General features: G+C 45.5%; 2 protein-coding genes across 4 annotated transcripts in view; one reads left to right on the top strand and one right to left on the bottom strand.

Annotated features, from left to right (window-relative positions):
- The window catches only part of CLIC6 (chloride intracellular channel 6), a 145289-nt gene extending 50824 nt beyond the window's left edge, over positions 1-94465 (bottom strand). Inside the window, exon 1 of one of the 2 annotated variants that reach the window (XM_030202185.1) lies at positions 94445-94465. Coding sequence is in view for 1 of the 2 variants with exons in the window: in XM_030202181.1 (XP_030058041.1) it covers positions 92430-93989 (1560 nt within the window). In the remaining variant the exon portion in view is untranslated. Of the gene's footprint in view, positions 1-92429; positions 94037-94444 lie in introns of those variants that run through there. The other variant, XM_030202181.1, reaches the window with a different exon arrangement.
- A 33397-nt stretch (positions 94466-127862) lies between these two features.
- On the top strand, positions 127863-285389 carry RCAN1 (regulator of calcineurin 1). Of its 2 annotated transcripts, none has more exons than XM_030202180.1 (4): positions 127863-128042; positions 272182-272355; positions 274159-274318; positions 283877-285389. In XM_030202180.1, exons 1-4 carry the CDS (start codon positions 127971-127973, stop codon positions 284047-284049), a joined length of 579 nt encoding a protein of 192 aa, XP_030058040.1. In that variant the 5' UTR covers positions 127863-127970; the 3' UTR covers positions 284050-285389. The 2 variants fall into 2 exon arrangements, with proteins under 2 accessions (XP_030058040.1, XP_030058038.1); XM_030202178.1 differs by lacking the exon at positions 127863-128042 and adding an exon at positions 264418-264608.
- The last annotated feature ends 2969 nt before the right edge of the window (positions 285390-288358 follow it).

Here is a 288358-nt window from a genome sequence, read left to right as displayed (position 1 = left end):
TAAAATTTACCAATTAAATATTTTTCTGTTAAAACCACTACATTTTAACTGGATCTAGGGTATTTCCTGATTTCTTGGAGCAGCCTCATTAACAAGAAATTCACAAATTATTTCACAATCACTGGATCTGATTGATCACATTGATTATGATGTCAAAGATGATATCATGTACCATTAATCTAGTTATATTTGTTTATTTTATTTATGTACTGGGACTTATTAACTACCTTTATGAAGAGATTTACACAAGGTAGTGTACAGCAGGAAGAACTTGACAATAAACGTTACAATTTTGTTCAGAGCATAATAGTAAAATGACCAAATATAAGCATAAATACAATCAATGAAATGTAGAGTACTTGGATATGGCAAAAATTTTACCAATAGAACTATTCCTTAGTGTCAGCAGAAGATGAATCCAGAGACTTGTGGGATGTATCCGTCTAACAGCAGGAGGAGATAGAGAGCACAGAATAAAATCTGATGAACACAGAACATAAGAATATAAAAGTAGCCATACTGGGTCAGACCAATGGTCCATCTAGCCCAGTATCCTGTTTCCAAGAGTAGCCAAAAACCAGGTCACAAATACTTGGCAGAAACCCAAATCATGGCAACATTCCATACTACAAATCCCAGGGCAAGCAGTTGCTTCCCCATGTCTATCTCAATAGCAGACTATGGACTTTTCCTTCAGGAACATGTCCAAACCTTTTTTAACTTCCTTGAGTGTCCTCTAGTCTTTGGAACGAGTAAAAAATTGATTTGTTTCTACTCATTCCACACCACTCAGGATATTATAGACCTCAATCATATCTCCCCTCAGTCATCTCTTTTCCAAGCTGAAGAGTCCTAACCTCCTTAGCCTTTCCTCACATGAGAGGAGTTCCATCCCATTTATCATTTTGGTCACTCTTCTTTGAACCTTTTCTAATTCCTCTATATCTTTTTTGAGATACGGCGACCAGAACTGAACGCAGTACTCAAGGTGTGATCGCACTATGGAGTGATACAGAAGCATTAAAGTATTTTCGGTCTTATTCACCATCCCTTTCCTAATAATTCCTAGCATCCTGTTTGCCTTTTTGACTGCTGCCGCACACTAGACAAAAGATTTCAGCATATTGTCTACAACGACACCTAGATCTTTTTCTTTAGTACTAACCCCCAAGGTGGACCCTGGAATCAGGTAACTGTGATTTGGATTATTCTTTCCACTGTGCATCACCTTGCATTGTCTACATTCAATTCCATCTGCCATTTGGATCTCCAGTCTTTCAATTTCCTAAGGTCTTCCTGCAATTTTTCACAGTCCACATGTGTTTTAACAACCTTGAATAGTTTTGTGTCATCTGCAATCTAATCACCTCACTTCTCATTCTGATTTCCAGATAATTTATAAATATGTTACACAGCACTGGTCCCAATACAGATCCCTGTGGAACTCCATGGCTTAGATTTTCACTATATTAGGGGTCCTTTTATTAAGGTGCGCCGAAAAATGGCCCGCGCTGTTCTAGATGCATGTATTGGACCTGCGCAGGTCCATTTTTCAGCACACCTAGAAAAAAAGCCTTTTTTGGGGCCAAAAATGGACATGTGGCAAAATGAAAATTGGCGTGCATCCATTTTGGGCCTGAGACCTTACCACCACCCATTCACTTAGTGGTAAGGTGTCACACATTAACCTGGCGGTAATCATCAGCGCACATACAATGCCGATTACCACCCGGGTAGAAAATATATTTTCCGGCGCGCTTAGTGGATGCGCGCACAAAATGAAATTACTGCCCGTGCCAAGCGATAGCCAGGCAGTAGTTCCGAATTGGCATACGTTAGGTGCGTGTAGGCGCCTACACAGCTTAGTAAAAGGGCCCCTTAGTGATATATCAAATAAAGTAAACCTGAACCTGCCCAAGGACCAAATGTTGCAGAAGGGACCTGGGAGGGACTCCTGGAACCCCAGGTGGCTCCAGGTGGTCCTTGGAGGTTCTTTCAGACCCTCAGTCCCCTTCAGATTCAGATTTAGGAGTCCCTAAGAGAGAAGAGGATGTGGAGTGGTTCCCCTGATCTGACTCTTTCATCGGAAGGAGCACTCTTGTCTCATTGACGAGGTTCCTGATGCCCTTGGGCTTCTCAAGGCTCCTTCTGCTGACCCCTCAGAGGGGATCCTCTGTTGGATGGCTTGGTGGAGCCCTCAAAGTATTTTCCGCTTTACAAGGCCATCATCCGCATGATGCCTGCTGAGTGGAAGTTCCCAGATGGGCTCTGCCCTCCATAACTCCACAAGCGGGTGGAGCAGCAGTTAAAGCTGGCCTCTGCCTTTGGATCCTCCGGAGTCCAGGCCACCATCTGTGGAGGCTATGTGGCACATGCTATGCTGCATTGGCTGCAGTAGCTTCCGGAGTCTCCCGAGGTCTATTGCCTGGAGTCCGGGACAACCTTCCTTGCAGACATCCTTTATGATTTGGTGCAGCTTTCCTCCCATTCAGTGGCTGGCTTTGTGGTTGGTCGCCACTGGCTGTGGTTGTTCCACTGGGACATGGATGCAACTTCTAAGAAGCTTCTCAGTCAGCTGCCCTTTTGTATCTGAGGCAATGGAGGGTAAAGTGGCATGCCAAAGATCACAAGGAATGAAAGTGGGATTTGAACTGGACTCTCCCGCTTCTCTGCCTTCTGCTCTAACCATTAGGCTATTCCTCCGCTCCAACTAAATACATATAGGTATACTGGATTTCAATTTTATTTTTATTCTGATAAATTAGGTTGTTTACCAGTAATCCATGTCACTCAAACTTTATAAATTTATGAAGAGCAGCTAATATATTGGAGTACATTCTGGTACAGACTAAGAGGCCAGATTACTAAAGGTTTCCTGCCATTTTGTGTCTATGGTAAAAGGTAAATGTAATACATTTGATATACAGCCTTCCCATGGTGCAACGAAAGCAGTTAACATATTATATACAGGTACTTTTTCTGTCCCTAGTGGGCTCACAGTCTAATTTTTGTACCTATGAGAAAATCCTTGATACTTATTTTAGAATTATAATCAGCAGTTAAGACAAATAAAACAGTCACAACTATTTTAAATTCTTGATTTTTAAAGAAGATAACAGCTGTTTCATATTGTGAATGTGTCATCTATTTTAGTCTCTCCCACTCCCATGAAACCCTCTAGAACACTGCTGCTCTTCCTTTGTCTCACTTGCTAAAGGGTGAGGCTGTTTTTGTTTATGATAAAGCGAAGATACATACCTGTAGCAGGTATTCTCCGAGGACAGCAGGCTGATTGTTCTCATATGTGGGCCGATGTCCGCGTCGGCACAGGAATCGGCATTTTGCAAGCAAAATATAAAAAAAGTTTTGCCAGAGTCTTCTGGCGCACGTGCAGCGCGCACCGCGCATGCGTGGACCGATTTCCCGCCCGTCGTGCGAATGCGTTTCTCAGTTAAATCAAAAGCATAAAAAGAAACAAATCAACTCCAAAGGGGAGGTGGGTGGGTTTGTGAGAACAATCAGCCTGCTGTCCTCGGAGAATACCTGATGCAGGTATGTATCTTCGCTTTCTCCGAGGACAAGCAGGCTGCTTGTTCTCACATGTGGGGTATCCCTAGCAAACAGGCTCACTCAAAACAATGAACATTGGTCAATTGGGCCTCGCAACGGCAAGGACATAACATAGATGGACCTGAAACCACAAACAACTGAGAGTGCAGCCTGGAACAGAACAAAAATGGTTCTAGAGGGGTGGAGTTGGATTCTAAACCCCAAACAGATTCTGCAGCACCGACTGCCCAAACCGACTGTTGCGTTGAGTATCCTGCTGAAGGCAGTAGTGAGATGTGAATGTGTGGACTGATGACCACGTTGCAGCCTTGCAAATCTCCTCAATGGAGGCTGACTTTAAGTGAACCACTGACGCCGCCATGGCTCTAACATTGTGAGCTGTGACATGGCCCTCTACAGTCAGCCCAGCTTGGGCATAAGTGAAGGAAATGCAATCTGCTAGCCAATTGGAGATTGTGCGTTTTCCGATGGATCAAAAGAAACAAACAACTGGGCAGACTGTCAAAAGGGCTTTGTCCGCTCCACGTAAAAGGCCAATGCTCTCTTGCAGTCCAAGGTGTGCAAACTGCTTTCGCCAAGGCGGGTATGAGGACGGGAAAAGCATATTGGCAAGACAATATACTGGTTCAGATGGAACTCCGACACCACCTTTGGCAGGAACTTAGGGTGCGTGCGGAGGACTACTCTGTTGTGATGAAATTTGATATAAGGTGCATGTACTACTAAGGCCTGAAGCTCACTGACCCTACGAGCTGAAGTAACAGCCACCAAGAAAACGACCTTCCAGGTCAAGTACTTCAGATGGCAGGAATTCAGTGGTTCAAAAGGAGCTTTCATCAGCTGAGTGAGAACGACGTTGAGATCCCATGACACTGGTGGAGGTTTGACAGGGGGCTTTGACAAAAGCAAACCTCTCATTAAGCGAACAACTAAAGGCTGTCTAGAGATAGGCTTACCCTCTACACAGCGATGATAGGCACTAACTGCACTAAGATGAACCCTTACTGAGTTGGTTTTGAGGCCAGACTCTGATAACTGTAGAAGGTATTCAAGCAGGGTCTGTGTAGGACAAGAAAGAGGATCTAGGGCCTTGCTGTCACACCAGATGGCAAATCTCCTCCATTTGAAAGAATAACACTTCTTCGTGGAATCTTTTCTGGAAGCAAGCAAGACTCGGGAGACACCCTCTGAAAGACCCAAGGAGGCGAATTCTAAGCTCTCAACATCCAGGCCATGAGAGCCAGAGACTGGAGGTTGGGATGTAGAAGCGACCCCTCGTTCTGAGGGGCAAGGGTTAGAAAATATTCCAATCTCCACGGTTCTTCGGAGGACAACTCCAGAAGAAGAGGGAACCAAATCTGATGTGGCCAGAAGGGTGCAATCAGGATCATGGTTCCACAGTCTTGCTTGAGTTTCAGCAAAATCTTCCCTACTAGAGGTATGGGAGGATACGCATACAGAAGGCCTGTCCCCCAATGTAGGAGAAAGGCATCTGACGCTAGTCTGTCGTGGGCCTGAAGTCTGGAACAGAACTGAGGGACCTTGTGATTGATTAATCTGAGTGGCAAAAAGATCCACCGAGGGGGTGCCCCACACTCAGAAGACCTTGCAGACTACGCCCATATTCAGTGACCACTTGTGAGGTTGCATTATCCTGCTCATCCTGTTGGTCAGACTGTTGTTTACACCTGCCACATAAGTGACTTGGAGAAACATGCCGTGACGGCGAGCCCAAAGCCACATCTGGACAGCTTCCTGACGCAGAGGGCAAGATTCGGTGCCCCCCTGCTTGTTGGTGTAAAACACGGCAACCTGATTGTCTGTCTGAATTAAGATTACTTGGTTGGACAGCTGATCTCTGAAAGCTTTTAGAGCGTTCCAGATCGCTCTTAATTCCAGGAGGTTGATCTGCAGACCTCTTTCCTGACAGGACCAGGCTCCCTGAGTGTGGAGCCCATCTAGATGAGCCCCCCACCCCAGGAGAGATGCATCCATCATCAGCACTTTTCGTGGCTGAGGAACTTGGAATGGTCGCCCCATGGTCAAATTGGATCGAATCGTCCACCACTAAAGAGAATTTCAAAATTCGGTGGACAGTTGGATTACATCCTCTAGATCCCCCGCAGCTTGAAACCACTGGGAAGCTATGGTCCATTGAGCTGATCTCATATGTAGATGTGCCATGGGCGTGACATGAACTGTGGAGGCCATGTGCCCCAGAAGTCTCAACATCTGCCAAGCTGTGACCTGCTGAGATGCTCGAACCATGGACACCAGTAGCCCTAGCACCCGAATAGTCATTCGCATGGACTCCAGAGCACCTTCCTTCGAGGAGCTCTTCACCAGCCAATCATCGAGATAAGGAAACACATGCACTCCCAGTCTGCGTAGCGACACTGCGACTACAGCTAGGCATTTGGTAAACACTCTGGGTGCAGCCGCCATGCAAAAAGGCAGTACACGGTACTGAAAGTGCTGTGTTCCCAGCCAAAATCGAAGATATTTCCTGTGAGCTGGAAGTATCGAGATGTGTATGTAAGCATCCTTTAAGTCCAGAGAGCATAGCCAATCGTTTTCCTAAATCATGGAAAGAAGGGTGCCTAGGGAAACCATCCTGAACCTTTCTCTGATAAGAAATTTGTTCAGGGCCCTTAGGTCTAGGATGGAACGCATCCCCCTGTTTTCTTTTGCACAAGGAAGTACCTGGAATAGAATCCCAACCCTTCTTCCCCTGGTGGAACGGGTTCGACCACTTGGGCCTTCAGAGGGCGGAGTGTTCCTCTGCAAGTACCTGCTTGTGCTGGGAGCTATAGGACTGAGCTCCCTGTGGGCAATTTGGAGGCTTGGAGTCCAGATTGAGGGTGTATCCTAACTGGACAATTTGAAGAACCAACCGGTCAAAGGATATAAGAGGCCACCTTTGGTGAAAAAACATTAACCTCCCCCCAACCAGCAAGTTGTCCGGTATGGACACGTTTACTGAGGCTATGCTGAACTGGAGCCAGTCAAAAGCCCGTCCCTTGCTTTTGCTGGGGAGCCGCAGTGGCCTTAGGCGCACACTGTTGACGAAAACGAGCGCGCTGGGACTGAGCCTGGGCAGGCTGCCGAGAAGCAGGAGTGTACCTACACCTAGCATAGGAATAGGGAGTACTCCTATTCCCTCCAAAAAACCTCCTAGATGAGGAGGTAGTAGCAGAAGACGCCCGGCAGGAGAGAGAATCCATAGCATCATTGTGCTTCTTGAGCTAGTCAACCAGATCCTCTACTTTCTCACCAAAAAGGTTATTCCCCCCCCCCCCCCCCCCCCCCCGGCAAGGAACATCCACCATCCGCTGCTGGACAGAATGATCCAGGTCAGAGACACGCAGCCATGAGAGTCTGCGCATCACTATACCTTGGGCAGCAATCCTGGATGCTACATCAAAAGTGTCACACGTACATCTGGCCAGGAATTTTCAACACGCCTTCTGCTGCCTGACCACCTGGGGAAAAGGCTCTGCCTGCTCCGGAGGGAGTGCATCAACCAAGCTGGACAGTTGCCTCACCGAATTCTGCAAGTGGATGCTCGTGAAGAGCTGGTATGTCTGGATTTTGGCAGCGAGCACAGCGGCCTGATACGCCTTCCTCCCAAAAGAGTCCAAGGTTCTAGATTCTCTGCCTGGGGGCGCCGAGGCATAGTCCCTAGTGCTCTTGACTGTTTTGAGAGTGGAGTCCACCACCATGGAATTGTAAGGTAGCTGAGACCTCATCAATACAGGTTCCCTGTGGATCCAATATTGGGATTCAGTTTTTTTCGGGATCACAGGATTAGACAGATGGAATGACCAGTTTCGCATAAGGACTTCCTTCAGTTTATGCAAAGGAGCCGTTGCAGCCTCTCTAGGCGGAGACGGATAATCCAGGACCTCAAGCATCTCAGCCCTGGGCTCATCCTCAACCTCCATAGGGAAGGGACCTCTGCTCCCGACGTTGATGCTTCCCTCAAAGTCGATGTCGACGCCGCCGACCTCGGTACTGATGTTGATGTCGACGTCAAAGAACCGGACTGAGCCCCAAAAAGCTTTTCTTGTTGGGCTTCTCGACACACTTGGGTCTGTTTCTTCATACGAAGACACAGATTACAAGTGGCTGGGCTATGGTCGGGCCCAAGGCACTGGATACATCAGGCATGGGTATCGGTACCTGAGATGGTCTGGTTGCACCGAGTACAACATTTGAAGCCGCTGGGTGTCTTCCATGACATGGAAGGAAAAACGGCTTCGGCGAAATCAAAAGACACGATTGTGCCTGTTAGAAGAAAAAAGGGCACAAAAAGAAGTAGTTTTTTTTTAACTGTAGAATTTTGTTTGGAAAAAGAAAAGAAAATAAGGCAAAAAGCCACGAAATGAACGAAGACTCTTTCCCGGGCCTGAGAGGAGCGCAGAAAAAACTCTACCATACCTCAACACGGAGAAAAGTTGAGTTAAGATGGCCGCTGCTTAGAAGTCACGGGAGCAGCTAGCTCCGGCGATCAGAGCTGTAAATCGGCTGTTAATCAGCCAAGAACCGGTCGAACAACCCCACAAGGATACGGTGGATAGCGGGCCATCAGCCAGCTGCTGTCCGGCCGACAGCCACACGAAGCCAGATCCTCACGCGATTATAATTGCCAAACAGGCTGCCGCCGCTGCCACCGACACGGCTCCCTCCCCGCCCAGAGCTGCAGCATTACCCTGCCGGACGGGTCACCGCCAAGAACCGGACCAGCCTCCGTGGACCACAAGAGGCGCCGGCAGGACGCACGCCGAGGTTGTGAGAGAAGAACATAGCGGTGAGCGCCGCACACGCGGCTGCAGAACGGGGGAGGGTGGGCAAGAAGAGGAATTGCTGGTGACACTCTCGAGGTGGGACAACCTCTGCCTGCACGGCCAGCTCACGCCGAGTCTGCTGAGTCCGGGAGCACTGCAGGGAGCTTCGCTGTGAACCGGTTGGAGGATCGATTCTCCAGTGCTCCCACTGCAGTGTGCCCCCCCACCCCAGGAAAGCCGGAGACATGGGTCGGCATTACGCTGTGACCACAGCTACCCAGGCGCCGAGTCAGCTGAGTCTGGGAGCTCACGCACAGCCATCGCACTCCCCGGCAGGAACTGCCCGGGGCCGAATCGGACCAGAGAGGAGGGAATCCGGGCGAGGACCGCTGAGCCTGGGCCCTCCGGTGTCCTCTGAGGCGCTCAGGAGCAACAACAGCGGCGCCACCGGGTGACTTGGGTGGAGAGGAGAGAGCTCACCTGTGGCCCAGCAGCCCGACGCCCACACTGCACAACCTACTACGTGGACGCGGCCTACCCGCATGGCTGTGACCGAATCCACAGGACTAGAGCAAACGATCACAGCGGATCTGTAGCAGGGCAAAACTTCCGCGAAGGCTTTGTCTGCTCTGATGCTCTAGAACACCGAATATGACAGGTTGTAGAATTGGTGTGCCCTAAAGATATTGATCCTGTACATTCTTGTATAGCTCCAAAGGACTAAAGAAATATTGGCATGAGATACTCCAATCAGTCCACCTGTCCCAGCCTGATCCAGCTTCTCCCTGCCTGTTCCAGTCCACCTGATCCAGTTCATTCCAGTCCATCAGCTCCAGCCCTAGCTTGTTCCAGGCCGCCTGATCTAGCTTCTCCCTGCTTGTTCCAATCCATCCGCTCCAGCTTGTCCTAGCCCGCCTGATCCAGCTTCTACCTGCTTGTTCCAGTCCACCTGATCCAGCTTCTCCCTGCTTGTTCCAGTCCATCTGCTCCAGCTTGTCCTAGCCCGCCTGATCCAGCTTCTACCTGCTTGTTCCAGTCCACCTGATCCAGCTTCTCCCTGCTTGTTCCAGTCCATCTGCTCCAGCTTGTTCCAGTCCGCCTGCTCCAGCTGTTCCCTGCTTGTTCCAGGCCATCTGCTCCAGCTTGTTCCAGTCTGCCTGATCCAGCTTCTCCCTGCTTGTTCCAGTCCATCTGCTCCAGCTTGCTCCAGTCCGCCTGCTCCAGCTTTTCCCTGCTTGTTCCAGGCCATCTGCTCCAGCTTGTTCCAGTCCGCCTGCTCCAGCTTCTCCCTGCTTGTTCCACGCCATCTGCTCCAGCTTGTTCCAGTCTGCCTGATCCAGCTCGTTCCAGTCCATCTGCTCCAGCTTCTTCCAGTCCGCCTGTCCCAGCTCGCTCTAGGCTGTCTGCTCCTGCCAGCCAATCAACCAACCTGCCTGCCTGTCAGCCCCTCAACTTGCCTGCTTGTCTGCCCATCAATAACTTGCCGCCTCCCAGCCTGCACAACTACCTACCTGCCTCCCCGCTGGCCACTTTGCCAGCCCATCACCCTCCTGACCAACTGTTCACCCTGCCTACCCACCAGCCTACCCACCTCCTATTCCAAATCGTTGCCTGCTGCTCCAGTTTTAAGCCTCCAGCCCGACTTTCCTACCCTACCTGTTGCTTAACACCTCAGGCACCACACAGGCACCTGTAACACCTCATTCAATTCTTATGGCCCCCATACACATTCTCTTCCTTGCCCTGTCCCTCCCTAATCTTTACTCCTTCCCACCACTGCATACTGCATGAATTCACTGCCCATCCATGTCGTCTCCCGTCCTGCTCACTACTGCAATACCCTACCCACCCCTGTCCCCCACTACCTCACCTTCCCTACTGTCCTCCTCCTCCTTCCTAGCTCTCAACCTTCAACACCTCCTTCCTGCCATGAACCCTTCCCCATTCCTTCTAAGCGTATCCCGTCTTCGTCGCCTTCGTCGCCCTACCTCCCCCACCCTCCTCCGCACTCTCTTGCTCCTTCTCCTGCTATCCGCGGGAGATATCAATCCCAACCCAGGTCCCCCACACTTGTCCTCGTCCTCGTCTCATCCATGCAAACGTTTCCGCGATATCTCCAATCTCATCTCTATTCCCCTCCTCCCTCCCCTTCTTGTTTGCCCTGTGGAATGCCCACTCGGTCCGCAACAAACTTTCCTTCACCCATGATCTCTTCATCTCCCATTCCCTTCAACTGCTCGCCCTAACTGAAACCTGGCTCACCCCTGATGACTCTGCCTCAGTCGCAGCCCTTTGCCACGGAGGTTATCTTTTCTCCCATTCTCCCCACCCAGTTGGCCGCGGTGGCAGCGTCGGGCTACTACTTTCGCCCTCCTGCAGTTTTCAACCTCTCCTCCTACCACAGTCTCACTGCTTCTCATCCTTTGAAGTCCACTCCATCCGTCTCTTCCACACGCTACCACTCAGAATTGCAGTCATTTACCACCCCCCTGATAAGTCCCTCCCTTCTTTCCTTACCAATTTCGATGCCTGGCTCTCCGTTTTTCTTGAGCCCTCATCCCCATCCCTCATTCTTGGTGACTTTAACATACACACTGATAACCCATCCAACTCATACGCTTCTCAGTTCCTCACTCTAACCTCCTCCTTCAACCTTCAACTGAGCTCCACCACCCCTACTCACCAATTTGGCCACTGTCTTGACCTCGTCCTCTCTTCTACCTGCTCACCCTCTAATTTCTGCGCCTCAGCTCTTCCTCTCTCCGACCACCACCTGATCACCTTCACACTTCATCACCCTCCCCCTCAGTCCCGCCCAACACTAACCACTACTTCCAGGAATCTCCAAGCTATTGACCCTCCCACCTTATCCTCTAGTATCTCTGATCTCCTCCCTTCCATCTTGTCCTCTGAGTCTGTAGATAAGGCTGTCTCCACTTACAATGCCACTCTCTCCTCTGCTCTGGATGCCCTTGCACCGTCCATCTCCCGTCCCACAAGGCGTACTAATCCCCAGCCCTGGCTGACCCCTTACACCCGATACCTTCGCTCCTGCGCCCGTTCAGCTGAGCGCCTCTGGAGGAAATCTCGCACCCATACTGATTTTATTCATTTCAAATTCATGTTATCCTGCTTCCAGTCCTCCCTATTCCTCGCCCAATAGGATTATTACACCCAACTGACTAATTCCCTCAGCTCTAACCCTCGTCGTCTCTTCGCCACCCTTAACTCCCTCCTCAAAGTGCCCTCCGCTCCCACACCCCCCTCACTCTCTCCTCAATCACTAGCCAACTACTTCTGCGACAAGGTGCAGAAGATCAACCTCGAGTTCACCACCAAACCATCTACTCTTCACCCTACAACCCAATCCCTCAACCAACCAACTCAGGCCTCCTCCTCTTTTCCTGATATCACCGAAGAGGAAACCGCCCATCTCCTCTCCTCTTCGAAATGCACCAGCTGTTCCTCAGACCCCATCCCAACCAACTTACTTAACACCTTCACTCCTACTGTCACCCCCTCCATCTGTCATATCCTCAACCTCTCTCTCTCCACTGCAACTGTCCCTGACACCTTCAAACATGCTGTAGTCACACCACTCCTCAAAAAACCATCACTTGACCCTACTTGTCCCTCCAACTACCGCCCCATTTCCCGCCTACCCTTCCTGTCCAAGATACTTGAACGCGCCGTTCACAGCCGCTGCCTTGATTTTCTCTCCTCTCATGCCATCCTCGATCCGCTTCAATCCGGCTTTTGCCCCCTACACTCGACAGAAACAGCACTATCTAAAGTCTGCAATGACCTGTTCCTTGCCAAATCCAAAGGTCACTACTCCATCCTCATCCTCCTAGACCTATCCGCCACTTTTGACACTGTCAATCACAACCTACTTCTCGCCACGCTGTCCTCATAATGGTTCCAGGGCTCTGTCTTCTCCTGGTTCTCCTCTTATCTCTCCCACCGTACCTTCAGAGTACATTCTCATGGTTCTTCCTCCACCCCCATCCCGCTCTCTGTTGGAGTTCCTCAGGGATCTGTCCTTGGACCCCTTCTTTTTTCAATCTACACCTCCTCCCTGGGCTCCCTAATCTCTCATGGTTTCCAATATCATCTTTATGCCAATGACACCCTGCTTTATCTCTCCACACCAGACATCACTGCAGAAACCCAGACCAAAGTATCGGCCTGCTTATCCGACATTGCTGCCTGGATGTCCAACCGTCACTTGAAACTGAACATGGCCAAGACTGAGCTTATTGTCTTCCCTCCCAAACCCACTTCTCCTCTCCCTCCACTCTCTATCTCAGTTGACAACTTCCTCATCATTCCCATCTCATCTGCCCGCAACCTCGGAGTCATCTTCGACTCCTCCCTCTCCTTCTCTGCGCATATCCAGCAGATTGCCAAGACCTGTTGCTTCTTCCTCTATAACATTAGCAAAATTTGCCCTTTCCTCTCTGAGCACACCACCCGAACTCTCATCCACTCTCTCATTACCTCTCACCTTGACTACTGCAACCTACTCCTCACTGGCCTTCTACTTTGCCATCTATCCCCCCTTCAGTCCATTCAGAACTCTGCTGCACGGCTTATCTTCCGCCAGGACCGTTATACTCATATCACCCCTCTCCTCAAGTCACTTCACTGGCTTCCGATCAGGCACCGCATAAAGTTCAAGCTTCTCCTATTAACCTACAAATGCACTCGATCTGCAGCTCCTCCTTACCTCTCTACCCTCATCTCTCCCTACGTTCCTACCCGTAACCTCCGCTCTCAAGACAAATCCTTCCTTTCAGTACCCTTCTCCACCACCGCCAACTCCAGGCTCCGCCCTTTCTGCCTCGCCTCACCCCATGCCTGGAATAAACTCCCTGAGCCCATACGTCAGGCCCCCCTCCCTGCCCATCTTCAAAGCTCTGCTCAAAGCCCACCTCTTCAATGTCGCCTTTGGCACCTAACCACCATACCTCTATTCAAAATCTAGACTGCCCCCACTTGACACTTGACATTTCGCATTTTAGATTGTAAGCTCTTTTGAGCAGGGACTGTCCTTTGTTAAACTGTACAGCGCTGCGTAACCCTAGTAGCGCTCTAGAAATGTTAAGTAGTAGTAGAAAAGAAAACTGAGGAACGCGTTCATGCGACGGGCAGGAAATCGATCCTTGCATGCGCGGTGTGCGCTGCACGCGCACCAGAAGACTCTGGCAAAACTTTTTTTATATTTTGCTTGTAAAATGCCAATTCCTGGGCAGACGCGGACGGCGACCCACATGTGAGAACAAGCAGCCTGCTTGTCCTCAGAGAATCTTTGTTATTTTTCGAATTCACTTCTGCATAGATGAGCGCTCGTAACCATTCATTGCAGTTCCCTGAATAACAATCACAATCAGACTGGTCAAACAAACTTTTATAATTGACCACAAAATGCCACAGAGAGTTTCCAAAGCTTCAGAAACAATGGATGCTTTGTGGGCACACATAGAGGCACACCATACCCACTCATGAATGGGAGCCTCCCATGAGCAGTGTGCCCATGGAGAAAGGACGCAAAGCAGACATGCTGTACCTATCTTGGTCATAGGAGCTTAATGCAGTTCTAATATCACCTTTGTACTTGCTATTTATTTCTACCTTCTAAGGACTGATTCATTTTTCTGGATGCTTATCACATACCTTTACTCTGACTTCCAGAATATGTACAGAGTAAATGTATCTTTATTTTCTAGATCTACTGACCCTAAAATTTTGAATCTCGGGTGCCATTATAGAAAGCAAACTAATTACTGTAGCTACCATCAAACCTTAGCATTTTCTGGCCTTTTCAAACATGCCTTTACACAAATTAAGTTGATGGAAGCCCTCTAGTGCCACCTTATGGTAATATGATGAATGTGATTGCCAATAAATATAAGAACATAAAGAATTTACCAAATAACAGAATCATTTCAACACAATATACCAAATTTTCCCCCAACGTTTTTACCCAGTAACTACTAAGCATGTCCCCACAAGTGATACAATGATGAAAGCCATCTATACACTGACTTTTTGTGCAAACATGATCTTCAGACATTTCATAGCACCGCAAAAAATGGACTGGGTGTTTTCAAAATAAGAAAAAAATTCTGTTTTTTTTAAAAGGAAAACTAGAGTTTATTAATAAAAATAGAAAAAATATTTAAGGCAGCTTTCTTAGCCATCGCTTACAAAACATTGGCCACATTCAGTGACAATTTACATCATTACACAAAGGCAAGAAGAGAGTCCATTTACTCCTCACATAATTTTGATTTATTTTATTTTGTTACATTTGTATCCCACATTTTCCCACCTATTTGCAGGCTTAATGTGGCTTACATAGTACCGTAATGGTGTCTGCCATTTCCAGTATGAACAAATACAAGGTGATATTGTGGTAGAAGGTTCATGTATAATAAATACATTGGGGGAACTTAGAGAGCAAGAAGAAGAGTTAGGATATGTCCATTATGGTCTTTGGTTTCATTGCGTCGCAGGTACCCAGGTTTTTATGTTGGGTCGGTGGGGTATGCTTTTGTTTTTAGTACTTTTCGGAAATTTAGGTGGTCGAGCGTAGTTTTTACTACTTTTGGCAGTGCGTTCCATAGTTGTGCGCTTAAATAGAGAAAGCTGGATGCGTAAGTTGATTTGTATTTGAGTCCTTTGGTGCTTGGGAGATTTAGGTATGATCATGCTGATCTTGTAGTGTTTCTGGGTGGCAGGTCTATTATTTATTTTATTTATTTATTTTGCTGCATTTATATCCCACATTTTCCCACCTATTTGCAGGCTCAATGTGGCTTATAATATAATACAACTACAATCTCATTGATGGAATAGAGAATCAGAGTATATATAACAGATAAGGTGCATAGGAATATTATGGCAATCATATTAACGGAGAAGAATGTCAGAATTATTGCTAATAAGGTTCATATGAAAATTATGTTGATTAAGAAGTGGGTAAGTGGATAACAACATAATATAATGATATCAGGACAAGGTATAATTGTCAATAATTAGGGTAAATGGATAACAACATAACATAATGATATCAGGACAGGGTATGATTATCAGTAATTAGGGTGTAAATAAAATAGGCAAAATAAAAGAGTTCCAATACAAAACTGTATCTGGTGTAGTTTAGGAGTCAGATCGTTATGAGGGATCCATTTTGTATGCTTTCTTGAACAAGTAAGTCTTCAGTAGTTTCCGGAAGGTCATCAAGTTGCGTGTTTTTCTTATAGTGGTTGGTAATTCATTCCATCGTTGTGTACAGGTGTATGAAAAGCTAGATGTATGTATTGATTTGTATTTAAGTCCTCTGCAATTGGGATAATGGAGGTTTAAGAAAGTACGTGATGAACTTTTGTTGTTTCTCTCTGGTAGATCTATAAGGTCTGACATGTAAGATGGGGTATCTCCTTAAATAATTTTATGAACTAAGGTGCATATTTTGAATGTAACTCGATCCTTTAGTGGAAGCCAGTGTAATTTTTCTCTAAGGGGTTTAGCACTATAGTATTTCGCCTTTCCGAATATCAGTCTGGCTGGGGTGTTCTATGAGGTCTGTCATGTATCCTGCGCTTCGCCATAAATAATTTTATGAACTATTGTGCAGATTTTGAAAGCAATATGTTCTTTGATTGGGAGCCAGTGCAGTTTTTCTTGGAGGGGTTTGGCGCTTTCAAAACGCGTTTTTCCAAATATAAGCCTGGCTGCTTTGTTTTGGGTGGTCTGAAGTTTCTTTATGATTTGTTCTTTTCATCCTGCATAAATTCCATTGTAATAGTCTGCGTGGCTTAGTACCATTGATTGTATCAGGATGTGAAATATTTCCCTCGGGAAGAATGGTTTCAAGCGTTTGAGTTTCCACATTGAGTAAAACATTTTCTTTATGGTGGATTTCACTTGGTTCTCTAGTGAGAGGTTCCGGTCGATTGTTACTCCAAGAATTTTCAGGCTGTCTGAGATAGGGAGGGTGTAACCTGGGGTGTTAATGGTTGTGGGTTTGTATGTATTGTATTGGGATGAGATGATGAGACAATGTGTTTTTTCTGTGTTGAGTTTTAGTTGGAATGCATTTGCCCATGAGTCCATGATGTTTAAGCTGAATCATGGCATGTTAGGAACAAGATTGGACCTAAGAAGAAGGCTGGTATTGAAACAGCAAAATTGGGTCTTTTTCATGGATTCTTCCATTGGATATAATGCATATATCAACTATCTAAAAGAGAGGATAAAAATATATGTTTTAAATATTTTGTACAATGAGCATATTTTTTGAATACTGAAGACTGCAATTTTTTTTTCACATTAAACAGGAGAGGGGCATATGATTATATTAGTTCAGTTGCCAGTTAAAAGTGGAATTAAAACTTTTAACCATGTTTGATTTCACTCTTATTATGATCTGTACTTTGTTCTTCGCATGATTTAAGGAGAAATTTACTCTTACCTGATAATTTCCTTTCTTTGATTCCAGCTAGACCAATCCAGACCAATGAGTTGTACCACCCTATCAGCAGATGAAGGTAGAGAAGCTGAAGATTCCAGTGATAACAACCAAAGCCATTATAATAGTGGAAATATTTGAAAGTGAAATGAAAAGTCAACCCCTTAGTGCAAGGCTTGTAACCCATGAAACACCCTGAACCCTTCAGTCTTCGAAGGCAGGTCCTGGACTAATCTAGCAGTAATCAAGGAAAGGAAATTATCAGGTAAGAGTAAATTTCACCTTCCTTGTCATACTGAATGACCAATCCACACAAACAGGATGTACCAAAGCTTATTCCTCAGGATGGAAGGGAGTGATCACTGCAGAAAAGCTCTGCCAAAGTTACCACAGTGGTACCTGCACCATCCAGCCACGCTGAGCAAAGGCCCATGGGCCAAGACCTAGGGTTACAGACAAGCAACGAACCCAGTCTCCACCAGAAGGGCTTGAATGACAACACCAGCCAACTACAACCCTTGGGTACAGGCCATAAACTGTGCCCAGGGAAGTCAAGCCAGTAACAAGAAATTCTGTTGCATTAGTCTAACCTGCACTATCTGCTGGAGGCAGATAAATACTGGTGGGTTCCTAGCTGTACCACTGCTTATACCAGTGTGTCACTGGAATAAGTACATAAGTATTGTCATACTGGGACAGACCGAAGGTCCGCCAAGCCCAGCATCCTGTTTCCAACAGTGGCAAATCCGGGTCACAAGTACCTGGCAAGATCCCAAAATAGTACATTTTATGCTGCTTATTCTAGAAATAAGCAATGTATTTTCCCCAAGTCCATTTTAATAATGGTCTATGGACTTTTCTTTTAGGAAGCCATCCAAACCTTTTTTAAACCCCACTAAGCTAAGCTTTTAATACGTTCTCTGGCAACAAATTCCAGAGTTTAATTACACGTTGAGTGAAGAAATATGTTCTCTGATTCGTTTTAAATTTACTAGTTTGTAGCTTAATTGCGTGTCCCCTAGTCTTAGTCCAGCTTCTCTGCCTCCCTTTGCTAGTAGATGGACTTAACCCACTGGTACTGAACTTAGAAGGAATATTTATTTAGAATATCCTGATCTTTATGATTTTTTTGTTTGTATATTGTTATTAGACAATAGTGACAATGGCAACATAGGCAGCAATGTGCCTTTATAAAAAAGGTACCCAGAATCAGACCCAATTGCTCATAAATGTTTTTGCACAAATTTACACGTGCTCTGAAGATAAAAATGTGCAGTTTACTCTATGAGAGTAATTTTATAACACAGCGCCTAGATTAATAGGGAAGAAAGGCAACAATTTTTTGCCTATTTTATAACAATACATAGTCATGTACAATGTAAAGGTAAATTATGACTCCATAATTTACATGGAAAAATTAGGACTTACCTGATAATTTTCTTTCCTGTAATAACAGCAGATGAATCCAGGAACTGGTGGGTTGTATCCGCCTACCAGCAGGTGGAGATAGAGAACACTGAACGAAGGCAGTGACCCTGGACGTCCAGCTCCTTCCCTCTTCAGTATATAAATAATCCAAAGCAGAATGAAGAAACAGAACATAAACTTTCCTCACAGTTAACAACTGCCCCTTAAACCAGAGCAAACAACTTGAACGAAGGAGGGACTTTATCAACCTCCTGATATATAACTGTCATTGCACATCTCTGCTCTTGCATATTACAATTCTGCAATCTGGAAAACAAAAGAATGAAAGGACATACAGCCAGACAGGAAGGGATCCTGGATTCATCTGCTGTTACTAAAGGAAAGAAAATTATCAGGTAAGTCCTAATTTTTCCTTCCTTATCATCAACAGCAGATGAATCCAGGAACTGGTGGGATGTATCAAAGCACTCCCTACACTGGGTGGGAATGTGTGGCTCCTCAGGAGAGAACCTGCGCTCCAAACCACGCATCCTCTTGCGCCGCCACATCCAATCGATAATGCCACATAAAGGAAGATGAGAAGCCCAAGTAGCTGCCAAACAAATCTCTAAAAGAGAGAAGACACCCATTTCAGCCCATGAAGAGGCCATCGCCAGCGTGGAATGCGCTTTAAACACCTCCGGGAGAGACCTACCTGACCCTAGGTAAGCAGAAAAAGTGGCTTCCTTAAGCCAGCGAGCTATGGTGGCTTTAGAAACAGGAAACCCATGCCTAGGACCCGCCAACAACAAGAAGAGATGATAGGAACATCGAAATTCATTCGACATCTGCAAATACCGCAGCAGCACTCTGTGGACATCAAGAAGACACAATTGTCCAAACGAATCCGGAAAATCCTCTTTCCGAAAGGATGACAGAAAAATCAGCTGATTGAGATGTAAAGCCGAAACAACCTTGGGAAGGAAAGAAGGCACAGTTCAAACCGTAACCCCAGATTCTGAAAACTGCAAAAAGGGATCTCGACAGGAAAGAGCTTGAAGCTTCGACACTCTCCGCGCTGAAGTGATGGCTACCAAAAAGACCACTTTCAGCATCAAATCCTTCTCCAATGCACGCTTGAGCAACTGGAACGGAGGTTTTTAGAGTGCCGTCAGAACTACCCCCAAGTTCCAAGACAGGCACGGAGAACACAAAGGAGGAAGAATATGTAAGCCCCCCCCCCCCACAAGAACCGGACCACGTCCAGATGAGCAGACAGAGAGGACCCCGCTACACGTTCAAGAAAACAAGCCAACGCTGCTACTTGAACCCGAAGGGAATTGTAGGCTAGCTCCTTCTGTAAACCTTCCTGTAAAAAATCCAACATCTGCGAGACCGAAGCTAGCAGGGGCGAAGAAGACCTCGCAGTGCACCACGACTCAAAGGTGCGCCAAACTCGTGCATAGGCCGCGGAGGTGGAACGCTTGCGGTCCTGCAGCAAAGTAGCAATAACTGAGTGTAGCCCTTCTTTCTCAACTTTGCCCTTTCAATAGCCAGGCCGTAAGACCAAAGCGGGAGGGATCTTCCATAGTCACTGGCCCCTGATGTAGCAGGTCCGAAATGAAAGGTAAGCGAAGGGGAGCTGCCACTAACAATCGTCTGAGATCCACATACCAAGGTCGGTGTGGCCAATCCGGAGCTACTAGAATCACCAACCCATGGTGCCGATGAATCTGAAGGAGAACTCGTCCTATCAAAGGCCAAAGAGGAAACACATAAAGGAGGTCTGATGGCCAAGGCTGAGACAGGGCGTCGATCCCTGCGGAGCAAGGATCTCTCCTTCTGCAGAAAAAGTGATCTACCTTGGCGTTTATGTTGGACGCCATGAAATCGACTAGAGGAGCCCCCACTTGCGACAAATCAGAAGAAAGGCTTCCGCTGCCAGTTCCCATTCCACCGGGTCGAGACGATGCCTGCTGAGGAAATCAGCCTGGACATTGTTTGCCCAGCAATATGAGCGGCAGAGAGAAGGACTAGGTGACACTCCACCCAGTTGAGAATGGTGGCCGCCTCTGCGGCCAACGCTCTGCTCTGAGTGCCTCCCTGACGGTTGATGTACGCCACTGCTGACGTATTGACGAAGAGAGCTCGGACTGGCTGCCCTTTCAACATTCTGCGGAAGGCAAGGAAGGCCTGGAAAATTGCTCTCAGCTCCAGGCGACTGATGGACCACTTCGCTTCCACTGTTGTCCACTGTCCTTGTGCATAGTGGTTGAGGCAATGCGGCCCCCCAACTCATCAAGCTGGCATCCGTGATCACCACCAGCCACCAAGGGGGAGCCAAAGGCATCCCTCGTCGCAAATTGACATTGGAGAGCCACCAATCCATGCTGAGATTTGACACTGGGATCCAAGGCAGCCTCCATTGATACTCCAGAAATATCAGGGTCCAGCAACTCAAAAGGGAAAGCTGTAGAAGTCGCAAATGAGCTCTCGCCCAAGGGACCACCTCCAAGGTAGCTGTCATCAACCCTAGCAGTTGGACATAATCCCAAGCCCGAGGCCCATATAAGAGCAGGCGCACCTGACTCTGGAGCTTGAGATGCCTGCTGTCGGGAAGAAAGACCGAACCCAACGCAGTGTTGAAACAACCGCCCAAATATTCAAGAGACTGCGAGGGGGTCAGATGACTCTTGGAAAAGTTGACCACTCAACCCAGAGACTGCAGAAGATCCACTACTCGGGCAGTCGCTAGTCGACTCACTCCTTCCGAATCCGCCCGGATGAGCCAACCGTTCAGATAGGGATGAACTCGGACACCCTCTCTCCTGAGGAAGGCCGCCACCACCACCATCACTTTGGAAAAAGTGTGAGGTGCTGTGGCCAGACCAAAAGGCAAGGCGCGAAATTGAAAGTGACAACCTAAGATCGCGAAGCATAGAAACCGGTGATGAGGAGGCCAAATTGGGATATGCAAGTACGCCTCTTTGAGATCTAAAGACATGAGAAACTCCCCTGGTTGCACTGCCGTTTGATGGCAGTGGCACAGCTGGACTCCAAAAAGTTGTCTTCAACTGGAGCTGCAAACTCCAACTTGTACCTGTCTCTGATCAAATCCAGAACCCATTGATCTGACGTTACTTTGGCCCACTCTTCGAGGAAAAGGGACAAACGACCCCTTATACAGGGAGGTGAAGAGTGGTCCTGCACCCCATCATTGGGAGGGATGTCCCTGGCCCCCTTGTCATTGACTGGACCCAGCAGAGCGTTTGTCAGAACGAAAGGAAGTCTTCTGCTGAAAACGGGACCGCTGAGCTGAACCTGAGGTCCACCCCGGACGATACCACCGGGCCTCCCGAAACCGAGGTCTTAAGGAGAAAGAGAAGGAGGAGCCCTTGGCCGAAGATTTCTGCTTATCCTCGGGAAGACGCTGAGACTTGGAATCACCAAGATCTTTAACAATCTTTTCCAAGTCCTCCCCAAATAAGAGTTTCCCCCTAAAAGGCAACCTCGCCAAACACTGCTTCAAAGCCATATCAGCCGCCCAATGACAAAGGCAAAGGAGGCGTCTAGCCGACACTGTCAAAGACATCTGTTTGGCTGATGACCTACCCAAATCATATAGGGCATCAGCCAAGAAGGCCAAAGCTGATTCCATCCACGGGGCCACCTCAGAGAGAGATCCAGAACCCTCCGGAGGCTGTTCAACCGCGTGCTGAAGCCAAGAGAGACTTGACCTAGCTGCGTAAGAACTGCAAATAGCAGCCTGCAGCACCAGTGCCGAAACCTTGAAAGACCGTTTCAAGGAAGACTCCAAGCAATGGTCCTGCATATCCTTTAAGGCGAACCCCACCCCCCACCCCTACTCAACAGGGAGAGTAGTCTTCTTAGTAATGGCTGTAACGAGAGAGTCCACCTTAGGAAGCCCAAACAGAACCAGATGCTCCTCCCAAACGGGGTAAAGGCGAGACAAAGTTCTAGCCACTTTCAAGGATCCATCCGGATCTAACCACTGAGCAGAGATGAGCTCTTGGATGGACTCGTGGACCGGAAATGCCCGAGTCGGCTTCCTAGTGCTAGTCATTTTGTGATTATATGAAGAGGCAAGAGCCACGTCAGGATCTTCAATACTGAGAGCCTGCAAAGCCTCCGAAATGAGGGACGGGAGCTCGTCATGATGGAAACTATGGACCGCCTTAGGGTCATCCTGCTCCTGTGGAACCTCCACTCCGTCCTCCAGCTGAGAGGGCCTACCAGAGTCCTCTGACTCACCAAAAATGGAATGTGAAGGAGACAGAGGAGGAAGAGAGGCTTCTTCAGACCCAGAAAAACCTGCCTGCGCTTAGGGCCAGGCGCGTCCGCAGGAGAAGGCAGCAAACCCCCAGAAACAAGAGGAGCCTGTGGGACCAAAGAAGGACCAACAAGGCCAGAGCCAAAACAGCACTCAGGCAGAGCTCTCCTCATTAGAAATGACTGATGCATTAACAGGATAACAGGACGAACTCAGGGGAAAAAGAATCCCCCTGACTGTCTGCTGCAGAAACTGAAGCAGGGAGCGCTACGCAAGAATCCCTCGCCTGCGCCTCAAGCTCGGGCTTTCCCCTGCACTCACCGTCGGCAGAATCCTGGAGCCGCGAGTCCCTCTGTGCTTCCAAGATGGCGCCGCCAGTGATATCAGAAGGGTGGGAAAGCTTGTCTGCCGACACCGTTACGCTCCCCGAGTCCGAAGCCTCTAAGCAATTCTCGCTGCAGAGCCCCACCGCGGTTCTCCATTTGCCGCAGTGGGAGCAGTGTTTAACAGCTTCTGCCGCCATAATGACGACTCTGGATGATGGGAGTGCACGCCAACAACAACTCATCCCATTCAGACGCACTGAAGCCAGGAACCCTCCCAGGAGGAGCCTAGCAGAACTCTCCACACAGCTGAAACCTAGTCCAGAGGAGCTTGGGTCTGCCTGCAGTGTCTCTCACCAGTGAGGAAATCAATGAGCCTCAATGGAACATTTTTTTTTTTAACACTGTGAGGAAAGCTAAGAGGCCAAAAGGGCAGGCACAGAGCAGCCACCGAGAGAGAAGCTGGGAGGAAGGGAGAGATGGGGTAAGGTAGGGACCTGGAGTCCAAGTATGCCTTTAAAGTGGGCACCTCCAGCCACACACCCCCTGCTCAACTGGTCAAACTCAGGAGCCTCCCACAGTCACAAATCCAGGAGCTGGAAAGAATCCGTCCACCACCTGCTGGAGATAGAGATATACTGAAGAGGGAAGGAGCTAGACGTCCAGGGTCACTGCCTTCGTTCAGTGTTCTCTATCTCCACCTGCTGGTAGGCGGATACAACCCACCAGTTCCTGGATTCATCTGCTGTTGATGATAAGGAAGCTGAGATATCACCCTAAGCTTGCCTTCTGTACAAGTAGTACAACCTACTTTGCACCATGCATACTTTTAGGTATGACCTAATTTTATAAGAGACCATTTGTGTGTGTAAATCTGCATTTTAAGAATATGGTTTATAAAAATTACCCAAAACTCACTAAACAGGAGAACTGGAGTATGTTGTGATTGTAGGTTACTGAGCTCTTGGGCCACAGTAGGGGCCTTTACACTTAGTGGTCCCGACAGCAGGCGAGACATCCCTAGGACAAGTGGGCTAACAGAGACAGAGGGTAAACCTAGGAGACAGGCTCAACAGGAGAAGAACCTGTGGGTGGCTCTGAAAAGAACTCTTGGGGGCAGGCCTGATAGATCAGGACCTGGAGATGGCTCTGAAGAGCCCTTGGGGTAGGCCTGACAGATCAAGTCTTGGAAGTGGTTCTGAAAAGAGCCCTTAGGGCAGTGTTTCCCAAACTGTGCGCCGTGGCACCCTGGTGTGCAGCATCGAACTCTCTTGAGTGGTGCGGCAAATCCCAACCTCCCTCCACCCGAACTGCTACTGCACACAGCAGCAGCAGGAAAAAAAAAAGCAAGCATAGGACTGCAGTAGCCTTCAAGCATGTGCTGTCAGTTCTGCCGGTCCTCTGCCCTCAAACTGGAAGTTGACCAGTGGCGTAGCCAAGGGTGGGCCCAGGCCCACCCAGTTTCAGCACACCTATGATGTGGCTGGCAGGGATTCCCAAGCCCCACCAGCTGAAAACTTCCAACAACTGTATGTCTTGAACACCTTGTAAATAGCAGATCTTCATCTGCAGCAAACAGTGACTGATATGTACTGCTAGCTCCAGCCCCACAGCCTTCTCTCTGACATATCCCCCGCCTATGCAGAAACAGGAAGTTGCATCAGTGGGAAGGCTGTGGGACTAACATAAGCAAAGTGTAGTTGTTGTTGCTGCTTGTTGCTGGTGAAAATCTGCTATTTAAAAGGTATGCAGGAGAGAGGGGATGTTTGAGAGACCATATGGCATGCAGGCGAGAGAAGGAGAGAACAAATCACCTGTGGGATGGGGTGGGGTTCTTCTGCCCACTCATCTTGGGCCCAGGCCCACCCAAAATTGGGTGTCTGGCTATGCCCCTGAAGTTGACATCAGCAGGGAAGAGGACCAGCAGAGATGACAGCCCATGCCTGAAGGCTGCTGCGGCCCCATGCTTGTTTTTTTTTTATCACGGCCACTGTGGACATGGAGAAGATGGCCTTCAGGACTCGCAGAGGCGTACCAGACGATTCTTGCAAATGGTCTCAACAGCTGCCTTGATCACCTCACAATGGAGGCCTTAGAGGCCACCTGGCCCCTCCTAGAGCCATGAAAAAGAACAAAGGTGTGATCAGACCATATGGGTCTTCCCTCCTCTGGAGAAGGTCCTAAATGTCACGCTCCTAATGCCTCTTTGGGCCATATGTTTTGGAGTTGTACACGGATCGCTTATTTCTGGCATAAGCTTTTAAAGTAGGTATCTTCCCTCTGGAACAGTGGTGGACCGGATGGTATTCATCCCAGAGTATTAATAGAGCTGAAAAATGAACTTGTGGAGCTACTGTTAGTAATATGCAATTTATCCCTAAAATCAGGTGTGGTACCTGAAGATTGGAGGGTGGCCAATGTAACGCCGATTTTTAAAAAGGGTTCCAGAGGAGATCCGGGAAATTATAGACTGGTGAGTCTGATGTCGGTGCCGGGAAAAATGGTGGAGGCTATTATTAAGAATAAAATTACAGAGCACATACAAAAGCATGGGTTACTGAGACAAAGTCAGCACGGATTTAGTGAAGGGAAGTCTTGCCTCACAAATCTACTGCATTTTTTCGAGGGGGTGAACAAACATGTGGACAAAGGGGAGCCAGTCGATATTGTATATCTAGATTTTCAGAAGGCGTTTGACAAAGTGCCTCATGAAAGACTCCAAAGGAAACTGGAGAGTCATGGGATTGGAGGCAGTGTATTATTATGGATTAAGAGCTGGTTAAAAGATAGGAAGCAGAGAGTAGGGTTGAATGGTCATTATTCTCGATGGAGAAGGGTAGTTGGTGGGGTCCCTCAGGGGTCTGTGCTGGGACCGCTGCTTTTTAACATATTTATAAATGACCTTGAGATGGGAGTAACTAGTGAGGTAATTAAATTCGCAGATGACACGTTATCCAGGGTCATCCCGTCGCGGGAGGAGTGTGAAAGATTACAAGAGGACCTCGTGAGACTGGGGGATTGGGCGTCCATATGGCAGATGAAGTTCAATGTTGACAAGTGCAAGGTGATGCACATGGGAAGGAGGAACCCGAATTACGTCTATGTCATGCAAGGTTCCACTTTAGGAGTTACGGACCGAGAAAGGGATCTGGGAGTCATCGTGGATAGGACGTTGAAATCTTCTGCTCAATGTGCTGCGGCAGCTAAGAAGGTGAACAGAATGTTGAGTATTATTAGAAAAGGGATGGAAAACAAGCATGAGGATGTTATAATGCCATTATATCGCTCCATGGTGCGACCACACCTGGAGTATTGTGTTCAGTTCTGGTCGCCTCATCTCAAAAAAGATATTAAGGAATTGGAGAAGGTGCAGAGAAGGGCGACAAAAATGATAAAAGGGATGGGACGACTACCTTATGAGGCGAGGTTAAGAAGGCTAGGACTCTTTAGCCTGGAGAAAAGGCGGCTGAGGGGTGATATGATAGAGGTCTACAAAATAATGAGTGGGGTAGAGCGGACAGATGTGAAGCTGTCTAACAATAATAGAACCAGGGGACACAAGATGAAATTAGAATGTGGTAGGTTTAAAACAAATTGGAGAAAGTTTTTCTTTACTCAGCGCGTGATTAGACTCTGGAACTCATTGCCGGAGAAGGTAATGACGGCAGCTGGCCTTGCTGAGTTTAAAGGGGGTCTGGACAGATTCCTGAAGGAAAAGTCCATTGATCGTTATTAAATTTTGGGGTTTTGCCAGGCTCTTGGGGCCTGGATTGGCCGCTGTCGGAGACGGAGTGCTGGGCTTGACGGACCTTTGGTCTTTTCCCAGCATGGCAGTACTTATGTATATTTTGACCCCCTGATACTTTTTCATGTTGTCCTGATCCCCCCCCCCCCCCCCCCCACACACACATACACAAGGAATGAAAGGTTTTGTGAAGCACACAGTCCTTATGGTTAAGAAATCCATCTTGGTGTGCTGGCTCTCCCCCCATGCCCCATCACTTCAGCAGAAGCGTACTCATGTGACAAATCTTTTAAAGATGGAGAGTCTTGCTGTCCTGGGCATTACTTCCTCTGCAGGCTTGCAGTTTCAAAACATATGGAGTCACTATTGGAATACCTTTTCCTCAGAAGCCCACTGTCGCCGTTTGAATGTGTAACCCAGTAATTTGCAAGTTTTCTTTTTGGGGGGAGATTGGAGAAGCAGGGTGGTTTGTGGGGGGTATATTGCTAATTTCTAAAAGTTTCTGGTTATCTTGTGGTGTGTTTTTTCTTAATAAAAATTATTTTAATCATAAAAAGGGAAAGACTTTGATTGGCCCCTCAAGCCTTCCAAATTCAGGTCCTACTCTGACAATTCCTATGCTGGTACATTCACCTTCTGCAAAACGGATTCAACCTGGTAGATCAAAGAGGATAATTCCTTCTGCTGGAACAACCAACTCACCAGGGATTTATTCACCCAGAGGAAGAAATCTCCCCCTTTTCTTTCATATCAGGCCAGTCATCTACCAAAGCTGGACTAGAAATAGGGCTCTGAGCTCTCTTCCATGAGCTGCTGGCCCCTCCTGGGACGTTTAACTTTCCGCCCCTAGAAATGGGAGGGGGAGTGTCTCTGACCCACCCTTGGCTATCGAGGATCCCCTTCTGTCCCTCTGGCTGTCCTGGGGCTTGAGGAAAGACACAAACCTTCTGAAGACAACCTGTGATCTCCAAAACTAGGTGCTATCTCAAGAGAGAAGGAAAAACTTCAATGCACTGAACCCTTTCCACGCATTAGAGACTCTTCTTCTTGGAGTGCATCATCATCTGGTCCTGATCTCCCTCCTTTATCATTTATTTAAGTACTAGTAAAAATGGCCCGTTTCTGGCGGCGATGAAACGGGTGCTAGCGGGCAGGGGACTCCCTTCCCCTCCCCTTATGCGTGTCTCCCTGGTGGTCTAGAGGTACCTGTTCGGTGGGGGCAGGAAAGAAAGAGCCCCCTCTTTCCTGCCCGTAGCGGTGGTGGTAGCTTCCTTGCTGCATCGTGTGGGAGTCCGGCTATCGGCGTTTCAAAATGGCCGCCGAGAGTTGAAGTCTTGCGATGCAGCTTGAACTGGGATGGGAGTAACTAGCGAGGTAATTAAATTTGCTGATGACACAAAGTTATTCAAAGTCGTTAAATCACGACAGGATTGTGAAAAATTACAAGAGGACCTTACGAGACTGGGCGGCTAAATGGCAGATGATGTTTAATGTGAGCAAGTGCAAGGTGATGCATGTGGGAAAAAAGAACCCGAATTATAGCTACGTCATGCAAGGTTCCACGTTAGGAGTTACGGACCAAGAAAGGGATCTGGGTGTCGTCGTCGATAACACACTGAAACCTTCTGCTCAGTGTGCTGCTGCGGCTAAGAAAGCAAATAGAATGCTGGGTATTATTAGGAAAGGTATGGAAAACAGGTGTGAGGATGTTATAATGCCGTTGTATTGCTCCATGGTGCGACCGCACCTTGAGTATTGTGTTCAATTCTGGTCGCCGCATCTCAAGAAAGATATAGTAGAATTGGAAAAGGTGCAGCGAAGGGCGACTAAAATGATAGCGGGGATGGGACGACTTCCCTATGAAGAAAGACTAAGGAGGCTAGGGCTATACAGCTTGGAGAAGAGACGGCTGAGGGGAGACATGATAGAGGTATATAAAATAATGAGTGGAGTGGAACAGGTGGATGTGAAGCTTCTGTTCACGCTTTCCAAAAATACTAGGACTAGGGGGCATGCGATGAAACTACAGTGTAGTAAATTTAAAACAAATCGGAGAAAATTTTTCTTCACCCAACGTGTAATTAAACTCTGGAATTCGTTGCCGGAGAAAGTGGTGAAGGCGGTTAGCTTAGCAGAGTTTAAAAAGGGGTTGGACGGTTTCCTAAAGGACAAGTCCATAAATCGCTACTAAACGGACTTGGAAAAATCCAAAATTCCAGGAATAACATGTATAGAATGTTTGTACGTTTGGGAAGCTTGCCAGGTGCCCTTGGCCTGGATTGGCCGCTGTCGTGGACAGGATGCTGGGCTCGATGGACCCTTGGTCTTTTCCCAGTATGGCATTACTTATGTACTTATATATACTGATATTCTGAACATAGAACTTTACTCCAAGCCAACATACCTTAAGCTGGCCAGAGGGAGGAGGAGGTATCTCTATATATAAAAGGCACCTCCAACATTCCAATGAAGCCTCAAACCGGAAACCTGAGGCGCCAGAGATATCCGGTTTGGCTGGCCTTCAGTGTAGCTCCGCCGTCGCGTCAAAACACCATGACGTCGAGGGCGGGCCGGGGAAGGCACAAGGCACGAGTTCAACAAAAACACGAGCCAGAGTAAAGAAATACGCCCGCCATTCTGCCGCCCTCGAGGAAAACCTTGCTACCGCCCGTTTCACATGCTCCCCTTCGCATCAGGTACACGGACGGCAGCTGAAACTCGCAAATAAGTGAAAGAGAGGGACAGGGGGGTGTGGAACTCAGAAGGGAGGGACAGAGGGGGGGTATGGAACTCGGGAGGAAGGGAGGGAGGGTGGTGTGTGTGTGTGTGTGTGTGTGAGGAGGGGGGGGGGGGGGTAATACCTTGCTAGCGCCCGTTTCATTTGTTTCCGAAACGGGCATTTCTTACTAGTGTATACAGAAGTGCACAAAAAAAACTGCAGGTGAGTCACAAGATGAAGCCCAATTAGGAGAATCAGCATGGTATAGAAACACTTTCAGCACTAGCTATGGTTACTTACCCCAGACCACCAGGGCCAAGCAAAGATCTGAATAATGTTAAATGGATAAGGAAGAGGAAATAAAGGTTAAGGACTACAGAGGATAGAAGAAAAGGATTTTGCTTAGCCTCATGTTCTTCAATTATGCAACAACATAGGGGTCCTTTTAATAAGCTGCAATAAGTGCAAGCACGCACTTACCACAACTTACAAGGGTTTACCGTGGGATACGCTGAGGCAACCTGTGGTCCTAATCTGTGTGCACTACCCATGGCTACAACTTTTTTTATTTTTGTGGAGGAGGTATGTGTGGGGGTGGAGAGTGGGCGTTTCTGCGCTAATCAGTTAGCGCATGTACATTACCGCATGCTGATTAGCAAGGATTAGCACGTGAACCCTTTACACCTACAAAATGGGTGGCGGTAAGTGTTCAGGCGCTAATTTCTATTAATGGCTGTGCGCTAATAGCAACATTAGTACATGGCCATTAATTCTGAAAATAGAAAATCAGCCATTTTACTGCTGTAGTAAAAATGGCCTTAGCACGCAGAAAAGACCTATGTAAGGACACGCTACGGCCACTTTTTACCACAGCATGTAATTTTAGTAATGCCTGTTAGATGCCCTGATCTACTACAATGCTGCCTGCCTTTCATTCTGGCTCTGAAAATATGCCCAAAGGCATATCCAATATCAAGAGGACTCAGTAAAGTTTGTCTAAATGTAGTCTATCTAGACTTGTGAGAAAATACAACCCACTACAAAAATGAAATTAGGCTTTTCCTCAGAACACAACATAGTTTTGTACCTGTGTCTTCTCAGATTATTATTTCTATAAACAGATCTCTCAGATCCTCAGATAACCATCCTTATACCATGGAATTACTTTTTTTTTTAATTCTTTCTGAGTCAGCAGTTAGTGGTTTGTTAATTTTTTGAAGTGCAGCAGCCATTTATAGAACACGGGATTAAAGGATTTGGAACATTTACCCTGCATAGTTTAAATAAGCTTTATTTCCCTTCATGAAGAATTTCCTGGCAAGAACTTAAACTCTCACATGTTTTGTGTTAGAGGTGAACAGGACTGTGTCACAAGTGCTCAATGCAAAATAATGCTATTATTTTTTTATCCTGTTGCAAGAATTATACTTTAAAACTGTTCTGGTATTTGTAATCCGTACTTAATGATATCGCCAAATACCAATCAAACATTTTATAGTTCAACAAAACAGCACTTTGCTGTAAAAACATTACTAGTTCTGGAAAATAAATTACGGACTGGTATTTTAATGATGTATTTTGTTTTACATTTTAACATACCGTCAGCAAAGCATTTGCTTAATGGACATAAGATAAGGCAGACAACATCACATCCTAATTCATTTGAATCCTCTTTAGGAATGAAATAGGAACTGTCCTTTAAATTATTTTATCCCTAAAGAATTTAAAAAAAAAGAAATAGAAAACAATCTGTAGTTTATCTCAACTTATCTCAACAAACAGAACACCACCAAGAAAACTATTTTGAATGTCAAGAAATATAAAGAAGCTGAGGATGATTCAAAAGGTAATTTTGTTAGCAGTGGTGTGCTGGAGCTGCCTCGCACCAGCTCACAAAAGTCGGTTGTTAATTTTTGTAGCATTTTGCAAGCCGGTTGTTCAGGCAGGGCAAGCTGCTTTGCCTCCCCTACCCACCCCCCCCCCCCCCCCGAGCCACAGGGTCCCAGCACATACCTGAAGGCAGCCGCTCTGGTGGTCTAGTGGATTCTTCAGGGCAGGAAAGATCCCCAGTCTTTCCTGCTCGCTGCTGGCGCTGACCCTCCTGCTGCCGCATTGCTCTTTAAAATTGGCTGCCGATATCCAGTGGTGGCCTCGCGAGACTTCTGCTGCAGTCTTGCAAGGCTGCCCTTGTGTCTCAGCAGCCATTTTAAAAATGATGTGGCAGCGGGAGGGTCAGCGCCGGCAGCAGGCAGGGAAAGACTAGGGATCTTTCCTGCCCTGAAGGATCCACTAGACCACCAGGGTGGCTGCCTTCAGGTATGTGCTGTGACCCTGTGGATCGGGGGACCGGGATAGCGGGGAGGAAGGTCTAGAATAGGTGGGTGGATACTGTAAAAAAAAGTTGTATTCTCAAACGTGCCTGCTTGTGCACACAGATGTAAACAAAGCATAATAAGGGAATATCTTTTCATAGGTAGAGTAGTAATTTGTTATAAATTGTAATTGGTGTGTTATTTGGAGGGGCTGGTTATAGGGATACCCTAACCCTGTTATATTAAGTTATATTAGTGCACAGATTTCTCATGTTATAAGAATCCGGTGCTCAACATTCAGAGTTTCTGTGTATTTATTTACTTATTTATGGCATTTTATCCCACATTAAACATGAATTAGATTGGAACCTAGGAGCATTTAAAATCATTTTTTTTTCCTGGAGAGAGTAATGCATTGCCCCCCCCCCCCCCCCCACCCCAGGCTCTCTCCTCAGGTATAGCCAGCTCTGCAATCTGGGGGGGGGCTGGCCCCCAGTCCACCTCTACACCCCCTACCTCTGTGCCCCCCCCCCAAATTGCAGGGCTGGCTATACCCAGGGAGAGAGCCTGTTAAAAATTTACCAGCATGCCACTGTTCGTTAGTGTCTTCAAATTTAAACTTCAGCTTGGTAAATTAATTTTAATCTGAAAACAGATACGTGGACAGTAATTGAGTAACAGGACGCTACTATAGGCACTGTTTAAGGCACCTATTTTAAGCCTATTCTATAAAGAACTTGAATCTAAGCAAAAAGATTTTAAAGGATGGCCTGATCAAATTTGTCATCAGACCTTGCTGCATTGTCAATGCAATAATGTTTTGTGAAAGCGTGAATGGAGGACCAAGTTGCAGCACTACAGATGTGGAGGAGAGGGAATGCCTTTTGAATTTATGTATGCTGGTTTTGTACACTGCCTAGAATTTGCAAATAGTGTGGTTTATAAATATTTTTTAAAAATAAATTAGCAAGCTGTAGAGGTAGACATAGTTCTGAGATGATGAACTCCTATGCGACCAGGTTGTTATGTTAACTTGCTGGCAACAAAGAGATACAAAGGGGCATTTTCAATATGACATCTAAGTCTGACTTTGGATAATTTGCTCAAAGCATCCAAAACCCAAATGGCAAATATAGTGATTTTTGAAATAGTAAAAGTCTATCTTTTTTTTTTTTTTCAAAAACAGCCACTTGTTAGATGCTTTTGTTGTCTGTGCATTTATCTTTTTGGTCAATTAAAAAAAAAAAAGAGTTCAAGTGAAAAACGCAAAAAATCAAGCCAATGGGATGTAGGAGGAGCCACCATTCTTAGCAGACTGGCCACAGAGACATCCCAGCAGAGTAGTGGGGCATAGAAGTTGACTTCACATAAAAGCTCCCAGATACATATCTCTTTTTTTTATTTTTTTATTTATCATTTTATAATTACATTCACATTTATCACGTAAATGTAAGGAAAAACAGAAATTAATATAAGGAAAAAGAAAAAACATTTTCTCACAACAATATATATAATTGTCCACAATTGGGGGATCCAAGATCAGGAAAACAATCTCAAAGAAAATAAGAAAAACACCAAGTGGTTAACCTTACAAATTCATATTTTCTGAGGGAGGAAGGTTAATCGGTAATTGCAGCCGGTACAGTGGTAACTAAAGGAAGTTGCTGCAGAGGGTTCTTCATCTGTTCTTTTAACTCCACAAACTCTTGTAATTTCTTGGGTTCAACAAATAAGTAATAAGGAAATAAAACACAAAGGAGTCGTTCTAGGAAGGTCCCACCTAGGGCAATGATTCTTGGCTTAAAAGCCAAGAGTTCACACCTCCTAGTCTGCGATTCCTTTGATATATCAGGAAATATATTTATCTTTGAACCCAAAAAACTATCAGCCATGTATCGGAAATACAATTTCAAAACACTGTTCCTATCTAAATCAAAGGCAAAAGTCACTAGTAATATAACTCTCTATATAGGGTATTTTAGGAAGATTTATCATTCTCAAGTTATTTTTCCTTAATTGGTTCTCCAGAAGTTCCACTTTTTTACAAGAAACATGACTGTCCTTCATTACCAGATTAATTGATTTTCGTAGAGAAACCATTTCCGTAATCAAAGTCTCTATTTTTATATCTTGGACTTCCACTTTGTTAGATAAGTATTGATATAATCACATATTTATTCCTGAAAAATTTTGACATCTGAAGAAGAGAATTATTCACACTCTGCAGCACTTCCCATAGTGCATCCATTATGACATTTTTTGGCTTCACCAGGTCCAATTTCTCCACAGAAACTGCTCCAGATATCTTCAGGGGGAAGAGCTCACTCTCCAATCCCCCAGTTGGTTTATTATCTGGAGTCAATGCTGCGCCAGGACCTCCTCGGATTGCGTGAGAATCCTAACCCACTTCGGGCGTTTCCACTTTCGACCTCCATAGCGAAGCGTTACTGTTTCTGGGTCTTGGAGAGGTCATGCCAACAGGGGGACTCAAAGTCACTCCCTCTCCACTGAGATTTGGCAATAAAGCCTTGCTGTTCCCCGAAGCAGGAACCGATATCCCCGACGTTATGACCCCGAATCTCTCCAAAGTAGACTGAGAAGTGGTGGGAACCCCAGCCGTGTTCGAGGAGGACAACACAGCTTTGCCTTTTTTCTTCCCCATTCTCTGGGGAGCACGCCTACTTCTTCAGGTATTCTGGTGTAAAACGGGAACTCAACTAACGTACGTCCTCCCTCGACGCCATCTTGGATCCTCCAGTTTGGGACACTCTTTGTCTGGTTTCTCCTCAGAGGCCTGTCTGATATGGGTAATCCTTCAGCATAGCCCTCTAAGTCATTGAAACACGGAAGCCCCTCCACCACTTACAAGGTGGTGTCCCTTCGGAGGGGCCAGATACATATCTCACTATTGCTCCTTTACACTGTATAGTGAGCCCTCAAAAACCCACCAGAAACCTACTGTACACCACTACAAAAGCCATTGTGGCTGCATATGTCACCTATATGTGGGTTAAGTAGGTTTTTGGTGGGTTTGGAGGGCTTACACTTTCCACCACAATAACAGTTACAGTGGATTACTGGTCTGGGTCCCTTCTCCATAGTGCACTGCACTGACCATTAGGCTACTCCAGGGACCTGCTTGCTGCTCTAATCGGGCTGGCTATAACATCTGAGGCTGTCATACAAGCTGGTATGTACTGTTTCTTTCACATCTTAGGAGGGTAGGAGGGGGTCAGTGAACACTAAGGGAGTAAGAAGGGATCATTCTTTTATTCCTCCAGTGGTCATCTGGTCATTTAGGGCAATTTTTTGTGGCTTAGGGGCCCTTTTATAAAGCGTCAGTAAGCCCAATGTGGACTTACCGCACAGTAACCCAGAACTACTGCTGGCCCAATGCAGTCACCTGCAGTAGTTCTGCCTCTATGGATGACGTCACCTGTTACGCTCTGCTACACTTCTCCGGGATGGGTCGGTTTCTGTTTCCTAACCTGGCAGCCGTCATCCAGCTTGGAGCAAGAGCAGCAGCCATCTTGGCTAGCTCAGGAGGGGGCAGCCATCTTGTCTAAACGAGAACAGGAAGGAACTCCATATCTGGTCGTGGGAGGATCTCCTATGGGGGCTGCCATGTTGGATGCACCTGAGTTTGGTTTGCTCTGATTGCTTCACTATTTAAAGCACTGCCTCCAGGCTTTCTTTGCTTCAGCCTCAATTGTTCTGAGGAGTTGCTGTCGGACTGCTGTTCACTGGCTAGCTTCTGTTCCTGATTTCCTGTGTACCGGACCTTGGTTACTTCTTGGATTTCGCTTGTTTGCTGCCTGCCTTGACCCTGGACTGTTTTTTTGACTATTCTTGCCTATTCAGAGTTCTGGTGCTGGATTGTGTCTGTATTCCTGCCATCCTGGTCAGCGGCTGTGTAACCTCGCCGGTTCCAGAAGTCCTGGTGGCCACCTGCAGCTGAGGGCTCAACTCTCGGTGAACGGTGGTCGCTTCCCAGGTGAAGCTAGGGGTTGTCTGGCTGCCTGACCGAGTACGGCATCTCTCCATCTTCGCCGTGCTCAGTCGGGGCACAAGGGCTCACACATCTCCAGTCATAACATCACCCACATGTGAGAATATCATGCCTGCTTGTCCTGAGAGAAAAAGTGTCTTCCAAGATAGAAACTGCAAAGGAGTTGTGACCAAAGACTTGAGGGCAGGAGAAAGTAGTTTAGATAATACTAGATTAAGGCCCCAGGAAGGAGGAGGCAGCTGTATCAGTGAACAAGTATTCCACAGCCCTTTAAGGAATCTTCTCACTAAGGAACAAACATAGATCAGCATATTCTGATGTACATTAAGTCATGGAAAGCTGAGATTCCTGTCAATTGTACTCTAATAGAAATCTTAGTAACATTGTAAATGACGGCAAATAAAGACCTGAATGGTGGGAAGCAAGGAGAGTGCATGATCCATGCAGCAGGGAGTGCTTCTTGGTGCAGTGTTCCAGCAGCGGAACCTGTAATTCTAAGGCACCGCATCTCTGCATAAAGCTTCACCGCCTCAGCTGTCTGTTGGGAACAGGAAGAGCGTGAGATCCTTGCAGCAGGGAGTGCTTCTTGGTGCAGTGTTCCAGCCATGGCATCTGCCGTCCTAAGGCGCTGCATCTCTGTATAAAGCTTTGCCGCTTCAGCGGTCTGTTGGGAGCAAGAGGAGCATGTGATCCTTGCATCGGGGAGTGCTTCTTGATGCAGTGTTCCAACTACAGCATCTGATGTCCTCCTAAGGTGCTGCATCTCTGCAAAAAGCTTCACCTCCTCAGCTGTCTGCTGGAAGCAGGAGGAGCACGTGATCCTTTCAGTGGGGAGTGCTTCTTGATGCAGTGTTCCAGCAGTGGCGTCTGATGTCATCCTAAGGTAAAGCTTCACCGCTTTTGTGGCTGCAGGCAAACGACCATAGGTGCACCCTTGGAAGCCCCTTAGGAACCTCAAGGAGCCGAAGAGCTGGTTACTCTGCTGGATTTTCCAAAGTACTGTTTTACTTTGGCTGAGGTGAGGAAGCGTAGAGTCAAGGTTAAGGCGGTAGCGAGCACTCCAAAGACTGTGAGTCCTTTGAACACATTATAGCTGGAGGTTCTCCAGCTACCAGACTGTCTGCGGGACTCAGGACCCTTGCTGGAGTTCGGGGGAGTTGGCAAATCCCCTCTCCACCTGCAGCTTCCTTTGTCAACCGGATGTGAGGGGTGTCTCCTCAAGGTTTGCCCTGAAGTGGTGGTGGTGGACCTCAGGAGCTGACTGATTTGAGTCGACTGTGGTTTTACCCACAACAGTTCCATGTCCAGATTTATTTCCTGAATCAGTTGCTGATAAAGATGTTACTTTGGCTAACTTTTGAGAGTTGTCACAACAACTGAAACCTATCTGAACGATACAGTTCTGCAGTTATGCTCATTTTATGCTCAGACTGTGACTACATTTTCAGAAATGGATGTCAGATTTGCTTCAGTTGATAAAAATCAGTCTCAACATTTATCTCAGATTAAGACTTTGCAAAGTGCTAGCACAGCAGGTATCAAGAATAAGCTTACATATACATGCCTCCCAATATTCAGAATAAAATGACTGCCTAAGTGGCACTTAGCCAGCTATCCAGCAATATTCAGCAGCAGATAGCTGACTTTCTCCCGCTGAATATCGCCAGTTAGCAGCTAAAAGATAGCTGGTTATGTTACCCGATATAACCGGCTATCCGTCAATTTTCAGTTAGGAGCCAGCTAAGTGTATCAGTCATATTTGACCGCCATAATAGGTGAAATAACATTGGTCAGCTCCAACTTTATCATCCAGCGCTGAATATCAGCTTGGTCAGTTCAGCTGAAACCAACCAAATTTAAACTTTATATTCAATGCTGGTCACCGGAAATGGCCTGCCATTGAATATCCAACATCACCATGGACTGCAGGAGGTCTGAATATCAGCACCATAGGCACCTTGAAAATTTAGAACATATGTTACGAGTAAAGAATTTGCATTTTTAAAATTTTCCTATTAACCGCTTGTTAACTCCAGAAATTCTCCTGAAGAAGTACCTACAGGAAGTTTTGCTTTGTGAGGATGTTGATTCCATGTCTTTTCTGAATTGCTACTACGTGTTTATTCCAAAGCCTAGGTCAGAGGATTCCCTTAATTTGACTGAATTTCTTGAGACTTCTCAAGACATTATTCAGACTAAGGCAACCCTGCTCATGAGCAAGAGAAAGTAAAAATACTGAAGCTAAATTTTGCTAAAAAAGATATTAGGTTTTGTGGTCAGTTGGTTCAAGTTTTCCCTGATGTGAGTAGGGGCAACCCAACTGCTTAGAAAGCAAGTGTTAGCTCTTGGAGCATCCCTTTGCTGCGACATCCTTGTCGATGTCTTATTTCTTTTCAATCTCAGACATACATTTATTATGATCAACTGGAATCACTTTTGTTAGTTAAGGAAAAGGTGGAATCTAAGGCATAAAATGTATGGATCATTTAATGGATATGATTTATATCCTTTATTTCTAATGAATAATTCTTTCTTGTAATTTTCTTTTTTGCTCTCCAATGTTGTGGAATAGTTTATTTCTTGTTATTGTATAAGTCTGCAATTAACAAAGAAAGATTCATTAAAAGGGGGGGGGGAAAAGACCTGAATGGAGTGGAGGAGTGGCCTAGTGGTTAGGGTGGTGGACTTTGGTCCTGGGGAACTGAGGAACTGAGTTCGATTCCCGGCACAGGCAGCTCCTTGTGACTCTGGGCAAGTCACTTAACCCTCCATTGCCTGCCACATAGAGCCTGCCATGAGTGGGAAAGCGTGGGGTACAAATGTAACAAAACAAAACATTCAGTCTGCCCAGCAGTCACGCTCATTATCAATTCATGATTAAGCCAACAACAAATGTGATATAAAATACTTGATCAAGGTCTTTCTTTGGCATTTCTGGGATACCGACTGTAGAAGTCCGCAGAGCGTTGTCCTTATGTTCCAACTACTGGAGTTGCCGTTGAAGCCCACTCCAGCCTATCCAAATCTGTCCTGTCATTTATGGGACACAGACTGCAAAGGTCTGCCTGGCACTGTCATCATGTTCCAGCTACTGAAGTTGCTGTCAAAGCCCTTTCCACCCATCCTAAACCGAATTGTCCTATACGGGACACACACTGTACAAGTCTGCCTGGCATGGCCTTAGTTCTTCACAGCTGAAGTCGTCATCTAAGCACCACGCGACACATCCACACACATGCATTTAAGTTTTGTTTTGTTTTTTTTATACTATATATTTTCTAATTAAAGCTCAACCCACGCCTTTTTGAATCCCGTCACTGTTTTTGTCTCTACCACCTCACTTGGGAAGGCATTCCACGCATCGACCACCCTCTCCATGAAAAATAAGCCTAAATCTGAAAGATGCATAAAATATTGGTGAAGGATTGGGACAGAACATGAAAATTAACTATAGCCCTGTCTTTAACACCAGATAGTGAAATGTTTCCATTTGAGAGTGTAAGATTTATTTGTAGAAGGCTTCCTGGATGCTCTGATGATATCCCGAATTGAAGGAGGACAAGGTTATACATCTAGACACAGTCACCAAGCTGTGGGTGCTAGGATTTCCAGGTTGGGGTGGAAAAGCTGACCTTCATGCTAGGAAGTAAAATCAGATGAGATCCCAATGGAAGTGAAAGATCAATTGCAAGAGTGGATATTCAAGGCTATCATGTTGGAGAGGCCAGTATGGAGCTACTAGCATTATGTCCAACGAGTCTTGAAAAACCTTTTGGAAAACTTTTCAAAATGAGAGGGATGGGTAGAAAAGTATATAGAAGCTTGTTTCCAGGAGACAGTGAAGATGTCTGTGGAAAGGTTGTTTAAGGCAGGCTCTTATCATATGCAGATATTTTTTGTTGAGCTCTGTCTTATAGCAGTTTGAGATTACATTAATTTCTTTAATAGATGATTGGACAAGTAAAAATTGTTTAAAATTTAAATAAGAAAAAAAAAACAGATACTTTGATTCGATAATTATGCACATGTCCCAAAGAATAAGTTTGTTAGCCTCTGGTGAGACTTTAAATATTGAGACTAGCTCAGAAGTAGATCTAGAGGACATGAATTGAGGTTGAAGGGGGGCAGGCTCAGGACTAATGTCAGGAAGTATTTTTTTCACGGAGAGGGTGGTGGATATGTGGAATGCCCTTCCGCGGGAGGTGGTGAAGATGAAAACAATAATGGAATTCAAACATGCGTGGGATAAATACAAAGGAATCCGGTTTAGAAGGAATGCATCCACGGAATCTTAGCGGAGATTGGGTGGCAACACCGGTAATTTGGGAAACAAAATGGAAGCTAGGCAGACTTCTACGGTCTACGCCCTGATCGTGACTGAATAGATAGGGATGGGCTTGAGTGTAATTTTTAAGGGGCTTCGACGTTAGCTTCAGAACTTAGTACAAAAACAGTACTGGGCAGACTTCTACGGTCTGTGCCCTGAGAATGGCAAGGACAAATCAGACTCGGGTATGAAGTATTGCATACCATGTAAAATGAGTTTATCTTGTTGCGCAGACTGGATGGACCGTAAAGGTCTTTATCTGCCATTATTTACTATGCTACTATCCTACTTATTTTCGAACGAGAAGGCTGGCCATCTTCCGACACAAATCGGGAGATGGCCGGCCTTCTCCTGAAGCCGGCCAAATCGGTATAATCGAAAGCCGATTTTGGCCGGTTTCAACTGCTTTCCGTCGCAGGGCCGGCCAAAGTTAAAGGGGGCATTTTGGCAGGGTATGGAAGGTAGGACGGCAGCGTGGTTACGAGATGGCCGGCTTCGGCCGATAATGGAAAAAAGAAGACCGACTCTGACGAGCACTTGGCCGGCTTCACTTGGTCCATTTATTTTTAGAACCAAGCCTCCAAAAAGTGCCCCAAATGACCAGATGACCACCAGATGGAATCGGGGATGACCTCCCCTTACTCCCCCAGTGGTCATCAACCCCCTCCCACACACAAAAAAAATTAAAATTCATTTTTTTGCCAGCCTCTATGACAGCCTGAAATGTCATACCCAGCTCCATGACAGCAGTATGCAGGTCCCTGGAGCAGTTTTTAGTGGGTGCAGTGCACTTCAGGCAGGTGGACCCAGGCCCACCCCCCCCCCCCCCACCTGTTAAACATGTGGTGGTAAATGGGAGCCCTCCAACCCCCCCCCCCCAAACCCACTGTACCCACATGGAGGTGCCCCCCTTCATCCCTAAGGGCTATGGTAGTGGTGTACAGTTGTGGGTAGTGGGTTTTGGGGGAGATTTGGGGGGCTCAGCACACAAGGAAAGGGAGTCCACTGCAGTGCCCCCTAGGGTGCCCAGTTGGTGTCCTGGCATGCGAGTGGGGCCACTGCACTATAAATGCTGGCTCCTCCCACAACCAAATGCATTGAATTTGGCCAGGTTTGAGATGGCCGCCATTAGTTTCCATTATCGGCAAAAACCAATGGTGGCCATCTCTAATGCCGGCCCAAATGTTGAGATTTGGCTGGCCCCGACCGTATTATTGAAAGGAAAGATGGCCGGCCATCTTGTTTCGTTAATACAGTCAGGTATACCACTTTCCGGGGCCAGCCTTAGAGATGGCCGCCCATATAGATGGCCAGCCCCGTTCGATTATGCCCCTGCACATTACTATGTATTCTGTAACAAAATCAAGGACTTTTTTTGGTCTCCATGATGAAGAGATCCATGATGAGCATGCCTACTGACATAATACTCTGCACTCAGCCAACCTTGATAGCAACTACTTGTGAGGCCGAAGGATTCTTCTGAGGTTGTCTGCAAGGAGGTTCCATATGTCTGGAATGTAGGTGGCCTGATGAATTTTAAATCCAGAGTCCAAATGCAGTAGGCTTCTCTGTATAGGCTCAGAGATCCCATTCCTCCTTGCTTGATTATGTAAAACATTTCTATTTGATTGTCCATATGTAGAAGAAATGTCTTTCCTTTTATGAGATACTAGTAAAAAAGCCCCGTTTCTGATGCAAATGAAATGGGGGCTAGCAATGTTTTCTTCTGTGTGCATGTGGGAGTGTGTGTGTCCCTGCCCTCTGGCCTCTCTCCCCTCCCCCCTCTGAGTCCTTCACTGTTACAGAGCCAGCGATTTGATTTCGTGCTCTGCTGTTTTCCTTCACTGACTGTGTTACAGAGAGGGCGGGGCAGACACTCATAGGGAAACCGGATATCTCGCCCCCTTCACACTTCCGGCTGGAGGCTTCATAGAACGTTGGTGTTGCTTTTTATATAGAGAGATGTTTGAAAGTGAGGATTGCATAATAAATCACACAAAGTTCCAATAGATTATAGAGGCTGAATTCTTTGATTGACGAGAAGCCTAGAGTTTAAAATTGTAGGAGATGGCCTTTCAATGCATTTAAAGAGGCATCTGTTATAAGGGTTAAGTCCAGGATGGGATATCTGAAGGGGGCCCCTACTATTAAATTTGTTGGGCCTTGCCACCATTTCAAAGATTCCTTTATTTGCTGAGTAACAAGGATTTTGTAGGAAAGAGGCTGACATTGTTGTTCCCAATCAAAATGTGTTGTGAGATATCAGAATGCTTTTTATATTTTCCAGGGGCGGACTGAGGGTGGTCTAGGCCCCCGGGCACTGAGGATGCTCTGGGCTCCCTGCTCAGCCACTGCCCAACACAACCCTGCTGCCCCTGCCCACTGCAGCCGCCTCACTCGCTGTCCCGGTCCTACCTGGGGGGTCCTGGTGGCCTCTGCGGGGGGGGGGGGGGAAGTTCTTCCTGCCCGTTATTTCCCTGACCACCAGCACCCCTGTGTTTTCAAAATGGCGGTCATGACTTCCCATGGTAATCTCGCGGATCTCGACAGTCTCATAAGACTTCTACTGGGAGTCTCGGCCGCCGTTTTTAAAATGCGGTTGTGCCGGGTGGGGGGGAATAGAAAAAAACAAGTTCCCTCTTGCTGAGGCCACTAGATCACTAGCGGCATGCCGGGCATCCGGGCAGGGCCTCTGGGCCCCCTAGAGCCTCTGGGCTCTTGGGCACTGCCCGGTTGCCCAAATGGTCAGTGCGCCCCTGATATTTTCTATGTGCCATATCAGTTGGTAATATTCCTGAGTGATAAGGTAGTTCAGGGAAGTCAAAGAACAACAGCTTCTCCTTTTTATATCTTCTATAAATGAAACTGAGCCTATAACTTAGTTTTGTTTTTTCTATGCTTCTCTTTCAGAACTTTTTTTCCCCTTATGATTTTTTTTGCTATTTCCTCCTTGGTCTATTCTTAGATCCTAGCTGAAGACTTTATTTTTTCAGATGGCTATGTATAATTTCTTGTCTGATTTGTTTGCTTGACTCTGGTTTGTTTTGGGGATTGAGGCAGGTTGGAATGTTTGTCATTTCTTTATTTTCTGCTTATGTGTTTTCTTGAAGTAAATTATACATAAGGCTTCTATTCTTAGCTGTTTATAAACTGTAAATGTAGGTGTTTATTCTTCAGCTAATTAGGGGTTCTTTGAGAGTACAAAAAAAATCAGTGTTTATCATTGTTTTTGTGGTGCATATGCCATTTCTGTGCACCTTTTCTGAAACAATTACATACACTTGTTCAGCGGAGGAGTTCAGTGCATAAAAGTTGCAAAAAGAGAATAGAGAATACAGGGCAAACTAGGAAAGGGGCTGATCTCTTATACTTTCTGGGTCATGCCCTCCTGGCTCCACCCTTCTTGTATCAATTCCCCCTTGAGCAGGATTCTTGTGTTTTACAGTGGCTGCAGTGGCGTACCAAGGGCAGGGCGGTGGGGTCGGTCCGCCCCAGGTGCACGTCACTGGAGGGGTGCATAAAGCAGCTGCGCGGCTGTCGGCTCTACTGGTTCCCTGCTCCCTCTGCCCCGGAACAGGTTATGCCCTTACAAACACGGAAAAAGCCTTCGATCGCCCCAAGGAACAGCCCGAACAAAATGGCGGAGACACAGCCATTGCAGACCACACTTCCAGCTCAGACCACAGAATGAGCGTTGGAGATCTCGCGCTCAGTATCAGCAGCACTGGAGGATAAACTTAATAAACTGCAGTCAGCAGTGGACGAAATTAATGAGAAATTTGACTCTCACACGGTGCGCATAGCAGAAGTGGAGCAACGGCTCTCTGCAAGGGAAGAAGAGAAGCTGAGTGCTGCGGCGCAGATTGCTGCTCTCCAAAAGTAAGTAGAAGACATGAGGGAGCGCGTTGAGGAGCAGGAGAACCGCAACAGGAGGCACAATCTAAGGGTCATAGGCCTGCCAGAAACAGTATCGGACAAAAACTTATATGAATTCTTTGATAAGTGGCTCCCAGAACATCTAGGCTTAGCGGGCCATGGAGCCCTTTTCTGTTGCGACCAGGCACACCGCATTGGAACCCGGGACCAGCATAACCACAGGCCCAGAATGGCGATTGCCCACTTTGTGAACTGGCAGGCAAAGGAACAGATTTTGAAGGTCTTCAGAGCAAGAGTCGCTAGAGTATGAGGGGCACCACCTGTTGCTGTTTAATGATTACTCGACAAGGGTTGCGATCCTGCGAAAGGCCATGGTGCACACGTGCTCTGCACTCTACAAGAAGGGGGTCAGATTCGCTTTATTGTACCTGCCAAACTGCGGATATGGTATGAAGAAAAGTCGGTCATCCTTACTGAAGTGGCAGCAGCGAGAGCCTTCCTAGAGGAGTTAAACAAGAAGGGAGTGAGACACGGTGAAACCCGACTGAACGGGGCCCCGCGGTGAAGGAGAGGTGGAGTTAGGCACAATATTTGAGTTTTTTCTCTCTGTTAAGTAGAAGGGGGATAGAGCCCAGTTCCAACAATCCGACACAGTATTTACCCTTTCTATGCAAATTAATAGGGAGAGGACTGATGGCCAGCGTGCTGAAAAGCTGCGTGAAGAGCCTGCCCCTTTGGACAGGCTGGGAACAGACTATCTGAAATGGGGTTTTTTTTATGTTTATATTACTGGTGCTCCTAAGTGCTTGGAGAAATATCTCAGGGCATCAATTGTTAATGTGGACAATCTTGTGATGTTTTGATCTATTTTGCTAGGGAAGGGATGGGGGGCAGCCCTTTAGCTGACCTTGGGTAGGTGAAGGATGTGGGCAGGAAGTAAGAGAGGGTGGGAAGGGAGGGTAATGGGGGGAGGGTGGGGTGGAGGAAGGGAAAGGGGAGGGAGAGGTGAAGGAAGGGAGTAGGTGGAAGAGTGAGTGGGTGAATGTGGAGTGTATGCGAGAGAATAAGAGGGGGCATAGGGAGATGGATGAAGGGATGCTCACGGGATATATGAAGCTCATGGGGCCTAATGTTTTTGCATTGTCACGGAGGGGGCGGGAGTAAGAGCGTGCTGTGTAATGAATGCACGGAAGCCAGAGGTGAGGAGAGATTGTCCTCGCGGGTTATGCTGGGAGACCGGTGAGGTGCACATCAAATTTGTCTCTGCCATTGTCCGTAAGTGCTTTAAGTACGGTTAGTCTGAAAATAATTACCCTTAATGTAGACGGTATACACTCTCCTATAAAAAGAACTAAGATATTTGCCTGGCTGAAAAAGGAAGGGTCCGATCTTGCATATCTTCAGGAGACTCACTTATCAGCTCTACAGCATCAAAAATTAAGGAGGGGGTGGGTTGGGAAGGTAGGGTATTCATCCTACAATTCTAGACAGAGGGGGGTAGCTACACTAATACATAAACAATTGCCTTTTCACACTCACAAGGTGGTTCAGGACAAGGAGGGTAGATATGTACTGGTCATAGGCAAGCTATGGGGACAGCACATCATATTATGTAATGTTTATGGGTCCAATGTGTACTCTCACAAATTCTTTTCAGATCTAGTGGCTAGAGTGGTACCATACTCTAATTACCAACTCATTATGGGGGGGGGGGGGAGGGATTTTTAACATTGTGGCAGATCCTTCGATTGTAGACCCTCGAAGCCCAAGGGGGGGAATTGGGAGCACAAGGGGGTTAATTTCGTATCCTCTCAATTGGGGCTAGTGGACATATGGAGACTCCTCCACCCGCAAGATGGGGAGTTTATGTTTTACTCTCACCCTCATGGGGTATATTCAGTGGTGTGCTGGTAAATGTTTAACAACAGGCTCTCTCCCCGGTCCACTTCTGCGCCCCCTTGTCCACCTCTGCGCCCCCCTCAAAATTGCAGAGCTGGCTATAGCCGGGGAGAGAGCCTGGGAGGGGGCAATGCATTACTCTCTCCAGGAAAAAAAAATTAAATAATCCCAGGTTCCAATCTAATTCATGTTTAATGTGGGATAAAATGCCATAAATAAGTAAATAAATATAAACTTTTAACGTTGAGCACCTGATTCTCAAAGTGGACATATTCCAAACACTATAATGAAAATAAAATGATTTTTTTCTACCTTTGTTGATTGGTGACTTTGTTTTTCTGATCATGATGGCCCAGTATCTGATTCTGCTGCTATCTGTCCTCTTAACTCTGTTTCCAGGGCTTCCTTTCCATTTATTTCTTTACTTTCCTCCTTTCTTCTTCATTTCTTGCCCTACATCCATAAGTAAAAGCTGGGTCCTCCGCAGACTTGACTGTCCAGTGGATCCAGTTTCTGCCTATTTTCTCCATCCATGTGCAGTTATTCTCCTCTCTTCCTTTTCCCTCATCTCATCTCCTTCCTCTCTCATCCCACCCCTCCATCCATGTCCAGCATTTTTCCTCTCCCTCCCTCCATCCATGTCCAGCATTTCTTCTCCCTCTCTTCCCCTCCATCCATGTGCATCTCCTTCCTCTGTCTTCCTGCCCTCCGTCCATGTCCAGAATTTCTTCTCTCTCCCCTCCATCCATGTGCATCTCCTTCCTGTCTTCCCTTCCCTTCCCTCCATCCATGTCCAACAATTTTCCTCTCTCCCTGCCCTCCCCTCCATCCATGTCCAGCAACTCTCCTATCCCCTTCCCTCCATCCACCTATGTCCAGCAACTCTCCTCTCCCCTGCCCTCCCCTCCATCCACCCATGTCCAGCAACTCTCCTCTCCCCTGCCCTCCATCCATACCCAGCAATTCTCTTCTCTCCCCTGCCCCCCTCCATCCACCCATACTCAGCAATTCTCTTCTCTCCACTGTCCCCCTCTATCCATCCATACCCAGCCATTCTCTTCTCTCCTCTGCCCCCTTGTCCATCCATACCCAGCGATTCTCCTCTCTCCTCTGCCCTCCCCTCCCGCTCCCATCCATGTTCAGTGATTCTCCTTTGCCCCCATACTCCCCTCCCATTCATATCCACCTGCCCGCCTTCTTCTCCCCCCAACATCCTCCTTTTTCTTCCTGCCACTGTGTCACCCTGCGGGGTTTAAATCTCTTTTATTACCTCCATCGAAGTGGCCGCATCATTGAAAGCCCTGCCCGTCTCTAGCCTTCTTTTCGTGAGTTCGTTCCCTTAGAGTCCCGCCCTCACGGAAAGAGGAAATGACATCAGAAGGCGGGACTCTGAGGGAACGAACTCACAAAGGGAAGGCTAGAGACGGGCAGGGCTTTCAATGACGTGGCCGCTTCGACGGAGGTAATAAAAAAGATTTAACCATAAGTACATAAGTAATGCCATACTGGGAAAAGACCAAGGGTCCATCGAGCCCAGCATCCTGTCCACGACAGCGGCCAATCCAGGCCAAGGGCACCTGGCAAGCTTCCCAAACGTACAAACATTCTATACATGTTATTCCTGGAATTTTGGATTTTTCCAAGTCCGTTTAGTAGCGGTTTATGGACTTGTCCTTTAGGAAACCGTCCAACCCCTTTTAAAACTCTGCTAAGCTAACCGCCTTCACCACTTTCTCCGGCAACGAATTCCAGAGTTTAATTACACGTTGGGTGAAGAAAAATTTTCTCCGATTTGTTTTAAATTTACTACACTGTAGTTTCATCGCATGCCCCCTAGTCCTAGTATTTTTGGAAAGCGTGAACAGAAGCTTCACATCCACCTGTTCCACTCCACTCATTATTTTATATACCGCTATCATGTCTCCCCTCTGCCGTCTCTTCTCCAAGCTGTATAGCCCTAGCCTCCTTAGTCTTTCTTCATAGGGAAGTCATCCCATCCCCGCTATCATTTTAGTCGCCCTTCGCTGCACCTTTTCCAATTCTGCTATATCTTTCTTGAGATGCGGCGACCAGAATTGAACACAATACTCAAGGTGCGATCGCACCATGGAGCAATACAACGGCATTATAACATCCTCACACCTGTTTTCCATACCTTTCCTAATAATACCCAGCATTCTATTCGCTTTCTTAGCCGCAGCAGCACACTGAGCAGAAGGTTTCAGTGTGTTATCGACGACGACACCCAGATCCCTTTCTTGGTCCGTAACTCCTAACGTGGAACCTTGCATGACGTAGCTATAATTCGGGTTCTTTTTTCCCACATGCATCACCTTGCACTTGCTCACATTAAACATCATCTGCCATTTAGCCGCCCAGTCTCCCAGTCTCGTAAGGTCCTCTTGTAATTTTTCACAATCCTGTCGTGATTTAACGACTTTGAATAACTTTGTGTCATCAGCAAATTTAATTACCTCGCTAGTTACTCCCATCTCTAAATCATTTATAAATATATTAAAAAGCAGCGGTCCTAGCACGGACCCCTGAGGAACCCCACTAACTACCCTTCTCCATTGTGAAAACTGCCCATTTAACTCCACTCTCTGTTTCCTATCCTTCAACCAGTTTTTAATCCACAATAGGACATTTCCTCCTATCCCATGACCCTCCAATTTCCTCTGTAGCCTTTCATGAGGTACCTTGTCAAACGCCTTTTGAAAATCCAGATACACAATATCAACCGACTCCCCTTTGTCCACATGTTTGTTCACTCCTTCAAAGAATTGAAGTAAATTGGTCAGACAAGATTTCCCCACACAAAAGCCATGCTGACTTGGTCTCAGTAATCCATGTCCTCGGATGTGCTCTGTAATTTTGTTTTTAATAATAGCCTCTACCATTTTCCCAGGCACCGATGTCAGACTCACTGGTCTATAATTTCCCGGATGTCCCCTGGAGCCTTTTTTAAAAATGGGCGTTACATTGGCCACCCTCCAATCTTCCGGTACCATGCTCGATTTTAAGGATAAGTTGCATATCACTAGCAGTAGCTCCGCAAGCTCGTTTTTCAGTTCTATCAGTACTCTAGGATGAATACCATCCGGTCCAGGAGATTTGCTACTCTTCAGTTTGCCGAACTGCCCCATTACGTCCTCCAGGTTTACCGTGAAGTCAGTAAGTTTCTCCGACTCGTCCGCTTGAAATACCATTTCCGACACCGGTATCCCACCCAAATCTTCCTCGGTGAAGACTGAAGCAAAGAATTCATTCAGTCTCTCCGCTACGTCTTTGTCTTCCTTGATCGCCCCTTTTACCCCTCGGTCATCCAGCGGCCCAACCGATTCTTTTGCCGGCTTCCTGCTTTTAATATACCGAAAAAAAATTTACTATGTTTTTTTTGCCTCTAATGCTATCTTTTTTTCATACTCCCTCTTGGCCTTCTTAATCTGCGCCTTGCATTTGCTTTGACACTCCTTATGCTGTTTCTTGTTATTTTCAGACGGTTCCTTCTTCCATTTTCTGAAGGCGTTTCTTTTAGCCCTAATAGCTTCCTTCACCTCACTTTTCAACCAGGCCGGGTGTCTTTTGGACTTCTGTCTTTCTTTTCTAATTTGCGGAATATGTATGGCCTGGGCCTCCAGGATGGTATTTTTGAACAGCGTCCACGCCTGTTGTACAGTTTTTACTCTCTCAGTTGCCCCCCTAAGTTTTTTTTTTTACCGTTCTTCTCATTTTATCATAGTCTCCTTTTTTAAAGTTAAACGCTAACGTATTTGACTTTCTGTGTACAGTTACTTCAAGGTCGATGTCAAAACTGATCATATTATGGTCACTGTTATCAAGCGGCCCCAGTACCATAACGTCCCTCACCAGATCATGCGCTCCACTAAGGACCAAGTCTAGAATTTTTCCTTCTCTCGTTGGCTCCTGCACCAGTTGCTCCATAAAGCTGTCCTTGATTTCATCAAGGAATTGTATCTCTGTAGCGTGTCCCGATGTTACATTTACCCAGTCTATATTTGGATAATTGAAGTCACCCATTATTATCACATTGCCCATTTTGTTCGCGTCTCTGATTTCTTTTATCATTTCTGTGTCTACCTGCTCATCCTGGCGAGGCGGACGGTAGTACACTCCTATCACCATTTTTTTCCCTTTTATACATGGAATTTCAACCCACAGTGATTCAAAGGTGTGATTTGTGTCCTGCTGAATTTGTAATCTATCTGAGTCAAGGCTCTCGTTAATATACAATGCTACCCCTCCACCAGTCCGGTCTACCCTATCATTACGATATACTTTGTACCCCGGTATGACAGTGTCCCACTGGTTATCCTCCTTCCACCAGGTCTGTGTATGGGGCTGGATAGTGTGGGGCAGGCGCAGGCAAATGTGGGCTGTGGGAGGTGAGGTAAGCATGGCTTGTGGCGCCCTCCTGCCATGCTTACCTCGTTTACTGGAGCCAGCTCACCGTGCAGAACAACCGGCTCGCAAGATCTTAAAAAATTTAACCGGCTCCAACACACCACTGGGTATATTACAGATTAGATTACTTATTAGTAGCTGTTCCACTGGTTTCCAGGACTACAAAAGTGAACATAGTTAACAATGTATTGAGTGATCACCTGGCAGTTGAAATGACTGTCTCCTTTGCTGCAGAGCCGGGTGAGAAGATATGGAGATTCTCCCCCTCGCTGTATAATGATAGGGAGTTTCACGAGTTCCTGCGTGCCAAGTGGTTGGAATATCAAATGCACAATCAAACGCAGGATGTGAACTCGGGCACATACTGGAAGGCGTCCAAGGTGGTAATGGGAACCACATTATAGCATACACGGCAGGGAAGAGGAGACGGAGGGAGGCAGATTTAATGCGCCTGTCAAAGGAGTACCATCAGTTGCGAAGGGCGCACATGATACACATGACTGACACATATAAGACAACTCTGGCACAGGTCAGGAACCAGATAGATGATATACTGACCGAGAGGGCAGAGAGGGACATATACTTCCAGCACTTTAGATTGTTTAAATGGGGCAGCAAGGCAGGTAAATTACTGGCTAATCTGGTCAGGCCACTGCGTAAGCGGCAAGTTACCTCTACTATTAAGGATGACAAGGGGAGGGTGTATACCAAAGAATCCCATATTATGCAACAATTTGTTAAATTCTACAGTTCCCTGTATACAGCTAGAGACTTTGATCCCGGTAAGTGTGAGGAGTTTTTCCAAAACATACAGCTTCCAAACTTAATGGAGGAACAGCTAACCACCATAAATGCCTCAATATCAGAGAGGGAGATCAGGATGGGCATTAAATCTTAAAAGCTGACCAAGGCGCCAGGACCGGATAGTTTTGGCCCAGAATACTATCACATTATGGCTGATTTGGTGGCACCACCTTTGGGAGCATGGTTTAATGGGCTAGTGGAAGGGGGCCTGATTATACAGCGCAACATGGCTCACATAGTAGTTCTGCCAAAACCAGGCAAAGAACCGGCCCAGGTGGGTTCTTACTGCCCTATTTCATTACTGAATCAGGATGTTAAACTTCTGGCAGCCATATTGGCTAGACATCTGAATGGAGTAATCCCCACTTTAATGCATGAAACCAAGTGGGCTTTGTACCGAGCAGATAAGCCTCCATGAACATTGTGCGGGCTATGATGGCTATTCAGGAGCATAAGGGGAAGGGCGGTCTGGAGGCCATTGTGGGATTGGACATGGAGAAGGCCTTTGATAGCATTTCGTGGCAATATTTATTCGGGGCTCTGGGACAGTTTGGTATATCAGGTGCATATGTGTCTTGGATCAAGGCTCTTTACACCCTTCCCATGGCGAGATTATTGGTAAACAGAAAACTTACAGATAGTATTTCACTACAGAGGGGTACAAGACAGGGGTGCTCTCTCTCTCCACTCCTTTTCTTATTAGCAATTGAGCCACTGGCTATAAAGATGCGTAGCAGTGGAAATCTTAAGAGGATAAGGGTGGGGAGCAGGGAGCTTCGCCTAAACCTCTTTGCAGATGACATATTATTATATGTGGCAAACGCACCCAGAGACCTGCCGAGGGTGCTTTCCATGGTAGTGGAATTCGGAGACCTATCAGGGTTGAGGGTTAACTGCTCTAAGTCGGAACTAATACCTCTATTGGGATCTTCAGGAGACCCTGGGTTTGCTGGACTTCCCATACCGCCAGTCGGGGGGGGGGGGGGGGCAATGCGATACCTGGGTATTTTCCTAAGTACAAATAACCTAACCTTTTATAACAGGAATGTGATTGACCCTTTGGATAGAATCAGACAGCTGTGTGGCAGGTGGAAGGACCTGCCACTCTCTCTCATGGGTAGAACAGCCCTGGCAAAAATGATTTTAATACCTAAGATTTTATACCTGTTACAGGCGGCCCCAATCTGGGTTCTAAGGAGGGAAGAGTGCTTGTTTCGCTCTATACTCCACTCCTTCATATGACGAGGGAAAGGGGCCAGGATAGGGTATCAGAAGCTTTCCCTTAATAAGGATGTGGGGGGCCTGGGTCTCCCTGACCTTCACATGTATAATGTGGCGGAGCTGATGCATTTTATCTTTGAAGGGATGGAAGGGCACTACCGTTTTTTGCCTCCTGGCGGGTTAGAAGAGTGGAGTTGCCCATGGTCTTTCATAAATCTCATCCATATGAGCTCTAGCAGTAACCCCAAAATCACAAGTAAATTGGGATTTTTTAAGCCTATGAGGAGAGCGTGGATGTGGTGGAGAGGGCACCAGCAACGCTCACCGGATGCCTCTCCATTTATGGGGATGGTGGGTAACGAAGCATTTCAGGTGGGTATGGGACACTCAGTATTTACTAAATAGAGAGAAAAGGGCTGTAGGAATCTGGGTCAATTATTGGCAACTGGACAGGACTCCTTTGGTACTTTTGACCAAGTGAAGGGGTGCTGGGATCTTCCAAACAATAACCTGATGCAGAATCTACAGGTCAGGCATTACTGGTCTTCTCTGAGGGCGGGACATGGAGATATGTGGACATGGGGCTCCTTAGATAAGATTCTCCTCCACATCCCTAATAAGTTAAACAGCCTCTCAACATGGTACAAGATATTAAAAGTGAATATGCCTTTGGATGACATGGAGAGGTTGGCAGCCCAATGGAATGTGCAGTTAGGTACTAAGTATACAAGCCAAAGGTTTGGTGCACTTTTCTCCACCTTACATGAATTGGTTAAGGCAGCTGACTTGCAGGAGACGCAATATAAGATATTACACAGCGCATATATCTCTAGGGCAAGGGGGCACTCATGGGACTATGGACGGATGACCAATGCAGCAAATGCAGAGGAACAATCCTTCACTCTTTTTTGGAGTGCCCGGCTCTGACAATGTGGAATGAGGCTTTCCAGGTACTCAATACTGTCACACAACGGACAACAGAGTGGGACTATGCAACTCTGCTTTGGGGGACCACTCACTCTTAGTAGCCCAAGACCTTACACAACCACACAGGAGATTTCTGTATATTTCATTACTGCTGGTTAGTAAAACTATCCTCCACTTCTGGATCTCTTCTGAGAACATTCCTGGGGAGGTGTGGTGTATACGGATGAGGGAGGTTGGCAAGCATGAGAACCAGATTTACCCCAAATCCTCCAAGCCAGACAACTGACAATATGCCCATTTGTGGGCATCTTGCCTAAACATGATCACTTGAGGGAAGGGGGGGGGAGGGAGAGGGGTGGGATAGAGTAGGGCGGGAAGGGCGATTGATGGGCTGAATGGGGGTAAGTGGGGTATGCATGATGAGAGATGAAGAGAAGAGAGCGCTGGTTTGATAGTGCAAGATTGGAGGGGGCAGGGTATAATGAAAATTCAATGCAGAGTGTACTTTATATATGAAGTTTTGATTACGGTTCTTATCTTTCATTCCTATACTACAAAGTGTATTAACTGTGATTACATTTTGTATTGTGCATATAAAAATAAAAAATAAATAAATAAAATACAAGTGCTAAATAATCTGAAGGCAATCGTCCATGTTAGAATAGCCCCAAGGTGGCTACACACGTAGAGAGCTGCAAGGTGGAACTGCCGCAGTATGCAGAAGCCAAAGTTCACGAACCAAAGGTTGACAATGCTGCAAGAGACTGAAAAACTGGCCAGACATCCAGGAGTCAAAGGCTTTCCAATGACTCTTGGGATCATTGCCTCAGGGAGGCCATGCTGAGATGACCAACATGCCACAACGACGGCCGCTGCAGAAACGCACCACTAGATGCTCATGTGGACACAGGTCGCCAGCTGCCCATGTGGCAGAGAGGAGATAATGGCCATGCCTCAAGAAGCAGAAAAATAGTCCAAGCAGCATAGAGTCGCAGCTACCAAAACAAGAAACACAATAATCCTGAACCTGCAGAAAATGCAGCAAAGGGCAGCAAATGCCCCTGGAAGCTGGGGCACAAGGCAAAGGCTGGCTAAGCAGCCGAGAAAGAGAAAGTGAGGAGTCGTTGCCCTGTAGCTCGAGGCAAAAAAAAAAAAATAAATTCCCCCAGGAAAAGAGGAGAGCCCATGCCAGTATAGCCAAGGCCTCAGAAAGAGAAGTGAGGTTCAAACCGAAAACAGCCTGGAGGAGTAGCCTGGTCAAGACCGCCGACAAGATGTCTGCTAGGGCAGCTGAAAAGCAGAGAGTGGCCTGGGAGCTACAAGGTCCAGGCTTCATCTTTGTGGGAAATCACCATACGAAACCACTAGGGCAGTCAAAAAAAAAATCTCTGTCAATCACAGGAACCAGTGCAGTCCATACCATGACTGCCTGAAAACCGTGAAGACTGCAAAATGAGAAGAGCAAGGTAAAATTATGTATCATACCTGATAATTTTCTTTCCATTAATCATAGCTGATCAATCCATAGACTGGTGGGTTGTGTCCATCTACCAGCAGGTGGAGATAGAGAGCAATCCTTTTGCCTCCCTATATGTGGTCATGTGCTGCCGGAAACTCCTCAGTATGTCGATATCCAAGCTCCATCCGCAGGACTCAGCACTTAGAGAATTACACATACAAAGGGACACTCTGCCCAGCTCACCACCGCCGAAACGGGGGAGGGGAATTAACCCAGCTCATCCCCACACAAGTGGGGGAGGGGAATCCGTCCAGCTCATCCCCGTGGAGCGGGGGAGGGACACCACACCCGCCGATGCGGGGGGATCTGGCTTATCCTGCAACCGCAACCGCGGGAGGAGCTGACTGACCCTAACATAGCCGAAGCGGGAGGGGTACAAAGCTGCCCTACTGCCGCACGAAGCGGGAGGGAGCGCCGGCAGAATTTAAGTCTCAATCCAGCCCCGTAAAACGGAGGGGAGAGGAATGCAGCAGCTCACTGTAACACAAATTCGTCTCAACTCTTGAAGAATCCATTGAAAAACTTGAACACGAAGTCCTCCTGAACAGGAACTGAAGACTAAACTTGAACCTGAAATGCAACCAGAATATAAACAATACAGATATCTGGGAGGGGCTATGGATTGATCAGCTATGATTAATGGAAAGAAAATTATCAGGTATGATACATAATTTTACCTTCCATATCATCATGCTGATCAATCCATAGACTGGTGGGATGTACCGAAGCAGTACTCACCCAGGGCGGGACATAGAAATCCCTGACCGCAACACTGAAGCTCCAAACCGGGCCTCCGCCCGAGCAGCCACAGTCAAGCGGTAATGCCTGGAGAAGGTATGGGCCGATGCCCAAGTTGCTGCCTTGCATATCTCTTCCAAGGAGACGGACCCGGCCTCTGCCATCGAGGCCGCCTGAGCTCTAGTGGAGTGAGCCTTCAGCTGAATAGGCGGCACCTTCTCCGCAGCCACATAAGCCGCTGCAATGGCTTCCTTGACCCATCTTGCCACTGTAGGCTTAGCAGCCTGCAGACCCTTACGAGGACCTGCAAACAGGACAAACAGATGATCCAATTTCCGGAAATCATTGGTCACTTCCAAGTATCTGATGATGACTCGTCTCACATCCAGAAATTTGAGAGCAGAGTATTCCTCTGGGTAGTCCTCCCTACGAAAGGAAGGGAGACAGAGCTGCTGATTCACATGGAAGCGAGAAACAATCTTGGGCAGGAAGGAAGGCACTGTGCGAATAGTCACTCCTGCCTCAGTGAACTGCAGAAAAGGCTCTCGACATGAGAGTGCCTGGAGCTCGGAAACTCTTCTGGCTGAAGTGATAGCCACCAAAAAGACTGCCTTCAACGTCAGGTCTTTCAGAGATGCCCTCGACAAGGGTTCAAAAGGCGGCTTCTGCAAGGCTCTGAGCACCAGGTTGAGATTCCACGCAGGCACCACTGAGTGCAGAGGAGGGCGCAGGTGATTAACTCCCTTGAGAAAGCGTACCACATCTGGCTGCGAAGCCAGGGAAGCACCCTTCAGGCGGCCCCTGAAGCAAGCCAGAGCCGCTACCTGGACTTTAAGGGAACTGAGCGACAGGCCTTTCTCCAGACCTTCTTGCAGGAACGCCAGCACTGAAGAAATTGGAGCAGTGAAGGGAGAAAGTGAGCCTGCTTCACACCACGCTGCAAAGGTACGCCAAACCCTGGCGTAAGCAGTAGAAGTAGAGCGCTTCCTCGCTCTCAGCATAGTGGCGATGACCTTGTCTGAGAAGCCCTTCTTCCTCAGACGCTGCCGCTCAATAGCCAGGCCGTAAGACCAAAGGGGGAGGGATCCTCCATCACCACGGGACCCTGATGCAACAGGCCCTGCTCCACTGGCAGCCGCAGAGGGTCGTCCACTGAGAGCCTGATCAAGTCCGCATACCAGGGACGTCTGGGCCAGTCCGGACCCACCAGGATTATCTGGCCCGGATGCTTTGCCACCCGGTCTAGTACCCTGCCCAACATGGGCCAGGGCGGGAACACATAGAGAAGCTCCTGTGTCGGCCACTGTTGGAGAAGAGCATCTACTCCCAGAGATCGAGGGTCCCGTCCTCTGCTGAAAAAGCGCGGCACTTGGCAATTGGCCGATGACGCCATCAGATCTAGGCTCGGCTGGCCCCAGCGCTTCGTGATGTGCAAGAACGCCTGAGTCGATAACTGCCACTCTCCGGGATCCAAGGTATGGCGACTGAGAAAGTCCACCTTGACATTCATGACTCCGGCAATGTGGGCCGCCGACAGCTGTTCCAGGTTCGCTTCCGCCCACTGGCATAGATTCATGGCTTCCTTGGTTAGAGGGGCGCTCTTGGTACCTCCCTGGCGGTTGACATAGGCCACAGCCGTGGCATTGTCCGACAGGACCCGTACTGGCTTCAACGCCAGTACCGGGAGGAACTCCAAAAGCGCCAACCGAATGGCTCTGAGTTCCAGGAGGTTGATAGACCACTTTGCCTCTGCAGGAGACCAGAGCCCCTGCGCTGTCCTTCCCAAGCAGTGGGCTCCCCAGCCCGTCAAAGAGGCGTCCGTCGTGACGACAATCCACTCCGGGGTCACAAGAGGCATCCCTGCAGACAACTTGTCTGTCTTCAGCCACCAGCTCAGCGCCTTGCGCACTGCTGGGTCCAAGGGAAGGCGCACAGCATAATCCTCCGACACCGGAGTCCAGCGCTGCAGCAGAGAGTGTTGTAGTGGTCTCATATGAGCCCTGGCCCAGGGCACTACTTATCATCGTGGCCGTCATAGAGCCCAACAGCTGCACATAGTCCCAAGCCCGAAGAGGAGAGGCTACTAGGAACTGGTCCACCTGAGCCTGAAGTTTGACAATCCGATTGTCTGGCAGGAACACTCTGCCCACTTGGGTGTCGAATCGAACTCCCAGATACTCCAGGGACTGAGTCGGGCGCAGCTGGCTCTTCTCCCAGTTGATGATCCATCCCAGGGAGCTCAAAAGAGCAACCACCCGGTCCACAGCTTTGCCGCACTCTGCATAAGAGGGGGCTCGGATCAACCAGTCGTCCAGATAAGGATGGACTTGTACTCCTTCCTTTCGCAGGAAGGCCGCGATGACCACCATTACTTTGGAGAAGGTCCGCGGAGCAGTAGCCAACCCGAAAGGGAGGGCTCTGAACTGGAAGTGTCGGCCCAGGACTGCAAAACGCAGAAAGCGTTGATGAGGAGGCCAGATGGGAATATGCAGGTACGCTTCCTTGATGTCCAAGGAAGCCAAGAACTCTCCTGCCTTCACTGCCGCTATAACAGAGCGGAGAGTCTCCATGCGAAAGTGCCGCACTTTCAAGGCCCGATTGACCCCTTTGAGGTCGAGGATAGGCCGGACAGAACCTCCTTTCTTTGGTACCACAAAGTAAATGGAGTAACGTCCCTTGCCAGTCTGATTTTCTGGCACCGGAACGACCGCACCCAGGCGGATCAGGTTGTCCAAGGTCTGCTGCACTGCCACAGCTTTGACCGGAGACTTGCAGGGAGAGAGTACAAACCCGTCTCTTAAGGGTCGGCAGAACTCTAACTTGTAGCCGTCTCTGATGACTTCCAGCACCCAAGCGTCTGAAGTTACTTTGGTCTACTCGCCCAGAAACGAGGACAGGCGTCCTCCAATCTGCACTGGGCCATGGACCAGGACCCCGTCATTGGGTACGAGACCCTGGGGGAGGACCGGAGGGCGCACCTCCGGGACGGCGGTCTCTGCGAAAGGAATGCTGCTTGGGGGAGAAGTTCCTCTTGAAGGAAGAGGGGGGCAGAGGAGCCCGACTTGCCCGGGCGTACCGACGGGCTTCCTGAAACCGTCCTCTGGAGTTACCGGGGCGAGCACTGGCCCGAGCCCTGACGTCTGGTAACCTCTTGCCCCTAGACGTGCCGAGATCGGTCACAATTTTGTCCAGCTCGACCCCAAAAAGCAGCTTGCCTTTAAAAGGCAACTTAGCCAGGCGGGACTTAGAGGCGTGGTCAGCAGACCAATGTTTCAGCCAAAGCCACCACCGCGCAGAGACTGTCTGAGCCATACCTTTAGCCGAGGCTCTCAAGACATCATACAGTAAGTCTGCCAAATAAGCCAAGCCCGATTCCAGGGCCGGCCAATCAGCCCTCAAGGAAGGATCCGAGGGGGAAGCCCGCTGCACAATCGTCAGGCACGCCCTGGCCACATAAGAGCCGCAAACTGAGGCCTGCAAACTTAAGGCAGCCGCCTCGAAGGACGACCTTAAGGCCGCCTCCAATCTTCCATCTTGGGCGTCCTTTAGGGCCGTGCCACCTTCCACCGGCAACGCCGTTTTCTTAGTCACCGCAGTGATTAAAGAATCCACGGTAGGCCAAAGAAAGGCTTCCCGTTCACTTTCAGGCAAAGGATAGAGGCGGGACATAGCCCTAGCCACTTTGAGGCTCGCTTCCGGGACATCCCATTGAGCCGAAATTAAGGTGTGCATGGCATCATGCACGTGGAAGGTTCTAGGCGGGCGCTTCGTCCCCAGCATAATGGCGGAGCCAACAGGGCCTGAGGGAGAGACGTCCTCCGGAGAGGAAATCTTCAAAATGCTCATGGCCTGCATTAACAGGTTGGGCAAATCCTCTGAGCGAAAGATCCGTGCTGCAGAGGGGTCATCCGCTCCAACCGAGCGGGAATCCGTCTCCTCCAAGGAATCCCCAAAGGACCGTTGGGAGAACTCAGATACGCTGCCCTCATCTACATCAGAGGAAACAGCGTCCTCTAAGGCCTGGGCATCCATCCGAGGGCGTTTACTTCCGGGGGCCTCAACCCCTTTATCGGACAAGGGAGAAGGGGCAGTGTTCTGCATAAGGAAGGCCTGATGCAGCAGCAAAATAAACTCGGGGGAGAAACCCCCCAAACTGTGCAATTCAGCAGCCTGGGCCACAGCCCTAGACGCACCCTCAACCGGCGCTCGCAAGAGCGGGGGAGAACCATGCTGCGCATCCAAGATGGCGTCCGGCGTGACACTCCGCGAAGGAGCCGCGCGGGAAGAACGGCGCTTAACTTTAGCCGCTTTTTTGCCGTCGCCCAAATCAAGGGCGGCCATGGCATGAATGTCTCCCAGCTCAAGGGCGGCCCAAGAAGAAGCTGTCCGAGCAGAGTGGCCGGCCAAGATGGCGGAGGCGAGCAGCGGGGGATGGGCGTTTATGGCGGGAAAAACCGCCGCGCCGGAGGAAGACCCGGGATACTGACCGGCCTCCAAACTGACACCCAACAAGGGCGAATCAGACTTTAAAACCCCCACATCCCCGCTAGAAGCGCACACGCGGTCCGGGGAGCGCTTCTTCGCGCCCTCGCCCTCCGACGCCATAGGCCACGTGGAGATCAATCGGGGAACCCCCTGCCCGCTAAAAAAAGGTAAAAATTACCTGCTTCTCGCTCCGAGCTGTAACGACCTGGTGTCCCAGTGAGTAGCTGCAATAAACGTTTAAATAAACGTCGAAATAAACGCCCTTAAGGACGTTCAAAATTTTTTTTTTTTTTTTTTTTTTTTAACAGAGCCAGCGGGAGGGGGGAGAAAAGGAGGGACCTGGCGCCACCAGGTTTGCACTTGCTCAAGAAGAGCCCTCAACCCCAGGCACTCAACAAAACCTAAAAATTAGGCTTGGAGGCCTAGCCAGAGCTGCTGCTGTGTGTGACCACCACCTGCTGAGATAGAGAACATACTGAGGAGTTTCCGGCAGCACATGACCACATATAGGGAGGCAAAAGGATTGCTCTCTATCTCCACCTGCTGGTAGATGGACACAACCCACCAGTCTATGGATTGATCAGCATGATGATATGGAATCATTATTTATTTATTTATTTATTAGGATTTATTTACCGCCTTTTTGAAGGAATTCACTCAAGGCAGTGTACAGTAAGAATAGATCAAACATGAGCAATAGGCAATTACAAAAGTAAAAATATTCAAATAACAATACAAAGTATGGCATAGTATACTACTTACAATATCAACCCAATCTATCTATATAATTCGTAACTCCAATGTTCTCTGGCTGGCTGGGTTCATAACATCCTGATGTCAGCAAGCCTCCAGCGTTCTCTTCCTTTCACTGTCCCACCCTCGCGTAAAGACGTAATGACGTCAGAGGGCACAACAGTGAGAGGGAAAGGAACGCTGGAGGTAAGCTGATGTCAGGATGTTCCGAACGAAAGCAACTGAAGGCAAGTAGGCAATGGAATGCTGCATTGGAAGGGAGGACAGAATCGCAGGACATCGAGGGGAGGGGAGGGCAGAGGAGAATCGATGGACATGGATGGGATGAGAGGAGAGGAGAGAATCGCAGGACATGGATGGGAGGGCAGGGCACAGGACAATCGCTGGATATGGAGGGGAGGACAGAATCGCGGGACATCGAGGGGAGGGGAGGGCAGGGTTGAGGAGAATCGATGGACATGGATGGGATGAGAGGAGAGAATCACGGGACACCGATGGGAGGGCAGGGCAGAGGAGAATCGCTAGGGAGGGCAGAATCAGAGGACACAGATAGGAGGGCAGGGCACAGGACAATCGCTGGACATGGAGGGGAGGACAGAATCATGGGACATCGAGGGGCGGGGAGGGCAGGGCAGAGGAGAATCGATGGACATGGATGGGATGGGAGGGGAGGGAAGAATTGCTGGACACGGAGGGAGGGCAGGTGAGAGAGGAAAAATCGCTTAGACGAGAGCCTTTTTGGACGAAACGGGCTTGGTTCCACTAGTATATAATAGAACATTATAATTGATAGTGAAGGGTAAAGCAAACATGTAACATATAGATAGATAAGAGAGTTAGAACGTAAGGTGGCTGATTTAAAAATTCACTCCTTGTGTGTGTGAGTGAGACTAACACATTAGTTACTTCTTCCATTAAATGCCTGGTTGAAGAGCCAAGCTTTCACCTGCTTCCTGAAGTAGTGATAGTCTCGTGTTAAGTGGAACCTTTCAGGCAGTGCGTTCCAGAGTGGGGGAGCTACTCCGGAGAAGGCTTGTTTGCGAGTATCACATCATGTAATGTCTTATTATTGCGGCCCATGAGTAAAATGGCTGCCGCTGACTGCAGAGAGGAACAGTAAAAAAACGCACCAAAATCACTCTGGTGCTGACCCAACAGTCATGTCCTGAAAACATAGGCAAACCCACACAGGCTGCTCAAAAGAAATACTGTACCGCTGCAGCTGCACGAACCCGACAGAAAGAACGAATGAAAGACATACAATTTCACTGGTCTTCCCAGTACCCATAGGGCCTTCTGAGTCCAATCAGGTGACTGAATCCAAAAGGCTGTAGGAGCACAGAAACACCCTCTCTCCACCATAATGCCACATAAGCAGAAATCTGCTCTCTTCCAGCATTATTATGATTTTTTTTTAAGGTCTTGAGAAGGAGGGGGAGAAAGGAAGTGATAGAAAGGGGGAAAGGAGGGGAGGGATCTGGCACCACGAGGTTACCACAAATCAGGCACCTCTACCAGCCTAGCCACCCCCCCAAGCTCAACTGAACCAGGGAACTCAGATCAGGAGCCACAGAAGCAGGAGAAATCAGGAGCTTGTAAGAGATCATCCACCGCCAACTGGAGATAGAGAATACTGACTCACCAAGGAGCATACTGTCCTACATGACAGAGTTCAATTTGGTACTCTATCTGGTAGATGGTCATAACTCACAAGTCTCTGGATTCATCTGCTGCTGATGAGAAGGAATGTTTTAGAATTGTTCAGACATGTGAAGGGGCATAATCGAATGGAAATGTCTATCTCCATGGGCGTTTATCTCTGAGAACGGGTCCGTGAAGGGGCGGACCGAACCGTATTTTCGAAAAACATGGACGTTTATCTTTTTTTTGAGCTGGGCGTTTTTGTTTTTCAGCGATAATGGAAACCAAAAGCGCCCAGCTCAAAAACGAATAACTCCAAGACATTTATTCGTGGGAGGGGCCAGGATTCGTAGTGCACTGGTCCCCCTCACATGCCAGGACACCAACCGGGCACCCTAGGGGGCACTTTTACAAAAAAAAAAAAATATATAAAACCAAATAATATAAAACCAAACCATATAAAACAGCTCCCAGGTGCATAGCACCCTTCCCTTGGGTGTTGAGCCCCCCCAAATCCCCCTCAAAACCCACTGCCCACAAGTCTACACCATTACTATAGCCCTAATGGGTGAAGGGGGGCACCTACATGTGGATACAGTGGGTTTGGGGGCCGGTTTGGAGGGCTCCCATTCACCAGCACAAGTGTAACAGGTGGGGGGGGGGATGGGCCTGGGTCCACCTGCCTGAAGTCCACTGCACCCCCTAATAACTGCTCCAGTGACCTGCATACTGCTGCCAGGGAGGTGGGTATGACATTTGAGGGTGAAAATAAAAAGTTGTGAAACGGCATATTTTGTGGTGGGAGGGGTTTGTGACCACTGGGGGAGTAAGGGGAGGTCATCCCCGATTCCCTCCAGTGGTCATCTGGTCATTTAGGGCACTTTTTGGGGCCTTATTCGTGGAAAAACAGGGTCCAGGAAAAGTACCCTAAATTCTCACTAAAAACGCATATTTTTTTCCATTATCGGCGAAAGGCGCCCATCCCTGATCGGCCGATAACCACGCCCCAGTTCCGCCTTCACCACGCCTTCGACACACCCCCATCAACTTTGTCCGCATCCGTGAAAACGTCCAAATTCGGCTTTCGATTATACCGCTTTATTCGTTTTTGTGAGATAAACGTCTATCTCCCGATTTGGGTCACAATATAGGCGTTTTTCTATTTCGATTATAAGCAGGATGGTGTGCCAGGGGCGTAGCCAGATACCCAGTTTTGGGTGGGCTTGATCCCCAAGTCAGTGGGCATGGCAATCCCACCCCCCCCCCTAAAGGGGATCTGGCATCTCTTATCTTCATTCCCCCAGCCCCCCCCCCCCCCCCATACCTTTTAAATCCTTCAGTGTTGTGCTGGCAGTGAGCAGCGACTCGTACGGCAATTTTGAGCAATGTTACTTCTAACTGGTCCAAAATAATTTTGTTTTATTACACAGCAGATATGGAGTTCTGTATGGGAAGTATGTTGAACTGTAACCCTCTGATATTCAGCCGGCAGTGGGCAGCACTGTTAATGTCCACCACTGGCGCTGAACCCGAATATTCAATGCTAAGCCATATCCGGTCGCTGGCATTGAATATTCAGTTTTTTTTAAGCTGGCTAGTGCATGCCCTTTTAACTCAATATTCAGAGCTATCCAGCCATTCATTAGTACATAAAGATAGAACTAAGTACATAAGTATTGCCATACTGGGAAAGACCAAAGGTCCATCGAGCCCAGCATCCTGTTTCCAACAGTGGCCAATCCAGGTCACAAATACCCAGCAAGATCCCAAAAATGTACAAAACAATTTATACTGCTTATCCCAGAAATAGTGGATTTTTCCCAAGTCCATTTAATAATGGTCTATGGACTTTTCCTTTAGGAAGCCATCCAAACCTTTTTTGAACTCCGCTAAGCTAACCACCTTTACCACATTCCCTGGCAATGAATTCCAGAGTTGAATTACACATTGAGTGAAGAAACATTTTCTCCGATTCGTTTTAAATTTACTACATTGTAGCTTCATCAAATGCCCCCTAGTCCTAGTATTTTTGGAAAGCGTGAACAGATTCTTCACATCTACCCATTCAACTCCACTCATTATTTTATAGACCTCTATCATATCTTCCCTCAGCTGCCTTTTCTCCAAGCTGACGAGCCCTAGCCGCTTTAGCCTTTCCTCATAGGGAAGTCGTCCCATCCCCTTTATCATTTTCGTCGCCCTTCTCTGCACCTTTTCTAATTCCACTATATCTTTTTTGAGATGCGGCGACCAGAATTGAACACCTAAATTATTTCAAATGAAAGTCGTATCATCAGAAGGTGAATAAGTTCTTCCAGGTAAGTGTTTCAAGTTTAAAATATCTTTAAGTTTTTCATAAATGGAAGTGGTGACGCAGTGTAAAATGTAAAAACAAGAAAAAATAAAGAAACATTTCTTGGATCTATGAAGATTTTGATGACTATTATAAGTGTGAAGTTTAATTTTTAATTATTTCTTTTTTATTTAGTTCTGCATTTGTACCCCACATTTTCCAATCGGGTAGTCGGTTCAATGTGGCTTACAGTTTAATTTAGTCAGACATCTGTATAAATAATTCTCACCTCCAACTCCAACATTCTGAAGCTCAGTCTGAGGCAGGGAAACACTGAAGCCCTGCACTGTTGGTAGGCTAGGCTGTCAGCACCACTCACTGTCACTCATGCACCACTCACTGTCACTCATAGACCCGCCCTCAGCCACGCCCCATCCGCACATACATAAGTACATAAGTAATGCCACACTGGGAAAAGACCAAGGGTCCATCGAGCCCAGCATCCTGTCCACGACAGTGGCCAATCTAGGCCAAGGGCACCTGGCAAGCTTCCCAAACATACAAACATTCTATACATGTTATTCCCAGAATTGTGGATTTTTCCCCAAGTCCATTTAGTAGCAGTTTACGGACTTGTTATTTATGGACTGACGGTTTATGGACTGTTATTTATGCAGTCCTATTTATGCGCTAACACTGGCTAGTAAGCTCTGAAAATTGGGAGCTAACTGGACTCCAACCCAAAAATGCCCCCGACATAGGCGGCTTGCACTTTGGCACTAACCTGTAATTTTCAGTGAAAATAGCTGATTAAGTGCCGGTGAAAATAACCAGTTAGCCACCAACATGTGAGTTAACCAGTCGGAGGCCGTTCCCAGTTGGTTAAATTGTGCTGAATATCGGCCAGTAACACTTTGTATTTATTACAGTGGTGCACTAGGATTTGGTATTTATATTTGATCATTTTCCCCACAATGTGAACAATATTGAACTAATTTAAGAGATGTTTGTCAGCGTATTTTATAAAATACACCTATAAACATATACCGCCTTTTGTAGAGTATGGTCCTTTTTTAAATTGGATTACTGCAATGCTATGTGGTACAGGGCATTGCAGTTGGTTCAGAATGCTGCAGCTAAACTGGTGACTGGGATTCCTAGGTTTGACCATATAAAACATGTGCAGAAACAGCTACATTGGCTGCCAGTGCTTTTTTGAGTTCGTTATAAAGCACTGATTTTAGTTCATCAAGCCTTGTATACAGAGGCTCTGCTGTACTTTGTTCAAGCTGTGTGCTAACAATGTTAGCATGCCTTAGTAAACAGGGCCCTTAGTGTGTAACAGTATTGTGTAAGTTATGTGCGCAAATGTTGGTCCCGCTCATGCTTCTCCCCTGTAAATTTATTTATTATGATTTATTTACCGCCTTTTTGAAGGAATTCACTTAAGGCGGTGTACAGTAATAATAAACCAAACATGAGCAATAGACAATTGCAGCAGTAAAAATATTCAAAGTATGGCATAGTAAGCGAATGATACATACCTGTAGCAGGTGTTCTCCGAGGACAGCAGGCTGATTGTTCTCACGACTGGGTTGACGTCCACGGTAGCCCCCACCAACCGGAAGAAAACTTCGCGGGCGGTCCCGCACGCAGGACACGCCCACCGCACATGCGCGGCCGTCTTCCCGCCCGTGCACGACCGTTCCCGCTCAGTTGAATGACAAGCAAAGGAATGAGTAAAACGCAACTCCAAAGGGGAGGAGGGAGGGTAGGTGAGAACAATCAGCCTGCTGTCCTCGGAGAATACCTGCTACAGGTATGTATCATTCACTTTCTCCGAGGACAAGCAGGCTGCTTGTTCTCATGACTGGGGTATCCCTAGCTCTCAGGCTCACTCAAAACAAGAACCCAGGTCAATTGAACCTCGCAACGGCGAGGGTATAACAGAAATTGACCTACGAAGAACAACTAACTGAGAGTGCAGCCTGAACAGAATAAAAGTGGGTCCTGGAGGGTGGAGTTGGATTCAAACCCCAAACAGATTCTGCAGCACCGACTGCCCGAACCGACTGTCGCGTCGTGTATCCTGCTGGAGGCAGTAATGTGATGTGAATGTGTGGACCGATGACCACGTCGCAGCCTTGCAAATCTCTTCAATAGTGGCTGACGTCAAGTGGGCCACTGACGCTGCCATGGCTCTAACACTATGAGCCGTGACAATGACCCTCAAGACTCAGCCCAGCCTGGGCGTAAGTGAAGGAAATGCAATCTGCTAGCCAATTGGAGATGGTTCGTTTCCCGATAGCGACCCCTTCCTATTGGGGTCGAAAGAAATAAACAATTGGGCGGACTGTCTGTGGGGCTGTGTCCGCTCCAGATAGAAGGCCAACGCTCGCTTGCAGTCCAATGTGTGCAACTGGCGTTCAGCAGGGCAGGTATGTGGTCTGGGAAAGAATGTTGGCAAGACAATTGACTGGTTAAGATGGAACTCCGACACCACCTTTGGCAGGAACTTAGGGTGAGTACGGAGCACTACTCTGTTATGATGAAATTTGGTATAAGGAGCATGAGCTACCAGGGCTTGAAGCTCACTGACTCTACGAGCTGAAGTAACTGCCACCAAGAAAATGACCTTCCAGGTCAAGTACTTCAGATGGCATGAATTCAGTGGCTCAAAAGGAGGTTTCAGCAGCTGGGTGAGGATGACGTTGAGATCCCATGACACTGAAGGAGGCTTGATAGGGGGCCTTGACAAAAGCAAGCCTCTCATAAATCGAACGACTAAAGGCTCTCCAGAGATGGCTTTACCTTCTACACGGTGATGGTAAGCACTAATCGCACTAAGATGATTCCTTACTGAGTTGGTCTTGAGACCAGACTCTGATAAGTGCAGAAGGTATTCAAGCAGGTTCTGTGCAGGACAAGAACGAGGTTCTAGGGCCTTGCTCTCGCACCAAACGACAAACCTCCTTCCACTTTTTAGTGGAATCCTTTCTAGAGGCAAGCAAGACGTGAGAGACACCCTCAGACAGACCCAACGAAGCAAAGTCTACGCCCTCAACATCCAGGCCGTGAGAGCCAGAGACTGAAGGTTGGGGTGCAGAAGCGCTCCGTCGTTCTGCGAAATGAGAGTCAGAAAACACTCCAATCTCCACGGTTCTTCGGAGGACAACTCCAGAAGTAGAGGGAACCAGATCTGACGGGGCCAAAAAGGCGCTATCAGAATCATGGTGCCATGGTCTTGCTTGAGCTTCAGTAAGGTCTTCCCCACCAAAGGTATGGGAGGATAAGCATACAGGAGGCCGGTCCCCCAATGGAGGAGAAAGGCATCCGACACCAGTCTGCCGTGGGCCTGTAGTCTGGAACAGAACAGAGGCAGCTTGTGGTTGGTCTGAGAGGCGAAAAGGTCTACCGAGGGGGTGCCCCACTCTCGGAAGATCTTGCGTATCACTCTGGAATGGAGCGACCACTCGTGCGGTTGCATGACTCTGCTCAGCCTGTCGGCCAGACTGTTGTTTACGCCTGCCAGGTATGTGGCTTGGAGAAGCATGCCGAACTGGCAAGCCCAACGCCACATCCTGACGGCTTCCTGACACAGGGGGCGAGATCCGGTGCCCCCCTGCTTGTTGATATAATACATTGCAACCTGATTGTCTGTCCGAATTTGGATAATTTGGTAGGACAGCCAATCTCTGAAGGCCTTCAGTGCGTTCCAGACCGCTCGGAGCTCCAGGAGGTTGATCTGAAGATCTTGTTCCTGGAGGGACCACAGTCCCTGGGTGTGGAGCCCATCGACATGAGCTCCCCACCCCAGACGAGATGCATCCGTCGTCAGCACCTTCGTGGGCTGCAGAATTTGGAATGGACGTCCCAGGGTCAAATTGGTCCGAATGGTCCACCAGTGCAGCGAATTGCGGCAACTGGCAGGCAGGCGGATGACATCTTCTAGATTCCCGGTAGCTTGGTACCACTGGGAAGCTAGGGTCCATTGAGCAGATCTCATGTGAAGGCGAGCCATGGGAGTCACATGAACCATGGAGGCCATATGACCCAGGAGTCTCAACATCTGCCGAGCTGTGACCTGCTGAGACGCTCTGGTCTGGGAAGCGAGGGACAGGAGGTTCTGCGCCCTTGCTTCGGGAAGAAAAGCCTGAGCCATCTGAGAATTCAGCAGAGCTCCTATGAATTCCAGAGATTGGACTGGCTGGAGATGGGACCGGGTAATTTATCACAAACCCCAGCAGCTCCAGAAGGTGAATAGTGCACTGCATGGACCGAAGAGCTATTAGATTGTAAGCTCTTTGAGCAGGGACTGTCTTTCTTCTATGTTTGTGCAGCGCTGCGTATGCCTTGTAGCGCTATAGAAATGCTAAATAGTAGTAGTAGTAGTAGTAGTAGCTCCTGCCTCTGAGGTGCTCTTGACCAGCCAATCGTCGAGATACGGGAACACGTGCACCCCCAGCTTGCGTAGATATGCCGCAACCACCACGAGACACTTCGTGAACACCCATGGTGCAGAGGCGAGCCCAAAGGGCAGCACACAATACTGAAAGTGCCGTGTCCCCAGACGGAATCTGAGATACTGTCTGTGAGCTGGCAGTATCGGGATGTGAGTGTAAGCGTCCTTTAAATCCAGGGAACATAGCCAATCGTCTTTCTGAATCATTGGTAGAAGGGTGCCCAAGGAAAGCATCCTGAACTTCTCTTTGACCAGATATTTGTTCAGGCCTCTCAGGTCTAGGATGAGGCGCATCCCCCCTGTTTTCTTTTCCACAAGGAAGTACCTGGAATAGAATCCCTGCCCTTCCTGCCCGGGTGGCATGGGCTCGACCGCATTGGCGCTGAGAAGGGTGGAGAGTTCCTCTGCAAGTACCTGCTTGTGATGGGAGCTGAAGGATTGGGCTCCCGGTGGGCAATTTGGTGGAGTGGAGGCCAAATTCAGGGTGTATCCGCACCGCACTATTTGGAGAACCCACTGGTCGGAGGTTATAAGAGGCCACCTTTGGTGAAAAGCTTTCAACCTCCCTCCGACTGGCAGGTCGTCCGGTATGGACACTTTGATGGCGGCTATGTTCCCATGGATCCAGTCAAAAGCCCGCCCCTGCTTTTGCTGTGGAGGTGCAGGGGGCTGCTTAGGCACACGCTGTTGACGGGAACGAGCGCGCTGGGACTGTCCCTGTGCCTGAGGAGGCCTTTGGGCCGGCTGGGTGTACCTACGCTTGCTGTAGGCATAGGGAGCAGCCTGCCGGGCCCGGGAAAAACGTCCACCTGCAGAGGTGGATGCTGAAGGCACCCGGTGGGAGAGCTTGTCGAGAGCGGTTTCCCGCTGGTGTAGTTGGTCCACTAACTGCTCAACCTTCTCGCCGAAAATGTTATCCCCCCGGCAAGGGACATCCGCCAGTCGCTGCTGGGTGCGGTTGTCCAGGTCAGAGGCACGCAGCCAGGAGAGTCTGCGCATCACTATACCTTGGGCCGCAGCTCGAGATGCCACATCACAGGTGTCATAGATACCCCTGGACAGGAACTTTCTGCACGCCTTCAGCTGCCTGACCACCTCCTGAAAAGGCCTGGACTGCTCCGGAGGGAGCTTGTCGACCAGGTCCGCCAGTTGCCTCACATTGTTCCGCATGTGAATGCTTGTGTAGAGCTGGTATGACTGGATGCGGGTCACGAGCATGGAAGATTGGTAGGCCTTCCTCCCAAACGAGTCCAGAGTGCGAGACTCCCGCCCCGGGGGCGCCGAGGCAGTATCCCTCGAACTCCGTGCTCTCTTGAGAGCCGAGTCCACAACCGCCGAGTCATGAGGCAATTGAGGCCGCATCAACCCTGGGTCAGAGTGGATCCTGTATTGGGACTCCGCTTTCTTGGGGATGGTGGGATTAGATAGTGGCTTCAGCCAGTTCCGAAGCAGTGTCTCTTTGAGGACATTGTGCAACGGCACCGTGGAAGACTCTAGGTGGTGATGGATAGTCGAGGACTTCGAGCATCTCAGCCCTCGGCTCATCCACAGTGACCACGGGAAAGGGAATGCAAATAGACATATTCCTGACAAAGGAGGCAAAGGAGAGGCTCTCAGGGGGCGAGAGCTTCCTCTCCCGTGAAGGAGTGGGGTCGGAGGGAAGGCCCACAGACTCCTCTGAGGAGAAATATCTGGGGTCCTCCTCCTCCCCCCACAAGGCCTCCTCTTCCTCGGTGTCGGACATGAGCTCTTTCAGCTCAGACCTCAACCGGGCCCGTCTCGACTGCGAGGAACCACGTCCTCGATGATGGCGTCGAGCGGTGGACTCCCGCACCGGCGGGGACGAAGCTCCCTCCATCATCGTCGACGGGGACTCCACCTGCATGGCGGTCGACACCGGTGCCGCAAGCAGCGTCGGCGTCGGAAGGCCTCGGCATCGGGCTACAGCACACCGGCGCCTCCATCAATGGCGCCAGGGGCGCAAGCACCCCCGGTGCCGGCAGAGCCTGGCGCATCAGCCCTTCCAGAATCCCCGGAAGGATGGCTCGGAGGCACTCGTCAAGGCCCGCTGTCGGGAAAGGCAGGGGAGCCGGTGTGGGTGTTGTTGCCGGAAGCTGCTCAGGTCTAGGAGACGGTATCGAAGTACCCGCGGACTGACGCAGCGACACCTCTTCAACCGAGGGGGAACGCTCCTCTCGGCACTGCCGCTTTCTGGGCGTCGAGTCATCCCTCGAGGTACCGGAGCTGGCAGTCCCGTGCGCCGTGGGCGACCGATGACGGTGTTTCTTCGCCTTCTTTCGGTGCCCGTCATCGGCACACGGCAGAAGAGACGAAGAGGAGGTAGAACCCCCTCGGCCTCTAGGAATCGGATCTGACAGGGTTCGGTCCCGATGGCCCTGAGTAGTGGGAGTGGCTGGGGCCGACTGCCCGCACGGCCGCTCACCCCCGCCGTCACTGGCAGGCCGGCGGGCCAACAGTACCTGTACTCCTGGGGTCGGTGCCAGAGTCAGCGCCGATTTCGTCGACATCGGTACCGGTACCGAAGATCCGGCCGTCGACACCGATGCCGTCGAAGTTGACGTCGAAGGGCCGGCGCAAGTTCCGAAAAGACGGTCCCGAAGAACTTGCCTCGCCACCTGTGTCCACTTCCTTAAGCCGAGACACAAGGTGCACGTCTTGGTATTATGCTCCGGGCCGAGGCACTGGAGGCACCAAGCGTGGGTATCGGTTTGCGAGATCTGCGAGCCGCACCGACCACACTTTTTGAATCCGCTCGGGACCTTCAAGGACATCGACGGAAAAATTGCGTCGGCGAAGTCAGAAGGTGGGGGAAGAGAGGTTGGTGGTTGGGAGGCGAGGATAGTGGAGGGCAGACTTATACGGTCTGTGCCAGAGCCAGTGATGGGAGGCGGGACTGGTGGTTGGGAGGCAGGAAATACTGCTGGGCAGACTTGTACGGTCTGTGCCCTGAAAAAGGCAGGTACAAATCAGGGTAAGGTATACACATATGAGTTATCTTGTTGGGCAGACTGGAAAACTCTTTTTATTGGAAAAAACTAAAAACAAATAACATACAAATCAAAAACAAGCCCCTAGCTATACACGGTCCTCCTATCTATGTACACCCCCTCCCCCTCCTCAATAGTACAGTGGAAACTGTTTATTAGAAAAACCAAAGAAAAAAAAAAAACAAAAAAAAAACCGGACATGCAAATCAAACCCCAGGCTCCTAGCTAGACATGGTCTGCCTATCTATATACACCCCCTCCCCCTCCTCAATAATACAATGAATCAACCCCCCGACCCCCCCCCCCCCAAACCCCTTCAGACAACTGGCACACAATCCCCTGGGTAGCATGTCCCCTCATGGCGGCTTAAGCCTCACGTGTCTCCACCACCTCGAAGCCACCCCCACCCCTTTTTCCACCCTTTCCCACTTCGCCGCTTCCTGCACTGCCCTTACCACATCCCAGCTGACTACCTCCGCCGGCCGAACCTCCTGGTACAGGGACACCCTGCAGCGCGCCATCCAGAGGCAGTACCGCAATATCACCGAAATCAGAAAGCGTGTTACCGGATCCCTGCGTCCCCCTCCACCCTCTGGGCCGTACACCCAGTCCGCATAGCTGTAGTTGCGGAAACTGGGGATCTGCAGCAACGAGGAAACCCGGTCAGAGACCTGGACTGTAAATGGGCACCTCACCAGGAAATGCTCCATCGTCTCTTCAGTTCCAGCACATTCCTCCCGTGGGCACCCTCTATCTCGCACATTGTGATATTTCAAATTTCCTCGGACGTACAGTCTACCGTGAAAGGACAGCCACGCCAGGTCTTTATACTTCACCGGGATGCGGTTCGAAGCAATCAACCGTAACCCCTGCTGCATCCGTGGGGCCGGCGCGTCCCTCAGCGCCAGAGGAGCTGAGAACACCTGCGCCCGTACTCTGTCCATCCAGACCCCCCGTTGTCCTGCCTTCACCTCCCCCACCGTCAGCCCCCACACCCTCACCAATTTCACTAGGGTCTTGCAATAACTCACCCCCCCCGGGGCCCCCCTTCGCAGTGCCACTACCCTCCCCCCCTCCCGCCATAGGTCCCAATATCTCGGCCACCACTGCAGGACACTCCTAGCCCACCCCGGTGGCTCCCGCCCTACCGCCCTCCCCAGATTGAACTGCAGGAACAAAGCGCTGAAAAACAGGACTGGGTTTATCATGCCCACCCCCCCTCCCTCCTAGGCAGATATGTAACATTCCGTTTTACCGGATTCGTCCTGTTGCCCCAGAGCAGCCGGAAGAACACCCCATACAAGGCCGCGTACCGGCTGTCTGGCAGCAAGCAGATGTAACTGACGAACAGAAACAAAGGAACTAAGTGTGCCTTGATGAGCTGTACCCGCTCCCCCATGGTCATTTTCCACCCCTTCCATCTATCCACCCTCCCCTTCGCTTCATGGAGACACCTATCCCAGTTGTAGAGCCTATAATCCCCCTTCTCAAAGTATATTCCCAAGACCCGTATACGTTCCACAGCTGTAGGAAACCTACCTCCCAACTCAAACTGCAGCCCCTGATCCCCAACCCACAGGCTATTGAACTTTTGAAAATTGACCTGGGACGCTGTTGCCTGCGAGTATTCCTGGATCAGGTTCTGCAATCTACCTCCCTCCCTCTGGTCCGCTACCCACACTGTAACGTCATCTGCATACGCCACGACCCTTAACTGGCTATTGTCCCCCACCTCCACCCCTTCCAGCCCCTCCGCCCCCCCCCTTCTCCAGCCGTCTTATAAAAGGGTCGATGGCGTATGCATACAACAGCGGGCTGAGCGGGCACCCCTGCCGGACCCCTGCCCCTACCTCAAACCCCTGCCCTCTCCACCCGTTAACCGGGGAAAACACCCCGCATGCCGATAGAGTAGCTGTAATTGCTCTATCCAGCCCTTCGGAAACCCATAGCGCTCCAAAATGCTCCATAGGACACCCCACTGCACTCTATCAAACGCTTTTTCCTGGTCGAGTGTTACCAACAGCCTACCATGCCCTCCCACTCTACTGCGTTCTACCCCCTCCCGCACCCACGCTGCCGCTTCCAAGACCCCTCTCCCTTTAACCCCACATGCTTGTGAGGCTGCCAGCAAATCCCCAGACACCTGCCTCATTCTCTGGAATAGCATTCGCGCAAAAATTTTCCGATCTGTATTAAGCAGTGCTATAGGCCGCCAGTTGGCCAGCATCGCCGGGTCCTTCCCCTTACTTAGTAGGATAAGAGCCGCCTCTGTCAGGGACCTAGGCAAGGAACCCTCCAACTGGGCTGCCCCCCATACCCTCACCAGGATCGGCACCAGCTGCTCCTTAAAGGCCTGGTAGAACTCAGTTGTTAGCCCATCCGGCCCCGGCGAGGTCTTCCTGTGGAGCGCCCCGATGGCTTCCTCCACCTCCTGTTCTGTCCACGGGTTCAAGAGGGCCTGAAGCTGGGGTCCCCCGTGACCTATTCCCGGGGTTTCTTCCACATAACACTCCATCTGCTCTATATCAATCTGCTGGGCTGAAAGGAAAGCCGCAAAGTGGTCCCTCACTGCCCCCAGAATCCCCTCCCTGGTGTCCTGCAGGACCCCCTGTGCGTCCCGCACCCCCTCCATCACCCTGCGCGCCCTCCGCTCCCGGCAGCATGCGAAGGGGTCCGGGCTACACATTTTCCCGAAGTCCCGCTCGTACACCAAAGAGGTGTAGCGGTTGTACTGTACCTGTTCCAGGAGTGCTTGGAGATCATGTATTTCTTCCTCCCTCCCCCCTTGTGAAATCAGTGTGTCCCTCTTTTTCTTTATCGCCATGCCCAACTTTGTCCTTTCCCTCCCCTCCCTTCTCGCCTGTCTGAGAAAGAATCCCCGCGTTCGTCTTTTCACTGTATCCCACCACTCCCCTAATGACTGAAATGCCCCCTGCACTGACACCTGATCTTCCAAAAACCGGTGGTACTCCTCCCGCACCTGCTCGCTACCTAACCACTTTAAATTCAGTCGCCATAACCCCCTCCCTGGCCTCTGCGCTGCCGCCCCCCCCCCCCCCCCCCACCTGAAGGAGGACCATGTGGTGGTCTGAAAAGTCCACGTCCACGTTTCGTGGACCCCCCAGACAAACTCCCTTCTTTACCAGGAATCTATCGATTCTACTCTTACACTGCCCTCGAAAGAACGTGAACCCCTCCTGTTCCTCACAGAAGGCCACGTGCGCGTCTACCAGCTCCGCCTCCCGCATGATCCCTGCCAGCCTCACCCCGTCATAGCCCACCTGTACCGATCGTCCCCCACTATCCTTTTTCCGCAATATGGTGTTAAAATCTCCCCCCCAGACTACTTGGCGCGAAGTGTATAGGTAGGGCTTGATCTTCCCAAAGAGGAGCACCCTTTCCTTCTTGCTTTGGGGCCCGTACACATTCACCACCCTCAGTGCTCTATCCTCCCAAATCACATCCACAACAAGACATCTCCCCACCCCCAGCTCCACCACTCGCTGAATATTCACCCGGTGGGACTTAAATAAGATCCCCACCCCACCATACCTCTCCCCCGCCAACCCCCACACCGAGGGACCCCACTTCCAGGCCCGCCTCGCCCGCCTGATCACCTCAATGGACCGCAGCCGAGTCTCCTGGAGCAGGAAGCAATCTGCTTGGACCCTCGCAAACCAGTCATACGCTAAACCCTGCTTCTTCGGAAAGGCGATGCTGGCCACATTCAGCGTGGCAAATGTCAACACTAAGCCTGCCATCCTTATTGCGAGTCACGAGTCTGCTCACTCCCACCTTCTTTCCTTATCTCCTGGGATACCCCCTTCTTACCCTGAAGCAGGTCCTCTGCTATGCGGTCTACGTCATCCCCTGCCAGATCCCCCTCCCCCCCCCCCCCCGCAGCCGTCCTGTCTGCACCTTACCCCCCCTCCCCCTTTCTTCCTTCCTTTCTTCTTTGCTCTATCCAGACCCACCCCCTGAACCCTCCCTCTCCCCTCTCCCCCCCCCCACCCCCTACCTCCTCCTCCGAGTCCTCCACCTCTCCCAAGTCCTCCAGGTCCTCCAGATCCTCCTCTAGCTCCACTCTGTCCCCCCAAGCTTGCACTTGGGCCTTCACCACCTGCCCAGCCCCCTCAGCTTTCCTCTTACTCCCCTTTCCCCTCCCTCCCTCCCTTCCCTCTTCCTCCTCCCTCCCCCCTCCCCCTCCCCCCAGAGCCTTCCCGCCCTTCTTCCTACCACCAGTACCCTCCTCCAGTGCATCCTCATATTTCCGTTTGCCCTCTCCAATCCCCCCTGCCGCCCCCTCTTCCTCCATTAACTCCACCTCTTCTCCTTCCCCCTGTTCTTCCTCCTCCCTCCCAACCTCCCTATCTTCCTCCTCCTCCTCCAACACCTGAAATCTGTTCCCCCCCTCTTCCCCTGCAGCGACCCCTCCCCGCCCACCCCTAGTTTCCCCCCCCCCTCCGAAACTTCCCTTTCCTCTGTGGCACTTGTACCCACTCCCCCTCTCCCCCCTGCTCCACTCCTAACCCAGCCCCCTGCCGCCCCCCCTCCTGCATCCCCTCCTTCTCCCCCCCTTGCCCCTCCCTGCCTATCACCCCCTGCCCTATCCCCTCCTCCCTTACCCCCCCTCCCTGTCCCTTCCCCCACATATCCCACTCGTTATGGGCCGCCCTAGGGCAGTTCCGATATGCATGGCCTAACCCGCCGCAGAGGTTGCACCTGATTGCGGTGCAGTCCTCTGTGGCGTGCTGATCCCCGCATCTTCCACACTTTACCACTGGGCATGACATGCTGAAGTGCCTAAACGAACCACATCTGAAGCACTGCCGCGGCTGCCCCTTGTAAAAGCACAGTATCCTGTCGCGACCGATAAAGGCAGCCGAAGGAATGTGCTGGACCACATGGCTCTCCTGTCTCAATTTGACCAGGGCTCCCCAACCTCCTGCCCAAACCCTGCTTGGATCCGGTAACTTTGTAAGCGGGGATCTCAGCTCCGCGTACCTCTGTAGCCAGTAGGCTAAATCTGCCCCAGAGATAGACTCATTTCTCACGAGCAGGGTGACCTGCACCAGGTCCGGCTTGCTGATTGGAATGGCCCTGAGGTCCCGCCACTCCCCCTTTCCCCTCACCCCCTCGTACCTTTCCCAGAATATTTCCATCCCCCTCTGGGTCATGAAGCTCAAGTCATATTCTGGGATGTTGATGGGGTGTATACACGCGTAAAAGTCCTCGGGTATAAACCCCATCCCCATCACCAGCCTCAAGACCCGATCCCTGGAGGGCATTGCCCCCTCCCCTATCCATTTGAGCTGTACCACATTTCGCCGCTTAGGCAGCTGTCCACCCCCTGTCCCCGCTCCCCCCCAACCCCTCCCTGGGCCCTCAAAACCACCCGATCTCCCCCCCTCCTTCCTTCCCCCTCCCTGGACTACTGCCGCAAAGGACTTGGACCCCAGCCCCCACCGCCCCCCCTCCACACTTGTTCCAGCCCTTCCCTCTGCCTCCCCCCCCTTCTGTCCCTCTGCCCCTCCCCTCATCCCTCTCCCTTCCTCAATCTCCACAGCCCCCTCCCCCTCCCGCTGTCCCCCGACCCCTTCCCTCTCAGACAAACATCCAGCAACGTCCATAGTCAGTTCTGCTGCTTGGGCTGCCTCCAACTGATTGTCCTGCCCATCTCCACTTCCTGGAACGTCCCTGCTCGTCCCTGCCACTGCAGGCTCCAGCCTCTGGGCTAATCGCCTCCTCTCCTCTGTCTCCTGGCGATACTCTGGCTCCTGTCCAGTCAGGTCTGCAGCTGGCGATACCAGACTCCCTGCTCGCTCCGCCCCTGAACTCCCTCCAACCTCCGGCACCAGGGGCGAAGCCTCCGGAACTCCGCCGCTCCCCTTGGCTCCTCGCTCCCAGCCGTCCTGCTGGCAGGTCCGCTCCACCACCCGCTGCACATCTGTTGGACTTGCCATGTCCACTTCTCTATTCAACGACAGTCTCTCAACAATCGGGTTACTTCCCCCTTGCTTCTGGTGCAGTCCGTCCTGCGTTCTCCCAATGGCTGGCGCTTCCCGGGGGCATGGCTTGTCTGTTCCTGATACCGCCACAGGCTGGCTGTTAGCACACCCCGATTTCACCTCTTGTAATGGACAGCTGGTCAAATGAGCTCCTAGCTGCTGCCCGCTCCTATTCCTCTCTCTCCGACCCCTCTCCTGTAAACCGCCAGCTACTCCATGCTCAGGGAAGACCTCCCCTGCTCCCGGACTTCGTGGGCGGGGCTTCTCCAGATGCCATGCTGCTTCGGTTTCCACTTCAGTCATTGCAGACCCGGCCAAAAATACCGGAGTCTGCCTCTGCTGACCCTTTTCCAACAGGGCCTCCTTCACGGCAACTGTCTCTGCTGTTTGCACAACTGCAGGTAAGCCCTCTGAGACTTCGACCACCACCTCTGTAGAAAACAGGCTGCTACCTGCGTCTCCCTCTGCTGCCTCCATTATCTGGAGTTTTGACAATGTACTGAGTTCTGTCCTCCCCTCCACAGGTAGGATCTCCGCTCCAGCCCCCACCTCAGAGCCATGTCCTGCCGCTGCCTCCTTATCCTCTGGCTGCGGGGTAAGTGCTCTGGACTGTGTTGCCAACTGTCTCATGTATTTTAAAGTGGGGTCACCTCTGAACCCAGACAACTCTTTAGATTCTAATGCTGCTGAAGACACTGAAGCTTGCTGCAACTGTAGTGTTCCTGAACCCCCAGACTGTGGTATAGAAGCCATCCTTTCTCGGTTAACATAGAGCTCCCTCAAAGGATTCACAGAGCCCTTTTTTAAACAGTTCAACAAGTGTTCTTTTTTCCCCAACAACTTCGATATCCGGGCTTCCTCTTTAACATACATTTGTCTGTGCTCCGCTGGGGCAAATTTACACATAGTTCTTGCCATTTTCAGACGTTTTCCTAGCTCCACTACTTCTTTTTCCACCAGCTTAATTCGTCTTACAATATTTACCACACTACTTGCTGGATCATCAGGGTCATAGCTCACTTCAAGGAACTCCTCATCTGACGATCCACTCTCCTCACTCTCACTCTCATCTGCCTCCAGCATAGGCTTCTGGCAAACTTCCATCGCCTCTTCCTTCTCCCTTCCTTGGAAGCGCCCTTCTGGGGCCTGTACTATTTTCCTCCCCCCTCCACTGTCTTCTCGCTTACCTTCCGCAAGCTGGGCCATGGAGGGGGAAATGCTCTTGTGGCCTCCACCGGGCTGCTTCTCCCTTCGGTCCACTGGACTCCTTTCCCTTCTCCCGGTAGTCAAACCAGGGAGAGAGCCACTCCTTTCGGCCTTCTGGTCCCGGGCCCCAGGAGGCCCCACAGCCTGGGACTTTCCTGAGGCCTTCTCCCCAGGGACCCTCCTCATCTTTGGGGAGGGAGCTAGGTCTCACTCCCTTTCCACTGGAAGTCAGCAGAGCTCTCTAAAACACCTCCTTCCTCCTCAGCAGACTGGATGGACCATGCAGGTCTTTTTCTGCCGTCATCTACTATGTTACTATGTTACTATGTAAAGTCGTCGATGGTGGCGGTGAAAGGCACACCCGAAAAGAAAACGACCGCACGGCCACAAGGCCGCAACGAAGCGCCCTCGCGGCTAAGAACGACAAGGACACTTTTCTTTTTTTTTTTTTAATTCGATAGAAAAAATACGCGAACGCGTACGCAAAGCAGAAAAAAGCCGCGGCTAGGCCGCAATCCGGTTTCCGAGGCTGACAAAGAGAGAGACGATAACACGTCTCTCTCCAGCGCGGAATAGAAAAAAACTGAGCGGGAACGGTCGCGCACAGGCGGGAAGATGGCCGCGCATGCGCGGTGGGCGTGCCCTGCGTGCGGGACCGCCTGCAAAGTTTTCTTACGGTTGGTGGGGGCTGCCTTGGACGTCAACCCAGTCGTGAGAACAAGCAGCCTGCTTGTCCTCGGAGAATACTACTTACAATGTCAACATGTAAATGCCACCCTACGCATTTATATACTAAGCAAGTTGCGTACTTCATTTATAGAATAGCGCTGAACACTCAGCTAGCACTTAGCTTGCATAAATGTACACTTACAAGCGTGTTCGTATTCCATAAATTTACACGTGCAATCAGTGTGTAAATTTAGAGACTATTTTATTTATTTATTTATATATTTATTTTAAACATTTATATTTCGCCCGCAATCTAGGTCAGTGGTGCCCAAACTGTGCACCTATGGGTGTCTCTAGTGTTAGCGTACGCTAAAAACAGCACACCTAAAGCACGGCTTAGTAAACAGGGCCCTAAGTTGTCATATTTAGGCATGCCCATTTATGCCTGCCATTGACAAGGGGTACATGGGTGAACTTAAACGCAGGTGCACTGATGCCAATTTATGCTAGTACTCTATAATGGAATCTTGGTGCCCAGATTCAGATAAGGAATTGGCATTCAGCATACAGCATCTAATAGTAACATAGTAAATGACGGCAGATAAAGACCTGAACGGTCCATCCAGTCTGCCCAACAAGATATAAAGTATTACATATCATGTAAAATGAGTTATGTATACCTGAGTTTGATTCCTCCCTGCCTTTCTCAGAGCACAGACTGTAAAAGTCTGCCCAGCACTGTTCCTGTACTAAAAGTTCTGAAGCTAACGTCGAAGGCTCTTAAAATTTACACTCCAGCCCATTCATATCTATTCAGTCACAATCTAGGTGCCTAAATTACCCAGTTATAGAATTGCCCCCATAGGAGTACATGCACAAATTGCATCTTCTTCAGATCAGGTGTACATTTATGCATTATTGGAGTTGGTTCTGAGAGCCTATTTTATAAAGGCACAGAGATGCCGATTCTGCCTTTATAAGAACCTTAAAATAGGTGTTTTTGTGGACTTCTCACATAGGCATCCTGTTATAAAACCAAGCCCTCTATGCATATACCCTTGACTTTTTTAGTATAATACATTAAAACATTATTTTTAAAACCAATGTTGCTCACAACTTACAGCTTCCTATGGTAAGCAATTACAGGGTTCATTTACAATAATACGCTTTTAAAAATCTGTAGTAGATCTCTTCATGTAAAATTTATCTGAGCTGTGGCGTGTTTATAAATAGGTCCCAAATGAAAGCTCTGTTTAGCTGCCTGCAAAAACTGTTCACATGTGCAAGTTAGGTACTTACAAATTAAGATATATTATATACAGAAATAGCTTTGTGGGTTTTGACAGAATTCAGCCACAGAGTAAGAATTTCTTAACCTTGTAATTTTCAATTCACCAAATTACAGGACAACAAAATGGTACCTACTTCACTGACATGAACCCAGTGAATCCCCACCTCATGGACAGTATTGTAGTTTCTACAGTTCTAAAGTTTATCCACTGTACCATGCCTCTGTACCACTGGAACTTCAGATTTCATACATATTTATGCTAGGATACACTTTGATCTTGTATGCTGTCAAATTTGATATCACCAATAGTAAACGCAGCCCCCAAAATAGCTGTTTCCTTTTCAGCCTGCTAAAACAATCTATGTCCCCTACCAGCAGATGAAGGCAGAAAAGCTGAACTCTTCAAGTGACATCACCAGTAAAAGGAGTGGAGTGGAGCGTGGAACTTGTCAGTGTTTCTCTGCCTCCAGCAGATGGTGCAATTTGGACTGGTGCAGCAGGAATTCATCATACAGAACTGACTCCCCAGGGTGCAGTCCACGGTCTCCTTCCTAGAGGTTAAGAACTGTGGCCAGTGTTTAACTCCAAGACATAAGTCCAGACCTTTCTCTGATTCTCTGGAGGTGCTTTTCCCTCCATGTCGCTGAGCCTCAGACTATGGGCTTTTGCTCAGTGAGGAATGCACAAAGAAGTCCCACAGGTTCTCTGCCAGTAGGGGTGAATAGTTTTAGATACTATGCCCTCCTACCCAAGCAGAGCCTTTTTATATTAATTTCTAATTAACATAAAAAGAACAAAAAAAACATACTGGCTAATCTTATTCTTATTTAAAATTATATCTCTCTCTTGCTAGATATAGGATAGATATAGATACACACACACATATATAAGAAAAACAAAACAAAAAAAACCGTTAATGCCATAAGCATAACTTAAATATTTCACGGATCTTTGGTCAACACAGTATAGCAGTTCTTATGAATTAAATATAAACATGCTTTGCACCCACAAAAATCCAACCTTCTCCTTTGAAGTCACCATACAAAGAACATTCTGATTCTCATGCCATCTGAGCAAAAGCAACATAAATCTCCACTGCCAAGCACACTGTGAAATACAAAACCTGAAAAAAAAAATCCCAACTCAACATATATGCAGCAAACCTGTCAAACAACAGTAGCACTAATTCCTATGATTCAAATAACATTAACCCCACCTATGAACAGGCAGCACTACAAATATTACACTGGGCCCTAGAATACCAATACACCTCCTACTGGTTAAACAGAACAAGTGGGACTTCTATAGATCTCTATACAAGTTACATGCAAACACAGTCATATAGGAACCAGCTCTGTGGATCCAGTGGGTGTTAAGCACCCCCAATATTGAGCAAGTCCTTTATTGTGTCCAGTGAGGGATTATTTGTACTGTGTCTGGCACCTCTAATCATTTTGCAATGTTGGTGCCTATGCACAGATAGGCATGTACCATAACACCAGAGAAATAAAAATAAATTAACTTCCTCTTATACTGAATGCAATACAAAGTCATCCGTGATGCACATTTCCTAAAACTAACATTATCCAGTTCAATAATTCAGAATAAAAACACTCTTTTCTACCTTTGTTGTCTGGTCATTTTATTTTTTACAATTATGTTGGTCCTAGTGAGTTTCTCTCTTCTGCTTTCCTGTCTGTCTTCTGCTAACTTTTTCCAGTGGCTGTGTCCATTTGTCCTTTCCTCTCCCTCTCCTGTCTTCTTCAATTCCTTCACATCTGTCTCTAACATATTGATCTTTTCCTTTAAGGTATTTCCTTTCTTTCTTTTCTGCCTTTCTCTCCACTCAAATTTCACCCTCTTTCTCACCCTCCAGTTCTCCACCTTCTTCTTTTTACTTTTCACCTACCTATCAACTTTCCATCTCCTTCTCTGCCATTTCAGCTCTCACTCCTTTCCCAGACTCCTATTCCCTTCTGTCACTCATTCTCCATTACCATATTTTTACCCTCTGTACTCACCATCCTCCTTTCACATATATCCTTGAAGCCCCTCACTCCCCATGGCCTCTCCCATATGGTTCCATCATGTTCAGTATCTCCCCTCCCTCCACCTTTGTAGCTCACCATCTCTCTACCCCCTCTCACCCTTATAGCCCAACAACTTCCCTTTCTCTCCTTCTTTACACCCCCTCCACTTTTGTAGCAAAAAATCTTCCCTCTCCCTTCCCTTACATTTGTAGCTTAACATCTCCCTGACCTTTCTTAATTCCCTCCCCCAACAGTGTAGGGGATGAACCAAGGGTGGGGGAAGTAAATAAAACTCACAACATGCAGAGGTACCTCTCCCCACTTTGAGCAGTAGACCCATTGGTGTCCAATCACTCTACTGCCCCAGGCCCTTCAGGAACAACTCATAGGCTCGACTATAGCTCTATGAAAGTTGCTACTGCAAAAGGAAATCAGGTATTTAGTAGACAGCTTCTGGACGTCAGTGTTAAAGTAGTCCAAAAAGGCTCCCAAGTCTGAGTAAAGCACCTACCTGCAATTGAATCTATGTCTGAAACCCCTCTAATGAGGCCTGTTGAATAATCAAAGATATCCATTGTCATAGTGTAGGTGGGTCCGCTGACAGCCACTGTTGCAATATACACTTTTTACCCAGTAGTATAGCCCATTTCAGAAAACCAGTATATCCCTGGATGGTGCTGGATGGGAACAGTTAAATTGATCAAACAGCATGAACATCTCAGGACGTCACTTCCAGCACCATAATGCAAATACATGGCCAGTCACCTGCTGACAAAAAATTTATACTACAGGACAGCAAAAGTATAGAGGTGGTTAAGTACCATAGCTCCCCTGAGGGCCCCCCCACTCCACCAGCATCATACAAATAAGGGCCTTAAGCAGCAGAAAATGCTTTGGCAGCCCAGCGAGATCCTCTAGCAGTGGATCCCCTTTGGAGGGGTCTGTGGCTGGAGACTTGAGCATCACCACAGCCACTGAAACCTCGTCAATGAGACAAGATAATTCCTCACAATGAAACAGCCAGATCACATGGAACTGCTCCTCTTCTGCCTCCAGAGGGGAAGGCTTCAACAAATCGGAATCCAATGGAGACTGGGAGAGGGCTTCCGAGTCCTCTGTTGCAGCATCCAAGGACACGGGGCCCTCTGAAACTCCCAGATCCCATCTGTGGTGCTTTGAACCCAAAACAGGGCCCATGCCAGTCCCCTTCAGGCCCCAAGGGCCGCACCACTAAGAGGGGAATCAGCACCCATCTGCAGGGCTTGCTTAACTGTCTGGGTTAAGCTCTGGAACCAAAAAGCCCCAATGGGCCTTCCAAGAAGGGTAGGAAAGGAAGACCACCCACCTCTCCGATGGGGACTGAGATGTCTCCTGCTGTTGAAAAAAAGCAGCCTGTGAGAACACGGCTGCCATTCCCAGCAAAGTTATCGGGACCACGAATTCCAATGCTTCAGCTGAGGGAGAGGTAACATCAGCTTTGGTAGCCTCCTTATTCCTCCCCCTCGCTCACTGATGTCAGAAGCAGCCCATCAAAGGAGAGGCAGACAGAGCCAGCAGTGTCTGCCAGAGGGCATGCCCGGCCATGAAGCCAGCACATGCTGGCTTCCTCTCTCCAAAACTGCTTACCTCTCTCCAACACACTCTTCTCCTTTTTCCCTGTAACTTCTGACTGTTTCTTAGTCTGAAAATCTGAATCCTTCAAAATAGCTGTGAAGAAACAGTGTGTTTTAAGCATGTAAAAATGTATTGGATATTTTCCTGCATTATGTTTGAAGTGTATTTCTCTTATTTGGCCAGCAGATGGTGCATGTTTATGATTAAAACTGTTACAGAGGACTGACTTACCTTTCTTTATTTGGCACACAGATAATAGGAAGCGTCTGTAGTGATGTAACTAGTTTTTATTTGAAACTTGACTGTTCTGGGCTCTGATTGGTCTGGAGTTTTGAAAATTACGCAGTAGATGCTGACTGTTACATTAGTCTTAGCCTGAAAGAAGAGGGAGACAGATCTCTTTGCTAAGGCTCTGTAAACAATTATATGTCCTGATATTCCCAGGTACTGTTCAGACAGTATATAGATGTTTAGTTAGTGTTATAATTGATCCATTTTTCAATTACTTGTTACTGTTTGCTATTTGCACATTTTTGTTCATTGTTCTAATGTGAGAATAAACACAATTGTTTGTTCATTCTGCCTGTCTGGACTGATAAAGAATCCTGGTGGTTTGTGTGTTGGGTCTGTGAGTGCTTTCTGGGAGCTGTGGGTTCACTGGGAGTGTAGCTCCAATAACCTACAAATCACTGGGGATAATTGGAGAGCGGGAGACTTGCCCAGAGGCGGTTGTGACCCAGTCTGTGGGAGGAGGGTGCTAGTGTAGAGCACAAGCAGCAGGTGCAGGCGGACCTGAGCTGTGCAGGGGATAGACCTTCTAAGTGGCTGCGGGGTAATCCCAAGTGGGTGGCTAGGCGTTTCGTGATAATAGCCAATAGTAGTTCTCTGCTCTTTGCAGTGGGAGGAGTTTATGCAATATATAGACAGCTTCCTTGTTGCTATGCCATCTCTAGCCTGCTTGCTGAAATACAGGTTATTTACTTTCTGAAAGATTCAGTCAATACAGGAACCCCCTCCTCACACTAGACTGGAATAAACTAGTCTAGAAGCTGAAAATCTAAGGAGTGGTGTGGTACACCATGACTAATCCACTGGAGACAGAATACTTAGGTTCTATGGGAGCACGGAACCCTTAAGAAAAGGATCACACAGAATTACTTTCTATCTCTGTCTCCATCCACTGGTTGACGGGCATAACCCATAAGTCTGGACTCATCTGTTGGGATGACAAGGAAGTAACAGAAGAAATATTTTTTCAAAGGAAGGTGGTGAATGCATGCAACACTCAGGGCAGGATTAATGCATAGACAGCATAGGCAAATGCCTAGGGTCCAGAGTCAAGAGGGGATTCACAGACCTGCCTTTCTTAGCTAAAAATGATAATTTCTTGCAAGTGCCACCATATCCATAACCATCTCATGCAGTTTACTCAAAGTCATTTCAGGACAGAGGTTTTGGTGGAGGACAGCTTATGGAAGGAGGGAGGAAAGACCATGAATAGAGACCCTAGGTGAAGATACAAAGTAATTTGGGGCCCACAAATGTAAATAGGCCTGGGGCTCAATATAGGGTTAAGGCTGCCCTAGAAACACCTTCACAGAGGCTTCAAGATGGCATGGGACATGGGATAAGCACAGAGATCTTAGTTGCAATAAATGAATGAGAAAGCAGAAGAATTAGCATAGGCATGCTAGAGTCTGCCCGCCTCCTTTGAGAAGCCAACTGAGCACAGAAGTCAGATCAATACACTTCCCCATGTACCTCATTTGCTAAATAATACACCCTAACCCAGTTGGTAGATTTAGCAAAAGACGCAGCTTTACTTGCTGTTACATGACAACCAGAGCCGGGTTGTGCTAATGTTATTCATCATGATCCACAGCCCTCTCACCACTGTTCCCAGAACCCAGGATACAACCTGCCACATGTCACTTGCAGTGCAATACTTCCTGCTCTTTAGAGACCACAAATGTTTGTGCAAACCAACCCCCTTTCTCTAGATTCCACACCACTTCCCTCCCCGCTCAAAATCTGTGAGACCTGTACTTCTTTAGGTTCAGAGGCCATCTGTTGGTGCAGGCTTCCACCAGTGCCAACAGTCTCCCTAAGATCTTGCCCCACACCAAAGTCTGCTCCCTTCCCCTCAACAAAACAAGAACAAGAAACAAATCTTAAAACAAGTGCTGGGTGAGTGAGTAGGTGACCACCTTGACTCCATATACTCTAGTCACCAGACCCTTCTCTACCGCGCCACTCCCTCCCCCAAATCCTTAGCCGATCAGCCCAGGCAATATTCAAACTGCCCTATCCGCTTGGTCTGTCTCCCACACTTGCCCTCCAGTCTTCCTATGTTATGTATTTTTATTGATTGTATTAAATAAACTAAACTTTTGCCCAGCCTACTCTTGCCTTCCCTGATCCTGCTTCCCTGTTCTCCCACACCCATCCACCAGGTGGCTGTCCAGGGGAGTGGAGTCCCTGGTGCCTATGTTATCAGTTGGCAACAATGAATAGGCTATCAGCCTTTTCCAGAACTAGCAATACTGAAGATGGGTAGCCAGATTGATAAAAGCAGGCTATGAATTTAGAGCAAGAGTGATTGCCAGGCTAGTCTAGCAAACTACAAATCAAGACAAAGGAATAGCTCTGTCAGGTTTTCAGAATATCCTTAAACACACATGAAACTGACCTGTATTCTTTTAAGGCAGTGTGCAAGCAAATCTATCTCATGTATATTCATTAGGGATATCCTGAAAACCTGACCAATTTGAGGGTTCATAAAGACCTGAGTTTATCACCCCTGTGATATGCAAATCAGGCGCTGACTGGGTCTGTCTGGCAGGAATCGCACAAATTGTGCAGGGCTAGCAGTAATCTACAAATTAGAGGCTTGGTCAAGTCCGTGTATATGCTAACATTTATGCAGCAATTACATATGTAAATCATTAGAATAATTGCATATATGCATGTCTGTGTGCACATAATTATGAAAATGCCAAAATTCCACCTAAGCGCTATTCTGTAAATACGCACATTTCTTATAACGCACATATTTTACAAGTAGGCATATACATAGGCAGAATCTGGATGGGACATAGGCAGGATTAATATCAATCAAACCGCTTATCTTCAAGTGTTTAAAAGGAGAATAAGAAAAACAAATTATGGCAAAAAAGGACCTCAGTAAATCAGAAACCATGACGTCAGCTATCAGCAAAATCAATTAGGCAGGCTCTTTCTCTACCATAGGTCTGAAAAAACTCCACATTACATTACATTTCAAAAAATACGTATTCTCCAAAATTCACACTACATAGTATAAAGCAACAGTCCAATCAACAGCAAGCACTTACCTAACAATGTTCATTAAAGTTCATTCAGAGCTAGTGTTCATATATACGTCAGTATCAATACAGTAACAAAGCACTTAGCTCATATGGATAATCTTCATTCTGTGCTTGCCGACAAACATCTCGACAGGGGTTCTCTCTTTCGCCAGTTGCTGCTTCAAGGGAGGACCAAACACCTAATACCATGACTACAAAACAGCAGCAGTTGTTTGGTCCTCACCTGAAGCAGCGACTGGCGAAACAAAGAACCCCAGTTGGGATGTTTGTCAGCAAGCACAGAATGAGGATTTTGCATATGAGCTAAGTGCTTTGCTATTGATACTGACATATATATGGACACTAGCTCTGAATGAACTTTGATAGACATTGTTAAATGTTTGCTGTTGATTGGACTATTGCTCTATACTACGTAGCGTGAATTTTGGAGAATACATATTTTTTTTAATGTAAGGTAATGTAATGTGGAGTTATTTTCTGACCTATAATTGAGGAAGAGCCTGTCTAATTGATTTTGCTGATAGCTGACAAAGAACGGCTTCTGATTGGCTGAGGTCTTTTTTCTCCACAATTTGTTTTTATTCTCCTTTTACACCCTAGAAAATAGGTGGTTTGTTTGATGTTAATTGTTGATATTACACTTATTCCCTTATTTATATTCTAGTGACATAGGCAGGATTCACATTTACCCACATAACTTACGGAATAATATGATAGCATATATCTCTGGCATTTAGGCACATGTGTAAGTGCTTACACCTAAATTATAGGTGTGCATTTTTGCTGTAGTGCTAGTATTCTATATTAGCATCTCTGAGCACACCACCCGAACTCTCATCCACGCTCTCGTTACCTCTCGCCTTGACTACTGCAACCTACTCCTCACTGGTCTCCCACTTAGCCACCTATCCCCCCTTCAGTCCGTTCAGAACGCTGCTGCACGTCTTATCTTCCGCCTGAACCGATACACTCATATCACCCCTCTCCTCAAGTCACTTCATTGGCTTCCGATCAGGTACCGCATTCAATTCAAGCTTCTGCTACTAACCTACAAATGTATTCGATCTGCAGCCCCTCCTTACCTCTCAACCCTCATCTCCCCTTACGTTCCTACCCGTAACCTCCGCTCTCAAGACAAATCCCTCCTTTCAGTACCCTTCTCCACCACCGCCAACTCCAGGCTCCGCCCTTTCTGTCTCGCCTCACCCAACGCGTGGAACAAACTCCCCGAGGCCATACGCCAGGTCCCCTCCCTGCCCATCTTCAAATCTCTGCTTAAAGCCCACCTCTTCAACGTCGCCTTCGGCACCTAACCTCTACACCTCTACCCTGGAAATCTAGACTGCCCAACTTGACATTTCGTTCTTTAGATTGTAAGCTCCTTTGAGCAGGGACCGTCCTTCTTTGTTTATTTTGTACAGCGCTGCGTAACCCTAGTAGCGCTCTAGAAATGTTAAGTAGTAGTAGTAGTAGTAGTAGCATAACAGAATACTAAAACAGAACAGGCTTCTTCCAAGTGCCCTCACAGAATTACCTTCCATAGGATTCATCCCAGAGCACTGCCACATGAAGGGACCTGGTTTCAATTCCTTTCTATTCCCCAGGAAAGTAGGAGATTATTTATTTTATTTACATTTTTCTGTCACACAACTCCTGGCAAGAGGGAGTCAATCATCCCACAATGGTGACACCTAGTAGCCACATTTAAGGCCCACGTTTTCAGGGCATCAGATGGAGCCCTAGTGCATGGGCCCTGGCTAAGGACTGCTACTGTGATAACTGGACTAAAGCAAATAGGAAGGGGATATAAAGTACAATTCCAGCACTGATTCTTAACGAGACTGAAGCCTAATGGAGAAGAAAAATGCCTAGTAAAAAAACATATAGAATAGGAAGAATCTAATTTAGACCACTCACAGTTTACTCCAATTATTAAGCAAAACTAGAGGCAATCCAGATTAACTCGAGAGAATATGAATTTCTTATCCTGATTTTATTCAATGCAAAATCCAGGTTTAAAATATCCTAATGTTTACAGCTGGCAGTTTAAAGTATCAAGTCTGATTCAAAGCACCCTTGAAAGCATGGGGTTAGTTGACATGCCTGAATTTGCAAACTTTTTCTAATACTGTCATTGCCTGTAAAAGAAAAGTACACCAGTGTGTAATGGACACACAGAAACCTGTGTTAGTTCATCCAGACAATGGCTGGGGTACTTGTGTTCAATTCTTTCACTTATTAGTATCATATCTATGTTTCCACCATAATAAAACAAAAATTCAAAGTTTTTATGTGTGAGCTTGTTATTATATCAGACTGAATTTCTAAATCCATGGGCTTAATCAATAGGCACTGTCAGTGATAACCTACCAATTCCCAAAAGGTTGATATTCTCTCCTCCAGACTTTTAAATAGCTGCATTCAAAAAAATGTAATTACTGTATTTACTGTTTTCACCTCGCTGTTACAAACCCCTAACCAAACAACTGGTTTCACTTTACTACTAACATACCACAGTACAATTTGGACACACCCAGGCCTGCCAGACTTGGGGGGGGGGGGGGAGTTTCAAAAGGGCATCTCTAGTTTTCTTTTTCACTGGACAACAAATTAAAGCAATAATGTGTATAAAATATATCTACAGAAATACATTTTTCTTGGGAAGAGACCGAGGGTTATGCACAAGTAACTTTTCACCAGTCTTGTGCAAGACAACGCATTTTAAAAGTAGAGTGATATGACAGCGTAACTCAAAGTAAGAGAGTACAGTGCCAAACTGGAAAGGCTGAGAACAGAGCTAAGGTCAACTGACACTTAGAACTATCAGTTTTTCAGTGTACCTTGTATAGTAACTATATGTTTATGTGTATGTTTAATAAAATTTGATATACCGCATATTCCAAAGTACAAGGTTCTAAGCACTGTACATTAAAATCAATAGCATAAAACAGGAAAGAGATCAAAGGAATGCCATTAAATATAGAACAGAACATCAGCATTCATTCAAAGGACATGATAGCAAATCAAATCACTGTAAGCTAGGCACTGACTCTGAGCTACTACAAAATTTGGCTAAAATGAACCAGCACTAAATGTCGGGTCTGGGTGACCACCGAGTACTGCCAATATTCAGCAGTAGTACCCGAATAGCTTCCTGATTAACCTAGGACCGCTTTTTCGCTGTCCCAAGATACCCAGGCAGCCATCCGGGTATGGCCAATGAATAGAAGTGCCCTTATAACTAACTCCCAGACTGCCCTGGCATAAACTGGAAAAAGTTGTGTTGGTCAGAGCAGATATTTGGCAGCAGTCTCCAGCTTTGTGCCACAGAATATCTGCTCCCAGCCCGGTCAGCATGGCAGTTAAACCATGCTGAATATCAGCTGCCTAGATTATAAACTCTCTAACAAAGAGATTAGTATGTAATTTAACATTGTAAAGCTTTCTGAAAATAAGACCTGCTCAGTCAGATCAAGGTCTATCAAGCTGGCATCTTGTCTCTGGCCAATCCCGATAAACAGATCAGATTTCTCATAAATCATTTCAAGGGACAAGTGATGGCTTTCACAAGTCTACCTGGATAATAATTTTGTATGCACATTTCTTAACAAGGTTAGTCACCTTGTCCATGTTCTGCAGGAACAGATCCCACAGCTTAATTGCGCACTGCATTAAAAAAATACTTTCTACAATTTGTTTTCAATTTGCTGTTTGGTAGTTTCATGGAATGTCTTCTTCTTGCTAGAAAGATTAAACAATTATTCTCTCTTTAACCATTCTACCCAATCATGATTTTATAAACTTCTATTGAATCGCCTCTTATACCCTACATATGTTTATTTCTGAGTTACTCATTATTTTCTAACCATGCTAAAACTCTTAGAGGGTCTTATATCCTTAAACATCAGAAAAATCATTTATCAATTTTTCAAAGTATGTTTCTCAACACTCTAAGAAACATTGCGCAAAAACGAGAAATAATAGGATCTCAAAGCATATTCAGTATGAAAGTGAGAGGAGAGTTAACCCCTTTTTGTTATAGAAATCAGGCAATATGTTTTAAACAATGCAAGTATGCCCCACAAAAAGCATCATGGGAGATCTTAAACATGAGAACTTCAGAAGGCACTAAAAAGTCTGCTACCCTTAAGGTGAGTTGCCCAGTTTTGCCCTTTAGTATTATAAGCTACGGATAAAAGGCAGCTGTTGGGATCTGAATGATGGGAACATTAACAGGGTTACTGTACCTTTATAAAGAGGCAGATGTTGTGTTCTATCTTCCCTAAAAATGTCTCCGAGGCTGGACTGGTGGTCCTGCTGCTGTCCTTTTCCTCTTTCTTCAAGCTGTTTTCCCTCACTGCTGTCTTCCCTGCTATCACCAATGTTTCCCTGGCAGGTCTCCCTGGTTCGTTTTCACCTCTGTCAGTGACTTGTGCTGCTTGATCCTTCTCCCCTTCCTTTAAAACGCACTCTTGTGCCGCACTGTTGCCATTTTCAAGTACATTGCTTTCCACGCCTTCTTCTGTCTCTTCTTCCACGTTTGCTGGGGCTACTACATTCTCCGCAGGTTTCTGCTCACTTAGTCCGCTCTCATCTCCTTCTCTTGTCTTTTCTCCCCCGTCTTTAGATCCGTCCAGGGCTTCTTCTTTAATGTTTTCTTCCACTGTAGCTGGTTCTGTGGTGGTTTCTTCCACCTCCGTCCCGGCCCCTGGGGTCTCCAGCTTCGCTTTATCCCCTGCTGCTGCAGCTGTTCCTGGACTGCATTCTGCGCTCCCTTCAGAGTTTTCAGCCCCCTTTTCGTGAGCTTTTGCTTTGTCTTCCTCCTCGTCGCTGCTGGATTCGCCTTCACTGCTCTCGCTGCTTGACTCCTTTTCTTCTTCTTTCTTCTTTGTTTCTTTTTCTTCAGTTTTTACTCCAGATTCCCCTTCCTTATCGGCACTAGGTGCACTTTCTTCTGTCTCAGCAGTGGGAGCCTCTCCAGTCTCCTTTTCACCATCCTTCCCATCACTGTTTGGGGTCCCCTCCCCACCATGCTCAGTGCTGGGGTGTCCTTCCTTGTTCTTACTACTGGGGGCCTCTTCCCCATCCTTCTCATTGCCAGCAGTCACCTCCCCTTCACTCCCAATGCTGGGGACCACCTTCACTTTCTTCTCGCTGCTGGGGGCCTCTCCCCCATCCTTCTCAATGTCAATGGTCACCTCCCCTTCACTCCCAATGCTGGGGACCCCCTCCTCTTTCTTCTCGCTGCTGGGGGCATCTCCCCCATCCATCTCATTGCCAGCGGTCACTTCCCCTTCACTCCCAATGCTGGGGACCCCCTCCTCTTTCTTCTCGCTGCTGGGGGCATCTCCCCCATCCATCTCATTGCCAGCGGTCACTTCCCCTTCACTCCCAAAGCTGGGGACCCCCTCCTCTTTCTTCTCGCTGCTGGGGGCATCTCCTCCATCCTTCTCACTGCCAGGGGTCACCTCCTTTTCACTCCCAAAGCTGGGGACTCCCTCCTCTTTCTTCTCGCTGCTGGGGGCATCTCCCCCATCCATCTCATTGCCAGCGGTCACTTCCCCTTCACTCCCAAAGCTGGGGACCCCCTCCTCTTTCTTCTCGCTGCTGGGGGCATCTCCTCCATCCTTTTCACTGCCAGGGGTCACCTCCTTTTCACTCCCAATGCTCGGGACCCCCTCCTCTTTCATCTCGATGCTGGGTGCCCTTTCCCCATCTTTGCCTGTCTCTGAGATCTTCTCCTGAGAGTTCAGTCCGTCCAAAGTCAAGTTCTCCTCTTCTCGGGACACTTGCTGTGGGTCTGCCATGCTCTGCCTTGTTTCCAGAGAGAGTGTGAACTTGTGAGTGAGCGAAGAAGGAGTGAGTGACTGTAATGAGACACTGGCTCTCTCTGGCTGGACGCTATCTCTCTCCGCCCTCTCTCGCCCCGCCTCCTGCCTCTCTACTGCCTCCGTGACTATGGCGACGGCTCCCGCGCTCGGGGGATTAAAGGTGGTCGCGCGCCCCTGCGCAGGCGTTCAAGAGCAAAGCCGTTAAACTCTCACCTAGTCAGCGCCTGCTGTTGCTGCTACTGTGCGCTGTTCATTCAGATCAGAGAGATTCCCGCCGTGCTGTTGAAGAGAAAGGTTCTTCACTCGCTCGCTCATCATAATCATAACACTTTCCTGGCCTGCTGCTCAGACATCTTCCTTTACAGCTTCTTCCCTCACCAAACTGCTCCAAAATATTCCTCACTGCTTCTCACATGATTTCCCCCACTCACCTTACTGCTCAAAGGTCATCCTCATTGCTTCTGATACCATCCCTCACCCAGCTGCTGCAACACGTTGCTTACTGCTTCTCACATTTTTCTCACCCTACTGCTCAAAGATAATTTCTTATTGCTTCTCTCACATATTCCTCACTCAGCTGCTACAATATCTTCCTTACTGCGTTTGACATATCTCTTGCACTGCTGCTCACTTCCTCATTGGTTCTGACACATCCCTCACCTGCTGCTCCAACACCTTCCTCAGGGGCTGGTAAAATGGGGTCTACTCTGTACCATATGTTCCTTACAGATCCATTGTCCTGCTACTGATAGATTTTCCTCATTGGTTGTAACATATTGCACACATCCTTCTACTTACAGCCTGTAAGTTACAGGTCTTCCTGAATACTTCTTCTAGATCACTTTCCCTGTTGCTGAAAGATCTTCCTCACTGCTTAACACACATCCTTCACCCTACTGATAAAAAAGGAACATAAGAGTAGCCATACTGGGTCAGACCAATGGTCCATCTAGCCCAGTATCCTGTTTTCCAAACAGTGGCCAAGCCAGGTCACAAGTACCTGGCAGAAACCCAAATCCTGGCAACACTCCATACTACAAATCCCATACTACATACTCCATACTACATGCTTCCCATGTCTGTCTCAATAGCAGACTATGAACTTTTCCTCCAGAAATTTGTCCAAACTTTATTTAAACCCAGATATGCTAACTGCTGTTACCACATCCTCCAACAAAGAGTTCCAGAGCAGAGCTTAACTATTCGTTGAGTGAAAAAATATTTCCTCCTATTTGTTTTAAAAGTATTTCCATGTAACTTCTTCGAGTGTCCCCTAATCTTTGTACTTTTGGAACAAGTAAAAAATCAATTTACTTCTCATTCTACAGCACTCAGGATTTTGTAGACCTCAAACATATCTCCCCTGATCCGTCTCTTGTCCCCTCACTACTTTCTCTGATGCTCAGAGAGCTTCCTCACTGTTGTTCTCAAATATTCGTGCCCTACTGCTCACTGATTTTCCTTTCTGCCCACTGATTTTCCTTTCTGCCACTTTCTGTTGGTGCTCTAATATAAAATTCACTAAGGATTCCCAAGCTGCATGGCCAACCAAACTACTATAATTAAAATAACCAAATTCACTATAAAACTATTTTGCATAGGACAGCATACTGTAGATCAGACTGAATTGGGATAATAGAAAAAGAGAACAGGGTTATTTTGTTAATATATTTTGAATTGTGCTTTTCCTTAGCATGCCTCCGGACCGTCCCAGAGCTTGACTGATGGGTTGTGCATGCCTTCCAGCAGGTGGAGACTGAGAATTCTGACTCATCTCAGTGAGCCAATAAGAGCCCTTGCTAGTGAGAGAAGAATCCAGTATTCTCTATCTCCAGCAGGTGGTGAGCCCTACCAGTCTCTCTTATTTCTGTATTTCTGTCCTTTGTTAAAAAAAAAAAAAAGATATAGGTCTGTGCACCTACTCCTGGGAACCTAGTTGAAAGGCAGAGGTCCATGGGGGCTTCTTCTGGCCTTGGGGGTGTTACACCTGGAAAGCTGGGTCCCTCCCCCCAATTCCTCCCTGTTTTAATGATTCTGTGTCTGGATCCTTAGAGCTCAGTCTCTTCAGGGGAAGAGATTCTGAGCCTGTGAGTGGCAGCCACTACTTTTCTTATTTAGAAAAAAAAAACCCTTACCGGGCTATATTCAGGTAAAGCGGCTCTCCTCTTTTAATCTTACCAGTGCTTCTATGCTTTCTCCTTGGCCAGGCTGTCAGCAAGTTCAGCGGTACACGAGAAAAAAAAAGCGTGCTGGAGGAAAGCAGGGAGTTCAAGGCGTGCTGCTGCTATCCTGCCAGCATGGCAGAGAAGCGTAGGTGCTGCACGGTTTGTCAGCTCCAAGGTGTCGAAGCTAGCAGCTGCTGTAAATTTTGCATGGTAATGGAGGGTCCCTCAGAACTGGACCCTTCTGCCGCACCTTTGCCAACATCGGGGGGGGGGGGGGGCTTGACCCAGTGGCACACGCTGACGCTCCGGCAGCTTCTGTTTTGGTGGGAACCGTCGCCATCTTGTCCTCTTCAGTTGAGCAGCTGGCCCCTCCTGACCAGCTTCAACCTAGCATTGCAGCTATCCTCCCTGCCAGCTCTGAGGGGGGTTCCCCCCAGAGTTTGTAATGCAAATGTATAGGGCATTTTTATTGCAGAAGTCGGCTCCCTTCTCCTCCTGTTCTTCTGCTCCCCTGGGGCCCAATCAGATGGGGGCAGCTAAATGACCAAGAAGGTCCTGGAATCTGGAGGAAGACTGTGAGTCAGACTCAGATCAAGATATGCCCTGCCTTGCAGACCAAGACCTTTCTCAGGGGGATCCCTTGGAGGAGGTCTCTGAGCATTTGGGAGCTGATGTGGAGGCTTTTGTCCCTGGGGAAGATCCCTCTGTGCTGCACATTTTCCATAAGGATGATCTTCAGGAATTAATTTCCCTGGTATCTTCTACCCTGCATTTTGAGGAAGACGAGCCACCAGCTTTGGAACCTCAGAAGGTGGCCCTCTTGTTAAAAGGCGTTCGCAAGCCAGCTAAGACCTTTCCCATGCATCAAAATATCAGGGATGTAATTCAGGTTCAGTGGGATGCCCCGGATGCAGCATTTAGGCCGTCCAAGTCCATGGTCCGTCTCTATCCGGTTCCGGAAGCTGACATGGTCCTGTTAAAGCCACCCATAGTGGTGGTTTCAGCGATCACGAAGCGAAGTACAGTGCCCGTAGATGGGGGTACGGTGCTCAAAGATGCTCAAGATCGTCGTCTGGAGATGTTACTCAAAAGTAGTTTTGATGCCTCCGCCTTAGCTGTGCAGACGGCCATCTGTGACTCCTTGGTGGCTAAAGCCTGTTTCCGGTGGTCCGAGAAAGTGCTGGACAGGTCCTCTGATGATTTGTCCTCAATTGATGCGGAGGTGTCTAAGCCTTTTTGGCGGACACCTTGTACGATATGTTGCGAGCATTGGCTAAGTCTATGACATTGGGAGTAGCGGCCAGAAGGTCTCTGTGGCTGAAAGGTTGGTCAGCAGATGCAGTGTCGAAATCTAAGCTTAGCAAGTTTCCTTTCAGAGGTTCCTTGTTATTTGGTGAGGATTTAGACAAGCTGGTTCGCACTCTAGGGGAGACTAAAGTCCCGTGCCTTCCAGAAGACCGGCCTAGGTCGTCAGGTTGAGGCCTGTTTTTGAGTCGCTGTCAAGGGCCCGGTCAGGCAAGTCGGCTTTGATGCATCGGTCGCGGTTTTTCCAACGGTCTCAGTTCTTTCGTGGCTCTCGCAGAGGAGGTAAGGATTTAGGATCCTCCTTCCAGTCTCCCACTCATTCCCCTCAATGAAGATGTCGGGGCCCAACCTCTTGTCCCTGTGGGAGCACGATTGGCGCAGGTCTTCCAGAGGTGGGCCCAGATTACTACCGACCAGTGGGTCTTGAAGGTTATTCAAGAAAGGTACGCCTTAAAATTTGCGCGTCCCGCTCCGACGCATTTCTGGAATCCCCCTGCCGATGTCACTCCAAGGCAGTCGTCATCAGGGGTACTCTGGAGAGGCTTCTCGGTCTTCAGGCCATTTGTTCTGTCCCAACAGCAGAACTCCGACAAGGGCGCTATTCGATTTACTTTGTCGTTCCCAAGAAGGAAGGCTCTTTTCAACCGATTCTGGATCTCAAGGCTGTCAATCGGGCTCTCAGGGTTCCCTCCTTTCATATGGAGATGCTCCGTTCAGTTATTGTAGCAGTCAGACCCGGAGAGTTCTTGACAGCACTGGATCTAACAGAAGCCTATCTGCTTATCCCGATCCGTCCGACACACCAGCGTTTCCTGCGCTTCGCCATTCTAGGTCAACACTTCCAATTTTGAGCATTGCCTTTTGGTCTAGCAATAGCTGCTCGGACCTTTACAAAGGTGATGATAGTGGTAGCGGGGGCCCTCAGAAAGGAAGGGATTCTAGTTAATCCTTACCTAGACGATTGGCTCATCAGGGCCAAATCCTACCTCGAGAGTCAGAAGGTACAAGAGTACAAGAGTAGTCCACTTTCTGCAGTCCCTTGGCTGGGTAGTCAGTTTTCAGAAGAGCCACCTGCAGCCTTCTCAGGTCCTGGAATGCCTGGGGGTTCGCTTCGACACTCGGGTCGGGTGTTCTTGACGGAAGCTCAAATTCTCAAGTTGCGGTCGATCATACACCAATTCCTCCAGTCAGCTCTTCTGTCAGCAGGTCCTGGGTTCCATGGTGGCGACGACAGAGAGAGTGCCCTAGGCCAGGGCTCATATGAGACTGCTGCAAAGATCCCTGTTGTCCAGGTGGTCTCCTCAGAGGGATGCCCTTTGGAAGATACTTCCGCTTTCGGTGCGGGAGAGAGGCAGCCTCCAGTGGTGGCTTCAGAATCCAACCTCACCAGGGGAATGCCCCTGGATGCTCCCCAATGGATCGTGGTGACCACAGATGCCAGTCTGAAGGGTTGGTGTGCCCATTGTCTAGCTCAGTATGCACAGGGAATACGGTCGCTGGAGGAAGCAGCCAGCTCGATCAATCTTCTAGAGACGAGAGCAATTCACCTGGCACTTCGAGTGTTCTGCCCCCTGCTGGAGGGTCGCTCAGTACACATTCTTGTCAGACAATGCCACGGTGGTAGTGTATATCAATCACCAAGGGGGATCAAGACGTCTTCAGTTAGAACAAGAAGCGGCCCAGCTGTTGTCCTGGGCAGAGAGTCATCTTCTGGCCCTTTCAGCGGCTTATGTGGCAGGGGTGAAAAATGTGCAGGTGGATTTTCTAAGTCGCACCACTCTAGATCCCGGGGAGTGGTCACTCAGCGGCGACTCATTTCGACAGGTAGTGCGTCGATGGGGACTTCCAACCATGGATCTGTTCGCCTCAGCATCCAATGCGAAAGTGCCGAGGTATTTCAGCCGCCGGAGAGATGCGAAGGCTCAAGGGATCGATGCACTTCTACAGCTGTGGCTGGGGACCTTCTATATGCCTTTCCTCCGTTGCCCCTTTTAGGTCATCTGATCCAAAAGATAGAGGCGCAAAAGGGCCTGGTGATCGTGATAGCTCCAGATTGGCCTCACAGACCCTGGTACGCCAACCTTCAGAGTCTTCTCATCGAATCCCCTCTCAGGTTGATGGAGCTTCCTGGGGTGTTGGTTCAGGGATCGGTATGTCATCTGGATCCCAGTCGATTTTGTCTTATGACTTGGCTCTTGAGTGGGCGAGGCTGACTAAGAGGAGATATTCGGCAGGAGTAGTGTCTACCATGCTAAGGTCTCAGGGTTGCTCCACTTCCCTTAACTATATCAGGACATGGAGAGTTTTTGAGGTGGTGTGAAGAGTTCAAGGTTTCTCCCTTTCGGGCCTCTGTTGCGCAAATTTTGGATTTTTTTGCAGCAGGATCTTGAAAAAGGCTTGGCCCTGTCCTCTCTCAAGGTTCAGGTGGCCGCATTGTCTTGTTTCAGGGGTCGGATTCAGGGTAAGTCCCTAGCCTCCCATCCGGATGTGATTCATTTTTTAAAGGGCTCGTGTCTCGTTCGGCGTCCAGCTCGAGTTTTTTTTCCCTTATGGGATCTGAATTTGGTTCTCTCAGCTCTGGTGCATGCTCCTTTTGAGCCTCTAACGTCCTGTACTTTGAAGGACTTGACGCTTAAGGTCGTTTTTCTGGTGGCTATCGCTTCTACAAGGAGAGGGGATAAAGCAATTCCAAAATTAGTAAGAAGAGCCCAAATCCTCTTGAGAATTGTGCAAAGAAACACCAAAAGGGTTAGGATATGGCCAGAGTTTTGTGACGAAATTAACCCTTTAGAGGGATGCATGAAGGAGTATACAAGTGTCTCTATTGGCAGGTTTGTGTAGGGAATTGTGCCAGAAGGGTCACATGAAAGGATTTAGGGTCTCTACTTTGAAAGGAAGATTAGAATGCAGTCTAAACTTCATTTTTAGTGGCACTAACAGTTTGTTTTAAGTCTGATTTATTCAGAGATGTAATTTTTCTTACTGTATGTGTTAATCATTTCTAAGTGATAATTTTCAGATATGATTTTAGATGTGACTTTTTATGTATGTTCTAATTATTGTATAAAGATTGATAAAATTATAAACCACTGAGACCAACCTTGGTTGGACCGTGCAGAATATAAATGCTGGTAGATGGATAAATTTGTACTGTTCTGTCATAAAAAGTTACTATTGACCATTCTCAAATATAGCTTCTGGGACAATAGGATTGTAACATATGAAATGAATAAAGAAACAATGGCATAAGGACCCCATGTGAAGGCTAAAGCAACACCAATGAAAATTTCTCTTTATTTTGGGTACATGCAGGTATTTCTAAATCTGAACTAAGGAGACTTCAAACACTACAGAATACAGCAGCTAGACTGGTTGCCAGTAGGATATAGAATTAGATTTTGACATATAAAGCCCTCCACATCGAAACCCCAGGCTATCTAGCCTCCCTGATGATCCTGTATGTTCCAGTGCACTAACTTTGATTATTAAATGACCAGCACCTTGTACTTCTCAATCCCTCACGTGCTTATTGGGAGTCAACTAGAAAAATCACTTTGGAATGCCCTGCTCACAATACATACACGTGGGAGATAACTTTTCAAAATGATTGGGAGTGCTAAATACAATTGAAAATACACTTCCCTTGACACAGTCAAAAGGTTTGCTAAATATTTGGGTGTTCAAGCACCCACAGCACCCACAGAGCTGGCTTGTATACCTCGTTTGACTCCATGTGCAATTTTCCTTAAGTAAGCCACACTAATCTTGTATCTAAACTCCCGTTACTCTGTCTTATCTGTCTATATTCCACCTCCACTTACCCTGTGTGCTATTAAGATGTTTCAATGTGCATTGTGTTGACACTAGAAGTAGCCTACTATGTTCTAAAATATACTGTTACTTGAATGTTTCTTTATTGCTGTAATTTCTTATTGCCTGTGTCCAAGTTATTCTTGCTGTACACCACCTTGGGTGAATTTCTTTAAAAAGACAATAAATAAATTGTAATACAAATATAAGAAAACAGGATCTGAGGTTCCTGCTCATTAAGCCACAGCCTAGCATTTATAAGGTAGGAATTCAGGTGATTGGGACAACCCATTTTATTCTTGTCCTGGGTCTTAGTCAGTGCCCTGCACCCTAATAACTGGGTAGCGCACTGTACCTTATCAAGTCACTGGCAGAAGAAACATGTGAGAAAGACATTTTTCACTCTAGAACTCTTCTTACAACTCCTATGACCTCACAAGTCTTCCCCTGACTTTTCCTGCTTGAAAAGAATCCTAAATATGTATACCATTTTACAGGGTCGAGGGCAAAAGTGAATCCCCTTAGCCGAGATTGGGTGGCAGAGCCGGTAGTGGGAGGCGGGGATAGTGCTGGGCAGACTTATACGGTCTGTGCCAGATCCGGTGGTGGGAGGCGGGGCTGGTGTTTGGGGGGCGGGGATAGTGCTGGGCAGACTTATACGGTCTGTGCCCTGAAAAAGACAGGTACAAATCAAGGTCAGGTATACACAAAAAGTGGCACATATGAGTTTATCTTGTTGGGCAGACTGGATGGACCGTGCAGGTCTTTTTCTGCCGTCATCTACTATGTTACTATCCTGCTTATAATCGAACGAGAATAACGCCCAAGTTCCGACCTAAATCGGGAGATGGGCGTTCTTCTCACAAAAACAAATAAAGCGGCATAATCGAAAGCCGAACTTTGGACGCTTTCAACTGCACTCCGTCGCGGATGCGGACAAAGTTGACGGGGGAGTGTCGGAGGCGTGGTGAAGGCGGAACTGGGGCGTGGTTATCACCCGAACAGAGATGGGCGCCCTTCGCCGATAATGGATGCGTTTGTAGCTAGAATTTAGGGCACTTTTCCTGGACCCTGTTTTTTGACGAATAAGGCCCCAAAAAGTGCCCTAAATGACCAGATGACCCCCAGAGGGAGTCGGGGATGACCTCCCCTGACTCCCCCAGTGGTCACTAACCCCCTCCCACCACAACAAATGATGTTTCACAACTTTTTACTTTCACCCTCAAATGTCATACCCTCCTCCCAAGCAGCAGTATGCAGGTCCCTGGAACAGTTGTTAGGGGGTGCAGTGGACGTCAGGCAGGTGGACCCAGGCCCATCCCCCCCCTACCTGTTACAATTGTGCTGCTTAATGCTACTAGTCGTCCAACCCCCCCCAAACCCCCTGTACCCACATGTAGGTGCCCCCCTTCACCGCTTAGGGCTATAGTACTGGTGTAGACTTGTGGGCAGTGGGTTTTGAGGGGGATTTGGGGGGCTCAACACCCAAGGGAAGGGTGCTATGCACCTGGGAGCTCTTTTACCTTTTTTTTTGTTTTTGTAAAAGTGCCCCCTAGGGTGCCCGGTTGGTGTCCTGGCATGTGAGGGGGACCAGTGCACTATGAATCCTGGCCCCTCCCACGAACAAATGCCTTGCATTTATTCGTTTTTGAGCTGGGCGATTTCATTTTCCATTATCGGTGAAAAGCAAAAACGCCCAGCTCACACCTTGGCGAATAAAGCATGGGCGTCTATTTTTTTTTAAAAATACGGTTCACTCCGCCCCTTCACGGACCCGTTCTCGGAGATTAACGCCCATGGAGATAGGCGTTTCTGGTCGATTATGCCCCTCTATGTTACTCTACCTCCTTTATTTCCGACAAAATGTTTTACCAAGTGTTAAGCAATAAAGGGCAATTAAAAAGCAATTATATAACAGGCAATTAAAGGGCAATTCTATAACAGGATCTGTTTACTTATGCATCACTTAAATGCATAAATGTTAAGTGTACACTTATGCGCATAAGTGGCAGCAAGGTGACTAAATACTATTCTGTAAGGATGCTCATAATTGGTGCAATGCGTAAATGCAAGGGACATTCACATGGGTGGAGCATGGGAGGGACAGGTGAGGCTGCTCCATGCAGAACTTACAGAATACTTGGCCCTTGCTGCATTTACGTGACCGCAGTTACTCCAGGTCTATGGTCATGCACATGTAGGTGCACTGATGCTGGGTTACACTAGTATTCCATACTAGAATCTGGGTGTCAAGATCTGAGCATGCAGCATTGGGCACCTGAAAGGAGGTGCACAGTTATAGAATCAGCCCCTTAGTGACTATAGGGTCACAAACCTATGAAATTTCAAAAGGTCCCAAGAGCAACAGGGCAGCAGATCCGCAAAATCCAACATGGAAGGAAACAAAGCAGATCAGTAGTAGATACAAACAAATTTTTATTACGTTTCAGGGGGAAGCAATTAGTCAGTTGCTATCTTCCATCTGAGGAGGAGGGAGTGGCTCTCTGGATGCATCAGCCCCTGACGCAGCCCCTCTATGGGCAAAACACAGCCTGTGTTGGGCATTGTATTGGTTCGGTTCAAACCCCACTGCTGCTCCTTGTGACCTTGGGCAAGTCACTTAACCCTCCATTGCCTCAGGTACAAACTTAGATTGTGAGCCCTCCTGGGACAGAGAAATATCCAGAGTACCTGAATGTAACTCACCTTGAGCTACTACTGAAAAAGGTGTGAGCAAAATCTAAATAATAAAACAAATAAATAAATTGGTTTGAAGTTCTACAATAAAGATTTGTTTGTATCTACTACTGATCTGCTTTGTTTGCTTCCATTGAAATTTCAAAAAGTACATAAACAGATTAGTATACAGTACCTTTTCATAACTATTGTATGTATCTATTTGGAAATTTGGAACGGCCTGTATCAGGGGTGTCATACCTTGGCCCTCGCCATGTTGGGTTTTCAGGAATTCCTCAATGAATATGCATGAGATCTATTTGCATACAATGGAGGCAATGTATACAAATAGATCTCAGTGATATACCTATAAATCGGGCTCCAATAATTGTCCCAAATAGTTATCCACAAAATATGTCATACATCCACAGCTATTTAGGATTAGCAAGTCTCAAACATATATCAGGTATTAAACTCTTAACTAACAGACCTCAGCAACACCACTCCGAGCTCTCAAATGTTCATTGCTCTAAGTTTTATGTGCTCTCTCATCATCAGTCTTAGAGGTGTAGATTATACTCATTAAGCTCAAATAAATTCAATAATTCTTTCATCATATGATAGACTTATAGTATAATAGACTTAGCTTTCAAAAAGTGCCATGTTTCAAGGATATGCCCCTGCAAAAAAGCACGCATTATAAAGCTTGCTAAAATAATATCACTTACTATCTTACCAAATTATAAATAAAAAAACGATGCCACAGCCATCAAAGTCGCTGCTGTATTCTCATGACTAAGATGGCAGCATTGTCAAAAGTGCTCTTATAGAAACTCTCCAGAATCAGCTGATTATGTGGCTGCCAATCACAACATGACACAGTTATAGTAAGGAATTCCACTCAATCTCAGCATTCAGCCCATGCAGACTGACTGTATTTAAAGAAAAAAATCCACCTCTGTTCCTTATAGTTAAAACCTCTCTCAAATAGATCTCATGCATATTCACTGAAGAAATCCTGAAAATGCAACTGGATTGCGGCCTTCAAGGACTGAGGTTGGACAATTCTGGCCTATATGTATCGGACAAAATTCATCCTCCCCCCCCCCCCCCCCCCCCCACTCCGGGTAACCTCAGATCTAGAATTTAAGAATCTAATTTTCTTCTTCTTTGGAGGCTGATTCCATGAGGTATTCAGAACTATCTGAACTTTTTTTTGTCCTTGTTTGTATAATCTCCTCCCTATTTGGTAAGGCTTTTACAGAGACAGTTTTTGTCCAGGAGTCAGAAACCACAGCTTCTTCCAGAATTCAGGTAATTTGGACCCTTAGTAGAGCAATGACTGTTTTGACCAGGGGCTGTGGACAACTCTTGTACTGTATCCCCAGTACCAGCTGGGCAGCAGAGCAGAAGATTCAAACCTGTAATGCACAACAATATCACTGAGTTTCTGGGTCAGCCCTTAAAAACTCTAAAATATGGAGTTCTTTTAATGTTCTATGTATTTTATTTTTGATTGTAAACCATTCTGTGTGTATGAAGAGTGGTATAGTAAATGACAATAAACAATAATCAGCAATAAAATTAAATTTATACAAATTTATACAGTGTGAGGATCCTGGACTCAGAAATGTTTCCTGAAGTTGCACTTCAGTGAAAAGTCCTTCTATGATTTCCAGGGATGTGCTTTCAATTTGAAATGAAATACAGCGCTGCTAATGGGAAATAAATTTTGGAGATGGAAATTTTCAGTGTATGACCCAGTGCAGCACAACACAGTCTCCCCGTCTCCTCACCACACCTCCCCCAAGCCCTTTCAGAAAAATACATTATGTACACTCACAACAGAGATGAATGATAAGGGGAAAATAGTCAGCTCCTGATTTTTCAAGTACTGTATAAGAATAGTAAGCATACAGGAGCAAGGACAGCCTCAATGTCATTCCTTGGTAAAACCTCTAAAGCATTCCAAGATTAGGATGTTTGCTTTCAAATGTTAGTGAGCTTTAGTTGAAACAACTGATTCACTGAATGATAGCAAGAGTTTGACAAAGCAAGGTGGCAAAAAAAAACAAACCAAGAACAAAGAAAGCCTGTCATTATGCCCTGGCCATGTTGTTTGAAATAGTGTGTGCTATAGCATTTATCAGACAGATTACACTCATTTAAAGTTACACTTTCCATGATAGAATGAGGAATAATATATGGTTCAGACAAAACACTGTTAACATTTAATAATAATAATCTATTATAATAATACATACTTTAGGCATAATTCAATAAATTTTATTCCCATAGCCAATAATTATCATGTTAAATATTTTTGGTTTCATCATTGGATCATGTTCTCTTCTTTTTAAGTGATCTATTATGTGAGTCACTTTGGACCTTTAGTGGGAATAAATGGATTATAAATACTGAGATTAGATTAGATTAGAAAAGCATTAATAAATCAACTCCAATTTATGCCTGTCTGAAAAAAACACAAGAGCCTGCAGTACCAACAATGGCCACAAAGTGAAGGGCAAGGACAAAGTGAAGATATCAGTAATGTATCTAATGCTACATTAATAGGTAATTTCTGTCTGTCGACCATCTTTGAGTGTATAGATTTGGGCCATGAGGTACACAATAAGATGGGCCACATCAGAGGCAGGAGCACTGGTAATGTACATAGAAAGAGAAAGAGATGTTAAGACAGATTTCATCACTGGTATGGCAGGCTGCACCAGAGGCGGCAGCACTGGCATGAGCAGAGACAGGCCATATCAAGTGGGTAGGCAGCAGCCTTGTGAGACCTGATGTTGTGGCAACAGTGGGTTGTTCAGTATTGCAGTGGCAGTAGCAGTGGGGACTTCATTGGCCACATAGGGGGCAATTCCATAACTGGGTACCTCCATTTAGGTGCTTTGAGGCCATGTAGTAGAAGTGTATTCTAATTTTTTTTTTAACTAGCTAGGGAGTCTATTTATGAAGTTGCAGCAAAAGGGGGCCTGTGCTGGCGTTGGTGTGTGTTTTTGACACGTGCTGAGGCCCCCTTTTACCGCAGTGGTTAAAAGGCAGGTTTCTCTTTTCTTAAAGCACTTACCGTCACCCATTGAGGTTGCAGTAAGGGCTCCCGCGCTAACCCGGCGGTAACCGGGCAGCGCGCGGCACTGCCTGATTACTGCCAGGTACAAACCAGTGCTACAAAAATTTACATATTTTTTCAGCACTGGAAATGGCGCGCACTGGGGGAGAGGACTACCACCGGGCTGTTGCGGTAACCTGGTAGTACTTTCCTTGTAGTGAGCGGTAAACCCACATTGGGTTTACCACCACTTCGTAAAAGGGCCTCTAGGTTCCATCAGTCCCAGTATCCTGTTTCCAACAGTGGCCAATCCTGGCCACTAGCACTTGACAAGATCCCAAATGAGTAAAACAGGTTTTATGCTGCTTATCCTAGAAATAAGCAGTGGATTTTTCCCAAGTCCATCTTAATAATGGCATGTGGACTTTTCTGTTAGGAACTTGTCCAAACCCTGCTAAGCTAACTGCTTTTATCACAACGAATTCCAGAGTTTAATTACACGTTGAGTGAAGAAATATTTTCTCTGATTTGTTTTAAATTTACTACTTAGTAGCTTCATTGTGTGTCTCCTAGTCCTTGTATTTTTGGAAAGAGTAAACAAGTTATTCACATTCCACAGCACTCAGTATTTTATAGATCTCTATTATATCTACCTTCAGCCATCTCTTCTCCAAGCTGAAGAGCCCTAGCCTCTTTAGCCTGTCCTCATAGGGAAGTCATTCCATCACTTTTATCATTTTCGTTGCCCTTCTCTGTATTTTTTTTAATTCCACTATGAAGCTCATTTTCAAAGTACATAGGCTTACAAAGTTCCATAGTAATCTATGGAACTTTGTAAGTCTAAGTGCTTTGAAAATGAGCCTCTATATCTTTCTTGAGATGTGGAGACCAAAATTGCACACAATATTCATCTGCTTAATATCATGTTGTTTTAATCATTTCCATAATAAATTAAACTACCTAACCTCTGATTTATCCTGTTTGCCTGTCCTGAATAGACTAAACTCTGTCAAGCAGGGACAGTCTCATATGCAGGGCCAGCCCTGCCACCAGGTGGACTAAGCATCAGCCTAGGGCAACAGAATTTGGGAAGCGGCAGCAGAACAGCTCCAGAGCGTGAGCCAGTCGTTCCCTGCTTCCTTTCCCCCTGCTGGGTCTGAACCATCACCTCACTATCTCATTCAGGACTGTGCCCGAGCTTAAAGATTGAGCACTACATGGGACCTGTAAGCATAGGCTCATGCTCAAGTACTGATGTGTCCCAACCCTCTGAGGCAGACTTTCTGTCCATGGAGGGGCAAGCATAGCAGTACTTGAGTGTGAGCCTGTACTTACAAGGCCTGCACAGCACTCAGTCTTCTTTAAACTTCAGGCTGGCCTGGAAAGAGGTAGGATGACATCACATGTGTTGCTACGGGGTGTCAAGTACCATCCCAAAAAATTGCCTTGCCACTCTTTTACCACCTCAAACATAATCAGCATGCTTTCCCCTGAGGTCTGGCATCACCTCCCTACCTTCTTCCTTCCCCCTTTGGGTCTGGTCTCTCCCTTCTCCACCACAAATCTGCAAACTTTTTTGTGGTTGCCAACAGTGATTAGAATTGGCCTTCCTCTGGCCAGCCTTGGGGTCCTTCCCTCTGCCAAGTGGGCAGGACACAGCAGAGGAAAAGCCTTAGGGCAGCTAGAGGAAGGACTGATCTAATTGTTGTCAGTGATTGCAACAAAGTTTGTAGAATCCCAGTGGAGAGAAGAAAGACCAGAGCTGAGTGGGGGTGGGGGAGGAGGAGAAGGAGGAAGATAGGGAAAGATATTGGACCTATGGGAGGGAACAGGGGTGGGGATGAAGAGAGATAATACCACAGAAGGAAAGTAAGTGAAATACTGCACATTAAGGGAAGGGGAGAGAGGGAAATTGGTGTAACTGAAGGGAAGGAAAAAGAAAGAAAGAGGGGAGAAATGCTACATATAAAGGAAAAGGAAGAGCGGAGAAATGCTGCACATGAAGGGAAGGGGAGGGGACAGAGGGGAAACTAGATAGATTTGAGAAGGAGGAAGAAAAACTGAAAAAAGTGGAATGTGAAAAATCAGTGCCAAACAGACATAGGTCAAGAAGTGAAGACGAAAGTAGGTGAGCAAAGAAATAGCAAATGGAAAGGAGGCCCTGGAAACAGAGTTAAGAGCACAGACAGAGGAAAGCAGAACCAGAGACTGGGAATAAGATAATTAGAATAATAATATCACCAGACAACAAAAGTAGGAAAAATGATTTTATTTTCAGTTTAGTAATTGAATAATGTTGGTGTTGAGAAGTTATACCTGTGGTACTCTGCACAGGGTTCACCTGTGTCACCCATTCTTTTCAACCTAATGATGACCCCACTAGCCAAGTCCCTTTTCAATCATGGTCTTAACCCTTTTCTGTATGCAGACGATGTCACTATATATATACCCTTCAAATCGCATCCATCAGAAATCACCAACGTAATAAAGAACAGTTTAAGCATAATGGATTCCTGGGCAATGACATTCAAATTAAAACTCAACAAAGAAAAAACACACTGTCTCAGTATTTCATCCCAACATAGCACATATCACCCCACAGCAGCCATACACACCCCGGAACTTACTCTCCCAATCTCAGACAACCTGAAAATTCTCGTCATTACCATTGACAGCAACTCTAGAGAACCAAGCCACTGTCACGACAAAGAAAACATTCCACACAATGTGGAAACTCAAACGGGTGAAACAATTCTTCCCGAGGGAAACTGTGACTCCCCTCCCCCCCCCACCCGTCTAGCTTTTCCCCTTATTGACACTCCAAATATTTCTGGGCGACATTGCCAGTTGCCCAGAAGCAGGGAGGGGAGGGAGATGCTGGATGTGGGGTGGAGGTAGGGATGATAATATGAGATGTTGATCACCTGGGCAAGGACACTGAAAGACAGAGCTGGACCTGAGCAGGGCTGCTGCAGCTGCTGTCCCCCCCCCCCCCCCCCCCCCACACACACACTCAGGCCACCATTGCTCCCCACCCCCCTTACCTTCCTCTATTCTGCCCTTGGTCTGTCACTCTCCTGCTCCTGGTATCTGGGTCCCCTTTGAGGCTGGGCCTGGGGAATCTTGCGCCCCTGTCCCCTCCCCCTCTCAGTAGCCCTGCACCTGGGGGAGATAGAGGAGAAGAAAAGATTCTCGCCATCTTGGTGGTAGAGAGGGGAGGAGGAGATGCTAGCCACCTTGGGGGGAATAGAGAGGGGAAGGGGAGATTCTGGCCACTTTAGAGGGGGAGTAGAGAGGGGAAAAGGAGATGCTGGCTACTTGGGGGGAGGAAAGGCGGAAGCTGAACTACAGGGGGAGAAGGGCCTTGAGCTGTTGCTTGGATTGGGGCACACAGCTGAAGGTTAGCTTAGGGCATCAGATACCCTTGGGCCAGCCCTGCTCTTAAATGTTTTTGTACAGCAGTGTGTATGTCTACTAGCACTATAGAAATGATAAGTAAGTAGTAGTAGTAGTAGTTGAGAGAAGCTGAGTCAGTCTCTTAAAGTGTCTGTCTCTTAAGAAATTAGAATTGCAAGCATGCACTGAGAGCAAAATATGACTAGTCAGAGAAGTATATGGTAATACTAAATACAAATCACAGAATATTTAAAATTATTTTTTTAATATAACTGTGACCAGGGCCGCCGAGAGCCGGAGCCGGGCCCGGGACAAGGCCGCCCCTGGGCCCCCCCACCCGAGGTCGCCGCCCACCTGAGATCGCTGGGGCCCCTCCACCCGCTATCGGGCCAGGCCCTCGGAATTAACCTTAAGCCTCCTTTCACTTCGCAGCAAGCAGCGGCAGGGCAGTCCTTTCCTCCTTCCTTCCGTGCCCCGCCCTCACGGACGTTATGTCAGGCGAGGGCGGGACATGGAAGGAAGGAGTGGCCTGACCTGCTGCTGCTTGCTGCGAAGTGAAAGGAGGCTTAAAGTTAGTTCTGGGAGTGACGGAGGGCGGGCCAGGCAGCGACAGAATGCGGGCCAGGCGGCGGCGCCGGGCCCCCTGGAGGCCCGGGTCCCGGGACTTTTGTCCCCCCTGTCCCCCCTCTCGGCGGCCCTGACTGTGACAGATTCAAAATGTGCCTGATGAATTTGAGCAGAAAAGTCAAGTTACCGAGTTCCAACAGGGAGAATTTTAGCTAGTCCTAGTTTTGAACTTACAGCCCAAAAGCAATGTAATTTGTAGTCCCTGATTCACACACACACACCCCTTTGGTATTTCAAAATTTGCAATAGAGAGACATTTTGCAATACACTACATTAAATAACATTTTAGGAGGGAGACAATGGGAAAGTAGCTCTAAGTAGCCATTACAACATGACGGAGCTTTTCACCTCTACATCACCAGTTTAAATCCACTCAAAGTTAGTAGGGACTTACAGTGGCCTATGTGAAATGATTTGGTGGTCCAAGTCCAATTCTATGAGCCATACCAGAAGGGTTTGTGTCACAGTTTCTGTCAGTTTCCAATAATATGAGGTGTGGCAAAGACATGAGGAGAAACAGTGGAACAATTGCTACACATGTGCCCAAGTGCAAAGGTGGCGATCTCCTAAATCAAGAAGGGATGGAGGGAGAAGAATTTCACTGCTACTCCCAGGGGTTCCTTCTAATCTGAAAACCATTTCACATGTTTTAGCGCATGTGATAGTGTGAGTAACGGTTGAGTGCTGAGCCTTCACAGAACAGCCAGACCAGGTATGGAATTTAATAAAGAATTCATAAAATATTACTGAAGACTGTTTACTGCACAGGCAGGCTGTCTTGTGCATATACAGTGGTGGAAATAAGTATTTGATCCCTTGCTGATTTTGTAAGTTTGCCCACTGACAAAGACATGAGCAGCCCATAATTGAAGGGTAGGTTATTGGTAACAGTGAGAGATAGCACATCACAAATTAAATCCGGAAAATCACATTGTGGAAAGTATATGAATTTATTTGCATTCTGCAGAGGGAAATAAGTATTTAATCCCTCTGGCAAACAAGACCTAATACTTGGTGGCAAAACCCTTGTTGGCAAGCACAGCGGTCAGACGTCTTCTGTAGTTGATGATGAGGTTTGCACACATGTCAGGAGGAATTTTGGTCCACTCCTCTTTGCAGATCATCTCTAAATCATTAAGAGTTCTGGGCTGTCGCTTGGCAACTCGCAGCTTCAGCTCCCTCCATAAATTTTCAATGGGATTAAGGTCTGGTGACTGGCTAGGCCACTCCATGACCCTAATGTGCTTCTTCCTGAGCCACTCCTTTGTTGCCTTGGCTGTATGTTTTGGGTCATTGTCGTGCTGGAAGACCCAGCCACGACCCATTTTTAAGGCCCTGGCGGAGGGAAGGAGGTTGTCACTCAGAATTGTACGGTACTTGGCCCCATCCATTCTCCCATTGATGCGGTGAAGTAGTCCTGTGCCCTTAGCAGAGAAACACCCCCAAAACATAACATTTCCACCTCCATGCTTGACAGTGGGGACGGTGTTCTTTGGGTCATAGGCAGCATTTCTCTTCCTCCAAACACGGCGAGTTGAGTTCATGCCAAAGAGCTCAATTTTTGTCTCATCTGACCACAGCACCTTCTCCCAATCACTCTCGGCATCATCCAGGTGTTCACTGGCAAACTTCAGACGGGCATTCACATGTGCCTTCCGGAGCAGGGGGACCTTGCGGGCACTGCAGGATTGCAATCCGTTATGTCGTAATGTGTTACCAATGGTTTTCGTGGTGACAGTGGTCCCAGCTGCCTTGAGATCATTGACAAGTTCCCCCCTTGTAGTTGTAGGCTGATTTCTAACCTTCCTCATGATCAAGGATACCCCACGAGGTGAGATTTTGCGTGGAGCCCCAGATCTTTGTCGATTGACAGTCATTTTGTACTTCTTCCATTTTCTTACTATGGCACCAACAGTTGTCTCCTTCTCACCCAGCGTCTTACTGATGGTTTTGTAGCCCATTCCAGCCTTGTGCAGGTGTATGATCTTGTCCCTGACATCCTTAGACAGCTCCTTGCTCTTGGCCATTTTGTAGAGGTTAGAGTCTGACTGATTCACTGAGTCTGTGGACAGGTGTCTTTCATACAGGTGACCATTGCCGACAGCTGTCTGTCATGCAGGTAACGAGTTGATTTGGAGCATCTACCTGGTCTGTAGGGGCCAGATCTCTTACTGGTTGGTGGGGGATCAAATACTTATTTCCCTCTGCAGAATGCAAATAAATTCATATACTTTCCACAATGTGATTTTCCGGATTTAATTTGTGATGTGCTATCTCTCACTGTTACCAATAACCTACCCTTCAATTATGGGCTGCTCATGTCTTTGTCAGTGGGCAAACTTACAAATTCAGCAAGGGATCAAATACTTATTTCCACCACTGTAGTTGCGTATTACGTTAGTGAAAGTTCCTCCCGGGGTTAGCTTCTTGCCCAACCCCAAACGCAGGATGCAGTAGGTTAAAGTCAGCTTTTCTCTAACCTAGGCCTACCCCTAACCTGGCCACATAGGTTAAAACTCTCCAGGAAAAAGATTTCCTACCTTGTATACCTATATGCCTTGGAGGAAATGAGAAACAGGGGTGACATGATACAGATGTTCAAATATTTGAAAGGTATTAATCCGCAAACAAACCTTTTCCAGAAACAGAAAGGTGGTAGAACTAGAGGACATTAATTGAGGTTGAAGGGGGGCAGACTCAGGAGTAATGTCAGGAAGTCTTTTTTTCATGGAAAGGGTGGTAGATACATGGAATGCCCTCCCGCAGGAGGTGGTGGAGATGAAAACAGTAATGGAATTCAAACATGCGTGGGATAAACACAAAGGAATCCTGTTTAGAAGGAATGGTTCCGTTGAATCTTAGCGGAGATTGGGTGGCAACGCTAGTAACTGGGAAGCAAAACCAGTGCTGGGCAGACTTCTACGGTCTCTAAGCCCTGATCGTAACTGAATAGATATGGATGGGCTGGAGTGTACATTTTAAGGGGCTTCAATGTTAGCTTCAGAACTTTCAGTATAAGAACAGTGCTGGACGGACTTCTACGGTCTGTGCCCTGAGAATGGCAAGGACAAATCAAACTCGGGTATACATATAAAGTAGCACATACCATGTAAAATGAGTTTATCTTGTTGGGCAGACTGGATGGACCGATCAGGTCTTTATCTGCCATCATTTACTATGTTACTATATCTTATCAGTCTTCCATCTTCTTATATATATATATATATATATATATATATATATATATATATATATATATATATATATATATATATATATATATATAATGGAGGCACACATGGAGAATAGTTCCCTTCTTCTCCCAAGCCCATCTTCGGATACTGAAGCCCTTCCTGAGATCTCTTTGGAGGACCCTTCCTGTTCTGCTCCCCTTCTAGGGATTTTAACTTGTTTCAGCCTGGGTCCTGCCCTCCTGGCTCAGCAGCCTAACTGTACCTGCTTGAACCATGCCCTTTCTGCGGTACACTGCATCCCAGATTTAACTCGGGCCGCTGCAGTCAGCATTTAAAAAAAAACACTGACTGCCCCAGATGAATATTGACCCATAGGTGTTCCTATATAATACCAATGCTAGCTAAAGATAGCTCTCTATTGAATGAGATAGAAATGGCTTTACATTACATAGCATGTTCATGGGAAACTAGAGAAGACCTTACACTGTGTATTGTGTATAAGAGGCACATGTGCAAGAAGAAATCAAAAAGGCCCTTACATTGGGTAGAGGAACATGAGACGATCTACAAAACATAGTAACATAGTAACATAGTAGATGACGGCAGAAAAAGACCTGCACGGTCCATCTAGTCTGCCCACGATAAACTCATATGTGTATACCTTACCCTGATTTGTACCTGTCTTTTTCAGGGCACAGCCGTATAAATCTGTGCAGCAGTATTTCTCATCTCCCAACCACCAGTCCCTCCTCCCATCACCGGCTCCGGCACAGACCCCGTATAAAAAGTCTGCCCTCCCCCATCCTAGCCTCTCAACCACCAACCCCTCTTCCCCCTGCCACCCAATTTCAGTTAAGCTTCTGTGGATCCATTCCTTCTGCACAGGATTCCTTTATGCCTGTCCCACGCATGCTTGAATTCCGTTACCGTTTTCATCTCCACCACCTCCCGCGGGAGGGCATTCCAAGCGTTCACCACCCTCTCCGTGAAGAAATACTTCCTGACATCTTTCCTGAGTCTGCCCCCCTTCAATCTCATTTCATGTCCTCTCGTTCTACCGCCTTCCCATCTCCGGAAAAGATTCGTTTGCGGATTAATACCTTTCAAATATTTGAACGTCTGTATCATATCACCCCTGTTCCTCCTTTCCTCCAGAGTATACATGTTCAGGTCAGCAAGCCTCTCTTCATACGTCTTGGAACGTAAAACAAAGCACTGCTGTACATCCCCAGCAATCTGATTCCCACCTAGACAGCATGAAAAAGTAATGTTGAGCCTGCAAAAAAAATGCAAGGATAGCAATTAGCATTTCTTTTTGGTACATTTGCTCAAGACAAACGGGAGGGGTTGGCAGAAAGAATATTTGTGGGTATTTTACTCTGCATAAAATGAAAATTTGAAACAGCAGCTCTTCTAAAATGATCACCTTCTTAGAAATAATGAGTACGTGGTAGTAATTCCAGTGGCTTTATTTTTTTTTTTCTGTAAAATATGCCAGTAAGAGGGTGTGGTGACAACTTAAAAGCTAAACTGGTAACCATCACCAAGTCTCTTTGATCTGTTTACACAGTTATCCCTCCCAATCTCTGTCCCAGAAGCAGAATCCTGTAACCTTGTTGAAGTATGGATATCCTTTTCCCCCTGCAGTTGTGGAGTAATATCTTCCTTCCCATCCAAAGGCAGTACTAAATGGGGCCAAGGTTAGCACGAAAATTTCTATCTCCCTTGTCACAGAAGGATCTTCACCAGGTTGGGCTGACCTATACTGCAATCAGAGAAGGAAATTCTCTCTTCTCTCTAAACAAAAAAAGGACCTATGTGAGGTCAAGGCTGGCTTCCAGCACTGTTGAGGCAGGAAATTCTCTTTCCAGCTCAAGAATGATCGATGCAACTAACCTGGAATTGTTTGTAAAGTGACCTCTCTCCCACAGATTAAGAAGCAAGCTACATTACATTTATGTATTTACTTTGCTTTACTATGACATTTATACCCCACATATGCCTCATGAGTTCAATGTGGTTTACATAACACACTTCTGCCTTGTTCTTGTCTGTGTGACCTTGGGCACTTCTGTCTTGATTTCCTGTTTAGGGTGCCTGTGTGCACTTCTGCTTCTGTTCTTCTCTGTTTGTCTGTGTGGGTCAGCTTTGTGTCCTGCCTAGTCTGCCTTGCATGCTCTAGTCCCCTCTACCTTCAGCTTCAGTTCTGTTGTTTGTCTATGTGGGTCAGCTTCATGTCCTGCCTAGTCTGCCTTGCTTGCTTTAGTCCCCTTCGCTTCAGCTCTGTTTGAGAATCCTGAATCCTGCTTGAGTATCCTGAATCCTGTTCCAGTCAAGCCTGTTTGAAAATCCTGAATCCTGTTCCAGCCAAGCCTGTTTGAGAATCCTGCTTGAGTATCCTGAATCCTGTTCCAGCCAAGCCTGTTTGAGTATAATGAATCCAGCTTGAGCATCCTGAATCCTGTCCAGTCCTGGTTGGGGGGTTTTGGCTCCTGCTGCCGCTCGATGACAGTAGGCCAAGGGCTCACGTTGTTCCATAGTCCGTGACTGTTTGTTTAAAGCCTGGGACTGTGACAGATTATAAAGGCCATGAGCTATGCAAAATCATCCTTCCAGCTGGGCTTCCAGCACATGACTTTTTTCTCTGTTGGCAATCCGGGTCCCAGCCTGGGTTCAGCTCCTAGTTCCAGTTTGGATTCCGGTCCCAACTCAGTTTTTGCTCTTGATCTTTTTATGACACTCCATAATTACCGTGATAAACTTTTTTTCTGACCCAGTCTTGAAGAATACTTCTGAAGCTGCAGCTGAGAGAGAGCGTGTCTGGGTGCTTGAGTTCTTTGTAAACCCAGTTTCGGCTATTGATTCTTCTATCACACTCTTCGAATACCGCTACAAACTGATCTCGGATCCAGCCCTGTGGGATACTCCTGAAGCCGACGCTGAAAGAAGGCGTCTTAGTAGTTCTGAGGCCATGGCTCGCCTGCAGTCTTTTTGGAGCTCCGGTTCAGTTCCTGATTCCAGTCCAGATCCAGGCTTCTGTTCAGAGTTCCAGTTCCAGTTCCAGTCAAGACTCTGATTCCAGTCCGGGTTCCAGTCCTGGTTCAGTTCCTGATGCCAGTCCGGGTCCCAGTCCAGCTCCTGATTCTGGTTCAAGTTCCTGGCCGCAAGTTCCAGATTTGCTTGTTACTTCATCCAGTAATCCATGTTCATGTTTTGAAACCCATCTGTAGGTTTCACCAGTTACCCTTGGAAACCTGAATATCCCGTGGGGACCACGGGAGCCTTGAGGGGGAGGTACTGTCACGACTGTGGTCCTGACCCCTCTTTGACTCACCTTATTTCCGGATGGTCAGCTTCTGAGCTGAATCCTATGTGTTTCAAGCCTCACTTTGGTGTTCAGTGTGTTTCCTGCCTCTGTCCTGTTTATAAGGAAGTGGTGGACTTTCATTCAGGGCCTTTGCAATGCCAAAGGTCTCTAGGTTAGTCCGTGTGCAGTGTAGCACTTCTGCCTTGTTCTTATCTGTGTGCCTGTGGGCACTTCTGTCTTGAATTCTTGTTGCCTTGTTCATAGTCTGTGTGCCTGTGTGCACTTCTGCCTTGTTCGTTGTCTGTGTGCCTGTGGGCACTTCTGTCTTGATTTCTTGTTTAGGGTACCTGTGTGCACTTCTGGTTCTGTTCTTCTCTGTTTGTCTGTGTGAGTCAGCTTTGTGTCCTGCCTAGTCTGCCTTGCTTGCTGTAGTCCCCTCTACCTTCAGCTTCAGCCTTAGTTCTGTTGTTTATCTGTGTGGGTCAGTTTTGTGTCCTGCCTAGTCTGCTTTGCTTGTTTTAGTCCCCTCTACATTCAGCTTCAGCTCCAGTCCTGTTTGAGAATCCTGAATCCTGCGTGAGCATCCTGAATCTTGTCCAGTCCTGGTTGGGGGTTTTTGCCTCCTGCTGCTGCTCAATGACAATAAGCCAAGGGCTCATGTTGTTCCAGAGTCCGTGACTGTTTGTTTAAAGCCTGGGACCATGACAATTGCAATAATTGATATGAAACAATGTTAATGTCTAAACTACAAAACGGAATGTTTCCAGGGCAAGATAGGAATGGATTCTGCGCAATTTCCACAGAGTTAAAAAAAACATTTTGCAACCACAGATTGAACATGTGTATCGAATATTAGGTGAATATCTATGGTTAACCCCCTCCCAGGATTTTCAAATTTTTATCAACCTTATAACTTGTGGACTCAATCACTTCACTACCGACTCTACCAATAATGGTTTAAAAGAGCTGCTCACTACGATAAACTTCGTCTTCTCTCTATTGAGTTTCATTTTAAAAATATTAGCCCACAATTCTAAAGTGTCCAAAGCTTTCTTGATTTCATCCAAAAAAATACCCTCAATCCCACTATTAAAAGGAATGTAAATGGTGACATTGTCAACATAAATAAAGTAACCAATGTCTCTGTTTCCTACCTTTGTAGTTCAGCCACCAGCTGCCACACCCCCTGGACCCACTGCTACTGTATGGCTAGCTTCTCCAGCTCTGAGAAGAAAGAGGAGGAGGAGGAGATGGACAGCCTGTAGGAGAAGGGCACTGAGCCTGAGGATGATAATGGGGTAGAAGATGAAGATGAGAAACAAGATGAAGGGGAAGCAGCTGCTCCCACAGCCCAACTGTCCCTAACCTCCTTGAACCACCCTAGGAGCAGCAGGACCATACTTAGGAGGGCAACATCTCCTTGGGAGAAGACAATGAATTCGGTCAGGCCAGGTTGGAGCATGCCCTAGAGCAGATGGCGGCCACCCAAGCCCAAATTCTCTCTGCTCTAGGGCATGCTGCCATCCCTGCCCCCTCCCCACCTCCCAGAGTCCTTAGTTGGCCCTACCTCCTGAGGCAGATCCTACTGCTCTTGTGGTCACCTCCCCTCTCCCCTGAGCCTTTGTCTTTCCCTCTCCCTTTTTCTTTTTATTATATACTAGGAAAAAAGACCCGTTTCTGAAACCAATGAAACGGGCGCTAGCAAAGTTTCCTCGGAGTGTGTATGTTTGAGAGAGAGTGTGTGTGAGAGTGACTGTGTGAGAGTGAATGTGCGAGTGTGTGACAGAGAGTGAGACTGGGTGCGAGTGTGTCTGTGAGAGAGAGTGTGTGTGTGAGAATGAGTGTGTGTGACAGGGGCCCCCCCTCCCTCCCTCTGAGTTCCAGAGTCATCCTCCCCTCCCTCTCTCCGAGTTCCAGGGTCGTCATCCCCCTCCGAGTTCTAGGGTCATCCCCTGCCTCCCTCCGAGTTCCAGGGGACCGAGTTTCAGGTTCCCCCCTCCCTCCCTCCAAGTTTCAGGTTCCTCCCTCTGTCCCTCCGAGTTTCAGGTTCCCCCTCCCTCCCAGTTCCAGGATCTTCCCCCTCGGAACGCGACGTCACACGCATGAGGGTGTCGTTGTCCCTCCCTCCCTTCCAGTTCCAGGCCCCCTACCTCCAAATTTTAAAAGTCATCTTCACTTATAAAGTCGGGTTTACGGCGGCCGACAGCAGTAGCAGTAACAGGCGTGCAGGCTGGGCCCTTCTCTCTCTCTCAGCTCTGGCCCCGCCCTCAATTCCTGTTTCCGCAAGGGCAGGACCACAGCTGAGAGAGAAGGGCCCAGCCTGCATGCCTCTTACCGCTGCTGCTGTCGTCTGCCGTAAACCCGACTTCGTAAGTGAAGTAGACTTTTAAAATTTGGAGGTAGGGGGTCTGGAACTGGAAGGGAAGGAGGGAGGAAGGGAGGGATGACAACACCCTCATGCATGTGACGTCGTGTTCCGTTGCCTGGCAACTCTGCAGTGTTCCCTTCCAGTGATTGGTCTTTACGAACACGGAGGTACGTGACGTAATTTCAGGAGATGGATACAGCAGGAGCACGAATGCTTCAAGGCTTCACTTTCTCAGCTTCAGAACGTCGGAGGTGCTTTTTATTATATAGGATTTACCCTTTATTAGTTGTCTTTCATTTTTCCCTCCCTCCTGTATGTATTTATACCTTTTTGTACATAGTTTATTTTGCCAATATTACCAACATTTTAATTTCTTATATTATATACAACTTTACAAATTTATTATATAAAAGTTGAAGTTTATATGGGTGTCCTGTCTTTTCATCTCAATGTCTATGGCTGCTCTATCTGATAAGAAGTTTTTTTCAGGCTACTATACAAGTTTCATGAGCACTATGAAGAGTGGACGGGAGAGAAGGATTACAGGTGCTGTCACAATATCCTGTCATATTCATATGTCACCTGCAAGACTAGCAATGGGGTTATAATAAAGACATATGTACTCTACTGCTGAAGGCAATGTTCTTTTTGGGGAAGAGGTTCAATTAATTTTTGTTGCTATTAGAAACATAACAAAGAAATGGCCAATGCAGCAGAATATAGATACATTAATTGAACAGCCTTGTAAGACATACACCTAAGTCAAGCAGTAAGGCTGCAATATAAAAGCAGACGTGGAGGGGCATAATCGAACGCGAACGCCTATCTCCATGGGCGTTTATCTCCGAGAACAGGTTCATGAAGGGGCGGGCCGAACTGTATTTTCGAAAAAATGGATGTTTTTGAACTGGGCGTTTGTTTTTTTTTAGCGATAATGGAAACTAAAAACACCCAGCTCAAAAACGTCCTAATCCGAGCCATTTGGTCGTGGGAGGGGCCAGGATTGGTAGTACACTCGCCCCCCTGATATGCCAGGACACCAACTGGGCACTCTAGGTCAGTGCGGTGGACTTCAGAAAAAGCTCCCACATGCATAGCTCCCTTACCACGGGTGCTGAGCTCCCACCCCCCTCCCCCAAAACCCACTACCCACAAATGTACAACACTACCATAGCTCTTAGGGGTGAAGGGGGCACCTACATATGGGTACAGTGGGTTTGGGAGGCCTCCCATTTACCCACTAAAAGTGCTCCAGGGACCTGCATACACGCATGCCTCTAGGACTTGTTGCTGCTGTATAACATTGGCACACCAGTTGACACCTGAAGACTAATCTCTCCGAAAACGTCCTTTATTGGAATAAGCACGTTTACTCACAGTTAACTGCAGAGGTTGTGCCCTACTGGCAACGAGTCTCCCTGGTACTGAGATTAGCAGTAGGTCAGAGCTGGCAGAATGCTGTACAATGCCCTCTTTCAGCCACATTCAAGGTAAGAACTAAGTTGTCTAACGTGGCTAACACAGGAAAGGGAACTAAAACTGGCTTACAAAAATGGCCACTATCGCATGGACTACAACAGGAAACACAACAGGGCACACTCTGACCCAGTAGGCAGGGGGAAAAGCACCATGGGAGAAGAGCCTACCAACTACCAACATCGTGAGACTGTAACACAAGCTAATGAAATCACGGAGGCCAATACCCTACACCCACCACAATGCAATGCTGATGTGACCCTTAAGTGCACCCAAGAGCCACATCTGACCCAGGGAAAGGCTGTGAGAGGATCGAACACATTGTGCTGTCATGGAGGTGGGTACGGCATTTGAGGCTGGCATACAGGCTGGGAAAAAGTTTTTAAAGTGGGGGTTTTTTTGGTGGGAGGGGGTTAGTGGCCACTGGGGGAGTCCGGAAAGGTCATTCCCGATTCCCTCCAGTGGTCATCTGGGCAGTTGGGGCACTTTTTTGGGACTTGTTCGTGAAAAAAAAGGGTCCAAAAAAGTGACCCAAAATCGCGGTAAAAACGTCTTTTTTTTTCGATTATCAACTACAGACGCCCATCTCTCCTCGGCTGATAACCACGCCCCAGTCCCGCCTCTGACCCGCCCCCATCAACTTTATTCGTTTCCGCAACGGAGTGTAGTTGGAAACACCCAAAATCGGCTTTCGATTATACCGATTTGGCTGCTTTTGCGAGAAAAACGCCCATCTCCCGATTTGGGTCGAAATATAGGCGTTTTTCTCTTTCGATTATAAGCTGGATAGTCATATTTAAACTAAACAATAAGGATATCAGGAAAAGTGAACCAGAGACAAAAAGGTACAAATCCCAGAGTTTCCAGTTGACCAAGGAGGAAGTGTTATCTTAATCCATGAAGTCCACAAGTGTTCCAGCTATTTATATAAAGCATATAGGGAAAGAGTGTGAATAATGCATGTAATACTATGTTTTAACTCAGTAGGCAATTGTGTTCCAAGAATAAATCACTTTAAAATAGATTGAAACTTTATTTAGGCCACCAAATTGAAGTTAATTACACGCAATAGTTAATGGTGTGCAGTAGCTCACAGAAATTAGGCAGAATGAGTAACAGAAGCCAGATGAAGTAGGTGGGGTGGAGGCAACACTTGAGACCACTGACTGGCAACTAAGGGTCCTGGAAGCTGGTCTGGCCAGGATGGAGCATGTACAAGGGGACATCTTATCTGCCCTTGAGCATGCTGGCCTCTTCAGCTCAAGCCCCTTCCAGGACCTTTAGTCTGCCCCACCTCCTGAGGCAGCTCCAGCAGCTCTTGGGTGGGGGCCTCCCTGTCCACAATGATCCTTTCCTTTTCCCTCACCATTTTTGGGTTTTATTCTTCTTTATTGTTTTTGTTTCCCTTTTGTAAACTGGCCTCCCAGTGTTTGTATTTCTACCTCTTTTATTCATCTCATGTTTATACAGATATGTTGTGATTTTTTTTGTTACATTTGTAACTCGCGCTTTCCCGCGTTTTTTTTTTTTTGTTAGGTTTGTACCCTGTGCTTTCCCACTCATGGCAGGCTCAATGCGGCTTACATGGGGCAATGGAGGGTTAAGTGACTTGCCCAGAGTCACAAGGAGCTGCCTATGCCTGAAGTGGGAATCAAACTCAGTTCCTCAGTTCCCCAGGACCAAAGTCCACCACCCTAACCACTAGGCCACTCCTCCACTCCTAAATTCCTTTTGGTTATAACATTTTGTAGTTGAAGTGTATATGGGTGTCCTGTGTTTTCGTCTTGATGCCTACGGCTGTCCCATCTGATATCAAAGTTCTGAGGCTACTATTCAGGTTTCCAGAGCACTGTGAAGAGTGGGGTAGGGAGTGCTGAGACAATGTCCTGTCAGGGATGGTATAAACTTGGGTCATCTCTGAGCAGCAACATATTATCTCAATGAGCCCAGGCCTTCCTAGAATAAGGAAGAGGTTATGAGGCCTTTATTGGCCTTCCACAATCACATCAAACAGAACATGCATTGATACAAGACTACAGAGTCGGTGCAGCTTAGCAACTGGTATGAGGCAGATAACAATACAGGCCAACAGGTACACTAACACAGAATCCTGCTTGAACACAGAAAAATGATGCAACCAGGCCACTGTCCTCTGTACCCTCTATCGCTTGGTTAATGTTACAGTACTCCTGGGAGGGTGTGGGCCCACACCCTCTCCCCAGCTAGGAACTTTTGTGCCACCAAAGATGAGGACATGTGGTAGAGATAGCTAAATCCAGTACTTGCCCCCCCCCCCCCCCCCACTGCCACTGAAACACAGTCAACAGAAAGACACTGAAAGGAGACAGCAGTAGGAAGGGGGACTGGATAATTCTAGAAACTTCCACCTGTATTTAAGATTTCCCAAGACAATTGTCTGCTCTAACAAGACATAGCTTTCCAATGCTGAAAGCTTACTGCATAGATGTTCAGCACTAAGGAAGAGGAGGAGGAAGAAGAAGAAGAAGAAGAAGAGGGGGCGCTGGAACATGAGGCACACAATGCTCCTGTAGACCAGCAGGAAGATCCTGGACACTCTGAGCAGGAGGAAACACAAGCAGAAGATCTAGGCTGAGGTCACATTTTTTATTTTCAACCATGTACAGAACTGGAGGGAGGAGGGAAGGCTGGGGTCACACAAGTTATTTTACACCATGCATATCACTTGAGGGTTGAGGTCACATTTAATCACCATTTCTCACCTAGCTACTCTTATGTTCTTATGCTCCTCTCCCCACCCCCACCATTCTGGTTTCTATTCTTCTGCTCCTACCATCTTAGCATCTCTTCCTCTCCCCATCCCCACTCCCTCAGCATCTTGTTATATCTTCTTCTCCCCCCCCCATCGCGGCATCTCTTCCTCTCCACCCCCCCAGCATCTTGGTATATCTTCTTCTTCCCCTCTGCCAACATCATGGCATCTCTTCCTCTCCCCACTCCCCTGCCTCTTGGCATATCTTCTCCCCCCCCCCCACCACCAACATTGTGGCATCTCTTCCTCTGCACCCACCATCATCTTGGTATATCTTCTTCTCCCCCTCCACCAACATCCTGGCATCTCTTCCTTCCCCTACCATCCTCACATCCTTTCCTTTCTCCTCCCCCAACTCTCTCACATTTCTTCCCCTATTCCCACAGCCTAGCATCTCTCTCTCAGTTTCTACAGTGCCCCCCCCCCCCCCCCCCCCCCCCGTGATCCTCCAACCTTAATTGTGGCTGGTAGCACTGAAGACACAGCTTTCGACTGACCCGGTGTCTTCCCTCTGACGTGCCACGTCCCAGAATAGAAACTGGAAGTAGCATCCGGGGGCATAGGCAGACCTGCCATTTTGGGTGGGCTCAGAGTTAACCTGGGTGGGCCCTTCCTACCCCCTACCCTTACCCCTGTACATATATACAATATAATGTGTTTTTTTTTAATGACGCAGCATCTGCCCATTTCTCTCTGAACCTCCTGCCCCGGTTCTACCTCAGAGCTGTTGCCCATCGCGATTCCTATAGGCAACCTACGCCAGCTCTGCAGGCTTCTTCTACCACGTCCCCAGCAAAGAAACAAGAAGTGACATCATTGAGGGCAGGACATGACAGAGAGATGCCTGCAGGGCTGGCACGGGGTGGCTATAGGAATTGCTGCCGGCAGTAGCTCTGAGGTAGACCTGGGGGGGGGGGGGTTCTAGAGAGAGACGGGCAGATGCCAGGCCACGAGGGGAGTAGAGGGAAAGAGAGTAGTGAGGCCTTATGGGCTGCTGACTGGGTGGGCCTGAGGCAAGAATGGGTGGGCCTGTGCCCCAGGCCCACCCTTAGCTATGCCACTGGTAGCATCAGAGGAGGTGAGACACAGCAGAAGAAAGGCTGGAGGACATGGGAGCAGAGGGTGCAGAAAGTGAGAGATACCAACCATGGGAGTATTAGGGGAAGGAACCTAAAGAGAGCCAGATCGCTGAGAAGGGAGAGAGCCAATGCGTGAGATTGGGCCACTTAACCATGTAAGCTGGAGAAGGGATCCACTTGCGTGTGACTTGGCAGTCTGGCACTGGCCTCCATGTATTCCAAATGCAGTCTTGTACAGTGGCATTTTGATTATCACCTCTTTTTTTCTGCTGATTTTGCATATTTATTTATTTTATTTTATTTTTATTTATTGCATTTGTATCCCACATTTTCCCACCTCTTGGCTTACATTATGCCGTAATGGCAAGTGCCATTACCGAAAGGAGAGATACAGGATATTATTGCATTTAAAGTAGATAAATATAAAATAGGTTAGAAATAAAAAGATATATAAATCCTTTCATGTGTAAGAGAACTAGGGTAATATATAACATTCAATAAGGACATTTTGATTATAGTAAACAAAAATAAAGGTGAATATAGTATACAAATCGTAAGAGAGCACAGATAACTTGTTCTGGAAAAAGGTTTTGGTGTTAATTCAAATTATGAAGGACTTTTGTGATGTCTCATTAAACTGGCTAGTCTTTAGTAATTTCCGGAAGGTTACCAAATCTTGCATTGCTTTTATGGCATGTGGTAATGCATTCCATGCTTGTGTGCAGGCGTAGGAGAAGCTAGAAGCATATATCGATTTATATTTGAGTCCTTTGCAATCGGGGTAGTGGAGGTACAGAAAAGTATGCGATGATCTTCTTGTGTTTCTTGCTGGTAAGTCAATGAGGTCAAACATATATGTTGGGGCCTCGCCATGAATAATTTTATGAACCAGGGTACAGGTTTTGAACGTAATTCGGTCTCTCAGTGGGAGCCAGTGTAATTTTTCTCTGAGGGGCTTGGCATTTTCATATTTAATTTTTCCAAATATTAGTCTGGCTGCAGTATTCTGGGCTGTCTGGAGTTTCTTGATGATTTGTGCTTCCCCAGGTGGTCAAGTGTATCTTCTGGCCTTGGCCACTACCTTGTCACATTGTTTTTTTTTGCCACCTTGAGATCTTCAGGAGCCTTGGACTTTTACCCACGGGAAGGTTGAGCAGTTTACAGAGTTAGGGTTACCATATGGCTCCAGAAAAAGGAGGACGGATTGAGCCAGCCGGGTTTTACTTTTTTTCTGGAGCCATATGGTAACCCTAACAGAGTAAATGTCTTTTCAGAGATGCAAAGTGATGCACTTAGGGAATAGAAATCCACGCGAGATGTATGTGTTAGGCGGGGAGAGTCTGATAGGTACGGGCGGAGAGAGGGATCTTGGGGTGATAGTATCTGAGGATTTGAAGGCGACGAAACAGTGTGACAAGGCGGTGGCCATAGCGAGAAGGTTGCTAGGCTGTATAGAGAGAGGTGTGATCAGCAGAAGAAAGGAAGTGTTGATGCCCCTGTATAAGTCATTGGTGAGGCCCCACCTGGAGTATTGTGTTCAGTTTTGGAGGCCGTATCTTGTTAAGGATGTAAAAAGAATCGAAGCGGTGCAAAGAAAAGCTACGAGAATGGTATGGGATTTGCGTTACAAGACTTATGAGGAGAGACTTGCTGAACTAAACATGTATACTCTGGAGGAAAGGAGAAACAGGGGTGATATGATACAGACGTTCAAATATTTGAAAGGTATTAATCCGCAAACGAACCTTTTCCGGAGATGGGAAGATGGTAGAACGAGAGGACATGAAATGAGATTGAAGGGGGGCAGACTCAAGAAAAATGTCAGGAAGTATTTTTTCACGGAGAGAGTAGTGGATGCTTGGAATGCCCTCCCGCGGGAGCTGGTGGAAATGAAAACGGTAACGGAATTCAAACATGCGTGGGATAAGCATAAAGGAATCCTGTGCCGAAGGAATGGATCCTCAGGAGCTTAGTCAAGATCAGGAGGTGGGGCTGGTGGTTGGGAGGCGGGGATAGTGCTGGGCAGACTTGTACGGTCTGTGCCCTGAAAAGCACAGGTACAAATCAAAGTAGGGTATACACAAAAAGTAGCAAATATGAGTTATCTTGTTGGGCAGACTGGATGGACCGTGCAGGTCTTTTTTCTGCCGTCATCTACTATGTTACTATGAGGCTTATTTTCAAAGCACTTAGCCTCCCAAAGTTCCATAGAAACCTATGGAACTTAGCCTCCCAAAGTGCTTTGAAAATATGCCTCTATATGTTACTATGTTGCGACAAACTTTGAGTATCTGACAGTATTGACGTCCAATTATGTGTTCTCCAGTATTGTTCTGCAAATGGTGCTTGTTTAATTATTAGTTGTCAAAAGAAGGAGCAGGAGTGAAACCCAGCGTCTTCTTGACCATCGAGGGCAACGAAGAAGTCTTGAGAGAAGCCGGAACTAGGAATAAGCGTTGACGGAGGAGCGCGTGCGCGCTGCAGTTCCAGCTGGAGGGGGCGGAGGAGTGTGGCGAGCCAGCTGAGCTCGTGCATGGATGCGGCGGGAGAGCGCGCCTTCGCTCTGACGCAACTACGCGGGATCTCGCGCGTTCCCGGTCCGTATTCGGTAATCACCGCCGGGCGCCGGTTAATAATAGTGCGATAGCGGAGGTGTAGGGACCGTTTGGTCACGGCGTTACTTTCCTTACGGGATGGAAAATCTGCCCACCGCCATTATTGCCTGCAACCTGGAGGAAGGTGTCTTCTCGGGAGGCGCGTGCAGGGTAAGGCCGGGGCAGATGTGCAGGGAGGGGCTGCTGCCAAGGGCCACAGTTTACAGCAGGAGTGTCCCCAGAGCCCTGAGTTGGTTAATCGATTGGGGTGTAAATGTGTGACCAGGATTTTCATCCTTGTGCACATTCTTTTCTAATTCTGTGTGTGTGTAATGCTCTTGCTAGTTTTCTGGTGTCAGTCTAATCCTGATGGGGGGGGGGGGGGGGGGGGCTTTATTGACCTGTGCTGCTTCTACTGGCGTCTGTGCAATATAAATTTTCCTGAAAATAGCAAAACCGCTTGAGCGTTTCAGACAGTGTTTGCTCTGCTCTATGCATAATAAGTAGGAGGCACATGTAGTGAGCAAATGTGGTCATAATATTTTGACATGTGAGAATCTTTAGGCATTAATGTATTTAGTTGTTAGAGTGTGCGTTCATTGCTGGTTTTAAACCAGCCAGTTAAACAGAGCATTATAGTATTTTTATTCTATATAAATACCGGCATTGTTGAGATCTTGCATCCTTATCTTTCCAACCTAACAAAGTGTGAAATTAGAGCATATTGTAATGCTGTCTTATCCTGTTTTCTCTTAAATTAGTTTAAGTGCAGGAACCAGACAAGGAAACTGGATTAGAACATAGTAGATGACGGCAGAAAAAGACCTGTACGGTCCTCCAGTCTGCTCAAGATAAACTCATATGTGCTACTTTTTGTGTATACCTTATACATGCACATATACACATGCATATACCAATATTCAGTCTAAGCGCTGTCTGTAAATATGCCTCTTGGATAGTGTGTATTTGCAAGGGGGAGTACCAAGAAGTTCCACACAGGATTAGAAGAGCTGCCATTTTATTGATGTATTTATTTATTTGGATTTTGCTTACACCTTGTTTTAGCTCAAGATGAGTTATATTGGATATTTCTCTGTCCCAGGAGGGCTCACAATCTAAGTTTGTACCTGAGGCAATGGAGGGTTAAGTGACTTGCCCAAGATCACAAGGAGGAGCAGCAGCGGGATTTGAACCGGCCACCTCTGGATTGCAAGACTGGTGCTCTAACCACAGGCCACTCCTCCATTGTAGTGTGTGTATGTACTCAACAAACTTTGGAATTTAGTTTAAAACAACTCCTCAGGGAATCGTGCAAAAATATTTGCAAATTTGCATATATTTGAAAATTCAGTAAAGTTATGTAACACTGTCAAACACAAGAGGTGCAGGTTATGCATGAATGCGGGCAACACTTGATTTTTATATATAAAATAGTGACCCACAACATGAAGCATGACATGTTTTGGCATGATGATTATTGTACTAGATTACCCTGATATTACAAAAATTTCAAAGCCAAAAAAAAAAAGCAGAAGTGTTGCCTTGACAACAGTCCACAACACTGCAACACACTCTTTTGCTTTGTCACTTTGTTATGTTCTGCAGATACTACAAGTAGTTCAATACAGATCACAATAAAAACCAAAATGATCTGATCACAAATCAGCATGCACTATCTATCTATCTACTTATCATTTCTATAGCGCTACAAGGCATACGCAGCGCTGTACACCATACACAGAAGACAGTCCCTGCTCAAAGAGCTTACAATCTAGAATTTAAATCAGCTCGTATTAATTCCGTATGTTTTAAGAGCTTTCCTAAAAACATCATAATTGGACAAGATATGAAGTTGTAATGGTAACGTGTTTCATACAGAACTTGATAAAGAGAAAAATTAAATATCCTAAATCTGGTAACGTGCAACAGGAAAAGCCAATAATATTAGATTTCTAGTTCTAATTCCAGTTTTCATATGCAGCAATGTAATCCAATCTGTCAAATAAAGAGGGGCCTCATATATAATTTTAAATGTCAATGTGCAAAGTTTGAATTTAGATCTTGCATATATGGGTAGCCAATGAAGTCTTTGCAATAATTCTGAAGCTGAATTGAATCTACTTAAGGAAAAAAAAAAAAACAACCGAGTGGCTGTATTCTGGACTAACTGTAATCTCTTTATCAAAGTTTTAGTACAACAAATATAAACAATATTACAGTATTCCAGCCTAGATAATAATAATAAAGTCTGAACCATTCTTAACTTCCTTAACATCCAAAAGGAACTCCGAACCAACAATGTCACATGGTTAGTAAATGACAATGAAACCTCAACTCCTAGAATTTTAGAACTAGATATGAATGAGAAATTATTAGTGCCAATGATGAATGGTTGAGAAAACTCTGGTATATTTGTCAGGTCTAACCATAAGAAAGTAGTCTTATCATTATGTAACTTCAGCCGATTAATTAAGATCCAGCGTTCAGTTGAATCTATATAGGAGGATATTAAGGCCAACATAGTGACCCAGTTTGTCACCAGTGGGAATAGTATGGTAATATCATCTGCAGAGATATAAAAAGGGACCTTACTTGCACTTTTCTAATAGAAATCTCAAAGAGAAAAGAAGGAAATTAAATAGTCATGGAGACAAAGGAGACCCCTGAAGAACACCACATCCTGGGTTCCAACATACAGAATTAACACCATCCTTCTGAACCATATACTTCCTTGATGTCAGAAACCAATGCAAAACTCGGTCACAAACTCCGATTTAATTCAATCTGATTAATAGTAGATCATGATCAAGTAAGTCAAATGCACAGTACAGGTCGAATTGGACTATTACAGCCCTTTGTCCCTGATTTAGGAGTACTTTACCGTGAGCAAAAATAGAAGCCATTATAGTCTCAGTACTTTTTATTTTTATTTTTTTTTTCTAAACCTAGATTGTGACAGATGAAGAATATCTTTATCAATTGGGTATCTACCCAGAAATTGTGAAACAAAGCATTCAATAGTCTTTGTAAACAAAGGAATTGAAGCTACTGAAAGTAGTTACTGTGAGATGACATATCACCATTAGATTATTTGTTCGGATGGGGTCAAAACAATGTCACCAAATCTGGACAAGAACTGATCATTTGATAGACCGTTAGTAAACCAATCTGTTAATGATGTCAATTTTTTCTGGTATATCTATATATATAAAACTCACCCTCAACGTTCTATTGTTGGATGACGTCACTGAAGCCAAGGTTCGTAAGTTCGAAGCTCTGAAGCCAAGAAAATCACAGCCTCGGGGCCCCACCCTCGCGTCAAACGTTATGACGTTGAGGGCGGAGGCGGAGCAATTCACCCACATTGACGGTGGGTGGGGGGGGCCCACAGGAAAGCCTTGCTAGCGCCCGTTTCATTGGCTCCACAAACGGGCATTTTTTTACTAGTCATTCATAAAATATGCTGGACAGGGATCTAAACTACTTGGCTTTAGCATATTTATTCAGAGGTAATCTCACTTCAGTAGTGGTCAAAAATGGAAAACAGCTCCAAGCACGGTCAGCATGAGTATCTCTAGTGCAATAGGTCGACTCATCAGTTAATGACACTCATCAGTTAATGACATTAGAAAAGAATAAAGAACTATGGCCCTCATGAGCAAAAGCAAACTCCAGCGCTACAGGCTGTTAACGCCATACTAGCACCGGAGTTTGCTGCCGACCCATGATCAGAGACCTCGAGCTTAGTCTGTGATGGAAGTTTACTTCTGATTAGCTAATCAGAAGTAAACTTCCATCACAGACTGAAAAGGAACAGAAGGGCACACTTCCCTGTAATTTATCCAGTTGCAAACTATGCCAAAATATTTCACAGGACCCCAAAGTCATCCACAAAGGAAAGGTATTCAACATAAAGGGATCTTTCATTTGCTCATCTTCCAATGTGATATATATCATTAAGTGTAAAAAATGTAACGAAGGATGCTATATTGGAGAAACAGGCCAGATGCTTAAGACAAGATTCAATTTACATAGACATCACATGAACAATACTGGTGCCAGTAGGGTTCCCACGCCTGTTGGTCAGCATTTTACAGGACCAGGACACTGTACCAGTGACTTCACAGTGAGAATCCTGAAAGGTAACTTTAAAACCATACAAGAACGTAAGACCTTTGAAGTCAGAATGATTGAATATTTTAACACCCAACAGAAAGGACTTAACAAGGATCTGGGGTTCCTAGCCCATTATAAACCATAAAGCTGTATTTCTCTATTGATCACCCTCCCCTCACCTATCCACACCTATCCTGTTAGAGTATCAATGATATGCTTTGATGTCCCCATGCATACCTCCTACCCACCCCCATCCTCCCACCCTGTCAGACTGTCATAGTAATGCTTGAATGTTTTCACTTATATATACTGTCATCTACCACATTTGCTTATTTCCGATCTGAGGAAGAAGGGCAACCTTCGAAAGCTAATCAAGAAATGTATTAAGTTATGTCAATAAAAAATAAATAGATAGAAACTCTGAATGTTGCGCACCTGATTCTTATAATATGACAGCTGTTTTAATGGCCCTTTACCAGGAGAAAAAAGATCACTGCACAAATATAATATATGCTAGGGTGTCCCTATAATCAGCCCCTCTAAATGACACACTGATTATGATTTATAACAAATTACTACTCTATCTATGAAAAGTTATTCCATTACTACACTTCCTCTGACCTCTGTGTTCATCTGTATGCTGCAAAAGCTGGCATGTTTGAAAATATAAGTGAGAGGATAATATAAGTATGAGGAGAGACTTGCTGACCTGAACATGTATACCCTGAAGGAACGGAGAAACAGGGATGATATGATACAGACGTTCAAATATTTGAAAGGTGTTAATCCTCAAACGAACCTTTTCCGGAGATGGGAAGGTAGTAGAACTAGAGGACATGAAATGAGGTTGAAAGGGGTAGACGCAAGAAAAATGTCACAAAGTATTTTTTCACAGAGAGAGTGGTGAATACTTGGAATGCCCTCCCGCGGGAGGTGGTGGAGATGAAAACGGTAACGGAATTCAAAAATGCTTTGGATAAACATAAGAGAATTCTGTTCAGAAGGAATGGATTCTCAGAAGCTTAGCAAAGATTGGGGTGGCAACACCGGTGGTTGGGAGGCGGGGATAGTGCTGGGCAGACTTCTACAGTCTGTGCCCTGAAAATGGCAGGGACAAATCAAGGTCAGGTATACACATAAAGTAGCACATATGAGTTTATCTTGTTGGGCAGACTGGATGGACCGAACAGGTCTTTCTCTGCCGTCATCTACTATGTAGATTGAATTAAAATGCTACCAACAATAAAGAACGACAACGTGGATGCAGCACCTGATTCTTATAACATGATATCTGTTTTAGTGACCCTTTACCAAGAGAAAAAAAATCTCTGCACAAATATAACACATGCAAGAGGGTGTCCCTATAACCAGCCCCTCCAAATGATACACCGAGTATGATTTATAACAAATTACTACTACCTCTATGTACATCTGTATGCTGCACAAGCTGGCATGTTTGCAAATATAAGTGAGATTAAAATGCTACCAACAATAAAGAACGACAATGTGGATGCAGCAGCTCATAAGTTTGCTTGATTTTTGTTTTGGGTTTAACGGTGAAGACAGCTGTGCGGGAAGGGGAAACAGACTAACCTAATTAGCTTCAACTTTTTTTTTTACTCCATGCTGTATCCTCTTCTCATCCAAACACAGCATCATCTCCCCCCCCCCCCCCCCCCCCCCCCCCCCGCTGCTCTGCGAGTACTACCTCTCTCAGCTTCCGTTCCCTCTCCGGCAAGCCTTCAAACCTTACTGTTCCAGCAGCTCTAGCAGTAACACGCTGCCTGGTTGACCCGGAGTCTTGTCTCTGCCGTGTACTGCCCCCGCTGTGTGCTCACTGCCTGACTCCATCAACCGGTTCGCAAAATTCAGTAAAATTTAACAACCAGCTCGTGCGAGCCAGCTCCAGCACACCACTGGGTATGCATTAGAAACATGATGGCAGATAAGAAACCAAATGGCTCATCTAGTCTGCCTGTCCTCAGTAACCACTAACACTTCATTTTTCTAAGGAATCCCATGTGCCTGTCCCACGCTTTCTTACATTCTGACAGTACTCATCTCTGCCACCTCCACTGGGAAGCCATTTCACACATCAACCACCCTATCCGTGAAAGAGTATTTTCTTAGATTCCTCCTAAGCCTGTTTCCTCTTAACTTCATTATGTGCCCTTTCATCCCAGAGAGAGGCTCATCTCCTGTACATTAATGCCACTGAGATATTTAAACGTCTCTATCATATCCCCTCTCTCCCACCTCTCTTCCAATGTATACATGTTGAGAGAGATGGGGGTTCAAAGGATTCAGTGAATCTCCAGCCCTGCTGTGATGCTGGCATCCAGTATAAAGGGCTTGTGGAGGCTTAGTCCCACCAAGACCTGATGGGCCAGTTTGGTAAAATCTTTCCCTTCTCTGAACAGCCGTAGAATAGTGGGAGGGGGGGGGGGGTTGTTTGCTTTTTTTTTCATTCCTGCCACTCTGCCTGATTTATGCTGACTCTGGCCACCAGCATCATGTGGCTGTTGAAATCAAAGAACAAGTACTACAATTGAGACCACATATTTGTCAATAAACGAATTATCATCATTTCTCCTGGGTCATCTGCCTGGTCATTTCCATTGTTCTTTGTTTTTTTTTGATCAGTACTTTGTGGGAGTGTTTGGTTTTCTCCTTAACTTTGTAGTGCTCACAGTACAGAAGGATAAGCATTTGTTTCTCCAGTGTTGCATTGCTTTCAGACTTCTCGGGGCTTGTTTTGGAGAGTAAGTTGCTGTTACTGAGGTGACTCTGGAATTTGTAAATTACGTATATTATACTTCACCTATGAAGGTATAATTATATATTTGGTAATTCCAAATAGGTCTCTCTTTTTATTAAAATAGGAAAAGATGGGAAATGAAGGATTTCCAACAATGGGCTGTTGGACAATGGAATAGGCTATCATCTGAGGTTTGTAAAATATCATTGTATAGGAAAGCACTGAAAACTTGTTTCCAGATTTTACATTTTGATTGTATTTTATTTATGTACATTTATTATTTCTTTGTATTATTTACCATCTTGAATAGCAGTTTGTTTGCCAAGAGGAGGGTACAATCCTTGATTTTAAAGATAAATTACATATTACTAACAGTAGTTCTGCAAGTTCATTTTTCAATTCTATCAGTATGCTGGGATGAATACCATCCAGTCCAGGTGATTTGCTACTCTTCAGTTTGTCAAATTGCACCATTACATCTTCCAGGTTTATAGAGGTTTCATTCAGTTTCTCTGACTTGTCAACTTTGAATACCATTTCTGGCGTCTTTCCCAAATCTTCCTCGGTGAAGACCGAAGCAAAGAACTAATTTAATCTCTCCGCTATGGCTTTGTCTTCCCTGATTGCCTGTTTTACCCCTCGGTCATCTAGCAGTCTAACTGATTCTTTTGCTGGCCTCTTTCTTTTAATATACCTAAACAAACATTTTTACTATGCGTTTTTGCCTTGAACACAATCTTTTTTTCAAAGTCCCTCTTTGCTTTGCATTTGACTTGACATTCCTTATGCTGTTTCTTATTTTCAGTCGGTTCCTTCTTCAATTTTCTGAAGGATTTTCTTTTAGCTCTAATTGCTTCCTTCACCTTTCTTTTTAACCATGCCGGCTGTCATTTGGTCTTCCTCCCTCCTTTTTTAATACACGGAATATATTTGGCCTGGGCTTCCAGGATGGTATTTTTGAACAGTATCCACGCCTCATGTAAAATTTTGACCCTCGCAGCCGCTCCTCTGTTTTTTTTTCCTTTTCACCGGTCTCATTTTATCATAGTCTCCATTTTGAAAGTTAAACGCAAACATATTGGATTTCCTGTGTATACTTACTCCAAAGCTAGTATCAAATCTGATCATATTATGATCACTGTTATCAAGCGACCCCCATCACCATTACCTCCTGCACCAGATCATGCGCTCCACTAAGGACTAGGTCTAGATTTTTTCCTTCTCTTGTCGGCTTCTGTACCAGCTGCTCCATAAAGCAGTCCTTGATTTCGTCAAGGAATTTTTTACCTCCTAGCATGCTGTTACATTTACCCAGTCAATATTGGGGTAATTGAAATCACTTAATATCGAAACCGGAAGGTAGAATATCAAATCAAACAATATCACTTTCTACCAAGATTGCAGACTGTTGGCAAGCAACCCAAGTTAATATCAAACCATGCAATAAATGCGGAGAAAAAAAGACATCAGGTGTGACAGTCTACCTCTTTGTCAAAGGACAAGCCTTTAGTATAACGGGGAGACTGTCTCAATCACGTGTCTTTTAAAAAAACTCCACAATTACATTGTGTTTAACTACTGCTATCTTTATAATGGTTACACCGCATAGCTTGCTTGACAACAACTGCAAAGGAGATTCAACTCCTACTTTAAATTTCAAGAAGAACTTGGAAAGAGTACTTATCTTCACCGGAAAATCTTTTGATTAATTGACTCCGATTTCATCTGTTTGTACTCCACATCAGGGGCGTATCTGGACTCCGGCGGTAGGGGGGGCCAGAGCCAGAGGGAGGGGGCACATTTTAGCCCCCCCCCCGCCGCCGAGCCCCCACCGCCGAGCCCCCACCGCCACCAATGACTCTCTCCACCCCCCTCCCGCCGCCAACCCTCCCCCGCTGCCGTTCTTACTTTTGCTGGCGGGGGACCCCAACCCCCGCCAGCCGAGGTCTGCTTCCACCTGCCGCAAAAACTTCTTCTTCAGCCGGCGGGGGACCCCAAACCCCCGCCAGCCGCCCCGCAGTGTTTAAAATTCATCTTCGGCCTCCGTGGCCGTGCTGCTGTGATAGGCGCTGTTGAAATCCACTTCGGAGTCTGACGTCGTACGTTGTACGTGCTGCGACGTCAGACTCCGAAGTGGATTTCAACAGCGCCTATCACAGCAGCACGGCCACGGAGGCCGAAGATGAATTTTAAACACCGCGGGGCGGCTGGCGGGGGTTTGGGGTCCCCCGCCGGCTGAAGAAGAAGTTTTTACGGCAGCGGCAGGTGGAAGCAGACCTCGGCTGGCGGGGGTTGGGGTCCCCCGCCAGCAAAAGTAAGAACGGCAGCGGGGGAGGGTTGATGGCGGTAGGGGGGTCCAGGGCAAAATCTGCGGGGGCCCAGGCCCCTGAGGCCCCACGCAGATACGCCCCTGCTCCACATATGAATAAAGTCCCGACAGGGAAACCCTGTTTCGCCAACAATAAGCTGCTTCAGGGGAATGTTCAAAAAATCCAAGCTTCTGAATCTCTCACCATCTCCATAAATCACAAGATCAAAACATGGCGGACGGTCTCTCTGTTCCCATAATGCATTTATATACTCAGCGTCTGACGTCACTTCAAAAATCCTCCAATTAAAGAAACGCCTTCCATTCCAGCGCTATATTCAACCCACCGGGTATGACAGTCTTTAATTCAAAGATCCATCGTTGTTCTCTCTGTCGTAAAAGGCGTCTAATATCCCCTTTCCTTTCCGAAATTCTTATCTGATCGATCACTATACATCGTAATTCAGAAAATTGATGACGATATTGCATGCAATGAGACACCATAGGTTCATGTGTTTTCTCCGCTTGAATGCAGTGCCGGTGCTCTATCAATCGGGTCTTTAAAGCACGGGAGGTCTGACCTACATAGCATAATGTGCAAGGGCATATTATAACATAGATTACATTCATGGAAATGCAATCTGTGTTAAAGTGCAGCCTATATCTCTTACCCGAAACAGGATGCACAAATTGATTTGAACTTAACATGATCTGACAAACGGAACAATGTCCACAAGCTCTATGGGACCCATCCTCATGTCTTTTGTTTCGCTCTAAGTTCCAGACTTCCGCTGGACATAAAGAGTCATTCAAGTTATTATTGCGTTGGTAAGCAAATACCACTCTCAAATCGCGAAAGCATGGGTGCACTTTCAACATTGCTAAATGTCTTCTCACTATGTTAGATATTCTCTCGGAATGAACATTATATCGTGTTACAAAAGTTAACACTTCTTCTGACTTCTGTGTTTTCGAATCAGGATGTAACAACCACGCTCTATGGTTGTTCCTAGCCCTCTTCTTGGCTGTAGATACCAATTTTCTAGGATAGCCTCTATTAATCAATTTTGATTCTAGTTGTTTAGCCTGTTGTTGATACCCCGCAGTGGAAGAACAAATTCTCCTGTATCGGAGAAATTGGGCAAATGGAATGTTAGTAGTGCAATGATGAGGATGCATGCTCGTGAACTGTAAAGTCGTGTTGCGATCTGTAGGTTTAATGTATACAGAAGTGGCCATACCTTGCTCTTGTAAAGTGACCCAAATATCCAAAAAGGCAATAGCTGAAGTACTCTGTTTTGCTTCAAACAGATTTGAAATCACCCATTATTATCGTGTTGCCCAGTTTGGTAGCCTCCCTAATTTCTGATAACATTTCTGTATCAATGTCTGTTCATCGGCAAGGCGGATGGTAGTGCACTCCTATCACTGTCCTTTTCCCCTTTACACATGGAATTTCAATCCATAGGGATTCCAAGATGTGTTTTGTTTCCTGCAGAATTTTCAATCTATTTGAGTCAAGGCCCTCCTTAACATACAATGCTACCCCTCCACCCTATCACTATGATATACCCTGGTATGACAGTGTCCCACTAGTTATCCTCCTTCCACCAGGTCTCAGAGATGCCTATTATATCTAATTTTTCATTTAGTGCAATATATTCTAACGCTCCCATCTTATTTCTCAGGCTTCTGGTAATCACATATAGATATTGCTCGGTACTTGACAGTATAAATTGGCAATCTTTTGTCTGATTGATATTTTTATTTAAGGACACCTGATCTACTGTGGTCTCTTTTGCAACCTCACTATTGGGATACCCTATCTTCCCTGTTTTGGTGATATCTTTAAAAGATACCTTATTCCGAACCATGTGCTTTTGAGCGACTGTCGGCCTTCCCCCAGTCTCTAGTTTAATAGCCGCCAGCAACCGCAAAGTCTATAGAATCACATCAGAGAGGAGCGAGAGAGGCCTGAGGGCTGGGAGGTAGGAAAAGATATTGGACCCAAGGGAGGAACAGGAATGGGGAGGAGGAGAGAATGAAAATGTTATACATATAGGGAATGGAAGAGAAGAGACATGGTACCCAAGATGAAGGGAGTGGAAGAGGGGGAGATAAGCTGCCCATGATGAAGGGAAGGGAAGAAGGGGGCTGCATGTCATGAAGAGAGGGAGACGAGCTGCCCATGATGAAGGGAAGGTAGAAGAGAAATTGAACAAAGCTGAACGTGAAAGATCACTGTCAAGATTGGTAATAAGATGACTGGAAGAATAAAATCACCAGACTACAAAGGTAGGAAAAATGATTTTATTTTCAGTTTAGTGATGGGATTAAGTTGGTGTTGAGAATTTACATCTGTTGGCTCTATTTTGCACTGTATAGGAGGATATGCGTTTCTTTCTAGTTCTCTGGTGTTGCACAACATGCAGAGTCCGGTATCTCTGTTTTCAGATTTTGTCTGCATGTTTTGTGGTTTCCTATTTTGTATCAGGTGAGAGTAAAGTTCTGTATCTGCAACTGAGGTGAAAGATTCTGTAGGCATGTGGTGTCTGTGTAGGAATCTGTAATGGTCCATCTTGTTCCAGTTTCCCAGTAGCAAGTATTCAGTAGCATAATTAAATGAAATAACTTCTTCTGAAGGTTACAGGTAACATATAGTAACATAGTAAATGACGTAACATAGTACATGACAGCAGATAAAGACCTGTACGGTCCATCCAGTCTGCCCAACAAGATAAACTCATTTTACATGGTATGTAATACTTTATATGTATATCCAAGTTTGATTTGTCCCTGCCCTTCTCAGGGCACAGACCGTAGAAGTCCGCCCTGCACCGGTTTTATTCTCCAAATACCGGCGTCGCCACCCAATGTCCGCTAAGATTCTATAGATCCATTCCTTCTAAACAGGATTCTTTTGTGTTTATCCCACGCATGTTTGAATTCCATTACCATTTTTATCTCCACCACCTCCCGCGGGAGGGCATTCCACGTATCCACCACCCTCTCTGTGAAAAAATACTTCCTGACATTACTCCTGAGTCTGCCCCCCTTCAACCTCAATTCATGTCCTCTAGTTCTACCACCTTCCCGTCTCCGGAAAAGGTTTGTATGCGGATTAATACCTTTCAAATATTTGAATGTATCATGTCACCCCTGTTTCTCCTTTCCTCCAAAGTATACATGTTCAGGTTGGCAAGTCTCTCCTCGTATGGTTTGCAACGCAAATCCCATACCATTTTCGTAGCTTTTCTTTGCACGGCTTCTAGTCTTTTTACATCTTTAGCCAGATAACAGCCTTCAAAACCGAACACGATACTCCAAGTGGGGCCTCATCAAGGTATGGATGAGATTTACTTGCGGGGATGGATGGGAATGGAATTTATCTTAGTGGGGACGGGCGGGTATGGGTTAGCTTCCAGTGGTGTGCCTTAACAATTTTTGCGGCTTGCAAGTGTGCCGCAAGATGAAAAAGGTTGAAAATCACTGCGGTAATCACACAGTTGAAGATTTTTTTGTTTTAAAAAGCTTTACCACTAGATGGCGCCAAGGCGACATTGAAACAATACTCAACAGAGAGGAACAGAGGTTCATGTACTTACTGACTACTTTCTCCCAGGACAAGCAGGCTTATGTGTTCTCACAAGTGGGTGACGCTAACTCGTGTCGCCCGGTCCAGGACTTATAAACATACTTATACTGAGTGTGAGTAATGCAGTCTCCTCAGTTCTTTTTCTACCGCGTTGGGGAGAGGGCGTTTTTTTTTTTTTTACCGTCTCCTGCCCGGTTTTAATTTTCCTTTCTTTTTCGTGGTTGTTCAACCGCTTTTAGATCTTGACTTTGGCCGGGAATTTTCCCTTCGTTTTTTTTTTTTGCTGTGCCTTACCCATTTTTCAGGCACCATCGTTTTGTTTAATTTAGCTGATGAAATTTTTCCTTCCATGTCCATGAAGGTTCCCAGTGGCTTTAAGCACTATATTGGGTGCAGTCAGACAATCTCTGGGAAGGACACCCATTCTTGGCATCTACAGTGCCTTGGGCCCGACTTTAGCCCCACTAACTGTGTTCCCTGTCTTCGCATGAAGAAGAGGACAAGATTTCCAGAGAAGCATAGCAAGAGATGATTTTTGGTGGCAAGTCCAGTTCCTCGACATCAGCATTGACGTTGAGCGTCACACCGGGATTGGGAGTGTCAGTAAGCATGGCAGCTGCTAGACCCTTACACACTGGGAGCAGTGAAACATCAAGTGGGACTCCACCTGCCTCGAGGCCTCCTGCTGTTCAGTGCCCTTGGGACCGTCGATCGTTGGACCTGACTCCAAGGCGACGTGGTTTCGACATCGTCTTGGTTGGCACCGAGGAGCCTCAGTGACACGCTTCAGGCAAAGGCCGAGAAGCATCATCATGGTCGTCCTCAACACGTGGTGCGGGGAGCTTCAGGGCGTCGAAGGATTTGGCACCCGAGAAGCGCTGGCACCGGGAGGACTGCACCCCCTCCATAAAGGAGGTGCCAATGCTCTGGTCTCCTAACAGCCAAGATCCAGCTCTCGCATTGACTCCAGTGGCTCTGCAACCTGCACTGGAGCCGGCACCACAGCCTTTCCCGGTGTTGGACCTCGATTAGCACATCCGGACCTTGCTCCCTGAGCTGCTGGTTGGCCTCATGCAGCGGGTTGCATCTACACCTACCTTGTCTACCATTGCAGCCCTGCTTGGCCCTCACAGTCTCTGACACCAATGCCGCATTCGGCTCCAGTGTCAACTGCCACCTGAGCCGCTGAGGGAGTGCCGGCATCAGTGGAGGAAGCTTTGCCAGAGTCGAGGCGGGAACCAGCTTCTTGATGTTGTTCACGAGGGCATGTCACGACAGTCTGTTTGGGCAGACAGTGTTGAAGAATCTGTTTGGGGTCTAGAATCCAACTCCATCCTCCTATTCCCATTTTATTCTGTTCCAGGCTGCAGTCTCATTTAGATTGTATATAGTTTTAGGATAATCTGCGTTATGTCCTCACCGTTGCGAAGCCTAATTGACCAGTGTTTGTTGTTTTTGGTGACCCTGGATGCTAGAGATTCCCCACTTGTGAGAATAAATAGGCCTGCTTGTCCTCGGAGAAAGCAAAGATACTTACCTATAGCAGTTATTCTCCGAGGACAGCATGCTTTGTATTCTCACATTCTCCCACCTCTCCTTAGAGTTGTCGTCTTTGTTATTTTATTTTTACCGTAGCATTAAACTGAGGAGACCGCATTCGCATGGCGGGCGGAAAGGCACACCTGCATACACAGTGGAGCATGTCTCGTTCTCCACAAAGCTCTACTTGTATAAGTCCTGAACCAGGCAACGCAGGTCGGCGTCACCCACTTGTGCAAATATAAAGCCTGCTGTCCTCGGAGAATACCTGCTACAGTTAAGTATCTTTGTTTTCTTCACTCAGTGTTTCAGTGAATCCACATTCATTAGTTTATTTTGTTTTCAATTTTTGGAGACACATCACTAGCAACATTTCTACGTGGACTTATATGCGCTGTTTGATCCTGCTTAATTTGTAATCGCTTCTAGATATGGTTGGTTTTTTTTTTTTTTTAGCTCAATCAATATACACTATCCAGAACGAGAATAAATTGTGATGAAGGTGCTCAGAAACAATACAATATCAACGCATATAGACACTTTGGGGCACTGTGTTGTTTCTGAGTACCTTCATCACAATTTATTCTAGTTCTGGATAGTGTCTATTGATTCTCCTTGACATTGTCTATCCGGACATAATTTACATTGAAAATGTCTTCCATATAACCAAAGACCGTAACGGACATTACCAGACTGGTCTTCCCTATTTCCCTCTCTAAGTTCCCCCCAACTGTTCCTACCATACGTGTACCTCATTATACCACAATATCACTTTGTATTCATTCATACCATGTATTTGTTCAGACCGTAATCGGCTAACGCCGTTAACGGTTATATGTAAGCCACATTGAGCCTGCAAAAGGTGGGAAAACGTGGGATACAAATGCAACAAATAATAATATATATACATATTTTGTTTATAGCTCACCATTGTCAAGTATTTCTTCACATCACACTTTCTTCACAGTATTCATGTCTTCTGTCTTTTTGACACCAAAAGGGCTATTTTAAATAATTCATGCGTGGGTAAGCAGTCCTGCCAGTTACTCCTGCTGTCACAATGCTGAGCGCTTGATGTTATGTGTGGGCAAGTGATATTTTTTTCATTATTCTAGTTTTAAAGTTCTTTTTAAAATACATTTATTTTCAGTATACTGTACCAATTTTTGGTTCTGTTGCATTGCACACTAGTATTCCCTTGTCTTCACAGTATTGATCACAGGTTTTCTCATTTCTGTTTTCCACAGCTCTGTCTGGTGTTACGATCACGGTCCTTGTTTGTCAACTCTTGTTCTCCCAACACAGTATAAATTATACACAAAGATCTTCTCACATCATGTGATGTATTAAGTTCCATAGTCCTCACTTTAAGTATTTCTGTTTCTCTCTTAATAGCTAGTTGCTTCCGTCATGTTTTAGGTCATTGTTTATTCACTCTGTCTTGTAGCATGATAATAACACATACTAAGATCCATTTTCAGCATATGCATCATCGCCATAATTGATTCTGAGTTTTCATATAAGTACTTCTATTTTTTTTTGCAGTTTGCTCCCTTGCCACAAGTTTTACACTTTCAAATAACATCAGCTCATGGCTTTTTTTTTTTTGGGGGGGGGGGGGGCGGGCACACATAGCTAACATACATTCTTTCATCCTTTTTTAGTTGATTATATGCATCTTTATATACAGGAACATTTTGTACCAACATACACCACTGGTATTTATTTTATTCACTTGTTCACGTATGTGGTCGTTAGTTTTTATGTGTTCATTTCTTTTTAGATAACCATTGTTATTTATAGTAGTAAGAGCCTTTATCGGATAAGGTTTGTGACTCAGCCATCCATCTATATCTCCATTTTGGTCTACATGTGTTGTTCAGTGTTCGTTTTTTTTTTTTTTTAACCTTATCTTATACTCCAGTTGTACTGTTAATTGTAACACCTGACCGTCACACCATTGTTTTAACTTTTAACTTTCAATTTTTAATTCACTATGATTATTTTAGCCAGGCTCCATTGTCATTTTAGCATCAGCAGTTTCCAAGATGGCGGCGGTTGGCTGGTGAGAGAAGTGAGGCGTCTTTGCTGGAGGGAATCTGTAAAATTAAAAATACTATGCTTCATTCTAAAAGAAAAGGTCTGGTGAGGTCTATACCCCCACCTACCTCGACCCCTTTGTCAACCCATCAAAGTCTGGATCGCTTCATCACCGGGAGTTCCTCGAGTGAACTGAGGGTTGTACCTCCCGTAGCAGAGGCATCCGGAGGAGCGGAACCTCAGCTGGGATTGGAAACATCACTATCGCCTCCCTCAGATTCTAACATCCCTCCTTGCCCAGCATTAACGGTGTCGATAGGAGCGAGTAGCCACCCCACCGAAGATGTGGCGAGTGGACTTGCTGGCGAGGGCCTACCTTTGCGTCAGAAAATTCTGGAAGGGACTTGTGAGTTAAGCAGTCTCTCAGCAACAACAGCGGAGGTGAGCCTTGAGAAAATCTGGCTAAAGTTAAACCAAATGGATGCAACACTACAAAAGTCATCAGGTGAGGTCTCAGCTTTATCCATTAAATTTGATGAGTTGGTAAAAAATGTTGAAGTTGTGAAAGAAGATTTTTCCACTAAATATAATTCGATTCAAGCAGAAATAAAACAATTGCAAGAATTTAATTCAGCAACAGTCAAAGATAAAACAAACTTACATAGAAGAATAGAACAGATTGAAAATTATAATAGAAGATTAAATCTCCGTCTTCTGAATTTCCCAAAAGTACCAGGCCAGTTACCTTTGGACTTATTTAAAAGATATTTACAAGATATTTTAAAAATTCCTCAGGACGCTATTCCGCCTATCAATAAGATTTATTACTTACCTAAAAGACTTGGGAAACAAGTTGGGGAAATCGAAGGAAGAGAAGGAAAAATTGATATTGATTTGAACAATATATCAGCTATTTTGGAGCAATCCATAGAAAATGTATCTGAAAGAGTTAGTAAATGGGAAAAATCCACAATTCCAGGAATAACATGTATAGAATGTTTGTACGTTTGGAAAGCTCACCAGGTGCCCTTGGCCTGGATTGGCCGCTGTCGTGGACAGGATGCTGGGCTCGATGGACCCTTGGTCTTCTCCCAGTGTGGCATTACTTATATACTCATGTACATTATTGGTCTCCTTTGTCTTTGAGCAGGACTTAAATGCTATCATGAGACTATATTTCAAACACTCTAAGGAATTTTTTGGATCTGAAAAAATTTGGATTTATCCAGATGTTACAAAAATGACACAAGAAAGGAGAGAGGATTTTCTGAATCTGAAAAAAGAAGTGGTGAAACTTGGGGGTATATTCTTTTTAGCTTATCCATGCAAATGTTTGATTCGATTTGGTGAAACTATCTTCTATATATATAAAAGGCAAGACCAACATTCTATGAAGCCTCCAGCCGGAAGTGTGAAGCGCCAGAGATATCCGGTTTCCCCATGAGTGAAGGAAAACAGCACAGCACGAAATCTCACACAGTGAAGGACTCAGAGGGGGGAGGGGAGAGAGATGCCCTCACTCTCTCTGTAACAAAAACATAGAACAGCAGGAAACTTAACACTGAAGGACTGGACTCGGAGGGGGGGAGGGGGAGGGAGAGAGGGCAGGGACACACACTCCCACATGCATACTCTGAAGAAAACCTTGCTAGCCCCCGTTTCATTTGCATCAGAAACGGGGCTTTTTTACTAGTAAATATATATTCTACACTCCTGAACAATTAAAATCTTTTCTAGGTTTAAAAAGGCTCAAATAATGTTAGAATAAGAAGATAACAGCGGTGGTCTGCGGGTCGCCTCCCTTCGGGCCTTCCCTCCCTGTGTTCCGCCCTCGTCTTGATGTAACTTGCGCGGGACGCGGGGAGGGAGGGCCCGGGGGGAGGTGATCTGCGGACTGCCGCTGCTGCGCTTCTTTCGCGCGGGGTGGGGTCGAGGTGGGGCGCTGTGATTTGAGTTCAGGGGGTCCTGGCCCGGTGGTGGCTCAGATGTTATTACAAAAATAGAAAAACTGTTTATTAGACAATGTTGGCAGCAAATAGAAAATGTAATCAGAGGCAAGGGATTATGCAAAATCGCCCAAAATGATGGTAAAGTATGTTACGTACTGGTCAGGGGAATTAAGATAACGCACACTAACCTAATCCTGACATCAGTAGTATTCTTAACCCCCCCAGCACTACCAAGCACTCAAACAGTAGCATTCAGTCTGATAGATGAAAGCTCACAAACTCTGGATCCGCAGTAGTCAGGAGCTGATGACTGTCCATAGGAGCTGACGACTGTCCACAATCAGGATAGGTAAGCTCTTTCCAGCCGGGAGAGAGAGCAAGCAGGAAAGTGGTTCCTTCATCCCATGGCAGGTTTGGAGCCAGCTGATGACAGCTATCTCAGCTGCATCGGATAATAGCTAGCTGATGACAGTTTCAAGGAATGGAATTTTGATGTTGAGGAGTAGTCTAATGGTTGGAGCAGCAAACTTTCATCCTGGAGAACTGGGTTCGATTCCCACTGCAGCTCCTTGTGACTCTGGGCAAGTCACTTAACCCTACATTGCCCCAGGTACAAATAAGTACCTGTATATACTATGTAAACCGCTTTGAATGTAGTTGCAAAAACCACAGAAAGGCGGAATATCAAGTCTCAGTCCCATTCCTCCAATCCTGGTGCCAGGTTGACCAGGATAAGATGTCATGGTGGTCTCCAGTATTGTGTATTTGGGGCCTAAGAACCCAGCTCTTGCTGTCATACATGTTCTTGTTCTATCCCACATATAGTAAACAAAAGTTGTTGGGAACAGTTTTGCTTCAGTTAACCTCGATGTCTCAGCAAAGTCCTAGAGGCCTGTTATGGTACTAAGCCTCTGCTTGAAAGCTGACAATGGCTAAGTCTGTAAAAAGTCAGGTTCGCAATGTAGAATAATGCTTCATGGTAGTGCTTTATGCGGGGTTTTGTCCTTACAGGCATCCCTTTCTCTGCTTAGGGATCAGGAGTTCCTTTGGTAGGGGCCGGTAGACATGGAGGATCTGGATTCCTTTTTGCTTACGGTGTGGCCATTGAAAGGCAGCACTTAGATAAGCATGTGTTTTTTTCCCACACTGATTGCTACCCTGCTGTGGTCTAGGAAGACCTCCATTCCTGGCTTACATCAAGGTCTGGCGTAGTTTTGAGTCCTGGTATGGGGAATGGGCCCTTTCCCCTTGAAGGGCTCAGGTTCTTGACATTTTGGGGTTCCTTCAGTAGGGCCTGGAGCAGAGGCTCACCTTGAGCTCCCTGAGGGTCCAAGTGAAGTGACAGCGCTTTCCAGCTTTCGGGGAAGGTGGACACCTCTCTGGCTTTGCACGAGAAAGTGGCTTTTTTATTGAAGGAAGTGGTGCACTCACGCCCTCTGCTTCATCTTTCCTTCCCTTTGTGGGACCTCAGTTTGGTTCTATGGGTGTTGTCAGGGACAGCGTTTGAGTCATTGCGCTTGTCTTCCATCAAGTAACTGACACTTAAGACATTGGTAGCAATCACCTCTGCTTGGAGTGTCTCAGAAATTCAGGCTCTATCATGCTGGGACCCATATCTGTCCTTGCGTATGATCCCATCTTTTCTGCCAAAGGTGGTGTCTCCATTCCATGTGAATCAGGAGGTGTGTTTGCCCTCCTTTGGGGTAGGAGGTTCTTCAGCGGATCGGAGGCTCCACAAACTTGATGACCAGAGGGCGCTTCTGTACCTGGAGGAGACGAATGAGTTTCGTCTCTGATCACCTATTTGTGCTCTTCCAGGGTTCTTGGAAGCCTCAGGTGGCCTCTGAGGTGTCTAGTGTGAGGTAGATTAAGGTGGCTGTTGAGTCCGCCTACATCAGTATGGGTCATCCGGTGCCTCAGGGACTGAAGACCCACTTGACCAGGGCTCAGGTGGAATCTTGGACGGAAGCCCTGGTGATTTCACCTGAGGAGATTTGCAGGGCGGTGATGTGGTCTTCGCTCTGTTACTTTGCTAAGTACTGCTGATTGGATGTTCTGGCCAGGGTCTGTTTGGACTTTGGCAGAGCGGTCATTCATGGGGGCCTTGTATTACCCTGCCCATCAATTCTGCTTTGGTATATCCCACTCATTCAGAACAGTGTAAGCTGACTCTAAGAGAGGAGAAATTCTTACCTGATAATTTTGTTTTCTTTAGTCAGCGTCACTGTTCTGAAATCCCACCCTTGGAAGAGCTTGGTCCGGGGCTCTGGGTATGCTGTGTTTCTTTTTTTTATTGGATAGTTGAAGAGTAAAATCTGATTCTAATTGGCAGCCATTTAGGGTTCCTGTGATACGACTATTCGCTGGTATATGCAGGGTAACAAATTGCTCATCATTGCAACTGTAGTGGTTGGGGCTGGGTGCGTTACAGAAAGGAACCTTCTGCTACTTGGGCAGATGCATATTGGATTGTTCCAGAGAGTACCATAGATTATAACTGGTGATGTCACTGGTTGAATTCAGTTTTGTCTACTTCCATCTGCTGGTGGGAAGGGATAACATCCACTGGTTCAGAACAGCAAAGCTGACTAAAGAAAAGAAAATTATCGGGTAAGAGATAATTTCTCCTTTGTTCAGTTTGTCATATTTCTGGCAGTTTTCCTTTTTTTTTTTTTTTTAATCTCAGGGGCAATATCAGAAGGTGTTATTTCTTCAGAAGCAATGTGTGCTGTATACGTCACAGAAAAAAACACCAACATTTTGAGGTTTTTCCCCATCATCTTGGGCTAAAAATGACCCAATGACATAGAAAATATTCTTGACATTTTCCTTGTCATTTATAACAAATGTACATCCCTAGTGTTTGATGTATCCTTCTACTTAGTAAAACCTTTAGAAATCCCAGATGGTTTTCAGGGCTTGCAGGCAGCTGCTGTGTGAGACTTACAGGAGTTGATCCATCAAGTTCTAGTGCTTTTGGTGTAGCTTCCCTGTTTCTGTTATGTTTTCAGTTGTTCAGTTTTTTATGTATGGTGTTTTCCTACATAGCCCTGTAGCGGGCCTCAGGGTTAGACTGGTTGTCAAAGTAATTTTACTGTTACAAGATCAGAGTTCAGATGTCTAAGAATTAATGTTTCAAGAAACAGCAGGATAGAAGCAGCTGGTATGGAATGGATTACATATGCACTTGGAAATAAGAGTGAGGGTTATAAGAAGCTATGGAAAATATATTGCTTATTAGCAGCACTTTTCAAAGAGTAATAATCCTATTGCTGTACAAGGGTTGATGAGATTTCTTGAAAATTTATGCCTTGCTTGAGATGTCCATTGGCAAGACTGCAACTTTGCTTGAACATTTGTGGTTTGCCATGGATTGGTTTTAAAAGACCAGCATGGAACCAGAGTCTTTTTGGTAGGTCCAGACTTAGTAAATACAGCATGTAATGGAAGCACGTAGTGGTGATAATTTTAAGTGAGTCTTGAGTTCTGCCAGTTATGGAAAGGATTGCCTTTACAAAGGTCATAACACTTGTCCCAATCGGGAAAAAAAATGTTTCATAAACAAAATACCCTTACTTGGTGTCCAGTCTTGCCATCCTGACTATTGGGTTGTATTCCTCGCCTATGAACAGATGGAGGTAGAGCAACTGACTTCTCTCAATGACTTCACCAGTACAATAGCTAGTGCCCTGTGGGAAAACCACAATATTTTCTCTACCTCAACTAGACGACAGGTTGTTCAGGCTGGTGCTCCTAGACTGTACCATTTGGTTGACCCTAACAGCCTTGTTTCTAGGTTCCCGGTTCACAGAATAGACCTGGTTGAGCATAGAGCATGGCACTGCAGCCCCAGGTTATTGCCCATGCACGATAACTTGACAAGGCTTTCAGCTCGGTCCGTATAGAGCCTTTGCCACAGGGAACATGGGTCCCTATCTCCCCCATTCTGTCTTTCACCCCTCGTGGGTGCGCCCCTCTGGGCTCCCTGCAATTCCTGGCGGCTGCAAAAAAAAGGAAAAAAAAGTTGATTCTTTAAGCATCAGCAATAAATAAATTGAACCCCACACCCATGAAAAGCAGGCGGGGGGGGGGGGGGGGCAGGATTGCCAGAGTCCTAGGCCATTGTTAGTTGTGGGTAGGCTGACAGGACTGGACACACTGGCCATGTGGTCTGGCAGGCTGTTGCTGCGTGACCTGCAGAAACCAGCAGCTGAACACAGCTGCCAGCGCACTCTGCCCTTCGTGTGAAGGATGATTTCTGACTTTGAAAATGGTCTTGAGGGGGTCTCCCTTTACCTGACTGAAGCTGCTCCTGCCATGACATCAGGACTTGCAGTCTCAGATGCCTTTGATGGAAACATTAGCCATTTTAGGTCCTTCATCAAGATTTCTCTCAGGCCTCATTGAGGCTTGAGGAGGGGATGGTTGGTCCTTCACCTTACCCAGGCCTCAAAAAAGGTATAGTGGAATTAGAAAAGATACAGAGAAGAGCGACTAAATTGATAAAGGAGATGGGACGACTTCCCTATTAGGAAAGGCTAAAGCAGCTAGGGCTTTTCAGCTTGGAAAAAAGATGGCTGAGAGGAGATATGATAGAGGTCTATAAAATAATGAGTGGAGTAGAATGGGTAAATTGCTTGTTTACTCTTTCCAAAAGTACTAGGACTAGGGGGCACACAATGAAGCTACAAAGTAATTTATTTATTTTATTTATTTATTGTATTTGTATCCCACGTTTTCCCACCTCTTTGCAGGCTCAATGTGGCTTACAATACATCATGGATACTGGAAATGAGAAGAGGATATACATTTGGTTTTACAGAAGGATTTTGGGTTACATGGTCATGAAGTACAAGATAGTGGTATTACAGAAGACATTATTAGACCTTAAAAATACAAGATAGTGGTATTACAGAAGACATTATCAGACAATAGAAATACAAGATAGTGGTGTAGCAGAGACATTGTAAGACATTAGACGCGTTGCGACGTTTCTGGGTGTATTTGGAGATTTTACATGTTTTGATCTTTGTGGTATATTTTTTCAAAGAGATGAGTCTTTAGTAGTTTGCGGAAGTTGGCCAGTTCATAGGTCGCTTTCAAATAGCGTGGTAGCGCGTTCCAGAGTTGCGTGCTCATGCAGGAGAAGGTAGAGGCGTGTATTAATTTGTAATACATTTAAAACAAACCAGAGAAAATATTTCTTCACTCAAAGTGTAATAAAACTGTGAAATTTGTTGCCAGAGAATGTGGTAAAAGCAGTTAGCTTAGCTGGGTTTAAAAAAAAGGTTTGGATAATTTCCTAAAAGTCCATATGCCATTATTAAGATGGACTTGGAGAAAATCCACAGCTAATGTCTAAGATAAGCAGCATAAAATGTACTGTTTTGGGATCTTGCCAGGTACTTGTAACCTGGATTGGCCACTGTTGGAAACAGGATACTCGGTTTGATGGACCTTCGGGCTGTCTCAGTATGGCAACACTTATGTACATATCAGAATCGCTCCAGCAAGTGGTCCTGCTTGTAAAACAGGTTCTTGCTGAGGCTGGACCCCTGACCATGTTGGGGGGGGGGGGCCTATGGGAGCAGAAGGGCAATTTTTGTTTGGGAATTCCCTTGACTACTGATCCTGGGGAGGCAGGGGGACCTCTCAAATCCCAAGTCATCCCCTGCCTTGGGTTCAGAGGTGGAATTCTTTCCGCAGCACAAGGAGGAGGTCCTTTCCCCATTTATATGGCTTCTTGGTGAGAAGAACTTTCCCACCTTAGATTCAGTTTTGGAGGCCATGGGTTTCATTTTGGATGAGCTCATGAAGAGATACATTATTGTGGAGGATCTTTTGGGGCTTTACAAACACTTTTTTCCTTTCATAAAGTGCACTTCTGCGTGATGCTGGCAGGGTGGGTGGCTCCGGATAGGGTTATATGGGAGTCCAAAGTGTTAACTGTATACTTCAGTCCGGAAGAGGTGGCTATGTATTGAAAGTATGGCGAGGTGGATGCTTTGCTCATGGCAGTCACCAAGAAGACCACCATTTCAGTCCTCGAGTTCCTGAACGCAATAAATATTCATGAGATCTATTTGTATGCACTGCCTCCATTGTATGAAATACCATATAATCAAACAAAAAGAGGCTGAGATCTGCCCACAGATCCCAAACAAAGCAGATCAAAAATAATTTAAAAAAGAAGTGGTTTATTGAACAATTACTGGACATGACCACCTTTCGCCCAAAGGCTGCTTCAGGGGTAAAACTAAAAAAATATATATATACATAAAAACTCTGTCATTTCTTGAATAATTATCCAATACAGTATATAAAATATAAATAAACATAAAAACAATGGGTAAAAAGATCAATAATTTAAAAAAAATCAGTAAATCCAGGACCGGTATGTTGTCTGAGTCCATGTGCATTAGAAGAATAAAAAATTAAGTATTTCCTATGTTATATGCATCGGTGGTCATATAGTTACTCCATGCATTTCACCATAATATTTTAACCACAAAGCTAAATTTGTGGCACAGCATACAATTGTGTCTTTGTGCACATCTAGTTTTTCCATGCATTGCATAAAAACGTTTTTCTTTCTTGCCACAAGGGTACACAGTAACATAGCATACAGTTGTGTCTCAGTGCTTAGTGGGAGAGAATACTTCATCATAAATAATCTCAAAGCAGACACAATATACCCCTTTTGGTACTTATAATGAAACCACCTAAAAGTCCCCAAAAGATTATAACAATAAGAGCTTTGTCATGAGTTTGCAGCACAACAATCCAAGTCTTAAAAAAATAAAGATATGGAACAGAATTGCTCACATACTACACTTCTTTTCACACTCACTCTAAATAGTGTAATCCTAGTACATTCACTGCTATTGGCTGCTTATAGATGATAGTCATGGCTCAAATGTCACATCTTAAATGTTTCTTAAAGCCATCAAATATCACTATAAAAGTGTGCCAAATCAATAAAAATGAAAGTCAGTCTTATTTAGAAGCCATAGAGGGGCATAATCGAACGCAAACACCTATCTTCATGGGCGTTTATCTCCGAGAACGGGTCCGTGAAGGGGTGGGCCGAACCGTATTTTCGAATAAATGGACGTTTTTGAGCTGGGCGTTTTTTTTTTAGCGATAATGGAAACTAAAAACGCCCAGCTCAAAAACGTCCTAATCCGAGCCATTTGGTCGTGGGAGGGGCCACAATTCGTAGTACACTCGCCCCCTGACATGCCAGGACACCAACTGGGCACCCTAGAGGTCAGTGCGGTGGACTTCAGACAACGCTTCCACATGCATAGCTCCCTTACCATGGGGTTCTCCTCGTATCTTTCCCAACGCACCTTCAGAGTATTTTCTAATGGCTCTTCTTCCACCCCCGTCCCGCTCTCTGTTGGGGTCCCTCAAGGATCTGTCCTTGGACCGCTTCTTTTCTCGATATACACCTCTTCCCTGGGCTCGTTGATCTCATCACATGGTTTCCAGTACCATCTCTATGCTGATGATACCCAGCTTTACCTCTCCACTCCCGACATCACAGTTGAAACCCAGGTCAAAGTTTCGGCCTGCCTTTCAGACATCGCTGCCTGGATGTCCAACCGGCTTCTGAAACTGAACATGGCAAAGACTGAGCTCCTTGTCTTTCCACCCAAACCCTCTTCTCCTCTTCCCCCACTTTCTGTCTCTGTTGACAATGCCCTCATCCTCCCCGTCTCTTCAGCCCGCAATCTCGGAGTCATTTTTGACTCCTCCCTCTCCTTCTCTGCCCATATCCAGCAGACAGCTAAGACCTGTCGCTTCTTCCTCTATAATATTAGCAAAATTCGCCCATTCCTCTCTGAACAGACCACCCAAACCCTCGTCCACTCACTCGTTACCTCTCGTCTTGACTATTGCAACCTTCTCCTCGCTGGCCTCCCGCTTAGCCACCTATTCCCCCTTCAATCTGTCCAAAATTCTGCCGCACGTCTTATCTACCGCGTGAACCGATACTCTCATATCACCCCTCTCCTCAAGTCGCTTCACTGGCTCCCGATCCGCTACCATATACAGTTCAAGCTTCTCCTATTGACCTTCAAGTGCACTCAATCTGCAGCCCCCCATTACCTCTCTACCCTCCTCTCCCCATATATTCCCACCCGTAACCTCCGCTCTCAGGACAAATCACTCCTTTCTGTACCCTTCTCCACCACTGCTAACTCCAGGCTCCGCCCCTTCTTCCTCGCATCACCTTATGCCTGGAACAGACTTCCTGAGCCCATACGCCATGCGCCCTCCCTGCCCATTTTCAAGTCCTTACTCAAGGCCCATCTCTTCTCCCTTGCTTTTGGTGCCTAACCACCTTCCCATTCCTGATACCTACACTGACTACATAGTTTTTACCTTTAGATTGTAAGCTCTCTTGAGCAGGGACTGTCCTTCCCCATGTTTAAACTTGTACAGCGCTGCGTAACCCTGGCAGCGCTATAGAAATGCTAAGTAGTAGTAGGGTGCTGAGCACCCAACCCCCCTCCCCCAAAACCCACTACCCACAAATGTACAACACTACCATAGCTCTTAGGGGTGAAGGGGGCACCTACATGTGGGTACAGTGGGTTTTGGAGGCCTCCCATTTACCAGCACAAGTGTTACAGGTGGGGGGGGGGGGGCGGGCCTGCGGCCACCTGGCTGAAGTGCACTGCGGTACCCACTAAAAGTGCTCCAGGGACCTGCATACACGCAGGCCTCTAGGACTTGTTGCTGCTGTATAACATTGGCACACCAGTTGACACCTGAAGACTAATCTCTCCGAAAACGTCCTTTATTGGAATAACCGCGTTTACTAACAGTTAACTGCAGATCAGAGGTTGTGCCCCACTGGCAACGAGTCTCCCTGGTACTGAGATTAGCAGTAGGTCAGAGCTGGCAGAATGCTGTACAATGCCCTCTTTCAGCCACATTCAAGGTAAGAAAGTTCTCTAACGTGGCTAACACAGGAAAGGGAACTAAAACTGGCTTACAAAAATAGCCACTACCGCATGGACTACAACAGGAAACACAACAGGGCACACTCTGACCCAGTAGGCAGGGGGAAAAGCACCATGGGAGAAGAGCCTACCAACTACCAACATTGTGAGACTGTAACACAAGTTAATGAAATCACGGAGCCCAATACCCTACACCCACCACAATGCAATGCTGATGTGACCCTGTAGTGCACCCGAGAGTCACATCTGACCCAGGGAAAGGCTGTGAGAGGATCGAACACATTCTGCTGTCATGGAGGTGAGTACGGCATTTGAGGCTGGCATACAGGCTGGAAAAAAAGTTTTTTAAGTGGGGGTTTTTTTGGTGGGAGGGGGTTAGTGACCACTGGGGGAGTCCGGGGAGGTCATCCCTGATTCCCTCCAGTGGTCATCTGGGCAGTTGGGGCACTTTTTTGGGACTTGTTCGTGAGAAAAAAGGGTCTAGAAAAAGGGACCCAAAATTGCCTTTTTTTTTTCGATTATCAGCTAAAGACGCCCATCTCTCCTCAGCTGATAACCACGCCCCAGTCCCGCATCCACCACGTCTCCGACACGCCCCCATCAACTTTATTCGTTTCCGCGATGGAGTGCAGTTGGAAACGCCCAAAATCGGCTTTCGATTATACCGATTTGGTCGCCTTTGCGAGAAAAACGCTCATCTCCCGATTTGGGTCGAAATATAGGTGTTTTTCTTTTTTGATTATAAGCTGGATAATCTGCTGAATGAGACGCTTTTAATTACTCAAAATAGTTGCCCCCCCCCTCGATTTCTAGGTTGAGATATCTAAAGGATTACACAATTACATTATGTATTGAGTTTTTAATGTTTTTAAATTATTATGAGCTTAAATACATTTTGGTGCATGTAGACATTTGCTCACAAGTTAGTGCATGCTCAGAAGATACTGATGACATAATTGAAATGCAAAACAAAATGGCTGTTGGAATACACAGATTTTTTTTAAATGATTTTTAGCATTTTTTTGCATTTTAGAGTGTTTTCAGCAGTGTTTTGAAAAGTTTTTTTTTTTTAGCAGTTTCAGGTGGTTGAACACTCCTTTATCAAATGCTATATGTAATTTTAAAATCTGAGCTTTCATTTTTAGCGTGGTTTTTTTTTTTAGCATTTCTTTTTTTAATTAAGGGCCCTGTTTACTAAGGTACATTAGTGTTTTTAGCATGTCTACACTTAACGCACTCTAACCATGTAGGCACCATGAGGAATACTGCATAATACACTTAAGGGATGGATCACATAGAACTGCTTTGTTTATCTGTCTCCATCCGCTGGTTGATGGACATAACCCATTTGTTCTGTACTGGTCTGATAGGACTAAAGGAAAGAAAATTATAAGACATTTTTCCATTTTCTGTCTCTCTAGGAGATGGTTGGCTGGCAGTGGCCGATCCACTTCCCCTGCTCAGAGGTCATGGTCTCCTAAGAAAAATGTCAGGAAGTATTTTTTCAAGGAGAGAGTAGTGGATGCTTGGAATGCCCTCCCGCGGGAGGTGGTGGAAATGAAAACGGTAACGGAATTCAAACATGCGTGGGATAAGCATAAAGGAATCCTGTGCAGAAGGAATGGATCCTCGGGAGCTTAGTCGAGATCGGGAGGTGGGGCTGGTGGTTGGGAGGCGGGGATAGTGCTGGGCAGACTTATACGGTCTGTGCCAGAGCCGGTGGTGGGAGGCGGGGATAGTGCTGGGCAGACTTATGCGGTCTGTGCCCTGAAGAGCACAGGTACAAATCAAAGTAGGGTATACACAAAAAGTAGCACATACGAGTTGTCTTGTTGGGCAGACTGGATGGACCATGCAGGTCTTTTTCTGCTGTCATCTGCTATGTTACTATGACAGGGTCCAGTGGAAATGGAAGACCCAGATCCCTTCTGGCTTACAGTTTGGCCTATGAGAGGAAGCGCTTAGTGAGACAGAATTGTTTTGCTTGCCGTTATTTCTGTATTGCTCTAGTCCCTCAAGTCCTCCATGACTTCAGCCTGTGTTGAGTGTATTTGAGAGCTAGTGTGCTGGGTGGTCGATATCTCCCTGGAGGGCACAGGTTCCTAATATCCTTGGCTTTGCAGCAAGGTCTGGAGTAGGGCTTAGCTCTGAACTCCCTGAAGGTGCAGGTGGCTGTGCTGTCCAGCTTTGGAGGCAAAATTCTGGGCCTCTCACTGGCTGTGCATGGGGACATAGCCCAGTTTTTGAAGAGTGTTGGGCACGTGCGCTCTGCAGTTCATCCCTTTTTTCCCTCATGGGTCTGAATTTGGTTCTCTTGGTGCTTTCTGATGCTCCCTTTTTGCTGTTGAAGACAGCTTCAGTTAAGGACCTCAGCTGAAGTCTCCTTTTCCTTGTTGCAATTAGCTTGGCCTGGAGAGTGTTGGGGATGCAGCCTCTGTCCAGCTGGGATCCATATCTTTCGTTCTTGGAGGATTCAGTGTTAGTTTGCATGGTTCTTTCCTAAGATGATTTCTCTGTTCCTTATGAATCGGGAGGTCTGTTGCCAGCCTTTGTGGATGAGATTTCCATAACCTCAGCCTGGAGGCTGCACAAGATAGATGTCCGCACGGTTGGTGTGCTACTTGAAGGAAACAAATAGTAAACATAGTAGATGACGGCAGAAAAAGACCTGCACGGTCCATCCAGTCTGAGTTTCAACTTTGATCTTCTTTGTGTTTTTCCACAGCCCTCAAAAGGGTCAAGTGGCTTCCAAAGCCTCCATTGCTAGGTGGATCAAGGCTTCTATCAATTATGCTCTGCTCTTTCCCATTCTGTTTTTAAAATTTTTTTTAAAAAGAAGAGTCCAATTGCAAATGCATGGTAGCAAGTACCCATGGATGTGATGATGCTCTCTGCAGAGGCTGATAGGACATGTGTGTTACATAGGGACCTTCTACTGCTTTGGCAGATGCTTACTAATTTTCCACTGAGCACCAGCAGGTCATATCGGTGAGCTCACTGGAAGAGATCAGTTTTTCTCTTACTCTGTCTGCTGGTAGAAGGGGGTAACATTTTATTTAGGATGGTATAGCTCAACTAAGGGAAAGGGGATGGTATTTGATTATACCGTCTTTCTGTGGTTATGTTCAAAGTGGTTTACATATTATATACTGATAATTGTACCTGGGGCAGTGGAGTGTTAAGTGACTTGTCCAGAGTCACAATGAACTGTGGTGGGAATCGAACCCAGTTCTGGATTTCAGGCCAATGACTAACCATTAGCCACTCCTCCATTCAAGTATGAAATTATCAGGTATGGCATTTTCACCTTATAATTTTAACAGCATGCCAAATATTATCATAAATACAGTGAGGTAAATTTGGAAATGGCAAATTGAAACCTAGTAATAGGACTAACAAAACAGTATCAAAGTATACACATTTAACAGCACTGTAGAACAATCATATAACAAGAGTAAATGTCAGTACAGTACAAATGATACCAGAATAGATGGCATGGAATAACATTCAAATAACATAATACCAATGAAACAGCTAATAAGCACTCATTAGAACATTCACATAACAAAGATATGCCTAATGCTGTTCTTACAGTTCAATGAAATATCTTACTGTGTAGCCGAGGGGCCACGTGCAGTTGAGATATAGATGGGACAAGAAGTGAAGTACAAAGGCAAGCATATGAAGAAATTAGGAGATATTGACAAACTGATGGGAAGGTCGGCTTGGTGCGGACAGGGTAGTGGAGAGATCGGTGGAAGAAGTAACTGGGAGTTGGGGGAGGGGCAGAATTGCAGGGGAGAGGAAGAAGTATGGGCATGGGGGAGGGGGAGATGGGAGACGCAAACTTCACTTTAGTTATAGCAGTAATTCTAAAGTATCTGGGCCATTTGTATAATTAGAAAAGGAGGTATCTTTCTCCACATACCCTCTTAATTCAGGATATGTTCTTTTGTGGTCCTGGCTTTCATGCTTAAAGGAGTTTTTTTTTTGGGGGGGGGGGGGGCAGGAGGTTTTCCTACAATGTTCACTTGAAAATAGGGGCGATCACTGAGAAGGGGTTCCAAAAGTTTGGCTGAGGAATGTGGTGGCACTGAAACTGGAAACTTCCTGGGATCATGAGATAAAACCCCCGTGTGGACTTGTAGGAAAATAAAAAATTCAGAATTAATGTTCTTTAACCCACAGCATTGCTATTGCAAAAAAACTCTTGGAATTTTGTTTTGGTAATTTGGAATTGTCTTCATTTTATGGTGGAACTGTTCTTTAGAGGATCCCAAACAACAACAAACAATGGATACTGTTGACACTAGTCTGCTGAGTACATGACATGCAGGCCTTAGTAATGCAAACTGTATTGGGATGAAGACCAATCCTCTCTTCAGCTACAGGCTTTCTTACTACTACTGAAGCTGTTAATAGAAATTCCTCTGGATTTGATTTTGTAATTCCACACCCCCCCCCCCCCCCCCCCCCCCCACCTTGCAAAAAAAAAAAAAAAGATTTCTATACTACTAGGCAAAGTAGAATTTTTTTTATTTATTTTTGTTACATTTGTACCCCTCACTATCCCACTCATGGCAGGCTCAATGCGGCTTACATGGGGCAATGGAGGGTTAAGTGACTTGCCTAGAGTCACAAGGAGCTGCCTGTGCCGGGAATCGAACTCAGTTCCTCAGTTCCCCAGGACCAAAGTCCACCACCCTAACCACTAGGCCACTTCTCCACTCCAGAATGGCATCTGACTTAGTAAAAATTCAAATAGCTTGTCATTAGCTGAAATTTCTCAAGTTCAAGAACATTAGCTTGAGCCCTACTGCTTGCAAAGTATCATCTTCATCAAGAGCCTCATCTCTGTTCAGTTATAGAAGTCTCGGGCTGTCAATGTCAGTGTAATGAATCAACCCATGGCCACCTTGGCTGGAATGGAGTGGTTGAAGCTTCTGAATCATGAGTCTGCACCTTATCCAGCACTCCCATCGTTATAATTCTTGTATTTGAGCTAGAAATCAGTTGCCATTGTTCGAACTGCTATACTTCTTCTTTAAAGAGTACAGTTTTTTTGTCATGACAGAGATACATTGAATCCATGAACGGCATTTCTCCACTTCTGACAAATCCAAAGACACGTTATCTTTATTCAACTTCTATTTTTTGGATCCAGATACTGCATGCTCTGTCATTGCACATAAAACATTTTTATGGTCTGAGATGTGAGCTATTGCAAAGAGCCTTTGAAACTTCTCTGTCCCCAATAGCAACTTGAAGTAACATAGTAGATGACGGCAGAAAAAGACCCGCAAGGTCCATCCAGTCTGCCCAACAAGATAACTCATATGTGCTACTTTTTGTGTATACCCTACCTTGATTTGTACCTGTCCTCTTCAGGGCAAAGACCGTATAAGTCTGCCCAGCACTAACCCTGCCTCCCAACCACCAGCCCCGCCTCTGCCATCCAATCTCCGCTAAGCTGCAATACTTACATAGCACACTTCAAGGTGTGAATATTTTTCGAGTACTCTTAATGTGGTTGCATATGTATCCTCTGCCAGTTATACTCCTTGAAGAACAAGTGCTGACTATCCTTATTCAATGAATATTACAAAAATTCTTCTGTGAACCACCTATCTTTTATAGAAGCCCAAACTAATCCTATGAACTCTACTACCCAACACATATCCAGGAGACAACGACAATGACCTAGACTACTCCTTCCACCTAAATTCTCTGTGCTTTATCCCATATCCCTTCCATCTCCTGCCTCCTCCAACGCTTACCTACCCTTGCTTATATCTCTCCTACTCCCTTTACTCTTGCCTTTCTCTACCTACTTATCTCTTTGGTTATTCTGCTATACTTAACTTATATTTTCTCCATCAATACTCTGTAATCCCTATTACTATGTAAGCCACATTGAACCTGCTTTGAATGGGAAAGCGCGGGGTACAAATGTAATAATAAATAACAGCACAAAGGACATGTTCCTTTGCAACCTCTGCAGAAATGGAAATATGAAATGACCGGTTAATCACACTGTGTCCCTCCCAAGTCACCATGTTTGTGTACAGTGCTGCTGTAGGTCAAAAACATAATTGGCTCATCAGTGGGGTGAATCAAATTTTCCTCTTACATTGCTTTATTTTTAATTTTGCTCCATGGAGTACGTTTCCTGAATGCTTTGTAAAGCTGTAATTAGTCATGTGTAAGGGAAAAATGTAGCACACATGTACAGATTTGAGGAATATTTTATTGCATTTGGCCTGAGTCATGTTTCTTGCAGCCATATCCTGGAATTTTCTGTCTGGCTAAGGAAAAAATTGACTTGAAGTTCTCACACATTTTCCAGATTTTCCATGTCCTTGTTTAAAGATGCTGTTTTCTCTCTCTCTCTTGGTTCAGTAGAGGCTTGTCATGGTAAAATTTCTGAGTTAAGTGCAGGGCTGTGGCGTCGGAGTCAGAAGCAATTTTGGGTGGAGTCGGTAAAAATGTACCGACTCCTGCTTCAAAGTAAAGACTTATAATATATAGTAAATGCATTGTTTTATACTTTTGTCTTAGATCTAAAGTTGTTGTATTAGTATTTCGGATCTAGAACAAAAAAATGTAAAGCCTAATATCAGCAGGAATCAGTTGGCGTTGGAGTTAGACAGTAGAGTCAAAGGTTTGGTGTACTGACCCCACAACCTGGTTGTAGGTTTCTTTTATCATTTTTGAACAGCAGACTCAGCTGTGCTAACCATTTTGGCGATAGATCTTTGGTGGGGGACATTGGGCTTAAACTGGTGAGTGATTTGTAGCAGGGGGCACTTTTCCTATAAGAAATGTGTGTGTGTGGGAGGGGGGGGGGGAGGGTTGCATGGTGGTTGAGAATTATCTTGTCAAAGGTTCAAAGCCAACTTAAAGGCACACTACTTTTTAGAAAGCCTTGCCTCTTAGGCCGTTATGCTTAGTTTATCAAGCTGCAGCTGGAAGGCATGGTTTGGGGGAGGGGGGAGCGGTGGTTGGGATCTGCAAAATACAATAACCTACTATACTACTTCTTTCCTTTGTGTACATTTCTGTTTCACCCTGTTCTCCTTTATTTAGATGATATTGTAAACTGCTTAAACAGCAGGCCATTGAGCAATATAACCAATTTAAATTAAAACTTTAAACTTTTTGACCTGTGACATTCACACCCCTGTTCTTGCCCTGGGGAATATGCCACACAAAAATGTAAGTCTGGTGAAAACACAATATAAATCAGTCTTTTGTGTGTTATATTATAAACTGTTAAAATTTTTAATAAAAGATGCTGCATTTCCTATTTTTATACACATCATAAGGCTTCTCCTTCAAGCTCCAAGAAAGAGGGGGCAGGTTGGGGCAGGGAAAGGAGCACAAAGTGAAAGCTGGAAGAGAGTGTAGATATGGGCGACGTCTGTATTCTGTATATGGCAATCCAGTTTAGGATGGGCTGAAAAAGGCTTCAATGGCAACTTCAGTAGCCAGAACAGAAGACAGTGCTGGGCAGACCTTTATGGTCTGGGTCCTGCAAATGACAAGATGGATTTGGATAGACTGGAGTGGGCTTTGATGGCAACTCCAGTAGTTGGAACATAAAGACGGAGTCAGGCACACTTCTAAGGTTTATGTCCCAGAAACACCAAAGGAAGATTATGATCAAGTGTATAATAATCACTTTCCATGAATTGATAATGAGTGTGACTGTTGGGTAGATTGGATGATCCATTTAGGTCTTTATTTGTCATCACTTGCTATGTTAACTGTGTCATCCAGTGGAGCCCAGTGCAGACACTGACCAGCAAGATCCAGAAGTTTCTAGTAGCTTTCCACCATGCATGCACTGGTTCCTTCCCAAGTGGAGAAGTGGCTTAGTGTTTAGTGCAACAGACTTTAATCCTGGGGAACTGGGTTCAATTCCCACTTCAGCTCCTTGTGACTCTGGGCAAGTCACTTAACCCTCTATTGCCCCAGGTACAAAATAGGTACCTGTATATAGTATGTAAACCACTTTGATTGTAACCACAGAAAGGCAGTACATCAAGTCCCATTCCCTTTCCTGCCCAACATGCAAGCATGTCTCCCTTAGTCTTCATTTTTCTGCGGAGTAGGGAGGACTTGTGTTTTTCTCAGTGTGGTTTGTGTTTATTTCTTGTGCCTTCTCATGCGATTTTTCAGGTCCTCTGAGATCATTTTTCCTTTAGGTTTACCATTTCTTCAGTTTCCTTTTTAATTTCTTTTAGTTTTTTTAGCCCTTAACGTTTCCTTTATTTTTCATGTATTGCTGGACCCTTTTAGGCCGGAGCCCTGACCTCGATTTGAACACTGCCCCTATTTCAGCTCAAGATTAAGGAGTTTAATTTGGCTGTGATTCTTTTCTCGCTGTTTAGGAAGACCCCCAGTGGCTTCAAAAAGTGCGCCCAATCTAATTGGGTGATTTCCATGACAGACCCACACAACTGGTGCATTGGGTGCCTTGGAACTGACCATGAGCCTAACTTTTGTTCTCTCTGTTTGCAAAAGCAGCTGAGGACAAGGCAGGATCAACAGGAGAAGCTTTTTGGCTCCTCAAAGGCTAATACATAGACATAAGCATTGACCTCAATGGCTTCTAAGACCTCGGCATGCACTGAGAGTCCACCAGCATTGAGTAGGTCTCCACCTCCCTTAATATCAGGTGCTGAGAGTAGAATCTGGGACTGATGAGCATCAAACCCAACACCGTGGACATGTACGGGCTACGGGTTTGAAGTTGTTCTCTTTGGCACTGAAGGACCATGACGCTGTGCATCAGAGGAAATCCATAAGCATCGGTCCTCCTCAGCACATGGTGCTGGGAACCCTGTGGCATCGTCATCAGAGAAGCACCCACACCAGGAGGAACGCTCCCCCCTCTTTAGAAGAGGTGCCGATGCACAAGTCTTCAGCAGCTAGGTCGCCACTACCAGTCCAACATGACACCTTCTCAGGCTGCCTCTCTTCTGGCTTCCCCGCCTTTGCCGATGCCTTCTTTTGATGAGCGGTTCTGAGTCATGCTCAGGGAGGAGCTGGCCAAAATCAAAACCAGAGGTAAAGGTAGAAACCCCTACATGCAATCCAAGGAAAAGTTCAAGAAGTAGGGGTGGGCCAAGAAATCTCCACAGCCAGATGTCTATAGTAAACCAACTTTCCGTTACGTTCATTCCCACTATTCCAGGACGAGTGGGTAGTTATGTCCATCGACCAACAGGTGGAGATAGAAAATACAGAACTGAGCACCACTACATAGCTCCCTGCTAGCAGCTCAGCTCCTCAGTATCTTCTATCTCCAGCAGATGAATGGACAGACTTCCTCTGTCTCTGGTTCTGAGGCCTTGCTCCTGGTCCAGTTGGTCTGCTGGTTCCCAGTTGAGCAGAGAGAGCAGTTGAGCAGATATATCTGGTGGTGCTGGGTCCCTGTCATGCCTTCCCCCTGGGGTGTTCTGCGCCTTTTCCCTGCTTTTCCTCTGTGTGAGAGCCTGCTCAGCTATCAGCCTACTCAGAAGATGAGGAGTCGCAGGCAACCTAGTGAGTCTGGCAGTCCGGTGCTGCTGCCTTGCCATGCTGTGACGGGGTGGGGGGTGGGGGGTGACTGTGTGCCCAGGTAGCATGGACCCAGGTTGGTGGTTCTTTCTGCTGTGTTTCAGTCCTCGGGACGTCGATGGGAGCACTGCGTGTCGGTGCTACAAAAAAAAATAAATAAAGGAAGTGGAGGAGCAGTTTAATGTTTAGATCAGTGGAGTGAGAACCAGGGGAGCCTGGTTCAAATCTCACTACTGCTCCTGGAGGTCTTTGGCAGATACAATCAGACTGTGATTCCTCCAAAGACAGAAAACTGCCTAATATACCTGAATGTATTTAAAAGAAAAAAAAAGACACTTTTTTTTTTTTGCTTGTTTGTGCTGTGATCTGTTTTTTTAAAAACGACCTGCTGCCTGTCTTGCACTAGGCGGTGTTCCTCCTCAGGCTGCTGCACGGTGTGCAGTCCGGTTCCCGAGTGGAGGAGCTGTTTCGGGGCTCGTACATACAGGGTGCACTTGGTCACAGCAGCGCGTTTCTTTCGGCTCTGGTCCCCGGTGCAGGGCCTCGGCACTTTGCCTCAGAAGGAAGCGGGAATGGCGGGCATTTTGGTTTTTTTTTGGCAGCAGTGAAGCCCCCGCGCAGGCAGCTGTGTAGGCAGGGTTCCCTTCGGTGGGGGGGGGGGCCTGGGTCAGGGCCAGCCCTTGTCTGCTCCTCTAGGCCTTGGGCTGGTGCGAGGAGCTTCTTCTCCAGCAGGCCTGGCAGCTCTGGGGGGAGAGAGAGAGAGAGGACATGGCGATCTCCCTGTGCCCAGGGAATCGGCGGCTACTGCCTCTTGGAGACTTAGTCTCAGATTTCGCTGCAGTTGGGCTGCTAGGAGACGGCCCCTGATTTCAGAGGCACTTGCAGCGCTCCCTTGGCGAGTTTCCAGAAGGTAGTCAGGCAGCTAGCCTTAGGAAGGGCCTCAGGGGCCCGTCCAGGGTGTTCTCCCATTCCACTGGACATTCGGGTCCTGCTTGCCGCAGTGTGGAGTGTGTCTGACACAGGCCTGCAGGTTGGGAGGACCGTAGCCTGCCTTTTTTCTCTGGTGCCAGATGGAGGAGACATTCCCTTACCTAAGTTGGACTTGCTGTCTGCAGTCACCTAGAATACTACCCTCCCGGTGGTTGGCGACCTTGCCTTGAGGGATCTGCTAGATAGGAAGCCGAAACAGGCTTTGTAGCACACCTTAAGGAGTCTGCTGCAGGCTTTTATTTTAGCCCATTGGTGGCACGGACCTGTTTGCAGTGGCATCAGCAGTCCCTTTTCCCGGGTCAGTCCCCGGGCTGCCTGGATGGAGGCGGGCTTAGCCTGTCTGATGGCCACTGTGTAGGTCATTCTTAGTGTTTCAGTCATGAAGCGTCAGTTCTGGCTGCAGGTGTGGGTGGCGGTTGTCACTTCCAAGGCCTGCGTAGTCAGGTTACCCTTTTGAGGCACATTTCTCTTGGGAATGACCTCAGCAATCTGGTTTAGGAGCTGGGTGAACGGGCCCCAGCGTCTTCCAGAAGACGTTCCTTGTTCCTTGGCTCGCCCTTCGGGCTCTGCAGGTGCCCTGTTTCATGACCGCTCCATGTGTAGGTCTGGTCGTCAGACCTTTGTCCAGAGGGCTTGGTTTTGGGCCCGGCAATCTTCCTTCCGGGGGACACAGAGCCAGCATGGCACTCAGTGAGTGGCTGCTGTCTCCTGGCAATCCCGATATAGCCAGGCCGACTGGTCCATCCAGGCCTACAGGAGGCCGCTCCGGCTTTTCAGGATGTGTGGTCTACCTTTTCCTCAGCTCTGGTGATGGTTATTCTGGGTGATGGCTTCCAGTTGGAGTTTTCCCCTCCGGGAGCTCCTCTCTTTGTACAGTCTCTTTGTCGGGGGGGGGGGGGGGGGGCTCTGGCAACTCAGAGCGGAAGCTCAGTTGATGTGCTGCTGGCCCTTCGAGCCATTGTTCCCGTCCCTCCCGCCGAGTGCGGTCTTGTTTGGTTCTCCTAGTTTGGGGTTCTCAGGAAGACGGGAGCAGTACTACTCAATCTGGATCTCAAGAGGTCCACCATGTCCGGATGGTGACCCTGAGGTCTGTGCTCCCGTCCGTTCAGAGAGACAGTTCTCTCTGCTCGAGACCAGGGAGGCGTAATTACCTTCCCCTCTGCGGGCTGCTTCTGCAGTTCTTTTCCGGTTCCAGCCATTTGATCTCCTCTTGGGCTCAGGGACCTTTTCCTAGGTCGTGCGCGTAGTGGTCTTTCTGCGGAGATGGAGGTTTCGTTTCCTCCTGCACTTGGACAGCTGGCTAATCTGGGCCTCCTCTTGCCAATCCTGTGTGGAGGCCCCTTTTCAATGGTTCACCTCCTGTATTTTTCTTTTCTGGTTTGGGTGTTCAATTTCAGTGGAGGCGGCTGGCGCCAGCGCACCAACTTGGAACATCTAGGTGTTCTTTTTGATTCCCTGTGACCTTGAGTGTTTCTCGCAGAGGTATGGTGCTTTAGGTTGGCACTCTGGATTCTTTACTCCTGCTTTGTTCCCAGCTTCCGGCCTGGGATTCTGTGACAGCGGCCCTGGAAGTGGTACTTTACTCTCTGATGCGGCCAATTCATAGGGCCCTGTTCAGCCACTGGTCTCCGGCTTCAGAGGGTTACAGCTTCCGTCTTCTTTGCCCCTAGCGGTCAGACAGAGCTGAGGTGTTTGTGGCTTCCTCAGTCGTTGACCCTAGGGAGGCCCTCTCCACTCCTGCCTTGGGAAGTGGGGTCTATGGATGACAGTTTCTTAGGCTGGGGGGGACCTTTTGCTGGGGTCCTCTGGCACAAGGCTCTTGGTCTCCAGTAGAGAGCATTGGCCCTCTATCCTCTGGAGCTGTGAGTGGTATGCTAAGCTCTGGAGGCTTTTGCCCCACTGTTGGGAGTGCTTTGGTTTGGGTCTTTCAGACATTGCTATGGCACTGGCCTCTTCTACTAGCTAGGGGGGTCTTCTAGCAGTATGCTGGCTCTGGAGTCCAGCTGTTTATTGGCCGGGGCAGAGAGAGACGCTGGTTGTGCCTTTCGGCTCTTTTGAGGGGTCCCTCACATGGGGACTGACTTTCTTAGCAGGCATGCTCGGACTTCCAACGAGTGAGAGCTGTCGGTCAAGCCCGTTACAGCTGATGATGTGTCGATGGGCTTAGTTCTCTTGGCCTATTCCTATGTCACGGTTCCTCGGTTCTTCAGCCGTTGTAGAGAAGAAGACTCTCTCTGGGTCTGAACGCCCTGCTGCATTTGGGTCTGAGCGAGGGACTCCCATACGTTTTCCCCCATGCCGAAGTTAGGCCGGGAGTGGGGGAGAGTGGCAGACCTTCGGGATACAGTTCTCCTGTTCTCCAGCCTGGTCTCTGATCCAGTGCTATGCAGATCTCGTGAAGCTCCTAGTTGGGGAGTTACACAATTCCATCAGATTCGAGGTTCTTTTGTCAGGGCCTGGTGGTCATGGAGGATTCATCTCTCTTTGATCTTACGGCCTGGCCCTTGAGAGGGCTTGGCTGAGAAAGAAGGATTGTTGGATTCATTTATGGCTTCCCTGCTGCAGGTTAGGAAGCACTCTTCTTCGTCGGCGCCTGCCAGTACTGGCTCCCTCCCTGGGCCATTTCCTGGCATTTGTGCAGGAGGGAGTTTCAAGGGCTAGCGCTGGGTTCCTTGTGGGTTCTAGTGGCAGCCCTGGCTTGCTTTCAGGGTCATTGGCAGACTTCTTTGTTAATGGCTCTTCAGGTTGTGTTTCGTTTTCAGTGAGGTGTGGGTCGCTTACGCTGCCCTTTGCGTGCCTTTTCCGAATGGGATTTTATGCTGGGTGCTGCAGCATTCTTCGTTTGTGCCCCGTCGCTAGGTGATCCTGATAGTTCTCTCGTAGAACTCGGTGATATTGGGGCGCTTCCATTGACCCGTTGCTTCTTTCAACTTCAGGCCCCTTAGTAGCACCCTTTCTCCGTTTTTGTTTTGGAGGCGGGGGTCTCGTTTCGGGAAATACTGTCTTTCTTGCCTGAGTGCTTGTTGGTTTCTTTTTATTTAGTTGGCTATATGCCTCTTGCAGGCTTCTGGACTTTTGCAGGGTCTCTTGTGTTTTTTTGAGGTTCACGATGTCTTCTGCCTTTCGTATAGACCTTTTTGTGTAGTTTGGTTAACAGCAGTTGGGTCTCATGGCATCCAAGGCTTCCTTTGCCCGGTGGGTGATGGTGGCTGTGGACTCGGCCTGTATTCTGGGAGGCTATTCTCCTCGGGTTTGAAGACACACTGTCCTGGGCGTGTGTCTACGTCTTGGGCAGAAGCTTTATTGTCTTCTCTGATGGATTTGTAGGGCAGAGGTGTGGGCTTCTCTGCTTGCCTTCAGTAAGCATGATGGTATATCAGGGGCCGCACAGGCAGCGGCTGCATTTGGGGCGTCAGTTCTGCGTGTGGCAGGTTCGGCTTCCCACCCTCGTAGGGATAGCTTTTGAATATCCCACTCGTCCTGGAATAGTGGGAATGAACATAATGGAAGGAGAAATTAGGACTTACCTGATAATTTTCTTTCCATTAGTTCTTCACACTATTCCAGGAGCCCTCCCTTGGTTCGATGCCCTCATTGGTGGCTCTATGCACTTTTGTATCCTGTTTTCCAGGGTCCTTGTCATCAAATGATTATTGGGGCTGGATGTGTTGGTGGCTGACCATGCTCCTGATTGGGCGTTCTTTCTTCATTGCTTGAGGACTGATACTGAGGAGCTGAGCTGCTAGCAGGGAGCTATGTAGTGGTGCTCAGTTCTGTATTTTCTATCTCCACCTGCTGGTCGATGGACATAACTACCCACTCGTCCTGGAATAGTGTGAAGAACTAATGGAAAGAAAATTATCAGGTAAGTCGTAATTTCTCCTTATTCAGCACCACACTTGAACTTGACTCGACATGGGGCCATGTTTCAATGGAACAACCGTCTGCTGAAGACTTGATGGTTACTGACTTTTGGAATTGGACCACAGCTTTTTCTGTGCAGTTTATCTTTACAAGTTGTACTGTTCTGCACCCATACTTTGTGATTTTCATCTGTGAGTGTGTGTCCCTCGTATCAGAAGGTTGTTCATTGAAACACAGCCCCTTATCGGATAAGTACACATGTGGTGCTGAATAAAGTTGGTTTACTACTGACATCTGGCTGTGGAGATTTCTTGATCCACCCCTACTACTTGGACTTTTTCAGGGAGGAGCTGGCACAGATGCTGCAGATGCAAATCGCTCAGACATCAAGAGCATTTGGGCCAACTACGAATCCAGCCCAAATTCTTCCTGAGGCTCCTTCCATGCCAGTTCAGAGATCTCCATGCCGGCATCTCGACAGGTGTCGACCTTGAGGCATACAGTACCGCTCTCAATGTTTGGGGGGGGGGGGGGGAGCTTCCCCTGAAGTCAGAGTAGGGCTGTAACTCAACGCTCTCTGTGGCGTCGACATAGGTCCACCGAGTCAAGGCAGGCACAGACTCATTCTGTACAACCTGAGTTGGTGAAGTCTGAATGGGTCCATTCATGGGATTCAGAGAAGTCTTATAGGATACTTTCTAGTCCGTTGTCATCTCAAGAGAGACTAAAATCTCCACCTGAGGGTCTCTCACTGGGTTTTATCAAGGAGATGGCTTCTGCCATCCCATTGTAAGTTGGAAACAGAGGAAGAGCCCAGGGCAGAGATGTTGACTGTCCTGGACTGAGTCTCCTAAGGAAGGGGTCACTGTACCACTACACCCTATCCTTAAGGATGTGCTGATGAAGAATTGGGAATCTCCCCTCTCAGTGTAGGTTGCACCTACGAAGATGGATACGCAGTACCATATCCAAAGAGCTCCCAGATTCGAGAGGGCTCAAATTCCACACCATTCTCTGGTGGTTGTATCCACTATCAAATGGGCTAGGAGTTCCGGGCTTCATGCCTCAGCACCCCCAGGTAGAGAGGCCAGGACACTAGCCTGAAGATTCCTAAATGTATTGGTGGAGATTGGACAGGACTGGTGGGGGGGGAGGTGTTAAGTGTGAAAGTTATCAGATGATGGTCAGAGAGGGGAAGAGCTGAGGCACAGAAACTAGAGAGTGAGTAGTTGGTGAAGAAGATAAGATCAAAATAGTGTCCTTTCTGGTGAGTAGGGGTAGTGGAGCACAGTTGAAGATTGAAAGAGGATGTTAAAACGAGAAACTGAGAACCATAAAAGTCAGAGGGATCATTAGCATGAATGTTAGATTCCCCAAGAATGAGTGAAGGAGATGAAGGTTCAAGAAAGAAGGAAAGCCAGGAGTCAAAGTTGGTCAGAAAGGAAGAAAGGGACTTATCAGGGGGGTTGATAAATGACTGCTACTCAGAGAGGTAGAGGAGTGAATAGACAGATGGAGTGGACTTTGAAGAAAGAAAAGCAGTGAGACCAAGGTGGAAGAAGAGGTTGAAATCTATAAGAGGGTGAGAGTAGTAGCCCGACACCACCTCCCCGGCCAACCGGGCAAGGAGTATGGGAGAAAAGGTAACCTCCATGACACAGGGCCGCAGCTGAAGGAAAGTCTTCAGGGTAAAGCCAAATCTCAGGGCAAGCAGATGGAGATAAAGAGGTTGTGGGTGTAGAAAAGTTGGTTGCAGGCATTCCACAGAGCACATGAGAAAGGCAGCGAAGAAGAGGAGAGGAACAGAAATTAGATTGGAGACATCGTGGTGTGACCTGCATGAATAGGATGAAAGCTGATGTGGAGGACCAGGATTGGGATTGATATCCCCAGCGGAGAGCAGGAGATGGAGCAAGAGAGTACAGAGGAGAGGCATGACGACAGCGACAAAGGTGAGATATCCTCAGAATGGAGATGGTTGAATGAAAGGAAGGAAATGTTGAAGGTTGAGAGCTGAGAAGAAGGGTGAAGACAAAAGGGATGGTGAGATATTGAAAGCAGAAGGTGGGCAATGTGTTCCTGCGGTATACAGTAGTTTCAGATGAGAAAGAGATTGGGAAGGGACAGTAACAAGAATAGAAACTGTACTGGAGCCATAAGAAATTGCAGAGAGAAAATACAAAATGTATAGAGAAAATGTTTTTGTTTGCGACACCTGGAGCGAAGGCCCTGGGTGGATCAGGGTGGACCTGGGAGTCACCCTGGAGAAGGCTGTGAGGATATGCAGATGGGGCTGCAAGTCCTCCACAGCATCTGTAAGTCTGCTGGTGGAAGCACTAGGCACCTGGAGCGAAGGCCCTGAATGGATCGGGGTGGACCTGGGAGTAATCATGGAGAAAGCTGTGAGGATATGCAGATGAGCTACAAGTCCTCCACAGCACCTGGAAGGCAGCTGGTTTAAGCGCTAGGCACCTGCAGCCTAAGTGTTCATCAGTTAGTGCTTATCACTGTGTGGGTGGTAAGCCCATCTCTGTACAGGCTCTAGTTGTTCGCTTCATGCGAGATTTTTTATTGATAAAACTCCCATCAGATGTCCAACTATGTCATGGGATCTCAATGTTGTACTTACTCAGCTGATGATTTCTTCTTTTGAGCCATTTGTTTTCTGTCATTTGATGTGGAAATTTGTTTCTGGTGGTGGTCATTTCAGCTTGCAGTGAACTTCAGGCTGCTGTGGCACACCTTACACTAAGTTTCTCCACAGTGAAGTAGTTCTCTGTACACACCGTAAGTTCCTTCCTAAGGTAGTGTCGAAATTCCATCTTAACCATTCAATCATTCTGTCAACGTTTTCCACAAAACCACATGCCTATCCTGGCAAGACTGTACTGCATATCTTGCAAGTGAACCTTAGCCTTCTGTCTGGAGCGGACTAAAGCCCATAGACAGTCCACCCAGCATTTTGTTTCTTTTGACCAAAACAGGATGGGGGTAACCATTGGCAAACACACAATTTCCAATCAGCTAGGAGATTGCATATTTTTTACTTATGCCCAGGCTGGACTGATTCTAGCGGGACATGTCAAGTTCCATAATGTCAGAACCATGGCTAAGTCAGTAGCCCACTTGAGGTCAGCCTCCATACAGGAGACTTGCAAAGCTGCGATGTGGTCATCTGTCCACACATTCACATCAATTAATGCCTTGAGCAGGCTACCCAACGAGACAGCTGGTTTGGTCAAGCAGTCATGCAGAATTTATTTGGTGTCTAGAATCCAGCTCCACCCTCCTAGGTCCAGTTTTGTTTTGTTCCAGTATGCACAACTAGTAAGCAAATTGTTTCAGGTTGATTGAATAACAGGCCTCGATGTTTTGAGTCCCTTTTGTCCTAGCATTGTTGTTTTCGGTGAGCCTGGTAGCTAGGGCCTGTTTGTCCTTGGAGAAAGCCAAGTTACTCACCTGTAGCAGGTGTTCTCCAAGGGCTTCAGATCGAGTATTCTCACATTCCCTCCCACCTCTCCTTGGAGGAGTGGCCTAGTGGTTAGGGTGGTGGACTTTGGCCCTGAGGAACTGAGTTCGATTCCCGGCACAGGCAGCTCCTTGTGACTCTGGGCAAGTCACTTAACCCTCCATTGCCTGCCGCATTGAGCCTGCCATGAGTGGGAAAGCGCGGGGTACAAATGTAATAAAAAATAAAATAAAATTCGTTAGCTTTTTTACAATGACTGAGGCACCAGTGCATGCACGGTGCCACACTATTAGAAGCTTCTGGATCTTGCTAGTCAGCATCCGCACCGGGCTCCATTGGATGACATCACCCACTTGTGTGAATACTTGGCCTGCTGTCCTTGGAGAATATCTGCTACAGGTGAGTAACTTTGCTTTTTCCCTGTCCCTAGTAGGCTCTGAATCTTAAATATTTTTACCTAAGGCAATGAAGAGTTTTGGCTATTCCTCCACTGCTTGTTATTTGCTCTTTGTCCTACCCATCCTCTTAACCTGTTCATTGCCTGCTCTCCTTCCTCCTAATCCCATTTATTCTTTCTCCTCATGAACTCTTTCAATTTCTGCCTCCCACCAGCTCCCTCTACTTACTCTCTCCCATGCCCAAAGTTTTCTACCCTCATTGCAATCTCTCTTCCTTCTGGTTGTATAGACAGACATTGCTGTGGCTTCCCTATTTTCCTGGTTGTAAAATATTTTAGGTCTTTTTACCACCTCTCCAAATCTTCATATACCAGTTACCCACAATTTGTAGAGATAAAAGACCGAGGCTGCCGCTTATGAGAAAAGTAATTTATTTACTTACCAAGTATTGATACAATTAATATTTTCTCATGGGAGGATAGAACTACTGCATACATATGCTTTCTGTATCTATCACTCCAACATACTGAACTGAAACAGCTATTTTTATACACTTGTATTTAACAATGATTTACAAGGCTTCAGCAAGTTATCTTACTCGGAATCATCTGGTCTTTTTTCAAAACTATCTGGTTTCACTCACCTGCTAGACCACATTCTCATGGTTGGTTATGCTTCCTCCTTTCCCGGGCCTGTTTGCCCATAAGGATATCATATCAGATCATAAGTTCCTGGGCCTCACGATTTATGGCCTTTGCCCTTTGACTCTACTCCAGGGTGCATAACTATGTTTATTATCTACATGGTTCCACCAGTTCCTGTGGCTTGACTGCGACTACCTGCATGTTTTCTGTCCAGCTGTTGTCATCTTCCTGGTTCCCCCAACCTCGTGGCCCGCATGTGCCAGTATTTCATCTGCTCATATCCGCACAGCTGAACTCTGCAAGAAATATGCAAAGTTCTGTCCATAAGGGAATTCTTTGCAAACTCTGTGCTGCTCAGCTGTGCAGAATTCCCCTAGGAATAGCTTTTGTTCTGTATCATCGTAAATGTCTGTATTTTTAGGGATTTCAGTACATTCAGCTTTCGTTAGGGTCATTCACCTGTCCTGTAGAGCAGGTGGAGCCAGAGAAAAATAGTTCAGAGATGACTTCACTCCCTGTGTAGGTGGCTGGCGCTGTAACTAAAGCATGTGGTGTAGACATATGTACTGTAACTGTAGTAGTTCAGTCCTGGAAAGGCTGAAGGCCCAGAGTCCCAGTGGAGCATAGACTGAGTCTGGATGGTGCTGCAGGCAATATTTTTGGGGGGCAGATTGCCTTCACCTCTTGGGAACAGACTTAGCTGAAAACTGTTATTACACTAGTGAGTCTAGTACCAGGTTGTACCTGGTGACTTTTTTTTGCCCAGTGACTTTTTGTCCTTGGTGGGTCCAACAGCAGGAGTTATTGACAGCATGGCCTCTTTCCAAATTTTTTCCCACTCTGTTATGGTTCTGTCAGATTTGGACTTGTTTGGAAGGGAGTGGGAAAGCGCGGGATACAAATGTAAAAAAAAAAAAAAAAAAAGGTTTGAAGTGATCATAGTCTTTCTCTCCCCCCCCCCCCCCCCCCCCACCCTACACACACACACACACTTGTTTTCGGTCTGTATGGGAAAAGGGAGGTGACACGATGCAGTGTAAAAGTCATGGTAGTTCAATGTGTCAGCCAGTGCCTTTGGCTTGGCCTGGCCTGGGAGCAGGCAGACAAGCAAGGAACCAGCTAGGCGAGTGCAATCTGCCATGCCTTCACTTGCTTCCACTAAGTCTGGGGGGAAAAAAGGGAGGTGATGCTCTGCAGGTAAGTCATAGCAGGTCAGTGTGCCAAAAGCAAAGCTGGAAGGGTTCCAAAGACTGAGATGTGGCCCATGAGTTGTGCTTTAGTCCTGTATTGGTAGAATCAGCAGTTGTTTTATTGTTGCTTTTTACCGAAAATACATGCATGAAGCAGGCCGGGCCCTTAATCTCCTTCTTAATTTCTGATAAAGAAATAGAGAAGCTCATGATCCTACTGAGTTAATATTTCAGCATGTAACCTGACATGTATTTTAGAGCTCCTCTCTCCTCCCCATCCCTCCCAGCTAGGGGAGCAGTGGTAGAAACAGCCTTCAGAATTGGCTCTCTGCTCCTCTGCACAAGTGAAGTTTCCCAGGGTGCCTTTAAGGTCAGGTTAGGCTTCCAATGCATAAAATTATTGCTGCACTCTGAGACTAATTAAATCATTGGGAAAAGAAAGTCCTTGATGGTCCTGCTTTGGTAGGTAGCACCCTGAAGTTCTGCTTTGAGCCCTTCCTAGTTTTATTCTGTGCCCCTGCCTGGAAGGAACAGCAGGTTGACACTGGCAATATTTAGGGTGCTAAAGCATTTCACTTACTGGTGCAAGAGGACGAGACAGCCAGCTCAGCAGACAGTGGGAAAGTGCCCCCTTAGAAAGGAGTCATGCCTCTAAGAAGGTTTTGAGAAGCTGGAGTTGATACAGTAATATTACTTATGAAGCCACCTAGGTCCCTACTTCAGATGTGTGGTGGGTTTTTTTTTTTTACTTTATTTTTTCTTCAAATATACAAGAAACCAAATTAACTTACAGAAAACATGGGGTGAATATCACAAGAAAATAGACAGCATTCAAAGTGCCACCCATTATAGTAACTACAAATCAAAGAAACATATCCAAAAATACTGTTAAACTTCCAGCTCAAAAGGAAAAACACAACCACAAATGGAAGATGGTGATATCTTGACAGACTAAAAAAAAACAAAAAAACTTTGTTTTAAAGACCCAAGACTGTGCTTTAGGTTTGACAAAGGCAGGTGTGGCATTGTATATGGTAAATCACGTGATCCACAGCTAAGTAAAGGTTGCATTTTTTCCGCTATTTACCTTCCCATCTTTCTAGTGTAATTATATTGTTTCAACTAGTAATTTTCTTAGAACCACAATTGGTATTAATTTTGGCAGGATTACACTTGTGTGACCTCTTTAGAATGAATTTTCCACCAGAGTAGTTGAAATACAAGTACCAGGTTGACAAAGGAAAATATTTTGAACAGGAGTCTGTTTGATGGTGGATTCTCAGTAAGCATTTAACCAGTGTTTCTGTATGTTATTTATGGGCATGATTAAGGGGTGTGGAGAATTTTATTTTTGACATTGGTCAGACAGATTGCAAAGAAGCTAACTGTAAACGTGGGAAAGGAATTGCCATCTTGCTGGAATTCAAAACTCATGGCCTGTTTGCTAGATTGCCACATTTTCCCTAGAAAACTAAAAGCTACATTCTTGTTATCAAATTATTCAGTAGCACTGTTTAAATTTTTTGGAATTGAAAGGAAAACATTGTCACTAAATAAAGTAAAATACTACTAATGAATATTGAACTACAGAAAAAAATACAAACATGTTAAAAAAAAAACCAAGGGTGGCTAGTACCATAGTGGTAACTGTTCCATTGTGATCTTATAATTTCTGGTTCAAAGGTCATCCTGCAACTACAGTTTGGTCCTGATAACTTTTTTTTTTATAATGATAGCACTGTTGGATTTTAACAACTAAAATCTACATTGCCCAGTCTCCTCATGGTATGTTAATGCAGTCATACAGAAATTGCTGAAAAGAGCAGCTTATCTCACTTTTCTGGCTTTAGTGGCACTGAGGAACTATTCAAAACCTTTTAGGGACTGGGGAAAATTTTATTGTCTTGCTCTTTTTCTGTCTTTCCTGTTCATATTTTTGTTTTGCTTTTCTTTTACCTTCTTTCTCCTCACCTCAGCGTGTCTCCTCATGCCAGCAGCAGCTGAAACAACTTGTCTAAGCACGTTTGTCCTTGTGATGTCAACCACAGAAGGGCAGGAGATTGAGCAACAGTGCCCATACAGTCGAAACAAGGAGGAAGCAGTAGTGTGAGCTGGAAGATGAGAGGTTGTGGCATTGACCAGACAGTGAAATTCACCAAGCTGCTTGCTGCTTTTTTTTTTCTTTCTGAAGTCCGAACCATATGAAACCATAGGCAAAGCGTACACACCACTACCGTCTGGCACCTCTAACTTCTGAACTGTCTTCCCTGCTGTCATATTACCACCTCTGCTTCTTCTCTTTTTCTTCATCTCGCTTCTGTCCTTCCCATTATACTTCTAGAACATTAACTGTTTTGACCTTGCCTGCTGTATGATTATGTAGATTGTTGTAACAAAAAAACAGCACCACGGGCCTTTAAAAATGGAACACAGTTCTTTAATGAATGAGCCTTGACAAAAAGACCCGACAGAAAGTGAAAGTGCCTTGGTGCTTTGTAGCTTTTACTACATGAGACGTGGGGTAAGGAATAATATATTGTAGAGGAATATATTCGAGTTATTCCCCAAGTTTTCCACGTCATCACTGTGACCCCTGACGCAGGTGCTAGTCACCGAAACACGGCCCGTGTCGGGTCTTTTTGTCAAGGCTCATTCATTAAAGAACTGTGTTCCATTTTTAAAGGCCCGTGGTACTGTTTTTTTGTTTGGACTTTAGTTTGTACTTTGTTCCCTCTCTTTTGTAGATTGTTGTAAGCCACATTGGGCCTACCCTTGGGTGGGAAATTGTGGGATATAAGTGCTGTAAATAAATAAATAAATATGGTGCCCCATGGAAGCCTTCAGAGGAGCAAACTACAGCAGGTAGAGAGAGGGCCACGTGACAATTTCTTCTTGCTAGTAGATTAGGAGAGGATGGAAAATGGTGCTGATATCAAGGGAGAAGAGAGAGAGAGCAAGCTGGTATAGGTGTCAATGGGGAGAGGGGGCTAGGAGGAGAAACAGATCTTGTTGGGGGGGAGAAAGCTGGGGTCTCGGCGTAGGAAGATAATACTGGAGGGAGGAGGGTTTAAGTTTGGGTGAGAGAAAACTGGAGGCAGGGTGATTGGGGGGGAGGGGTACAAAAAAGAGGAAAGCTAGGTGGAAGATCAAGCTTTCAGATGGGTTGACAGAGTAAGTTTGGAGAATAGAGCCAAGGGGAGGGGGGAGAAAATGTCAGTCCTCCATATGTATGATTTCCAGAGTTGGAGGAGTAAAGTCGGGGGGGGGGGGGGAGGGGTTTAAGATGAAGTCAGGGTGGAAGAGCTGATGTAGGTCAAGCATGTAGAGGGATAAACCTGAGTGGGTGAGAGTGAGTGAACTAAGTGGTTGAACCTGAGGTTGAAGAAAGCTAGTAGATGTCTGATGTGGAGCAGGAAGGAGCTTGGCCTGATAATGGTGAATGTCTGTTAAAAAAAAAATAAAATTAGAAATAAAGTATGGGAGTTTTAAAACTTTTGCACAGGATTTTAGAACCTGAAATTATTAAAAAAAAAAAAAAAAGCTGAGCTATGAAATTTGTGTCCTATTTATAGCTTAATTTAGATGCTAAGTTTTCATCTTAAATTCATTTTAATTTAGGAGCTCATTTATGCTTATAAATTTAAGCCTACTAACTTTGAGGTATCCAATGACACTTTTTTGGATATCATTCAAATCCAGCTAAAAAAATAGAATTCTGTGTGTTAGACCATGAACCTCGGCTGTACTGTGTCCACACACTTTAAAGCAGAGACGTATGTACTCACATCATCATCGGTTCAGTAGTCACCATCCAATGTATTAATCCATTTTCCAAAAGATTCTTGTTCTTCAGAGCCATCCCAGAGAAAAAACACATCATCCAAAAACCGTTTCCAGAATAAAACCTTTTGGAACTTATGAGAGGTATATAATAGCTTACACTCAAATTGAGCCACATATAGGGTGGCCACTGAAGGGGCTAATGTCACCCCCATGGCCACCCCCTGTATCTTTTGGTAAAGTACACCATCATACCAAAAGTGGTGTTTTTTTTATTACCAACTCTGAAAGCTGCAATAAAAACTCAGTAGAAATTTGAGCATCGGATGGCCTCTGGGATAAAGCTTCCCCAATGGCATTCAAAGCTCCCTGTTGGGGATTCTTGTATATAATGAAGTGATGTCCAAGGATCCCAACCACACCATTTCAGTATCAATGTCCATCTGTTGCAACAACTGTAAAAAGTGAGTGGAACCCCTCAAAAATGCTGGAATCTTCATAGTTAAAGGTTTAAAGAAAACATCCACAAACTGGGAAAGGGGGTTCAAGAATGGAATTTTTTGTGGAAACAATAGGACGTGCTGGAGGATGTTTCAATTGCTTATGAACTTTTGGCACAAAATAATGGGGCAAGGACTGAAGACGGGGTTGGGGGAATTTCGTCCCATCCTAGATCTAAGAGCTCTGAACAAATTCCTGATCAAAGAAAACTTCTGGATGTTTTCCCTGGGCACCCTTCTCCCCATGATTCAGGAAAAAGATTGGCTATGCTCTCTGAACTCGAAGGATGCCTATTCTCACATTTCAATACTTCCCAGTCTCAGGAGGTCTTAGATTTCACATAGGGAAACACATTACCAGTACCATGTCCTGCTGTTTGGCCTTTTGTCAGTTCCCAGGGTATTCACCAAGTGTCTAGCGGTAGTAGTGGCATATTTACACAGGTCTGGAGTATATGTTTCCCTATCTGGACGGTTGGCTGGTCAGGAGTATGTTGCAGGAACGAGCATCAGAGTCAATTCACCTAACTGTTCAGGTGTTGGAGCTCCTAGGATTGTCATAACTACCTCAAGGCCCACCTTCTTCCTGTCTAGCGATTGGAATACATAGAGGAGCCCTGCTCGATACATTGCAGGCTCAGGCTTTTTTTCCCAGAAGTGAGAGCAGATACCATGACAGCACTAGACTCGCATCTCAACAGACGTTGAGATTGATGAGCTACATGGCCTCAACAGTGCATGTCACTCCCATGGCATGGGTCCATTTGAGAGCGGACCAATGGACCCTAGCTTCCCAGTGGTCTCAGATGTCTGGAAATCTAGTGGATGCAATCCAGATTCCACTAGAGTTAGCTCATGCCATTCTCTGGTGGACAATTTGATCGAACTTGACTGTGGGACTACCATTCCAAATTCTTCCACCTCAGAAGGTATTAACAGATGCATCCAGGCTGGGATGGGGGAGCTCATGTAGATGGGCTTCACACCCAAGGAACTTGGTCTGCTCAGGAATCGAACTGTGGGACTACCATTCCAAATTCTTCCACCTCAGAAGGTATTAACAGATGCATCCAGGCTGGGATGGGGGAGCTCATGTAGATGGGCTTCACACCCAAGGAACTTGGTCTGCTCAGGAATCGAACTGTGGGACTACCATTCCAAATTCTTCCACCTCAGAAGGTATTAACAGATGCATCCAGGCTGGGATGGGGGAGCTCATGTAGATGGGCTTCACACCCAAGGAACTTGGTCTGCTCAGGAATCAAATCTTCATATTAGCCTCCTTGAGCTGAGGGCCAATTGGAACGCTCTGAAGGCTTTCAGAGATTGGCTACAGAACAAAATTTATTCTTATAAAAACTGACAGCCAGGCTGCAATGTTCTATGTGAGCAAGCACGATGTACAGGATCTTCCCCTTTGCGTTAGGAAGAAGTGGGGGATGTGGAAGTGGGCCCTTCTTCACAGAATTGTCTTCCAAGCCACATACCTACCAGGAAAGACAACAGCCTGGTGGACTGTCTGAGCAGGGTTTTGTAGCCTTACGAGTGATTTCTCAACATGAGCATAGCCCGCAAGATCTTCCAAGGACAGAGAATCCCCTCTGTTGATCTTTTTGCCACTCATCTCAATAACAAAAGTCCTCCAGTTCTGTTTCATCTCAGATCACATGGCAGACTAGCGTTGGATGCTTTTCTCCTATATTGGGGGAAGGGACTTATGTATGCATATCCTCCGATAACTTTCCAGAATCGCTGAAAGATCTTTCAATTCATCCATTTTAGAAGAAGACTGAATTTGTACTTCTGATATTTGAGGATTAGAAAATACTCCTGTACAATTTCTTTGCACCGAAGGCAAAAAGTAAACTAAAGGGGAAATGGCTTCAAGAGAGAATTTTTTTTAAATATTCGATAAACTTTTTTAATGAACCTAGAGGGGTCACTCCTATAACCTTAGGAAAATTTAACACTCTTAAATTTGATCTCCGATATACATTTTTTAGCTGCTCAAGCTTACTGTGCATATATTTCCAGATATTTTACAGTGGTTGACACTGAGGGGCATAATCGAACGGGGCGCCCAAGTTTTCCTGGAGCCGTCCTCGCAAGACAGCTCCGTGAAGGGGCGGGGAAACCCGTATTATTGAAACAAGATGTGCGTCCATCTTTCGTTTCGATAATACAGTTGGGGACGCCCAAATCTCAACATTTAGGTCGGTCTTAGAGATGGTCGTCCCCAGTTTTCGGCAATAATGGAAACCGAGGACGCCCATCTCAGAAACGACCAAATCCAAGCCATTTGGTCGTGGGAGGAGCCAGCACATGCCAGGACACCAGCCAGGCACCCTAGGGAGCACTGCAGTGGACTTCAGAAATAGCTCCCAGGTGCATAGCTCCCTTACCTTGTGTGCTGAGCCCCCCCCAAATCCCCCCTAAAAAAACCCACTCCCCATAACTGTACACCACTACCATAGCCCTAACGGGTGAAGGGGGACACCTACATGTGGGTACAGTGGGTTTCTGGTGGATTTTGAAGGGCTCACGTTTATCACCACAAGTGTAACAGGTGGGGGGGGGATAGGCCTTGGTCCGCCTGCCTGAAGTGCACTGCACCCACTAAACCTGCTCCAGGGACCTGCATATTGCTGTCATGGAGCTGGGTATGACATTTGAGGCTGGCATAGAGGCAAAAAAAAACATTTTGTTGTTTTTTATTTTTTTAGGGTGGGAGGGAGGGTTGGTGACCACTGGGGGAGTAAGGGGAGGTCATCCCTAATTCACTCCGGTGGTCATCTGGTCAGTTTGGGCAACTTTTTGAGGCTTGGTCACAAGAAAAAAATGGACCAAGTAAAGTCGGCCAAGTGCTCATCAGGGATGCCCTTCTTTTTTCCATTATCGGCCGAGGACGCCAATCTCTTAAGCACGCCCCAGTCCCGCCTTCACTATGCTGCCGACATGCCCCTGTGAACTTTGGTCATCCCTGTGACGGAAAGCAGTTGAGGGTGCCCAAAATCGGCTTTAGATATGCCAATTTGGGCGATCCTGAGAGAAGGACGCCCATCTCTCGATTTGTGTCGGAAGATGGGCGCCCTTCTCTTTTGAAAATATGCCTGACTGTTTCTTTAAGAGTTTCTATTTCACTTTGTTTCTATGAAATTTGCTCAGCTCCTTCCTGTCGAACCTTACCAGGATTCAGAGATAATCTCAACTCTAGTCACGTTTTTTTTTCTGCTACAGATGTTTTAATCGTTTCATCCATATGCTTGATAGCCGTCCAAAGTGTCTCCAGTGTAACTACTATTGGGGCTTCCAAAACATTGGTTTCCCCAGTGGTATCAATTTCGGCTGCCTCCATTGCAGAGCAGTCCCGCCGCCATGGGCTCCAGATTCCAATATATTTACTGACTAGATATCCGCTGCCCTTTACTGTGTTACAGCTGGATACAGAGGTATGTTAGTTGTCAGGGGACACAATGATGTCTTGCTCTAAAAAGTCCGACACTCCCTCATTTGACCTCAAAGCAGGGCTCCCACTCCGACTTTCAGGCTGTGGTCTAGCTACATAGTGCTCAAGTTTCTGCTGAATTGGGGACAATGTTCCAGCTGGCCACAGTAAAGCTTTCATCATCTCCTTTTCTTTTAGTATGAGGCATGATCAAACAGTGGAAAAACAAAAGCAAGTACTCCAAGGAGAAGCCAAGGAGCAACAGACCTCAGCTTCTAGCTGCCATCTTGGCCACTCCTTGTGTTATTCATTTAAGTGGAGGAGGTTTGCCATCTTGTATGAGGGCAAGGCCTTAGATCCTCCTCAGCTGCCCTACACAACAACTGCTTGAATACCTCCTGCACCTCTGAGTCTGGTTTGAAAACCAACTCTAAGGGTTCATCTAAGTGCAGTCGGTATTTATCACCATGTGGGAGGTAAGCCCATCTCTGTAGAGCCTCTAGTTATTCGCGTCATGAGAGGTTTGTTACTGACAAAGCCCTCTGTCAATTCTCCAACTGTGTTATAGGATCTCAAAGTTGTCCTTGCCCAGCTGATGAAAGCTCCTTTTGATGAGACACTTGATTCCTGTCATCTAAAGTATTTGACCTGGAAAGTTGTGTTTTTGGTGATGGTCACTTCAGCTTGCAGAGTCAGTGAACTTCAGGCCCTAGTAGCTGATCCACCTTATACTTTCACCACAATAGGGTAGTTCTTTGCATGCACCCTAAGTTCTGTCCTAAGGTAGTGTTTGCGTTCCATCTTAATCAGTGAATTATCCTGCCAACATTTTTCCCCAAACCACATGTCCATCCTGGCCAAAGTGTACTTCATACCTGAGACTGCAAGCGATCCTTAGCCTTCTATCTGGAGCATTCTAAAGTCCATAGACAATCACCAGGCTTTTTGTTTCTTTTGACCCAAACAGGAAGGGGGTAGCCATCAGCAAATGTGCAATTTCCAGTTGGCTAGCAGATTACATCTCCTTTACATGCCTAGGCTGGGCTAACTCTGGAAGATCATGTCAAGGCTCATAATGTGAGAGCCATGGCTACATCAGTAGCCCACTTGAGCCCAGCCTCCATAGAGGAGATTTGTAAAGCTGAGATGTGGTCATTTGTACACACATTCACATCTCATTGCTGCTGGTTCGGGCATGCAGTCTTGAAGAACTTGTTTGGTGTCTAGAATCCAGCTCCACCCCCCTAGGCTCAGATTTGTTCTGTCCCAGGCCACACCTAGTATATCAATAACTTCAAGTTGATTGAATTTCAGTCTTTGACATTTTGAGTGTCTGTCATCCTAGCATTGCTCTTTTCGGTGAGCCTAGTATCTAGGGATTCCCTTCTGTGAGAATGCAACGACCTGCTTGTCCTCAGAAAAAGCAAAGTTACTCACTAGCAAGTGTTATTCAAGGTCAGCAGGCCAAGTATTCTCACATTCCCTCCCACTTCTCCTTTGAGTTGTATTCTTTAGCTTTATAAAATGATTGAAGGAACTGTGCTCGCAAGTTGAGCGGAAGATACCAGCGCTTGCGCAATGGGACACTGCTAGAAAGTTCTATCACTAGTCAGCGTCCGCACCAGGCTTGTAGGAGGATGATGTCGCCCATACTTGGCCTGCTCTCGGTGAATTCCTGCTACAGGTAGGAACTTTGCTGTTCATAGAGCTTTTGGACATGTTAAAAATGACCCTTGGTCATAGTGTGAGGGCACTCCTAAATGTTTACAAGGTTACATAAAAGACTTTCCTTGCAAGAGGAGATTTTGGACACTTGAGGCAGAAATTTTCCTTGAGCTTTCCTGGAAATGCTTGATGAAAACCAAGGGGACATTTTTTTGTTTTGTTTTTAGTTTATTAAAAAGCTTTCCAACCAGTCTTTTGACACAAACTAATTCAATAAAGTCATGCATTTAAAAAAAACTTTGACCTGGCTTAATAAGCACTTTTTTAAAGAGTTATTTCTTTTAGGGAATCTTCCAATATAATCCTGGATGTGGGTTTTTAGGACTAAATCTAGGGGGTAGGTTAAAAATATGTTTACGTGTAGTATTCTAATCACTGTTAATGCAGAATTGTAGGCTGTTAGCTTATCTTTTATCTTGTTTTAGTTTTTACAAGTGTAGTTTTATTTGCTTCTTTCCTCTCCCAACATTACTGAGGGCTTGTATAAAGACAGTGCAACTATTTGATTCTTTAGTATAATTTTGGCTTTTCATTGCTTGAAGTCTTTATATTTCCTGTACAAGTATATTATAGCTTGACCACCTGTTTTTTTAAATATTGTTACTCCCAGTAGCATGTAAGGAGTTACAGTGGAGCCATTTGATGCATGTAAATTAGTAATACTCATTTTCTGCAAAATTAAAATTTGTAATATTGAGCATTACTGAAGGCCATAAAAACAACGCAAGACCTAACCATCTTCCGAAGACTGCTGAAAACAGATCTTTTCAAGAAGGCCTACCATAAACATCCATCTTAAATACTAAATATTAACATTATACACGATCTATACAAATCTGAACTTTTATCAAATGACTGCTTAACCTCTTTGCTATTAATGATCAAGCACTACCACTTTAAACCTTATGCCGAATAGGACTTCTTTACAGTCGATGACCTAATGTTTGTCACAATCTAATTTATTACTCAGGAACCTTCTTGCACTACCATAATGTATTCTTTACCATGTATGTATTCACATGGCATATATATATACCACAATCTGTTCCATATACACTATGTTCCATATATGTTGCCATGTATGTATGCACCATGTATGTTACCATGTATGTATGCTCCTTAATGCAATACCATTTGTAATTCTGTTACCCGGAAATGGCAACCGCCAGTACGGCAAATGTAAGCCACATTGAGCCTGCAAATAGGTGGGAAAATGTGGGATACAAATGCTACAAATAAAATAAATATTACTACTTGTGGTATGTACTTCTAAATACTGTGCAGCATACAGAGGGTACTGTTTTCTTTTAAAGATACTTGATTTCTGATTTGTTGAACAGAATTACAGCTTGGGCATGATTTTGTAAGAAAAATATCTTTGAAATTCAAGGCTCCAAATATAGACAGATTACAGGCTTTCCTATAAAGATGGTAAGTGAAGCCTGTAGTACACTGGACTCCTGTTTTCAGACCTGGCTTGATCTCTAGAGAAAATATGGTTGAAACAAATACTGCTGATTTTTAAGTATGCCATGTGCAAGACTTCAGTGTTCATACAGAAAGCAGCTGCAGTTTAAATGCTGTATTCTGCAAAACAGTGACACTGGGATGAGCAGTTCGTACAGTAAAGTTTTGTCAAGTCTACAGAAGCCAGCTACATGTAAGGCAAAATAATTACACACATGCTGAAAACTTAAACTCACCCATGGTTTCAACATTCGAGGATTAGTAATTATGCATCTGGGAAATACATTTCCCTATATACTCCAGTTGACTTGCTGAACTTTTGTTTTTGGTAAATGAGAGAGCAGTGGAAAGGCACACCTTTTATTATGTTTGTTCTAGGCTTGCTGTATGGTCTGTCTACCTTCAGCAGTACCAGTTTTAGCAGGCACATAATCTTGTTTCCTTGTGGGAAAAAGCCTTGCTTATCAGATTCTGATTCTAGCCATTCATCATGTTTCATTAAGTAAAAATCAGATGTTTCCTTCTCCCCGCCCCCCCTTCCTATTCAGCTTCAGAGCTGTGAGGTTGCCCAGTTTCAGGAGGGAGATTTAAGCCCATCCTGGATTTATACATGTATACAGCTCTGTCCTGGTGCATTATGATATTTGCAGTACTGATTTCAAGAGGTAGAATCAAAGAGTACAGATGCTGTACTGTAAACTTAAAACCAGGATTGGCTGGTCTCCTTTCTGGAACTGAGGTGTCTGGCAGCTCTGTAGGGTCTCATTGTGGATCCAGTATACTTGTCCTCTTGTTCTCCCCACCCCCAATCCAGCTTTCATCAGCAGATTTTCATTGGAAAAATATTCCTTTCCTCCATCAACATACAGAATTAATCAGCCATGGAAGTTGGTGACATTGTCCGACAGTGCCAGCACAGGCTTCCTCGCTTCCCATATAGCTTCTAGTTCATAAGTTCCCTCAGTCTTTTTGTCTGTGCTATTGCTCAAATGTGGTCTCTTATCTACCTTGCACCACTAAGGAGAAATCTTTTTTATCTTTCCAGCCTTATCTTTTCTCAGTGTTCACCTGAGTTCCCTCTCATCCCTCTTAAGAAAATAATTTTTTTTCCAGGGTTCAGTTTGATCTTGCAAACATCTGGGTCATGCTGGGGGAAGGGAGGGGTGCTCCTGCAAGTGATAGATATCGGTCTGACACCCGCAAAAAATACTGCCACTACCAAGTACTGGATCAGGTCTCAAGCTGCCTTCTATGCGACAGGGTCTCGAGCTGCCTTCAATGTGACAGGAAGTACAGGACCAGAAAGGATCCTCCATCCTGTTTCTCTCCTGCAGAGGTCCCCTTTCCCTCCAGGAAAATAAGGCACCTAGAGTAGATATGTTTGGCCTACTTAATTGTGCCTAGAGATATAGTGCCAGTTCTAGTACACAGGCATTTCTGTAGGACCTTCAAATAAGAGTGTTGCAAGACATTATATTGAGCCTTGATGGCAAGAAAAGTAGATTTAAAAAGGTAGGGTTCAAGCAAGCCCTGGATTCATTGTGGTTCAGGTGCCACATTACTCGTCAGTAGTGGAACCAGCCCTGAAGAAGGCAAAACACTTGAGAACACAATCTGGAACTTGACTGGGCAAAGATCTGAGGACCCCAGATCTAGTAGGAAAAATGATTCTGAGAGCAATGCTCAGTTCCAGATTTGTGGCCCACCAGATCACATTTTGCAGTAGATGCACCATCCATTCCATGAGGCATTCTTGGATCAACTATCAGATCCTGAGGAATGCAGGAAAAGTTTCATTGGATCAGCATACATTTGACACTTCAGCTCTTTTGTTTGCAGTAGAGTGAGGAGAGTCGCATGGCTTAGGGTTTTGGATCTTTGCAAGGGCATACGTGACAGGCTTACAGATGTCATGAATGAAAGAGAATCTCTCTTGCATCAAAGTCATCCTCGTCAGCAAGGAAGTAATCTTCCTGAAAGAAAAGGATACTGGCAATACATAAGACAACAGTTTATTAAGTCTTGCCAGAGTGAAGAGAGAGCCCGCCTAAAGATCAGTCAGCTGTACAGCCAAAGGCAATTCTGTGTGTACAAAAAGAGATCACACCCCTAATGGGAACTATGTAACCATCTTTTCTGATAGGAAGGAGGTTAGTGATGTTCAGCAACTTATCTTCCATAACAAAGGACAAATTGGTATTGAAGATAATACACCAAAGAGATTGCTTCATTTTGCTCAGATCCCATCAAACCAGCCCATTTCTGTATCGTCCCTGAATCAGTAACGCAGCATCGTCTTTCATCAGGAAATAGCATCTCTTCTGAGACAGAACTGTGGAACAAGTGCTGGAGTGCAAAACCAATAACGACTTCTACGCAGTTACTTCCTAATGTCAAAGATGCTGGGATCTTTAAGACCAACTTTATACATCTACTAAATTTGAATAAGTTTCTATGTCAAGCGAATTTCAAGATAAACTCAGTGAACACCATCCTTCCTTTCTTACTTACTTACTTTACTTACTTAACATTTATACCCCACTTTTTTTCCACATAAAGCAGACTCAAAATGGCTTACAATATACGGATATTACATTTACATTAGATAGGGTAGAAGGAACAGGGTAAGAGGTAAAAGGTAAAAGGGAAAGGGAAGAGAGTCTAAAATGGACTGTGGAAAACCCAGATGCTGAGATGGATCAGAGTGGCTTGATCAGCTCTCGGCAAGGCAATCCATAATGGGGAACTGTTATAAAACCCTGTAAGCGCAGACGAAGTGCAGAACCTATGGAACTTTGTAAGTCTAAGGGATTTGAAAATACATCTCTTAGTGTACTACAAGGGTGAATATACTCATATAATTCACCCTCTCAAATGCCTAGCTGTGGTGGCTGCTTGCTTGTGAATAAGATAATCTTTGATCTTTCTTACCTAGATGACTGGTTAGTTAAAACTTTCCCAGCAGAAGCCAAGCACTTAGAATCATTGGACTCCATAAACTATCCAAAGTCATCTACACTGCACCATTTTCCCTATGGCTATAGCCGGAAAAGGCTCAGAGATGACATTTTGATAGAGTTCACATGTTTTTCCTCATAGTATTGGTTGACCATATGGCAGGCATGGTTCCCATGACAACATATGTACATATGCATATATGGCTTTGTACGAGTCAACTTAAGTGAGCATTAAAGCTTCAGTGGGACCAGCTATTGTCTTGCCAAGTCAGAATAACAGACTGGGCTCTTTGCTTCCTCCAGTAGCAGACAATTTGAGGGCTTTCATTCCATCAGTCTTACCACCAAATAATAGTAACAACTGTAGCATCAAATAAGGTTGGGGAACTTATGATCAGTCTTTTTACATCCACAAAGAGGTGAAAAAGAAAAAAAAAACCCAGAACCAATCAGAAATGTTTTATATGTATAATTGGATCAACATTCTGGAACAAAGAAAGTGCTCCCATAACATTACCTAGTTTGTGGTAAAAAAAAAAAAAATAATATTGATCAGACAGAAGTGCTAAAGATAGACCAGTTCTCTGTCTCTCAGCAGATGCTTCTTCCAGCACTATATCTCTTGAGGAAAACAGAATTTGATTTCAGACACCTTTGGAACCTTATGAGTGGTTGGGACAAGGTTATAATACAAGATATCTTTCAACAATGGGGAATCCAGACAGTAGTTAATCTTTTCATCAATGATAGCTTCCATAGTTGGAGAATAAGATAATGAGTGTAACTATTGGGCAGACTGGATGGACCGTTCAGGTCTTTATTTGCCGTCACTTACTATGTTACTATTAATCCTCTTTGCTCCCGGCCTGATGTGCAGACGTCAGCTCTGAGAGGCTCGAGCATCAGATGTCAACTGACTACTGGTGCATGCATGTCATGACTTCTCAGCACACAGTGCCAGTGAATCAGAGACAAATCTTACATGTGCACACCAGAGTGTTCCAAGTTCCATCTTCCATTCCTTCCTTGCCTGCAGTGCTGTGGCTCAAATCCAGAGAGAGACTGAGACAGCTGACTGGAATTTTCTTTTATATACCATTAAATTCTTGCGGAGATGGATGGGGAACAGTTAAATTCTTGTGGGGATGGGTAAGATTCCATTGGGGATGGATGGGGACGGGTAAGATTCCAGTAGGGACGGGTGGGGATGGGTAAGATTTCTGTCCCCGTGCAACTCTCTAGAAGGAACCGACTGAAAATAATAAGAAACAGCATAAGGAATGTCAAGTCAAATGCAAAGTGCAAATAAGGAAGGCAAAGAGGGACTTTGAAAAAAAGATTGCATTGGAGCCAAAAACACATAGTAAAACTTTTCTTAGGTATATTAAAAGCAGGAAGCCGGCAAAGGAATCAGTTGGACCGCTAGATGACCGAGGGGTAAAAGGGGCAATCAGGGAAGACAAAGCCATAGCGGAGAGACTAAATTAATTCTTTGCTTCAGTCTTCACTGAGGAGGATTTGGTAGAGATACCGATACCAGAAATGGTATTCAAAGCTGACGAGTCTGAGAAACTGAATGAACTCTCTATAGACATAGAAGATGTAATGGGGCAATTTGACAAACTGAAGAGTAGCAAATCTCCTGGACCGGATGGTATTCATCCCAGAGTACTGATATAACTGAAAAATGAAGTTGCAGAACTATTGTTAGTAATATGTAATTTATCCTTAAAATCGAGCGTGGTACCAGAAGATTGGAGGGTGGCCAATGTAACACCAATTTTTAAAAAAGGTTCCAGAGGAAATCCAGGAAATTATAGACCGGTGAGTCTTACGTCGGCGCTGGGCAAAATGGTAGAGACTATTATAAAGAACAAAATTACAGAGCATATTCAAAAGCATGGATTAATGAGACAAAGCCAACATGGATTTAGTGAAGAGAAATCTTGCCTCACCAATCTATTACATTTCTTTGAAGGGGTGAGCAAACATGTGGATAAAGGTGAGCCGGTTGATATTGTGTATCTGGATTTTCAGAAGGCATTTGACAAAGTACCTTATGAAAGACTCCAGACAAAATTGGAGAGTCATGGGATAGGAGGTAGTGTCCTGTTCTGGATTAAAAACTGGTTAAAAGATAGAAAACCGAGAGTAGGGTTAAATGGTCAGTATTCTCAATGGAGAAGGGTAGTTAGTGGGGTTCCCCAGGGGTCTGTGCTGGGACTGCTGCTCTTTAACATATTTATAAATGGCCTAGAGATGGGGGTAACTAGTGAGGTAATTAAATTTGCTGATGACACAAAGTTATTCAAAGTCGTTAAATCACGGGAGGATTGTAAAAAATTACAAGAGGACCTTACGAGGCTGGGAGACTAGGCATCTAAATGGCAAATGACGTTTAGTGTGAGCAAGTGCAAAGTGATGCATGTGGGAAAGAGGAACCCAAATTATAGCTACGTCATGCAAGTTCCACGTTAGGAGTCGCCAACCAAGAAAGGGATCTAGGTGTCGTCGTACATTGATGATTCGTTGAAACCTTCTGCTCAGTGTGCTGCGGCGGCTAAGAAAGCAAATCGAATGTTAGGCGAATGTTAGGTATTATTAGGAAAGGCATGGAAAACAAAAATGAAGACGTTATAGTGCCATTGTTTCGCTCCATGGTGCGACCGCTCCTCGACTATTGTGTTCAATTCTGGTTGCCGCATCTCAAAAAAGATATAGTGGAATTAGAAAAGGTGCAGAGAAGGGCGATGAAAATGTTAAAGGGGATGGGACGACTTCCCTATGAGGAAAGGCTAAAGCGGCTGGGGCTCTTCAGCTTGGAGAAAAGACGTCTGAGAGGGAGATATGATAGAGGTCTGTAAAATAATGAGTGTAGTGGAATGGGTAGACGTGAAGCGTCTGTATACGCTTTCCAAAAATGCTAGGACTAGGGGGCATGCGATGAAGCTACAAAGTAGTACATTTTAAACTAATCGGAGAAAAATTTTCTTCACTCGGCATGTAATTAAACTCTGGACTTCATTGCCAGAGAATGTGGTAAAGGTGGTTAGCTTAGCAAAGTTTAAAAAAGGTTTTGACGGCTTCCTAAAGGAAAAGTCCATAGACCGTTATTAAATTGGACTTGGGGAAAATCCATTATTTCTGGGATAAGCAGTATAAAATGTTTTGTACTTTTTTGGGATCTTGCCAGGTGTTTGTGACCTGGATTGGCCACTGTTGGAAACAGGATGCTGGGCTTGATGGACCTTTGGTCTGTCCCAGTTTGGCAATACTTATGTACTTACTGCCAATCTTCAGTAATTAGTTGGCTTTGTAATTGTCGTTTTATCCTTAATCCTAAAAACACAACTGCCTGCTGGATAATCGGTAGTGCCTTTGCTTGATTGCCTAGCCTGGACCGTTGATTCTTTTAAATACTTAAGATTAAGGATGGAGCTTACATTTACTCAAGTTTCTAATGTGGTTAAGGCAGGTTTCTTTGTTCTGTGGCAGTTTTGTGGTTGTTTTGATGATCTTGCTCTGCATCCTTTGCTCCATTTCCTTCTGATACAGTTCGATTTGTTATAATGTAGTTTACACAAGTGTTTATCAATATAATTTTAAAAGACTTAACCAGTCCAGAATACTATTGCTCACCAAATCTGTTGAGTCTCTAGATTTGATCATGTGACCTCCCCCCCTTCTTCAATCTGAATTGTCTTCTAATTTATTTCTACATCAGAATTTATGATTCTGGCCCTCACACTGCCTATCAAAGGAATCCACACTATCTGGCAGTGGTAATCATACCCAGTATTCTAGTTTGGTTTCTTGAATCATTCAGTGAACACCATCTGGTCCTTCCAGCTTGCTCTCGCATTTGTCTGAAATCTACTAGACATAGTGCCTATTATCTCTTTGGAATGACCTCCCTCTTTCTTGGTGAGCTGATTTTATCCTTTAGGAAATTCAAGTCTGTTCTTAAGACACTTTTTTTCAGTTGGTTTTTGAAGGCTATGTTGGGTGGGTTAGCTGTGTGTTTAGGCTCCTCCTATGTAGGGTTGCCAACGAAAAACCCAACACCTGCCCCACTTCATGTCTGCCCCTGCCTCTCCCTTGTCCCACCATCATGCCATGCCCCAAGTCCCTTGCCATGCCTTTTGTTGTACCCTTCTCTTGCCCCTCTACAACCAACTTTCCACACTAGGGTTGCCATCTCAAAAGAAAAAAACTGCCATATGTACATACGTTCTATGATTATTTCACAAACTTTAAATAATAGAAACAAAACTCCAGCTGCCAAATTCTGCAAAAATACAAACACATTCTGGGCTTAAATATTGTAGATAAGCTGTTATAATAAAGCAGCACTGATGTACAGGGTAGGACAGAGGAGTAGCCTAAAGCAACAGACTGAGAATCAGAGGGCTGAAGTTCCTAATCCCACCCTAGCCCCTTCTGGCCTTAGGCAAGCCTCCATTGCCTTGGAATGGCCAGGGGACGGCACTGGCAATCTCATCCCATTCAGGATCTGCCATCAAGCATTTCACAGCTTGCTCATTGTGGGCAGCAGAGACTTGAAAGAGAGAATATCCAGGACTCAAATAACAATAACCCCAGCACCCTAGAATACCAATATACTTCCTACTGAAAATACAGAACAAGTCATACTGCTACAGAGAAAAAGAGTTAGCCTTCATAGGTTACAAGACAACACAGGAAGAGGAAGACGGGCAAAAATATTGAGAAAAAGCTCAGAGAAGCTGGAAAAGCTGTCAAGAAAGCAAAGATGGTAATGGAAGAAAAGATAGCCGGTAGAGTAAACCTAGGGGACAAGACTTTCTTTTGATATGTAAGCGATAGGAGGAAGTGTCAGTATGGCATAGTGAGGCTCAAGGATTAAGGGGAGGAATATATAGAAGCTGATAAAAATAAAGCTGATCTGCTTAACAGTTATTTCTGTTCTGTGTTCACGGATGAAAGGCCGGGGGCAGGGCTGCAGAAAACAATTGCTAATGGAAATGGTTGTCCGGTAGACCAGGACTGATTCTCAGAAAACTGTGTTTATGAGGAGCTAGCTGAATTAGAAATAGACAAAGTGATGGGGCCTAATGGAATACATCCGAGGGTGCTCAAAGAACTCGGGGAGATTTTGGCGTCTCCATTGTCTGACCTCTTCAATGCTTCCTTAGAGTCTGGAGTGGTCCTGGAGAACTGGAGAAGAGCAGATGTGGTCCCTCTGCACAAGAGCCGGAAGTAAGGAGGAGGTTGGGAATTACAGACCTGTTAGTCGTCGGTGGTGAGTAAACTAATGGAAATGCTTCTAAAGCAGAGGATTGTGAGGTTTCTAGAATCAAATGGACTGCAGGAACTGAGGCAGCATGGTTTTACTAGAGGCAGGTCTTGCCAGGCAAATATGATTGATTTCTTTGACTGGGTGACCAAAATGTTGGATATGGGAGGGGCGCTAGATGTGGTGTACTTGGATTTTAGCAAAGCCTTTAACACGGTTCCGCACAGGCGTCTGATAAATAAACTGGGTGCCCTTGAGTGACTAATTGGGTTAAAAACTGGTTAAGTGGAAGGAGACAAAGGGTAGTGGTAAATTGAGCTTGCTCCAAGGAAAGGGATGTTATCAGTAGAGTACCGCAGGGATCAGTCCTCAGACCAGCTCTTTTTAACATCTTTGTGAGTGATATTACAGATGGCCTGTCTGGTAAGGTTTGTCTCTTTGCAGATGATAACCAAACTCTGTAATAGAGTGGACACCCCTGGAAGGTGTGGATAGCATGTGGAAGGATATGGTGATGCTTGAAGAATGGTCCAGAAATTGGCAACTTTAATGCTAAAAACTGCAGGGTCCTACACTTAGGTTGCAAGAATCCAAGAGAACAGTATAGTATAGGGGGTGAAGTACTTCTGTGTACGAAAGAAGAGCAGGACTTGAGGGGTGATTGGGGGTGATTGAGTTGGATGATCTCAAGGTGGCCAAACAGGTAGAAAAGGCAATAGTCAAAGCCAGAAGGATGCTTGGGTGCATAGGGAGAGGGATGGCCAGCAGGCAAAAAGGTGATAGTGGCCTTGTATAAGTCTCTGGTGAGGCCCCATTTAGAATACAGTGTGTAGACTGAACTTATGAAAAGATAAACAGGATGGAGTCGGTCCAGAGGGCAGCTGCAAAAATGGTCAGTGGTCTCTGTCGTAAAGCATATGGGGACAGACTTAATGCTCTCAATATGTATACTTTGGAAGAAAGGCGGGGGAGAGGGGATATGATAGAGACATTTAAATATCTTGGTGGCATTAATGTACAGGAGGTGAGCCTCTTTCCAATGTGGTAAAACTCTGGAATGAGAGAACACAGTATGAAGTGAAGAGGTTCTAGGCTCAGGATTAATTTGAGGAAATATTTTTTCACAGAAAGGGTGGTGAATGAGTGGAATCGCCTCCCGGTGGTGGAGATGAGGACCGTGTCTGAATTTAAGAATGCACGGGACAGGCACGTGGGATCTCTTAGGGAAAGGAGGAAAGAGTGATTTACTGGGGATGGGCTGAGTAGCTGATATCTGCTATCATGTTTCTATGTTTCTGGATCCCTACACAGAAAATAAACACTAGCAGACTACCACACCTTGGTCACATGTACAAAACACATAGACAGACTGTCAACAAATATGAAACAAGGGACCACATATCGGTAATAAAGATATGAAGATAAAAAGACAACTATAAATCTCAAAATGTTAGGTGCTGCATGTACAGTAATACTAGAGAAACAAAAACTGAAATGTAATATATCAGACAAGTACATTTGCCAATATTGACATATTCCAATTAATACATTCAGAATAAATATTTGGGGTGGGAGGGTTACCTCTGTTATCTGAGCATTTTATTTTTCCCAGTGTCTTTGTTGCTTTTCTCTTGTTGGGGTCCCCTGTCCATTTCACATTTCATCTCTCCGTGTCTACCATCCATCTTCCCTCTGTCTCTAATTCGTCCTGTCCAGTATTTCCCCTCTTTCACTGTCTTCATCGTCCCTCTGTGTCCCTATCCCTCCCTCTGTGTCCAGCATTGTACCTGTGTATCCCTATCCCTATGCTCCCTCCATGCCTAAGATCTTTTTTCTTCATCCTTGTCCCTTCCCTTGTCCAGTTTATCTCCTCTTCCCTTTCTCCCACACCCCCCATCCTGGGGCCAGCATCTCACCTTCTCTCTTCCCTGATTCCCTGGATCTGTTTCTCTCTCTCTCTCTCTCTCTCTCTTACCACCCCCCCTCCCCACTGGAGTCCAGCACCTCTCTGCCTTTCTTCTCCCTTCCCACCCTGGTCAGTATCTCCACCCCTTACTCTCTTACTACCCCCCTCCAATATCTACCATCTCTCTCTCCCCCCTCATGTCTTGTACTCCTCCCTCTCCTGCTTACCTCCAAATCAGAGAGTCACCAGTATCCAGAAAGACACACTACTTACTGCTGCCCCACCTATGGGAAGTTGCATCAAAGGAGGCGGGACAGTAGCAGAGAGGAGCTTTGGCAGCAGGAAGTAGAGTGTCTGCCTGGATGCTGGTGACTCACTGCTTTTGGAGGACCACAGGATAGAAGAGGAGGGAGAGATGCTGCTGGAGTCTGGGTTGGAGGGAAGGAATAAGGGAGGAAAGGAAGAGAGTTGCCATTTAAAAACTGGCCAGGTTTGCTGAAAACCAGCTAGTTGGTGACTCAGGCACTGTTTGGTTTTTTTGCTGTAATTTCTCTATTGTGATTTCACTCACAGAGAAAACAGTCAGTCTGTCCTATTTCAGAATTGGAGTTCCTTTTCCAATTTCTATTTTTTAAATTGATATACCACCTTATCTAGTGCACAGGTCAAAGCAGTTTGCAAGTTCTAATTAAAAAAAAAAAATTCTCTAGCCCAGTTCATGAAGCTACCCTTTGAACTTATGGTGTCAGGAAAAATACCTAATCTGGAAAGTTTTTTTTCTTAGTGGCAGCAATCTAAGTCAAAGGAGAAGCACTATTCGCCTTCTCTCCATATCTGCAGTAGGGCAATTCCTTCAAATATGCCCAAAATCTCTTCCTCCTAAATGGTATCAACTTTCCCATCAATCAGTTGTGAGGATTATTTTATAACAGATCGCCTCATGGGTGTTGCAGGGAGGAATTTCTCCAAGGAGGAGAAAAGTAATCTTTGAATTACCCAACAGTGTTTTTTCACAATAGTTGTGATTTTTGTTTTGTTTTGTTTTTGTTCCAATTTCCTTATTGATGTCTTTCTTCAGTCTACAAACACCACCACAAACAAACATTGGCATCAGAGGTGCAGAGTCCAAAACACGCGTCTACAAATGCATCCAATTTAGACCAGTGATTACTGCAGTCACCGCTTCTTTGTGTCCTCTCCACCACAACCTGTTCATATTTAAGAAAAACACAGTGTAAGCAAGATGTTGTACCACAGAAAGGTAGTATATCAAATGCCATGGTATATGATATACAGAAGGTGGTGCAAACAAAAAAAAACAGCACCACGGGCCTTTAAAAATGGAACACAGTTCTTTAATGAATGAGCCTTGTATCAATACAGAAAGTGAAAGTGCCTTGGTGCTTTGTAGCTTTTACTACATGAGACGTGGGGTAAGGAATAATATATTGTAGAGGAATATATTCGAGTTATTCCCCAAGTTTTCCACGTCATCACTGTGACCCCTGACGCAGGTGCTAGTCACCGAAACACGGCCCGTGTCGGGTCTTTTTGTCAAGGCTCATTCATTAAAGAACTGTGTTCCATTTTTAAAGGCCCGTGGTGCTGTTTTTTTTGTTTGGACTTTAGTTTGTACTTTGTTCCCTCTCTTTTGTTACATACAGAAGGTGGTGGCCATGGGGAACATTTTTAAAGATGGGAAGGAAAGAGGTCCAGCGGCCCATAGAAGTGTATTTGTACATTTAAGATGGTTCTAGTGGAGATACTGTCTTTTCAGTTACATTGGATGACTATCGTTCCTCATTTTTTTTTTTTGTTGTTGCTTGTCCAAAATTGTGGAATGTTCTTCCCTTGGAATTAAGATTATTGCAGAATATGGGGCAGTTGAGAGAGCTGAAGACATTGATATTTAAACAAGTTTATGGGAATGTATAAGAAATAAGAGCTGAATGTGGACAGATGAGTATTTAGATGAGATCTGAATTGCGTAGTTGGAGTTTATGTATATTATATCTTGTATTGTTTTTTCCCCCCAATATGTTTATTATTCAAAAACAAGAAACAAACAACCTCCACAAAGTATAAACAAGAATTCAAATCCAATCCAGGACAAATAGTTGCAAAATATACAAAAGACACAATATAATGAGGAAGAAACAAATCTTGTATTTTTATTTGTTGTATTTTCTAAGAAGCTGTTTCTCTCTATATTTTTTTAATTGTCTTTATTAGAACCACACAATGGCAAGAATAATAATATCTGTAAAAGGAGATATAGCAATACAGCATGGTAATTTTTCAAGTTTCATCCCCCCCCCCCCCACCACCACCACCCTCTTCCCACCCCTCATACATTCGCTGCAAGAGATCAGATTGCACGTGTTGTTTCTTCATGGCAGACTAATCCGCAAATAGTAACAAAACAGAACCTTAGCATCCTCCTCCCTTCCCCAAAGTCAATATTTCAAGTTATAGATTCAACAGATAGCTACGAGCATGGTGTGGCAAACGATCCCACACTGGGGACCAAATTTGTTGAAAAGACTTTCAGGCTTTAGGAGATCGCCGACTAACATCCAGTCTCTCCATCTTCATTAAATTGAAAAGTACATTCCTCCTAGCAGTAACCTATGGGGTTGCAGCCTGTCACCAACACAGCAAGATAGTCTTTCTGGCTAAAACATGCCTTATGCTGCAGAAGATTAAGCCCCGATCTCAGAACCAAGGAAACAAAGTTTGAGACCAATTGAATGCTTGCGCAGAAAGGCAGGCGTCTACCCAATATTGCTGAAAGGTGGGTCTGCACCCGCATCCAGAAAGGTCTTATTAAGGGGCAGGTCCAGAACATATGCACTAATATGGCTGGCTCAAATACAACGCGGGCACTCTGCCGTTGCTGCGATTCGAGCCAAAAAGGCCTGATGAAGGGAAATGTACAAACAGAGCAAAAACTTATATTGTTGTTCTTGAAAAGCTGATGAACATGTAAGACACTTCGTGTTTCATGATCAACTGCAGCTGATCACTCGTAACTCATTCTTCCATCAATAAAGTCCTGTTCCAAAGCATCATAATCAAAGGCAGGAGCCAGACTGCATAAGCTGATCTGATAAAGAGATAAACTTGCTTTAGAAGTTATGGCTAAGAGCAAAGTTTCAGAAAGTAAGTCTACAGCATCTTCATTCAAGGTAGAAGCATCCAGTGCACGTACATAGTAGCACATCTGATTGTAAGCGATCCAGTCACCAGATTGCAGACCCCACCCCTTTCCTCCTGAAGCTGTTCAATGGACTTCATAGATCTTGCATCCATAACCAGGTCGTGAATATAAATTAAACCATGACGTGACCAACGTTTTAAATATAACTTGGTCCCATCAGGATCTAAGTCTGTCTCTATGGTACTCTTTTACAAAGGCACACTGAAAAATGGCCTGCGGTACTGTAGATGTGTGTTTTGGGAGTACGCAGAATCATTTTCAGCGCACCTGTAAAAAATGGCTTTTTAAAATTTTTTCCGAAAATGGACATGCGGAAAAATGAAAATTGCTGCACGTCCATTTTGGGTTTGACTTTGAGCAGGGACTGTCTTTCTTCTATGTTTGTGCAGCGCTGCGTACGCCTTGTAGCGCTATAAAAATGCTAAATAGTAGTAGTAGTAGTAGACCTTACCACCAGCCATTGACCTAGTGGTAAAGTCTCACACGGTAACCGGGCAGTAATGACCTATGCTCATCAAATACCACTTGGTGCGCTCCCAATATGCGTGTCCGAAAATAAAAATTATTTTTCGGACGTGCGCCAAAAATGAAATTACCACAAGAGCCACACAGTAGCCAGGCGGTAACTCCATTTTGGCACGCGTAGACACTTTCGCGGCTTCGTAAAAGGGCTCCTATATTTTTAATTATGTATGTTTTATTTTGTTATCTGCTGAGAATACTTAGATCATACGGAATATAAAGGTTGTAAATATATATTTTTTAATATTCATAAATTTTTAAAAATAAAAGAGAGTGCAGAGGTCTGGTGACATTATAGGAGCTGAGTGAGTTACATTCAGGTACACTAAATGCTGCTGAGGCTCTCGCACAGTGCACCTCACCTTTTATTTTCAGTTGGGATACACTATATGGATGATGATCATATATGTGACCCACTGCAAACATGACCTTCATGAACCTTTTGTTCTTGCACAGTATAACATCTATAGGTGCAGATCAGAAGTAAGACATATAGCTTCATGGAAGTCACCATACCATGCCTCTGTTCCACTAATAAGTTAAATGATTAACTGGATTTCTTCAAAGGATTATATAAACTTTGGATGCATGACTAGGGACACAAACATACACTTATTTGTTCAATATCACAATTCCTCATGCACAGCCACAAAACAACCTTTTAGGGTGGATAGTTGTCGACCAGATAAAGATAAGAATTTTCAATTTTGGCACAGTATAAGTCATCACAAGAACAAAATATAAGAAAACCAGTGGACTGCATTAGGGGCTTATAGCCCATCTAGTTATGATAAAATAAGAGATCTGCATTAAACAACATAGTTATTTTTATTTTGTCTTATAAAACCACTAGCTCTTGAAACGTGTTCAAAACAGAATAATCCATTTGTTTGTCTAAAAGGTAATTCTACAAAACAGATGAAGTTGTGATTCCATGTGCCCCAATGAAAGGAGAGTTTAATTTTACTTCCATTTAATTTCAGTGTATTCCATCATCTTTATCACACCAGGCTTCCCAAGGCAGATTACAACAACAGATAAGATGGAGCCCATCAGGAAACAGGATATCCTCACTGAAATTTGGCCATCTGTATTGTATAGAACAGTGTAGAAAAAATGAGCACAAAATACAGAGTTTGCTACCTGCTACAATTAATTTCTGAAGCTGTTTTAGTGATATTTAATTTTTATTTCATGATATTTATATTTAGATATGGGAAGCTTTCAAATAAATTAAAAAGCTGTCAAATGATTAAAAAAAAATCTTGTCCACCTTTTAACTTATGCCTATCCAACTGAAACAGCTTTTGACTTTTTACAGGTGGACCGTTCGTAGGCATTCCCTTATGTCTAATAATCTTTTGCTATTGTTTTCAATAGCGTTTGCTATTGTTTTGGGTGTACTAAACCCGCAGCAAGCTCCACCTACTGGCTTCAGCTCATATAATGGACTAGATAGGTTCACTTCGACTCCTGTTTTCTTCAACCCACTTGGTCAGCATTATCAGATGACACAGTGGCGTAGGAAGGGAGGGGCGGTCCGCCCCGGGTGCCCGCGCTCGGGGGGTGCCGGCCCCGCTGGTTCCCTGCTCCCTCTGCCCCGGAACAGGTTACTTCCTGTTCTGGGGCAGAGAGAGCAGGGAACCAGCGGGGCCGACGCAGCTCCGAGTGACGTGCACTCGGGGCGGATCGGCCCTCCCGCAGGTATGAATGCGGTCCGGGGGGGGGGGGTTGCGCCACAGAGGGGGGGTCATGCCGTGCTGCACCCGGGGGGGGGGTGCGCAGTGGCGACCCGCCCCGGGTGCACTTAGCCCTCGCTAAGGCACTGAGATGACATCATCCACTTGTGTGTCTGTATCTTGTCTACAGACAACTCGCATTACAAATAAGCAACTTTGTTTTCTCTTCCTTTCTGTTTCTTGGCACTCAGATGACATCACACAGGACTTTCCATCTGTACTAACTGTTTTTTGTTGTTTTAAAAATATGATAAAACCCCAAAAGACTCTAAAGCAACTTCTTGTAACAGGAATTGTCTCGTTCAGACAGGGCATTAATTGCAGCAAAGGGTTCTTTCCATTGGATATTGTTGCTTTGTATTGTCTTTGTTCAATTGAATAAAGCCCTAATGAACAAAATTTGTTTTATGCACTGTGCATTCATGGTAATGCCAGCTCTTTATTAACTGTGTAGCACTGCCTAGGAGTACGTTACGTTACTTCCATCATAATTTGTTTCAGTGTAGGAAACCTACAGTTCTGAAAGTTATCTTCATACAGGTGTAAAAGTATGAAATACTTTGAATTACAGATTTCTGGGTGTTTTGTGATTTTTTTTTTTAAATGATTCTTGTCATTGATCAAGCCTTTTTCTTAATTATTCGGTGCTTTGTTCACATAATCAAATGAGGAATATAAACAGCAACAGAGTGAAACAAATTATGATTTAGTTCTTCTTAAACATAAGCAGAAGTTAGGAAAGTTTCAAGAGGACGGCTAATATATTGCCACCAGGATTGAGTGGAGGAGTGGCCTAGTGGTTAGTGTGGTGGACTTTGGTCCTGAGGAACTGAGTTCGATTCCCACTTCAGGCACAGGCAGCTCCTTGTGACTCTGGGCAAGTCACTTAACCCTCCATTGCCCCATGTAAGCCGCATTGAGCCTGCCATGAGTGGGAAAGCGCGGGGTACAAATGTAACAAAAATAAAATAAATAAATTGTTCTGCTCAGGAAATTTGTGAGAGAGAAGTTTCCAGTTGAAAGAAAGAAGTCTTACCTATAAATGGAATTCCAGGAATGGTACATGACCTTTCTGACTTTCCTTTTCATGGGCGCAATTTGGAGTAGTTTGTATAATGTTTGGTTTGCTAGGTAAGTACCTTAATGCCAAAAGTCTTCTAAAAAAAAAAAAAGGATTTCAGCTTAGTCAACCCGAGTCAGCTATGTGAAAAGAGGGGGGGAGGTTAAAGCACCTCTATGCAGTAATTAGTAACGTATATTCCAGTTAGATGATGAAATAAATTCAGCAGGACTCTAGAAATATTCTACCTTAGAAAGACTGAGCGCTTTTTCATGCTAACATGTGGAAGACCTTGGCTTTTAAGAAATCACAAGCAATATTAATTTTATTTATTTATTTGTTACATTTATACCCCACATTTTCCCACCTATTTGCAGGCTCAATGTGGCTTACAAGGTATTGTAAAGGCGTTTGCCAGTACGGTCGATAATAAATACAAGATTCTGTAGTGGTTGCATGAGGTAGAAGTGAATCAGGCGACATGGGTTCGGGGGGAAAGGGATAGTGAGTTGTCCAGTACGGTCTTTGGTTGTGTTGTGTTGCTTGGTGTGGGGATTTATGTTGGATCGGCGGGATAAGCTTTTTTGAAGAGGTGGGTTTTTAATGATTTCCTGAAGTTTAGGTGGTCTTGTATTGTTTTCACTGCATATGGGAGTCCATTCCATAGTTGTGCACTTAAGTAGGAGATGTTAGATGCATGAGTTGTTTTGTATTTTAGCCCTTTACAGTTTGGGTAATGTAGGTTTAGGTATGATTGTGCTGATCTGAGTCTTTTTCTAGTTGGTAGATCAATGAGGTCTGTCATGTATCCTGGGACTATGCTGTAAATGATTTTATGGACTAAAGTGCAGATTTTGAAGATGATCCATTCTTTGATTGGGAGCCAGTGCAGCTTTTCTCGAAGGGGTTTAGCACTTTTCTAATTGTGTTTTACCATATATCAGTCTGGCTGCTGTGTTTTAGGCGGTCTGGAGTTTTTGTGAGTTTTTCTTTGCATCCCGCATAGATTCCGTTGCAGTAGTCTGCATGACTTAGGACCATTGATTGTATTAGTTTACGAAAGGTATCCATCGGGAAGAAAGGTTTTATTCATTTGAGTTTCCACGTTGAGTAGAACATTTTCTTTATTACAGTTTTTATTTGGCTCTCGAGAGTGAGGTTGCGGTCGATGGTTACTCCCGAGTATTTTTAGGCTGTCTGAAATAGGGAGTGTGTGTCCTGGGGTGTTTAAGGTTGCGGGTTTGTAGTTATGTTGAGATGAGAGGATAAGGCAGTGTGTTTTTTCAGTGTTCAGTTTCAGTTGGAATGAGTTTGCCCAGGAGTCCATGATGTTCAGGCCATCATTTATTTCATTGAGTCAAGTCATGTCTGAAGGGAATGTAGATTGTAACATCATCTGCATAGATGAATGGGTTGAGGCCTCGTTTGGATAAGGAATTTGCCAGTGGGATCATCATCATGTTGAAGAGTATTGGCGATAATGGTGATCCTTGGGGTACTCCACAGGCTGCTTTCCATGGCGGTGATATGTTTGAATTTGATTTTACTTGGTATGTTCTGGTGGTTAGAAAGCCCTTGATCCAGTTGTGTACGTTTCCCACAGTCCTGAAGTGGCCGAGGAGTCTTAGTAGTATATTATGGTTTACCATGTCGAATGCACTCGACATGTCGAATTGAAGGAGAAGTATGCTTTTACCTATGGCTATTTCCTGTTTGAATTTGGCCAGGAGAGTGACTAGGACTGTTTCAGTACTATGGTGGGAACGGAATCCTGATTGTGAGTCGTGTAGTATAGAATGCTTATCCAGGTATTCCGTAAGCTGTTTGGTCACCAAACTGTCCAGCAATTTTACTACTAGAGGGATGGACGCCACTGGGCGGTAATTGGTGAGGTCGTTTGTCTTTTTCTTAGTGTCTTGTGGTATTGGGGTAAGTAGTATGTTACCATATTCCTCGGGGAAGAGACCTTGTTGTAATGTGAAGTTTAGGTGAAGTCTGAAGTCTTCTGTGAATCGGCTTGGAGCGGATTTAAGTAGATGACTGGGACGTGTCCAGTTTTCAGTGGGTGTTGGTGAATCTATGAGTCGCTTGTGTAACTGATTCAATGGTGAGTAGATTGAATGTAACCACCCTAGTAGCGCTCTAGAAATGTTAAGTAGTAGTAGTAATGTGGACCAGATGTGGTCAGTTGGGTGCCCACCCGGGGTTATGTCTAGGTCGTCGAAGAAGTTTTCGATGTTAGTGTTGTGATGAGGAAGAGTGCTACGTAGTTTTGTTATTTTGTCCTTGAAGTAGGTAGCCAGTTTGTCTGCGGATGGGATGTCTGTGTTGGATGAAGTGACCGGGGTGGTGTCTACTAACTTATTTACGAGTTGAAATAGTTTCTTAAGATCCTTGTTATTCGGTCCAAGTTTGGTCTTGTAGTAGGATCTTTTGGTTTGTCTAATTGCATATTTGTGTTTTCTGTGTATTTGTTTCCATGCATTGAGTGTATTTTCATTTTTTGTTTTTTTTCCATACTCGTTCAAGTTTTCTGGATTGTGTTTTGAGTTTTTTTTTTTTTAATTCATCATTGAACCATGGTACCGAGTTTTGTCTTTTTGATATTCTTGTCTTTAAGGGTGCTATTTCGTTTAGTATGCTTCTGCACCTGGCCTCCCAGTGGTTGAGGTAATGTATGGAGTCAGTTCGTGTTGTCCATTCGTTGTCGTATATCAGTTGTCAGAATATTTGTGGATCTATTTGCCCTCTCGTAGTATAAGTTGTTTGGTCTGGTGTACGATTTGAGCCCTTCTTTCGCCAATTTAGAGATAGGTTCAGTTTGTAATGGTCGGTCCAAGGTGCTTCTGACCATTTGATATCTATTATTGATAGGTTTTGATCAGTGGACAGTTTGTGTGATAGAAGGTCCAGTGTGTGGCCCTTGGTGTGGGTAGCTTGCATGTGAGGCCATATGAGATCCCAAGACAGTAGGAAATCTTTGCATTCCCGTGCCTTGGCTGAATTGGGGTCTTCTAGGTGAAGGTTTATGTCGCCTAGTATTAGAGTATTAAGCAGCTCAGCATCTAGAAATATTTGGATCTTGATGTTATTTCATGCTACATGGATATATACTGTCTTGTGAAGGCTTAGCCTCTGAAGAATTTCATTAGAAACTATTTTAATATTTATTTTTTAAAATTTATATTCCGCTCATTCCATTGTCCACAGCGGATTACAATAAAACAATTAAGAATAGCATAAAATACCACATAAAACAGAGCTTTATCCAAATTCCCCAACCAGAGATATAGGGCGAGTGTTCTTGTCATGAATGCATGTGAAAGACCACACTGGGCAGAGCTTGTTTCTAGCAAGGTTTCATCCATGCGATCCATGATGAGCAGTGGAAATACTATTTCAAACATTCAATCATTTTACAGTACTGTCTACTATTCAGGGGGGGGGGGGGGGGTTCTGGGGTGTGAGGGAGGGGAAACACTATCCTCAGTTTCTAATGTCAGTTGTAGGTGATAGCTCTATTTAAAAAAAATCGATTACCGTATTTTTCGGACTATGACGCACTTTTTTCCCCCAAAATTTGGGAGGAAAATGGGGGGTGCGTCTTATAGTCCGAAGGTAGAGATTTCCCTCTGTCCCTCCCTCCCTCCGAGTTCGGGATCGATCGCCCTCCCTCCCTCCGAGTTCGGGATGGCCCTGTCACCACTTCCCTGGTGGTCTAGTGACGTCGGTCTCGGCGAGATTCAAAATGGCCGCCGAGACGTCAATTCTCGGCGGCCATTTTGAATCTCGCCGAGACCGTCAGGCAGCATACAGGAGGACGGAGAGCAGCGCGGTGGGCAGGAAAGAGGGGCTCTTTCCTGCCCCGACGTCACTAGACCACCAGGGAAGATCGCGTGACGTGAGTAGGGAGAAGTGGTGACAGGGCCGGGGGGAGGGCGATCCCGAACTCGGAGGGAGGGTTTCGGACAAGGCGCACCGGAGCACCTAGGTTTTAGAGGAGGGAAAAAGGAAAAAAAATGTTTTTTCCTATTTCCCTCCTCTAAAACCTAGGTGCGTCGTATGGTCCGGTGCGTCTTATAGTCTGAAAAATACGGTACTTTTGTTCTACCTTCTACATAGTTGCTTAGACTAGCAGTGCAGCCGCACCTAATTGAACCTTGTTCTAGCTGAAATCCCTGAGTCATGATGACATTGTAGGAAAGAGGGATGGGATATGTTTAAGTGCAACAACTGCAATTGCCAAAAGGGCCATAAACACTGGAACTTTTGGAGAGTGGGACTGAAGAATACAGATTTTTTAAAAGTATTTTATTGCTGTAGTGCAGACCATTAGGGCTGATACATCTCTCTAGATGTGATGCATGTTTTAAAAAAAAATCATTCTTTATCATCCTGCTAGACCAGTCCAGACAAGTGAGTTATGTTCACCAACCAGCAGATGAAGGCAGAAAACACCGAGCTTTCCAAAATGTCACCACTAGTAAACTAGTGCAGCCCTGAAACTCTCCGGTTATTTCGCTGCTTCCAAGAGATGGTGCTTTATGCAGCTGAATTGCCCTGCAGCCCTTCAGTTGAGTACCTTGGCTAGTATTGGCTCCCAAGGATGGCCCTTGGAACTTTCCCTGGTGGAACCTGGAGGGTCCCGTGCCTTCTGTAGCCCCAAGCCTCTGTGCGGCTGGCTGGCTGACCAGGGTTCTTGGGTACTACTGGTGGGAACAAGTACCTTTAACCCTATTTCCTCTCCCCAGTATCCTGTTTTCCAAACAGTGGCCAAGCCAGGTCACAAGTACCTGACGGAAACCCAATTAGCAGCAACATTCCATGCTACCAATCCCGGAGCAAGCAGTTGCTTCCCCGTGTCTGTCTCAATAGCAGACTATGGACTTTTCCTCCAGGAATTTGTCCAAAACTTTTTTTAAACCGAGGTATGCTAACCACATCCTAAGGCAAAAGAGTTCCAGAGCTTAACATTTCGTTGCGTGAAAAAATATTTCCTCCTGTTTTAAAATATTTCCATGTAACTTCCTCGAGTGTCCCCTAGTCTTTGTACTTTTGGAACAAGTAAAAAATGGATTTACTTCTACTGTTTCTACACCACTCAGGATTTTGTAGACCTCATCTGTCTCTTTTCCAAGCTGAAGAGCCCAAACCTCTTTAGCCTTTCCTCATATGAGAGTTGTTTTATCCCCTTTATCATTTTGATCGTTCTTCTTTGAACCTTTTCTAATTCAACTCTATCTTTTTTGAGGTAAGGCAACCAGAACTGAACGCAGTACTCAAGGTGAAGTCACACCATGGAGCGATACAAAGACATTATAGTATTTTCGGTCTTATTCACCATTCCTTTCTTAATAATTCCTAGCATCCTGTTTGCTTTTTTGGCCGCTGCCACACACTGAGCAGAAGATTTCAGCGTATTATCTAAGACGACACCTAGATCTTTTTCTTAAGGGCTGACCACTAAGGTAACTATGATTCAGATTATTCTTTCCAATGTGTATCGCCTTGCATTTGTCCACATTAAATTTCATCTGCCGTTTAGATGCCCAGTCTTCCAATTTCTCTAACGATTCTTTCTGCAAAATTTGCCAGTTTTGATTGCTTTTGGAAGCAGAAGAAAGTCCATGCAAGCCGTTAAGCTCTGGTCATGAGAAACAGCAGTCCCAAGCGAAAGCACATATATGGCGTCTGTTTCCTGCATCTAAATTTATAGCATCCATGCTAAAAAAAAATACTTAACATGCTTATATTTAGGCCGTAGAAAACAGATGCCAAGTGTACTTCATATTTGGGTTTTTACCAAGTGCATCTGCACATGAGCCGAGCTTACCACGGAATTCTTCTGCAAATGTGCCGAGCACAGTCCTCTCACGCCAAAGCACCCTCCTGCCAAACTCCCTAATGCTCAACGCTGTGAGCACGCCTGTATTTGCATCTCATTAGCGTTTTTAGCATTAGGGCGTTGTTGTTCTGTGCTGTTCCGGCAGTATTTTTACAGCACTATTCGGAACAGTGCCAGAGTTTTGAGCATTGCGGCTATAGGGAGCAATTCTATAACTGGGTGCTTGGCAGGAGCCTGTTCTATAAAGGAATGTATCCACCTACTTTCCTCTATAGAATACTAGTGTAACAGCAAAAATATGTACCTATAATTTAGACACAAGTACTTATTGCAGGCATAGAGCTGGCTTTGTTATGTGTGCCTAAGTTCCGGAGATGGGCTTGTAATTAAGTTACATGTGCAAACGTGAGTCCTGCCCATACTTTGCCCATGTGTACACCTACTTGTAAAATACATGACTATGTGCATACATTTGCAATGCATTTATTCTAGTGATATAATGCACATGATTTATGGTTCATTTTACTTTATATACTGCCTTTCCTGGTATATAGCAAGGTGGGTCACAGTAACATAGTAGATGACGGCAGAAAAAGACCTGCACGGTCCATCCATTCTGCCCAACAAGATAAACTCATATGTGCTACTTTTTGTGTATACCTTACCTTGATTTGTACCTGTCCTCTTCAGGGCACAGACCGTATAAGTCTGCCCAGCACTATCCCCGCCTCCCAACCACCAACCCCACCTCCCACCACCGGCTCTGCCACCCAATCTCGGCTAAGCTCCTGAGGGTCCATTCCTTCTGAACAGGATTCCTTTATGTTTATCCCACGAATGTTTGGTTTCCGTTTTCTTTTCCGCATATGCCATAGCATATTTCACATAATTCATGAAATAAAAGGAACACCAATTAAATTAGAGAGGCAAGAGGTTAGAACATAGATTTCAACACAAAGTCTGACTGCACCCCTCACGATGCCCCCACCCTCAACAGTTGTGGGCTTTTTTTTTTTTTTAAAAGGAAGTTTTTTTTATGTAGCTATGGCATATGTGTAACCAAGAGCTGTTTAGTTAAAAGTTAGTTAATCCACTAAAGGGTATAGGTCTTACTTTAATGCTAGAAGGGTGCTTCGGGGATAGTACGGGGGGGGGGGGGGGGGGGAGTGGATGACGCAATGTTACAATTTAACGGACTAGTGGATAGTTTCACAGTTGCATTATGTATCATTTGATAATGGAATGTATGTAATTTGACTTGTCATCAATAAAAATGTTGAAAGTTAAAAAGGAAGGTTTTGAGTACTTCTCTAATTTTGCAAATGACGGCTCTATAAGTAACTCTAATGCCATGGAATTCTGAAGGAAGGATGCTACACACAAAGAATTTTTTAAAAACCCACACATAATACAGTGTGCAACTGTTAGCATGTACTTCATAGAATTGCCCTGGTATTGTTTTACTTCATGCTAGTGGAGCTAGTCTGCTATAACATTTTTATTTTTTTGTGTTGTTTCTTGATGTAATTTGATTTAATTAATATACTTAAGTATATGTAATGTTTTCATTTCATATAGTGGTTATGCTTATTGATTATAGATGATGCTTCAGTGTTTGTATTTTCATATTGTACTTTAATTTTAACTTTCATACGATGCGTAGAGACTTAATTTAAATATGTGATTGATAATAGGCAGGTGATTGATAGCTGTAGGAAAACTGGAGTTGGTGCATAGTGGTGAAAAGCAGTGCAGTTTCCTGTAGGTTTATTTATGGGAATTTGCACATTTCAGTAATCTGTAGTAGTAATATATCCTTTTCTGTTTATTTTTGACCTGACAGTTTCCTCCTGCTCCTTTGTACTTCTAGAGCATTCTGAACCAGAGCTTGGATCTTGCTCCAGATATTTTCACCTATTTTGTACCTCCTCCCCACCCATTTGAAACTATCTAGTGTGGTTATTGTAGTGAAGCTCCTGAAATTGGAGCCCTGCACCAAGGCTCCTTCCAGAACCCCTGGGATCATTTGCTTTTAATCTAGCTACCAGGTTATCACCCTTGAGCAAGGATCATGACTCCCTCATCTTCTCTCTATGGTTGTGAAGCCCTCTTCCTCTACATTCCCAGCCAACCCATGAGCCAATGCTCAAAACCTAACGCCAATGCTAGTGCCGGCGTTAGCACAGAATGCTGAGAGGGCTCTAGTGCAGGAGACAGTATGCATGTCAAAGATTAGCGTAAGTATTATGCAATTGTAGTTGAACAGATATTACAGTTCATTTCATATTCCCTTCCAGTGCTCAGAGAACAGCATACAAAACAAGGCTGCCCTCACATCTGAAAACCTAACGCCAGCTCGGAGCACACATTGGGGTGTTTGAAGAGATGATTTCGCATGATTTTTTTCTTTAAGAGCCAGGCAGGTTTTATTTAATTTGAAAGTAGAAGGAAGTCTGTGCAAGCCTCTAAGTGTTGGTAGTGAGAGACAAATATACATGAGTCAGAACAAACCAGAAAGTGAAAGCACACATTGGTGCCTGTTTTCTGCACTCAAACTTTTCAGGTGAAAAATATTTTTTGAGAAGTTTATATTTAAAGAAGAATGGTTACGTGTGCTCCACTTCCAGGTTTGCCTGGCACATGTGTACAAGAGCTGTGCTGTCACAAAACTCTTGTGCACATGTACCAGATATGTTACTCTCCCTTGCTTTCAGTCAAACAGCACGCATATCATTTGCATCTTTACAGTTGGACACTGGGGAGCTATTTTTCAGCACTGCTCTTGCGGTATTGGTCGGCTGCTGTTCCAGATAGTGCTGAGTTCTGAGCATCAGCCCACCAGTAACCAGAAGACCTGTCTCGGAATTGAACCAGTGACCTTTCTGCATGACAGTGCACAGCATTTACCACTTGAGCTTACAAGGTCAGCTTCATCCTTGCTCATCATTAAAACAGTTTATCCTATTTTGAACCTGTTTCAGAAAATTTTTGATTTCCGTTTACCTAAGTATGAGTGCTCAGCACCAGTTAGATAATTTGGTAAACAGAGTAATGAATAGGGATCCTAGGCATTATGCAACACCTTAATGACCACTGGTTTGCTACTTGGAAAATAAAACCAGCAATTACATAAAACCTTTGCATAGTATACCCCCCGAATGAATATGGGTTGGGCCAATTTATGTTTTCTTAGCAAACTTAATTCAAAGGTTGAATTCCCTTTAGGTGTTAAGTGCTTTCTGTTTTCCTGATATTTTATGTAAAGTTAGCTTATTTAGCTCTGTGACTCCAATGGAGATCTGATCAGTTTGTGGGTGAAAATCACATTTTATGCATGCTGATACAGCACAGCGAAAACTGAATGCAGAGCTCAAGGTGGGTTCTTTCTGTGTCTGTCCATGGACCCTAGAGTACAGCCCAAGGATCAAATTTTCTGGCTTTTTGCAATCTTTTCCTTCCTATGGCCAGATTGGTCCTCCAGAAGAAGTTCCCTGTCTCTAAACCACCACCACAACGAAAAGTGGCAGTGAAGTTTCTCTGGCCTTGCCGGCAAAGAAGCAGCTGGCTGAACCCATCCAAATGCAGAGAACTGCTGGCAGGGAGGCCAGGCTACCCACAGACTTGGTTATTGTTTTATACATAGACCTGTTTTACTATAACACCACTTCTCATAACAGCCCCATAATTCATGTTTGCAGTGGATCCAGATATCAATCCATCACCTCTGTAGAAACAGCTGTTCAGTTCTCCTTGTCATATGTTACCTTGCTCTGCCTGTTGTAGCTTTAGTTCTCAGTGGCCCCACAACTTAGGTTCCCATTTTTGGGTTCACTGTGGCCATCTGCACTTCCTCCACAAGGCTCTAATGATTTGGCAGCCAATTTTGAGTGACCCCCCCCCCCCCCCCCCACACACACTGCTGCTTGCATTTCATAACTTCTGTGGAATATAAATACACTTATGCTGCTCTGATGGATTTTAAGTTTCTGCAGACACAAGATCCTTCAATCATATCGGGGCTATGCAAGTCCTACAATTCAGGGTTACCAACGCCAAGGGGCACCGCTCCCCACAAGCTTGCTTTTTCTTTCCTTCTGATTGTCACATAGTCAGTAAAACCCTTTTTGACTTATGACTGAATAAGAAGTTGACTTCATGGCAGAATCATACAGTTCCATTTTCTGATAGCCGCCCCCCCCCCCCCCCCTCCCGGTTCCCTAATTTGGTCTCAGTTCATTCTTCCTATGTAATTCATAGGTCCTCTCGTGTATCCGTGGTGATGGGAATATTTTGCAACCAAAACAAACACAGGGTGGAAGAAAGCCAAGTCCAAGTGACCAGCCCAAACACAGAAGTAAGAGCTCCAAACAAAGTTTATTGGGACACTTCGATTATTTTCCGACCCTCATCACACAACAAGGGATCCCTTCTGCATCCCAACCTCCAGTCCCTGGCCCTCACTGCTTGGATGTTGAGAGCATAGAATTCAAATCCTTAGATTTGTCAGAGGGTGTCTCTTGCATCTAACTGTCTTCCAGAAGACTGCACTAAGAGGTGTTACTCAGGAGGTTGTTCGATGTCCGATGTGAGAGCAAGACCTTAGATCTCTTGATTTGCCATACAAAAAAAAAACGGCTAGAATACCTCCTGCACCTCTGAGTCTGGTTTAAAAAAAAACAACTCTGTAAGGGTTCATCTAAGTGTTGTTTGTGCTTATCAGCGTGTGAGAGGTAAGCCCACCTCTGTAGAGCCTCTAGTTGTATGCTTCATGAGAGGTTTACTGTTGACAAAGCCTCCATAGGATCTCAATGTTGTTCTCACCCAGATGATAAAAGCTCCTTTTGAGTTGGTTGACTCCTGTCATCTGAAGTATTTGACCTGTAAATTTGTGTTTTTGGTGGCAGTCACTTCTGCTTGCAGAGTCAGCTTCAGGCCCTAGTAGCTGGTCCACCTTACACTAAGTTTCACCACAATAGAGTAGCTCTCTGCGGGCACCCTAGGTTCCTTCCTAAGCTGGTGTCTGAGTTCCACCTTAACCAGTCAATCGTTCTGCCAACATTCTTCCAAAACCACATGACCATCCTGGACATACCCTAGATTGCAAGCGAGCCCTTAGCATTCTGTCTGGAGCGGACTGAAGCCAATAGTCCACCTAGCTTTTTGTTTCTTTTGACCCAAACCGGATGGGGTTAGCCATCGGCAAATGCACACTTTCTAATTGGCTAGCAGATTGCATCTGGCTAGGCTGACTCTAGAGGGTCGTGTCAAGGCTTATAATTTCAGTAGCTCACTTGAGTTCACCCTCAGTAGAGATTTACAAAGTCTACGACATGATCATCTGTACACACATATTCACGTCTCGTTACTGCCTTGAGCAGGATACCCGACACAACAGCCAGTTCGGGCAGTCAGCCCTGAAGGACTTGTTTGGTATCTAAAATCCAACTCCATCCCCCTAGGCCTAGTTTTGTTCTGTTCCAGGCTGCACCTCCACATCTAGTATGTCTGCGGTTTCAGGTTGATTGAATTACAGGCCCCAGTGTTTCAAGACCCTGCTGTGCTATTTTTGTTTTCAGTGAGCCTGTTAGTTAGGGATTCCCACATCTGAGAATATGAAGACCTTCTTCTCCTCGGAGAAAGCAAAGTTGCTCAACTGTAACAGATGTTTTCTGAGGACAGCAGGCCAAGTATTCTCACATATCCTCTCACCTCCCCTTGGAGTTCCATTCTTTACCTTTTTGCAATGACTGAGGGACCCGAGCTCACGTGTTGGGCAGGAAGGCATCAGCGCATTCACGGTGGGATGCTGCTAGAGAGTTCTATAATCTCTCTAGTCATTGTGTTCACTGGCCTCAGTCAGATGATGCCACCCAGCTGTGAGAATACTTGGCTTACTGTCATTGGAGAACATCTGGTACAGTTGAGTAACTTTGCTGTTTTGAAGCTGGAGTCGGTACATTTTTACTGACTCCAGCTCCTACTCCACATCCCTTGCCACGAGTGGAAGCCTTGCCCATGTTCCACCCACGCTCTGCTCTTATGTGTTCCCCATTTGCAGATACATGCTGTGTAAGTTATGTGGGTATTTTCAGAGTAGCCACTTAAGCGCCCTTCTAACCCTTAACAAGTTGCTCAAGGCAGTCTGCTAAAAAAAAACATGTGGTTAGCACTGGTCTGCCTTAGTGCACTGTTTATGTGCTGTCTTGAGCTTGACCCCTGACGCGGGCGTAGTTGACGCCAAAACACTGCCCATGTCAGGCCCTTGAATAAAGCACATCTGTCCCACTCTTAGCCCTTTGTGCTGTGTTTTTGTTGTTGTTGTTGTTGTAACATTAGTACATGGCCATTAATGCAAAAAATAAAAAAAATCTGGTTTTTACGAACATGGTAAAAATGGCCTTAGCATGTGGGAAAGACCTGCAAAAGGGCACACTAAAGTCTGTATTTACTGCAGCTTAGTGAAAAGATCTGTGTAAGGGCATGCTAAGGCCTATTTCTAATGGTAGCTTATTAAAAGGACCCCCAAATTAGCTATGTACAGCTCAGCTTAAAAGGTTTATCCTTATGAACTTAAATGCTTTAGTTTTATATTAATAAGTATACCAAACCTCTAAGTGCATTACAAACATGTAGTAGTAGAGAATGGGCAGTCATAAAAGAGAGGGTAAAACAGCATACAAGCATACAGCAGAAACGAAAGAAGCAACACTGGGCCTTCAGGATAGAGATAAATGTCGTCCTTTAATGTGAAAATGACCCGACACGGGCCGTGTTTCGGTGTACTAATGCCTGCCTCAGGGTTCTGATATAAAAACAGTAATATAATCATAAATAAACACTACACATATATTTCAAAAAATCCACATCCATAAAATAGTATAATAAACATCAACCATTTAGACAGATTATAACAACAAAATACATGAGCAATAAAAATCACAATCAAAATGCACACAATTTCAAACAAAATAATTATTAAAAATAAAAATTATAAAATATATATTTGGAAATTGAAAATTAAAACATAGAGTGAATGAGGACCACAGTACTCATCAACCCAAAGGGATCATAGTGTAATCAAACTAGCAGACGGCTGCCATAAAATAATATATAAAATTATAGACATATTAATAGCTGCCATATAAGAATATAATAATATATTGTACTAAATTTCTTTATGCAGATCACAGTGTGGTAAATATCATGAAATATTATGTTCGAAAATATTACATGTAAACAAATCTTTATATATATATAAGAACGGAAGGGAGGGACTTACCAGAAAATCTGTCAAAATCTAGACAGATGAAGATATTCAAGCATTCCAGATTTATTACCTAATTTGAAGCACGGAAGGTGAATTTAAATATTATTTAAAAAATATAGAAACACCATTTGTACCCCGGTGTAAACAATAAATGATTATGCATAGCATCTCTGCCTATTAAAAAATATTGAACGTCTCTGTCAAAGAAAAATGCTGTAGCTCCCTCAATCCATGATAATGCACCAGCAAGTCTATATATATTTATATTTATATATATATATATGTTTTAGTTTCATAAGCTTACTGAAATACGACCAAAAATCCCGCTTCATTTACATAGAAAACTTGTGGTCTTAGAGTGAAAAATAGCATTTCTGATTGTGTGTGTATGTATATATCTATATATAAAAAGCACCACCAATGTTCTAAATGAAGCCTCCAGCCGGAAGTGTGAAGGGGGAGAGATATCCGGTTTCCCCATGAGTGTCTGCCCCGCCCTCGCTCTCTCTGTAACAAACAGTGAAGGAAAACACAGCAAAGCACGAAATCAAATCGCTCTCTCTGTAACAGTGAAGGACTCAGAGGGGGGAGGGGAGAGAGGGCAGAAGCCCTCACTATCTCTGTAACATAAACACAGCACAGCAGGAAACTTAACATTGAAGGACTCCACTCCGAGGGGGGAGGGGACAGAGAGGACAGACAGCACAGGGGAAGGGAGAGAGGGCAGAGGGCAGGGACACACACACTCCCACATGCACACAGAAGAAAACCTTGCTAGCCCACGTTTCATTTGCATCAGAAACGGGGCTTTTTTACTAGTGTGTATGTATATATATGTGTGTATATATATATATTTACACATATATATATATATTTACACACACACACTCCTGAACCAGGACAACGTCTTAAAACGTCTAAAGAAATTTTTAAGACGTTGTCCTGGTTCAGGAGTGTGTACCGAGAATGACCTGCAGGTTGCTGCAACTTTTAAATATCTGAATAGGTCTGAGAGTTTGTTAGCTGAAAATAAGAACTATCGACATTGTAGCAAATAACATTTCTTATCTTAATTAAAATGCTTTCTGTAATTAGAATTATGTAGTTTGGAAAAATGTAAGTAGTGTTATTTTCTCAGCTCTCTGTTTTAGTAACACGTTATCTTCTAATCGCTTTTAGGGCCCAAGCTGCAGCAAAAAGGGGCCTGTCCTGGTGTTGTGTGTTTTTTTTTCTCACGCGCTGAGGCCCCCTTTTACCACAGCGGGTAAAAGGGGACGTCTTTCTTTCCTGCAGGAAATGGCCGAGTGGCAAGTAAATCACTTGTCGTGTGGCCGTTTCGGGGGAGAGCCATTTCGGTATGGGCTTCCACGCTGACCTGGTGGTAACCGATTACTGCCGGATATGACGGTGCGCTATGGGTGGGATGTACCGCTGGGCTGCTGTTTCACAAGCGGTAAGCCCGCAGTGGGCTTAATGCTGCTTAGTAAAAGGGGCCCTTAGTTCTCTTCTACTAACCTATAAATGTACTCACTCTGCTGCTCCCCAGTATCTCTCCACACTCGTCCTTCCCTACACCCCGTTCCATGGATAAATCCTTCTTATCTGTTCCCTTCTCCACTACTGCCAACTCCAGACTTCGCGCCTTCTGTCTCGCTGCACCCTACGCCTGGAATAAACTTCCTGAGCCCCTACGTCTTGCCCCATCCTTGGCCACCTTTAAATCTAGACTGAAAGCCCACCTCTTTAACATTGCTTTTGACTCGTAACCACTTGTAACCACTCGCCTCCACCTACCCTCCTCTCCTTCTTCCTGTACACAATAATTGATTTGATTTGCTTACTTTATTTCTTGTCTATTAGATTGTAAGCTCTTTGAGCAGGGACTGTCTTTCTTCTATGTTTGTGCAGCGCTGCGTACGCCTTGTAGCGCTATAAAAATGCTAAATAGTAGTAGTAGTAGTAGTAGTACTCTAAAACAGAAAAAAAAAAGTCATCCTAACAAAATCACAGTACTAACAGCAAATCTGAATTTTCAGTTAAACATTTGTCCTACACTACAAAACTTATTATCACCTAACATGTCTTGAAAAGCATTTCATGCATCATTCCAAGAGGAAAATGTATGAGAAGAATCCACCTCCCCCCCACCACCAGTTTTTCCACTTCTGAACCAGGATGGGGAGGGGTAGGAACAGAAGAATCTTTTTTTTTTTTTCCCAAACATTTCTGTTTTTTTCTGGTCCTTCACATTTCATAAGTACAGCATTTTTCCTAAGCCACAGATGTGTGCGTCTCCTGTATGTATATTAGATAATATAGCATAGTTCATAATGCACGGATGTAGCAAATGCAATCATTTCTATATTGAATATCATTAAAATTGCAATCCTTTGGGGGCCCTTTTACTAAGGCGTGTGGTAGGCCTAACGCAGGACATGATGAGGCATCCCACAGTAGTGTTCCGCATAGCATGTGCTAATCCACGTTGGAAAATATTTTTTAGTGCAGAAGGCATGTCCATGGGCAGAGAGTAGGTATGCCTGCGCTAATTGGGTAGCGCAGGCACATTACTGCGCACTACCCAAGTAGCGCAGGAGCCCGTTCCACCTCCTAAATAGGTGGCAGTAAGGGCTCCCGCAGTAATGGCCATGCGCCAGTGGGGAAATTAGCACGTGGCCATTACAAAAAATATCCCCACAAATATGGGCCTTTTTACTGGTGCGTTAAAGGTGGCCGCAGCGCATGGGAAACCCACGAGCTAAAGGTAGCACGGGCCACCTTTTAGCATGCCTTTAGTAAAAGGACCCCTTAGCTAACAGAGTACCTGAATGTAACTCACCTTGAGCTACTACTGAAAAAGCTGCGAGCAAAATCTAAATAAATAAATAACTATCCAGTTCATCTCATTCTAATCTGATTGTTTGGATTTTAATATAATGATTGATCAAGTGCCTGGGCACTAGGAATAAAACAGTTTGCTATAATAGGCAGTGGCGTACCAAGGGTGGGGGCAGTCCGCCCCGGGTGCACGCCGCTGGGGGGGGGGGGGGTGCCGCGCACCTGTCGGCTCTTCGTTTTCATGCTCCCTTTGCCCCGGAACAGGTTACTTCCTGTTCCGGGGCAAAGGGAGCATGAAAACGAAGAGCCGGCAGGCGTGCACCCGGGGGGGGGGGGGTTCTTTCGCTGGGGGATCGGGGGGGGGAGGGTTCGCCAGTGGGGGGGCGTCGCGCTGTTCCGGGGGGCGCTGCACCCGGGGGGCAGGGCGCATCGGCGATCCGCCCCGGGTGTCAGCCCCCCCTAGGAACGCCACTGATAATAGGATATATGTTTAAATCAAAAATGAAGAGAGTTTTTTAATCACATCACTGTTTCAACAGTGGAAGTTGGAACTGAACTAGGAAGGCCTTGGTTTTTGGCAAACTAACAGCATGCTGTGTCAGGGCAAAGTCAGCTAGGCATGGAAAATCTGAATACCATCCTACATCCACCTCCTTCCCCCAAGGTCAGAGTTTACTGGAATTAAATTTGAATGAGCTTTCCTCTCCCAGCACTTACAAATATATTCTCTTCATACTTTCCAGTTGACATCACCAAACAAAAGACTTCCTTGTTTTTTTTGTTTTTTTTTTTACCTTCCCTGGTCTTCCTTTCATAATGAATTCCACAGCTGAACTGAACAGGGTGGAAGCCTTCTCTAAAAGACAACCAGTGCTAGACAGAGCCAAGGCCAGCCAGTCAGCATTACAAATAAATGCATACTGTTCTACATATTGATTATAAATAATTCACACAAAATTTTTGGAGTCTTTGAAATAACACTCATACTTTCTGCAAACCTGTTTAGGTTTAATATTACACAAAGCTGTAAAGGTAGATGCTATGAATCATTCTTTCCATTCATTCTTTACATGGTTGCTGGATTACAGCATGCTCTAAATCTCCTCTCCCATCACAGTTTGTAATGTTTGTTTTGAAATGCTATAAAAGGGATTAAGGGACATGGTTAAAACAAGAACTGTTTAATTTTTCTCATTACTTTATCCACTGTTTTTAGTATGGAGAGATACCTCTGAACTGTCTTGTCCCTTTGTTCCCCAGAGTGCCCAGCATGGCATATACTGAAAGTATTTTTCAGCTATGGGCCCTACAGTAAATCAGTGTGTCCAACAAAGAGGTTCAGTTCTTCTGTGATAGAAAGTTGCCATTTTTCTGTTTTCTTCCCTCATTTAACAGCTACCAACTGACTCGGTGCTGTAAAGAATAGTTGAAACAATCTGATTTAATTTCCTTCTTTTAAATATCATTGTTCTAGAATTAGTTTTTTAGCCTGCACACCAAGGAGGTTAGATAAAACAGGAGACGGAAGTGAAATCAAAATGTTGAAGCCACTTAGGTTAGTCTGTGTTTCCCCTTCCCCACTGGACAAAACAGCGAAGATGACTGAAAAAATAAAAAATAATAAAAAATGAAAAATAAAATAAAAGAACGGCGACACTTTGGTTATTGAAGTTAAAAAGTAGGCTTTATTTATCAATAGATAGCAGGGAGAAAGGGACTCGACACAGCTGTGTTTCGGCCGTACAGGCCTGCGTCAGGAGTCTTCTCACTGTATGCTGATCTCTCTATATAAAAAGCAACACCAACGTTCTATGAAGCCTCCAGCCGGAAGTGTGAAGGGGGCGAGATATCCGGTTTCCCTATGAGTGTCTGCCCCGCCCTCTCTGTAACACAGTCAGTGAAGGAAAACAGCAGAGCACGAAATCAAATCGCTGGCTCTGTAACAGTGAAGGACTCAGAGGGGGGAGGGGAAAGAGGCCAGAGGGCAGGGACACACACACTCCCACATGCACACAGAAGAAAACATTGCTAGTCCCCGTTTCATTTGCATCAGAAACGGGGCTTTTTTACTAGTTTCCTATATTATCCAAATTATGGAGGAAATATGTGTGTCTCTCTGTTATATGATGGCGTTAAGCAATACTTGAAATGAAGTCAAGCGGAAAAATCAGAGCAGCCTCTCATCTCTCTGTCTCATCTGTTCTGTGTACACTCAAAACAAAGCAAGCAAACCTCTGAGCTGCTGCATCCATGTTGTTCTTTGTTGTTGGCAGACTAACCTAATTGGCTTCAACTTTTTGACATCATCCTGACTCCATCCATCCACCTCCCCTCCGGCCCTGAGAGCCATCCTGGTACGTAAGTCAAGGCACCCTGGTGGTCTAGTGGCTTCTTCAGGGCAGGAAATATCCATATTCTTTCCTGTCTGCTGCCGCTGATCCTTTCACTGTCTCCGCTTTTTTTTTTTTTTTTTTTTAAATGTCCGCCAAGATTTCAAGTGGTGGCCTCACAAGATTTTTGCTGAAGTCTCACGAGGCCACCGCTGGAAGTCTCGGCAGCCGTTTTAAAAAAGCGGGGACAGCGAGAGGATCAGTGGTAGCGGGCAAGAGTAGGGATCTTTCCTGCCCCAAAGAAGCCACTAGACCACCAGGGTATCTTGAGGTATTATTATTATTGTTTGTTACGTTTGTATCCCACATTTTCCCACCTATTTGCAGGCTTAGTGTGGCTTACATGGGACCGTGAAGGCGTACACCAACATCGGTAGAGAAACAAATACAAAGTGGTGTTATAGTCTAATTAGGTTCATAATTACAGAGACATTGGGAATAGTAGAGAAGAAGAGATATAAAGTGTTCATTACGAGCTTAGGTTACGTTGTGTTGCAGGATTTAGGTGGTTAAGTTGGGTCGGTAGGGTATACCTTTTCAAACAGGTGGGTCTTTAGTGATTTCCGGAAGCTGAGATGGTCGTACGTTGTTTTCACAGCTTTTGGTAATCTTTCCACAATTGAGTACTTATGTAGGAGAAGCTGGATGCTTAGATTTATTTATATTTGTGTCCTTTACAGCTTGGGTAGTGGAGGTTTAAGTATGTTCGTGTTGATCTGGCTGCATTTCTGGTTGGGAGGTTTATGAGGTCAGCCATGTAACCCGGGGCTTCGCCATAGATAATTTTGTGGACTAGGGTGCAGATTTTGAAAGCTATACGTTCTTTTATTGGAAGCCAGTGTAGTTTTTCTCAGAGGGGTTTGGCGCTTTCGAATCGCGTTTTTCCAAATATAAGTCTGGCTGCTGTGTTTTGGGCGGTCTGAAGTTTCTTTAAGAGTTGCTCATTGCATCCCGCTGGCGCGTAGGAGGGAAGGCACTTCCTCGGGGATCCTGCAGGAACTGTATCCATCCCCACGGATATCCCGCTATCCCTCTTCCGTGCAGCTCTCTACTTTAGACTTGTTACATCTGGACCACACATAGGCAGTCCCTTATTTCTAATAATCTTTTGCTATTGTTTTCAATAGCGTCTGCTATTGTTTTGGGATACTAAAACTGCGGCAACTCCGCCTACTGCCGGCAAGCTCCACCTACTGGCTTCAGCTCGTACAATGGACTAGATAGGCTCACCGTCTCCTGTTTTATCCAACCTCCTTGGTCTTCACTGACAAAACAAGACACTGGTTCCCAGCATCATAATTAGACATGTACATAAGCATTGCAACACTGGGACAGACTGTCAGGCCCAGTACCCTGTTTTCTAGCAGTGGACAATCTAGGTCACAGGTACCTGACATGATACCAAAGAGTAAAATAGATTTCATGGTGCTATCACAGGAATAAGCAGCGAATTTTCCTCAATGCCAGCTTAATATTGGTTTATGGACTTTCTTCCAAGATCTTGTCCAAACATTGCTTGCTATATTTACCTTGGTGATAGAACCATTTGCAATACAAGTAAGAGCAAATAGGCAAATACAACCAATACAAGAGGGCAAGAGAAGAACATAAAGGGTCCTGTTTACTAAGGTGCACTAGCGTTTTTAGCATATGCAAAAAAAATTAGTGTGCGCTAACCGTGTATACGCCCATAGGCACCCCTATCCAGACTAAGTTAATCCCTATCTTGCCCTCATTTCTTTCCACATTTTTGAGTGGACCCAGGAGCAGGTGTTCATTAAGATGCTGTACCTTCTGCTGTTTGCTAGCCTTGGGTTCCCTTCTTCAAAAACTGAATATGAAGGAAGCGTTACTTTTTTTTTTTCATGCCCACCCAGTTGTACCACTTTTGGTCTATAATATTTTAGCGTAGGGGTTCTCAACCCAGTCCTTGGGACATACCTATCCAGGTTTTCAGGATACCCACAATTAATATGTATGAGGTACATTTACATACAATGGAGGTAGTGCATGCAAATTTACCTCATGCATATTCATTGTGGATATCCTGAAAGTCTGGCTAGGTGTGTCTTGAGGACTATGTTGAGAACCCCTGCTTTAGAGCTTTCACTACCGCTGCTTTATAATAATCCCTCAAAATGGGGTAGTTTAACCCACCTCTTCTTTTTTTTTTTTTCCATGATAACCCCCTGTGGCTGATTCTCACTCTGCCATCCCCCTCCCCTAAAAAAAAGACAAAAACAATTTCCGTATCGCCTTCTACCCTCACTGCAACCATTTTGCTGGGATGAATAATGGTAATTGCGTAAAAAATATAATTTTATAAGCCACTAAATGGCCCATCCAGCTGAGTCAAATTGGACCATGGGAGGGTTATTGAGTTCATAAAGCTCGTTTGAGTCAGTTGAAATATTTATCCCAAAGTGCCCACTGAAAAAGAAAATCCTCCTCCCTCCCCTTTCATGTCATCCTAGAATGACCCCACTCCTAATGTCTCAGTTTTCCCAACACTCATCATCTTTAGAGTACTCCTCTATTATTTATTTATTTATTGCACTTGTATCCCCACATTTTCCCACCTATTTGCAGGCTCAATGTGGCTTACAAAGACCTGTTATGGCGTCACCATTTCAGGGTACGAAAAATACAATTGGTGTTACAGAGATATTAAGGATAGTAAGAATAACAAGTCGATCTAATCAAGCAATTATCAAAAGAAGACAGTCATAATAAGGGAGGAGTGGTGATGTGTTGTAGTTAATTATGGGTTCTCGTGGTAGGCTTTGGTGAAGAGAGAGGTTTTCAACGATTTGCGAAAGTTAGTTATTTCGTTGTCTTCAAGCGGTTTGGTAGTGCATTCCACAACTGCGTGCTCATGTAGGAGAAGCTTGGACGCATGTGTTAGTTTGTATTTTTATCCTTTGCAGCTGGGGAAGTGTAGATTGAGATAGGTGTGGGCGGATCTTTTGGCATTTCTGGGTGGGAGGTCGATGAATGACCCCACTCCTAATGTCTCAGTTTTCCCAACACTCAACATCTTTAGAGTACTCCTCTAGTTTATGCAGTAAATGTGGAAGAAGCTCATTAGGGTTCCTCATCACCACCAAGGTTCATCTACATATAATAGAATTTTTTCTGCTATTGCCCACTTAACCCATAATAGCCAGTTAACTACTTTTCTCCCATTTTGCCTAACGCTAGCCAGCTAGGGCAATTAGCATGGGGAATGAGGAACAGATCTGACATGTGCCCCTCTCTCTAGACCAGGGGTTTCCAATCTCAGCCCTCGCCAGGTTGGGTTTTCAGGATTTCTCCAATGAGTATGTATAAGACTATTTGCATCAATAGAGACAGTGCATGCAAATAGATCTCATGCATATTCATTGGGTAAAATCCTGAAAACACGACTGGATTGCACTCCTCGAGAACTGAGGTTGGACAACCCTGCTCTAGAATTCTGGAGTGAGATTTCTTATATAAGGTTATCTCCATCCCTACTTTTAGCGTCAGGATAAATTAAAACAAAAACAAAACCTCCATTCCAGCGGGCAGAGCAGCCCCAAATATACAGTAACCAGGGGGGTTAGAGAATCAGTTTGGTCATTGTCTTGTGATTTTATAAAAACACTAGTAAAAAATGCTCGTTTCTGATAGAAATGAAATGGGCGCTAGCAAGGTTTTCCTCACAGTTGCAGCTTGGCCTCCTGCCTCCCTCCCTGTCCAAGGAGAGAGAGGGACGGACATGCGGGGGTGTGGAACTCCAAAGACAGAGACCGAGGGAGTGAGAGCTGGAACTCCGAGGAGTTCCAGGCCCCTTCCCCTCCGAGTTCCATGGCCCCTACCTCCCTCCCTCCCTGTCCTCCGCATTCCAGGACCGGCGCTCTCAGTTGAGTTCCAGAACCCCCTCCCTCCCTCTCCTCCCCTGCCCTCCGAGTTCCACGCACCCCCTGTCGTCCGAGTTCCACACCCCGGTGCCTCCCTCCTCTCTCTGTGTCCTCCGAGTGGAAGCAGGATGTGTGCGGCTGCCCCTCCCCTTCGGAAGTGTCGGCTGTCTCTCCGAGTTCCACTGGTCTGCGACTCCCTCCCTCTGTCTGTACCGTCCGAGTGGAAGCAGGACGTGTGCAGCTGCCCCTCCCCTCGTGGTCCGCCGGCAACAGTGAAGTCGAGCAGGCACGGCGCTTTAGACTGCCTTCGCTTCTGTTTCAGCTCTGCCTCTGGTCCCACCCTTCCGCAAACAGGAAATGAGGGCGGGACCAGAAGCAGAGCTGAAACACCTAATGGAAAGCGAGTTACATGGAGGCGTATTTTCAAAGCACTTACATTTACAAAGTTCCATAGATTACTATGTAACTTTTCAAGTCTAAGTGCTTTGAAAATGAGCCCCATAGTAGATGACAGCAGATAAAGACCTTTCACGGTCCATCCAGTCTGCCCAACAAGATAAACATAGCATAAGGTATGATGTGATACTACATATGTATACTTGATTTTGAATTGTCCTTGCCATTTTCAAGGCACAGACCGTAGAAGTCTGCCTGGCTCTGGCCTATCTGTCCAGCCACGATCAGAGCACAGACCGTAGAAGTTTGCCTGGCACTGGCTTTGCTTCCCAATTACTGGTGTTGCCATCTAATCACTGCTAAACTTGTTTGGTTCCATGCCTTCTATATAGGATTCCTTTGTGTTTATCCCACGCATTTTTGAATTCCAATACCATTTTCATCTCCACCAGCTCCTGTGGAGGAGGGTATTCCAGGTATCTACCACCTCCCTCTGTGAAAATGTACTTCCTGACATCATTCCTGAGTCGGCCCCCCTGCAACCTCAATTCATGTCCTCTAGTTCTATCACCTTCCTGTCTCTGGAAAAGGTTTGTTTGTAGATAACTTTCAAATATTTGAATGTCTGTATCATCTCACCCTTGTCTCTCCTTTCCTCCAGGATATACATGTTCAGGTCATCAAGTCTCTCCTTGTACAACTTGCTACACAAACCCCAAACAATTTTGTTGCTTTTCTTTGAACCTCTTCAAGCCTTTTTCACCCTTAGCAAGATACGGCCTCCAAAACTGAACACAGTACTCCAAGTGGGTCCTCACCAATGACTTGTGCAGGGGCATCAACACCTCCTTTCTTCTGCTGGTTATACCCCTCTGTATGCAGCCTAGCATCCTTCTGGCCACGGCCACCTCCTTGTCGCATTGTTTCCTTACCTTGAGATCCTCAGATGCCATCACACCAAGGTCCCTCCTGAGCTGAGCTTACCAATCTCTCCCTTCTTATCTGGTGCATCTCTTTTTTGGATTTCTGCACCCCAAGTGCATCAGTCTGCACTTCTTGGCATTAAATTTTAACTTTCTAACTTATCACCAGTAAATTACTCTTCATACTTCCCCTAATCTTTAAAAATATTTTTATTAAAAATTTTTTTTGGGGTGCTCAGTGTAACCAAAGTGCATACCACATGAAGTGCAATCTACCTTTTACTGCACAATATAATTATCCATCATTGCACCAACCCCCCTACCTCCTATAATTTATCAAATATTTTTTTGGATCTTGATAATGTTTTTCTAACTTTATACCAGCAATTTTTAGATGGCAATGTTTAATGTCCAGTATTTAAATGTTCAAATTTCCTTAATCCTTCATTGTTCTCGTACTAACATTCTTGACAAAATCGCATGGCTTAGAGTGGTAGTGTAGGTTGGCGAATAACTACTGTGATTTATCCTCATGTGGATCCGTGATTCCAATCAATCATTAGTCTACCGTCTTCCTGTTCTCTTGCTTGTTTGCTTTTCTCTTTCTAAATGCGGTGCCTCGTTTCACCCTCCAATGGTGTCTTCAGGACAACAACATTCTAAATACAATACCCTGATTAATATCTGCATTGATATTCATTATTACAAACTCATACACAGTTTTCTACTGCTAGTTGGTTGTATATGAAAAAAAAACGTATCTTAATTCAATCTTGATATCGCTATCATATATTTTGGCTTACTTGGATAGACGTCTGTTAAGTCTCCACACAATGCCGGAAAACGCAATGTCCAATATTCAAATTTGAATATTGGACATTGAATACTGCCATCTAAAATTGCTGGTATAAAGTAATAAAAACATCAAGATCCAAAAATTTTTTTTTGATAAATGATACGAGGTAAGGGGTTGGTGCAATGATGGATAATTATATTGTGCAGTAAAAGGTGATTGCACCTCAAGGTCTTTGAGTTTACACCAGTATTAAAATATACCGTATTTTTTGGACTATAAGACGCACTTTTTTCCCCCCAAATTTGGGAGGAAAATGGGGGGTGCGTCTTATAGTCCGAACGTAGAGAAATTCGACTTCCGGGATCCCCAGCCCACCCTCCCTCCGAGTTCCGAGATCGCCCGCCCTCCCTCCAAGATCCCCTTCCCTCCCGCCCGCTCTCCCGAGCTCCGAGATCCCCTTCCCTCCCTCCCTCTGAGTTCTAAGTAATTTTACCTAGTTGAGCCAGCAGCAGAAGTGAAAACCATGCAGCCTCGGCACGTCACTCTTCCTGTTCTGTTTTTCTCAGCTCTGGTCCTGCCCACTGAGGGCGGGACCAGAGCTGAGAAAAACAGAACAGGGAAGAGTGACGTGCCGAGGCTGCATGGTTTTCGCTTCTGCTGCTGCTGCCCCGACTAGGTAAAATTACTTAGAACTCAGAGAGAGGGAAGGGGATCTTGGAACTCGGGATGGCGGGCGGGAGGGAAGGGGATCTCGGAGAGAGGGCGGGCGATCTTGGAGGGAGGGAGGGCGGGCTGGGGATCCCGGAACTCGGGAGGGAGGGAGATGGACGGACGGACCCTGGAAATGGGAGACATTCGGACAAGACGCACCAGAGCACCTAGGTTGTAGAGGAGGAAAAAGGTGCGTCTTATAGTCCAAAAAATACGGTATATACCAGTATTTCCCAGATTAACCCCACTGTTTACTAAAGCTTAGCTTGAGTTATCTGCAGCAGGGCTTATTTTATTCCTATGCTAAGCTTTAGTAAACAACCCCTACATTTTCTGCCAGACCTGTGACCATTAAAGGTGCTTTTATACCATGAAACTAGCAGAAGTGTGAAGCATTGTGACTAGTGAGTGACTGCTTATAAAAACAACAGTCTGTTCTCGGAACAAAGGTCTAGGGGGAAAAAAAAAAAAAGTCCTCCATTTCTGAACAGGTGGCAGAGCTGTTCCAACTTTGCCATGACCCTGATACGAGTTTAACATTTGAGTTGGCAGAGTGATTGGAGCCAAGCATCTTACTGCAGCCTCTTTTTTTTTTTTTCTCTCAGCCAAGCAAAAAGCTCCTTTTACCAGTTTTCTAAGATATGCCATCTGTGAGGGGGGGGGGGGGAATCCCATTGATAAGTATAGGAATTACATATTGAACTGACAGTTATGTATTTGTTGTGGACAGTGGATTGATAGTTATGTTCATAAACCTAGCATAGTTTACTGGTCTCTCTTATTGCTTACTAAGGTTGCAGCAGGAGCATAGTAACATAGTAGATGACGGCAGAAAAAGACCTGCACGGTCCATCTAGTCTGCCCACGATAAACTCATATGTGTATACCTTACCTTGATTTGTACCTGTCTTTTTCAGGGCACAGACCGTATAAGTCTGTGCAGCAGTATTTCCCGCCTCCCAACCACCAGTCCCGCCTCCCATCACCGGCTCCGGCACAGACCTCGTATAAGTCTGCCCTCCCCCATCCTAGCCTCTCAACCACCAACCCCTCTTCCCCCCGCCACCCAATTTCAGCTAAGCTTCTGTGGATCCATTCCTTCTGCACAGGATTCCTTTATGCCTGTCCCACGCATGCTTGAATTCCGTTACCGTTTTCATCTCCACCACCTCCCGCGGGAGGGCATTCCAAGCGTTCACCACCCTCTCCGTGAAGAAATACTTCCTGACATCTTTCCTGAGTCTGCCCCCCCTTCAATCTCATTTCATGTCCTCTCGTTCTACCGCCTTCCCATCTCCGGAAAAGATTCGTTTGCGGATTAATACCTTTAACCAGAAAGTATACTTGAATGATTCTGTCCTTAAAACTACCATTCTTAAAGCAAGAGGTATTCAACAAACTTTATTTTATTGGCAGCATATCCATCCATCTGCCATACAGGAATGTACCCATATTTAACTCTATTTTTCAGTTGTAATAGTGGTTTGAGATTTATTCTCATATGGGGTCCCCATTGCTGCCCCCCCCCCCCCAATACACACACATTTTTCTCCCAGAGAGCTTGTGGATCTGTTACCAGCAGGTCTCTGCATAGCATGTGATGGCTTTACGGGATGTCTTGGCTTTGTTTCGGCACTTCATTCTGAGAACTGGAGACATTCTGTTTTGTGTTTTTTTTTTTTTTTTCCCTGAATGAGGTGTCATGAACTCAGGGATTAGAGCAAGCATGAGTTAAAGTGTTGTGCAGTTGTGCCACTGTGTATGAGCATGTGCTCCTTGCAGTCATGTCCACCATTGTGTTTGGAAAGATTCAGACTCCCAGAGCTCTGCTGGCACACAGCTTCACAGGATTAGAGGAAGGAATGCAGCCTTCCACGATTTAGCTCTTTCATTTCGGCTCGCCTATGCAATCCCATCAGTCATGGAAAAAAAAAATAAAGGTTCAAAAAGAAGTGAAGGAATAAAACCCATAGAAGAAAAATTTGAGGTGCTTTTGATCCTATTTCCATATCCTGCTTCCATGTCTCACCTTTTATACTTCCTTTGGGGGAGGGGGGTACAGCCTTTTCTTCCCCTCTGTGTGTCTTTGCATTGTAAGGTGCTATCCTTTAGGTTCCTGGATGTATAAAGCTCCAAACCAAGGCAGTGCCAGGATTGCTTGGAACCCCTAAAAATCTAAAGGGTTTCAGGATTGCAAAACACTCATTTTAATAGGTGCATTATCCCTTAAGACCCTCATATATGCAACCAGTAAACATAAGAATATAATGGTCTCACCTCTGATGAGTCCTATGGAATTCCCTCTGAACCCTCCCCTCCACCTAAAAAGGGGAAAGGGCCAAGATGCTCGAGGTCCTGGACTACACATCTCCTCCTAGGGAGGCAATGACTGTCCTATCCACGAGGTACTCCAGGAAATCCTCATTAGGAATTGGGAGTCCCCTCTATTGGTCCCAGTCATACCCAAGAGGATAGATACCATGTACCAGGTCCACAGTACACCTGGTTTTGATCAGCCTCAGGAGCCTCACAATTCCATGGTGGTGGAATCCACCCTCAGAAGAGCCAGGAGTTCCAGGGACTTTGCCTCAGCACCCCCAGGTAGAGAAGCTAGAACCCTGGATTCTTTTGGGAGAAAGATGTTCCAATCTTCAATGCTCATCTCCCGAATTCAAACCTACCAGTTCTTCAGAACATCTACTTGCGTAACTCGGTGCGCAAGTTATTGGACCTGGCTGAGACACTCCCTCCGGAGGAAGCCGAGTAATTTCACCAGTTGATCAAACAGCAGAAAGCGGGTCAAAAGGCAAGCCAAGGAGCAGTACCTATTACTATCAGAGGTGTAGGTATAACCCCTTGGCTCGTCAGCCTGCTCAGGCTCAACCCCAGCACACTCGTTCACGTCAACAGCGTGCGCCAAAGGCCCCTGCTGCTCCCCAGGCAAAGCAAGGGATGAACTTTTGACTGGCTCCAGCAGAGCATAACTGCAGTAAAATTGCCTCTCCCAGACGACTTACTGGTCGGGAGGAGACTGAAGTTTTTCCACGAAAGATGGCCCCTTATAACCTCTGACAAATTCTTCAAATAGTCCATCTCAGATACACACTTAGTGGGTATCTAAAACCTCCAGATTGCCCACTAAGAGCTCATTTGTACAGCTCTTAGCACAAGCAGGTACTTGCAGAGGAACTCTTGGCCTTTCTGATGACCCATGCAGTCAAGCCAGTTCCACCAGGGGAGGAAGGGTGGGGATTCTTTTCCAGGTACTTACTTGTGCAAAAGGAAACGGGGTGGGGGGATGCGTCCCATCCTAGATCTAAGGGCCCTGAACAAATTCCTAGTCTGAGATAAGTTCAGGATGCTTTCCCTAAGCACCCTTCTCCCAATGATTCAGAAAAATGATTGCCTATGCTCTCTGAATAATTCATATACGCGCATCCCAATACTTCCACCCCACTGGAAGTATCTTTGATTTCGGTTGGAAACACATTATTTTCAGTACCGCATGTTGCCTGTTGGCCTCACATTAGCTCCTAGGGTCTTCACCAAATGTCTAGCTGGGAGTCCATGTGTTCTCGTATCTCGATGATTGTGTATTAAAGAGCACTTCTTCAGATGGTGCTCACGAGTCCATTCTAATGATAATTCAGGAGCTTGAGCTACTAGGGTTCATTTTAAATTAGGGTCTTCACCAAATGTCTAGCTGGGAGTCCATGTGTTCTTGTATCTCGATGATTGTGTGTTAAAGAGCACTTCTTCAGATGGTGCTCACGAGTCCATTCTAATGATAATTCAGGAGCTTGAGCTACTAGGGTTCATTTTAAATTACCCTATGTCCCATCTTCACCCTGTCCAACAATTGGTGCTCATAGGAGCCCTGCTCAGTACTCAGAAGGTTTGAGTCTTCCTTCCAGAGCTGAGAGTGGACACTTTTGTTGCACTCACTTCCTCGGTTCTAGCCTTTCAGGAGGTCACAGCTCGGCAGATGTTGAGATTGTTGGGCCACATGGCTTCCACAGTATGTGTTACACCCATGACACCTCTTCACATGAGATCAGCTCAATGGACCCTGGCTTCTCAGTAGTATCAAGCCACAGAGAGCTTGGAAGATGGCTTGTACACTCCCTTCAGTGGTGGATCATTCAATCTAATTTGACTCTGGGACTTCCATTCCAAATTCCTCAGCTACAAAAGATGCTGACGACAGATACATCTCTCCTGGGATGGGGGGCTCATGTAGATGGGCTTCACACCTATGATGTGTGGTCTGCCCAGGAAACGAATATTCAGCTCAATCTCCTGGAGCTCCGGTTGATCTGGAGTGCTCATCCAAATCAGGTTGCAATGTATTACACCATCAAGCAGGGGGGCAGCAGATCATGCCCTCTGTATCAGGAGGACTGTCTGGATGTGGCATTGGGCTCGTAAACATGGCATGTTCCTTCCAGCCACTTATCTGGCAGGCAAAAACAATACCCTGGCCAACATACTGAACAGGATAATGCAACCACACGAGTGATCTCTCAATATGGGCATAGCCCACATGATCTTCCGAGTGTGAGGCACCCCCTCGGTAGATCTCTTTGCCACTCGGATCAACCAGAAGGTCCAGGCTTCAGACCCACGACAGACTAGCTTTAGGTACCCTCGTCCTCAGTTGGGGAACGGGTCTTTTGTTATGTATATCCTCCCATACCTCTAGTGGGGAATACTTTGTTGAAACTCAAGCAAGACCGCAGAACCATGATTCTGATCGTGCCATACTGGCCGTTGCAGATATGGTTCCCTCTACTTCTGGAGCTATCCTCCAAAGAAGCCGCGGTGCTGGAAATGAGTGTTTTCCGACCCTCATCACTCAGAATGAGGGATCTCTTCTACATCCTGCACAAAGCTTTGTCAGTTCCTAGATAATGAGATTGGATAGCAGAGCCGGTAGTGGGAGGTTGGGGATAGTGCGGGGCAGACTTATACAGTCTGTGCCAGAGCCGGTGGTTGGGAGACAGGGCTGGTGGTTGGGAGGCAGGGATAGTGCTGGGCAGACTTATACGGTCTGTGCCAGAGCCGGTGGTGGGAGGCGGGGATAGTGCTGGGCAGACTTATACAGTCTGTGCCAGAACCGGTGGTGGGAGGTGGGGCTGGTGGTTGGGAGGCAGGGATAGTGCTGGGCAGACTTATATGGTCTGTGCCCTGAAGAGCACAGGTACAAATCAAAGTAGGGTATACACAAAAAGTAGCATACATGAGTTGTCTTGTTGGGCAGACTGGATGGACCGTGCAGGTCTTTTTCTGCCGTCATCTACTATGTTACTATGTATGTATATCCCTGCCTCTAGTCTCTGGCTCTCACAGCTTGAATGTTGAGAGCCTAGAATTCACTTTCTTGGGTCCTTCAGAGGTTGTCTCCCGGGTCTTGCTGGCTTCCAGCTGGCTTCCAGGAGGGACTCCACTAAGAGGTGCTATTCTTTTAAATGGAGGTGGTTTGCCGTCTGGTTTGAGAGCAAGCCCCTAGATCCCCTTGCTTGCCCTACACAGACCCTGCTTGAATACCTTCTTCACATATCAGAGTCTGGTCTCAAGACCAACTCCATAAGGGTTCACCTCAGTGCAGTTAGTGCTTATCATCAATGTGTAAATGGTAAGTCCATCTGTGGATAGACTCTAGTTGTTCACTTCATGAGAGATTTGCTTTGTCAAAGCCCCCTGTCAAACCTCCACCAGTGTCATGGGATCTCAACGTCATTCTCACCCAGCTGATGAAAGCTCCTTTTGAGCCACTGAATTCCTGCCATCTGAAGTACTTAACCTGGAAGGTCATTTTCTTGGTGGCTGTTACTTTAGCTCATAGAGTCAGGTGAATGCATCTTATACTAAGTTTCATCACAACAGAGTAGTCCTCTGCACGCATCCTATGTTCCTGCCGAAAGTGGTGTCTTGAGTTCCATCTGAACCAGTCGATTGTCTTGCGAACATTCTTTCCCTGACCTCTTGCCCATCCTGGCGAAAGCACTTTGCACATCTTGGATTGCAAGAGAGCATTGGCCTACTACATAGAGCAGACCAGGCCCTACAGACAGTCCGCCCAGCTTTTTGTTTCTTTTGATCCCAACAGGATGGGGGTCGCCATCATGAAACCCACCATTTCTAATTGGCTGGCAAATTGCATTTCCTTCACTTTATTCTTTTCCAGGCTGCACTCTCATTCAGATTCTATATAGTTCCAGGTTATTCTGTGTTATGTCCTCACCATTGCGAGGCCCAATTGACCAGTGCTTGTTGTTTTTGTTGAGCCTGGATGCTAGCGATACCCCACTTGTGAGAAATCTGTAAGCCTGCTTGTCCTCGGAGGAAGCGAAGATTCTTACCTGTAGCAGGTATTCTCTGAGAACAGCAGGCTTCATATTCTCATAATTCCTCCCACTTCCCCTTGCAGTGGTCTCCTTTCTTATTTTTACTTTTTTGCTGTAGTATAAAACTGAGGAGACTGCATTCTTGCGGTGGGCAGGAACGCACTCGCGCATGGGTGGTGGAGCATGTCTCTTGCTCCACAAAGTTCTGCTTATGCTATTCATAAGTCCCGGACTGGACAACATGGGTCGGCGACACCCACTTGTGAGAATATAAAGCTTGCTGTCCTAGGAGAATGCCTGCTACAGTTCAGTATCTTCTCTTTGGTAGTCCAATATCACCTAATTTTTTTTAATTTTATTTTTTTGTTCATTTGTGATGTGATTGGATTATGTCAGTTTTTGAAATTTTACACCTGCTATCTTTATATTTCACATGATGATACTGGGGGGGGGGGGGCACATGTCACAGTCTGTCGTCTTGGTGGTTCAGTTTAATTTCAGGTGTTCTTAAAACCATAATATATTTTTAAGCTTATCGGTTGAAGAAAATTTGATTTTAATACTTCATATTTAACTGTACATGAGAGACAAGCCTAGTTATATTGCTGTAATCTGCATTGACCCTAAGCATGTGCTGGTGTTGGCAGCTCAGGGAGCTGATGCACACTGCTAAGGTGGAGAGCAGTGTTTTCTTCTCCATCGGGGGAGGTGGGAGGTCTTCAGCTGGCAGGGCTTGGGATCCCCACCATCTCAGGTGAGTATACAGATAGGGATGTTAAGGGCCCTATTTAGTAAACTGCACTATAGGTGCACTAGCGTTTTTTTGCATGCGCTAAAAATTAGCACACACTGAATGCTAGAGACACCCATAGGAATATATAGGTGTCTCTAGAGTTTATGCGTGCTAAAAACACTAGCGCACCTTAGTAAAACAGGGCCCTGTGTCGAGTAGGGAGAGGATGAACAGTGGTAAGGAGTAGAAGAAACCCAAAATCTTCTGGTTTTTGTTTCCACTTCCCCGAGTTTCTCTGCCAATTTGTTGGTCCACAAGTTCAAAAAGGTTGAGAAACACTGTTCTACACTATGTACCTTTCAGCCGGATGAGTCAAGTGAAAGAGTTTGTGATATTTTTGATACATAACCATCTAATTGTGGTATTAATGATGGGTGTGCATCTGAAGTTGAGGTGGCACAGTGCCAGTCATTTCTGGGTTACCTGAAAATGGAAACTTGGTGATCATAAATAAGCTATGGAAGCAGGGTTGGTATGGTGAGTATTTATTTTTGTTTATATTTCAGTTTCTTAATTTGCTTAATTAAAAATGAGAATACCATGAGACATTAAAAAAAATCAGTTTAAAACTGACTCCCTTAAATATTGCTCCCTCTCTGCTTTTCTCTCAGGCTTGTGGTTCAGATCTTCTCTGACTGCATAAAAAGTCGGGAGGGGGGTTGGGTTTGGGAAGGGGACTTTTATATGCTGCCTTTCTGTGGTACAGTCAAAGCAGTTTACATATTTCTTTTCTGTACTTATCACTTTACTGAAAAAGTGAACTCTAAGACTCAAGCTACAGTGCTTTTTAAAAAGTCTTCATGCCACTGTACATTTTTTTTTTGTTACATTTGTACCCCGCGCTTTCCCACTCATGGCAGGCTCAATGCAGCTTACATGGGGCAATGGAGGGTTAAGTGACTTGCCCAGAGTCACAAGGAGCTGCCTGTGCCTGAAGTGGGAATCGAACTCAGTTCCTCAGTTCACCAGGACCAAAGTCCACCACCCTAACCACTAGGCCACTCCTCCACTGTTGCTACTATTTGAGATTCTACAATGAATATTGCTATTCCACTAACAACAATTCCATGTAGAAGTCGGCCCTTGCAGATCACCAATGTAGCTGCGCAGGCTTCTGCGTACGTGCAGGACGTCAGACTCACAGAAACAGAAGCCTGCGCAGCCTTCTACATGGAATGTTGCTAGTGGAGTAGAAGCATTACATCTAGACTCTCCATTAGTATCTATTTTATTTTTGTTACATTTGTACCCCGCGCTTTCCCACTCATGGCAGGCTCAATGCGGCTTACATGGGGCAATGGAGGGTTAAGTGACTTGCACAGAGTCACAAGGAGCTGCCTGTGCCTGATGTGGGAATCAAACTCAGTTCCTCAGTTCACCAGGACCAAAGTCCACCACCCTAACCACTAGGCCACTCCTCCCTATTTTTCACGTTCTACTGTCTAAAAAAATACAGTTAAGAATGCATTAAAGTAGGAGTTCGTTTCACTGATCTACACATTTTGCACACTTTTAATATGAAAGAAGAATTATAGAAATATATTATTTTAAGTCCAAGAAGTATTGATTAAGTTAGTCTTCACTCTTTTTTTTTATTTGCATTTAAATATAATTGTATTACAATAATACAAAGAAAATGCCATCAAGGAAAATCAAAAACAGAAATATAAGAAAGAAACACATAATCTGGTATTATCCACATCAAGGGAGCAGCAGAGGAGAAAAAAAAGAAAGTAAATATAATTATCATATAAATACATAGGGTCCTGTTTACTAAGCCGCACTGTAGGCATGCAAACGTTTTAGCTCACACTAACGCTAGAGACACCCATAGGAATATAATGGGTGTCTCTATCATTAGCGTGCGTTAATTTTTAGTGAAAGCTAAAAAGTTTGCACGCCTGCAGCGTAGTAAACAGAGCCCTAAGTACAGGCAAAAAGAAAATTCTTGAACCCAAGTCATCACACTATTTGATTCAATACTTGATTTGGAAGCCATGTTGCAGCACTAACAACTTTTAGAATTAGTGCCTACCTACTTTGCTGTTGCATTTCAAAGCACCGAAAATGAAGATATTCTAGCAGATAATTTGTCTATTTTGTGAGGCGAAATACCTGAGGGTAGATTTAATCAAAACATATGTTGGAGTGGATTATTTATTTATTGTGTCATTTATATCTCACGTTATACAACAGTTTCAGTGTGGCTTACAGATAAAGAAATAAAGATACAATTTGAAATTACATAGCGATATAATTGTGAAGATACAGTTTGTGATAGAAAGTATTGTGGGTTACAAGCTGTGTGTGGTTATGTTGGTAGCCGTGTTAAAGAAGTGACGGATCGACGAATGATATGTTATTCCTGTTGAAGTCTTCAAATAGTCATAGATCTTATAGCATGGGTGTGTGTAGGATGAGGTCTAGTTGGACATGGCATCTATTGAGAGAGAATATTATACATGCACTTATCTGTTTTGAACTGAAAATTGCTATCAGGTATTTTAATATATTTGGCCATGGTGATTTTGAGCGAAGAAGTGATAACCATAAAATGCTCCCCTGGTGTTTGATGGTCCTGTGTAAAATTCTTATAAGGAATATTTTGTATTTTATAAAAACAAGTTAGGCATCTATGTTCCTTTCTAAAATACGTTCCCAAACCAGCTCTAGTAACAAATAAATGCTGATGCACACATTTACACCTGCTCTGAAACTGTGTAAATGTGTAATGTACTCTACGCGTGTACCTGCCTATTTTATAAAATATGCCTCCGCTATACCCAAACAAACAAACAAAGCAAACACTGGGCCTTCAGGATTGAGAAAAATGTAGTTCTTTATTTATAATGGAGACCCGACACGGTCCGTGTTTCGGCGTAAAAACGCCTGCATCAAGGGTCAGTTTTTTAATGCAACTTTTTCACCAACAGCCAGCGCCAAGGAGGCCCCCTACGGAGCCTGTGCCTGTGCCGCACCTCACTCCACTACTGGTGCGGTAAGTCCGCACTGCGCCTCCACACACACAGCTGCAGTCCTACCGAGGCTGCTTCGCGCAGCTCCATAGGGGGCCTCCTTGGCGCTGGCTGTTGGTGAAAAAGTTGCATTAAAAAACTGACCCCTGATGCAGGCGTTTGTACGCCGAAACACGGACCGTGTCGGGTCTCCATTATAAATAAAGAACTACATTTTTCTCAATCCTGAAGGCCCAGTGTTTGCTTTGTTTGTTTGATTGTTCTTGTATACTGTATTCCCTCTCTTTTGTGACTGTATCCGCTATACCCAAGCCACACCTCCAGGAACAATTGTACACAGTTTGTACATAAGTAGGTGTATATATGGCGGTTCAATTTTATAAAAGCTATTTTCTGCGTGTAAAACAGGCTGTACACATGGGAAAAGCTGTGTAAAATTATCCCCTTATTGTATGACCATAAAAGAAAAATGTTCTATTTTCCTTAATGATGGAATCTTTCATTTTGGTTTCTGGAAAAACTGAAATTTTGGAAAATAAAAAAGGGGGGTTGCAATATATCATGTTTCATGTAACCTTTACAGGAATGGTATATATTTATTCACTATGTGGCAGGTAGATTGGTGAATGTTCTAAGGGCTGCTACCCTGGATAAACCTGCCCTTTTGTTTCAGAACTTTCTAAGGTGTTGCCTTTAGAGCTAAACAGTAATTGATAATTGTAATGGAAATTATACATAACTAGAAATAAATAGAAAGAAATGCAGACAAACATAATAAGATGGGTGTGAGTGGCCTACTGATATATCCTTTTAGGTAAAGCTCAAAACCAGTATTGATGCAGTCAAGCCAGGGGTGAGTAATAGTAGTGGGTTATTGTTATTTTACCTTCCATGTGACTACTCTTACATTGCATGTTTTTTTTCTTACTTTGAACCTCCTCTTTTCATTGATACTTTTTCATGATTCAAAAATTCTTGTTTTCCAGCAGTTTTTAGGATCTTTTATAAGTCATGTACAGTGATGTGAAACAGTTTTTACCCCCTCCTGATTTCCACTACGATTGCATATATGGTTTCTGATCTTTAAACTTATCAATAGAAATCAAACAAAATAAAACATGGAAAAGAAAATAAGATGATACCTTTTTTATTGGACATAACTTAATACATTTCTTGATTAGCTTTCGAAGGTTGCCCTTCTTCGTCAGATCGGAAATAAGCAAATGTGCTAGCTGACAGTGTATATAAGTGAAAACATTCAAGCATTGCTATGACAGTCTGACAGGGTGGGAGGATGGGGGTGGGTAGGAAGTATGCATGGGGACATCAAAGCATATCATTGGTATTCTAACAGGGTGGGTGTGGATAGGTGAGGGGAGGGTGATCAACAGAGACATACAGCTTTATGGTTTATAATGGGCTAGGAACCCCAGATCCTTGTTAAGTCCTTTCTGTTGGGTGTTAAAATATTCAATCATTCTGACTTCAAAGGTCTTACGTTCTTGTATGGTTTTAAAGTTACCTTTGAGGATTCTCACTGTGAAGTCACTGGTGCAGTGTCCTGGTCCTGTAAAATGTTGCCCAACAGGCGTGGGAACCCTGCTGGCACCAGCATTGTTTATATGATGTCTATGTAAATTGAATCTTGTCTTAAGCATCTGGCCTGTTTCTCCAATATAGCATCCTTCATTACATTTTTCACACTGAATGATATATACCACATTGGAAGATGAGCAAGTGAAAGATCCCTTTATGTTGAATATGTTTCCTTTGTGGATGACTTTGGGGTCCTGTGAAATATTTTGGCATAGTTTGCAACTGGATAAATTACAGGGAAGTGTGCCCTTCTGTTCCTTTTCAGTCTGTGAAGGAAGTTTACTTTAAACAAAATGTTATTAGGCAAAGGGAACCTGAGTAACCACTTAGCAGTTTTTAAGAGAATGTTTTGTGATTTTTGTAAAAATGCTCTTTTTATTAACATCACAAAAAATTACATAGCACATATGTAAGTCAAATCATTATGTGCAACATACAAGTAACACTTGGCTGTAACAAAGCAGTCTAATATAGTGATGTACTTTTATCAAAATTAATCTAAAAACTCTGAAAGTTACACAAAAAAGACTGCAGGGTTATTCCTTCTCTGCAATCACCAGCTTGATCTAACAACACAGGCTATACCTTACTACCCCTCACTCCTACCCAATCCACATTCCCAGGGTGCTCAAGTAGAATTTATTCAAACCTATCAAATGTTTAACAAGGCACTGTCCCCCGGATTCTATATAATGCACGCCTAGAGATCCACGCCAAAATTGGCGCAGATTCTATAACAATGCGCATAACTTAACAATCTTAGCAAGCTAATGAGCGCTGATAACAGCAGTTAAGAAGCAGTAATGAGCACTAATTGGCACCGATTAGAATTTAGGCACACAAGTCGCTAAGCGTATTCTGTAACGGTGTGCACCAAGCTTTACATGTGCAGGCAAAACGGGTTATTGTTAGGGGCGTTTCGTGGGTGTTCCGAAATTTACACGCTTAGTTAATAGAATATGGCCTAGTGCGCCTAAATCTACGCACCGAGATTTGCACCATGTTTTTGTTGGTGTAAATAGATGCGCGTAGATTTAAGTGCTGAAATATCAACTGAGCATATTCTATAATCCGTGCCTAAATCTAGGCACCAGTTATAGAATATGCTTAGTCAGCATTGATTTCAGCACCAATTTTTTAGGCGCCATATATAGAATCCCCCCATGTGCTTTGTGAGGTGAGCCCCTCCCGCAACACACACACAGGGGACTAGGCAGTGTCAAATAATTTCCATACTTTGGAAGTAGCTTGTTTTTTAGCCAAAAGTCGAGCTTTCTGTAGTATATCCTAACTCAAGAAGAAGAGAGTATTGCATATAAAGTTCCAACAAAGAAAAACTTCTTCATATAATGGCAAGAAATAGTATTTTTATCAATAGACTATTAATTCTGTAGAGTGCATCGACTTTTAAGGGGGAAAAAATTAAGGGAAAAAGCCTCTGAATCTAACCCAACCTCCAACCCAAGTAGTCATTTAGTAATAACAAGGGTTGGGGACATTTTTGCTGGGAGTATTATCGGCAAAAAAAACCCTTTAATTCCAAATATATGTGAAAAAGATGCTAGAACTCTACAGAATCAGCTAGGGATCCATACGGCATGCGAAAGTCAAAATCATAACTTAGCTTTCAGGTGCAGATACAAAGCAACGTGTGAGTCATCGGTCCAACACACCGACTTTGGCCAAGGTTTCGCTAATAACGCTGTGTCAAGGCGTGAGTAACCTTCAAAGACAAAAATTCATGTGGTTCAAAAAGTGAAAACCGTGAAAACATGAATAAAAAAGTGTATAAGTAGGATCCATAAACTTCAACTTTAAAGCTCATAATAATCATAGTTCAAATATGAATACTTGCCAAAAAAGTTCAAAACACAGGCGTGCTTCCTGCTTGCTGGTCCCTAACAAAATGGCTGCGGTATCTCCTCTTTATGAGTGTGTTATCTAGGATGTATGATGTCATATCCTGTGATGTTAATCATGTCAGCTGTCATGTATTTGTGATCATCTAGAGAGAGCCCTACAGGTCCTAAAGGGAAGATCTTGTATGACCAGTAATTTAGTCTCTATTTTATGTTTATTTAACATAACAGATCCTCAGAGAGAATTTTTCAGGAGGATTTCTCTTGAAAAGTTTATTTTTTATTTTTTATCAAAGAAAACTTCAATCAAATCTTAAATTTAGCCCCATAGGTTCCTCTGTTTTGAGTGTAAAAATCCAGAATTGTTCTCGTTGTAATAATCGTGTCAATCTGTCAGGAAAATTCATAGGAATGTGATCAATCGCACAAATCCATAGTGAAGAAAATTCATGTCCTAGATTTAAACAGTGGGATACAATCAGGGCTTCCTCCGTTGTTTTAAGCAGTTTTTATGTTCAGAAATACGCTTTTTTTAAGGAGCGGATGGTTTCATCCACATAAATGTACAGGTTGTTGAGAAGTTTAAACAGAATGTTTTCTGTGTGACAGGATGTATAACAAATACCTTTAATTCCAAAGTATTCTTCTTAAACTTCTCAACAACCTGTACATCGGATTACATAGTATATCTAATCATCTGTCCATGCCCTCATCACTTGTAAGAGCTGGTTTATTAGTAAAATCATTCATCCTCTTTTGAGCCAGAAGCTCGTGTCCCACTGAGCTGTTAAGCTCTGCACTACTTTTTGATAAAAGGAAATGTTCGTTCATGTAGCTCTGTGAAGCAGTAAGGTTTCCTGCACCATATTCCATGTATCCTCAGACACAGCTGTTTGATCCAAAGAACAAATCTAATTTCAGAGACACAGATAATTATATCAGTCCTTCACAGAAGGAGAATATTCTCAGAGATCAATGAAGGACTTACGGGCACCAACATCTATGATAACATCTGCCAGTCTCTTCACTCCTCAAGCTGTCCACGTACAAAAAGTGTTCACTCAAGTTGTTATACAGTATTTTAAGGAACAAATCTATCCAACACCAACATCACCCCTGTGGAAAAAGTTACTGCCCCCTTAGATTAGATTCAGCTGATTGAACAGAGACTTGATTGGAACCTCACTTTATTTCAACTTACCATGAAAGTGAAGTAGTCATCACAAAATTTCTACAAGAATGCTATACCTTAATCAAAGGAAATTCTAGAAGAGATGAGAAGAAAAAGTTGCTGATACATTAGTCTGAAAGGGTTACAAAGCCTTTTTTTTTTTTTTTTTTGCACTTTCAATTTTTATTGAACACTTGAAAAACTACCACCACGCTTGGCATACATAAACATCTATCTGAATCAAAATACATAGGTGGAAGATGAACACTACTACATCAATACAAACTACATAATGGGTCTCTGTATCTGCTCTGTCCCCCCTGGGGTCACAAGGCTGCATGACCTGGCTAGTTTTCACCGCATATATGTCTTTTGATTGTTTTCGGGACTGTCTTCTTCACCATCTTGGGCACCTTGTGCTTCAGCTGCAAACTCTAGACTCCCTAGGAATAGAAGTAATTCAATGGCCAAAGCTCTTGGGAGAAAGAGCGAGGCGCTTCTCCCACTCATGTTCTCTCGCCATGTACTTCCAACCAGAAATTACAAAGCCATTTCTAAAGCTCTGGGATTCCTCTGAGCCACAATGAGAGTCACTGTCTACAAACGGAGAGGACTTGAAACAATAGTAACATAGTAGATGACGGCAGAAAAAGACCTGCATGGTCCATCCAGTCTGCCCAAGACAAACTCATATGTGTATACCTTACCTTGAATTTGTACCTGTCCTTTTCAGGGCACAGACCATAGAAGTCTGCCCAGCAGTATTTCCCGCCTCCCAACCACCAGTCCCGCCTCCCATCACCGGCTCTGGTACAGACAGTATAAGTCTGCCCTCCCCTAACCTCGCCTCCCAACCACCACCCCCTCTTCCCCCCAACTGCTCCGCCACCCAATTTCAGCTAAGCTTCTGAGGATCCATTCCTTCTGCACAGGATTCCTCTATGCATATCCCACGCATGTTTGAACTCCGTTACCGTTTTTCATCTCCACCACCTCCCGCGAGAGGGCATTCCAAGCGTCCACCACCCTCTCCGTGAAAAAATACTTCCTGATATCTTTCCTGAGTCTGCCCCCCTTCAATCTCATTTCATGTCCTCTCGTTCTACCGCCTTCCCATCTCCGGAAAAGATTCGTTTGCAGATTAATACCTTTCAAATATTTGAACGTCTGTATCATATCACCCCTGTTCCTCCTTTCCTCCAGGGTGTACATGTTCAGGTCAGCAAGCCTCTCTTCATACGTCTTGGAACGTAAATCCCATACCATCCTCGTAGCTTTTCTTTGCACCGCTTCCATTTTTTTAACATCCTTCGCAGGATACGGCCTCCAAAACTGAACACAATACTCCAGGTGGGGCCTCACCAACGTCTTATACAGGGGCATTAAAACCTTCTTTCTTCTGCTGGTCACTCCTCTCTCTATACAGCCTAGCAATCTTCTAGCTACTGCCACCGCCTTGTCGCACTGTTTCGTCGCCTTCAGGTCCTCAGATACTATCACCCCAAGATCCCTCTCCCCGTCCGTGCCTATCAGACTCTCCCCGCCTAACACATACGTCTCCCTTGGATTTCTACTCCCCAAGTGCATCACTTTGCATTTCTTCGCATTGAATTTTAATTGCCAAACGTTAGACCATTCTTCTAGCTTCTTCAGATCTTTTTTCATGTTTTCCACACCCTCCAGTGAATGGTGAATCTTCCCAAAATTATGCTAAAGGCACAGTGACTACTCATCCGAGAGGTCACAAAACATCCCAGAAGAACATTCAAAGAACTGCAGGCCTCTCTAGCCTCAGCAGAGGTCAGTGTTTATGACACTATAGTAAGAAAGAGGCTGGGCAAAAATAAGATTCATGGGAGGAGTAGCAAGGAGGAAATGCTGCTATCCGTGAGTAACATTAGTGCTTTTCTCACATTTGCACAAACACACCTGGATGATCCCTAATTCTTTTGGGATAATGTTCTGTAGACTGTGGAACTCTTTGGTAGTGGTGATGGTATGAGGATACTTTTCTGCCTCAGAACCTGGAAAACTTGCCATTATTGAAGGAACCGTTATCTGTCCTGGTGGCTGTCTGCGGTGCCGCACTTGATGTTTAAAAACATTTATGGCTTTTTTTTCTTTTTGTAGCGGCCGCTGCTGCTCAACAGGAGAAGCAGCAGCTGCCGGACAGTGTTACCAGTGGCAGCTGCGTTGGGGGGGATGTTGATGTGCTTCGGGGGGGGGGGTGTTTGATGTGCTGGGGAGGGCTTGGGTGATGCGCCGAGGGGGTGTTTGAGCGGCGCACTCACAGCTGATTCCCAGGCAGGGGGAGGAGTAGGGAAACACACGGAGCAAGTTGTTCCGTGTGTTTCCCTACTCCTCCCCCTGCCTGGGAATCAGCTGTGAGTGACGTCATCCTGGCTACGGAGCCTAGCTCAGCAACTCCAGGAGCCACGGATACAGGCAGCTACTTTAGAACGTTGGTGGTGAGAATTATTATATAGGATAATTGGCAGTTATCCCGTCATATGACCAGAAAACCTATAGCATGAGTAAATCACTAGCAGGAATAAAACTCTTTAAATGATTCTAACACCTGAAAATATTGTTTCACCTCTACATCTTTATTAAACTTGATGAATTAAAAATCAAATTCAGTAATTTGTTAGTCACAGCAATAAACAAATTCAATGTAATGCAAACAATATTCAAGACAAGCAAAAAAGCCCATTTTGCCAAAAATGAAACAGGCCGTAGCAAGGCTGTTGTCTAATCGCCATTCGGTGACTCGCCCCAGCCCCCACCTGCCCCCCTTTTAAGCACCCGAGTTCCAGTTCAACCCCAGCCCTCACCTGCCTGCCCTCTTCTCCCACAACAGCCCTCCTGTCCTTCCTGCCACCCTGTCTATAACACTTTTATTTTACCTGAAGTTGCAACGGGGCAGTGAAAGCGGCAGGCTCGGCTCTCCTCCAGCCTTCCCTTCCCTCTCAGTGTCCTGCCCTCAAGAAAAGAGGAAATTATGTCAAAGGAGGGCGGGAAACTGAGAGGGAAGGGAAGGCTGGAGGCGAGCCGAGTCTGCAGCTTTCACTGCCGCCGCTGCAACTTCAGGTAAAATAAAAGTTTTAACAGGCGGCAGGAAGTACAGGAGGGCTGTTGTGGGAAGCCTAGGGCGGGCAGGTGAGGATCGTGAGAACCTCTCCCGGCAGCGGGCCAGCAGTAAGCGTGGCTTGTGCCCTCCAGAGGTCGGTGCCACGTTGCTCATTTGCATATGGTTACGAACCCAGCCAGCCATCCAGGGACGCAGATTGAGAAATTATTATATAAAATACCAGAATGAGGGAAGCTTAAGTTCATTTTTTTAATTAGGATGTGGATCCACAAATGAGAAGCAGTCTGACAGATCAAACCTACTTCTGATAAATATAAGTTTCTCCCCGTATTATATACATTATATACTTAAGCCGCATTGAACCTGCTATTAAGTGGGAAAGCGCGGGGTATAAATGTTACAATACAATACTTTAAAAATATGTCTGGTCACTTGACTGTCACGCATGATTGATCTTGGTCTTTTAGCTTGCATAGCATGAGTTGGTCTGTTTTCTTAATAGTGCACATCTTCGTAGAGGCTGGTTAGGACTTGCCCTTTTGACTTCTGTGCTCCCCACCCAGGCAGGGTCTCGGGGCCATCTGTAAGTCTCGGGGTTTGGCAAGACCTTACTTTCTCATCTTATTTTGGAACAGAGGGGTTGGGTCTGCAATCTTTAACTGCAGACTTCCCCACCTGTTCTGCTGTTTCTAGCCTAACCTCTAATCTACGTATGTTATCCTACAGTTCTTATATTAAATAATTTATATATATGTATACTTCTACTTATTTCTGTTATACTACGTTGATTAATCCTGTGCTACTATCGGCTATTTATGTTATTTTCCTCAAACTCTAGACAGATCAGGCTTGTGAGTGAGAACAGATGAATGGCATCAATTCAGAAAAAGTGCTTGATGATGTCAAATGTAACATTCTTCCAATATAGTCAGGATTTTTTAAATTCTTAAATGTTATTTATTTATGTGTGTTGGGGGGGGGGGGCGGTAGTTTTTATTTATTTATTTATTTATTTATTGCATTTGTATCCCACATTTTCCCACCTTTTTGCGGGCTCAGTGTGGCTTACAATATATTGTGAATGGTGGAAGTACAATTTGTTGCATTACGATTATAGGTTACATAGTGAAGAGTTATGGGAAGACAAAGTCGATATCAAAATACAGTATGGGGAGTAGAACAATGTAATGTAACAATGGGGAATTGATAGGGCGATAAAACAATAACAAGAGGGTAGAGATTTAGGTGTGGTGAGAATACGGGGGAAGAGAACTCAGAAGAGAGTGTACTGATACATTTCTCTTAGTGTGGGTGGACTTCATGTTTTTTGATCCTTGCAGTAAGTTTTCATCCTTTCCCTTATTTCTTCCAGCACAGTTGGAGCTAGTACTGAGATCCTGGTGCCATGAGTGTTCATTCACAATCGCCTAGAGATATTTTTTCCCTATGTATGTCCTCACTCCTAGTCATTGTACCTATATGACCATTACAGTGATGGTCCTGGACCAGAAGCCATGCAGCAGGACTCCCTCCTGGCACCCTGCAGTTGTGGGCCCTGAATCAAGTCACTGAGTGTTGCCCTTAAGCAACGATGATGATCATCTGTCTCTCGTCCCCTATGGACTGAAAGCTGATTCTCCAATATCCCCAGTGCCAGAGAATTAGCAGTTTATTGAGCCACCCCTAGCAAGGAAGTTTGTATACAGAGTTTCAGGTGGCATCCTCTGTATCCAAAACTAAAGGGGCATTTTATATTTCTACAAGAAGGCCATAAATGGAAATACCTTTTAAGTCAAAAAAAATTTTTATTGTCATGTCACTTAGCCTTTTAGTTTTTATGTTCATCTCAAGTTATGGTAGTACAGATACATTCATATTTACAGCTACAGGGCCACTGAGATAGATTGCAAGTCTGGAAGTCAGGGTGTGCCACCAATAGGGTAAAGAAGCATCAAAGAAAGTGATCTGGAGAAGTGAGGCTATCGGTCCCATCGTACCACTGGAAATGTGGAAAATGCAGGCTCCTGAGGTTAAAAATAACTCGGGACGGGTCGCAGACACTCCAAGTTAAGGGGCTTTTTAACATGCTTAGAATACTTCAGACCAAGCACTTAGAAGTGGAGCTGGGAGTCATAGAAAATCCCTGGCAAGGGCAAAACAAAAAGGGCACTCTTTCCTTCATGCTGAACCTTGCACATTCTATGGCACTTGTTTTCCGTCATTCTAGCAAAGTAAGCTGTTACAAACTTTGATAATTTTCCTTTTATTTGTGGCATTCAGTTTATTGTTCTGTTCTCTTGTGTAGTCTAGATTATCCATATTTAGTATCGGGGTATGTTACATAGTAAATGACGGCAGATAAAGACCTCTACGGTCCATCCAGTCTGCCCAACAAGATAAACTCATTTTACATGGTATGTGATACTTTATATGTATACCCGAGTTTGATTTGTCCTTGCCTTTCTCGGGGCACAGACCGTAGAAGTCTGTCCAGCACTGTTCTTGTACTAAAAGTCCTGAAGATTCTGGAATCCTGAAGAGTTACAAGATTCCGGAATCCCAATTAGTAGCAACATTCCATGTAGAACCCCAGAGAGTAACATAGTAAATGATGGCAGATAAAGACTTGTACGGTCCATCCAGTCTGCCCAAGAAGATAAACTCATTTTACATGGTATGCGATACTTTATATGTATACCTGAGTTTGATTTGTCCTTGCCTTTCTCAGGGCACAGACTGTAGAAGTCTGTCCAGCACTGTTCTTGTACTATGTTCTGAAGCTAACGTCGAAGCCCCTTAAAATTTACACTCCAGCCTATCCCTATCTATTCATCTACTATAATAAAACGCACCCTCAACATTCTGAGGACACTGACGTCACTGCAGGCACGCAGACATCGGTTCGTAAGTTCATGGTGGTGAAGCCAGAACACTCACCATGTCTCCATGTCTCGCCCTCGCGTCACACGTGATGACGTCGAGGGCGGAACATGTACACAACCACGCAAATGAACCCCCCTTCCAACGAATCGCAGCCGCCGAGGACGTGCCCATCACCCCGCCCCTTTTGCGCCGTTGCCCCGCCCCTTTAACGCTACCACCCTGCCCCCGGTCACCCCCTCTTCACCCCATCACCTTTCCTGCCCCCTGTCACCACCCCTCCCCTTACGCTACTATCCCTGATGGTCTAGAGGTACCTCTTCGCTTGGGGCAGGAAAGAAAGAGCCCCCGCTTTCCTGCCCGGAGCGCTGCTGCTAGCTGCCCTGCTGCATCCTCTGTGAGTCGGGCTCTCGGCGTTTCAAAATGGCAACTGAGAGTTGAAGCAGCCTCGTGAGACTTCAACTCTCGGCGGCCATTTTGAAACGCTGAGAGCCAGACTCGCACAGGATGCAGCAGGGCAGCTAGCAGAAGCGCTACGGCCAGGAAAGAGGGAGCTCTTTCTTTCCTGCTCCGAGCGAACAGGTACCTCTACATCACCAGGGATAGTAGCGTAAGGGGAGGGGAAGGGAGTCCCGTGCCCGCTAGCGCCCGTTTCATGACAGGCAGAAACGGGCCTTTTTTTACTAGTTTTTAATGTGTGTAGATACTGGTGCTGCTTATTAGAGCTATCAGTTGAGGTTACAGAAGAGTGCTATGGAACCAGGAGATTCCTATTCTAGTTCCCTATCAATAATTCATGTTTTGTTTTGTTGGTTTTTGTAAAATTACCTTTAATCTGAGTTCAAGGTCTAGACTGGGTTACCATGATAGCATGCACCATTAGTACATTGGTTCCACTGTATAAAATAGGACTTGCAGTAAAGTACATTATCGTGTATTAGCATGTAGTAATGCCTCTAGTCCTACGTTTTTACCTGTGGCAGTGGAGGATGAAGCAACGTGATTACAGTCACAAGAAGCAGAAGTAATAGATTTGAACCTGGTTTCCTTGTTCTCAGTCCCCCAATCTAACCAGTAGGTTATGCTTTCAATATCTGGGCCTGTAACTCTAAGCAAGTCATTTAAACTCCTTGTGCTGAGATTTAAGATGTATAATAGTACCAAGAATCCTTTGCTATAGAGTGCACTTTGAAAGTTCTGCTCTGAGCCCAGCCGTTCGAGCATAAAGAGAAATCAGGGATCCAACACTGAAACTTTTTGTAGAACAAACCCTGTTTTAGAATTTCAGTAAGACACACAAGGATGTGCATCAGGGGGTGCTGAACCTTTTCAGGAGAGGGGCCTCATAAGACATTTCAAATCATTGTAAGGGCCATTGGGTTAGAGGGTACTTCTCAGAGTTTTGCAAGCGTTATAAACTAGGAGTTTGCTGAATTTGTCACTATGCTGCAATACTATTTTCTGTGGGGGAGAATCTAGTATCCTTCCCCTTTCCCCTTCTCCAGCCTTGCTGCCGTTGTGTATGGGGGGAAAAAAGATTGTTTCCTCCTCAAACTAGATTCAGTCATGGGCTGGAAAAAGTAGGGCAGGTCAGAAAATTAGTTCAGTGGACAGTGTTTGGGGACCCGGATATACGTTGTAGTAGAATTCCAGCACTGCTTAGATGGTTGATGCCATGAGACCAGGACATACCTACTTTGAGGCCCCAGAAGTGTGTCACTTTTTTTTTTTGGTTGTTTGTGGGCTGGGATATATTATATATTTTATAAACTTTTTATGTAGGTCTCTCTATTTATGTAAAAAAAAAAAAAAAAAATCACTTTTGACTAAAGCAATGTACAAATGTCTTCCAATAGTTTTATTAAGGAAATGCATTATTTCAAAGAAACAAAGAGTGGAATTAGTGTTAATATAAAACCTCAAAATAGGAGAAGTTCTATGGAAATAAGGCAAGATCTTCCAAATACAAACTAAAGAAATCTCAAAATAAGGATAAGGACTGAGAATCTCAAGCGGCATTAACCTACTAAATTACCCCACACCTGCTCCCTCCACCACAGGAGTAGAACAAATATAAAACTTATATCCAGGAAAATTTTCAGTTGTATAGGGTCATGGAAAATATATTTAGCATTTGCATAATTATAATCACATGTAAGCAAGGAAAATGGAGCACAGAAGAGGCTCCACACGTAATTACTTGTCTCAAAGCCAGGAAAGATTTGTCTTTCCTGTGAAAGCTGGAAAATATCTGGAAATACCAAAATACAAGGCCCCAAGAAACTTTCATTTCTATATTTTAAAAACCATCTTAAGTGTCCAGATGTTGTCATGTTCAAGTGGAAAGCCACAAGGAGAGTTTCTCAACCACAAACCTCCATATTAAAGTCCTCTAGGAGGTCAGTTTTATCCAAACTGTGTCCTATAACTCTATGACTTTGTTTGCCTTCACTTCTACATCCCCCAGATGGAATATAGAAGGCCCTTGTAATAGGATGAATTGATTCATTTGGTGTCTTCAGGACTTCCAAATAGTACTTTTTCAACACAGAGGGGTCATCAGTAAGGTCTTGGGAAAATTAATAAATCTTAAATTCAGTCTCTTAGTATAGTTCTCAAAGTTTTCCATTGAATCGTTGTGGGTTTTCCATTGAATCATTGTGGGTTGAAATTCCATGTAGAAAAGGGAAAAGGACGGTGATAGGAGTGTACTACCGTCCACCTCGCCAGGATGAGCAGGAGGATGCAGAAATGATAAAAGGAATCAGAGACGCAAACAAAATGGGCAATGTGATAATAATGGGTGACTTCAATTACCCAAATATAGACTGGGCAAATGTGACATCGGGACACGCTAGAGATGTACAATTCCTTGATGAAATCAAGGACAGCTTTATGGAGCAGCTGGTGCAGGAGCCGATGAGAGAAGGAAAAAATTCTAGACTTGGTCCTTAGTGGAGCGCATGATCTGGTGGGGAACGTTATGGTACTGGGGCCGCTTGATAACAGTGATCATAATATGATCAGTTTTGATATCAACCTTGAAGTAACTATACATAGGAAGTCAAATACGTTAACGTTTAACTTTAAAAAAGGAGACTATGATAAAATGAGAAGAACGGTTAAGAAAAAACTTAGAGGGGCAACTGAGAAGGTAAAAACTGTACAACAGGCGTGGATGCTATTCAAAAATACCATCCTGGAGGCCCAGGCCAAACATATTCCGCGAATTAGAAAAGAAAGACAGAAGTCCAAAAGACAGCCTGCGTGGTTAAAAAGTGAAGTGAAGGAAGCTATTAGGGCTAAAAGAAACGCCTTCAGAAAATGGAAGAAGGAACCGTCTGAAAATAACAAGAAGCAGTATAAGGAGTGTCAAAGCAAATGCAAGGCGCAGATAAAGAAGGCCAAGAGGGATTACAAAAACAAGATAGCAGTAGAGGTAAAAAAGCATAGTAAAAAAAAATTTCGGTATATTAAAAATAGGAAACCGGCAAAAGAATCAGTTGGGCTGCTGGATGACCGAGGGGTAAAAGGGGCGATCAAGGAAGACAAAGACGTAGCGGAGAGATTAAATGAATTCTTTGCTTCAGTCTTCACCAAGGAAGATTTGGGTGGGATACCGGTGTCGGAAATGGTATTTCAAGCGGACGAGTCGGAGAAACTTACTGAATTCACGGTAAATCTGGAGGACGTAATGGGGCAGTTTGGCAAACTGAAGAGTAGCAAATCACCTGGACCAGATGGTATTCATCCTAGAGTACTGATAGAACTGAAAAATGAACTTGCGGAGCTACTGTTAGTGATATGCAATTTATCCTTAAAATCGAGTGTGGTACTGGAAGATTGGAGGGTGGCCAATGTAACGCCGATTTTTTAAAAAAGGTTCCAGGGGAGATCCGGGAAATTATAGACCGGTGAGTCTGACGTCAGTGCTGGGGAAAATGGTAGAGGCTATTATTAAAAACAAAATTACAGAACACATCTGAGGACATGGATTAGTGAGACCAAGTCAGCACGGCTTTAGTGTGGGGAAATCTTGCCTGATCAATTTACTTCAATTCTTTGAAGGAGTAAACAAACATGTGGACAAAGAGGAGCTGGTTGATATTGTGTATCTGGATTTTCAAAAGGCGTTTGACAAGGTGCCTCATGAAATGCTACAGAGGAAATTGGAGGGTCATGGGATAGGAGGTAATGTCCTATTGTGGATTAAAAACTGGTTGAAGGATAGGAAACAGAGAGTGGGGTTAAATGGGCAGTATTCACAATGGAGAAGGGTAGTTAGTGGGGTTCCTCAGGGGTCAGTGTTAGGACCGCTGCTCTTTAATATATTTATAAATGAATTAGAGATGGGAGTAACTAGCGAGGTAATTAAATTTGCTGATAACACAAAGTTATTCAAAGTCGTTAATTCGCGAGAGGATTGTGAAAAATTACAAGAGGACCTTACGAGACTGGGCGGCTAAATGGCAGATGACGTTTAATGTGAGCAAGTGCAAGGTGATGCATGTGGGAAAAAAGAACCCAAATTATAGCTACGTCATGCAAGGTTCCACGTTAGGAGTTACGGACCAAGAAAGGGATCTGGGTGTCGTCGTTGAAAATACACTGAAACCTTCTGCTCAGTGTGCTGCTGCGGCTAGGAAAGCAAATAGAATGTTGGGTATTATTAGGAAAGGTATAGAAAACAGGTGTGAGGATGTTATAATGTCGTTGTATCGTTCCATGGTGCGACCGCACCTTGAGTATTGTGTCCAATTCTGGTCGCCGCATCTCAAGAAAGATATAGTAGAATTGGAAAAGGTGCAGAGAAGGGCGACAAAATGATAGCGGGGATGGGACGACTTCCCTATGAAGAAAGACTAAGGAGGCTAGGGCTTTTCAGCTTGGAGAAGAGACAGCTGAGGGGAGATATGATAGAGGTATATAAAATAATGAGTGGAGTGGAACAGGTGGATGTGAAGTGTCTGTTCACACTTTCCAAAAATATTAGCACTAGGGGGCATGCGATGAAACTACAGTGTAGTACATTTAAAACAAATAGGAGAAAATGTTTCTTCACCCAACGTGTAATTAAACTCTGGAATTCGTTGCCGAAGAACGTAGTGAAGGTGGTTAGCTTGGCAGAGTTTAAAAAGGGTTTGGACGGTTTCCTAAAGGACAAGTCCATAGACCGCTAATAAATGGACTTGGGAAAAATCCACAATTTCGGGAATAACATGCATATAATGTTTGTACATTTGGGAAGCTGCCAGATGCCCTTGACCTGGCTTGGCCACTGTCAGGGACAGGATGCTGGGCTTGATGGGCCTTTGGTCTTTTCCCAGTATGGCATTACTTATCTGGCACGGTGATTCTCAACTGTTGTGACACATCTTACAGATAATGTTTATGTGCATGACACACTAAACACTACAATCTGCAGATGAACAAATTAAAAATTGTATATATCATTTCACTTCCACTGACAATGATGCAGGAGAAATACAGACGCAATAGTGATGATTGCTGGGGTGGAGGAGGTTGATGTGTCATAGTTCTGCAGCATTCCCAGTTAAGGCTAATGAGTAGGGCTAGTTATGGAGAGTAAGTATTTGACTTTCTGGTTCTTAACCCTCCCCAGCCCGCCTCACACACGTTAAGAAAAGCACAAGGGTGCTATCTGTCAAATTTTTGGTGACTCACCAGTTGAGAACCACTGATCTAGCAAAACCACTCATATCTTCCATAATGACCACATCGTGTTTTTCCATCTGGCCTAACCTTATAACTTCAGAATCAGATTTTAAACTCTGTATCTGTTGCTTATTTCTCTTCTGTGCCGGAAGCACTTGAATAAGGGCTAGAATACTGTCTATTCTTTTCAGATGGGATTCCTTGAGCCCTTTCAAGGTGTCTCATAAAGAATCTAAAGTAACTGTAATCACTTACGTATGCTGTTGTTGACAAAGCAGGCATCAAAGAGTCCTCAGCACTTGAAGACATGAGGGTACATCGTCACCTCAGTGGCATCCTGCTTCGATGTTTCCCTCAGGACTCTTAGATTCAGTCCTCAATAATACAGGCATGGATCTTAGGGCTGAGTTTGTCTCCACAGCTATCCCTTCTGCTCTCGCAGAAATCTGGATCCAGCCTGAAACTCAGGCAATGTCGGTTGAGGAGCCTGTTTTTGGAGGTTGGGGCTTGACAATCTAGGTAGCATGGATGACTCTGCACTTCTGTAAGGGATGTCTTCTCCCAGCACAGCATCATCGGATTGAGATACCTCTTGAGTGGCCCCAGCCGATACCGCATAGCAGTACTGATGATAGACTAAACTTGCTGTGTCGTCCGGAGGGTGGACAGGACCTTAAACCTGAGTACTCTTCTTACGTTCTTCCCCATCACAAAACAGGAGAGCGTCATTCAACACAACAGCCACCTCTGTCACCGCCTTGGGAACATCCACTAGGCAGGAATATAACCATGCTAATTCTACTGTACAGAACTGAATGGACTGACAGAATTTATAAATATCATTATCAGTTTGAAGTTTGCTGCCAGGTGCTTCCCCAAAATGCTGCTGCTGAAATGACCTGGAATGCTGTACTGTCTATGTGCTGGGGAGATCACAGCCATGTGCAAAGAAGGTGGCTCTCTCTTCCAGATCTTAGCAGTTGCTGCCAAAATGCTCAGTTTTCATAAACTATACTCCACATTTTAAATTACCTGAACAATTTTTTTTCAGTCTTGGGTGCTGGTTTGCGCAGGAGGCCATTGTCCTATGACCATCTTAAAGCTTTAGCGCAGTGATTCCCAAATTCAGTCCTCAGGAGCTCCAAACAGATTGATTTTCGATGTCTGTGGTAGGAAGTCAATTTTACATCTGAATTTGGTCAGTTTTGCTGCTTCGGTTATCCTGGAAATTAAGACTAAGATCAATTTTTGGCATTACTTTTTTTTTTATCAGACTACAAAACAGTGTTATAAATGTCCAGGTCTTCTGTTCAGCATAATACAGTAGTCTTGCTTAAAATCTGACATAATAGAGCACACTTAGCTTAGACAGTCTAATAAATATGTGGTACATAGTAAAAGTAATATAGCAAATGACAGCAGATAAAGCTCCTGTTTTCAAGAATTTCAATATGAAAATTGGAGAGTTATGAGAAAATTCTACACCAAATATTCTACACCCAGTATTGAAGTTTGAGACAATTACCTGGATCGATGAAGAGTGTGAGATTGGCAGAAAAAAATATTCTCTTTCTGACCATCTGAGGGTCCATCACTTTAAAAATAATAATAGTTTTATAGTGACGAGGGTTAACGATAGCAGATAAAGACGAGCATAGTCCATCCAGTCTGCCCAGAAAGGTGGCCAGGGATGTACCTGCTGCTGTATGCAGATTATTGCCCCCGCCCCCCCCCCCCCTTGTTCTATTTTTTTTTCTTATGTTTGGGCGAGTTATTTATTTATTTGTTAGGATTTATTTACTGCCTTTTTGAAAGAATTCACTCAAGGCAGTGTACAGCAAGAACAAATCAAACATAAGCTATAGACAATTATAGCAGTCATAATATTCAAACAACAATACAAAGTATGGTATTGTATGCTACATTATGTCAACACAGTACACAATAAAATATTTTAGTAGACAGCAAAGGATGTAAGCAAAGATGGAATGTATAGATAAGATAGAGTAACAGGAGTAAGAAAATAAGGGACTAGTTTAAAGAAAGTTGCAAATGAGGTCAGAAAGCTGCTTGAACATTATGGGCCTCTTTTACAAAGCTTCGCTACCAATTCTCGGTGCTGCAAATGAGAGGAAGCCCATTCAGTTCCTATGGGCTTCCTCTCATTTGCACTAGTGCAGCTTTGTAAAAGAAGTCCTATCATAGGTGTAGGGTAGGAGTGGATAAACATGTCCTGTTATAGTATGTGCAGCTGGTGTCATTCCTTGTGTGTGTGACTAGCAAGTTAGTTACTTCTTCCATTAAAGGCCGGGTTGAAGAGCCAAGCTTTACTTGCTTCATGAGTTAAGCGGTCTTTCAAGGAATGAGTGTGGAGGCTACTCCGGAGAAGGCTCACTTACGGGTATCACATCGTATGATGTCCTTTGGAGAGAGTGTGGTTAGGGATATTCCTTGGGAGGACCTTAGTGACCTTGGAGGTGTGAAGAGGGAAATCTTGTTCAAGTACTCTGGGCCATTTCTTTAAAGGCCTTGGAAGGTTAATCATAGTGTTTTAAATTTGGCCCTGTATTACAAAAATAGTGTGAACATTGCTTACAACTTTCTATTAGTCTTTCTGCAGCATTCTGAATCAACTGGAGCTGTTGCAGACCTTTTGTAGTCAGACCAGTGTAGAGTGCATTACAGTAATCCAGTCTTCATGTTATCATGGCATGCATAACCGAGACGAGGCTTGCCTTCTCAATGTAAGACAGGTAGCATAGTTGTCGCAAGTGATAGAAGCTGTTGTTGAAGGTTGCTTTGATTTGGAGGATTACAGTCAAGTGTTTCGAGCTGTATTCCAAGGTTCCTGACTTGTGATTTGAGATGGAGTTCATATTTCCCAAAAGAGATTTTGATATCAGGTATGTGCCCACTTGTGTTAGGGACTCATACAAGCTTGGTGGTTTTACTTGGGTTCAGTCAAAGTTTGTTGTTTTTAGCCCATTCTTGAATTGATGTTAGGTAGTCAGTTTATTCAGGGCTGTGGGTGTCAGGTTAAGTGGGTATGAGTAGCTGCATGTCATCCGCATAGATGTAGAATTGAGTGTCCGTTGGCCGAATCAGCTTGGTTACTGACTTGAGGTAGATATTGAACGGAATAGTTGACAGTATCGATTCTTGTGGTACCCCACAGGTCAGTACCCATAGTGACGATGAGGTGCTGCTGAACATTATGGACTGTTGCTTGTCTGATAGGATCTGAACCATGCAAGTACTATTCCACCGACACCTGTTTCTGCCAGTCGTGCTAGCATAATATCATAGCCCACATTGTTGAAAGCTGCTGAAAAAGCTAGCAGTACTAACACAGAGGTACTCTGTCTTGGTTTCTGTGAAGATCATCGAGTAGGGATACAAGATCCAGATTGACATGGATCTCTAGCCAGTTTCTCTCTTCTAGCCAATCATTGAGTTGATCACAGACTGTTTGTTCTATACGTTTTCCAAAAATGGGATGTTGGATACTGACTGGTAACTTTCAAGTTTGTCCTGGTCAAGGTGGTCGTTCTTTAGCAAAGGATGCACCATTGCACTTTTTTAATTCTGTTGGTAGTTGCTCATTAGAAAGAGAGTCATTCATGATTTTCATGGTGCCATTTATCAGGCCCCTGCATGCCCGCTGCACTGTCTTTGATGAGCAGAGGTTGAGGGAACAGGTAGTAGGTCGAAGGTCTCTTAGGATTTTGTCAAGTCCCTCCTCTGTTATTGGGTTAAAAGAGTCCCATATGTCTGTGTCAGGAGGGTGAAAGTTTTGGGGCTCCTCGTTATCTGGGACTGCCTGTAAATCCTGGTGGAGACTTTTAATATTGTTGGCAAAGTATGCTGCAAATCACTGCAATTCTGTTGTGGGGGTTGCAGTAGGCTGTTTACCATGCTGAACAGGTGCTTGTTTTACTTTGAGTGGAAGTACTCGATACTTTTATTCCATCCTCTTCCCATATTGGGAACCTCTGTGTAAATCCCATGCCTTTTGGAACTCTTACCATTTTCATGCCTGGCATGCTCCTGCTTTGGATGTGGTGTCCCATGGAGGAGCATTCCAGGCATCCACTGCCCTCTCTGTGAAAAAGTATTTCCTAATGTTGCTTTTCAGTTTTCCTCATTTCAGCTTAATCATGGCATTTTAAAAAAGGTTTTGGTTCATTCATTTCTGTCTTTCAAGTGTTTAAATATATGTATCATTTCTCCCCTATTACTCCTCTTCAGAGTATACATATTCAGGTCTTCGAGTCTCTTCTCATACGTCTTCTGGCAGAGACCCCATACCATTTTGGCCACTTCCCTCTGAACTGCTTCGAGTTCATTTTTTTATGTCCTTTGCAAGATAACTAACTTCCTTCAAAACTGTACACAATAGTGCAAGTGTATTCTCTTTCTGATGGAAACGTCTATCTCTGTGTAGCCAATCACCCCTCTGGCCTTGGTCTACCTCCTTATTGCTTTGTTTTGCCAGCTTGAGATCCTTAGACACTGTCACCCCAAGTTCCCCTTTTTGGTCCATGTACATCAGCCTCTCAGATTCTTTTGCATATGCCTCCTTTAGATCCCAAATGTATCACTCTACATTTCTTCGCATTAAAGCTTATCTGCCAAGCATTTGCCCATGCTTCTAATTTTTGTAGGTCATTTCTCATGCTTTCCACTCCTTCCAAGGTGTCTAATCTGTTGCTAATCTTTCTCATCCACAAAAAGGCATACTTTTCCTTTTAACCCTTCACCCTAATACACTCGTTACTCTTCTTTGTCTGAGTAAATTCCCATCTAACATTGCTAATCAGCAGTAGCCAGAAGAGTACCTATCATCTATATGGAAGTACAGTGCAATGCGCTTAAGAGCAAGGGTCCGGGACCAAAGAAATACATGCAGTTAACTGGAGCGTGCACTTAACTGTTGTGACCCAAAGAAGCTTGAAATCTGATAAACATATGTACTGTTTATTACAAGTACAGTATACAGTCTCTTTAACAATTTTCTTTCGCTTATTCTAACAAATTAACTCTCATTGGTTACTGCCAGTGGCAGGTAACCAATGAGATTTCAAATTTATCGCCCTTTTGTCACGTGCCAATTGGCTTCCATATTCCCTGTGTGCACTTATTCTAACAAATTAACTCTCATTGGTTATCGACTGTGACAGGTAATCAATGAGATTTCAAATTTATCGCCCCTTTTTTCACGTGCCAGTCGGCTTCCATATTCCGTGCGTGCGCTTATGTGAAGTCTTTCCTGCAGAGGAGCGGTCTTAAGCCATGCATATAAGTGAATCTTGCACTTATCAGTGGTGCGTTAAACCGAAGCTTGTCCCCATAGAAATTGATGGCGCCAAAAACGGGACCGAAGTACGGCATGCAGTTAAACAGAACATGCGCTTATTCGACGTGCACTTAAATGGAGTGCACTGTACTCAAAAATAAGCACACAACTATTAGGGAAGAGCAGGCCAGCTCCAATTGTTTTTCTTTCAAAAATGTTAAAGATGCATATCTGAAACAAAGGTAAATACATTTGTTTTTGCACTGTGAAACTGTTTTATTCTCACCTAACCCCTAAACAGTACTATCTAGCTTTATTTACTTGAGTCCCATAGCTTCAGAAATCCCCTGTTTCCATCACTGGAGCACCTCAGACCAACTACCATAACTGCTGAAATAAAAACCCTCATCGACACCCTTGTCACCTCTCGTTTAGACTACTGCAATCTGCTTCTTGCTGGCCTCCCACTTAGTCACCTCTCCCCTCTCCAATCGGTTCAAAACTCTGCTGCCCATCTCGTCTTCTGCCAGGGTCGCTTTACTCATACTACCCCTCTCCTCAAGTCGCTTCACTGGCTCCCTATCCGTTTTCGCATCCTGTTCAAACTTCTTCTACTAACCTATAAATGTACTCACTCTGCTGCTCCCCAGTATCTCTCCACACTCGTCCTTCCCTACACCCCTTCCCATGCACTCCGCTCCATGGATAAATCCTTCTTATCTGTTCCCTTCTCCACTACTGCCAACTCCAGACTTCGCGCCTTCTGTCGCGCTGCACCCTACGCCTGGAATAAACTTCCTGAGCCCCTACGTCTTGCCCCATCCTTGGCCACCTTTAAATCTAGACTGAAAGCCCACCTCTTTAACATTGCTTTTGACTCGTAACCACTCGCCTCCACCTACCCTCCTCTCCTCCTTCCTGTACACATTAATTGATTGATTTGCTTACTTTATTTCTTGTCTATTAGATTGTAAGCTCTTTGAGCAGGGACTGTCTTTCTTCTATGTTTGTGCAGCGCTGCGTACGCCTTGTAGCGCTATAGAAATGCTAAATAGTAGTAGTAGTAGGAAAATTTTTGATTGGATTTTACATAGTGATATATAACTGCAGGTGCTAGTTGAATGTTTTCTACATAACTTCAAAACCCGTGTTGTGCTTCATGACAGGAGCCAGGAACAATCAAGGATCAGCTGAGAGCACTAGGCCCAGAACAGGATCCAAAATATCAGGGTTTGTATCACTTTAGAGGATGAATCCATTTGAAGTGTTTATAATAAAAAACAAAGATCAAAAAACAATATACTAGTCAGAAATTCCAATCCATAACTCTCCTAGCTTTAAACATGCTACAAATAATACCTTAACCAATACACTATTACAATAATTAAATGTTAGAGAAAAAATGTTTTCAGACCTTTCCAAAAAGATAGTAATGTTCTCGTTTTGCGCAGTTCTACAGATAACTTATTCCAGTAACTATCATACTAAAAACCTTGTTTCTACATCATCTTGGACAAATTGAAAAATCTCGTAGCTGAAGTTCTGAGTGTCTGAGAGGGTTCCTACCACTGAATTGTCTCTTAACAAGCTGGTTTCTGAATGTAAAATAATTTGAATATCAAAATCATAATTTTAAACACTTCCTAACCAGTAACCAATGAAGTTCCCTAAGAATTGGGCGTTCACTTTCCCGTTTACTTTTACCTAAAGAAGTCTTGCCACCTTTTTTTGCATTATTTGCAGTTAAGCATTTTTCCATTATTCCCAAATATAACACATTATAATAATCCAGCAAACTTATCAAAAAAGCATTTGTCACCATCTGTATAAGAGCTTGCATCTCCAAAAAAGGTTGTAAATGTCATGCTGTATTCTTAACTTCCAAAATGCTTTTTAGTAACACTAGCTATCTACTCTTGTCCTACCCCGTGTTTTTCAGTGATAATGCCTGACATCTTCCACCCATGATACTTTCTCGCTGCTAATCTTCATCTCACTTCTGAACTGATCCATAGAAATGTTACCCAAGCCTAAACAAGTAGTCTTTGAAACACTCAGTTTCTATTTACTTTCCTTTAATCATCTCTTTACCTTCCACAAACAAGCTTGCAACTTGGATAATACATAGTAACATAGTAGATGATGGCAGAAAAAGACCTGCACGGTCCATCCAGTCTGCCCAAGAAATGTGCCACATATTTGTGTATACCTTACCTTGATTTGTACCTGTCTTTTTCAGGGCACAGACCGTACAAGTCTGCCCAGCACTATCCCCGCCTCCCACACACACAGAAGGTGTTCTCTCCACGAAAGAACAACGAAGCAAGGAAAACAGTGGATACAAAAAAGTCCTCTCTCACGTGGTGTCTTCTAGAACGTTGTTTCAATTGTTTTACAAATAAAGATCTTGTTCTAGAAGACACCACGTGAGAGAGGACTTTTTTGTATCCACTCTTTTCCTTGCTATCCCCGCCTCCCACCATCGGCTCTGGCACAGACCGTATAAGTCTGCCCAGCACTATCCCCGCCTCCCAACCACCAGCCCCGCCTCCCACTGTGCCACTTACCTTGATTTGTACCTGTCTTTTTCAGGGCACAGGCCGTATAAGTCTGCCCAGCACTATCCCCGCCTCCCAACCACCAGCCCCGCCTCCCACCATCGGCTCTGCCACCCAATCTCGGCTAAGCTCCTTAGGATCCATTCCTTCTGAACAGGATTCCTTTATGTTTATCCCACGCATGTTTGAATTCCATTACCGTTTTCATTTCCACCACCTCCCGTGGGAGGGCATTCCAAGCATCCACCACCCTCTCCGTGAAAAAATACTTCCTGACATTCTTCTTGAGTCTGCCCCCCCCCCCTCAACCTCATTTCATGTCCTCTCGTTCTACCGCCTTCGTATCTCCGGAAAAGGTTCGTTTGCGGATTAATACCTTTCAAATATTTGAACGTCTGTATCATATCACCCCTGTTTCTCCTTTCCTCCAGGAAATACATCTTTTCTATCCCCATCCATTGGACAAACCACTTGAATATCATCTGCATATGCTTGAAAAGTCAAAAACCCTAATTATCTTCCATAATGGCTATATATATGTTAAGTAAAAGTGGAGATAGAGAACTTTGGGGGACACCCCAGTTTCCAAAACTTGATCAGAACATCGCTCCCCATATCTTACTTGGGTGTCATCCTTCCAAAAGGAGAGCCAATTCCAAACCTTTCCCTTCAAACCAATTGCTTGAATATCTATCAAACAGTATTTTCGCCTCTAGGGTATCCATTATTGCAACCAGCAGACTTTGTCCCACTACCCTTCCAAAATCCTCCCTGGGACATATATAAACAGCCATTATCATCTATAAAGACATCCAGTGGATTGCAAGCTTCTATTTCAATCAGTTTACCTGAAGTAGCCAAGTTAGAAACTGGTGTAAAATTTTCGCAACCTGTCATCAGCTCCCCACTTTTTTCCAAAATTGGAGTAAGTGTATTGTGCTGAAATTTTATTAGGATTTATTCACCATCTTTTTAAAGTAATTCACCCAAGGTGTGATGTACAGCAAGAATTTCTTCTATGTTTGTGCAGCGCTGCGTACGCCTTGTAGCGCTATAGAAATGCTAAATAGTAGTAGTAGTAATAAATCAAACATCGGCAGTAAACAATTACAGCAGTAAAATAGTATGCTACTTACAATGTCAACACCATTCGCAATAAAACATTTTAATAGATAGCAAAGGGTGTAAGCAAATGTGAAATATATATATAAGATAGGGCAGTGGGAGTTAATCATTTTACTATTGTTAATGCTGTTAAATATATTCAAGCTATATTTATACACCACCTTGGATGAATCTTTATCATAAATGTAGTTAAAAATAATCCTGATAAGTAAATCAGCTCCGTGAGGGAGTATGCAAAAGCCATTCACAAATACATTAATATACACCAGTAAAATGGTATATCCTAAAGCTAATTTGACCTTTATTGTAGACTTTTTTTCTATTTAACAAGTTCTGTACTTGGTTAGTTTGGGTTTAAGGAATGCAGCAGATGGGTGTTTAATTTTAATACAACAAATATTTTAAAATTGATCTGAGATTGGAGAAATATGAACATTTTTAAATAAAATATATTTCTAAGGGCCTCTTTTATCACACCGCGCTATCAATTCTGGCACGGCAGTCCCGACAAAGCTCATTCAATTAGAATGGGCTTCGTCAGCGTTGCCACAAAGGAATCAGTAGCACAATTTGGTAGAAGGAGACCCTAAATAGACTGAGAAACTATAGAGCTTATTCATGAACCAATGACAAGATTTATTCAGAAATTGTGTTCTAGTAGTTTATTTGGCCAGCCCTGACTAAGGCTTTTGTCAGTGTTTTGTCTTTGCTAGCCAGTGACTGTTGACACTTGGTCCTCAATGCAGTAACATTTTCCATCTTAAAGAGGGGCTGTCCAACTCAGGCGAGGAGTGCACACACTCTGCCCTGGAGCCAGCTGGAATTACCAGCAGTGGAAACTATGCTATAAGAAGAGTTGATAAAGCAGCTGTTATGCAAAGCTCAGCTGGTTTTTCCATCCTCCAGAATGAAAAAAAAAAAAAAAAAAAGGCAGGGTTAATTAGCATAGAAAAACTGATTAAATGCCCACGTCATGTCTCTCTAGGCCGGACTCAGCCTCTGTCCCTGATTGCCCCAGTTACATACAGGACTCTGGAGGAATTTGCCGCCCCCTCCATATGATAATCTGAAAAAGGGGTGGGGTTAGCCTGTGGGAGGGATTGGACCTGGGCCTTTATAAACACCTCGTACAGAAATCACAGCTTGTTAGAGAAGATTTTAGCTGGGACTTTTCAAACTTCCCACCACAGTCTCATCTGAGAGAATCTGCCTGAGGCGGAGGCGCACGCAGAACTAAAATGCATTTTAGAAATTATAATTACAGTTTTGGCTCCCTGATCGCCTGTGTTGCAGAGAGTGAGCTCTTCGGTCAGAATGAAACCACGGTAAGACTTGTCTGCTTACCACGAATATGCCTGCATTTTATTTTAGATGAAACGTTCAGTTATTAGAGACCTTATACTTGAGTGAGTGTGTTTTGACTGTCCTGAAAACCTGATCTGTAGATACTGAGACGAGAGTCGATAGGAAATGGAGGCTGGCAAGGGAATATTGAGGAAGTGCAGCAGAGTTAAATTTAGTTTAGATCATTTTTTTTTTTTTTTTTTTTGTAGAAATGAAGCCGATTCTTATACAGGATACAGTAGTTTCTGTATGATGTTTGTTTCTGGCTGTGAGAAACAAAGAAAATAGAGTTGAACTGAAATAGTGAATTGCTTTACTTAGTGCTGTTTAAGAATCGTAGGAATGTGTGGCTTGTGCTGATTTCTGGCATCAGAATGTACATCGGAAGAATGAGCAGCTGGAGTCATGCTGCAATACTGCGGTGGTGTGAGTGATGTTGGCTGAGACCGCAGCAGTGTCATGGGGGGACTTGTGCACGTAATTACAGAGGGCATCCAGCTGTTAAAGTAACAGTGCAGTGTGGGGATAAGGACTTAACCAGGTTTCATTCTGATTTGGGTGTGCTAATTTCATCAAGGTATTTTTAATCTTGTGTAGCACACAATATGTACAAGATTTATAAGGGGGGAAAGGTTCATAATAGTAGTATATGAAGCAGGCTAGGGCAAGCCTTGTTTATCTGCCTTCTGCATGATCAAATTCCTGAGCTTTTATAGACTGCAAGGTGAACTAGTTAATTTCCCATGGACAATGTCGTGCATACCTCTCAAAAATTCCATGGCTTCATGGCGAGTAAGATTGGAGAATCATTTTGAATATATTTGGCCGGAAAGGAGGTAGTTTTGTATATAATTGTCAGCTAATGGCAGATGATAAATATGGCATTGAAAATCAGAATGGAGTTATTTTCAGAAGTTAAACTTCATTTTGTTGGAAAATAAGGGTGGAACTCTGTAATGGGGCTATGAACAGATGATGATCAGGCCTTCATGCATAATCTCTTCCTTCCCCCCCCCCCCCCTTTAGAAAACTCACACCACCAACCTTTTCTGGTCATACAGTAATTTCTTATAACCCAGGTTATGGCCAGGTGAAACGCTAGGTTGACTCTTGCAAGTGATGTAAACCAGGCATTGGCAGATAATCTATATTTTAGGAGGGGTGGGGGAGGAAATTATTATTATTATTATTTGTTGCATTTGTATCCCACATTATCCCACCTCTTTGCAGGCTCAATGTGGCTTACAATACATCATGAATAGTGAGAATACATGAGAAAGTATACATTTAGTATAACAGAAGGATTTTGGGTAACATGAATGTCTAGATTCCTGGAAGGTGCAGGCCCAGTGGCTACACCAGGGTGCTACTGATGGCATGAATATCACCTTTATTGTAGTTGTAAGCAGGGGCGTATCTGGACTCGGGCGGTAGGGGGGGCCAGAGCCAGAGGGAGGGGGCACATTTTAGCCCCCCCCCCCGGCGCCACCGATCCCCCCCCCCCCCCCCCCGCCATTTCCGGACCCCCCCCCTCGCCACCAATGACACCCTCCCCCGCTGCTGTCACTTACCTTTGCTGGTGGGGGACCCCAACCCCCCGCCAGCCGAGGTCCTCTCTTCCATGCAGGCTGCGCCGCTGCAAGTTTCAACGCTTCCTGTTCTTCTGAGTCTAACGTCCTGCACGTACAACGCGCAGGACGTCAGACTGAATTCCAAATTCTGAGTCTGACGTTCTGCACGTTGTACGTGCAGGACGTCAGACTCAGAAGAACAGGAAGCATTGAAACTTGCATCCTGCACGGAAGAGAGGACTTCGGCTGGCGGGGGCTTGGGGTTCCCCCGCCAGCAAAGATCGGCGACGGGTTGGTGGCAGGCGGGCGGGAGGGAGGGGGAGGTGGAGAGGGTCTGTGGTAGGGGGGTCCAGGGCGAAATCTGCGGGGGCCCAGGCCCCTGTGGCCCCACGCAGATACGCCCCTGGTTGTAAGGTCATCTTTATAATATCCTGAATGATTTTCTATATTATGTCTTTGCAAAACAAGCCCTTATATCTAGCATAACAGATGATTAAATCCAGGATGTAATAATGTAATGCTGTGGCCCCCCCTACAGGACAAAATGCATATTGTGCTGAGAGTGGTTAGTAGTTTGCTAGAGAGACAGAAAGGAATAAGCAGCATTTATGTACCATCACCATAAATGATATGAATTATCAGACACATGACTTTTTCTGTGTAAAGTTTAAAATGTGAAAACTAATAAAGGGCCCTCGTGTGACAACATAATCCATGAGAATAAAGGTTTTCTCATCAGAACCTTAGAGGATATTCCCCACAGTAAAAAGGCTGTATATTTATTTTTCTTTCTGTGCCAGACAGCTAACATTTTTTCTTCTCCTGCTTAGTGCAAGAAATTTTCTTATAGGTGGGTTTGTGTTTAGCATTCTGTTCTTTAATGAGCTGTTATTATTAAACAGCAGTTTATAGTTTTAATGTCCTGTTTTATGTAAACGCTTCTTCCAAGGTTTATTCTGAATATGTACAGCACATCCAAGGAAAGGCAGTACCAAAACTACTAATCTGGCAATCAGTGTGGGTCTGAAAGGGTGGACAAACTTACAGCAGGCTAAGGAGCAGCTGGAAATCCCAGTGGGTCCCAGACCCTCCCCCCCCAAGCAAAATATAGCTTCATTCCATGGACTGACAATAGACGTAAGGAGATTTAGGGGACCTTTTACTTAAGTGCAGTAGGTTTTGCAATTACTACACATATAATGTAAAAAATGAACACGCGGTAAGCGTAAAACCAGTACGATAAAAACGGGGCATGCCCTGCATTTACTGCACAGAGCACACAAGCGTTAACAAACATGACAGGCAACCACAGCAGCACTACCCATTCCTGCCTCCCTCCCTCCCCCCCAAAGCATCAGACACACCCTCGCCAACACAGAACTGATCTCCCCCCCTCCCCCAGTATATTACCCAAAGCCCCCCTCCCCAATTCTGTGAAGCTACCGATAAGGGGTTGTCAATACTGTTTTTGATTTTGGCACCAACCAGACAGCACAAAAGGATGATTGCTACTGCCAGGGTCCACTGGGCCACCAGTGCTGCCCCTGGGGAGCAGGGGAGGGAGGGTTGACTGTTGGCGGAGGGTGTTCTTTGGTGAAAGGGGGTGGGGTGGTTATGCCGGAGCCTGAGTTAACGAGGGTGTTGGTGCAGTTATGGGAGGGTTTCAGGAGATGTTGTGTTGCTGATGGGAGAGGGGTTCAGGGCTGTGCCTTGAGACTTTGCCGATGCACTGGGTGGAGACTTTGCCTGAAGCATGAGAGGGCAGGGAATGCTCCGGGACTATAGGTCAGGGGGACTTTGCCACGGGGGAGGGGGCAGAGAGTGCACCAGCCCAGCATGTTACGTTTCACAACCATGCCACCGGACTACTTGTAGTTCAACTGCATTTAGCGCCTCTTGAGGTGGCAGTATGTTCAGCTATGGTATTGACAGTTATGACAGCTAGCGCATGGTACCGAGCATTGTTTCCCCCTTTTGATTAACTTTCAGGGCCCTAGGGATTCTCCTGAGATTTTTGACAAACTCGACAACCATGATTACCCCAACATCTCCAAAAACAATTCTGTAAAAACACACAATTTGATATCATCCTTTTGTGTATTAAAAGTTTATATTTACTGGGATTTACTAACAGCCTTTGTGAAGTTATTCACCTAAGTTGGGGAGTGTGTGTGTGTATGTGTATGTATGTGGAGGAGTGGCCTAGTGGTTAGAGCACCGGTTTTGCAATCCAGAGGTGGCTGGTTCAAATCCCACTGCTGCTCCTTGTGATCTTGGGCAAGTCACTTAACCCTCCATTGCCTCAGGTACAAACTTAGATTGTGAGTCCTCCTGGGACAGAGAAATATCCAGTGTACCTGAATGCAACTCACCCTGAGCTACTACTGAAAAAGGTGTGAGCAAAATCCAAATAAATAAATAAAAATAAATATTAATGAATGAATGACATTTGCATCGCACATTAGCCTGAAATAGACTCAAGTTCATTGTGGCTTAACAATAAGTGAACAAAACATAATAATGTACAGAATATAACACAAATTACAATAACTTCAAGAAGCAAATTAATACATGTGCAGTAAGTAACCAGGGATTTAGACTATCTCAAGGACAAACAAATAATTGAGGATGGATAGGTGTATGTATGCGATTGTATGATTATATACAATTAATTTCCAAAAACATGTTTATCCAGTTAAACGGACTATATAAAATGTGCTCACCTTTCTTCTGGGTAAACAGGTTTTGTGCTGGTCTTTCTTTTCAGTGTGTGTAACTGTCATGACCTATTGTTTTGCATTAACTACAGCTGCTCTAAGCTGCTTAATGGTTGAACCAGTCCTGGCTTTCCTCTCTGAATATGTTTACCTTAAAGTATACCTCCAGATTATTATTTTTTTATGATAATCTATTGTGCAAAAAATGATAGCATTCCTTAGTGTCCCTCCGGACTGGCCCAGCTGAACTGATGGGTTGTGCACGCCTTCCAGCAGGTGGAGACTGAGAACAACGATTCTTGAGAGAGCCAATAAGAGCCCGGCTCAGCCCTATCAAGTCTCTCAGTATTCTCAGTCTCCAGCAGGTGAAAGACGGTGAGCCCTTCAGTTTCATTTCCTGTGCATTATTTCTTATATATTTTAATCTTTCTTTCTCTGTATTTCTCTCTGTGCTCCGCTGGGGAATAATTGCTGGCGAGGTTGAGACCCATGGGGGTTTTCCTTTGCCTCAGGAGTGCTCACTCGGGTGGTCGGTCCCTCCTCCCTGTACTCACCCCAAGCCTTTTCTGTGTCTTGCTGTGGCACAATTTGTAATTACTTCAGTTTAAAGGCTGCTCTACACCCCTTCAAGGGAAGACCACGGGGGACAGCCACAGTAAGTTAAAAATACAAAAAAAGACAACAGGGAGAGTTTGTTTTCAAAGAGCACAGCAGTGGTTTAAAAAAAACAAAACAGGTGACCAACGCTAAACCGTCCTTTGTTTTTGTTTTTCTGTCTTGCTCTCCCTGCTTCTTTGAGTGGCTGGTTCCCCTTTTAGTTGGAGTGCGGTTAGCTTGGCAACCATGTCACAAAAGCTGTGTCGCTGCAGAGTATGCCAACTCTGGGGTGTCTTGGTGAGGGTGCAAGGTTTGTACCGCATCGGAACAGGAGATTCCAGTGGTGTCCATGGCTGTGGGGACGAGCGGGGTTGCAGTTTCCTCCTGTTCGGCTGTGCTGACTGATAGCACGTCTCCCGTGCCGGTTTTGTCAGGACCGTCCACCATCTTAGTTTCCCAGTCAGGATCATAGTTGTCTCCGGTGCATGCTGAAAAGCAGGCGCAGCTGCAGGCAATACCTCTGGGATTGTAGGGAGAGCCCCCAGAGGGGGGTTTCCCTCCATATTTTGTGTTGGCAGTGTATAACGCTTATTTACTGCGCCGGTCTTCTTGGTCCTCCTTGTGGGTCGAGCAGGTACAGGCTCCTTAAGAGACCTTGGGTTTCCTGTGAGGACCAGGAAGTAGAAGCAGACATGATTTAGAATCCCTAGGTGAGGGGGATAATTTGGTGCTGGTTTCAGAGGACTGTAAGAGGGGAGAAGATTCCTTTGCTGCAGTAGATGATCTGCCGCAGGGGGTGGATCCCTCGGTGGCTAGGGGCTTTCATAAAGAAGACTTTCAGAAATTGATTGCTTTGGTAGCAAGCACTTTAAACTTTGAAGAAGAGCAGGAACCGTCTGTGCACCGCATAGTGGACCCTTTAGTCAAGGGGTGCGTAAATCCAGTAGGTCGATCCCTATTCATCAAGATATCAGGGACATATTGCAGGCACAGTGGGATGTCCCTGACGCCCTTTTAGGCTGCCTTGTTCTATGGTTCGCCTATATCCGGTCCCTGAACAGGTCAAGGATTGACTCAAAGCTCCGGTAGTGGATGCAATGGTATTGGCAGTGACTAAGAAGAACACGGTCCTGGTGGACGGGGGTATGGCCTTTAAGGACCCACAGGACCGGTGGATAGAGGCGCTTTTGAAGCATGCCTTTGATGTTTCGGCCTTGGCAATTCAAGCAGCGATCTGGAAAGACGTCTGGTGCTCTCTTGGCCCGGACGTCTTTCCAGTGGTCGACAAGGGTATTGGCTAGAGAGACGGATTATTTTTCTCTTATTTATCAAGAGGTAGCAAAGATTGAGATGGGCTCTATGATGCCCTCTATGATTTGCTTCAAGTATCTGAGAAATCCATGGCCTTTGGAGTGACAGAACATAGGACTCTTTAGTTCAGAGGTTGGTCTTCAGATGCAAAAGTCCAAACTGAGTAAGTTTCCCTTTCGGGGGTCTACTGTTTGGATATGATTTGGACAAGCTGGTCAAGAGTTTAGGAGATACCAAAGTGCCTAGACTTCCAGAGCATCATCCGAGGACAGCTGGCAGGGGGTTTGCTTCGGTGCAAGGTCAGTGGCGTGATCCTCGGCGTTTCTGTTCAGGCAGAGGGACTCTCTTTCAAAGAGCTTGTTGTTTTCAGCAAAACTAGTCCTTTTGTGGTGGAAAGTGGGGAGGCATGGACGGTCCCTTCTCTTTCCAGTCTTCTAGTTGTGTGGCACAGTGAAGGTTTGTGGGTCCAGTCTCCAGTGCCAGTCAGTCGCTTGAAGTAATTTTACTGGAGGTGGGTCCAGATTACTTCCGATCAATGGGTTCTCAAAATTATTAGGGACGGTTACACCCTTGAGTTCACTCATGTGCTGCCAGATGTTTTCCTAGAGTTCGCCTGTTGGTCTCAAAAGCACAACCAGTAAGAGAAACTCTGGTCAGATTAATCGTGTTACGAGTAGTCTGCCCACTACTGTTTCAGGAGCGGGGCAAGGACAGGTATTCTATATATTTTGTGGTCCCGAAGAAGGAAGGTTCTTTTTGTCCTATTCTGGATCGCAAAAAGGTAAACAGGGCTCTTCGGGTGGCTCCGTTCTGAATGGAGACCCTAAGGTCAATTATAGTGGCGGTTCGCTTGGGAGAGTTCCTCACCACCCTCGATCATCTCCACATTCCTATTCGCCAGGCACATCATTTCTTCCTCTGCTTTGCCGTGTTAGGCTGGCATTATCAGTTTTCGGCAATGCTGTTCAGTCTGGCCACTGCTCCATGGGCATTCACGAAAGTCATGGGGGTATTCTCTTTGTGAAGGTGGCTTTTTGTGTGGGCACTTTTTTTTTTAATTGTCATTACAAAATTAAACCAGAATGACTTGATTTATTAATCCTCCAAGTATGCAGTAATCATAATTAAGCATACCGTAGCTATAAATGAAAGTAGTTAGAAGGGTGCTGCTGCCTGACGGGATGCCAAGGGATGGATGTTCAGTGGGATTGTGATTACTAAACAAAATAATGTACAAACTGAGTTTCAGGTGGGTTTAAGATGAAGGCAAAACTGCAGTTATAATAAAACAGTTTTTTTTTAATGAACAATTCTTACAGCTTTGTTAATGGGAATGTAAAATTCTTCTTGATTTTCAGGCGAAATTTGAAGCTCTCTTTAGAAGATATGACCAAGACGTTACTTTTCAGTATTTTAAAAGCTTCAAACGGATACGAATAAACTTCAGTAATCCCTTAGCAGCAGCAGAAGCCAGAATCCAGCTGCATAAGAGTCAATTTCTTGGGAAGGAGATGAAGCTTTATTTTGCACAGGTGAGCATAAGTGGGTCTCTCTGAACGTTACTATCGAATCCACAGAGAAAAATTATTAAACAAAGCTTTCATTTACATAGCATTTTGAACAGTGGGAAAAATGTTTTATGTGTGCTCATATAGTATTCAAAGGACACTCACAGACCAAAACAGGTCTAAACTGTAGTCCCAATACTTTTAATCATTGCACACCATTTTTTCAAACAAGCTTCACCAAACATCCACCATTTGTGATCAAACTCTTATTAAAAGGCAAAAGCACTTAGTTTTGAGGTTCTTTTAGGTCCTGTGCTCTGGCTGTGTTTGTATCCCTTACAGCTTCCATTCACACTTATCCACAGAATTCTTGGGAGACGATCAGTACCCTATCGACTGTTATTTATGTATTTTATTTATTTGGAAGAATTTGTTATATCATTATTTGAAAAATAACTTACACAATAACAGTTTAGAAGACAAGAGATTGTCAAAAATATACCCCTGCCCCACCCCTCTCTCCCCGCCCCAGTGGCTGGAGGCTGCAGCAACATGATGCTTGAAGTCTGCCCCTTGATAAGGCATGCTGGTGCTCCAACTGGTTGCATTTCTTGTTTGCCTCTTCTGACAACCTTGTCCAGTTCATCCAAGTGCTGTGTTAATAATCCCTCTTATAATATTAAGTAGCTCTGCTGTATACCAGTGGTTAGATCACAGGCTGCTCCACTGAGTTTGTTTTTTGTTTTGTTTTGATTTTTTGTTTTTATTTTTGATCCGGTAGTTTCTCCTTGCATCTTTCTTCCAGCAAATTGGAACCAGTGTTGGGATTCTGGTGCTGTGAACCTTCATTTGCAACCACCTGAGATTTTAATCCTCCCATTGTCCTAGTTGTTCCATTGCAGCAGTAGTTCTGAGCCTGGGACTCGTGCACCATCTACTACTACTACTTAACATTTCTAGAGCGCTACCGTGTTTCCCCAAAAATAAGACACTGTCTTATATTAATTTTTGCCCCCAAAAATGCGCTAGGTCTTATTTTCAGGGGCTGTCTTATTTTTCGGGGAAACATCGGGGTTGGCTCGCCCGCCCTCCGTCGCTCCCGGAATTAAACGCCTCCTTTCACCTTCACAGCAAGCAGCAGCAGGGCAGGCCACTCCTTCCTTCCGTGTCCCGCCCTCGCCTGACGAAACGTCCGCAAGGGCGGGGCACGGAAGGAAGGAGAGGTCTGCCCTGCAGCTGCTTGCTGCGAAGGTGAAAGGAGGTGTTTAAGGTTAGTTCCGGGAGCGACGGAGGGTGGGTGGAGGGGGGGCCCGGCGACCTCGGGTGGGGGGGGGGGGGCGGCCCGGGGGCGGCCTTGTCCGGTTCTCGGCGGCCCTGCTTTCAAACAAAAATTTGCTAGGTCTTACTTTCGGGGGAGGCCTTATATCTACCAATTCAGGAAAACCTCTACTAGGTCTTATTTTCGGGGGATGTCTTACTTTCGGGGAAACAGGGTACAAGGGTTACGCAGCGCTGTACAGATTAAGAAAAGGACAGTCCCTGCTCCAAGGAGCTTACAATCTAATGGGCGAAATGTCAAGTAGGGGCAGGCCAGATTTCCAGAATAGAGGTAAAGTGGTTAGGTGCCGAAGGCAACATTGAAGAGGTGGGCTTTTAGCAAGGCTTTGAAGATGGGCAGGGAGGGGGCCTGGCGTATGGGCTCAGGGAGTTTCAGAAGCCTAAATCATAAGCTTTAAATCTATCTATCAGGCATCGCCCTTAATGAATATAGATTGAAAGAATTTCTGATTTAAAATGAGGTTTTAACTTGCTCTCCTTTCTCCTTAGACTTTGCACATAGGTAGCTCACATCTTGAGCCACCAAAACCAGAAAAGCAGTTTTTGATTTCTCCACCTGCCTCTCCTCCTGTGGGATGGAAACAAGTGGAAGACGCTACGCCAGTAATCAACTATGATCTTCTGTATGCCATCTCTAAGATGGGGCCAGGTAAGCAGTACTCTATTAATTATTGCACATAGAGCCACTCTGAATTAGCCTTCAGGCTTTCAAAGAGAATAAAAGTCATACTTAACATTGAGAATTTATAGGACTTTTCTTACTTCCAAAAAAAAAAAAATATTGCTTATATATATGTTTTTGTCTGCATACAATTTTTTTCTCAAACCATTCAACCTAGAGCAGAGCTTCCCAACACGTGATATGCATACCCCTAGGGGTACGCGATCCATTAACAAGGGGGTACATGGCAGCCTGCATATCTCCTACCCTCCTTCCTCCTCCCTCCAGTCCAGCAGCAGCTCTGCCTTTCTGTTCCACTCCATTCCCCTACCCCCCCCCCCCCCCCCCCCCCCAGTATGATCAGCAGCTCTCCCTTTCTGTCCCGTGTCTATTTTAACTTTCCTGGAATGCTGCCAATATCGTCAGTCAGCCAGCCAGCCTTGGGGACCTTTGCTAGGCCGTGCCTGGCCTTCGATGATGAAACTTCTCTTTGGAGGCAGGAGGCGGGCCGCAGCCTAGCGAAGGTTCCCAAGGCCAGCTGACTTAATCGCTATGCTGCCGATACTGGCAACATTCCAGGCAAGTTAAAGCAGACATGGGGGAGGGACAGAAAGGGATGTCTGGTGCTTCTTGGGGGGGGGGGGGTAGATGTCTGGTGCTGCTGCTTGTGGTGGGGGCAAAAAAGGATGTCTGGTGCTGGCTCTTGGTTTGAGATGGGGCAAAAAGGGATGTCTGGTGCTGGCTTTTGGTTGGGGGTCAAAAAGGGATTGGTGCTGGTTCTTGGTTTGGGGAGGGGGGGCAAAAAGGGATGTCTGGTGTTGGCTCCTGGGAGGGGTAGAGAGGGGAGAGGGGCTGCTGCACTGGGGGCAGAGGAGGGAGAAAGGGAGGGCAGTGGAGAGGGAGGGAGAGAAGAAGAGAGACTGGATCAGGGGAAGAAGGGGAGAGACACTGGGCTCGGGGAGAGATGCGGACCGCAGGAGGAGAGCAAGGAAGAGAGGGAGACATACTAGCCACAGGGTGGGGGATGGCGGAAAAGAATAGAGAGATGAGGGAAAGATGCAAAAAGAAACAAATGCTGGGCATGGGAGGGAGCATAGAGACAGAGAGAGGTGGGGACACAGAAGGGCAATACTGATCACAGGGAGGGAGAGTGATAGGGACCCAGAAACGAGATACTGAATATGGGAGGAGCAAAGGGCCAAAGACATAGAAGGTAGATACTAGACAGGACAGATAGGAATGCAGAGGGAACGGCACGGCAACAATTATCTCTCTATATAAAAAGCAACACCAACGTTCTATGAAGCCTCCAGCCGGAAGTGTGAAGGGGGCGAGATATCCGGTTTCCCTATGAGTGTCTGCCCCGCCCTCTCTGTAACACAGTCAGTGAAGGAAAACAGCAGAGCACGAAATCAAATTGCTGGCTCCGTAACAGTGAAGGACTCAGAGGGGGGAGGGGAGAGAGGCCAGAGGGCAGGGACACACACACTCCCACATGCACACAGAAGAAAACATTGCTAGCCCCCGTTTCATTTGCATCAGAAACGGGGCTTTTTTACTAGTGTACTTATAATTGCTGCATCTTGCCCCCTCTGACTCAACTTCCCATTTTTGGAGGGGGAAGGATGAAGCACATAGAAACCTCCATTGGACAGTGAAAGGTAACATTTGTAAATTGCTGCTGCTGTCAAGACCACTGGAGGTAAAGGCAAGTTCAAGGACCATGGTGGGGTGGGATGGAGGGGAGTGAGGGGATGGGAAGCATTCTACTTGGAGGAGTACCAAGTAGATTAGGGGATATGGGTCTGGGCCATAGTTGGGGATCTCTGATGTATACCAAAATTGGAAAACATGAAAAAAAATTAGAAAGAAAACGCTTATTTGAATTGCTACAGAAAAGTTTTTTCTTTATTTTATTGTTCTTGTTATAATTTTTAAAATATTACATTCAAAAAATAAAACAGGAAAAGTGTTCTAGTGAACATATTGCATCAAAAAAAAGAAAATATAGCACATATTCAACCAAAAAATTATACGATACCGTAGCCCACTTTATGGGAAAAGAGATATACAAAAAATGCTACTAGGAATTTAGTTTATAAAACAAACATACTATAGTGGATAAACTTTAATTAACCCCTATTTAACCTCCAGTTACTATTCTAAGAGGTAAGTACATTTCCTAATTAAATAGGTTCCAAGAAAACACATTAAAAAAAAATCAGGCATTTACATGGAAATCTCAAGTAAAAGGTCAGGAAAAACATGTATCTTTTGACCTCAAAATGATAAATCATCTTATTTTAGAAATCGGAAAAATGCTGGGTGAGCAACCCTCACACGCTGCTAAATTGAAGCAGCTCTTAACACAAATCTGGTGCCATACAGTGGAAGTACAGCTATAGCATTTGTGTGTTTAACCATTTGTTCTCATGCATCAAAAAGTCCATTCCATATCATCAAGCTGATCAATCCATAGACTGGTGGGTTGTGTCCATCTACCAGCAGGTGGAGATAGAGAGCAAACTTTTGCCTCCCTATATGTGGTCATGTGCTGCCGGAAACTCCCCAGTATGTTCTCTATCTCAGCAGGTGGTGGTCACACACAGCAGCAGCTCTGGCTAGGCCTCCAAGCCTAATCCTTAGGTTTTGTTGAGGCCTGGGGTTGAGGGCTCTTTTGAGCAAGTGCAAACCTGGTGGTGCCAGGTCCCTCCTTTTCTCCCCCCTCCCGCTGGCTCCGTTAAAAAAAAAAAATTTTTAACGTCCTTAAAGGCGTTTATTTCGACGTTTATTTAAACGTTCATTACAGCTACTCACTGGGACACCAGTTCGTTACAGCTCGGAGCGGCAAGCAGGTAATTTTACCTTTTTATAGCGGGCAGGGGGTTCCCCGATTCTTCTCCTCGTGGCTTATGGCGTCGGAGGGCGAGGGCGCAAAGGGTCGCTCCCCGGATCGCTGGAGCGCTTCTAGAGGGGATGCGGGGGTTTTACAGCCTGATTCGCCCTTGATGGGCGACAGTTTAGTGACCGATGAATGTCCCGGTCCTTCCTCCGGCGTGGCGGTTTTTCCCGCCATAAACGCCCATCCCCCGCTCCTCGCCTCCGCCATCTTGGCCGGCCACGCGGCTCGGACGGCTTCTTCGTGGGCCGCCCTTGAGGTTGGAGACATTAACGCCATGAACGCCCTTAATTTGGGCGACGGCACAAAAGCGGCTAAAGTTAAGCGCCGTTCTTCCCGCGCGGCTCCTTCGCGGAGTGTCGCGCCGGACGCCATTTTGGATGCGCAGCATGTCTCTCCCCCGCTCTTGCGAGCGCCGGTTGAGGGTGCGTCTAGGGCTGTTGCCCAGGCTGCGGAAGTGCACAGTCTGGGGGGTTTCTCCCCCGAGTTTGTTTTGCTGCTGCATCAGGCTTTCCTCATGCAAAACGCTGCCCCTGCTCCCTCGTCTGGTAAAGAGGTTGAGGTTCCCAGAGGTAACGCCCTCGGGTTGATTCCCAGGCCTTGGAGGACTTTGTCTCCTCCGATGTAGATGAGGGCAGCGTGTCTGAGGTCTCCCAACGGTCCTTTGCGGATTCCTTGGAGGAGATAGATCCCCGCTCGGATGGAGCGGATGACCCCTCTGCAGCGCGGCTTTTTAGCCCAGAGGATTTGCCCAACCTGTTGTTACAGGCCATGGACACTTTGAAGATTTCCTCTCCGGAGGACGTCTCTCCCTCAGCCCCTGTTGGCTCTGCCATTATGCTGGGGACGAAGCGCCCGCCTAGAACCTTCCACGTGCATGATGCCATGCACACCTTAATTTCGGCTCAATGGGATGTCCCGGAAGCGAGCCTTAAAGTGGCTAGGGCTATGTCCCGCCTCTATCCTTTGGCTGTGAGTGAACGTGAGGCCTAACTGTGGCCTACCGTGGATTCTTTAATCACTGCGGTGACTAAGAAAACGGCTTTGCCGGTGGAAGGTGGCACGGCCCTGAAGGACGCCCAAGACATAAGATTGGAGGCGGCCTTAAGGTCGTCCTTTGAGGCGGCTGCTTTAAGTTTGCAGGCCTCAGTTTGCGGCTCCTATGTGGCCAGGGCGTGCCTGACTATGGTGCAGCGGGCTTCCCCCTCGGATCATTCCTTGAGGGCTGATTGGCCGGCCCTGGAATCGGGCTTAGCCTATTTGGCAGACTTGCTGTATGATGTCTTGAGGGCCTCAGCTAAAGGCATGGCTCAGACAATCTCTGCGCGGCGGTGGCTTTGGCTGAAACATTGGTCTGCTGACCACGCCTCTAAATCCCACCTGGCTAGATTGCCTTTTAAAGGCAAGCTGCTCTTTGGGGTCGAGCTGGACAAAATCGTGACCGATCTCGGCACGTCTAAGGGCAAGAAATTACCAGAGGTCAGGGCTCGGGCTAGTACTCGTCCCGGTACCTTCAGAGGACGGTTGCAGGAAGCCCGTCGGTACCGCCCGGGCAAGTCGGGCTCCTCTGCCCCTTCTTCCTTCAAGAGGAATTTCTCCCCCAAGCAGCATTCCTTTCGCAGAGACCGCCGTCCCGGAGGTGCTCCCTCCGGTCCTCCCCCAGGGTCTCGTACCCAATGACGGGGCCTTGGTCCACGCCCCAGTGCAGATTGGAGGACGGCTTTCCTCGTTTCTGGGCGAGTGGACCACAATAACTTCAGACGCGTGGGTGCTGGAAGTCATCAGAGACGGCTACAAGCTAGAGTTCTGCCGACCCTTAAAAGACGGGTTAGTACTCTCTCCCTGCAAGTCTCCGGTCAAAGCTGTGGCAGTGCAGCAGACCTTGGACAATCTGATCCGCCTGGGCGCGGTCGTTCCGGTGCCAGAAAGTCAGCTTGGCAAGGGACGTTACTCCATTTACTTTGTGGTACCAAAGAAAGGAGGTTCTGTCCGGCCTATCCTCGACCTCAAAGGGGTCATTCGGGCCTTGAAAGTGCGGCACTTTCGCATGGAGACTCTCCGCTCTGTTATAGCGGCAGTGAAGGCAGGAGAGTTCCTGGCATCCTTGGACATCAAGGAAGCGTACCTGCATATTCCCATCTGGCCTCCTCATCAACGCTTTCTGCGTTTTACAGTCCTGGGACGACACTTCCAGTTCAGAGCCCTCCCATTCGGGTTGGCTACTGCTCCGCGGACCTTTTCCAAAGTAATGGTGGTCATCGCGGCCTTCCTACGAAAGGAAGGGGTACAAGTCCATCCTTATCTGGACGACTGGTTGATCCGAGCCCCCTCTTATGCAGAGTTGGGCAAAGCTGTGAACCGGGTAGTTGCTCTTTTGAGCTCCCTGGGATGGATCATCAACTGGGAGAAGAGCCAGCTGCGCCCGACTCAATCCCTGGAGTACCTGGGAGTTCGATTCGACACCCAAGTGGGCAGAGTGTTCCTGCCAGACAATCGGATCGTCAAACTTCAGGCTCAAGTGGACCAGTTCCTAGTAGCCTCTCCTCCTCGGGCTTCGGACTATGTGCAGCTGTTGGGCTCTATGACGGCCACGATGGAAGTAGTGCCCTGGGCCAGGGCTCATATGAGACCACTTCAACAATCTTTGCTGCGGCGCTGGACTCCGATGTCGGAGGATTATGCTGTGCGCCTTCCCTTGGACCCAGCAGTGCGCAAGGCGCTGAGCTGGTGGATGCAGACAGACAAGTTGTCTGCGGGAATGCCTCTGGTGACCCCAGAGTGGATTGTCGTCACGACGGACGCCTCTTTGTCGGGCTGGGGAGCCCACTGCTTGGGAAGGACAGCGCAGGGGCTCTGGTCTCCTGCAGAGGCAAAGTGGTCTATCAACCTCCTGGAACTCAGAGCCATTCGGTTGGCGCTTTTGGAGTTCATCCCGGTACTGGTGTTGAAGCCTGTACGGGTCCTGTCAGACAATGCCACGGCTGTGGCCTATGTCAACCGCCAGGGAGGTACCAAGAGCGCCCCTCTAGCCAAGGAGGCTATGAATCTTTGCCAGTGGGCGGAAGCGAACCTGGAGCAGCTTTCAGCGGCCCACATTGCCGGAGTCATGAATGTCAAGGCGGTCTTTCTCAGTCGCCATACCTTGGAGCCCGGAGAGTGGCAACTATCTGCTCAGGCGTTCTTGGACATCACAAAGCGCTGGGGCCAGCCGAGCCTAGATCTGATGGCGTCATCGGCCAATTGCCAAGTGCCGCGCTTTTTCAGCAGAGGACGGGACCCTCGATCCCTGGGAGTAGATGCTCTTCTCCAACAGTGGCCGACACAAGAGCTCCTCTATGTGTTCCCGCCCTGGCCCATGTTGGGCAGGGTGCTAGACCGGGTGGCAAAGCATCCCGGCAGGGTAATCCTGGTGGGTCCGGATTGGCCCAGACGTCCCTGGTATGCGGACTTGATCAGGCTCTCAGTCGACGATCCTCTGCGGCTGTCAGTGGAGCAGGGCCTGTTACATCAGGGTCCCGTGGTGATGGAGGATCCCTCCCCCTTTGGTCTTACGGCCTGGCTATTGAGCGGCAGCGTCTGAGGAAGAAGGGCTTCTCAGACAAGGTCATCGCCACTATGCTAAGAGCGAGGAAGCGCTCTACTTCTACTGCTTACGCCAGGGTTTGGCGTATCTTTGCAGCGTGGTGTGAAGCAGGCTCACTTTCTCCCTTCACTGTTGGCGTTCCTGCAAGAAGGTCTGGAGAAAGGCCTGTCGCTCAGTTCCCTTAAAGTCCAGGTAGCGGCTCTGGCTTGCTTCAGGGGCCGCCTGAAGGGTGCTTCCCTGGCTTCGCAGCCAGATGTGGTGCGCTTTCTCAAGGGAGTTAATCACCTGCGCCCTCCTCTGCACTCAGTGGTGCCTGCGTGGAATCTCAACCTGGTGCTAAGAGCATTGCAGAAGCCGCCTTTTGAACCCTTGTCAAGGGCATCTCTGAAAGACCTGACGTGGAAAGCAGTCTTTTTGGTGGCTATCACTTCAGCCAGAAGAGTTTCCGAGCTCCAGGCGCTCTCATGTCAAGAGCCTTTTCTGCAGTTCACTGAGGCAGGAGTGACTATTCGCACAGTGCCTTCCTTTCTGCCCAAGATTGTTTCTCGCTTCCATGTGAATCAGCAGCTCTGTCTCCCTTCCTTTCGTAGGGAGGACTACCCAGAGGAGTACTCTGCTCTTAAATATCTGGATGTGAGGCGAGTCATCATCAGATACTTGGAAGTGACCAATGATTTCCGGAAATCGGATCATCTGTTTGTCCTGTTTGCAGGTCCTCGTAAGGGTCTGCAGGCTGCTAAGCCTACAGTGGCAAGATGGGTCAAGGAAGCCATTGCAGCGGCTTATGTGGCCGCAAGGAAGGTGCCGCCTATCCAGCTGAAGGCTCACTCCACGAGAGCTCAGGCGGCCTCGATGGCAGAGGCCGGATCCGTCTCCTTGGAAGAGATATGCAAGGCGGCAACTTGGGCTTCGGCTCATACATTCTCCAAGCATTACTGTTTGACGGTGGCTGCACGGGCGGAGGCCCGGTTTGGAGCTTCAGTGTTGAGGTCAGGGATTTCAATGTCCCGCCCTGGGTGAGTACTGCTTCGGTACATCCACCAGTCTATGGATTGATCAGCTTGATGATATGGAAGGTAAAATTATGTATAATCATACCTGATAATTTTCTTTCCATTAATCATAGCTGATCAATCCATAGCCCCTCCCAGATATCTGTACTGTTTTTATTCTGGTTGCATTTCAGGTTCAAGTTTAGTCTTCAGTTACTTCAGAAAGACTTCGTGTTCAAGTTTTTTCACTTGGATTCTTCAAGAGTTGAGACGAGTTTGTGTTACAGTGAGCTGCTGCATTCCTCTCCCCCCCGTTTTACGGGGCTGGATTGAGACATAAATTCTGCCGGCACTCCCTCCCGCTTCGTGCGGCTGTAGGGCAGCTTTGTACCTCTCCCGCTTCGGCGGTGTTAGGGTCAGTCAGCTCCTCCCGCGGTTGCGGTTGCAGGATAAGCCAGATCCCCCCGCATCGGCGGGTGTGGTGTCCCTCCCCCGCTCCGCGGGGATGAGCTGGACGGATTCCCCTCCCCCACTTGTGTGGGGATGAGCTGGGTTAATTCCCCTCCCCCGTTTCGGCGGTGGTGAGCTGGGCAGAGTGTCCCTTCGTGGGTGTAATTCTCTAAGTGCTGAGTCCTGCGGATGGAGCTTTGATATCGACATACTGAGGAGTTTCCGGCAGCACATGACCACATATAGGGAGGCAAAAGTTTGCTCTCTATCTCCACCTGCTGGTAGATGGACACAACCCACCAGTCTATGGATTGATCAGCTATGATTAATGGAAAGAAAATTATCAGGTATGATTATACATAATTTTACCTTTTAGTCTGAAATGGTCACATCCAAATGTAAAACAAACTACATATCGCTTGTTGCTGGAAAGCAAACATGCCATTGGCCTTGTTTCGGCTATTGCTGTTAAGGCAATTAAAAATTTCAATCATGATTTCACAATTAAAATGTTGAATCTTTAATTAACTGGTCCAGCATAGCTGTACTGTCACAGGCCAGGCCTGCAATGCAAGCAAGCTTCCTCTGCCAGCCCCAAGAGCCTTCCAACAGCTGTGTCCCCCACTGTTTCTCCAGCTGTAGGAAGGCTCTTAGGGCTCGCAGAGAATGTCTGCTTGCATTGCAGACTCTGCCCATAGCCCAGGCAAGTACAGCAATGCTGGACCAGGATTAATCATGATTAAAATTTTTAATTGTGCAAAAATTAGGTAATCAAGTTAGTTGTCTCAATTTAATCCACAGCCCTAGTTTCAGTACTCTAAGGGGCCCTTTTACTAAGCCGCATAGGCGCCTATGTGTGCCCAGTGCGCATGAATTTTGAGTTACCGCCCGCCTACTGCGTGGCCCTTGCAGTAATTTCATTTTTGTTGCGCGTCTGCTACATGCGCCGGAAAATATTTTTATTTTCTGGTACGCAGGCGGTAATCAGCATTTTACACGCATAGACCGTTACCGCATGAGACCTTACCACTAGGTCAATGGCTGGCGTTAAGGTCTCAGACCCAAAATGGACTCGCGGCAATTTTCATTTTGCCAGACATCCATTTTTGGCAAAAATGTTTAAAAAGGCATTTTTACAGGTGCGCTGAAAAATGATTCTGCACACTCCCAAAACACATATCTACACTACCGCAGGCCATTTTTCAGCACGTCTTAGTAAAAGAGCCCCTAAATCCTTACCTCTCATCTTATTCAAATTATAGAATGAAATGTATGTAATATCTGTTACTTTTACTCTGGGTAGCACATCTCTTGAGAGCAACTCATTTTGTTCCTGGGAAGATCAGCTCCCCTCTTATAGTCTGTTCTGATATCTTATACTAGAGGGCCCAACAAAAGCTGCTTATACAAGAGCCACCTTGGGTTTATTTGAATTATTGTAGGCATTTCAAGTAGTATTTCCAGACATATGCCCAGTGGAGCTGACTTTCCTGACCCAACTATTCAGGTGTGCTGATATTAAAATACTTTCATTTCCTAGATTTAATTGTGTAAAATACATTAACCCTGCTTCTTCCCACCATCCTATTAAATAAACTGTCATAAATTTCTTAAACCTGCAGGAGAGAAATACGAACTTCATGCAGCCACTGACACTACTCCCAGCGTGGTGGTCCACGTGTGTGAAAATGACCCTGAAGGGCAATTGGAAGAGGAGCAGGAAGGAATGCAGAGGCCCAAGCCAAAAATTATCCAGACACGGAGACCAGAATACACATCTCTTCACTCGAGCTGAAGCCGACCTAGCAGGCAGCTGCTCTGAGCAGCGATGTATTACTCGGAGAATCAGTACGATTCATGGCTTAGGTGGCATCAGTGGTAGTTGCAGTGGCAGAATTTCCAGTGTGTTGTTTATAAAATTTAAAAAAAAAAGAAAAGAAAAAAGGGAAAAATGCACAGGAAGTTGCCTTTCTGTTTTATACACTGCTCATCCATTAACTGTATGGTGCCTGAGATGACCTGGACTCTGATCAGCCAATGAGAGGGATACTTGAGCAAAGGATGCTGGGAAAAAGACAAGTTCTCAGAATCATATCCTGTTTGCTTAATTTCTTTTCCACGTTCCATAGGCTGGTTGTTTAAAAGAAATGGGGAAATCTTTCTATATATTGTATTTATATATACATATAAAGTTCTATATGTAGATATCCTATGTGGTAGATCTACTTGAAGGTTAGAGACACTGTGTGACATAAATAGCTGTAGAGACAGAGAACAAGTGGAACTACAGGCATTATTCCTTACCTTCAGATTAATTTGTGCGTGTGGCAGGAGTTCCAGAATCACATGACATGTTCTAGCTGAATTTTCATGATTTATAATCTTATTTAAATTCCTTTTGAGTGTATTTATTGTTCCTTGCCCTCTCTGATACTATACACATGGTAGCTTTCAGAACACACGCAGTCCATGCCCCCTGGCTGCCGCCTTATGTAAATTGATTTTATTGGTTTTAAATCTCAGTAAAGCAACTGAAAAAAAGTATGACCAGAAGCAGGTTCCCTGTTTCGCAGGCCTTTTGTATTTGTTACACACACGTTGCAGCCTAACAAGCAGATATTGTTGGGGGAAAAAAAAATCTAGATAGCCCTGTTGGATAAAGCCTGCATATGTACAAGAATGGACATGTTGGGTGTGGAATAATCTGTTCTAGATACGAATGCTACTATACAAAAACATCTTGACCAAGAAAATGTGAAATGTGTGTAGAGCAGCAGTGCCTTTTCCCATTGGTTTCTGATGGGGGTCATTACAGTATCTAAACGTGTATTTTTTTTCTAATATCATATGTGCACTGTGACCACTCAAGCCTGTTTTATTTTCTGCTGTGTAATCTCTAGACGAAGGTATGATAGTAGTGCTGAGATATGACACGATCCTATGCGTACATGCCTCGAGAGAGCCTGGTAATTGGCTTTGGGTGGGTCTGTGGCACTATGTTTACAAAGCAACCAATGACCGACATGTTGTGTTCCTGTTCGGATCTGTGTTCAGACTAGAAAACCAATTTTGAATTAGCCTTTATGTATATGATATGTATCTGTATTTCCAAAACAATAAAGCTACTTTGTATTAGTCTGTTTTAACAAGTTGGAAAAAAAAATGGCTCTGTACCGAAAGCTTATTTTGAAAGATAAGCATATGAAGTAAACTGGAAGCATTTTAAAACTGCTCATAAAATACGGAGTGCCCTTTTTTTGTGATGGAATGGCACAGAGACCTCACCGAGTTCCAGTGAATGGCAGCATTTCATCAAGTCACTTAAAAATCTCGGAGCTCAGCTAAAACCACCTGCCTAAAGTTACGGAGAACTACTGCTAGGGCCATGGAAGACAGTTATAGGCTAGTGTTAGTAGGGTTAACTATTAACGTTTATTGTGGTAGAAGGTAGTTATCGCTTTAATAAAGGGTGTAGTGAAGGTGCTGTCTATACTGATAATACCCTGCTTTAAGTACTGCTGCAGTAAGTATTGCACAGAGCTATTTGCTTCAGAAAATACAGGAGCAAGCAGTAGATATCGCAGCTGACTGTACTGTTCAGAATGCTATTTTGATATCTAGCCCTTGAGAAAAGCATTATCAGTTGATGACTTGTAGTAATGTATTGGATTGACCCTACAGTTCATTGAAGCTGGTGCTGTATTAGCAATGCACTGACCTTACAGCTCAATGAAGCTGGTATGAACTAATTGCTATCGGGTGATGTCTGTGCAGAAATACTTGAGCGCCTCAACACAATAAAATTCCTCCATCAGGAGCTTCTATAACTACCCTAATCACTCCCTTCCTTCTTCTCTCTTCCCTTCCTAATTGCTACACATCACTAACTGTATCTGATATCCTGAAATGACAATGTGATCAAACCTATGTAAGCCACATTGAGCCTGCAAATAGGTGGGAATATGCGGGATACAAATGCAATAAATAATAATGAAATTCCTCCATCAGGAGCTTGCTCAGGGGCTCTTGACATTTTCAGCTGGCAGTCAAAAAGCTTCAGCATAAAAAATGACTTGTGTTGAATTCATTTCTCCCTTCAGGCTTCATGTCAGTTTTTGGAGGTGTGACCTCAAATAGTCCCAAAAACTTACATCATTATACTATTTCTCTAGGAGAGCCAATGTCATTACCTAGCTACTGTGTGTGTTTAACTTATTTCCTTAAGGGGTTGCAGTCTCCTGCTAGAACAAAGGCTACAAGCTTTAGCCCCTGTTTACAAAGCCACGCTGGCAGTGCAGTACTGCCAACACAGCCCGTTCACTTTGAAAGGGCTGTGTCGGTAATGCTGTGCGGCATTAAGTCATAATGAGTAAGACAGGTCCATCAAGCTCAGCATCCAGTCCTCTGACAGTGGCTGTTCTGGATCACAAATACCTGGCAGATCTGTAAAAGTAGATTTCTCGCTGCTAGGTCAGTCTTGGGGAGAAGCGGTGGTTTTCCAAAGTCTGACATGCTTTTTATGGCCTTTTCCTCCAGGAATTTGTGCAAACATCTTGGGACCCTTGCTTTGACTACATCCTCAGGAAACATAAAGCTGAAAGCATTTTAAAGCAGCTCATAAAAACCAGAATCCCCTTTTTGTGGTGGAATGGCAGCATTTCATCAAGTCATTTAGGGGTCCTTTACCAAGCTGCTGGAAAAAGGGCCCTGCGCTAGCGGCGGGGGCCGTTTTTACGGTAGTGGGTAAAAAGCCCCCAGACACACATTGCCATGGGGTAAGAGAAGTCTTACAGCCAAAAAAAGCAACACTGGGCCTTCAAGACTAGGACAACAGGAGTACTTTGTTAACAGATGACCCAACACGAGCCATGTTTCGGCGTCAAATGACGCCTGCCTCAGGGGTCAGAGTAGTGATTCTGCAATGTATAAATAATGTAATTTGACCTACATTATTTATACATTGCAGAACCACTACGCTGACCCCTGAGGCAGGCGTCATTTGACGCCGAAGCATGGCCCGTGTCGGGTCATCTGCTAATAAAGTAGTCCTGTTGTCCTAGTCTTGAAGGCCCAGTGTTGGGGTTTTTTTTTGTCTGTATACTTTGGTTGTATGCTGTTCTACCCTCTCTATTTGTACTGTAAGAGAACTCTTACCCCATGGCCATACAGCGGGGAGCGGCGGTAACCGGGCAGCGCACGACAATGCCCGATTACTGAGTTACTGCCGCACAAACCATTTCTGGGGGTTTTCTTTTTCCCTGGAAATGGAGTATGCTTGGTGTGGGACTACTGCCGGCCAATAGTCCCAGAAGAGCAAGCGGTAAGCTCCTGTTGGACCCTACCATCACTCTGTAAAAGGGCCCCTCAAATGGCAAAAATCTCAGAGCTCAGCTAAAACCACCTGCCTGTGCAGCACAAAAAAAAGAAAACAACTTTCTGTACTTTCTTTTCAGTCTGCTGGTTGTTAACTTTTCATGGAGTGTTCTCTTATTTTTAGTGTTTTGAAAGGTTAAACAACTGTTCCCTATTTAACCTTTTCATCCCGCCTATGATTTTAAAAACTTCTGTTGTATCCCCTCTTTCAAACTTTCCTTCAAGTGGAAGAGCCCTACCTTTCCAGCCTTTCTTTGTAAGGGAGGTGTTCTAACCCCTTCATCATTTTTGTTGGCCATTTTTCAATGTTTTCTAGCTCCTCATGTGGAGAAATTGTCTGCAAGGGTGTATCTTTTCAAGGTATTCTCCACAATAATGAAGCCTTTCTTTACCAGTTCTAAAGTAGTACCGTATGTAAAGGATAAAATGATAGGTATCTAAAGAAAAGATTCTTACTTTTACCTGGGATATCCCAATCTTCTTCAAGAAAGGAACAGTCAGCAATGCCCAATTACAGACCTGTCAAGTCTCCTGCATTCAGCAGGAGACTCCTGCTTTGGTGGGCCATCTCCCACCAAAGCGGGAAAGTCTCCCGCTGAGATGAGGAATTTTTTCTTACCGCTGCTGCTGCTGTTTTTCCCAATGCGGCAGTGGCGGTGGCAAAACAACAAAAAAAAAAGCAACCGTGGAGCCAGAGCACTGCCTTCAGGCATGCGCTGTCAGTTCTGCCG

This window comes from Microcaecilia unicolor, chromosome 4, assembly GCF_901765095.1.
Source record: "Microcaecilia unicolor chromosome 4, aMicUni1.1, whole genome shotgun sequence".
Classification (NCBI taxonomy): Eukaryota; Metazoa; Chordata; class Amphibia; order Gymnophiona; family Siphonopidae; genus Microcaecilia; species Microcaecilia unicolor.
The sequence above is the reverse complement of the archived record's forward strand: the minus strand, read 5'-3'. Positions and strand labels throughout refer to the sequence as shown.

Coding starts and splice junctions, on each gene's coding strand:
- RCAN1 (XM_030202178.1), top strand. CDS start 264,522: ATGCATTTTAGAAATTATAATTACAGTTTTGGCTCCCTGATCGCCTGT. Junction 264,609..272,181: donor TCGGTCAGAATGAAACCACG/GTAAGACTTGTC, acceptor CTTGATTTTCAG/GCGAAATTTGAAGCTCTCTT. Junction 274,319..283,876: donor CATCTCTAAGATGGGGCCAG/GTAAGCAGTACT, acceptor TTAAACCTGCAG/GAGAGAAATACGAACTTCAT.